The 288,358-nt window shown below is 39.6% G+C and overlaps 1 protein-coding gene and 1 pseudogene across 1 annotated transcript; one reads left to right on the forward strand and one right to left on the reverse strand.

The window, feature by feature from the left end:
• The first annotated feature begins 48,343 nt into the window (after positions 1-48,343).
• LOC101616638 lies at positions 48,344-49,365 on the forward strand (annotated as a pseudogene).
• Positions 49,366-77,292: 27,927 nt separating this feature from the next.
• On the reverse strand, positions 77,293-235,737 carry Rspo2 (R-spondin 2). The gene is made up of 6 exons (XM_004661396.2): positions 235,563-235,737; positions 234,940-235,189; positions 150,039-150,227; positions 129,346-129,489; positions 127,383-127,571; positions 77,293-79,034 (listed from the first exon to the last, which is right to left on the reverse strand). Exons 2-6 carry the CDS (start codon positions 235,031-235,033, stop codon positions 78,919-78,921), a joined length of 732 nt encoding a protein of 243 aa, XP_004661453.1. The 5' UTR covers positions 235,034-235,189; positions 235,563-235,737; the 3' UTR covers positions 77,293-78,918.
• Positions 235,738-288,358: the final 52,621 nt, after the last annotated feature.

Below are 288,358 nucleotides of genomic sequence, written 5' to 3' on the forward strand. Positions count from 1 at the left end.
GAGCTTAGTAAATCAAGTAAGAGACCAAATTACTTGCTTTTTGTATATCAAAATGAAATGACAAATTGAAGATCAGAATGAATGTGTTACTAGCCACAGTTATCTTTCCCCCTGCACCATGCAGAGATAAAATTAAGTCCAACCTTCACTGCGCATTGCATGATGAATCTCACTGCTGGACAAAGCCTCATGGCACCTAGAGCCAGGTTAATATTCCAAAAGGAGACACCTGAAACTATGTTAGGCCAACCTTACGTGGCAGAGTAGGAAAAGATTACCTTCTGGGAAACAGGACAGGAAAGCCAACGTGGGGTTTTGTCTCAGAACCAATTGACAAATACCCTAAACTGAGACCCAGTACTCAGTAGAGACTGAAGGTCTCGGGTGTCATCCAGAACTCATAGTCAGAGAGCCTCTGAACAAGCTCCAGCATCAGGAAGCTGTGCACTGGTAAGTCAGACTTCATTCTGAGCCTACATTATTTCCAACCTTGATATGAGCCTGGGGCATACTCACCTTTCTTTGAAGACTATGCAGTTTCCTGCAGTGATGAGATTCAGGTGATCCTTGATGGGCCAGTGAACCACCTTTGGCAGCTAAGATTCATAGACCTCTGTAGCTGCCCTCACCAGGCAGAAGCCTTGACACAGTAGGACACTGCCTATATCATGGATACATGAAGCACAGAACCCTGTGCACCGCTGAGACTGTAAAGATACTTGTCACTGTGAGACTCAAGTATAATTCAGCTTAGCATCACTTTAGAAGACCAAAGGATTGTCTGCAGCAATGCAACCCCAACTTTGGGTAGCTTTGGTGGCACAAGTCCCCATTCAATTGATGTAGGATAGAGTTGTATGCACAAAACGTTCCCCCTGGAGCATAGTAGACCTTGACTGATGAAAGGTAACACAGGGCAGATCCTAACAAGCCCATTCCTAGGCTTGCCTGTGGACATTCTCTAGAACAGTTTTAGTTCCAGGGGAAGACATATGGTTACAGCATCATCTGCAGTTGGCCTGGAACCTACCTGCACATTAAGCAGTTGATGGCAGTGTAGGCTTTGGTCCTTCTTTATTGCTGTGCTGGTCTTGATTGGTTGTGACAGACCTTGTTGGCACTGGTGGCCACAAGCATGGCAACCTGAAGTTGTTCCATCCATGGTGACTCTGTCTAGAGCTAGGGAGAACTTTACTGTGTCTGTACATAGACCAGTAACCATGAATGAGGCATTCAAGGGCCATCTTTAGCTCTAGGAAGAGGTATGTGGCAGCAGACAGGGACTCTTCTGCTTCTCTCTCTCGAAGGCACACTGACAATGCATTTAGAACAAGTAAGAGCTGGGATCACCTCTGAGTGAAGGAGGGGAAGTACGCACAGTATGCTACCTGGAAGTTCTTTGCAAACCTAAGCTCTATGCAGCGCTGTGTTGCACAGAGCTCCAAGGACATATATAATACAACTTAGAACCTTTGGGAAAACAGGCATGAATAAAGCTAGGCTAGCAAGAGTGTAACAAAATGCTAGCCAAGGTGTGTCCCACCTGTGGCAAGCAGGCCACATGCATTGCAGAATAGCTATGACTGCTGCCCCACACATTTTTAGATGACAACATCTCACTGCAATGTCAAAAGGTTGACCATCCCTGCTAGTCTATCAATGCCCAGACGACATTGCATGCCAATGAGCATCAAGGGTTTTCAGGGCATCATAACCTCACTTAATAAGGTGCTACAGGGGCTGGAGAGATGGCTCCATGGTTAAGGCACTTGCCTGAAAAGCCTAAGGTCTTGGGTTCATTTCCCTCAAACTCACATAAAACCAGATGCACAAAGTGGTACGTGCATCTGGAATCTGATTGCAGTGGCTGGAGGCCATGACATGCCCAGTCATTCTGTTTCTTTCTCTCTCCTTGTGTGTGTGTGTGTGTGTGTGTATATATATATATATATATATATATATATATATATATATATATATATGTATATATTTCTTTTAAAATAAGGCATCAGAAACTGAACAGAGAGTAATCAAGAGGAAAAACTCTCAGAGAACTTAAGCTGCAGTTTTACTGACATTTAATGAGCTTGAAGGAAACACAGAAAAATTCTTCAATAGTCAAAAAGAGATGGAAGCAATTAAAAACCAAACCAAAATGCTTGAACTGTAAAACACATTCAAAATAAATACAATATGCTATAAGTTACAGATAACAGGATTGGTCAAAAACAAGAAAGAATTAATGATCTCAGAGTCTATTTGAAAGCATACACTTGGAGGGTAAAAACAAAAGATGAAGGATAGCAAAAGTTTACAGGAGAGTTAGGACAATGTTTAAGTGGGGTGTGTTTGAACTATTAGCTTCAAGAAGTCCTTGAGAATCCTACTCAAGGGAGGGAAGGGAAATCCTACTCAAAAGCATATAACAGAAAACCTCCCCAAAGCTAGGTCTAAGAAGGTCAAAGGTCCCAAACTTTAACTCAGCCAAGAATCCCACAAGCTATCTTATACTAAGCTCTCAAAGTTGAAAGATAAAGAGCAACTTCTCAAGGCTTCAAGAGAAAAGAAGTAAATCAATTTATCATAATTTTCCTCATAGTACATTTCCTTAAAGAAATTTTACAAGGAGAGAGTGGCAGGAAATATGTTTTTACTGTTTTCAATTAGCATATATTAATTATATGTAATAAAGAGTTTCGTTATGATATTTTCATACATGTGCATAATGTATTTTGATCTTATTCACCCTTCCCATTATTAGCTGTTTCCCATACCACCATCGCTGACCCCTTTCCTCTTCCCAACTAGCCACCGTTCTACTTTCATATCATTTTATATATTGATGACCCAATGAGTTTCATAAAGGTTATTAAAAGGAGAGTAGAGCCAGGAATGTTGGCACATGCCTTTAACCCCAGCACTCAGGAGGCAGAGGTAGGGGGATTGTCATGAGTTTGAGGCCACCCTGAGACTACATAGTGAATTCCAGGTCAGCCTGAGCTAGAGTGAGACCCTACCTCGAAAAAAATAAAAGGAGAATGGGCATGTTATCTATAGCCATGTCACTGAAAAAACATGCTGCCCCCCTTCCTCAGCCACCATGAACTGCCTATAGACACTTAGGGAGGGGTAGTTCCTCATGAGGACTTGCCCCTTGCATGGCAGGTTTGAGGAGCCCAGACTTGTGCAGACCTTGTGCAAGCAGCCGCAGCTGCTCCGAGTACAAGAGCACAACAACCATTCCCAGAAACTGGCTTTCCACGCTATTAAGCTCTTAGTCTGGCTCTTACAAAACTGGAGGGGAAAAACACAGAAACCTGTCCACTAAAAGTAATGTGCCTAGAAAAACCAAACTGTAAAAAAATAAAGAAAAGATAAAAAACATTCTCCAACAAACTCAATGACCATCATGCAAACCTCAAACATCTGCTGTTCAAGTGCAACGTCCATCAGTCTCTGGCCTTTCCAATCCCACCCCTCCAGCTGGGCTGAGTAGCCAGGAAAAAATTCCATCCAGAGCCAGTAGTGCTCTGTGGAAGCCCTTGCACAGTCCTGGGCACATTACTTCTAGGTGACAAGTTTGTTTGTCCAGGTATACGCAAAACATCTTTGGGTATCCATGCAAACCATGGTTCATCGTCCATTGGCTTGACAGGTCTCTTTATGAGAATCATCATACTCTGCCTCACTAGCTGCATCTTGGCAGTAGCTCCTGAAACTGTGTATACTTCATGACCCACCACAGACATTTTCCATTCCTCCAAATCCAATACCAGGTGTTCAGGACACAACCATATTGCTAATTCAGGGACGAAATAAATCATGACCATGAAAAGTAACTGCTTTGTCATAGAAGTCTTCCTTTGTAGTTACATGATTTATTTCACTGATGTGTTTTGCCCCTTTCCTACTTTTGTTTTGTCTGTTTTAGGCATTTATTTATTTACTTATGAGAGAAAGAGGCAGATACAGAAGAGAGAGAGAATGAGCATGCCAGAGCCTTCAGCCATTGCAAATAAACTCCTAATGCATATGCCACCTTGTGCATCTGACTTATGTGGATCCTGGAGAATCAAACATGGGTCCTTTGGCTCTGCAGGCAAGTGTCTTAACCACTAAACCGTCTTTCCGGCCCTATTTAGGTTTCACTTTGAGATAACCATGAGGGTTACAGTGGTAGTTTGAATTTATGTCCAATAGACTCAATAGACAATCCAATAGACTGTTTTATTAAAGCTTGTAACTTAGATTTCTAGCCACTTGGCTGGAAGAGGTGTCACTGGGGGCAGACCCTGGTTATCAGAGGTTTGGAGAGTCTTTTTGTGGATGCGGTGGCTGGGAGTTAGGAAAAGGTTGATGGACAGGTAGTTGTAGTTAGATAGATCAAGATGTTCTCGTGCGCTATTTTACAATACGGTGAATGTAGTGACCACTAGTAAACTACATGTTTTCAAACCCTAGAGCAACGAATTTTCAATGTTTGAAGTGATAAATACACTTAGCCAGATTTAAACATTACCTAATGCATACATGGTGTCCCATTAATGTGTATAAGTTTTGTTCTTTAAGCTTCTAAGAGATAGAACATCAAGGCTTTTGTTATGGTATCCCTATTTAAAGTGACTGTTTCATCTGGAAATAAATTGTCTGCAGCTCTAATTTGTATCAGTAATTAAAGTGAGATGATGTGACTAAACTTGTTTTATTAGGTGGATATTAGTATTTTATTAAAATGTTTGCCCTTGCTAATAATTCGGCTTGAACATGTCACAGGCACCTCCAGCATTAATCCAATCCATTCTTCCTATGCACTGTTCACAGCCCCAGATCTGTTTCTCCTATAGTGCTCCTTACTTTAATCAGCAACGTTGCCCTTCACACAAGCACTCAACCAAGAAACCTTGTGGTCAGCATGAACCTCTTTGTCGTAATTAGGAAAGCTTGGTGTTCTTGTTTACTACCACAAACACAAGGCATTATTGACTAAATGTGTAAGTGATTTTGTGATTGCCATCTGCATGTTCTTAGGCAAGACTGGAGTTTAACCTTACAAACTCCAGTTTCTTTATCACTAAATTCAGAGACATGGATAAAATAACTCAAAAGTGCTGTTAATACAAGTGATTTACAATCTATGAGTTGCCAAGATTTGACGTGTAGTTTGCCCCGTGGGTTGATTTCCGATTCTATATGCTTTCCCATATGTCTTGCATTTGATGCTGTGATAGAATTTATCATTCTCAAGTATCACCTTATGTTTATGACTTATCGTTTTAATTAATGCTGAGATTCTTAAAGATTATCATTGATATATATAGGCTACTGCAGTATCTTTGCTTCTAAAACACACAGTGATCACAGATAACCTCCCAAATAGACTACTGGACTTACTTTACTTTCTGTATTCATCATGGCCACCATAGCTTAAATCACTCTCATCACCGCGAGCAAGATAAAGCAGTTCTTTAGCTGTTTCCCCCACATTTCAGCCCTCCTCACGTCACCCCTTGTCATCACTGTCACCTGCCTATAACTCCTCCCTTGCACTAGCACCGAGCTCTGAAGTCCTGCAACTTCACTCCTGACCACTGTCTCTCACTATCGTCTTGGCACAAACCATTCTCACCTTGCCTATCTGGTCCAGATATAATTTCCTCTTCTCAGACCCTCCTCCCTGCCTCACCATGCTGCCCTCTGCCTAGAATCCATGGAATCAAGTTCTGGAAAAGGCCTAGAATATACTTTGGTATTGCCTGAAACTATCTTCAGATGCAGCCTTTCTTAAACTATTAGACCTTTCTTATACTGATATCTCTAGGGTTGTTTTTGTCAACAAGATAGAAAAATAGTCTTTTTCACTTTAGTAGCATATCTGTCTGAAGTTAACTAAGTATAATATCAAAACGTATTCAAGTGTAATACAAATGATCACCCCTGGGCCAGAGTGAAACAACACAGGACTTACCCAGTTTATTCACAGGATACACTGGGACGATAATGAGCCAGGAAGAATACCAGAAGGTGGTTGCCTGAGCTGGTGCCTTTCCTTAAAGAAATCAGGGAATATTTCATACTCTATAGGCAGGTCACAGAAGTTCATATTGTAACAAGAAGCCTATATTGTAAAATATGAGAGACTTGGTTCATACCATAGAGCAGCGTGACATCCATGGTCATGATAAAAATCTCAAGAGAAGGAAAGCAATCATGATGTCCAGGTGCTTCCTAGTTTTGATAATTTTAAGAACACATAAGAAGTCATATAGTTTAATAAAAGACTTTAATTTGCTATCCTGTCAGTTTATTTGTGCCCAGAATCAAGTATCCATTCATACAGTTTAATGCTATAATTTATCAAAGTGTTCTTGAATTTAAAGGAAATTATATTAGTGAAAGGCCACTGGAGGTTTAGTCTTCAGTAAATTATTATTATTTTTTTTAACAAGTGAGAGAGAGATAGAATTGGTGCACCAGGGCCTCCAGCCACTGTAATTGAACTCCAGATACATGTGCCACCTTGTGTGCATGAGTGACCCTATGCACTTGTGTCCCCTTGTGCATCTGGATTACATGGGATCTAGAGAGTAAATCACTGGACTTTAGGCTTCACAGGCAAGTGGCTGAACTGTAAGCTCTCTCTCCAGCCCTTCAGTAAGTTAATTTATCTCACATGTTTTATGAGTACTTATGCCAGTGGATGCTCTTCTAATTATTAGACAGTGCCAACTCTTACCATGTGTCTAGACCTACTCCAAACAGCAGCCACCTGAAGCTTTGGATTCTTGTGGGGATTATTCTAAACCCATTATTTAGTAATTGAAGTAACAAAGATATTGAGTGTTGAAATACTTTGAAAAATGACACACTTCTTTCTGCTTGTGGAGCATCTCTGAGCCCTACCTGGTAAATGCAATCATGATTACATAAAGATTAGCTCTCCTGACAAGTATCTGGGCTTTGATTTAAGGCTGCCTAGGACTCCACCACAAAGAGCCATTGGATCACAGACAGTGTGTTCTTCTAATTTACTTCCATAAACAGGCAAAAATTGAAGTCAGCAAAGACCCAAATTAAAGATCTAAGTGTCAGACTCACAGTGGAATACAGATCAGTTTATGAGGCGGAGCTCAAGGAAGGTTGGGTGTTTAAGTTCACAAAGAGAAGAGATTGTTAGGTACAAAGTGAAGACTTCCACTGTCACCTTGATGTAGATGTGCTGCGTGTGGTTGGCTTTTCAAGAATTAAATTTAAACTGGGACTAACAACACTCCTTAAAACATCTTCCCTTGCTTAAAGCATGTACATGATCTCAACATATAATGCAATAAAATGCAATCCAGCACCATCCCTAACACAATTACGGCAAATACGGCTCAGTCTGCTAACCTTGAGGGCGGTAACTCTCCTTGATACTGCTCTAAATAAACTCCTAATGCTTCTTTTAATGATTTTAATGATTACTCTAATTCCGTCCTGGCATTTTTTCCCCCTTCTATTGTTATCTTGCAGTGACCTTGATGCTAAGGAAGTATTCTGTGACAGAGCATCACAATAGTGATATCAGGAGTAAGCAAAGTCTCTGGCTTAGAATTTCTGATAACACAATAAATAGCACCCACATCCATCATGTCTATTATGGCAAGTGCAGACATCTGTGGCTACGTGCAATGCTGAACAATTAAGTTTCCACAGGTAGAAATATAATAAGGAGCAGAATGGTGTGTGGGTAAAAGAGTCCTAGCTGAAGAGTCAGATCTTGATCTGAATAGTAACTTTAGATATTCATAACAGAAAATTAGAAAAGTACTTTGAATTTTATTTCTCCTTTTGTAAAATGATGGAATTAATGTTTAATATTTTATTTATTTAATATTTTAAATCTGTAAGATGATAATGCACATAGTGTAAAGATCTGAATATTAAAAGAGCCCAATAAAATAGTTTTCATCACTATTATAGTATTAGGTCAATAAATAGTTATTTGTACAGCTTCATGAAATACAAGAAAAAAATACTATTTGAAATCCTATCTTTGTATTTAAAATGCTTATAATCTAGCTGTAGACTTTAATTTTGGAAAGATACTAGAATGCCTGGAAAATGAATATGTAGAAACTAGAAAGTAGGACAACATCTAGGTGTGATGTGGGAAAAGTGAGGTATCAGAGAAGGAAGAAGCAGCCAACGTGAGTTCAATAGTATAGAAATACTGTCGCAAAGACAGTGGGATGAGGATGGGCCGGGAAAGTAGATGTTGCATACCAGGCATGACAGAAAGATTGAACGTACAGGACTTTCTTGAGGTTATCTAGCAGACAGCATTGTCCAAAGTGCAGTCTGCGACAGTGTAGCTCAGCAGTGCTGTCTCAAACTCAGACAGATGGACAGGATAAAAGGAGGGAGGAAAAGAAGAGAGGGATAAACAAGTTTATTATGATTATTTTCTCTAATCATTTGAGATGTTCACTGAGTACACATAAAATAAGTGAAACACACTTTTTTGGCATTCTCTGAGAGTCTGAAATATTTATATGCATACAGACCTTCCCACCCCCTAATTTTTGGAGGATGTGTTCCAAGACCAATAGTGAATGTCAGAAATCTCAGTACCAAGTCCAGTTTCTATCATGGTTCTTCCTATGTATGCATTCCTACAGTAAAGTTTAATTTATAAATTTGGAATAGTAAGATATTAATAATATAAAGCCATTCTTGCCATATATTTGTTAAAATATGTAAATGTGCCTTCCTCCCTCAAAATATCACTTGAAGTTCTAAATATTTATAGTTTTCCTGCATATAAATAGTATATTTAATCATAATTCCCTCTTCTTCTATTGCCCTCTCCTCATTCCCATTCCCACTGTACCCCTTCATATGGTCAATTAGCCTTTCATTTATTTTGATATGTTTTTGACATTTCTCCATATCCATGATGGAATGCTGATGAACCCAAAATTGTGCAGGTTTTGTGGCGGTCATGACGTCAACTGTGAGGACGTGAGTGCAGCAGCCATGTCATGTCTGGAAGACAGTGTTCCATGGCATTGTTCTGCAACCTCAGGCTTTTACATTCTTTCTGATCCTTCTTCTTCAATGTTCTCTGAGCCTTGAGGGGAGGAGAAAGTCATCCCAGTCAGAGCTGAGTGCTCAAAAGCCACTTACTGTCAACATGATGGCAAGGTTGGAGTCTGCACTGTAGTCACCAAGATCTACAAAAAGAAGCTTCTCAGGCCAAAGTGAGAGCAGCACTCATCTGTGGGCACAAACATAAACATTTTTATGACAACTTGATGGGCACACATATCCATTTAGCCAATCCACTATAGCTTTCTTTCTAGAGCCTATGTCTTCCTCGGCCATAGGCTGCAGACCACAAGTTCTCAGTATCTGGAATGAATTCCCTCCTATTGATTGGGCTTCAAATTCAGCAGAGAACAGTTGATAACCCTTATTACAGCCATGCCACTATTTAACCAGTGGGTACATCATGTATAGCTGGTTGGTTGTATAGCTTGGAGGGTCTACCACTCAGTAAGACTGGGATAACTTTTCTCCCTCGGCAGCCCACATGGTACCATTTAGCACTATGACAGCTATCCAGCAAGGATGAAGCTTCCAGTTCAACTGCAGCTTCTCAACAGATCATAGTATACTGTTCTCATCTTTCTTCTTGTGATTACCAGACAGCACATATCTGATGAGATGAAGAGAGGTGAAGTTGTACATGCTGTGATGTACAATTGGGTTTCTATTGATCTGGGCTTGGAGCCGTGTAGACAAAACTGTAGCTAAGGAAGAACAACTGGAACAGAATTATAACTAATCTTGTTTGATTTCATCATAAGCATCACAATTCCCATCCATTTCCAAATGCGTGGTTGCTGGCTTATGGCTTCTTGAGGAGTTTATGGGGAGGAAGAAAGGGTGAAACTCAGTAGAAGAAAAAAGTTGAGGACATGACCAGTAAGGTCTGCAGAGAGGAGTCCTGATCAAAAACTGGCGGCAGACTTTGAACAAAGCTTGACTGCACTCATTCATGTAACCAAGGGATACAGAGGGAAGGGAACTAGCGGACTACCTCCTAAGGAAGAGGAGGTGATGTGGGTGCAGGGTGCTTGTGATGAACAAGCAGCATAACTGTGTTTCAAGAACAAAACTATCTAATATTCACCCTTAAGTTGTTTAAATTAAGGCAATGTGTGAGATTCGTTTCTCCTAAACCTGTCAGCACTCATATAATGTTGCACCACATCTGAGTGAAGGCTCTTGTACAAAAAGGTGTTATGCTTCTGTTAGCTGTATTAGTTAGCTGTGACCCAGCCATTTCTAGGTGGTTTCCCTAGGATGGATGGCTTGCTCCATAGGTCCTCCCCTACTCCTGCTAACTAGGCCAGGCTTGTTCACTCCCATCAAGGAGAAGAAAGAGAAGAGGAGCCTGCAAGGTCTCTTAAACTCAAACTTGAACTGTCACACTGGTTCCTGCTTGTTAAAGCAAGTCATGCATATGTCCAAGTTGAACGATGGGGAAATATTTGTACTTTTTATATGGCAAGCAGTAATACTACACTGCCAAGACAGACAGATATAGATAGAGAAATATCTATGGCCATTGTTGTAACTTACCAAATGTTATATGAGCAATTTCCTCATGGAAAGAGGGATTTGCTTAATGTTGTACAGAAGAATAGCACACTCAGAAAGATGAACCAACTGTGTAGGATAAAGTCTCTGATAAACGATAACTATTAGAAGGTCATGTGTGGACTCACCAAAGACTTGGAGCAGGTATTAAAAATTTCATAATTCGTGGAATAGAATGCTGATCCAAAAATAGCTCTTAAGACACCCTCCTGGCCAACTCAGAGATGAGTATCATAAATATCCAAAGAGCTGTTAGATGATGTAGTTTCATGCATTTATTCAACTATGGAAAAATATCCCTTTTCATCCCTTTGTTATATAGTATACCCTCCCTCCATCTCTTGTTTCCTCTTCATTCTTCTCTCCCTTCCCTTTTCCTTTCTTTCCATCCATCCCTCTCTTCCTCTATTCCTCCCTTGTATGCCCCCTTCACAGTGCTAAGAATTGGGGTTAGAACTGGAAGGAACTTAAAATAAAAAGGTGATCCATTTGGCTGGGCATGGACATGTATGCTTGCAATCTCAGAGGAAAGATCACAAGTATGAGGCCTCTAGACAACATAGGAAAAACATGTCTGAAAAAAAAAAAAACAGGTCAAAACAACAAACAAATAAGTTGATGTAATTTGACCCCAAGTTGTAAGAAGTGGCTTGATTTTGAGCACAAAGATTCTTATTAAATTGGTAAGATTCATTGTCTGACAATGCTGTGTTTGGATCAGAAAGAGGCCTCAGTTCTGAGAATGGGAAGCAAGTTCTAATAGCTTCTAAAAAAACAAGACCAGAAACAGTTACAGCTGTCTTCTTGTAAGCAAGCATTCACGACTTTCAACAGATGTTGTTGAGTAACTGCTTTAGATGTATAAAGGACTTCTTGAAGGGACTCTACCAATAGGAGCATTTTTAAAGCATCATTTTGTGAAAGATGCTGCCCACATGTTACTACTATTCATCAAAAACTTGGACATACTTGTGTGTGCAACTGAATCAGGTAGGTGTCCTTTAATCCGGTTAAGGCTCTTTTAACTGCAAACTTCACAGATGACAAACATAGACAAACCAGGCATAGTGGCACATGCATTTCATCCTAGCACTTGGGAAACAGAGGTAGAATTACCATGAGTTTGAAATCATCCTGAGACTACTAAAGGAGACCCAGGTCAGCCTGGCCTAGAGTGAGAGCCTTCCTCAAAATGCCAAAAAGGAGTAGACAAAAATACTAAAAGCCTCCCTATTAAATTAGGTACATATGATGAAATAAATAACATGCATGTGATTACCCACATACAGACAGATATGCATCATAATAAGTGGTGTGACTACAGTGTAATCCCATTTAATTCTTAACATGCTCCAAGATACCAATAGCTCTGAAAACTAGTCCTAGTGATCTCTGAAGTAATGCTTTTGGCTGAATTCTTTCTTTATCCTTCATCTGTTCTGATTGGCCATCATTATCAGTACTTCTGTCTTGTAATTTTCAAAGTGGTCCATCATTGTCCTTCATTGTGTGGGTTATACACAAGCAAAATGCATGAAGAAATTCCCAGCTACTTTTGCCCATAACTTTTCAATCATACATAATCTGTACAAACTATTTTGTTTATTTTTTCATCACTTTTTATTTTTGTTCCTTCATTGCTGTAAAAAAATATTCTTGCCTGTGAAGCCTAAGGACCCGGTTCGAGGCTTGATTCCCCAGGACCCATGTTAGTCAGATGCACAAGGGGGCGCACACATCTGTAGTTCGTTTGCAGTGGCTGGAAGCCCTGGCGCGCCCATTCTCTTCCTCTCTCTCCCTCTCTCTCTCTCTCTCTCTCTCTTTTTCTCTCTCTCTCTGCCTCCTTCTCTCTCTCTGTCACTCTCCAATAAATAAGTAAAAATTAAAAAAATATTCTTGGAGCTGGGCGTGGTGGCACATACCTTTAATCTCAGCACTTGGGAGGCAGAGGTAGGAGGATCCCTGAGTTTGAGGCCACCCTGAGACTCCATAGTGAATTCCAGGTCAGCCTAGGCTAGAGTATGACCCTACCAAAAAAGAAAAACAAAACAAAAAGAAAAACACAGCCGGGTGTGGTGGCGCACGCCTTTAATCCCAGCACTTGGGAGGCAGAGGTAGGAGGATCGCTGTGAGTTCGAGGCCACCCTGAGACTCCATAGTGAATTCCAGGTCAGCCTGGGCTAGAGTGAAACCCTACCTTGAAAAACCAAAAAAAAAAAAAAAAAAAAAAAAAAACCATTCTTGGGGCCTGGAGAGATGGCTTAGCAGTTAAGACACTTGCCTGTGATGTCTGAGGACTCATGTTCAACTCTCCAGATTCCACATAAACCAGGTGCACAGTGACATAAGCACACAACGTTGCACATGTTCACCAGGGAGCACAAGCCTCTGGAGTTTGATTGCAGTGGCTGGAGGCCCTGGCATACCAATTGTTTCCCTTTCTCTCTCTCTTTCTTTCTCTCACTCTTGTATACAAAAAAAAAAAAAGAAAGAAAAGAAAAAAAAATGGCAGTCCATTGGACTTGTCTTAAAAAAGAAAACAACGGAAGAGGGGGCGGAAAGAATGTCAGAGTTACATGTTGGGTCATGATTTTCAGAGACATTTATCATACTAATAACTGGGGGCTAACTCCACAATGCACGACCCATTTTCAATAACAAGGACGGTCTAATGGGAGGGGGTAGATCACAGATGAGCCTAAATAATGGTACCAAACTGCCTGTATTTACTGAAAAGAAAACTAATAAATTAAATTAAAAAAAAAAAGAAAACAAAATCCTTGGAACTTCAGTTCTATCCATTTTTGCAAAACATTTGTGCTGTATCAAACAAGCTGCCTTGAACTAGTTTGGTACAAGATGTCTTCAGTTTAGCAAGAGAGAGCTTATGGATTTTATATTCTACCTGCAGGAGCCCAGTAGAAATCTGTCTTAGGTGCTGACTTCAAAAAAAATTGTTTCCCATCTCATTTTCCTTTGCCATTATATTTAGAAAGTGGTTTCTTCATGCTTTTGTTTGTTTGTTTTTTTATGGTGCTGTGGACTTCACCCATGGCCTCTTTGAGCATGCTAGGCCAGAACATTTCACTGATCCTCTGACCTACCTTCCTAGTTCCTAAAATCTAGACCTTTTGCAGTGGCCCATGAAGACTCTATAGTCTATCCTCCACCCACATTTTCAACCCTAATTGTCCTCATTGTTCACCCAGACTTGGTTTCTTCAACTGCACTCTCAATCTTATTCTCAAATCCAAATCCTTGCACCTGGATCTCTATAATGTTAGGACACTCCTTAACCAAAATTTCTTAGCAAACTACCTCTTCTGTATCATTCAAGTTTAATTCAGAGGTTATCTCTTTACAGAGGCCACTCTGGACCATCCAGGCTAAAGTAACATGTTTATCTGCTGCTAAGGCACCCTCTAACCCATCACTCAGTTTTATAATCTTCATAAAAGCCAACCTTCTATGACTATACCTTCTACATTCAGCTGTTTATGTGATTTGGGCTGTTTATTTCAATTTAACATTAGTCCCAGTAAAGGCAGGATTTGTGTTTCTCCTATTAGATCAGACCTCTGTGCCTTGCCCAGATAACAACTTAGGAAGTATTTCATGATTTTTTTTTTTTTCCGAATCATGGAAATGTGTTTGTGCTAAGTAATTTATCCTAAGTTATACAGATAATGCCATTTAAGCCTAATTTGAACTGAAGACTATCCAACTCTAAATCCAATGCCTTTAACTGCTATGGTAATCTACACAAATTTTAATCCTTGTACTATGCATATTAGTTGTAAACGTCTACCTCATTCTCCATTTTATAATCAAGTAGATGCATTGATATGAAATGGAAATATTTTCTGGCACATTGTGTCCTATGTCTGAGGAAGAAAGGGCCTAGATATTGCAGGTTGTCACAGAACTTTGCTTTATTAAAGAGAATCTGTTAAGGCAGGAAGATAGACAAGGAAAGAACAAAAGTTCATATTGTGAATCCATTATGTGTGAGGCTTGTTATGTGATGAAGATTAACACTTCTTGTTACAAACATCACTATACATATGAAGAAATGGATATTAGTAGAGTGAAGAACTATGCCTGAGGTTGCAAGTTTGGTGATAATATAGTTGAATGCCACTCAGCATGATTCTAAAGTCTGTGAATTTCCCACACTATTACTGTTATAATGAGGGGTAACAGTAATTAAGAATTAAATATGAAGAGTTTTTTGTTGTTGTTCTGTTAACACCACCTACATTTCTTTTTCCACTAGAATATGAATATTGAATATTCCCAGAAAATAATGCGATATTTTTTGAATCACATACTTGACTTCCTGTTCAGCAGTAGCAAATTAAATAAAGCCTTGTCCCCCAAACAGACTCACCAAAAGTAAGCTGAAACCGGACAGTGCTAGCAGTAAATACAATTTTAGGTATCCCAGGTAATTAAGAAATTCATTTTCCTCTGAAATCAAATAAACTGTGAGTTATCTTCTCTTTTATAAAATGGATCAAGATAGATCTGGGAAGCAATGTGATGTAGAATGCAGTGGCTCTCAAATTCACCCAAAAATCTTTCAACTAAAGCCCAGACTTGACGCTTTTCCCACAGACCTGAAACTCCTTCTATTCTCAGGACAGATGGACTAAAATGCTACAGGTGTCAAATGGCTAACCTCCAGAGATGGGTTAGGGGTATGATTCTGTGGGTAAAGTGCTTGCTGTGTAAGTGGGAGGATTTGAGTTTGAATTCCTAGAGCCCATATAAAACCCAGAGCATTGAAGCACACACCTATAATCTCATTTCTGGGGAGGTAGAGACAGGGAATCTTTGGGGCTCTCTGGCTAGGTAGACTAGCAGAATCAGTTGCAATAGGTTCAGTGAGAGACCCTGCTTCAGTCAATAAGGTGGAAAGCAATAGAGGAAGACATTTGTAATATTCCTCTGGCATCTGGGTGCATGTGCATGCACACATAAACATGTCTACACACGTGTACCACACACACACACACACACACAGAGAGAGAGAGAGAGAGAGAGAGAGAGAGAGAGAGAGAGAGAGAGATTGAGAAAATAAGGAAGAATAGTCCATTTCCTTAGGATCCTTATTGAAGTCTTCCTTGATTTTGGAGATAGCTGAGTCCAGTTGGCCTTGCCCATGCACTAAGTATCCACAGCACCAGAGCTGACCAGCAGTGGCAGGGGCAAGTGATGTCGATGCCCTTCCTTAGAATCGTTATCTTCAGACCTGGCCTGGATAAGAGGAATCTGCTTCAACTGGCAGCATCTGTCCTTGTCAGCGCCATCTCATGTCCTGAGAGAGTGTCCATCCTTCCAACCTTGCATCAAAAAAGCTCTCCCTTCATCCTCAAGCTCTGTCTCTTGGCAAGTTGCTTATCCTGGAATTTAAACTCTTTGGAAATGGTTTCTGTTCTTTCCAATTTCCAAATGAAATGACTTCCCTGTGAGTACCTTTCTGGGAACCATTTCTTCTTCCTCTAAGAGAAACGTCTTGGACACTGATCCAACTACAAGGTGGCCTGAAAAGAAAAGCAGCAAGCTCAGATTTGAAGGTATTTGATGGAATTCAATGACACTATTGGTTTTTTCCTGGCTACAGTCAACTGCTCCCTCCAGGCAATATTCCATGTACACTGGAAGCCAATGGAGAGCTATCCAGAGCACTCTACCTGCAGCTGAGCTTCTGTGTGACACAGCATACATAAAAATCTACTCCTATAAAAACAGAAAGTTTCCATGTGCTCCACACCCCTTCCAGTACAGACTATTTTTCTGAAGTTCTGTATTGATGCTGTGGCTAAGCTCTAAGGTGCTGTTTACTAGGTCCTTTCAGGTTTTTTGTTTTTGTTTTTGTTGTTTGATATCTAAAGGAGAGATTTTGCTTTATGCCTACAGTAAAATCTAGTCTTATTTTCTTCTCACATGACATTGTTTTGACCATCACTTAAGAGAAAATCTCTGCTAAGACATGGTAACACACATCTGTAATGCCAGCACTGGGGAGACCGAGACAGGAGAATGGAAAAGCCCTGTCTCACAAAAATAAAAATTAACAAAAAAGAAGAAAGGTAATCCCTTGGCACTTTCCCTCTTCCTATTCTCCTTTCCTGTCTCTAAGTGGAAATCTGTCCATTGTCTGGGAGTTGGAACCCGATTTCCACCTTAAAGTCACATGAAATAAGCAAACAATCCTTGTGAACTGGCTAAGTACTCCCCCTGGTCTTTACCCAAATAGCCTTCCTTCCGCCTAATTAGGAGGAGGTGTCAGTATTCTGTGACTCACTGTATCAAACATCCCCTTTTCTTAATCTCAGTGGCAGCCTGAGGCTCAGGGTAACTCAGGCATTCCAGTCTTCACAGCATAGCTCTTCTCCAGCCAATGACATCTGGCATTTTCTGATTTTTGAACCCAAAGTAAATGTGTTGGTAGACTGGGTTATCCAGATCTTGAAACTATGTAGCTTTTAAAGGGAAAGTCCTGGGCCCACTTAACATGTTCAAATAGAATTATGTCTGATATTAAACTATAAGTAGAGGTGGAGAGATGGATTAGCAGTTAAGGTGCTTGCCAATGAAGTCTAAGGAGCCAGTTTCAATTCTACAGTACCCATGTAAGCCAGATTCACAAGGTGGCACATGCATTAGAGTTCATTTACAGTGGCTAGAGGTCCTAGAGTGCTCTCTCTCTCTCTTCCTTTCTATGTCTCTCTCTAATGAATAAATAATTTAAAAATCTTGACATAAATAATAAATAAATTTGGAGAACAGTGTGTAATTTATCTACATTATATTTAGATAAAATTTGTATAGTTTTATTTTCTATATAGGTAAAATATATTGATTGAAAAGATTCAAAAACTGGACTGGAGATATGTCTTAGTGGTTAATGCACTTTTTTAAGAAGCCTAAAGACCCAGGTTTGATTCCACAGTACCCACATAAGACAGATGATGCACAAGATGCCAAATATATCTCTCTCCCCCCCTCAAATAAATAAATAAATGAAATATTTTAAAATTAATAAAAATTCCAAAAACTTTCTGGAGGTCCACAGGTAGGTGGAAGTTTTATTTTCACTTTATGGCATTCTCCTTTCTTTAAATCTTCACAACAAATGTGCATTTAAAAAATGGCAGTGAAGCTGAGATAGGTGGTGCATACACCTTTAATCCCAGCACTTGGGAGGCAGAGGTAGAAAGATCACTTTGAGTTCCAGGCTACCCTGAGACTACATAATGAATTCCAGGGCAGCCTAGGCTAGTGTGAGAGGCTACCTTGAAAAACATAAATAAATAAATAAACAAATTAAAAAATGGTAGTGGTGACATGTCAGAATCATGAACAAATCAGCCCCAGGAGTGTAAGCCGTAGCAGCGCGTCTCTCTGCAGCCCCAGTCATGATGCTGTAACTACCCAGCCTGACTCTGGGGACGCTGTCGTCTGTCAGGCTGGAACCCTGGTCTCAGGAGTGCCAGCAGCTCGGCAGTCTGTCACTGACCTTCTGCAGGCGTGATCTTTCCTCCCAAGGTCAGCATGTGGATTTGGTTTCCGTTATTGTAGAATTCTGAAAAAGAGGAAAAACAGAAATCTTTTGGTCTTCCTATTTCTGCATTTAGTTTTAGTACTGGGTTGTGTAAAGCTTCAAGGGAATATTGCATGTTAAAGCAGCAACTTTATTGAAACAACTGCATTGAAATTTATACCTGGGTTTTTCTTATATTCTGTTTCACACAAGTATTCTGTAAATCCAGATGGATTACCAGTGTGCTACACACCGATTGTAGAACAACATTCTGTGTTTGGTCTACATCAGACATAGTTTGCTTAGGTTACCATCTAAAATATTTTTAAATGCTCCTCACATAAAAAAAATATGTTGTGTTTTTGGGCTGGAGAGATGGCTTAGCGGTTAAGCGCTTGCCTGTGAAGCCTAAGGACCCCGGTTCAAGGCTCGGTTCCCCAGGTCCCACGTTAGCCAGATGCACAAGGGGGCGCACGCGTCTGGAGTTCGTTTGCAGAGGCTGGAAGCCCTGGCACGCCTATTCTATCTCTCTCCCTCTATCTGTCTTTCTCCCTGTGTCTGTTGCTCTCAAATAAATCAATAAAAAATGAACAAATAAAATATTAAAAAAAATATGTTGTGTTTTTAAACCTTTAGGGCTTTATCTATTTTTGTAAGTCAGTTAACTGTACTTTTTTAAAAAAAATATTTCATATCTACTTTTGTAACGTCATCAGAATAAAATATATTGAGAGCAAAAAAAATGGTAGTGATAATAATAAAGTGACAGGGGACTAAGATGTCACAGTGTGCATATAGACTGATATTTTCCCCCTTGGGACATTGGTAACCTCTGCTCCCACGTAGCCTATTGCCCATAAGTGTCACCTTCTGCGTCCTCATGATCTACTGTGCATTTAGAAAACCATGGAACCCTTTCCTCCTCAAATCCCAGGACGCATCATTTGTTATACAGAGAAATTGCATTACATTACTCTCCAATTCATGCAGTATCTTTCTTCATCCTATGACATAAAGAAGGACCTTGAAAAGCAGTGTCTTAATGACATGACAGTGACCCAGAAGCCCATTCAAAAGTAAGGAAGGAAAAGCCGTCTTGTCAGAGGACCAAGGCCACCTCAAGCTACGTTCCCAGAGGTCCTCAACCATCACAGAAAGGCTGAAACTTGAGGACAGGTCTCAAAAGAGTGATGGGAAGAACCACAGAGAATATAGCTCAACTGAGGCAGATACACAGAGGTCCCAGGGAAAATGGTTGCTCTGAGCAGTTGTTAACCAAAGTAAGATTCATGGCACCAGGAACTCAAGGTCACAGAAGATTAGCAGGGAATGTTCTACTGTGTGTGACCAAAGGATGCTAGGCCAGAAAAAGGGAGCTCTGAGCCCCAGACAGAAACAATCTTGACTGGTTATCAAGAAAAAAGATGGAGATGAGAAGCCAGGCATGGTAGCATATGCCTCTAATAATAGCACCTTGGAGGCATAGGTAGGAGGATCACTGTAAGCTTGCTGTCATCCTGGGCTACAGAGTAAGTTCCAGGTCACCCTGGGCTAGAGTGAGAACCAACCAAAAAAAGAAAAAAACAAAAAACAGAAGAAGGGTAGAACTGGAGAGCTGGCTCAGCTGTTATACATGTGTATGCAAAGCCTAATGACCCAAGTTCAGTTCCCTGGTTACCCACATAAACTTAGATGCATAAAATAGTAGATGCATCTGAAATTTGTCTGTAGTGGCTAGACACCCTGGCACATCCATTCTCTCTCTTGCCCTCCCTCTCTCTCTCTCTCTCTCCTTGACATTTAAAAAAAAATAAAGTGAGACCCCAGTTGACAGAAGTATCACATAAGCACAAGAAGGTACTAATAGTAGGGCCAGAACATGTATATAGATAGATTATAGAGATAATATAAATATAGATAGAGATAGGTGTGTGTGTGTGTGTGTGTGTGTGTGTGTCTTACTGGCAGAGAACTTGCCTAGCTTGTACAAAAGCTTGGGCATTGATCCTCAGCTTTGGGGAGAAACAAGTATGTAATGCTGAATTTCTCTGTTGGTCCTATTCAGTCACCTTTTTTATTCTTCATATGAACAAAAGATAAGTTGTATTGCCAGAACTTAAGTCTGGAAATCAAGTGAACCAAATTGTAGAAGAGCAGAAATTTGGGAGTCAGGTTATGAACATAAGATAACCTGCCAGAATGGGAGGATATCAGGGTCATTTAGCACAATATCCATTGATAAGAAAATAAGTTGGGCTGGAGAGATGGCTTAGTGGTTAAGCGCTTGCCTGTGAAGCCTAAGGATCCTGGTTCAAGGCTCAATTCCCCAGGACACACATTAGCCTGATGCACAAGGGGGTGCACACATCTGAAGTTTGTTTGCAGTGGCTAGAAGCCCTGGCATGCCCATTCTCTCTCTTTCTCTCTCTCTCTCTCCCTCTTTCTTTCTCTATGTCTCTCTCAAATAGATAAATAAAAATGAACAAAAAAAATTAAAAAAATAAAATAAAATAAGTTAACTTACTGCCCACTAAGAGACTTGCTACCTCTACAGCATCTGCCAGGGCCCAAGAGGAAATGGTGACTTGAACATTGTCTTACTCTTAACCTGACAACCAGCTCCAGGGTGATGGTGACAGACATGGTGATCAATCAAAATCCATTAAAGCAGAAACCCAGGGGCTACAGAGAAATCAACACTAAATCAGTCTGCCAACAGGCCTTCTGTGACCTGGGAAACATTGTGGAAGAGTGGTCAGAGAGTTTATAAGAGCCATGGAGTGTGTAGAAATACCTTGAGGCGCAGTTTCCCCTGCTACCTCACTGGGATGGACTGAGGTCTTCATGACCCCAAATGAATACCATAACTCTACTGAGGATGGTCCTCGGGGTAACACAGTCAAGGACAAAGTAATAAGATATATAACCTGTTATCATATACATAAAATAAAAACAAAAAGATGGGGATACCTTCTACAATCTGTGTGCAAAATTCCAAACAATAATGACTTTCATGGATCCCAGTGATCCTTGTCCACAGACTTCAATGCTGGTTGCAATTTTCTCTTTAGGTCTAGGTTAGAGGAGCATACCCATTTTCTTTAAATCACAGTTAATTTATTTCTTGGAAATTCAAACATGATCCAAGAGGCCAACTTCCCCATTGCCAAAATTTCCTTTTGGCCTAATGTTTCTCCTTTGGGTTGGAAGCACTGTCCATTTCACATCTCACACACTGCTCCTCACTTCTTACAAAGCCTGGATATGTTTCAATGTCTTCCTGTTCCAGGACTGAACTGTTCCAGCATTCCTATTGTTGTAAAGGGTGAAGGAGTACAGTGTGGACAAGGGGTAATTACACTACTACCCTCGTCCCAAAAGCTTCCAGTAGAAAGTGTTGCATTGTTGACAATCCAGCAAGGCCCCCAGCATAGTTCCCCTTGTGCCTACACCAAAAGGAGCTCAACTTGTTGGTAATATTTACTTAAGTAATTTCAATAATGGGTGGAGAAACACAGAAGACAGCTCTGAGTAAATGGAACAGCCATGTATTAAGATACTTGTGAAATTGAAGACTCAGTGAATCAAAATGCCTTCAATCTACCCATTTTGAGAGTTGAAATAAAGCTACATTCATTTAGCAAGAATTCCTAGTACTGGAAAACAATATGCCTTCCTGTTTAAAATCTGGCCAGATAGAGTTACTTTTCTCATTCATTGGTCCAAATACTATTCTGCTATTACCAACCAGGATTCTGCCTGATATATTTCCAGGGCTATAGCTCTTCACCAGAAACAAAAAATGCCTAGGAATTTTTTCCTAATCTTATGCTCACAAGTTATTATGAGTTGTAAACAGATACTAGGTCCCTCCTCTACTTAATAAACTACTTCTACCTGGCAAGATATTTTTCTCAGAGCAACCCATTTACTCAGATACTCATTCCATGAAAAATACACTGACTGCTTTGCCTATATTTTGTAACCACATTGAAGACCAAGATTAAAAATGGCAGAGTATTTCACCAAGTATAAACAAACCTAATATTCAGCTAACTAAAAATTGTTTAAAAGATAACGGTTTCACTGGTGGGGCAACTTGTGAATGATCAACTTTATTTAAATAAAGAAAGAAAGCATTCAAAGACAACAGATGCTGAAAAATCAGGAATGTTTGTGTTTGACAGATCGGGGAAATCACTGAGGATTTGCAGATTGTATTGTGTTTCCCTCCCACCCACTAGTGCACATATTGAAGCTCAAATCCCCAAACTAATGGAATTTTGAAGTGTGAGAACTTTGTAAAGTGATTACCTTTCTGTTTTTAATTTTTTTAATTTAGTTTATTTATTTGAGATAGAGTGAAAGTGAAAGAGGCAGAGAGAGAGAGAGGGAGGGAGAGAGAATGGGTGTACCAGGGCATCCAGCCACTGCAAACCAACTCCAGTCACAGGCGCCATCTTGTGCATTTTGCTTATATGGATACTGGGGAGCAAAACCTGGGTCCTTAGGCTTTGCAGGCAAGAGCCTTCATCACTAAGTAATTTCTCTAGCCCCAAGTAATAACCTTTCTATGAAGTCATCAAGGTGGGGTTCCCAGGGGACTATATCTCAGAGGGTGAAGTGCTTGCCTTATTAGTATGATGACCTGAGTTTCATCCCCAGTGTCCATGTGTAAAACAAGTGAGGCACCACCATGCATGCTTGTAATCCCAGCACTGGGGAAGCTGAGACAAGAGGATCCCTAAGACTCAATGGCCAGTGTCACCTATTTGGTGATCTCCAGGGTAATGACTCCATCTCAAATAAAAAGCTCTGGCTCAGAGCCTGAGAAGTTGCATTCAATTTGTCCTCTGACCTCCACGTGTGTGTGTGTGTGTGTGTGTGTGTGTGTGTGTGTGTCACAAGCACACGTAGAGATAAAATTTCCCAGCACTATATGAGGACAAGGCTGCAAAACAGGAAGTGAGCCCTCTCCCGGAAACTCAGCAGCAGCGTTGTAATTTCCTTCTAGTTTCTGGGACAGAGCACCCAACCAAAAGTAGCTGATAGGTGGAAAGTTTTTTAAATTTTGTCTTTCAGTCTTGGGGGAAAGCTACATAATGGCAGGGAAAAGATGTTAGAGCAGAAAGTAGATATCACGGCTTTGCCAACATCAGGTGGACAACAGCAACGTGAGTATGAGCGGAGTTCTGGTGAGGGGGAGCTGACCATAGCATCCCTAAACTTGACGCAACAGCACCCCTCTTCCGGCCAGGATCCGCCTCCCAAAGTGCTGCCCTCTGAGGACCAAGAATTCAAAGCATACGAGTTTATGGAAGACGCCGATTCAGATCATCACAAGTAGACACTCACTCCATCTTGAATTTCTAGCCTATAGAATAGAATGGTGTGAATCAAATTTCTAGTTCTAGATCTTAAGCCAATTACCCTATATATTTGATTAAGGTAGCTTGATGAGCTTGAGACAAAAGATAAGAGGAAAACTGAAAAATTAAGTGGCTTACCAAAGACAGAGGTTTTATTTACCATGGGTTTCATTTTCCATGGTCAACCACGATCTGAAATTGTAATACACTATCAGAAGATATATTGTGGCACTGAAAGGCCCAAGAATTCAGAAGCTCAGAAATACTATCACGCTCCAAGTGGGGCTTAAGCGGGCCCCTGCATACCTCAAACTCCAGGCTTTACTCTCTGTTGGAAGCAAGTAAAGAATCCCTCTTCTCATTATATCAGAGCCCGCTCCTAATATAAAACTAGGTAAAAAGGGCATGAGATAGCCCTCAAGGATGGGAAATGAGTAATGAAGTGAACCACTTATTTGGTTTCTGTAAATAGCCTGCACTATAAGCCTTACACTATAAGCCTTAATAGCCCACACTGTAAGCCTTAGTAGCTCACACTATAAGCTGTAGCAGCCTGCCTCAGACCACCAAGGTCATAGGAGGCTGATACCATACTCTGCTACCCCCACCTAAGGAACTGTGCAAAGGCTGACCCCCAAGGTCATAGGAGAATGGTACCACACTCTGCTACTCCCACCCAAGGACCTGCGCAAATGCTGACCATCAACATCATAAACTAATTGGCTTAGAAACTATGGGGTGGCACAAACTGACTGGCTAACACCTTGTGGGCTCCTGATATTAAAAAATGATTGGTCTAATGCACAGGCTTTGTTAGAAACCCTATAAAAACTGTCCTGTTTCTGCATTCGGGGCTCTGCAATCCTCTACCCCTGTGCGGTGTACGACTGTGGGCCCCAGCGCGCTTGGAATAAAATCCTCTTGCAGTTTGCATCAAGACTGCTTCTCGTGAGTGATTTGGGGTGTCGCCATATCCGGGCAGAGTGTGGGGTCCCCCTCCCAGGATTCCTTCAGGACAGAGAGCACATTCACATAACTTTGATGTAGTATGTTGCTGCAATTTGTCTGTGGCAATTAGTTAATGGTGGCACATGTGTCTGAAGTTCATTTGCAGTTACTAGAGGCCCTGGCATGTTCATTCTCTTTCTTTCTCTCAAATAAATTTAAAAAAATAAAAAATGAGAAAGAACATTTCTGAAAATTTGTAATCAAACTAAATCTAAGATATTTTATTCTCTAGAAAAGATTATTTTATTTTAAGCTATTATCCAAAAGATACAAAATAAAAAAAAGTTGGATTTAGTTTTCTTATTTATAAATTATCACTTGTAAAAGTAAGCATGTTCATTAAACTATTAAATTACATAAACTAAATATTAAATTGAATATTAAACAAATTTAAAAATGAGAAATCTAGCAATTTTAATCGTGCATCTTTTGGATAAAAAGTACTAGGATAACAAGAAAATGACTATGGGTAAAACGTTCATTTTTCTTTCTGAAAATCCCAGACATTTTATTTTGAAGCAATTTCTTTCTACCCACACTGCAATGGAGGATTCAAAAAGAGATTCAGTCCACTTCTTTAACAGATAGATTACAAAGATGTGTTTACAATGAATTCTTTACTTTGTTGACTACTTTCATTTCATCTCAAAATGAGATTCAAACTTGCCACTTGCAAGCTACTCTCCTAGTTTAAGATGGCTCTTCTTCATGTTGCTTTGGTTTAACTTTGTAAATACAGACAATTCAAAATTCTGACTCTTTATGGAAACTTAACTAATTTCCATAAGATTAGAGCCACCTGTGATTTTCATAAAGAATAAAAGGATCACAGATAATACTGGGGATCACAAAGTGAGAGAGTGGCTCTTCCTGGCATTGGGTACTGCTGGCACAGGTAGGCTTCTGTAACTCAAGTCGGATGGAAATCAACTCTAAGCCTCCATTTCTATGGCCCTGAGTAATTAAATTGTAAATAGAAAAATAGACACATGACAGAAGCCCAGATTCTCAAAAAAATTCTAACCTTGTTAATTTTCATACACAGCTTATTGTCACTGGAAATACTTTGCATGATCTGGTTTGCTGCCTGCACTGGAGTACTACTTGCTATCCTTAGCTATCATCTTTATGGAATACACAAGGGAAGATAGAGTGAGCAGAGGAACAAATGGCACAAATAAAAAGTCCTTGGTGAAAATGGAGAGACATGAAACTTCCAAACTATGAGCATGCATACAATTTTTATGTTTGTCATTTGGAAAACAAAAAGGCTGCTGTAGAAATCATTTTACTATGTAAAGTAGAAAACACAAATCAAAACTAAAAACTTGAGGAGTTTGTACAACACAGTAACTCTCGAATCTACTTGCTCACTAAAGTCGTTATATTGGAGAGTTATAGACACTATTTCTGCCAACTGTTTTCTTTATATTAAATCTAAGTTCCTGAGGCTGAGCATTGAACTTAGAGAATGCTTAAATGCTACCTATGTGATTCTAAGATGCAGGATTGGTTCTGATATTCCTGTAGAGCTTATTAGTATGTTAGCCTGTTACCTATTACCTTAGCCTATTACCCTGAATACCTCATCACAGTTCTGTTGGATAGCACACTGCAAAGGACAGATGTGTCACTGAAGTACAAAAACAAACATGCTTTATGAACATTCACTTTAAGGTAGAGGGCAATCTATACTTGGCAGATGACCAATGAGCTTGACCATTGACTTTGGGTCTCTTAATGTACACAGGCCTGCAGTGACCCTCCATGGAAGGAATCATTGAAAAGCCTGAATGGAAGGGTGGCAGGTTGTACTTCACATAACCTTCTAGACTCAGCTTGGAATTTAAGTCTCAAAAAGAAATTCTTTTATGAGATATCTTATTTCATCTTCTTTCCAGAATTGTAATCAGAACTTTGGCTTTTGGGGTATATTATTTTTCTCATTTGGTTTCCCTTGGAAGAAAATGGAAACTCTGAGCATTGGCCACTCCTCCATTATGTTCTGGTTTCCCAATTTAGTGGGCCAGAATAATTCATATGTTGTCTTTAATATCAATGGAATTAGGCTACATTCTGTGGAAAATGTACCATGAAGATTTATAGGCTTCAAAATTAAAATAAAATTTAAGCTAAGTATTGAAGCCATCTTAAAGGTAGAGGGGGTACATTTGATGTGCTGGCCAATGTTTGGATTGGGTTTAAACTTCCCAAAGTTTCTTATATTTGGTTTGCATTCAAAATATTGTTTCCTAGACCTCCCCTGTGCAGAACTCAGTCAGCAATGGGAAGCTCAGAGACATATAATAAGGTCTGAAATGAATTGGAGCCCATCACAAGCAAAATTGTCCATAGAATCAAGTAGAGCAGAAAATAATGAGGAAAAACATCTCTCTGAATTCTGGCATCCATTTCTTATTTGGTCTGATCACCTCAAATTTCTTAATCAATCTTTTTCTAAATATCTTTTTCTAATTGTCAGGCTAGTTTGCATCTCAGAGCATCATGTTTAAAAACAAAAATCTGTCCATATGCATAGTCTCCATACAAACTACATTTTCTTATTGTATTTTCCAGCTATAGTATGAACTCCATGTCTACTTCCATTCCTAGTACCCAGTACCTAGAGTGTTATTTAGTATATTTTTTTGAGTGTATAAGTAGGCCTTTTACTATAGCCATTCTCCATAGCTTGTTTTAGTAATTAAGTATTATACATGATGAGTAGCAAATATATTCATAATAAAATTTTAGAGAAGTCTTTAAATTCTGCCTTATAAAACCAATGAACTACTCAGGTCATTGAAAGTCAGATACCACTTTTAAGATGGTCATAGATTAGCTGAAAACTGAAACTTACACTCAAATCTGAGTCTGCCACTTTCTGTTTACCTAATCATATAAAGCCTTGGTTTTCAATACACAAAATGGCCCAAAGTAATAGCAATAATGGATAATGTATCACAGGCTATGGTTGTAAGGATGGGATAAGATAATGTACAATTTAAAAGTCAGCAGAAATGCTAGCTCAGGGTAGATCTTCACAGAATGCTTGTGGAATATGAGTTTAAAAAGAAAAAGAAACCAATAACAGTTCTGTATGGAAGTTTTCCCAGGTCAACCAGACTGTGTCAAGGTGGAAAAGGCTCATATTGTCATTCACCGTGACGCTGCTCTCTGGGGTCCCTGGGCTAGAGCTAAGCCACTGCTTTCATTTTACCTGTGGTTTCTGGAGCCACATCAGAGGTCTGGTAACTGGAATTAATACTCCCTCTATGACAATATTAAATCCTCTGAAATGTCTATTGCCTCTATTTTTTCTCTTATTATTAAAAATATGAACTTTAAAATTATCCTAGAGACTACCATGTAACATAATATATTGATGCACTATTTATGAAATTAATGCTGGCTAGTTTAGTTACTATCATACTCAGGAACTCAAAAGAATTTTTTTTTGCACTTTAATATCTTAGATTTCTTTTGAAAGGCACTTTGTACTCACTTCATTAAATGTAACTCCTGCCTTTATCCAAAGTCAACAACAGTTTGAACTGTTAACAACTTACAAAGTTTATGACTTTAAGGAAATTACTTAACCTCTTTGTACATTGGTTTCCTTAACTACTACATGGGAAGAGTAAGTGCACCTATCATTTATGGCCCTGCTGAGTATTACGTAACTTAACCAATGTGAAACACATGGAAAGAGCATGGCACATATTAGTGTTTAATAAATATTTGTTACTTTGATGGTGCTGAGTATATATCTCTCTCTCTGTCTCTCTCTCTCCCTCCCTCCCTCCCTCCCTATCTCCCTCCCTCCATGGTAAAAGTAAGATAGAACATAAAGAGTAATTTTTGCTTATGGTCACTGTCTGAAAATATTACTGTCAGTTCTATATGTTCTGCATTCATATGTAGCAGGTATGTTCTTTTCTGAAGGTCAAGTTAAGCAAGGTTTATTTTAGGAAAGAAAGTAAAGCAGAAAACTCCCAAGATGGGAGGAGTTCTAAACTGATAATCCCATAGCCAGTATTTTCAAGCTTCCATTGTGATTGAGGATCAGTGCAGATGGAGCCATAAAAACATTCTTCTTGCACAGAGATATTCCTGAATACTATAACAGCATTTTTTCTAATTGTCACGCATACACTAGCCATCTACATGTACTTCTGTATACATCTAAAAGAGGCAAACTCTTGAGGCCTCCAGTCCCACTGAATGAGAAGCTGAGGGTATAAGTCAGAGAGTGCACATTCTAAACAGATTCATTAAGCAATCTCCACTGAGGGTGAAATCTGAAAACAGCTACAACAGATTAAATTTATCAATTTGTACAATAATACCTTACAATGGTTAAAGTAGTTAAACTTAATTCACAGAAGCTATGGATAATAAGCAATTATTCAGTGTCTCTGCGTGTCATGCACTCAATTGTGAATATTTCAAGCTTTATAAAGCATATTTTGTGCCTTGGAGAAGCTTACATGCTAGTAAAGTTGTGTATAGTTGCGTCTCAGAAATAACTTTTTCGTTCTTGAAGTTGAGAGAGCAATAAAAAATCTATACAACAACAACAACAAAAAAAAGAAATAACTTTTCCATGAAACACTCTTTAAAAAACTCTGTCATGTGACTGAGAACAAGATTATTATAGACTTGAATGAAATCTAACAATTCCTTTATGTAGGTGTGCAATTCTCAAACAAATCAACAAGCAGAGGATGAAATATCCACCAGTTAAACAACAAACATGTATGGTATGTTTGGCAGAAAGGTTACATATAGCATGTTGATAAACTTTAAAGCAAGACAAGGAAATGTCACTGACCTGGTATTGACATACAAGTCAAAAGTGCAATGGATCAGGGTTTTGATCTACCAGAAGAAGCCAAGAAACATGCAGCTGTACAAGAAACCATGTATCACTGCAGGGATATACTTAGCATTGCTCGTACATGAGAGTACTCCAAGCTGTGATTCAAGATACTTGTGTATCTCATATTATTCAGAGCTGCCTACAATGTTTTATATTAATATTACACACAGTTAGCATCTAGAAATAATTGGAGGGAACTCAATCCTAAAGAAAATATCTTTCAAAAGTTCATACAGACAGTGGGAGATATTCCTGGAGCTCCTGTGCACCTGGGTCCAGTGATCGACTGATAGGATCTCTCCCAAAGCCCAGCAAAGGCCTGAATTGATTAGAGGTAAGAAAGAATGTGCAGGAAATGACACTAAAGAGGGCTGTGTCAGTTATTTTTTCACTGCTGGGACAAAATTCCTCACAAAAAGCAGCCTAGAGGAAGGCTTATTTCAGCCTTCAGTTTCAAAGGAATGTTTACTTCATATTGGGGACAGCATGACAGGAGCATACAGTGGGTGTGAAATGTTTATATTATCAGGGAGGAAGGAGAGAGAGAGAGAGAGAGAGAGAGAGAGAGGGAGATCCCAGTTGGCTGGACAATAAAACCTCAGACTGTGCCTCCAGTGACATAACTCCTCTTCCACCTCCTAATGGTTCTACACATTCCCCCACCCATAAATAAATAAATAAACTATTTTTAAAAAGAATGAAGATTTTTCCACCCTGAGTTTTCCAACGCAAACAAGCTTTAAACCAAGTGAACATTTAGCATTTCTATAATTCAAATATTGAAGTTATGCTCATAACCATCTCTTACACTCTCTCATACCTAATAAAAAGATTTCACTCTTCCATAAAAATATATTATTTATCTTAATTTACTGAGATCACTGGGGTATTAAGAGGAACAAGGAAATGGATGAGTAATCTATGGTATACAGTGAGATTTGCTCAAATCCTGAAGTCTCTCTACATTTGACTTCAATTATAGATCAATCAATCAATAAATAAATAAATTCCATTTGAATTCCTAGTCTTAATGGAAGAACCAGGTTCTGACCGGAGAACATACAGTTGAGAAGGTACCAGGGAAATAGCTGGGTTTCAGAAGGCATGGACTTCTTTCTCCATGCAAATAACACTTGTGGTTTCAAGCAGAGAGTCTCTGTGGCTAGATTAATGAAGAGCAACTTAAAGTAAGCAATATGGAGCTGTTCTAATGAGCAAGAGATATGTACAGTGTTCACAAAAAAACACCTAAAGATATCAAGTAAAGACTTCCATGCTCTGATGTGCCACGTTGTCCCCTCCTTATTCCTTGCCCATCTGGTCAGTGACTTCAGCTCAAGGTATCATCTCAAGCTAGCCATCTTCATTTGACATTTGATGAAAAATATACTGCACACAATGTTGCGAGGTCATCTCTAATTTCATCTATTCGTTTGCTCTTGAACCAGGTGATTACCAAATTCTGTAACAAAAAGAAAAGAACAAATGAAAAAGAGCAAGGGTGGAAGAGAAAAATGAAGAAAGAAGGGGAGAGGGAAGAAAGAGAGAAACAGAGGAAAAGTGATGACCAAAATAATAAGACCCTCCTGGAACAGTAAAAATGCATCGTAGGTAGACCTTGTAAAGTGCTTGTGACATGCCTAAGGGGCTCTCTGTATTAACAGCAGAATAGTTTTACGTGACCGAGTAAAAACTTGAATTCCCAAGTCTCAGCTTTAGACTTATTTCTCCCAGTTAACCTTCCACTCAGCTACCTAGAGGAGGAAAACCAGGCGCTGAAGATAGAGCTCATTTGAAGAGCACTGACCTAGTATTTGTGGAGGTCATGGGTTCAACCCTCAGCATTGCAGAAAGAAAAGGCAAATAACAGGAAACATGCTTATTTATTACTCTATTGTGACTGAAATTAGCATTAATTGGCACTTGCTCTCAAGAAAAACTTAATGTCAAAACTTAAATTTTATGAAACAACAGGTTTTGTCAAGACCAAAATGATTTGAGACTTTCCTTTCTAATGGCATTTCCACTGCTGGAACTTGCCAAAACCCAAATTTCATACCCAGATGAAAATCAACATAAATCCAAAAACCTCAGAAATAGAGTTTAGTGTGAAGAATAAATGAATGATGGCTTGGGTTAGTTTGTGCTTTTATCTGAACTACACAGCTGATTTGTAAATAAATAAAATTTCTATTGTGCTGGTAAAATGAAATCTACCCTCAATAAGAGATGTCCAGAAATTTCATATACTCCAGTAAATGTTAGGCAAGTGATTCATGTCATATTCCATTGATTTTCTCAATTGATCCTGGTTAGGGGGTTCCAATAAAAAAATTGAAATTTCTTCACAAATTGTAACTGAAGTAAACCCTGGGAATTTAAGCAATATCAGTTATTCTTACAGAAAAGAAATGGCATCTTCCTTTGTGAGAAGCATCTTAATACCAGAAAAAAAACATGGTTAGAAAGTCTTATTCTCATTTTTATTTATTTCCTTGAATTTTTAGTGGCCTCCTTTTTTTTTTCAAATATAGACAGGATGAGGCACATAAAAGCATTTATTAAAGGAAATAATTTTGCCTGAAAGCCAACCTTGTTTCTGCCCCCACAGGATGTAGGTGCTCTCCACAGACCTTGTCTTGATTGCCCTCTGTGGGAAGCAGCGGTCACCTCTAATTAACTAATTTACTTTCCACAAGTGTTTAATTAGGGCCCTTGCCCATATGTTGTGCTCTTTTGAAGATTCTTCCCAATATATGAATGTCAAACAAATACAGAACATTCATTTGATTCTCTGGTGCTAGAAACACTTTAATGTGTGGAAAATTGGACTCTATTGCATTGAGAAGTATTAAATTCAATGTATGGGGAAAGAGGGCCAGCCACCACGAGGGTAACACAATGCTGCCAGAGCTGATAGCGGGACATATGCCCTTGAAAGTGTATTATTCAAAAGTGACAATGTCATCATCATCAATGACAGGTAGGGAGGAATAGTTCAATGTTGATGAGTACCTGTGTGCCAGTCATTTCCCCATACTCTATCTCACTTAACATTCAAAGAATTCTGGAATCTGGGCTGAAGAGATCTCTTAGTGATTAAGGGTTTTGCCTGCAAAGCCAAAGGTCAAAGGACCTAGGTTTGACTCCCCCAGGATCCAGGTAGCCACATGCACAAGGTGGCACATGCAACTGGAATTAGTTTGAAGCAGCTGGAGGCCCTGGAGTGCCCATTCTTCTCTTTCTCTCTCAGATAAATCAATACAAATAAAATAAAAATGAATATTTTTAAAAAGGAATTCTGGAATCTATATCTTCCTTATTTTGTGGATGAGTGAGCTGAAGGAGAGGTTAAATAACTAGCCAAGGTTAAAGCTAGCTGGCAGGTGCAGACTTGGGATTCAAGCTTAGAAAGTCACAGAGAATCTCAAGTTTGCCTCAGTGACACATTTCCCAACTGCAACAAGCAGGAAACCAAGACCAAAACCAAAAACCAAAAACAAAAAACAAAAAACAAAAAAATAAAAACAGGGGCCTATTTACCTGTCAGAGTCTGACCATGTGAGCCGTGGGGGGCCATGGGAGTATTTCTCTCAGACTCCTGCACGTGCTGCTCACCTTTCAGCGGCACTTGAACAGTGGGAGTCAAAGTGACAGTGGAGAACACAAGTGCAGCTATCGAGGCTAGAATGAGTCCAGCTGAATCCTTGACCAAGGGCTTGTGTGATTACGGAGCCAGTGCTCCATCCCAGGCCTCCTCTCTTTCCTTACCTATAAAAGACGATGTTGAGCAAACAGGATAATTTCCAGATGCCACTCCATATGTAATAAGGTAATAACCTATAATTATGCAATAGGATAGGAAAGGATTTGAGTGACATGAGACCTGTTAGAAAAAAAAATGCCTTAGGTCAATTTGATTTAGCGCAGTTTATTGGAGCAAAGCAAAGTAAACCATTTCACAAACTGGATAGCTCCAAAACCAGAAAGAGGTTCTGAGCACTCCACCAACAGTGTGATCACTTAATAGAAAAGTGCATATAATGGGGATGAGGTTATGGCTCAATGGGTAACAGTATTTGCTGTGCAAACCTGAGGGTCCTAAAGAACCTGATTTGCCCTCAGTTCAATTCCCCAGCACCCATAAAAGTTACTAGGCATGGCTCCACATGCCTGTAACCTCATTCCTTGGGGTAGCTGAGACAGAATTGCTGAGGCTTGCTGGCCGTCTAGTCTGACCACAGATGGAAGATGTAGGTAACAGCTATAGAAACATGTGAATGACTCACTGAAAAGGACATGGGAACACCTCTGCAGACATGAACAGTTTACGCATATGTGTGTACACACACACACACACACACACACACACACACACTACACATACCACACACATACACACACATGTAAAAAACTTAAAATGTACATGAAATTGTGTTTATGCCTTAATCAACCACTCAATTGGTGAGAACTTACCTAATTCACTGTTTTACAGCATAATTAATAAAGAGACTTCTGCAAGCAGACAAAGCTCACTTACTGAGATTAAACTGTACTGATCTTGTCTCTTGTGCCTGGAGCTGGCACCTGCTCCAAATCTTATGGCTTCCCGTGAAATATCATTGAACCCACTTGAATAGGAATTGTTTTCCAGAGCTTATTAACAAGATCGCTGGGCTCTGTTCCATAGATTCCTGAGCTTCCCAATCAATTTAGAAGATACAAAGAAATGTAAACTTTAACAATACTTTATTATTTGAATATGCATTTTCTCTACCCTTTGAGAACTACTGTCCTAGCTAATGCAGAGAAATGAGCATAGAATTTGGCTTTTTTTTATATAAACACATATATGTAGTCCATATTTGGACAAGTGAAAGATAATCTCTAAGGATAATGACAGTGCCTACCTACAGAGTACATGCTCTATGCTAGACATGCAGTAAATAGTAGTTATTTTATGTGTGTAGAAAATATCCAGCAGTACAACCTTGAGCTTCAAGGTTTGTGAACCTATTAATTTTTCTTTTATTTAAGTGAGACTGAATTGAGATTTTGTTTCTTTGCAAATCAAAAATACTCTGATTCATACATTCTTTATCAGTCACATAGATTTAAAACGAGTTTCTCAAAAAATCTCAGTGACTCATGGTAGTGAGGAATGGTGTCAGACAAAGAAAGTTGCAGTGTTTCAAAGAAGAGATATATTTGTAATGCTACAGAAACACAGGGGTGACATGGTAAAACTGCAGGAATGGAAAATCTGAACTGTTAATTGAATAAAGAGCAAAATAAAATAGGGTTGCAAGGCAGTTCAGGCAAAGGACTGGTTCATAGTGAAGGCTTGGTGATGTGGCAGAGTGTGAGAGTCAGGGCTCTGCAGGAAACTCTACCATCTCCCAGGATAAGCAACAGGGCAGAGTGTAAGATTGTTCAGGACACAGTGCAGGATTTTTGTCTCCTCTGGGGATCATATGGAAAAGTACATAGGATTATCTATGTTGAGTCTGATACTTGCATTCACATCTCAACTTTGCCTCATATTAAGTGTATAACTTTGCCTAAGTTACAGAAACCTTTAAAAAATACATCTGTTTTCTTGTCTGAAAAGTTCACAAATAAAATAAACAGTGTGAACAACATTCTTGGTGCATTGTTATCTTGATTGCGATTATTACCTGTTAACACATACAAAAAGAAGAAAGACATTATATCTCGTCTTGAGATGCTCAGCATCTAGTTGGCTAGAATATGATGCTTTCTACTAATGAGAGACACACCAGATAAAATGAAGAATATAGCATTTTAATCTACTACTGCAATAGTATAAATTATTAATTAATTTGGGAATAATATAAACAGGTGAGAAAAGTTGTATTGAAGATCACTGCATCCATAACTGTGTACCAGATAGATTGAAAGAAATATGGCAAGACCAGCCAAGAGATTGTATTGTAGGAAATAAAGAAAGTATGTTAAGAAGTATCAGTTGGATAAAAATAATAAGACAGATTTAAGAGACATTTAGAAATAGAATTGACTGGATATTGTGCCTGAGCTAAGAGACTGGGGTACTGTTCGTGTATCCAGCTGAAGAGCATTTTGCATTGATGGCATATTGGAATGGAGCCATAAGAGTTAAAACTAGGTTCATAACTTCCCAGTTCGCATTTCCCTCACTAGACCTACTTCTGCAGGAAACCCATTCCTTGAATGAAGTACTTATTTCTGTAATTGTAATTTATCTCATGAAAATGTAACTATCAACATGTAAATTTCATATCCTACCACAGGTGTCTAAGGTTTTCTCCTTTTCCTTTTCAATCTTTTTCATTATGTAGTGCAGCCCTTAATTAAAATTCAGCATTACACAAGAGCTTGTTCGAAATACAAATCCTTTCAGTCCATTCCAGACCTACGGAATCAGATACTGAGTCTGGGGGTCTATCGGTGTTTAAACAATCCCAGCAGGTGATTATGGCACATTTCAGATTTTGTAGGCTCACACTGTCACAATAACCTTAAGGGCACGTGGAGTTTTATAACACCGGGGCTTTCATGCAGGAAGGAGCTCCAGTAGCTTTCTGCCATATTCAAGATGAACCATGGTTTCTCACAGAAAAGTGAAACCTGAGAATGGATCAGTCCAATAGCTCTCTGCGTTACAGGTATTTCCTGGGAGAAATGTAGTCAATTTGGGCAATATTGTAACTGAGTTGGCAAAATCTAGACCTTTTGTCACAGTAAGTAAGTGTACCCATGATCCTTCCTCAAGGCCAGTTCCAAAACTATGCCTTCAACTCTGCTAGGAGAGAAGAGCCAGAGCAGTGGGAAATGTGAAAAGGTAATCAAAAGGAAAAAGAAATGTTGCCCAAATAGGCATCTTCTGTAAACTGGGGCATTCCACTGTTCTTAGGAACAGGGCTACTCAAACATTAAGAGGCAACTATAATAGCTCATCATGTCAGGTCAGTGGGTAAAATTTCAAGGGTCAACAAGCCATGGTCTTAAAGTTTCCAATTACCAACCAGACCACCAGACAGATGCCCAATTGTCTACTGGACTCTGCAGAGAAATGTCATGTTCCCTGGAAAGTTGGGGGTGGGGTGAGTCCTTGGCTCTCAGAAAAGAGGATTAATCCTATCATGACCCCAGGGTCTCAGCTTCCAACTGCCCATTAAATGTCTGGCTCAATTGCATCCCTGGGTGGGCTGTATAATTTCACCAAAGCTTTGAAATCCCTTCCTGTCCATTTCACAACAAAATCCTATGTAGAGAAGCATTTTCTTCTTTTATCTCCTCGCCCAGTGAGCTCTTTTGTTGACATGCTATTGAATATATTTCTTAAATTCTCCCATCCCCAATAATATAGAACTACAGTCCCAAAATCTCCATTCTCTAATCATGAGAATCCTGAACATCCATAGCTGATGACCATCAGCAGTGGCTAGTTTCTTACAGTTCATCTCCTTTCTGACCCTCTAAGCTAATTACAGTGGCAGGCTGGATTGCATTTAGACACCGATGGGCTGGAGCTAGACATGTGGGACTAACCTGAGGTCAAATGGAAGACCTTTTATCTGTTTGTTTGCTTTCTCCCCACTCTTAATAGGAATTTAGTGCAAATTGCTAGACAGAAAGGGATCCACAGCCTCAGCTCATTCTGACCCAAGACTTTGTGACAAGTGTCTGTCAGTATTCCACTGTCTCTGGGTGCAACACCATTGTTACCAGATTCCTTAGACTCTCCTAATCTATTCCTGACTTTAGTTATCTGAAAAATGAAAATAATCATGAAGATTAAATGAAAGAATGCTTGTGAGTTGAGTGGTGGGTCTACCATATGTTAGCAAAAGATGATGATAATGATAGTGAAGATGATGATTGCAGTAGTTAGTGAAGGCTCTGCTCCCTAGGTCTCCTACAATCTCTTATTATCATTTGTGCTTTCCTCAAAAGGTAATTAACCAATGACTGTTCCATATAATATTATTAAATTCCCTGGATACATTAGGACTCTAAAGAAGCCTTGGAACAACAACAAAAAAAAAAAAGTGCTACATAATGGAGAGAAAAAAAATTCTTCTTGCTTGAATAAAATAGCTTTGCACATTTTTGTTTAATTTTTCTAATTTTGTGGTAACTAGTGTTGCTGGTACTTATGTCAAAGGCGCTAATTTCAGTGTTGGTACCAGCTTAATCTGACTGTGGAAACTGTTAACATCAAGGAGCTAGACAATGATCCCAGGGTCTTCATGGGAGCAGGAGCTGGGCCAAACCATTGGTAGGTATAAGTAGCAACACTGACAGTTGGAAAAAGTACAGAGGAGTTTCCTGATGAATTCTGTAGGTTCTTCAAGAATGTTCAAAGTGTGTTAGTGGTGAGATTATATTCATTAGAACCAAAAATATCCTGGTAAGTGATCATAACTTTTCTTCATGATGTTTAGTGTGGAAAAATGTCAGCTTCAGAACTTCTTACCCACCCTCACACAGATCCCTCAGTGCTCGGGTCCCAAGGAAGCTGAAGAAAGCATGGAAAATTAATTGGACTAGCCACAGGAGGACTGTGGCTCTCAGTCTGGTGTAGATCCTTCCTGCTCAACATAATTTAGCTGGTCAGCTCATTAAGAAATTGCTGCCATGGGACAATTGCCACATCCTATGCTCCCATCCCACTCTCGACCTCTTGGCTGCTCTGTCACAGAACATACACTTTAACTGTCAGCTGTCATACTGACTCATATGTGATGATATTAGGGAGTTGACAGTTATTAATGAGACTTATGTTTCTTTTTTCATAATCAGTTCCAATTTTTTCTCAGTTTTATAGAAATCTACTTTTAGTCATTGGTTATTTCCCCCTCTTGGTTTGTTGGTTATGGGCCCCTTCCCTTCCTGTGGTAGAACAAAGGTCATGAGCCCCTCCAGGTAAAATAACAGAGAGAGAAAATCATTTTATTTGGCTAATTACAAAAATTTTTATGTTTATTGACAACTGTGAGAGAAAAGAAAAAGGAAGTATAAAGAAAGAGTCAAGGTACCCACAAGCGACCAAGAAGCACAAAAGTCTAGAAACAAAGAACTTTGCTAATTACCAGTTTGGTTCTTGTGAGTGAAAAAATACAGTTAAGATAAGGTATTCAAAGTTTGTTCTAAGAACAATAGGGGACTATTGAATTGTTCTAAGGCAATGGGGAACTATTGATAGATTGAAAGTAGAATTGATGTGATAAAATTTACATTTTAGAAATATCACATTTTCCACACTGTGAGGAATGGACAATAGCTAGGTACAACTTGAAGTGGGCATATCTTTCTGAGGTTTACATAAAAATATGTGCAGATTTTAGTATATAACTATAGTATTACACCATATTTTGTTCTATATTTTATACTGAATTCTTGATTTAAAAATAGGTACAAAGTGTTATTTGACCAGTACAATACATAAATTAGTGTTATAGATCAAGATCCTTCATGAACATAGATATAAAAAATACTTAGTAACATATTATCAACTCAAGTTCAACAAGTTATAAAATAATCATTAGTCATGACAAGATACATAAGGTCATTTTTCTTTTAAAAATCATTCAAGATAATTTATCATCTAGATATGACAAAAATATATAATAATTTTAATAGTTACAAGAAAACCATTTACCAAAATCCCATACCTAATTGGAAAAAAAAAAATGCTAGCAAACTGGAAATAGGAGAAAATTTTCTTAAACTTATTAGGGTGTCTCTGAAAATCCTACTACAAGTAAAACAACTAAAATTTCATTCAAATATTAAGAGGAGTAAACTAACCCAAAGAGTCCATTGTGGATCAGTGTTGGAGAATTCAGAGAAATCTAGGCAAAAATTTGAGCCGTAATTCACCCTTTTGCTAATTTGAGGCTTTAGTAACTATGGTGGTTAATTTCATGTTACCTTAATTGGATCACAGAATTCTTAGCTAGTTAAATATTATTTATGACTGTATCCATCAATGAATTTCTGAAAGAGTGCCATTACAATTAGTGAACAAAATGAAGACCCTCCTCAATATGAGATTAAAAATAACATAGTAATAGTCTTACAATGTATCCCTTAGGGTTATCCATATGTGTACAGGATAAGTATAGATTGATCTATTAATTTCTCTCTCATGGGTTCTCCTTCACTGAAGAACACTAATACTCCAAGAAGTGATGCTACTTTATAGGGCTACTATCTTAGTTGGGTTTCTGAATATCCAATGGTCTGGTGCATGTGGGGATATAATTGTTTGGATACAAATATCCCTCCCCAGAGGTTCATTTTCTGGGGGCTTGGTTGCCAGATTGTGGCAGTGTTGAAAACTGAATCATGAGGGTACTAATCTCACCAGTGATTAACCCATTGAGCCACTAAATGAGAGCAGTGGAGGAAGTTATGTTACTGGAAGCGTGCCTTTGAAGCATGTATCTTGTCCCCAGACCTGCATCTTGCTTGCTTTCTTTACCTCATGAGATGAGCTCCTGTCACATACTCCTTCTTTTATGATGTCTGCTGCATCTTAAATCCAAAACAATGGAATCAACTGACCTCAGCCTAAAATCTCTGAGACTGAATGAAAATAAGTTTCCTTCCTTTCAAAATTTTTCTCTTCAGTATTTTACCATATCAATGAGAAGCTACCACATAATAACTTCTCTGTCTCGTTAAATGTATATACTGTGCTCGCCAAACTGCCCAGTAAGCACTTCTCTTAATGTTAATATCCATATATTAATGCTAATCTCACTTTTGGTTAGAGAACCTTCTCGTTTCAGATGGAAGTGACCTTGGACTGCCTCATAAGATATCATGGTGCTGAAAAGAAGTGACAGAGGAGTGCTCAGCACTGAAATATCTCTATTACACCTTCCAAGGCTCAGGGTCTATTGTAGAAGAGGTGGCAGAAAGAATCTAAGAGCCAAAGGAAGGGTAGGACTCCTTACAAAGTGCTCCTCCAGACACAAAATGGCCTGGATATCCATGACCTCACAGTGCCTGACACTACCTACACAAGACCATCATAATAGGAGGAAAAAATCATGACATCAAAATAAAAGACAGACTCATTGAGAGGGGGAGAAGATATGATAGAGAGTGGAGTTTCAAAAGTGAAAGTTGGGGGAGGGAGAGTATTACCATGGGATATTGTTTACAATTATGGAAGTTGTCAATAAAAAATTAAAAATTAAAAAATATTAAAAACAAGCTACTGAACCTGGTACCTTTTCTATTGAAAATTAGTGACATCATTTGTTAGAGTCTTTGGACTTTGGAGACAACATACAATATGAACTTACTAATCTTTAAAAAATATTATTTATTTAGTTATTATTTTTGCATCCAGTGAATACAGTCAAGTTGGTACCATCGTTAGCCTCTTCCCTGTCATCCCCCATTCCTGTGGCCCTACCTTGTTGGGGAATATAGGTCATGCATGTGGAGTCAGCCTTCAGTTTTGGGTTCCAGGAAATGTCTCCGCATGTCATGACCCAGCATGTGGCTCTAACATTCTTTCCTCCCTCTCTTCTACAAATTTCTCTGATCCATGTTGAGTTCCTATTAAGTCTGCTTCAGTATTGAGATCTTGGGAGCCTCTGTGTCTCTGGATATCTGGTTTGGTAGGGCTTGATTGTTCTCTGTATCTATCTCCTTCACCCTTGTGCTGGTTCCAGGTTCACCAAGAAAACAACATTCTCACATGTTTCCCCAATTATTCTTAGTTTCAGCTGGGGCCCTTTTGAGGTATGATGGGGTGGTTCTCTCCTTAGGATCTGCGTGTATCTGAAAACAAGAAGCAGATTCTCTGATGGAGAGTAAAGTCAGCACCAAATAAATGTGATTTATTTATTTATTTACAAACAGAGAGGGATAGAGAGAAAAGAGATAGGCAGAATGGGTGAACTAGGGCCTCCAGCTGCTGTACATGAACACCAGATATATGTGCTACCTTTTTCATCTGGCTTGGTGTTGGCCCTGGGAATCAAAATCACTAGGTTTCGTAGGCAAGCGCTTTAAGTGCTAAGCCATCTCTCCATGCCTGAACTTACTATTCTTATTAATTAATTATATCAACCAAAATGCAACTGCACTTGAACAGCTACTGAAAGTCAGATAAGGCTCTCTGGGTTGTCCAGATTACAGACCAACAGAACTGAGTAAAACTCATTGTAATAAAGCACTTTTAGAAGATCAGGAAATTGTTTGAAGTTTTTCATAATTCTTTGCACAAGAATCTCAGTGGAAGTCTTTGAAGAAAATGTGTATTCTTCCAAAGTACTCATTCACTTTGGGGGAAGTAGTCTTGGACACCAAGTTAGCCCTGGTTAAAAAAAATAAAAGCATGGCAAAAGAAGGGGTACATGTTAATTAAGCTGTTCATCAAGAACTGTTTGCCCACTGCTGTTTAGCATATGAAGTCGATCGTTGGTCACAGCACACCACTTCATCTTGAACTGGAAGTGTAGCCAGGCTGGGTCTTAAAAGTATAAATTGCATAACAGATGGCTTGCATTCTCACTCCTCCCACAGTGCTGTATCTCACAGCTTCATTATCAAGAAAGAAAATACCAAGCCTGTTTTAAATATTGTTCTTAATATACTGGCATCTGCTTACAAGGAAGAGGGGTAATCTTGGTTTGAAAAAGGGATGGATGTACCAATAGGCAGACTCTCCTTTCACAGTAGTTTGGAATGGTGGATGACCACCATGCAAGCTGTAATTATGAAAAGCAATTTTAATGACAATGGGAAAACTATAATTGTCCCCAGACCTTTAAAACTTAAACAGTATTAAAAACCAGTCATATTGTCACCTGTCAGTATAGGAGTTTTTTTTTTTAAAAATGAATTATTTAATATAGTATAATTTAAAATATTATAAATAACATATATATATATATATATATATATATATATATATATATATATATCTCCAATTAAAACAAGAGTTTCTTTTCATAAAAAAAATTATCAAGCCAGTCATGGTGTCATACGCCTTTAATCCCACCATTCAGGAGGCCAAGGGAGGAAGATTGCTGTGAGTTTGAGGCCAGCCTGAGACTACATAGTGAATTCCAGGTCAACCTGGGCTAGCCCTTCCCCAGAGCTGGTGGCCCCACTCAGAAGGGGGACTTCATATAAGGAAGCTCTAGGTGAAAAGAGCCTCTTCCTTCTTCCCACTTGGCTGCCGGAGCTGCTTGCTGCATTCCAGTGTGGATTGAAGACCAGCGCAGACTGAAGACCAGCATCAACTGAAGACCCCATGGACTGAAATCCAGTGGCTCCTCAGGAAGCATCCATGCCTTCCAGCACTATCTGCAGTGCAGGATCGGGACTGCTGAGGCATCTGGACATGTGGACTGAGCAGCTACCAGGTTCCTTGATTCTTGGGCCTGCAACTGCTATTGGACCACCATAAGCTAATCCAATAAATTTCCTTTTTAAAATAATTTGTTCTAGCAGTTCTGTTCCTCTAGAGAACCCTGACTAATATATATATATATATATGTATGTATATATCAGAAATAGTTTGAACAGAAATTGACTTCCTGTTACATAACTTGGAAAAAAGAGAACATCAGATGGAGATAGGATCTTTTCTACATGCTGGTGTGTTATCACTCCCTTAAGTTTAGATCAGCTTCTGACATTTTGTTCTTTCACTTTAAATATCACTGAAGTAACTCTGAGAATTCCTTTACTGTGATCATTTCTTTTTGTCAATACTACTTCCTATGAAGTTTTTTCATCTATTGTCACAACTGCTTTGCTTTATTGATGTCAATAAGTTTGTGTTAATTACACTCTCTTGCAATATATCTAGATCCAAAGTCTTATTCCTATCTTTTTCATAATTTTATTTACACTTTATTATTTGAATTACATCATCATTTTATGTTTCTTTGCTGTGTTTCAATCTTTACAGAGAAAATCCCATTTATAATTATCTGTGTTGGTGAAAGTCACATGGGCTTGTCATTGAGAGACAAGAAGTCAACAACTTGACACGTGGGTTGTGTAGGTGTGATCTGGGAACCCGGTCACAAGCAGTGGCCAATCACTGGCACAGTTTTCAAGCAGAGACATGGCTGGTCACTGGTCAATTTGTCCATCCATTGCCTAAGAGCGAAATAAACTTGTACTTAAATTATTATCTGTGCAATATCTCACACTTAATAGCCTGTGGTAACCGAAACTTGAGGTACATGGCTGAGGGGTTGATTAGACCATTATAATGGAATTCCATACAATGTGGGATCCTGTAAAGTAAAAATCAACTACACATGTATTGTCCACTTGTCTGTTAACATAAACGTACATTATCTTTAAGGACAGTTGACTCATACCATCAGAGATTTTGAAGGAATACAAATTTGAAGATTAGTGACAAGAGGTTTTAAGAAGGGTCATGTGTTTGGTCCCTTCAGAATCCCAGAGGGTGAGAAGCATTTTATCATATGGAAACCTCAACAAAGGAAACTTCTGTGGCAAGAGTTTCTCAATAATAAGGTCAGCTGATGGCATGCCTGTGTATATCAAATCAGCATTAGGCCAACGCCCTATAGCTTGATCTGTCAGCTCATGAGCAATGTGGTGAAGATAGCATGAATGTCTTATGTAAGAAGGACAACATAGGCTTCTCTTCACAAAACTGGTAGAATTTCCCCTACTTCTAGGCATGCATCATGTTAAAGAAACCAAAATTGCATCCCTGGGGGAACCAGCCAGCTATCAAATAATATGGGGATTATATTTCCATTGGAAAAAAAATGCTATTTCTCTTATGAAATGCAGATGTCAATTTGTTTTCCTTCCCAGCATCCTTCTGCTAAAAACTTCATCCATAACTTCTCTTCTGTTCCAGTTTTCTACCATACCTTGAGCAAGGAGCCCATCTTTTGGGGGTGTGGTAATTGCTCAGTAAATAAAGGTACTTTCTTTTTTTAATGTTTATTATAATTATTATTATTAACAAGATGTTTCATATGGATACATCAGATATTGGTACCATCTTTTTCCTCATCCCTGCCCCCATTCCACTGGGGACACTCCTCAGTGGAGTTGCAGGTATTTCCCATAGGGTTTTAGTTTGTGTGCTATGGGAGCAGTAGTTGGTTATTTCTTGTGGGGAGGTGGAAGCAATGCCTCTGGGCATAATGTCTCAACCTGTGGCTCTTACAATCTTTCCATCCCCTCTTCTGCAAAATACCCTAAACCATGGTGGGTGAGTTTTAAGTCTACTTCAGTGATGAGTTCTTAGGAGCCTCTAGATCTCTACTTTGGTAGGTGTTGAGTATCCTTCTGGTCTGTCTCCTTCACCCTGGCGCTGATTATCAGGTTCAGCATGGAAGCAGAACTCTTGTTCTTGTCCCCAGTTCCTCTGTAGATTCAGTTGTGGCTAGGCTGAAGTGCGAGGGTAGTTTATCTCCTCCAGTCTCACTACCTTCTGAAAAAGAAGAACAGATTCTCCAGTGGAGAGTGAAGTCAGCATAGTTTAAATGGGATAATCATTATTAATTTAGGGAGGATTTGCTGTACGTAACCCCTCTTTTAGCCAAAGACTAGTGAGAGCTTGACACTGGAGAACAATCTTTGTCTCCATAGGATTCAGATCTGGTTCCCTTTTCAGATATGAGTTCTCAAGGCACTTTCTTACAAAGCCTGCTGGCCCAGGTTTTATTTCCCAGTATCCACATATATCCACATGAAGAAAGTGGGACATGCATCTGAAATTTATTTATAGTGGCAAGAGGCCCTGTTGTCTGTCTGTCAGTCTCTCTCTTCATAAATATATAAATAAAAGATATAATTAGGGCTAGAGAAATGGCTTTGTGATTAAGGCACTTACTTGTGCAGCCTAAGGACCCATGCTGGGCTCTCCAGATCCCACATAAACCAGATGCACAAAGGTGAGGCAAATGCAAGGTCACAAATACCCAGTAGGTGGTGAAAGCATCTGGCATTTGATTGCTGTGGCTAAGGCCCTGATACTCCAATTCATTCTCTCTCTCTCTCTTAAAAAAAACAAAAAAGAAAAGAAAAGAAAAGAACAACAAAAAAAAGATTTTTAAAACAAATCTTCCAACAGAATAAGTTAGCCAGTGGCCTGATACCCATGGAATTTTTAATCTAACTGTACATTTCAGGCTCATTTTTTGCTTAAACAAACATTGTTAAAGAGTCCTTTATAGCATCCCTGGCAGTTAAGACATTACCAGGTAATAGAAAGGTGGTGGATTCCAGCAGGCCAGTAGTTTAAAAACAGTTGTTGTGTTTTGTTTTTCGTTTATGTTTTAGCCTCTAAGGCAAAAACCTCAGATTGATTGCCTCCTTTGGTCCTTATAACTGCTTTAAAATGATCTTTATATTTAATTTAATTTAAATTAAACGAAAATTTAATTTAAATGAAAAAGGGTATGCCAGGATGTTAAAGAAATGTACTAGTATTCATACAAATGAGCAAGCTGTAAACCCAGAATTTAAGCACAGATCTCTTTGGTTCCCAAATCCATGCTCTTCATGTATGTGCTCTATTAGCAATTAGCAGAAAAAATTAAGACAATGAAAAAGTGGACAACCACCTTCTCTCTCATTACAGGAGATGATTGTGAGCAGCAGAAATTTCCTATCAATGGGAGGTAGTTTATTTATGGCCATTCGTAAATAAAGATTGAGAGTTCCAGTGATTGAAAGTCTTCCTCCTAATAAAACATGTGATATTCTTTCTGAGTTAAGATTGCTTGCCAGAGATAAAGTCTCTAGTTTTTCCCAGTGCAGTGACCCACACCAGCATACTGATGGATTGATAGAATAAAACAGTGAATGTGACAAAATCAATGAGGAGAGAATTCTCATAGTGCAGGACTTTAATGTCACTGTCTTTATAATGTACTTCTCAAAGCAATATTTCTATAGCCTTATGTCTCATATCTTCACAATACTTGTGAAGATAAATGATTTTCCAGAGAAAATTATAGAACTATCATGATCCCCTGAAAGTCCATGTTTCATACAATATAGTTGATACTCCAGTCTTTTGCTACTTCTTAAATACCTGCACCATAGACTCCATACTAATCATTCAGTTTCCTTAAAATTTTCCATGCAGAACAAATTGAGCAGCAATACTTATCAAATATTTCTTTCTTTCTTTCTTTTTTTTTTTTTTTTGGCTTTTCGAGGTAGGGTCTCACTTTGGCTCAGGCTGACCTGGAATTAACTATAGTCTCAGGGTGGCCTCAGACTCACGGCAATCTTCCTACCTCTGCTTCCTGAGTGCTGGGATTAAAAGTGTGTGCCATCATGCCTGGTTTGGTTTGTGTAATTATTTATGAGAGTGAGTGAGAGAGAAAGAGAATTAGCACACCAGCCTCTATCCACTGTAATTGAACCCCAGACATGTGTTCCACCTTGTGCATATGTGCAACTCTATGTTTGCATCACCTTTTGTGTCTGGCTTGTGTGGGATCTGGAGAGTCCAAACAAGGGTCCTTAGGCTTCACAGGCAAGTGCCATAACCACTAAACCATCTATCCAGCCTTCAAATATTTATTTATCTAACTTCTTCAACATATCTATTTCAATACCATGTCATTAATTTGCTTTGAAACTCCAGAATATTTACCTTAGAAAACAGAAGTGGGATACATGATGAACAATCACAAAGATATAAGTGACTTTGTTTTATGTAGCTAAAGATTCCTGTAAGTGTTCAGCCATCTGGCTCCCACATGGAAGAGGGCAGACTAACTGAATTGGCTGAGGACACAAGAAGAGCCATCTGGCCATGCAGCAGACATTGGTAGAGTGCCTACTTTGTGCCAAGAACTTAAACGTAGGTTGAAGATAATAGTTTGGTAGGGCTCAGGATAAGAACGCCTGTTTACCGTTTGTTTGACTGTCCAGACAATGGACTAAGCCTATAAATAGTTCATTTGTTAACCAAACACCAAATGACCACAGCAGATATTACAAAACATTTTATGTTTTTTTCTTCTTCTTCTTGTTAATGAGATTGAAGTAATTGAATTAAACTGGATGCTTCTATGGGATAACAAGAGGCTTTTCTGCCACTATTCATTTTCCACTCAGCACTCTTTCCACATTCAGTAAAAATGCTATTCCTCATACACTCATCTTTTTTGCTGATGACTCAAGGTCACTTCCATGCTAGTCATATTTCATGATGCCCACTGGACATTTCCATTTGGAATGGCCTGTGTTTTGCCCAAGATTAAAGTATTTAACAACTTTATTCCTGGATGAAACTGATTATTTCTCCTTCCTAAAATTTGTATTTCCATCAATAGTCCTATTTTCTTTGTCCAGTGATTTTGACACAAAACCTTGTAGATACCATGGCTGTGCTGTGTCCCTCAGACCTTAGAAATGACCAGTAATTAGATAAATAATTTAAATACTCCCTTATCTACTGTTTTAAAAAATGTTTCATTCATACTTCCTATTTCACACCTTGTTTGTGCCTCTATTTCTTAGACTAAGGGGTAGGATGTGGTATTCCCTAATTTCTACTTTGATTTTCTTTTCTCCAAGGATGCACCTGTGCTATTTCTAAGGTTTTTGACCCCTCTAGTTCACATCAACCAGGATATAAATGGGTTTGGACTACATTCACTTAAAACTATGGTTAATAAAGCTCATTATACACGATAGATAATTTGTAGGAAGAAAAAAATATATAAGTATGTCTCTAAGACATGTATGGCCATTTACAATTCAGAAAAATATTCAGACACCAGCCGCAGACACCACTGCCACCACCACAGCTGTGTCCAAGCTGTGAGGAGCCCGGCCACCTTCCCAACCCCCCGGGTTCTGGGACTTGTTTCAACAAAAAGCTAAAACATGGTGCATTATTATGAAGTTCTAGGTGTGCGGAGACATGCCTCACCTGAGGAGATCCTGAGATACAGAGGCTTCTAAGAAGCCATCACTGAAGTTGACCTAAAATGAACCCGTCTTGGCTCAGGGAAATTCGAAGAGGAGGCAGAAAGACTGTTAGAGCCACAAGTCGGGACACTATGCACAGAGATATTGCCTCTCCTCCATAACTGAGGGCTGCCCCCACAATGCACAACTCACAATCCCCAGGGGGGTGAGCTGCATCCCCAACGAGGAGGGTCCCTTTGGAGGCGGGCAGGGATGAGGGTAAGGATGGTTCCAAAATGTGCTGTTTACAAACTGAGTGTGTTCATAATTGATAAAAAGAAAAAGGCGTAGCAGAAACTGGCACTGAAGTGACACCCAGATAAACATCCTGGGAATAAAGTAGAGGCAGGGAGAGAGTTCAACAGAACAGCCAAGGCATATGAGGTGCTATTAGATGCTAAAAAAATGAGACATCTATGACAAGTATGACAAAGAAGGATTAAATAGTGGTGGTGAAGGGCGTGGAAGTCATTTTGACAGTCCTTGAGAGTTTGGCTTCGCATCCAGGAGCCCAGATGATGTCTTCAGGGAATTTCTTGGTGAAAGGGTCCCATTTTCATCTGACTTCCTCGGAGACCCATTTGATGACGTTTTTGGGGAACCGCAGAGGTCCCCGAGGAAGCAGAAGCCGAGGCGCAGGCTCCTCCTCCGCCTCCGCTGGGTTTCCGTCTTTCGGAGGTGGGCTTGATACGGCAGGGTTCACTGCGTTCGGGTCACTGTCACGAGGGTCTCATTTAATTCTCTTCAACTTCATTTGGCGGCAGTGGTATGGGCAACTTCAAATCGATATCCACCTCTAACAAAATAGTTAACGGCAGAAAAATCACTACAGAGAGATTTGCGGAGAATGGTGAAGGAAGGGTAGCAGTAGAAGACGGCCAGTTAAAGTCCTTAACGTAAGTGGTAAGGAGCAGCTGCTACGCTTGGGTAACAAGTAACTCAACGCAGGCATTTAGCAGAAATGTTAAACAGTAACAAGCACCATTGGAGATTAAGAGGAACATTTTTTTTTTGAAGATTTTAAATGAAATTTCATTATAACTCTACCTAAAGTATTTACAAACAGCTCATTGGAGTCCCTGTTTGTCATAAACCTTTGTATTTTTTTTTTTTTTTTGGTTGGGACCACACAATAGGACCTTTCTGGGGGGGTTGTAATAACCTCTGTATGCATGTTGCCTTTTTATTAAACGTAATCTGCTTTCCATGTGTCTGAAATGTGAGCCGAGTTGTGTCAGCCTGCTGTGCAGTTAACATTGCCAGGATGATCTTCCACAGAAATAACTTCAAGTTTTATTTTTAAAATATATCTTACATATTTATTTGAGAAAGACAAGGGGGGTGGGAGACAGAGAGAATGGGTGCCCCAGGGCCTCCAGCCCTTGCAAGTGAACTCGAAATGCGTGTGCTCCCTTGTGCACTGGAGAATCAAACAGGGATCCCTTGGCTTTGCAGGCAAACGCCTTAATCGCTAAGCCATCTTCCAGCCAACTTCAGGTCTTTTTTTTCCCCCCTCTATTTAGTAATGAAAGCTATTACTGCTTTAATGGTAATACATTTCTGGTTTAATATAAGTTAAGGATGTTTCTCGTGCCTGAATGCTGGCAACTTCTGGCGTTCTTACAATTGTTTAAATATGCAATGTTTAGCTTAGGTTTTAAAAAACTGGTAAACTGAGTCTTTGTCATTTGCTTAAAAAAAATAAATGTGAATGTGTTTGGTTCATTCTTTCAGGAAGAAGAAGAGAAAAGAAAAGAAAATATCCAGACAAGTATGTCCTGTTTCACCACTTGAATGTACTCATAAGTCAAATTTATTAGTTCTCTGACACTCTTCCACCTAGAGATTCCTTGGGAGCTCTGGTCACAGTGTGATTTGTTTGTAAACCCTCACCTCCGACACTCACAGACCACTGACATGGAATTAATAATACTCCACTTCCCTGCACTTATCAATGGAAGCTTCTTTATTTAAAAAAAAAAATTATTGTTTTAGATTGAGAGAGAGAGAATTGGCAGGCCAGGGCCTCAGCCACCGCAATCCACTTCCATACACTTAAGCCACTTAGAGGGCATGTGCAACCTTGCACTTGCCTCACTTTTGTGTGTCTGGCTTACATGAGATCTGAAGATCGAACATGGTTCCTTAGTCTTTGCAGGCAAGCGCCTTAACCGCTAAGCCCTCTTTTTTATTGAGATAGGCTCTCACTCTAGCCCAGGCTGGTCTGGAATTCACTTTGTAGTCTCAGGGTAGCCTTAAAGTCATGTTGATAATCTTATCTCTGCCTCCCAAATGCTGGAACTAAAGGCACCCAGCTTTAAAGTGAACTTTCTAAAGAGTTGCACACTGTTTCCTAATAAACATTTAAATTCTTGGGGCCCAACAAAGATCACACTTAGTAATTATGTCAAATAAGGAAACCTTGATATTCTTTCTGAATACATTGCTATGATGGAGAATGGAGTGTCAAAGGGGAAGGTGGGGGAGGATATTACCATGGAATATTTTTTATAATCATGGAAGTTGTTAGTAAAAAAATATTTGAAAAGAAAAATCATTTGAAAAAAAGAATGAAAATGTAACCCAAAGGGTAAGAGAAAATAGACTTACCATATCCCATTAAGTAATTCTATCCAGCCATTATATATCTCATATGCAAAAAAGTCTCATGAATAGCAAGTAAGAAAACAAGCTGATTTTTAAAATGATCAAAATAGTTGAAACTTCATCAGAAAAAGGTAGTATAGCAAATAATTATATTCAAATATGTTGACATACACAAAGTAAGACATGATATACCCTACACAGGTAACGAAATGCCCAGTAAGCTTCATTATGTTTTGTGTTTGTGAGAACATGTGCACACACGTGCGCCTGTGTGTGTGTGTGTGTGTGTGTGTGTGTGTGTGTGTGTGTGTGCTTATTCATAGCAGCTTTTGTATAATATCCCAGTAGTGGAAATTGTAAAGTGTTATGCACCTACAAATATATAAACAAACTGTGACATGTTCATATATGGAACATGACTTGTTAACATAAAGAATGAAATAATAATGCATACCCCACAGATAATTCTTAAAGTAATTGCTATTGAAAGAAGCCAGTGTGAAAGGTACAAAGAGTAACATTAAACTTTTGGAAGTGATGTAATGTTACTATCTTGATTGTCATGATGTTTTCATGGGTATTTACATATGTCAAGTCTTATTATCATTTGCACTGTATATATGTGCAGTTCTTTGAATGTTGATAAAAATGGTTGTAAGAAAAAAAAAAACAAGAAGAAAGGATACAAGAAGAAACAGAACCACCAGTATTTTTAGTAAAAATCTGACTAAGAGTTATTGCTGGTAACAGAAGATGAGCTTGCTGGGTGTGGTGGTGCACGCCTTTAATCCCAGCACTTGAGAGGCAGAGGTAGGAGGATTGCTGTGAGTTCAAGGCTACCCTGAGACTCCATAGTGAATTGCAAGTCAGCCTGAACTACAGGGAGACCCTACCTTGGAAAAAAAAAAAAAAAGATGGGCTCAATTATGTATTCATTTCACATATATTTATTTGCATTTTGTTTTAGGCACTCTTGGTCCATAACATATTCATAAATGGTGTAGGTGAAGTTTCCACAACTCAGATATTAAATTCTATGGACAGCAAGGAAGAACTGCTCATCAGTATCAAGTAGCTTCTCTATCAATGCCAGAAAGAGTAAAGACAGGAATGAATGCTGGGGTGGGGCAGGAGTGGGGACCAGGGCTGCTATTTATTTCAGATGGTCAAAAAAGACCTGGGATGTGACATTTAAGCAGAAAACCCTTCTCACAATAGTAAAGCTTTACTAATGCTATCATTTCATACATCATCATAATTTAATTTAAAAAGACTTTGGATCAAAAATAATGTTCTGGGTAATAAATGTTAATTTTTTGAGCTTTTATGTGATTTGTCTCTTGGATCTTAAGGAATAATTTGGGTTTAGTTGGTGGTAGGGGTGAGCTATGGAGATTTAAGCAGAGAATATAGAAATTAAAGGGCTGTGAGATTTCTAAAAGCCAAACATCAATTATAAAACCAGTTTCAAATTAGAATCATCTCCCATAATTACCACTTAGAAAGAAACTATTTTGCCCTCCATAATAGGATATGCAACTCACTTTCATGTTGCAGCTGAATTTAAGTATTCTGTTTATTTACCTTTTCTTTTCCGTGTTGACTTTTACATGTTAAAATCAATCCACCCAAAGAAATGAGTGACAAGATTATCTCCGTGTTATCATTTAGCCCACTTCCAGTTACCTATTCATACACATATCCATCTTGTACTAAATACACACCATGTGTAAGCACTGACTGAATGCAGCAAGAAGCTAGGCAAATGAATAAGAAATAAACCTTGAACCTGAATATCTTATTGCCTGCTAGAAGCACATGACCATGTACACAGATTTCTAAAATGAGAAATTACGAGAGGTGTTGTCTTCAAGATAAAGATGGAGAAGTGGCTTATCAGTCCTTCTGTTCTGAAGAGCCTGTGTATTCTGTGAGCTGAATATGGTCCCTTCCTCCTAGAATGTGTGATATTTAGCTCATAGGAGTTATCTGGACTTATTCAAATTCCTGTGATATCCTGTGCTTCAATAACTTAAAGATTATTTGATGTGTTACAGATATAGAGATGTCTAAAGGCTTGAGAGATAGTTCTATGGTTAAAGGTGCATGCCTGCAAAGCCTGACTGATGGCCCTAGTACAATACCCACATAAAGCTAAATGCAAAAAGTGTCACATGTGTCTGGAGTTTGATTGTTTACAGTGTCAAGAGGTCCTGGTGTACCTGTTTTCTCCTTCTCCTCTGTTTCTCTCCCCCTCTCAGCTTGAAAAATATAAAATAAATTTAAAATAATAATAATAACTGAGTGTTTAGATGATAAAATAATAAATTCACCTAGAAAAATAAAACATTACCAACATAGTTGACATCCCCTTTGTCATTCCCATTACATTTCCATTCCATATCCCTTTCCAAGGAAGTAATTTCTATCACAAATTTCAAGTCTATCAACTTCAGGCTCTTTTCCCTGGTTTTACTATGTACATGTACACATATCCTACCACTGTGTATATGGTTGCTTATGAGATGCCTCAGCAGTTAAGGAGCTTGCCTGCAAAGCCTAAGGACCAAGGTTCGATTCCCCAGTACCCACAAAAGCCCCATGCACAAGGTGGCACGTGCATCTTGAATTCATTTGGAGTGGCTAGAGACCCTGCATGCCCATTCCGTACTGCCCACCCTCTCCTCTCTCTCTCTCTCTCTCTCTCTCTCTCTCTCTCTCTCTCCCTCTCTCTCTCATGAATAAATAAAATAAAAATTTGAATAAATGGAAGCATATTCCAGGAGTTCTGGAACACTAGATAGTTCTAAAACTATGCAGGGCTCCTTTTTGTTAATATGCACAAAGTTAGCACTTTCCCTTCTTGTTCTTTTTTTTTTTAATTTTTTATTTTTACTTATTTATTTGAAAGCAACAGACACAGAGAGAGAGAGGCAGATAGAAGACAGAGAGAATGGGTGTGCCAGGGCCTCCAGCCACTGCAAACGAACTCCAGATGCATTCACCCCCTTGTGCATCTGGCTAACGTGGGTCCTGGAGAATCAAGCCTTGAACCAGGGTCCTTAGGCTTCACAGGCAAGTGCTTAACCACTAAGCCATCTCTCCAGCCCCCCTTCTTGTTCTTATTCTTCCTTGTGTCAACGTTCTGTAACTTATTTCTGCTATGGTTAATAACTTTGATACTAGGCTGCTTCTGTGGTATCGCCATAAACATTCCCATGTAGGGTGCCATGTACATATGAGGGAGAATTCCTTAGTGATATATTTGAAGATGGAATTGTTGGATCATCAAATATGCAAAACTTAAAAGTGTTATAAAATAGACCTTCAAGGGCTGGAGAGATGGCTTAGCGATTAAGCACTTGCCTGTGAAGCCTAAGGACCCCAGTTCAAGGCTCGACTCCCCAGGACCCACGTTAGCCAGATGCACAAGGGGGCGCACGCGTCTGGAGTTTGTTTGCAGTGGCTGGAAGCCCTGGCCCGCCCATTCTCTCTCTGTCTTTCTTCTCTCTGTCTTGCTCTCTCTCTGCTTGCAAATAAATTTAAAAAAAAAATAGACCTTCAAAATGATTGAACTTGCCACCAGCAGTATATGAACTCCTGTTTTCCACGTTCCTGGCATAGTCGTAGATAAAGAAGTTTGCCACTGAAGTGGGCAGTGGCATGCCAATAAGGGTTAGATTTAATTTTCTCTCATTCTCACGGAGTAGAGCACCCTTTTATTGCTAGTGATCTTCTGGATTTCCTCTTTTATGAGTAATTTTTGCCTATTTTCTCAGAGTATCTTCTATCAGAATAATTTACATTTTTGTCATCTCCAACTTTAAATGTATTAAAGGTGTGACAGAATATGTGTGAACCTTCTAAAAAATCTTAAAACACAAAAGTAAAATTCTCCTGACCATCTTTTGACCAGCCACCTAGTTTTCCTCTTTGTATGAAATTTTTCTCCAGATGGAGCTATTGAACAACAAATATAGAAAACTCCCCTTTTACAAATGCTACAAAATAGACCCCTCCAAATGCCTTCATACAGAGGAATGGACATGAGAAACAAAGAGGGGGCCACAGGAACCACACCTGCTTGAGAAGTGTTCCTGTGATGGTACGTCATGCATGATACTGGACATAGCTGACATAGGTGATGTGCTGGGCTTACTAATGTATTATTTGCTTATTTAAATTTATCAAGTTTTTTCATATGTAGGAAATATTTTTGATCTTCTAAAATATTTATTTATTACAGAGAGAGATAGAGGGAGTCAGATTGAGATACACACACACACACCCAGAGGAGAGAATGGGCACACCAGGGCCTCCAGCCACTGCAAGTGAACTCCAGCTGCATGTACCACCTTGTGCATCTGGTTTACATGGGTCCTGAGGAACCAAGCCTGGGTCCTTAAGCTTTATAGGCAAGCACCTTCTTTTCTAACCACTAAGGCATCTCTCCATCCCACTCTGTAGGAAATATTTTATTTATTAGCTCATCAGAGTTCTCAATATGACTAGTGGGTTGTAAAACAGGTTCACAGAGGAAGAACCCAAGACCCATACTGGGAATAGCCATCATCCTTCAAGAATCAATCATCAGCCTCCATCTATGGATACTAATCAGTAATTGGGAGCAACCCTCTGGGTTTACCACAGGAATGATAAGATCCGGGATTTAAGTTATTGGAATTTTCTTTTAAAGTCAAAGAGGAAATCTTGGTTAAGGATCCCAGTGTTTCTTGTTAGCCAAGATGAACGTTCCTGGGGTCTTCTCTCTGAGCTCCCTGAAATATCTGCAGCTCTTCCCCATGTTTGGCCTCTCAAAGGCCATGAGAAACAGTCAGATGTGAATTCAGTGGTTTCTCGGTGCTAGACAGCAAGATTCCCCTTGAGGAAGCTTCTTAGATGAAAAGCCCACTGTCTTTTATGCAATTATTAGTCATTTGTTTTAAAAGGTGAGATGTTCCTGCTGAAACTCTTTGTGCTTTCAGCAGAATAAGCCAAAGCCATGTTTTGTTTTGTTTTTTCAATTCTAGTCAAGGGTTTTATTCACCCTTAAAGCTCTTGTGGCCACTAATTCACAGAAGCTGTTTTCTTCTTTGAAGTTTCTTTTCACTTCAGATGTAGAAGGTTTTTAGCCAAGTTTGGCTTCAGGAGTCTTTCAGAGACTTTTCCCTACCCAGGTTGTGTCTTCTTTGTATGGTAGTTGAGCCCTTGGCTCAAATTTCATGGGAAGGCCCAAGTTGCTGAAGTCCAAGATGGGGAGGATAAATGCTTCCCGCACAGGGAGAGAGGGCTGTCAGAGATGAAGGGTATGGAGTTAGGTTTGCTGAAATGAGCTCATGAGAATTATATTCAAGAAGTTAAATTGCAGTAACTTTATTGTAAATATTCACATTTATCAGATCTAGAAATAACTTTCAAAATGATAACTGTATAATAGTTATTCTCCATAGGTCATCATTTTCCAATGTTATATTAGCTAACTTGAGATAGTGATGAACTAATCTCAATAAATAGTCTAATAAAAAAGTGTCATGCCAAATTGACTATGAATAGCAATGGAAAAGCAGCACATGAGCGCAGTCAGTGTATTACCCAGAGTTCCCATTACTGGACTCAGCCATCTCGCCTTACGATGCACTAATATTTCTCTTAAATAGGGTCATGGATCATTAATTTCCTGGCCTTGAAATCTCTTATTATTAAAAGTGTTACTTAGCAACTTTTAGACATTGAAGCAAATCCAAATAAGAAAAGCCAAAAGGTCTGTTGGTCTGTTCAATTGTATTGTAAAAAAATGATTGATGTCCTGGGCTGGAATATTTTTTACTTGCTTTCTTAGCATGCTATTGTCTTGACTGAGGTAAGAGTGGGTGTGTGGGGGGGAATAGAATATAATACAAATTTCTTGAGTTCCCATAAATCAGGGAACAAAAATCACAGACACATTTGGTGTTCATTCTCTCTGTCTACACTACTAGTATTCATAGATAGACATGATTCTCCTTTCCTGCTGTTGCAGTCAGTGCTTGAAACAGTACATGCTGTGGTGGTTTGAGTCAGGTGTCCCCCATAAACTTAGGTGTTCTGAATGCTAGGTTCCCAGCTGATGGAGATTTGGGAATCAATGCCTCTTGGAAGCAGTGTATTGTTGGGGGCAGGCTTATGGGTGTTATAGCCAGCTTCCCATTGCCAGTGTTTGGCACACTCTCCTGTTGCTACTGTCTACCTTATCTTGGCCAGGGGATGATATACACCTTCTACTCATGCCATTGTTTTCTCTGCCATCATGGAGCTTCCCCGTCAAACCTGTATGCCAAAATAAACCCTTTTTTCTTCCCAAAAGCTGCTCTTGGTTGAGTGATTTCTGCCAACAATGTGAACCTGACTGCAACACATGCTATATGAAATTTCCTTAGTAGTTGCAGCCAGCTCAAATATTTTATTTCTCTTTGATTTATTGTCTGTCCTTTTTCTTGTTAAAGCAGTCAGGTTTACCTTGATACTATATGTTACTTGCTAAAGCCACACAAACAGTCCAGGTGGAAGTACCCCTTCCATTGTGTTTGTGTTATCTTATAGTACATGCTTCCATTAAGGTAATCACCTTCCGAGGCTGATTTACAAGTGCAGTGACATCCAGGACAGGCCTCACAGGCGCGCAGTTATGCAGTGGCATAGGGCCCATGCCGATCTTGATTTCGATGCTTTGTTGTGCTTTCCTTATTAAGTACTAATGTTTTTTTTTTGTTAGTTTGTTTTTAGAGAGTGACAAACAGAGAGAAAGAGACAAATGAGAGAGAGAGAGAGGATGGGTGCACCAGGGCCTCCAGCCACTGCAAACAAACACCAGACATGTGCGCCCCCTTGTGCATCTGACTTACATGGGTCCTGGGGAATCAAGCCTCAAACTGGGGTCCTTAGACTTCACAGGCAAGCACTTAACTGCTAAGCCATCTCTCTAGCCAAGTACTAATGTTTTACTAGGAGGTTCACTTAGCATTCTCAGTTGCACCCAGGATGTACAAATTCTGTTATGCATCCTGCATACAAGTCTTTGGTCTCTTGTGGAAATGAGCTGTTTGATGGAGGAAACTGTACCCTCACCAAGCCCCAATGATTCTCCCATCCACTTCCCCCACCCCCCAGACTGAAATTACAGACATGCATTATCATGCCCAACTTTTCTTTTTTTATTTTTATTTTATAAATGTTTGAACTCTAGATCCCCTCACCCTGTATATCCCTGCTCCCCTTTCCCTGAGGGCTCTTCTCTTAGGGTTACTGGTATTCATGAAGGCCTCCTTCATGAAGCATGGGGACCATGCTTCAGGATATTCCTATTCACTCTGGGGCTCTTAAAATCTTCCTGTCCCCTCACCTGCAATGTTCCCTGAGCCACAGTGCACCTGTTAGCTGTCTGACTTAGTCTTGAGTTTTCTGTGGCTTTGATGGGTTTTGATTTGCCATGATGTCTGTCTTTAATCTCCCTGTTGCTGGTTGTCAAGCTAGTAGTTAGAGCAGTACTCTGTTTCTGCTGCTTCTGCATTGTCTCCTGGGCCCCAGGAGAGGTGTTAGACACTGGGCATCTTGTGAGGAGAAGTCGGTCATCTTCTCCCTGTTGTGTTGGTTGATCTTGGATCTCTTCAGTATTCATTTCCATCTATAAAATAGAAGATTCTCTGACCAAGAGTGAGAGCAGCTTGGATTAAAAGGGTATGCATAGTTATTCAAGAAACTTATTGGTGTGTATGTTTACTCTTCACAGCCAGAGAACAGAGGGATCTTTTCTCTGGAGTCTCTTAAGTTTCTTGGCCATGAGATACCAACATGGTTCCCAGCAGCAGGTATGAGTTCTCTCCCACTGAGCAGGTCTCAGGGTCTCATGTCTAATCACAGAGCAGTTGGTTACCCACACAGGTGTACGTACTTGGCTTGGCTGATTCATAGCTTGCTGAGTCCCCTGCTTATTTACACTGTTGGTGACCATTGTATCTAGCAGCTCCCATAGCACTTTCCAGTGCCATGAGGTCAACCCAGGAGGGAGCTGGCCGACCTCTCAGCTCCAGAGTAGTGACTCGATGTCCTGTTGCCACACAGCCTGTGGTATCTTCAGCAATAGGGTCTTGCCATTTTCATGCTCACCTTTTTAGTGTGGGTTCTGTAGAGTCATATTTGATTACCTCCAGCTGAGAATCCCTTAGGCTTAAGTTATAGCGCTCCTAACCACTGAGCCATCACCTCAGCCACATACTGGGGTTTTAAAATGATAACAAAATTTTGCTTGAATAAGTATGATTTTAATTTCTTTGATTATTTTCTGGTACTGGGAATTGAACTCAGGGACGTGATTGTAAAAGCCACTCAAGCGGTAAAAATAGTCTGAGGCATGTCCTCCATTACCCCATGGGAAACTGACTGAAGCCTTCATGACCCCATAGAAATTACTATAATGCCACCAATGAAGTCCCCCAGGGTAATGGGAGTTGTGGTGAGGGGATAACAGTATATAACCTATTATAATATACATAAATAAAATTTTAAAAGATAAACAAGTCCTCTACCAGTGAATTACATTTCCAGTCTATGATTCTATTTTTTAATACTCAAATACATTTTAATACATTAAAAAATGAGATTATACAAAAATGTTTAAAGTGATGCTCATTTGGAAGAGAGGGTTATTGACTTTTCTACTGATAATATTTTAAGATAGTATAATTAAAAACATTTTAGTTATTTATTTGCAAGGAGAGAGTGAGGGCCTCTTGCTATTGCAAACAAACTCCAGACACATTCACAACTTTGTGCATATAGCTTTACATAGGTACTGGAGAATCAAACCTTGATCGACAGGCTTTGCAAACAAATACTTTAATCACTAAGCCATGTCCCCAGCACAAGATAGTATGATATTTAAGTGATCAAATGTTAGTTTCACATAACTGAACATATATATCCAAGGGGCACAGTGTGAGATTTTGACAAATATATCCCATGTGTGATGACTGCACTGGAATAATTACCATTTCCATCACCTAAAACATTTAACATTTCCTTCTGTGAGGAATTTTCAAAATCTTGCCCTGGAAATATCTCATTAATTTTTGCGGACCACTAAAACTAATGGAATGCACCCATGTGTGTTTTTGTATCCATTATCCAACCTGCTTCCATCCCACCTCTCAAGCTTCTGATAACCACATTTCAGCTTTGTACTTCATTAAATATTTATTTATTTACAAGAAGAGAGAAGGAGGAGGAGGAGGAGAAGGAAGAGGAGGAAAAGGAAGAGGATAAGAAGGAGGATAAGAAGAAATACACACAGAAAGAGACAGAATGAGAATGAATTACAGGCACACCAGGGCCTCTTGCCATAGCAAACAAACTCCAGATGCATGTGCCAATTTGTGCATCTGGTTTTATGTGGGTATTGGGGAATTGAACCTGGGTGATCAGACTTTTCAAGCAAGTGCATTTAACCACTGAGCAATCTCCCCAGCCCCCAGCTTTGCACTTCTGTGTAATTAACATTGTCAGCTTCCAGGCATAAGGGAGAATAGGCACTTATCTTCCTGTGCCTGGCTGATTTCACTTACCACAATGACTTGCACTTCCACCTATGTTTCACAATTGACAGGATTTCATATCCTTTTTATGGTTGAATAGTATCCCATTGTGTAAGTAAACTACATTGTCATTATCCACTTTTCATGCATTTAAGATGATTGCATGTCTTGGTTATTGTGAGTAATGCTGCAATAAATACAGGAATACAGATAGAAAATAGTGTCCACAGTCAGTTTTTTTTAAAATATTTTATTTATTTATTTATTTGCAAGGGAGAGAAAGAAAAACTGGACATGCCAGTGCCTCTAACTACTGGAAATATATTCCACATGTACCACTTTTGTGTACCTGGCTTCACGTGGGCACTGGAGAATCAATCCTGGGTCATTGGGCTTTGTACATAAGCACTTTAACCTCTGAGTCATTACTGTCTCCTCTCCATCTGCCCCTTTCTCCTTTTATCTCTCTCAAATAAATAAATATTTTCAAAGAATATCCCCAGATGGGAGTGCACACCTTTAATCCCAGGACTCGGGAGGCAGAGGTAGGAGGATCGTCATGAGTTTGTGGCCAGCCTGAGACTACATGGTGAATTCCAGGTCAGCCTGGGCTAGAGTGAGACCCTACCTTGAAAAACAAACAAACAAAAAAGAATATCCTAACTTCATTAACGATATTAACCTAAATTTATATCTCTCTATATAAAAGACCGCATTTAGACTATCAAAATTCTTCAGTTATATTTGAAATTTCCAAGAACCCTCAATGAACACTTAGAACTTATATTGAATACTGGACAAGTTTCACTGTGCCAGTCTTTCAAATTTATGAATCACCATTATAGAAAGTTAACATCTATCCATCTCTGCATATCACATAACCACTGTGAAGTCCAGGAAGATGACACATTGTACTTGCAGGGAAGGCCATGTAGAGTGGTAATTTGCAATAAATATGTAAGATTGGGCTATTGGTTTGATTAAACCTGATCTCATTGGAAATAGTACAGCCTTTCTGTGCTTTAGCAGAATATATTATTCACAGCTGCAACATTTCCATTTTGTATTCCATGCCTCTCTATGTGTCTGCATCTCTGTGTTAATAAAAATTACTAGGTGGCTCGAGAGTTTGCACCAAGGATTTTTTTCTGTTTCCCCCTCCCCACTGCACCATCCAAAACCTGGCAAAAGTAAGACACCATCAAAGTTTCAAAAATAATAAAGAATCCAGGCATGGTGGCACACACCTTTAATCCCAGCACTTGGAGGCAGAGGTAGGAGGGTTGCCATGAATTCGAGGCCACCCTGACATAACATAGTGAATTCCAGGTCAGCCTGAGCTAGATCAAGACCCTACCTCGAAAAACCAATAATAACAATAATAATAAAGAATATGTTGCCAATTGTAGTGACACATGCCTTTAATTCCAGGGAAAGGAAGGAGGATTGCTGTGAGTTCGAGGTCAGCTTGGACTACAGTGAGCTATAGGTCAGCCTGGGATAAAGACCCTATCTCAAAAAAAAAAAAAAAAAAAGAAGTGTGTTTAATCAGGGCTGAGGAAATGGGTCAGAGGTTAAAGATACTTGCTCTCGGGCTAGAGAGATGGCTTAGCAGTTAAGCACTTTCCTGTGAAGACTAAGGACCCTGGTTCAAGGTTCGATTCCCCAGGACCCATGTTAGCCAGATGCACAAGGGGCACACACATCTGGAGTTGGTTTGTATTGGCTGGAAACCCTGGCGTGCCCATTCTCTCTATCTGCCTCTTTCTCTCTCTGTCATTTTCAAATAAATAAATAAAAATAAACCAAAGAAATTTTTTAAAAAGATGCTTGCTTTCAAAGCCTACCAGCCAAGGTTCAATTCCCTCAGTATTCATGTAAACCCAGATGCACAAAGCGGCACGTGTTTCTAGAATTTGTTTTTAGTAAAAAGCAGCCCTGGAGTGATTTTTTTTCCTGACTCTTTCTTGATGTCTCTCTGTTTCTCTCCCTCTCTCTCTCTTTCTCTCTCTCTCTCTCTGCAACTAAATAAATAATAGTGACACACAGCCTGGGTGGGTAATCGATGGCTCTCTGATTGGCTATAAGATCTGGTCAGTAGAAAGAAACCCATAACAGGAACTGGGAATCAAGTCTGAATCCCATGGAGACCAAGATTATGCACTCCAGTGAGAAGCTTCTACTAGTGGTGGTCCAAAAATGAGGCTACCCCCATCAAAATCTCTCTAAATTAACAATGCTTATCCATTTAACCTATCCTGATCTCACTATTCACTGGAATATCTGTTTTTCATTTTTCAGAAGGCAGCAAGAACTGAGGACAACCAAAATGTATCAACAAGACAGGAATAGATAGCTGAATCATTGGCAAGAGATGAACCACTCCTAGCACAGCAAGTAGTGCTCAGGTGAAAACACAGAGGAACTGGAGAAAGGAGCAAGTGTGCTGCTTCCACAGCGAGCCTAACAACCCGCAGCTGGGTAAAGGAGACAGACACTGCAGATCAACACCTACCAAAGCAGAGATCTGGAAGCTACAGAGAGTGCAACAATAAAATTGACTTACAACACACCCACAAAGGCTTGGGAAAATGTGTGGAAGAGGGGGAGTGTGGTGGTTTGATTCAGGTGTCCCCAGAAACTTAGGGATTCTGAATGGTAGTCTCTCCAGCTGATAGAAACTGGAAATTAAAGCTTCCCAGAGGTGGTATATTATTGGGGGCAGGCTTCTGGGTATTGTAGCAGGTTTCTCCATACCAGTGTTTGGCACACTCTCCTGTTGCTATTTTCCACCTTATGTTGCACAGGAGTTGATGTCCACCCTCTACCCATGCCATCATTTCCCCCGCCATGTTGGAGCTTCCCCTTGAGTCTGTAAGCCAAAATAAACCCATTTTGTGCCCAAAAGCTGATCTTGGTTGGGTGGTTTCTGCCAGCACTGTTAACCTAACAGTAATGTTGGTACTGAAATTGTCATTGCTGCTAGACATCTGACTGTGTGGTTTGGTCTTTTGGAGCTGATTTTCAAGAGGAATGTGGAAGGATTTAAACTTTGGCCAAAGAGACATTTTGTAGTGCTAATAAGTACAGTTTGGTGGACTATTCTGGTTAGAGTTGAAAGACATGAGTGCAGTAAGGACTATGGACTGTGACGTTTGGCTTGTGAGGATGAGAAAGTGCTTTGACTGGACTGGGTTAGAAGCAGTTTGTGTGAGAGGCTTGCTATTATGCCCATGTCCCGAGAAGTTGTGCAGGGTTGCTTTGCTTAGAAACAGACCGATATAAGCAGAGGGATATGGCACAGGAATGAAATCTTTTGGCTGTAACTGCTGCCTGTTCTGCAATTGTATGAGAGATTACAACCATTGAAATTATGCCAGCTGACCTGCATTGGGACAACAAAAAGAATGCAGTCTTTTGAAGGGGCCTGAATGCTAAAAGAGTGTCCTGTTCTTCAGGGTCTGCTTTATTCCCCACTGGATTAACAAACTGGCACACCACCTGGTATTATGGAGTGTAAGAAATGCAGGAAAGAGAGGGTTATTGAGTTTGCAACATGGTCTTGTGTTTTGGAAATGTCCATGGACAGTCTGAAGCAGGTTTGCATGGAGACCCAATAGAGCCATTGGGATGAACCATGGGTTGCAGTGAAGATGTCAGGACCATGAGATGGCTACCAAGGAGAGCTGCCTGCTTCAGATGAAGTTTTCCAAGACTGTGAGTAGCCTAACTGGTGGGGCATAATTAGAACTCCAGAGACTTGTTGCTGGTTAGAATTATTGGACCTTGTGACTTGCCACTGACTAGAGTTGTTGGACAGAGTTTGATGTTTGCCCTGTTTAAATATTATATTGGTTGAATATCTGTTGGCTATGCCCAATGCCATCTTTTGCAGTGTGAGTGTTTATTCTATGCCATTATGGATTTGGGGGGGGGATTTTTTGGTATTATGGCTTAGTTAAAAGACATTGGATTATGGGGATGTTTGAACATCATTAGTGTTGATAAAAACTATAGGGACTTTTAAAAATGTTTTTTTTCTTTATTAGTTGTATAAATATACAGTGTGTAAACAGCAGATGTTGGTATCATTCTTACCTTCATCCCTGACCCCCTCCCTCAGAAGGGACCCTTCTCACTGGGGATGCCAGTTATCACCATGGGGATTGTGGGTCATGCATTGTAGGGGTAGCCATCAGTTATGAGAAAGAGGCAATGTCTCTGTGCATAATGTCCCAACCTGTGGCTGTAACAATCTTTCCACCCCCTCTTCCACCATGTCAGGTTCATTTTAGGTCAACTTCAGTGATGAGGTCTTTGGAGCCTCTGTGTCTCTAGATATCTGGTTTGATAGGAGCTGAGTGTTCTCTGTGTCTATCCCCTTCACCCTTGTGCTGGTACCAGGTTCACCAAGAAAGCAGCATTCTTGCTCATTTCCCCAATAACTTAATGGTTCAGCTGGCACTTGGTGAGGTGTGATAAGCTGATTCTCTCCTCAGGTTTTGCATCCATCTGGAAAATAGTAGCAAATTCGCCAATGGAAAGTGAAGTCAGCACCAGATAAATAGGATAACCATTATTAGTTGAGAGAGAAGTTAATAGGTGTAGGTCCTCTTGTAGCCCAAGAATGGTGGAGCTTGATATTGGAGAGAGAACTCATTATTTGGATATGATTCTGCTTAGTTTCCCAGCTCCAGTTATGGGTTACATTCCACTGAGTGGATCTGCTAGCCAATCCAAAGAGCAGTTGGTTACCCAACATGTCTGTGTGCCGCTATTGCACTTGGGTGAGCATCACATCAGGTTCTTTGCTGCTGAGTAGCTTTGACCTCAAGTTGCTTGGACAGATGTGGGCCATTTTCTCCCAGTCGCTCATGTAGCACCTTCTGGCACTAGACAAGCAAACTGTCTGGGGACTGGCTTTCTTCCAGATACCTGCCAGGTCTCTCCATATTCCATATAGACAGCATATGGTGTCTTCAGCAGTAGGGTCTTACCATTAACTGTTGGTGGGTAATGAAGTGCTCTGACAGAAGTCTGTCTTCTTTCAGTAAATCTTATAGCATTGCATTTTATATCATGTATGGATTATGGGGGTCAGGTGTGAAATGTGGTGGTTCAATTCAGATGTCCCCCATAAACTTAGGTATTCTGGAGGATGGGTTGCCCAGATGATGGCTATTGGAAATTAAAGCCTCCTGAAGGTAGTGTATGGTTGGGGGCAGGCTTCTGAGTGTTATAGCCAGTTTCTCCATGCCAGTGCTTGGCACACTCTCCTGTTGCTATTGCCCACCTTATATTGGCCAGGGAGTGATGTCCATCCTCTGCTCATGCCATCATTTTCCCTGCCATGATGGAGCTTCCCTTCGAATCCATAAGCCAAAATAAACCTGTTTTCCCCCCAGAGCTGCTCTTGGTCATGTAATCTCTGCCAGCAATGTGAACCTGACTGCAACAGGAAAGAATATGAGAGTCACGGGGTGAGAGGGAACATCCAGAGGCATTTCCTCTCCACAGTGACAGACTGCTGCTCTCACAGTTCATAACCCATAACTCCATGGTGAATTCCAGCAGTTCCACTAAGAAGGGCCCTCAGTAAAGCAGAGGCAGGCAGGAGGGAAACGACAGCACCAACAGATGATGTGTCCATACAAACTTTATACTTAATAAAAACCAGCAAAAAAAATCAAAATCAAATAAGAAATATATAAAACCAGAAGGGAAAGATAAATAAATAAAATATTTTTAAAGCATATTAAATCAAGTCTTATCTTAATATAGGTCACATTGCAGGGAAATTACTATTAAGTCATGTTTTATAACTGCTTTTAGAATATTTTATTTTGGAGGCTGGAGAGATTGCTTAGTGGTTAAGCCACTTGCCTGTGAAGCCTGTGGATGCTTGTTCGAATGTCCAGGTCCCCCCTGTACCCAGATGCAAAAGTGACACAAGCATGCAATATCACACATGCAGGGGGCACACGCATCTGAAGTTCATTCACAGTGGCTAAAAGGCCCTGGCACACCCACTCTCTCTGCCTCTTTCTCTCTCTCTCAAAATAAAATAATATTTTAAAATATTTTATTTTTATTTATTTGAGTCTGCCAGGAGGGCAGATGAACTGCAAATGAACTCCAGACACATGTGCCACCTTTTGCACCTGGCTTATGTGGGTCCTGGAGAATCAAACCTGGGTCTTTTGGCTTTGCCGGCAAGTGCCTTAAACACTAAGCAATCTCTCCAGCCCTATACATGCTTTAAATAAATTAAGTGAAACAAGACCACATTTAGGTGTCAAAATATTGAATAAAACAGTAAAAACATTGCCTTGCATATCTCTGAGTTTTACTTAATTTTGGAGGAAAAGAGAGGAATTGAGGAAGGAGAAAGAATAGAATGAAGACCCTGTGGATTTGTTAAAGGATCAGAACAGAGAGCTCAACTGAAATATCCTCTCTGTGTAAACTCATGCAGACCCAAGCCATAAACTGAATTTGCCTTGATCACGGGCAGTGTGAATTTCACCTGGAATAACACAGAAAGAATAGCTCAGAGATTGCTCAGGATAGCTGAGAGATTTATGCAGGGCAGATGTGGGATATAAGACTGTCCGTGAGCCACTCCCAGCCTACTTTTGCCTGGGCCCTGATTTCTTGTAACTTCATTGTCTAGGGAGTCCAGACCAAATTCTGGATTGGCCTTAAACTTTATCCAACCTTCAGCTACACTCATTTTTATGTACTTTTATATTAAATCATCCAAGGCCATCACAGAATCACAGGGTGAGTTTGTGGGAGCTTGCCCCCAAATCATCTTGGGATGTGTTTGGATTGGCCTTCGAGTACTGGTATAATTTGTCTCCAAGCGTAAATCAAAGAAATTATCATTCCCAGAGAGATGTAGACTCACATACTCCAGCGTATCTGAGGAGCACATAGCACCAGGGGAATGCTGCATAGCTCAGTCCATGTTGATAAAATACTGCTTGTTTAAACGTCAAGGAGTGGGCTTAAGACAGAGTACTTTTGCACTAGGTCAGTATTATGGAAACAAAAAAAAAAATCCTATAGTCAGAGAAAATATATTTAATAATTGATGCCAATTTTTAGGCGGTGGTCTTCCAAATGTTCTTAAACTTCCTAATTAGGGTGTTGCAAGTTTAATGACAAAGAAGTGCACACAAGCTCCTAATTACAGTGGAGCTCCGCCGATCCCAAGGAGCTAAAGAAAGGGTAACTCACATACCATCTATTTTGTCTGTTGCTATTCCACAAAGCACATCAGAGTTCAAAACTATAAGATGAAACACATTTTCAAAAGCTCACCAGCCTGTGTTTTTGAAATGCACTAATTTAAATTTAAAGACACATATTTAATGTCTTCCCTTTGTAGGTTTTCAGCAGCATACACACGGAGTCACCATCTGTTTTCAGCCTGGTTCATTACAATTCATCTCTCTGCTCTGTATTATCAGATCAAGAGGGTGGACATAAATTTGGCCACCTGGGCACTAGTGCCGTTAATGTGCACCCAGCCACACACACATAAAGTGGTTTTGCTTGGAGCTGTTGGTTGGTGCTCCTTTTTTTTCTTTCCATTTGATCAATGCTCTGATTTGCTCAGTAAGAGACTAATAATGTAACTTCAGAAAGAAGTAGAGAACACGAAGAACTCAAAAGAGTAGCTTGCAAACAAATCCAAGACAAAATAACTTGTATTTTTAGAGATAGACAGGAATGGGCATCATTGCCAGGGCAGAGCCAGAGTTGAAGCAAGAGAGGGGAGAAAGAAGTCTACAAGGACCTGGACTTGTTAAATGTATGTGTATATGATAGAGCCCAGTGTTTCCATCTGACTCTGTGGGTGGCTCATGATCAAAAGTGGGTAGACCCAAATTTTTTCCTTGTTGTAAAGAAAACCTACAGCAATCTATCTCAAGACACTTAGTTCATCACAAAATTAAGGTGTCATGCTTAAAACAGATGTTTTACTTCCCTGATTAAAACTTTGGCTACAGATAACTTTGTAAACTACATAGAACTGAGAATTCATCTGATAAATTATGAAATCAGTTAAAACAGATAAACAGCCTGATTCCTTTTAAACATTGGGCAAGATCACAGAAGCACAATTATATCATGAAAAGAATATGAGGGGCTGAAGATATAGTACAGTGGTTAAGGTACTTGCCTGCAAAGCCCAAGAACCCAAGTTCAGTTCCCCAGTACCCACATAAAGCCAGATGCACAAAGTGGCATATGCATCGAGAGTCCATTGCAGTGGCCATTGACCTTGGTGTGTCCATTCTCTCTGTCTGTCTTGTTTTTCTCTGCTTGCAAATAAATAAAACATTTAAAAATAATAAAAAGAATACGAAGAAATTTATACTGTAACAATTCCATCTTTTTTTAAAAAAATTGTTCATTTTTATTTATTTATTTGAGAGTGACAGAGAGAGAGAGAGAGACAGAGAAAGAGAGGCAGATAGAGAGAGAATGGGTGTGCCAGTGCTTCTAGCCACAGCCAATGAATTCTAGATGCATGTGCCCCCTTGAACATCTACTTATGTGGGTCCTGGGAAATCGAGCTTTGAACAGGGTTCCTTAAGCTTAGGTCCTTAGGCATGCACTTAACCACTAGACCATCTCTCCAGCCCACAATCCCATCTTTTAAAGAAATGTACTATAGCAACTAAAAATTTAGTGACAAGTGCCCCTGGCATTCCCATAAACACACACACACACATGCAATAAATAAATTAAATGCCTTTTAAAATTGTTATAAATTAGCCAGGCATGGTGGCACATGCCTTTAATCCCAGCACTTGGGAGGCAGAGGTAGGAGGATTGGCATGAGTTCAAGGCCACCCTGAGACTACATAGTTAATTCCAGGTCAGCCTGGACCAAAGTGAGACTCTACCTCGAAACCCCCCCTAAAATATTATAAATTATGTAAAAAATTTCCCCCCTGGCCATCACAGAAATGTTCTTTCAGGATTCTGAGCTGACTCAGATTGTAATTCTCAGAATCTCTATAAGAATATATTGGACTATTAACTAATACTTCAGTTAGCCAAACATTTATTGAATACCTACTATTTATGCTATACACATAGCATATAATAATAGAATATAAGACATAAATTTTTATTCAAGGTCCAGTTATTGAAACAAAAAAACTACTCAGTTGTTAAATAAAAACTAAGCATTTTACCTAAAAATATCATTTCAAATTATATTTGCCATAGAAATTCAGAAGAAACTATGAATGATAAATCAGCTAAGAGAGGCCCTGTGATGGAGGCCATGGCTTACAGAAGCTTGCAATAGCTGTTGAATTATTTTGTTAAACTGTTACAAAAGAAGACCACAGATTGGAAGGCTTAAAGAATGGGAATGAGGGCTGGAGGGATGGATTCACGGTTAAGCGCTTGCCTTTGAAGCCTAAGGACCCTGGTTTGAGGTTCAGTTCCCCAGGACCCACGTAAGCCAGATACATAAGGTGACACATGCGTCTGGAGTTTACTTGCAGTGGATGGAGGCCCTGATGCATCCATTCTCTCTCTCTCTCTCTCTCTCTCTCTCTCTCTCTCTCTCTCTCTCTTGCTCTCTCTCTCTCTCTACCTCTTTCTCTCTATCTGTTGCTCTCAAATAAATAAATAAAAAATAAACAACAAAAAATTTAAAAAAGAATGCTAATGTATTTCTCACAATTCTGAAGGCTGGAAGTCCAAGTTTGAGGAGTTGGCTTATTGTTTATTTTTTATTTATTTATTTGAACTAGAGCTCCATTCTTACAGCTCCATTAAACTTCAGACTTTCTGAAAAACCTTATGTCCAAATACAACCACATTAGGAATCAGCATTCAACAAGAGGATGGATGTGCTTTTGGAGAGTATAGTAAGTGGTGTGATATGAGATCATCTAGGAGTCAAGAACTAGCCTCATTAGCAGAATAATTACAAACCATCACCACACCACATTTCATAAGTTGCCCACTCGTTGTATAGAGTGAGCATTGGAGAAAACTCAATTACTATGTTTCTTTGTTCCTCTAATACTAGTAAATGGATCTTTGAAGGAACTTGATAAATTATTGAATCAGTATTAGAACATTTATCAATCTTGTATCAAGATGAGACACTTCATTAAAATTAGATGTCAGTGTTTTAACTCTGAACTTAAGCATGTTGCTTATTGTGTTCAAATATTCTTTAGTCTTTCATACTGGTCAGAATTCAATTAAACAGTACAGCTTCTTTATCTCAAGACAAAGCTGAAAAATCAGATTAGAGATAATGTCACCCACTTAACTAATAACCCCGAAGATGAGGCATAATGCAGGACTATGAGGCATAATATTATGTACATTTAATTTTTGTTTAGGTAACATGGGCAACTATTGGTGGCAACTGCAACTGAAATTTGCAGGTTGCTTTCATATTATGGCTCTGCCTTTGTGATTACAGAAGAAGAAAGTGGTCATGTACAATGCCCATCTACTGTTAGGTGACCAGCCCTAAATAGATTACATGTCAGTCCCACATTAACTCCATGGACTCAAATCAGTCACAAGGACCCATCTAACTTCAACAGGTTTGGAAAATGAGAAGCTAAGTGGTCAGAGAGGAAAGGAATGGAAGTGAAGTCCACAAGTCTTGGCCATCGTTACATTTTCAAGATAGCTTATGAGGAAGAGACTATACCCAGCTCAAACAGGTGTGATGAGGGAGAATATATCAACACTTTTATTTAATTTAAAATTGAACTTAAGTACTTAACCAGTGTTCTGTTTTACACAGAAAATACTGAACAAAACAACTTGCTTTTACTACTATCTTGCTTTCCAGTTAAGTACCATGATTGTGTGTGCGTATGCAGTGCCTGCCTCTGTTCAAACATGTATGCTCTCACATCAGAGAGCTGTTACCAAAGTAACTCAATAATTACACGTTTAAATTTTTTTCATTCCTGAAAATTACAAACTCAAGGACCTGTAATTCACAGAATGCTTGTTTTGTAGCTCAGGTGATATGCTTTATTGAATTTGAAAGAAATAAAGCAAAATTCTTTGTAGAGCCATTGAGGTAATTATTTCATCATAAATGTAGATGAAATTGGTAGATGATATGGTAACCTGAAATTAAGTATCATTATCACATTTGTGTGAAGAGCAGTTCCCAAACATTTTAAGCACTGACATAGTTTAAGCTCCTTCAGTATCGAAACCATTTTCAAGGGATTATAAAGTACTGGAAATTTGGCTCTTGGAATTTACAGTGAGGAAACAAATTTGAGAAGATCCAAACCCTCAATTATTACAAATTTTGCTAATTTCCCCTTAATTTTCCCAATATTTTCAATACAAAACAACAGGCAGGAATGGAAGTATATAAGTCTTCAATCTTTTTTGTTTTGTCTGTTTGTTTTCTTTTTGAGACTGGTTTCCTGTAGCGTATGCTGGCTTAAAAGTTGTTATATAGATAAAACTGTCCTTGAAAACCCACGTGGTAGTTTGAATGCATGTCCCCCATTGACTCAGGTGTTAAGATTATTCTTAAACTTGGATCTACATTTGCCTGGCTGGAAGAGGTGTCACTGGGAATGAATCCTGGAGACGAGTTCTGAGGTTTCTCACTGGGGGCAAACGTGAATTCCAGACCCAAGTGTGTAGAGAGCAATCTGAGCTCTGGGGTCCTACTTGCTACTGGTTCCTGTTTGCTTGTGGTGCCAGTATTTTTACTTTTCTGTTTGGATATATGGAAGCAGCTTCTTCTGCCATTTATAGAACTTTCCCTGGATCTGTGAGCTTGAAAGAAATCCCTTCCTCCTATAAACTGTGTCTGGTGTGGATGTTCATCCAGTAATGTAGAAGCTGACTACAGACACCTTGCCTCAGACTCTAGAATGCTAGAATTTTAACCATGCACCCCCAAACCTGGTCATCTTTCTGATTTAGTGACTCTCAGCTCCAAGTGTTCTTCTCTGGGCACTTTTTCATAATCTCCCTACTGGTGTCTCTCATTCTGGATGGAGTCTATGGTTTGAGTACCCTGAGTTCTTTTCTTTCTCCCTCAGGATTTTCTCTGGGTGTGCACATACAGAGCTGTGCTTCTAAGTGTCATCTATACCCGGAAATACAACACTATTTTCCAGTGTTAAACTTCTCCCTACTGTTCATATTTATATCCTCTTAGATATCTATTAGTCACTTCAAACTTAGCATATGAAAATGGGTTGATTCTGCCCCCTAAATATGCGTTATTCAGAACAAGAAGCCAACTAGAAGACACCTTACATTCCATTCCTTTTTTTGGTTTTTCAAGGTAAGTTCCCACCCTAGCCCACGGTGACCTGAATTCACAGCATTGTCTCAGACTAACCTCAAACTCACAGTAATCCTCCTGCTTTGGTCTACCATGTGCTGTGATTAAAGGCATGCACCACTATGCCTGTCTCCATTCCTTTCTTTACCCCACTTTCCAGGCATGAGGGCTCTTCTGCCAATGCATTCCCTACTTCATCACTCTTTATCAATAGCTGATGTTCTGAGATTTCTTATCTGGACTTGGGAAGATGGCTCAGCATGTGAAGGTGCTTGCTCACCAAGCCTGATGGCTCACATTCAATTCCCCAGTGTTCAAGTAAAGCCAGACACACAAAGTAGCACACATATCTGGAGTTCCCTTCATCCCTCCTGACCTCAAATTGGTACCATGCTCCTCCCAACTGTATGTTAGAAATTCCTCCCAACTGTATGTCTGTACTTGGACCATTCTGATCCTGTTTGCACTGGCTCTTTGCAGTTCTGGGTTGCTCTTTCCTAGATTTTTAGATTCTCATCACTCAGGCTTCAGGTCAGAGGACATCTCCAAGGATAGAACTTCCATGAAACCTCTGCTACTGTCACATGTTCTACTACTGTCTCCATGGAAGAGGTGGGGAATGCATGATGATACTAAGTATTGATCTCAAAACCACCTAGCAGCAAAAACAAGCCAGAGACCTGAGGTGCTGCAGATGTCTATGAGGGCATCCGGCTCATGCTAAACTTTCACAGTCTGCTAAGACAGAAGTGAGGGCCCTGGCACTTAAGCAAAGTGCACTTAGATAATGGGAAGCATCCTTAAGGAATGATGGATGCTAGAAGCACAGTGAATGAGCCAGTGGGAAACTTGGATAATCACTTTCAAAAAGTAATTCCTGGAAGGAGACATCTGTCACTCTTTAGAGTATTAAGTTGTACCTGGGGAGATAAAGATTATCTCATTTTTGCATGTGAGGGTCAGATATTTATATTGAGTGTCTTCTATTGTTTTCCACTTAGAAAAAACATTTTACTTTTATTTATTTGAAGTAAAGATGCAGGGAGAGAAAGAGAGGAAGAAGGAGAGATAGAGAGGGAAAGAATAGGTGTGCTAGGGCCTCCAGCCACTGTAAATGAATTCCAGATTCACATGCCACCTTATGCATCTTGTTTATGTGGGTCTTGGAGAATCGAACCGAAGTCCTTTGGTTTTGCAGGCAAGCACCTTAACCACTAAGCCATCTCTTTAGCCCCAACTTTATTTTTTGAGACAGGGTCTCTCACTGAACTTGGAGCTCACCTATTTGGCTAGAGTAGCTAACCAACAAGCCCTTGGCATTCTTCTCCTGCGATGCTGAGATTACAGACACATGCCATTGTGTCTGGCTATATCATGCACAAGCTGGGGATCCAAGTTCAGGTCCTCATGCTCACAGTTTACTGTTCAGCCACTTTCTCTGCCCTTCCCATCTACTCTTAAAGCCCTGTGTTCTTGATATTTCTACCTTAGTTATTCAAAGTATCAACTATCAGCTTAGTACAGAGCACACCCAAGTTTATCATAAGAGAATTCTTGAACACTTTACTGTAACACTCAGTTCAGTCTATTCAGTCTTTCCTTGGTCCCTAGAAGATATCTGATTGAAGAAGATATTAAAAGGGCATATTGTTCAAAGTGGAAAATTCTAAGTCTACAAGTAAAAGGAAAATAGTAGAAAAAGGGCTGGAGAGATGGCTTAGCAAGTACAAGCACTTCCAGCACAAGCATGAGGGTCTTGGGGGTCTGAGACCACCTGAGTTTGATTTTTCAGCACTTACATAAATAGCTGTGTATATACCAAACACATAGCTCATCACACTACACACACACACACACCAAGAAAATAGATATGTTAATAAAAAAAACTGATTTAGGAAAAGATGATGGCAACAAAATAAAAGAGAAACTGATGGAGAGGAGGAAGCAGTATGATGGAGAGCAGAGTTGCAAAGGGGAAAGTGGGAGGAGGGAGTGAATTACCATGGGTTATTGTCTACAATTATGGAAGTTATCAATAAAAATAAATTTGAAAAAACTGATAGTAATATAAAGGACTATTTGGAGTGCATGAAGCTCACTCATATTTAGAAATTATTGGAGAATATAGAAGAGAGCCATAAAGGACCTGGCCTGTGTACAAAGAAATAAGAAGAAATTGAAGAATTCTATCTAAGGTAGCTCACTAGAATTTAATAACTAGTAAGTTGAGTGTATCTATGGGAATACATGATAAATACTAGAGCCTTTATTAACCAAAAAAGGAAACATGATTAACTATTATAGAGAAAGGGAGACAGGGGAATAATTCTGCTTGAAGGCTTTGGTCGTTATGCTTAACTTTGCAGCATGGGGTATTGAAATTAGAATTTCATGCATGCTAACAAAATCCTATCATTGAGCTATTTTTAAATTTATCTTCATATATATATATGAAATATATATATATATATTTGGTAATATTTTTAAAAGCTAATTATCCAATGGACATGATAGGTAACTATCTGTATAGACATTAATGACCATTCTGTGCTGGCAACACTTAACACATTTTAAGTGAATTAACATTTTCACTGAGAATTTTAATATGTGAACATACTGGAATTTAATTATATTCCAATTCCATTGCCTTCTTTTATCTCCCCTCTGCTGCATCTATTCCATTAAGCCCTTTTTACTTTTTATTTGGTTTTGCTTCAGAGTTGGAACAGAAGTACACTGTTGTGATGGAGAAAGCTTTGCCCTGAAGTCTTAAGATTTGCAGATAGACCTCAGTGCCAGAGGCAGGCCTCTCCCTGAGTGGTTGGTCAGGGAGGCTCAAGAGGCTTCCAAACTACAAGAGTCTACTGCTAATGCTCTTGCTTACCCACCAGAACTAAATGGTAAGATCCCCTTCCTGAAGAATTCACATACTTTAATCACAGGGCATTGATAAATCAACATCAAAGTGAACTGAAAACCACCTCCCTGTTGGATAGCTGCCATAATGATAGAAAGTAATATGTAGCCTACTAGGGGAGAGTAGCCTGGTAATCTTAATCAGCAGGGGGTCCTGCAAGCTACACAGTCAACCAGCTAGGTAAGATGTTCCTATTTTTACAGTAGTGGCACATAAGTTATGGGGGTTGCAAACTGCTCTCTGATTGGGTTTGAGGCCTGCTCAACCAGAGGGAATTTATGACTGCTTCAAAACTCATTTCAAAAGCCAACAGTTTGGAAGGACACAGAAGGACAATATCACTGTTCTATGACTAAATGGATACGTTTAACCCATCAAATTACCTTCTAAATGTATATGTTTATGTCAGTTGATTAATGTTGTTCTCACTTTGGGTTAGATATGCTTCTTTTTACAGAGAGCAGTGAATACTGGGGAGACCTAAAATTCATCAAGGTGACAAGGAGAAAATGCCCAATGTTTAACACTCTCCATCATACCTTCCAGGGGTCAAGGGACACTGAAGAGGAAGTGATGGAAATATTAGTGCTACTTTCTATGGATAAGTTTCTCTATGGAGTTGCAGATACTGGAGAAACTCAAAACTCAACAAAGCTGAAAATAAAAGGCTGCTGAGGGCTTGATTATGACTTCCAAGTCTCGGAAAACAATTTGGAAGAAGGGTCATTAGGAATGTAAGAGCTAAGGTGTAGAATGGAGTACTTAGGACACCGTCGTCTGAACATGAATTGATTGGTGCATTCATAACCTTATAATGGTTGTTTTTACTCCCACAAGACCTGCAAAATTTTGAACCCTCACATGAAGGTTCACCTGATTCTTAAAATACAAGCTTTGTAAAGTTGACTCTCAGTGCCCTCATTGAATTGATTCCAGTAGCATTGGAAAATTCTAACAACCAAAAATGCTCAGCTGTCTTGTGTCCAGTGGTGTTATATTTGTGACACACACACACACACAGTGTGTGTTTGTACAAGAAACATTATGTTCAGCATAAATCTGGTTAAATCCATTATTGCAGAACATGTGTATAAAGAGGGCTGGCTGTGCATGTCTTATCTAACATAGACCTTGAAACACATCCCTAACAAACAATATTGTGGTCCCAATTTCATAAATAAGGAAGCTGAAACCTAGAAAGATTTTGTCACTTGTTCTAGGCTACTCAGGCTTGATCGGAACTCAGGCAGACTGGCTCTGAAATCGTTATTTCTAATTATTATTATAGTCTAATTTCAGAGAAACTAGGATCCTAGATGCAGAAACCAACACAGCTTGTAAACATTTTACCTATTTTTAAAAGGACCATTAGTTTAGGGTAATGTTAAAAAAAAAAGGCTTTTTTTTTCTTAAATGTACTTTTCAAGCAAAAAGTCCACAAAAAGAATAATCTTTAAGTTTTTAATGCACAAAAAAAAATCTCAGAAATAGAACAGGCTTTGACTTATTAATGATGGATCACTATATAGGAGACCCCCCTCCCCACTTAGTAGATAGGAATATAGTGTAAATAGACATGAAAGGAAGTGAACACTTTAGGATTAAGTGTAAACCCTAAAGTCGCATACAACATTTATATATGGCTTATCTCATAGCAATATTTTCCTAATGATGCATATGGTATTTATACTTACAGGAATGATGCTTTTGACCCAAATGTAGAACAAAAATGATAAAGAGGTAGATTTACCACTGCAAGGTGAGGAAAAGGCTTTACCTTGCTATGCTTGTTTCCTCAAGACTCTATAATTTTTTGTTCAAATTTTCATCTAGATTAGTCAGAAACACAATGCTTACAAACCCACTGTCCTAAGTGGACAATGATGTATTTGTAACAACTGCTTTATGTCAACTGGGAAGTTTCCATCTTTCTCCTCTGTTTTAATGAACTAGATTCTGGCTCATTGGAGATCTGTCAAAATGTGACCATCAGTCGAAGGAAGTCACCTATCTTCAACTTAATTTTCTGCAATGATTTCAGGACAGCCACTTCCATAGTGATTCAAGAATTTTGGGAGGTGGCCTGTCATTAAAAATCATGAATGGTTTTGAGTCTGAACACAATAATGAAGCCAGAACACAAGTGACTTCACTAGAAATCATAAAATCTTGAACTCAAAGGGAGTTTTGGCTTCTGATGGTCAGATGCCACATGTTGGCTGTGTGCGTATATATGTGACATGTACTGGGAAAGGTCTATCAGCATTGAAACTTTAATACCAGTCATTTGACTCTATGTACAAACTAGCTTATCCTATACTTACAATGAGATATAAGCCCACCATACCAAAAAAAAAAAAAAAAAAAGAGCAAAAGGCAACAAAATATTTGTCGATTTGCAAAACTAAAATAGCATTTGCCAGACAATGGTTACGAATCACTAGAAACAAAATGACATCATATCAGCCAGTATGACGTGCTGCACACAAAAAGCATAAATACACAGTAAGGAGCTTTATATGCAGCCCCAGCAGAATCTGTACAGATTACCTCGCACTAAAGCTGAGCAGGCCTTACTGTAGCACATCCCCAGTGAAAAAGCAGTTTCACTGCAGGATAGTTTGAAGGTCACAGATGCTGAGAACACCCTGCGGTGACATTAAACATTTATCCACATATACCGGTCCTTGGAAATGCACAATGTGAGAAACGAAGGGCAGACGTGAACAGAGCTTGGCCTGCCGAGCATCTTCCTGCACACAAGTAGGCACAAAGGCATTCTCCTGCAGGTCCAGGGAGCCAGGGATAGATTCTCTCAGCTCACACTGAGCTAATTCAGGCCATGCTCCTACAATAGCTTCCACCGATGCAGGCCACAGGCTTCAGATTCAAACCAAAGCATAAATAACCCAGAGTCCATACTTGGGGCTCCTCCGTTTGCAATGTTCCTGGGAGCAGATACTGGTCAGAGCAATGGAAATGCTGGGCACCAGTGCAGGGGTGGAGAGTTGCTATGTGCACTTCTGCAAAACCAAACCAAACCACTCGGAATCCACTAGCTACGTTTTGAATTTTACTGGTTAGCTCTGTCTGTAGCCAGGAAGACACTGTGCTGTTCCTGGGCTCTTTCAATCAGCTTCCGTTTCTTTTTCCTGTTCCTCCTCTCCTTCGCCTTTGCGGTTCTCTTCCCTGCCACGGGGGAAAGGGAAAGGAAACAGAAAAGATGTCAGAAAAGGCTCTTTCTCCAGGAAAGAAAACACAAAACATGGAGAGCATTGTACAAAGCCCATCTGGAAAACATCACCTATGGAAAAAGCAGCCTCAAAGAGAAAATTGTTCACATTAATTTTGATGAAATAATAATAATTTACTAAATTGGATATGCTGTCTAAAATAGAGACTGATCTTCCTGTTACAGGGAACTGGCATATTTAAAAAATATCCCAGAGGCCAGATCAGTCTTTCAAATATCATTTTGCCACAAAAATCCCATTTACCCCCACCTACTTTTAACAAACTACCCTTTACTAGACATCTTTACATCTTTCTACTACCCCCCATGTCAGAAGGTCAAAAGAAAATAAGCATCTATCTGTAGTAAATATACCAGAAGTTTCAAACTTCCCTCTCCTAGAGACGGAGGAAGTTTTACTTTTGACATTCCCTCCATGTTCTCCAAACATAAATGTATGAAATTATATGTATGCAACAGTTTTTTTAATTTTCTATACAAATATATGAGGCCATCATTTTCTAAGTGTCTTATGGGTTCTTGCCCAAATTCCCTGGACAAGTTATTATTAATAAGAAGAATGCTTGCTTGTTTTGATATATTGGTGGCAAGTCTTACTACCAGAAAATCACCAGGTTATCCTATTTCTCTTCTTTGCTTTAGCCACTAGAAAGCCTGGACCACAAAGTACATAACTGAGGCTTCCCTCCATTGGAAGTGATTTGATGCAGTCTCTCTATTGCCTCTGCCATATTTTACTGCCTCCATTATGTGGTGAGAATTTTTACTCTTACTTTGTAAGGTCCCAACATTTCTTTGTTTGCATGTATATATAAGATTATAAGAGAGCAAAAATAAATAAGGAAATAAGGAATTTGGTTTGTATTTAAAGACATGGGAATCATAGGATTTTGAGAAGAGAAATCAGCTAATAAATCTCTGACATTAATTTCAGCTTCAGCTCAGAAACACCTCCAGCTCAGAAAGACTGCTGTAAGAACAACTCACTGTCCGTTATCTGTCCTCTCCTACTTGCTGTACTTCTGATTTTACCCAAAGCTTATGCCTTGCTTCTGTGATACTGTAACAACCCTCACTGCAGATAGAACTTTCAGTGGTGCTCTTCAATCTTCCTACAAAGCCAGTGTCTTGGGCCCTTTCATTATAATCCACACACCGGAGAAGGTGAAAGGTATGACAAATCACAAGGAAATATACCACAGATGAAAGACATACATGTTGTAGGAAACCTCAATCATACAAGATTAAAAGAATACCTGAGAATCCTAAGTTAAAGGAAGTATTTTCTGTCTCTGTTCCTTCTCATAGGAACGTGTTTGGGTTGAGGGTGGAAAACAGTTTCACTCCTCAAGACCCCAGCAAAATGGCAAGCATAGAGTCAGTTTTTGATTCTTGTTAGCTGAGCAAGTTTTATCACAGGAAAAAATATAAAGGATAACTTGTTTTTAATAAGACACTACATTAAAATAATGAGAACATGATCATGCCCCATATTAAATTATTAAGGTCCTTGAAGTTAACTTCTGGTTCTCATTAAATTCTGGCATTAACGTTGTAATGGCATCTTGCCATCATTAAACATAGTTAATCCTACCCAATGAAACCCTAGCTCAAGCCACCATTAATCAAAGCAGCTGTGAAGTTACAACTATTTAGTAATGCTATCTCTAATGATGACACATTGAACGAGTCCTGAGAAATACTTAACATGAAATAGCATATGTTAAAACTTTCAATTGTAAAAGACTTCTCACTTCTCTAATTTCTCTAAACAACAAAAACCTTTAGTTCAAAACAATCCCTGCAGACTACGTGTTAAAAATTAACTTGGTTTATCTTTCATTAGTATAAAACCTAGTCTTTCCCTTAAAAGTGAACTGAGGGCTGGGTAGATTCTCAGGGGATAAAGAAAGCCCTTGCTGTACAAGCATGAGTGCCTGAGTTGGAGTCCCCAGGACTCACATAAAGCCAGACAGGGTAGTGTGAATATTGGTAATATCAGAGATCCTAGGGCAGGGAAGGAGGTGTAAAGGGGGAAAATAGCCTAGAGGCTCATCTAACATATAAGCAGTGAACAGAGATCCTGCCTCAAATGAGGCAGAAGACAAGGACTGTCACTAGAAGCGATCCTCTGACTGCTACATGTGTGCCATGGCATGCAAATCATGCCTATACTCATACACATGAACATGCATCCCCCCACACACATACCAAGAAGTGAACTGAAATTAAGTGAGTAGAAAATAAAGCTAATATTTGATTCTTAAATATATTTGGCTAAAATTAAAACATGTTAAATAAAGCTTTTTGCATTCTTTTTTTAATTCTTCATATTAATTGTTTGGCAGAAATGCACATTGCTTTCATTATTATGACTAGAAACTCACTTTTGGATAATAGCCAATTTTATATCATTTGCCTATTAAATTATGATGATGTAACTAAAATTATCAAATGGTCATTGTTTTGCTGATTGATATAATACTGTGTATATAATAGAGATGATACTCAATATTTACCCAAAGCCATTGATATCTTAACCAAAAATTCAGAGATACTTCTGAAAACTCTAAAGCAGTTTTCCAAAGTATATGGTCATTCCTCTGACAATGATACCAGTTCCAACTAAAAATATTTTGGAGCCCTAACTCCAACCCCTTCTTCAGAACTCTCTGTGGAATGGTAATTTTTTGCTATTGTTTAGTTGGTTTGTTTTATTTTGGATCCATACCATTTTGGATACTGAATACAGTAGAAATACCAAATAATTAGGATGGCTAGCCACGATCTGACCACAGACAGGATGAAATCAACTGAAAATATTACTTGTTCTGTTTTGACTTTAAGCTCCAATTAATGTAAAAAACACAATATTAAAAGATATACAAAGGGTTTTTCATGAATGTTCTCCTAAATGTAGGTTTCCAGATATAAGAAATTTGTAAGGTTAAAATTAACAAAAGCATCTTACCCTGTCTTTATTAATTTGATAACTTATCCCAATGTGCTAATTTCTATTTCCACTTAATTTCTTTAAGTGAAACAGTTTCATAAAAGGATTTGAGAATAAATTTGGAGAATAACTTCTCAGCCTTGGAGCATTGCACATTCTCAGCACACGTTGCATTAAAACACAAGTATCACATTCATCATACCAGTAGCCATCTGACAAAGGGATGTAGCTTCTTGCTTTTCAGCTAACCAGAGAGGAGTTAGAATCTGTATCATCCATGATCAGAAGAGAAGGCTTGGGGTTCATGGAAATGCCAGGCTTCAGCACATGCAGCTCTGCTGGGAGACCTGCCACCTCCGTGCTGAGGCTGAGGCTCTAAAAGTTCAGTGGCCGTGACCCACCATCATCTCATTAATAATATCAGGCCGATCTACCTACAGGACCAAACTGTTGAAAACTATTCCATGGGTGCAAGATGAAGTCTGGACAGGACAGGCCGGCTGCTGCCCACGGAAGTACAAAGTCCAAGTTGTAGACAATAAACTCTGCTTTGTTGATTTCTTTTTTCTCATATGAACAACTTTGAGTTTTCAAAATAATGAGTAGCAACAGAAATTTAGTTGTTTAAGAGTAATGAATGATTCCTTGGGAAAACGACAGCTGCTTCTTAAAATATTTTAAAAGTTCATAGAAAAATAAAGCCAAGACCTCAGTATGATTTATAAAGAAAATTAAAATAGCTGATAAATATATTGAAACAATTAAATGCACAAATAAAATGAGATGCTATTGCAGGATTTTTACTTAAAAGTGAAAATGCCTAAAATTGCAACAAACATGCCGAAACAGGCATCAAGATGCATAGTGGTGACAAAAAAATTGATGCATCCTTTCTGCAAGGCCATCTGGCAATGTGTATAGCAGCATTAAAAATATTCATAACTTTTAACTCAGATCTATGAATCTATCCTACAAAGATAGTCTAAACTTGAGCAAAGATTTATGCACAGAATGTTTACTGTAATACTGAGAAAAACTGTAAATTACCTAATGACCTCTATGATTATTGAAGCAATAAAATATGCTTTTAACCATGAAGTGAAATATCTTATACTTTAGGGCTACAGCAATTAACTCTATTTTAATGAGTGCTACTACTGAATGTCCCTAAAACTTATTATAAATGTGTCTCAGAAAATGCTTTAAATATAAAAACACTCAATATGATTATAAGGTGATTCTTTTTTAAGGGTATGCATAATTAGGTGTAAGATTGAAAAGCTTAAGAACTATTGTCCTAAACCCTTTCGATATTAAAAATAGCTATTAGTTCATGAAGGTTGTTTTGTTTTGTACTTTGCCTAGAAAGAAGTCAGTGAAGGCAAATATGAAGAGTGTACCTAGTGCCTGATGACAGCATTTCCTAAACAGCTGAAAACAAAACTTTTTTTCAGGGCTAAAATGGCTCAGCAGTTAAGGCACTTGCAGGTGAAGCCTAAGACCCCAGGTTTGATTCTCCAATACCCATGTAAGCCATGTTTTCATCCATATACATATTGTGAATGACTGAATCAAATTAATTAACACATCTATCACTTTAAATATCTGTAAAGGAACACTTTAAATAGCTTTCCAATTTTCCAGTATACAGATTATTACTTACATCAGCTGTAGGGGTGTCATAGGAGAAAGTAAGGCAGGAAGAGCAAAGCAAACGAGTCAATTTTGGCTCCTTAGGTATAGTTAAAGCTTTTCCACAGTTAGTTTTTAATAAATTCCACATGTGTTTAGAAATGCATCTTTTCCAACTATTTCACAGATATATAACTTTCAAAGGAATCCACCACTAATGTCCATGTACTCTTATCAAATGATTCTTATTTAAAGAGAATAACATTTACTGGTTTATTGATTTTAAAAGTGTTACAAAGTAACAAGTTATGTATTAAGTAAAACTTTCTGGGAATCTGAATTTCAAATAATACATTGATAAACTTCCAAGAAACTCCATGATCAAACTCATGATTAAAAAAAAAAATACATGCAATCTTCAAATAAATTTCCAGAAGTTTCTCTACTTAGATGGTAGTTAGTAATGACACCCATCCAAAATCAAAAGTAGAAAAAAATGGACTTTCTAAGAACATAAACATGGAAATTATTCAGAGCGTCAGGATAAAGAACTCTTACTACTGATTCAGATTTACACCAATATAGAAGAAAATATTCAGTAAGACATTATGACTTACAGGGAAGCCACTATATGCTAGTTTTCTTTTGTTACTAAAAGTGTGCTAGGTTTTACTACAGTAAGGATGCTATTAAATGGATCCTTTAGTTAGACGCAGATTAGCAATTTGTCTTGTTTCGATTAAAGATTTTTTAAAGTTCAAATTAGTAGAAAAGAAAAAAAGTTAATCTGGTGAATTAATTACGCTACCATTTGGTGTGAGGGGGTGAGGAATGTCCTTCAAGAGTATGATATAACTTTTATAGGGCCAATAAGATATTTTCAAACCCTAATCAACTCTCCTGATACAATGCCTACAGCTGAGTGATGTGAATAAGGCTTAAATTGGTTCCATAAAATTTTGGTCACTCCTGTTGGTTTAACTTGAACTCTTAGGTAGAGCTCAAATAGTGAGAAGAAAAGATCCAAAGACATGATTCTATTGATTTAAAGATATATAGAATTAGCAAGAAGACGTACTTTTAAAGCAAGAGTTCTTTGGCTCATTGTAAAGGACGGTGTTTCTAGTGGAGAAACAACACCCTACTTTCGTTTAAGTGGGAGGGAGAAGGAATACATAGTTTCACCACAAGGGGGCAATAAATCACTTTTGCTCTATGAGTCCCGGTCAAGTTACATTTTATTTTTCAGTGTGCAGGGGAGCTTTAGGGCTGTAATTTCTCAAATACTTTCTTTAAACCCCAATTGAAGGCTTTTTTTTTTTCTAGCCAAAGATAAGCTCTGTGGTGGATTAAACAGTAATGAGACCCAAAGCGCGGCAGAAGGAAAGCTGTAATTGCTATCTTGTGAGGGAGACGTCTGAGGGTAAAAGGGTAATGAGTAAAGAAATATCAAGATGATTCTGCTATTCAGTGATACGGAGGTGGGGGTGGTCCTAAACTTCGATTGCCATTTTTCAATCAGGAAGTTAATATAAGCTACCTGCAAAGACTACATCCCTTGTTTGAATCCTTTATTTAAAAGAATGGAGCTGTAAAATTAAAAATGATCTGCACTCTGCTAGCCCAGAACACTCCCACAGGCTTGATGTCAAGAACAAAAGCCAATCAATCGTGGGGATTCCTAACAAAGGATCCCATCAGCTTGGCCTCCCAGCCAGCCATTTGGGGGTAAGTCCAGGGACAGCAAGTGACAGACAACTCCGCAAAGCAATTTAGAAACTAAGCATTGGGGCACAGAAAGTCTAGCCAGGGGTGTCCAACCTTTTGACTCCTCTGGATTGGCTACAGTGCATGAAGAATTATCTTGGGACACACATTAGAGTGACCTACTCATCTTCCTGCAAGTAATTAGTAGCAAGATTGGGCTTGAAGCACAGGTTTGAACTTCCTTCCTATGATTTTTCAATTTGAGATAGGATCTCATACAGAGCAGGTTGACCTTGCATTTTCTGTGAAGCAGAGGATAACTTCGAACTTCTGATCCTCCTGCTCCCACTTTCCAAGTGCTGGGATGACAGACATATGCCACAATGCCTAATTAATTTATCTTTCTTATATTCTCTCATAGCCTTAAAAGTTATTGGACAAGCACAGTTGGTTTTTGTTTGCATGTTTATTTTTTTGTTTGTTTGTTTTGAGGTAGGGTCTCACTTTAGTCCAGGCTGACCTGGGATTCATTATGTAGTCTCAGGGTGGCCTCCAAGCAATCCTCCTACCTCTGCCTTGCCTCTGAGTGCTGGGATTAAAGGCGTGCACCACCACGGCCGGCTCAGTTGTACTGTTTTTTGACCAATACTAACAAGGCTTTGAAGATAACTCTTAGGGAATTTTATGAGAAAAGCCACTGAACACATCACAAACAAAATAATAATAATAATAATAATAATAATAATAATAATAATTTTTTCCCAGAATTCTATGAACAACTTACCTGTTAGTTAAGCTTTTTGTAAATATACACTACATTGATCCACTTATTTTTTACCTTACCTTTTAAGCAGATGTATTCTACAAATTTTCCTCAGAACAATATGAGATTACAATTCATAAGATGTACCACATATTATGACAGCTTTCTATATACATATTCTCATTTAATTGAACAGTGGAGGAAATATAAGTGCTCAAGCCATGTTGAAAGGAACACAGTGCAACTATCCACTCTAAATTTATTCAAAATAAATAAAATTTTCAGGAAATGATCAGGCTTACTTGGCCCTCTTAAATCAAGTCAGAGAGAAAGCCTCAGGTTTTGAAGGGATATTATACAAACATGTTCATTTGATTTGGAGCTCTGGGAAAACTCAGAAAAGAAGCCCAAGTTCCTCCAGAGCTGACTTCACAGTGTAACAGAGCACACCTTCCAAGATAATTCTGTTAGAACTAGAGGACTTGATACTTTTGCCTTGGTCTTAAATCAATAGCCATTAACTAAATGAATAAAAAGTCCAAGAAGTAACATTTAACACTGTCATCTTACAGCAAACATTGATTTCATTTGTATTCACCGCACTTTCTATAGAACTAGACGATCATATACACCAGTGAAAATAAAGTAATGGTCTCTACATGGTTGCTATAAAGAATATACACTACTGATCCCAACCTTCCACCCAAGAAGCAGGTCTTGCAAGAAGACAAGCAACATCTGCTTTATTATACATCATCCTGCCCCTGAATAGCCCTGTGATTTTACAGACTTATCCCCTCGCCTCTTCCTGCCTCAACCTCTTTCATCTCAAGTGCATATTCTCAGGAGGAAAAGTCAGAATGTCTTGGTCACTCTAAATTAGAACAGTCGCAGATGCCTGGCCAGACCTTGGATGGCTTGTGCACAGGTACGTAGAGAGCTAGAGTGCCAGGGTGCAACAGCATAATTCTGGCCAATCCTCTGGATCTCAAGGTTCAGTTCACGGATTTGGAAATCACAAAGTCCTAGATTCAAAACAGAGTCGTGTTACTTAAAAGATATTTTATCTTGAACCATTTTCTTGCATTTGCTAACTTGGGTTTTGTCATCTCTAAGCTAATATAGCAAATAGTGTCTTCCCTGATGTTGATGTGACAGAGGAGGTACAAGAGTCTATGTATAAACCTTAAATGTGACAGATCTGGACTACAGATGCTAAGTAAGTACCAGCACCATGTCAGGCTCTTAGTACGTATTACTTCTAGGTCACAGGAAAACTTGCAGGGTAAGCATTATTTTCGTTTTGCCAATGAGGAAATAGGTTTAGAGAAGCAAAGTAAACATATTGCTCTAACTTGAATAGCTCAGCAATGATGCACACCAGCATCTCGTAGGTTCTAAAACCTGTAACCTGTTTCCACTTTGCCCTTTGGATCCCTTGTGCCCAGCAAAATGCCTCTGATCTCATCATCCTCTAAATTCCTGAACAAGCAAATTAATAAGTAAATACAAGAATGAAGAAATACATCAACTCCCTCACCCAGTCTCACACTACAGCAGGGTCCCCTGTGTCCTATTAGCTCCCCAATGGCCTGATCTACAACTACCTTTTTTCTCCCATTAGCTGCTTTCTGAGGCAAAAGCTGTCAAAGCCTCCATTTCCCAGGGTCAAACAACACACGCAGACGCTCTAACTCAGCATCAACACAGGGAAGAACACTGAGATGTCTGTTTTCATCTGGGAGTCAGAAGATGGTTAGCCTCATGCTTCTAAAGCCAGTGGTGGAGAACCCTCCAGAGAGTTCTTAAGACCATGTTCCTTCACCTTGTACCAACTCCCGAACTAAAGCACTTGAACTTTATTCTGACAATTCTAAAGAATGTCAAAATGAAGTTAAAACTGCATGCAAGTCAAGAGCATAGCATTCTGGTGTAAGGCAAGGGGCAAGCAAGACAAAGGACTTTGGAGTAGGGTCAAGAATGTAGCATTCTGCCAATCATGGTAGCGCACGCCTGTAATCCCAGCACTAGGGAGGTAGAGGTAGGAGGATCGCTATAAATTCAAGGTCACCCTGAGACTACATAGTGAATTCCAGGCCAGCCTGGGCAAGAGTGAGACCCTACCTTGAAAAAAAAAAAACCCAAAAACAAACAAAAATGAATGTAGCCTTCTGTGAGGGTGCTTCAACCTACCTAAATTTTCAATTCTGCTAATACCCTACTTTCCAAAATATAAAATTAAGCAAAACTCTTTTTCTTAGACTCTTTTCTTTGGTTGTTGGTAATACCACAAGATATCAAGCAGATACAAAACTAAGCATGTTGAAAGGAACCCACATGCATAGAATGAGTTGCCCAAGGGCTGGAGAGTTGGCTTATTGGTTGAGGCACTTGCCTGTGAAGCCTAAGGACCCAGGATCGATTCCCCAAGATCCACATAAGCCAAATGCACATGGTGGCACCTGTATCTGGAGCTTGTTTACAGTGGCTGGAGGCCCTGGCACACCCATTCTCTCCCCCATCTCTCTTTAAAACAAAACATGTTGCCCTAGTTAATGCACTGATCAAGGTAGTATAGGCCACTCATGTGGCAACCGTCATGTCCCCTATGTTTGTGCTCATTGACTTGACTTACTCTATAAAATATTCCTATTTATTCCACATATGGGTTGTTTTGAAAGTTGGTCCAAGTTGGTTTGCATGAACTCCAAAGTTAGACGAAAAAGAAAAACCAAACCTGGACGTGGTGGCACATTGTCTTTAATTCTAGCACTTGGGAGGCAGAGATAGGAGAATCTCCATGAGTTTGAGGCTACCCTAAGACTACACAGTGAATTCCAAGTCTTCATGGGCTAGAGTGAAACCCTACCTTGAAAAAAAAAATTTTTTTTTTTTATTCCAGCTGAAGATTTTAAAAAATATAAGCAAGTGTGAGGTTTCTTCTTAATGAGGAAGCAGACTTGGCACTTCAAAGCTGCAAAGACAATGTCTGGGAAAGTAATTCAGTTCTAGAGCACTTGCCTAGTATACATGCATAAGGCTCTAGATTTTATCCCCAGATATGAAGAGCAATACAAAAAATTTTTAAAAAAAGATAAGAAAAGCACCTCTCAATCCAGGTAACACAGATATCAGTAACAACCAGAAAGTGAGCAGATTACAAAATGAAAGAAACAAAAAAAAAAAAATCTATTAAAAACATTCCTTTTCTTCACAAAGGTGCTTTTTATCTGTTAATTCCAAATTATTAAGTCATTATCATTACATTGGTATCAGCTCTGTGCCAGGTACCAAGTACTTACTTCCCATAAGTTAACTCTCGTTAAAAATTCCCCTATAGGTGCTGGAGAGATGTGAGAAGTTAGGAGCACTTGCTTGCAAAGCCTGATGGGTTCAATTCCCCAGTACCCAAGTCAGGTGCTCAAAGAGATGGTGTGTCTGGGGCTCATTTGCAGCCGGCAGGAAGCCCTGATGTACCCGTGCTCACTGACTCTCTCTCTGCCTCTTTCTCTCTGCCTCTCAGGTAAATAGAAATATTTTTTATGCCCTTGGAATAAATTTATCTTTATCTTTATCCCTACTTTCATAAAAAGGAAATTTAGCATCAAAATGTTATGCAAATAAGGGTCGAAAGTGGTAAAGATCAGGTCTGAACATTGTCTGGTCCCCAAGCTTATGCTGTTACCCAAAATCGTATGCTTCCTTTCATTATTCATTATTATTACAATAAGCACGTTCTTTGAGGTAGAAGAGAGGAGGCCAGCAGCAGTCTTTTCCTGTTACTCAGAAATTCCTATAGACCCCTTGAGCTGGTCATTTAGTTAAATGGCTGAACTGTTAAATTCATAGATAGGAGCCTGGGGCCATCATTGGTGTGACACACACCCAGGATGATTAAGTACATGTTTCCTATTCTTATATAGCAAGTAAAATAAACATCTCACAAAATACTCTCTCCATTACATAAAAACTTATATTTAGGTCTCAGCAGAGTCTTTGTCAAATCTGAGCAATATATTTTAATATGAAATAGTATTTTATAACAGTTTCTTATTGACTTTTTTTTTTTCAAGAAGGGGTCTTGCACTAGCCCAGGCTGACCTGGAATTCACTATGGAGTCTCAGGGTTACCTCGAACTCATGACAATCCTCCTACCTCTGCCTCCCAAGTGCTGGAATTAAAGGTATGCACCACCACACTGGGCAGAGAGGGAGAGAGAGAGAGAGAGAGAGAGAACAGCTACCAGGAAATAGACCTCCTGTCATCAGGCTTTATGGGCAAGCACCTTAACCAATAAGCCATCTCTCCAACCCTACAGTAAATTTTATTTATTTAAATATTAATTTATTTGCAAGCAGAGAGAGAGAGAAGAGAGAATGAGAATGGATGTACCAGGGATTCTAGCTGCTACAAAAGAACTGCAGATGCATATGCCACTTTGTACATCTAGCTTTACATAGGAACTAGAGAATTGATCCCAGGTAATTAGGCTTTGCAGGCATGTACCTTAACTGCTGAACAGTCTCTCCAGCCCTAAATTTTTAGTAGCATGTTTAGCACATCTCATGGTTGAGAATGACATTTCTAAGGTTTCAAAAAGTCTACAAAAAGTCTTGGGTCAAACTGAATCTCAATGTCTTTGTATGTGACTACCAAATATTAACAAGATAGTTTTTAAGTTATCTTGAATCTCAATAACATTGTATACAACTACTAGATATTACAAATATTTTGTAACAATAGTACATGATTTTTATTGTTTTCCCACATTCTAATTGTAAGAAATTAGTTTATACCTACATCATCAACTAATGATGTTATTCAGAAATAAAAAAAGAATCAAGACTGTCAACACGTATTATAAACTAAAGTCAATTAAGCAATTATGTGTATACTCATATAAACAACATCTGTTATAAATTTATCAAGTACTGCTTATTGTCGTGTGTGTGTGTGTGCGCATGTGTATGTGTGTGTGCGTATATATCTCTGTGTGTGTGTGTGTGTGTATGTATGTATGTGAGTGTGTATGTATGTGTGTGTGCATGTGTGTATGTGTGTGTTGCTAGGGACTGCTCACAGGGCTTTATGCATGCTACATAAGTGCTCTATCACTGATCTATATCCTCAACACTCTTACTCTATTTTTATATTATTATCACCTTAATGGCAGTGTTAAAAGTAGTAATGTAAAACTAAAAGTTTACACATAATGCAAAAATTATTAAAATATAACAAATTATTTAAAATAAAATACTACAGAATCAAAGGGACTCAAGAGAAAGATTCACATTTCAAACCACTGACTTCAGCAGATATTATATGACATTTAACAAGCCAAATTATACAACAAATATCAGTAAAAGAAAAAGAACTTTTCATGATGTTGTCATAGCTGACTCATAGACCTGTACTGAACCATGAGGTAAGTGATCAGTACAGTGTAGTTGTAATTCCACAGAACTCAAGCAACTGAATGTCAAGAAAACAACCCAATTTAAAAACGGGCAAAGAACTAGAAAGATATTTCTCAAATTAAAAGATATGACTCTCCAATGGATCTGTTTAAAAAGTGGTCAACATTTCTAAGCAGGAAAATGTAGCTTAAAGCCACAATGAGATATCACCCCATATCTGTTAGAATGCTTATTAGGAAAAGAATTCACACTGGTGAGGATTTGTAGAAAAGACAGTCCTAATACACAATTAGTAGGAATGTAAATTACTACAGCTATTGTGGAAAATGGAGTTATCTTAAAAAAAAAAAAAAAAAAAAAAAAAGCTAGCAGGGTGTGGTGGCACACACCTTTAATTCCAGCAGTTGGGAGGCAGAGGTAGGAGGATCATCGTGAATTCAAAGTCACCCTGAGATTATGTAGTGAGTTCCAGGTCAGCTGGGCTACAGTGAGAATCTACCTCAAACAACAACAACAAAAAATAAGCTAAGCTAGAATTACCACATAATCAAGCAAACCCACTTTGGTGCATATGGCCCCCAGAACTAAAATAAGTATTGTCAAGAGGGGTTTCTGTACTCCTATATTCACTAGCCATAAAAGTCACACTATGGATGCATCCGAAGTATCTGCCAAGGGATTAATCGTTAAGAAATGTGATAGACAATGGAATATCACAGGCCCCTAAAAAGACAATGTATGATCTTCCTTACATGTAGCAACTAAAAAAATATAAATGTCATACAACTATAATAGAAAGGTGGAGGGAAAAGGAGGGATAGAGAAAGAGATGTTTATCAAAGGCTGTAAGGTTTAAGATTGAAGGAATAACTCTTAGTGATTGACTGCATTATATGATGGCTACAAAATTAAACAATGTCTTATACATTTCACAATTCTAAAAAGAAAAATCCTATAGTGCTGGGTATCAATCCTTGTGCATGCTGGGTATTTTACTAGAAAGCTATAGGCAAGCTCTCAAAAAAAAAAAATTAACATTATCATCACACACAAAAAAAATGTAAAGTTGATGAGGTGGTAAACATGCTAATTAGCCTGGTATAATCTTACATGATTTTAAACACACACACATGAGTGAGAATAAAACCTCCTGTTGTTTCCCCCTTTGTATCAGTTGTCAATTAAAATACATTTCTGAAGTCTATGCCTGAACAGTGAAAACAGCTGTGGACATTAGCACAGAAAAGATCTGAAGCATTTACTTTGCTGCTATATAGCATACTACATGGCTCGCTTTTGGTAGGAATTCAGACTTTATGGTAGCAAAGGCTTAACAAACAGACCAGTGTAGCAGAATAGAGCCATACTATGTATGTATCAAGATGTAACATGACAAAACAATGGACAAAGACTGGCCTTTAAATAAGTCACATCAGAATGATTGTTTACTTTTAAAAGGAAGAAGATAGTTTTCCTAACATCTCCCCTTCCCTCTCTCTCTCTCTCTCTCTCTCTCTCTCTCTCTCTCTCTCTCTCTCACACACACACACACACACACACACACACACACACACACACACAATATCAATTTTCAAGTAGAACAAAGCCTTAAATGTAACTGCATATGAAAAGACTCTTGAAAACTTTTAGCACACAGAAGTAGAGCAGTATGCCTAAAACTTCATAAAAATCTCAGCACAGGGCTGGAGAGATGGCTTAGCAGTTAAAGCACTTGCCTGTGAAAACTAAGGACCCCAATTTGAGGCTCAATTCCCCAGAACCCACGTTAGCCAGATGCACAAGGGGGTGCATGCATCTGGAGTTCGTTTGCAGTGGCTGGAGGCCCTGGTGTGCCCATTCTCTCTCCCTCTATCTCCCTCTTTCTCTCTCTTTCTGTTGCTCTCAAATAAATAAGTAAAATTTTTTAAAAATCTCAGCACATACATCTATAATAAAATTAGTATGCCCCATTCAAAAAGACAACTTAAGGGTGGAACACAAGACACAAATTATAAGAGATGTTTGAAACACACAGGCCCACCTATCTAGAATCATAGTCCATGTGTAAGCTCACCCCTCTTAGTTGCATACATATAAACATTAAAAGTTAAGATCCACATATGAGGCAGATCATGAATTTTTTTATATTTCTAGTCTTGGTATGCCTGCAGCATATATATTTTTTCAATTCCACTCATTTTCCTATAAATTTTATTACTTCATGTTTCTTTGTAGATGAGTACAACTCCATTGTGTATATGTACCACATTTTCATTATCTGTAATCAGTTAATGGACATCTAGACTGATTGCATTTTATAGTTATTCTGAATATAGCAGCAATGAATATCGACGTAGAAGTATCTCTGTGGTGGGATATGGAATCCTTTGGGTATATGCCTAGGGTAGGCCAGCTGGGTCAAATGGTACTTGGTACTCCACATTTTTGTCATTGTTTTTGAGGTAGGGTCTCACTCTAGCGCAGGCTGACCTGGAATTCACTATGGAGTCTCATGGTGGCCTCGAACTCATGGTGTTCCTCCCACCTCTGCCTCCCGAGTGCTGCACTGTACATATTTTAACTCAACTTCTGTGTTTAGGTTCCCTTCAAGTCTCTACCTCACTTCACCTGTTTTTCAATTTGATCATGTTGTCCTCTTATCCCAGTAACTTCATTATGGCTTTATCATTATCAGCCCTTCCTCTCTTATGCAGCTTTTTACCAGGTATCTGGTTACTGGGGCAATAAAAGTAATTAAGACACTGCCTACCTTTTGTTGCTGTTGTTATTTTTGTTTTGTTTTTGTTTTTCAAGGCAGGGGTCTTGCTGTAGCCCAGGCAGACCTGGAATTCACCATGTAGTCACAAGGTGGCCTTGAGCTCAAAACAATCCTCCTACCTCTGCCTCCTGAGTACTGGGATTAAAGGCATGTGCCACCATGCCTGGCTTGACACTGCCTACCTTTTGTGCCCATGTTTCCTTATTTGGAAATTAGGAATAAAAATAGCCAACCCACCTGAGCACAGTGGCATATGCCTATAATCCTAGCACTTGGGAAGTTGAGGAAGGAGGATTGAGAGCTCAAGGCCAACCTGTACTACACCATGATAACTTTGATTCAAAAGAAAAGCAATTAAAGGCCTCATAGCCTGAGCTCAAATCCCCAGTGCCTACATAAAGTCAAATGCACAAAGTGGTGCATGTGTCTGGAGTTTGTTTGCAGTGACAGGAGGCCCAGACATGCCCATACTCATTCATTCTCATTTTCTCTCTCTCTTAAAGAAAATATTTAAAATAAAAGTAATAAATAAAAAAGTAAATATGCACTCTAAATAATCACTGAAGTAACTGAATGTTAACATATTTAGTGCACTTTCACTCTTGGTATAAAGTAGAGGCCAGGCACACAGCGGTGATCTGTACATTTTCTAATTGATACCATCGTGGTTTCGTCCTTGAGCACAACTGTCAGCAGCAGGACAGAAACAAACACTCCACTAATTTCCTCATCTTAGCCCTTGAAATGTTTTGTGGCTGAAGCTTCCTTCCAGGTCTTGACAAGTTTTCATTTACAGTGTCCTTCACTGTTATCCAACCTAGTCAATGTTTTAGGAAGAAATGTAGAGGTGTGTTAGCAAGAGAAAATCCATTCTGATGCCATCTTAAATCAGAGGTCAATGGTCACTAATCCTAAATGTGTTCAAATATCTCCTATTACAAAGAGCGAGTGCAACTCACATCTATGTGACTGGGAACTCACGAGTCTAATGCTATCTATGCCAGAGGCAAATGACAAATTCTCAAAGTCCTACCTGATAATCACTTATAGGGCATAGCTTTGAGCACTCCTCTACTCTATTTAACTGTATATTAAAATCTATGTACATCCACTGATACTGGAATGACTATTGTAAATACCCAAGAGCATAGTTAAGTATTCTTAATAACTTTAAGTATCAAGGAGATTTGAATCTGAACCTAAACCTCTTTTGTGGTTTTTCAAGTATAGTTTCTGAAAGAGAGAAAAATAGCTGGCCACCAGGTTCCATATAATTTGCATGTTCTTTAAGCCTTATTAGATCATTCTTTACCCCTTCCTGAAAGTATACGGTTAACAGATGTACTGCATAGCTGACAAGTTTGCAAAAATAATTAGTTTTATATAAACACATACTGCCCATTCTTCTTTTGAAATGTCATATTTATTTTAGAGCCTCGGAATTTGTTCTTGCCAAAGTCTTCCAAATTACACTGCAGATTTCTACAGCATTCTGCTTCTAGTATAATCTTTTGGTTTTCTTTACTACAGATATTCAGCTGATATAAAAGTAATAGAACTGGGATAAGCGCCATTCTATACATCCTATATATTAAACATTGAAAAGTGGTGAGCTCTTAGAAGCGGATCCTTTCCCACATCATTTCAGCACAAGGCGAGCATGGCAGAGCGGAGGTTAGGTTACGAGCGTACTGCTCGGATACCGCCGTGCATGAAGTTTTACCTCTGCAACTATGCAGCCTCGTAACTGGCATATTCACTTCTACAACCATCATTTATCCAAAGTCTCATAGTTGGTATCTTCTCTAAGCTTTGGCTTTTCATTTATTGCACACGATAGACAGCAGGTACTTGTAACCAAAAGTAGCAGCTGTTTGGATCAAAGAAAACCAAAAGTTGAGCACAGCTTATGGCAGACCATTAGCATTCAACACATGTCAATGGTGATGGTGATGGCTGGTGGCTGTCACTGATAATAAAAGGAATAAACAGTGTCAATGAGAACAAAGGAGGAAGAACAGATATCAGCTTTCCTTAAACCAACTGCATGAAACCACCTAAACCAGAATCAAACTACAGGAAAGGTTTGACTAGGCTTCCTGACCCTGTTAAAGTCGTGGCTGAGCTGTCCCAGCTCAGTCATACCAGGAATTGTTAGCTGGTTGACTGGTATCATAAATCTCTCTTCTTTCTGCTGAATACTTGTGTCTGCTGGTCTAGATGAAATTCATTTTATATCCTCTGACTCACACAGATTTGCAAAAGTAACTTTGTTGTTTTGAGAGGTTAAGTAATGCTACAGAGGTACTTGGGTCCAATAAAGCAAGGATCACACAGCAAAAGGAAAACACCCAAAGGAAAACAAATGTGTAGAGGAGATAAATTCACTTCATGATGGATGTTTACCAAAAAGAAATTACATCCACAATTCTCTCAGCTGGGGACCAATGGTAAGTTACATGCCCCCCTGTTTAGCAGCTGAAAGCCAGCCAGATCCTGCGGCTTGGCTCCCTCACAAGCTTTAAATACATGAACTCATAGAACAGCACCCAAGAAAGCAAATAATATGTATGCTGCTCTCAGCTAAGAAGAGAGGAAAGAGAACTTGTTCAGTACGTATAAGCTTGAAGAGGTTATACAGATAAATATGTTCAGATTTGCCAAAGTAGAATGTACATCAATTACATCTTCAAAACTCCCTTTGTCTACAAAATCAGTACCTCCTTCTCTCTTCTTGTCTCCCTCATTGCACCTTAAGACTCCTTAGGATAGGCTTAAGAAACTTGGAACAGGCATATATTTCAAAATCTGCATTGCTTCTGTTTTTTTTTTTTTCCCTGCATATACCAATAGATTTCACAGTATGAAGAGGAATGGAAGACAATTATGTCTGTATCATTAATGCTTACTTGATAGTTATATGATGATAGGTCTATCTATAGGAGAAAAAAAAAATTGCTAGCTAGAATCACTTGGCCCTTATTCAGCTGTGGTATTCATAGAAAGAACCTACCTACTCACTTATGAAAGAATTACCTACTCGCTTATTTGCAGTCCTTCAGGAGAGTCTGATACTGCCTTTAGTTTGGGAAATACTTCTCTACATTGTTGAGAATGTTTTATCCTAATTTAAGTGACATTCTTCTCAGTTGTAGTATGTGGATCCATGCATAGGGACTATAGAAAGCATCATACAGTGCTGACTCACTGAGGATTCATTTTAACTTTCAGGACAGGAATTCTTTTACAAGTGGGTAAACTGAGGATGTGCTGAGGTGATGTAACTGTAAAAGTCACAGATCTAGCAAAGCAGCTGGGGTATGAACTCTAAAGCTACCAGTCTTTAGCCATATGCCTTAGTTCCTGGTGTCACTGCTGTTGTCAGTTAGGGAGACTGTAGGTTGAGGCAGCAAGAATTGCAAGAAATGTGAAGACAAAGGAAGAAGAGCCAATGCCACAGGTGCTTTCACCCAGATCTCTGACACTCCAATCACACTGGCTTGCCAGTGTCCTCCCATTATGAAGAACAAGGCTTCTTTATCTGCTAAGGAACTCAAACATTACAGGTCCACCCTCCATCTGACTTAATGCACATCCTTCAATGCACCATCATTCCACTAGGGTTGCTCATGGCATAAAGATGCATTCTGACCACAAAGTTGAAAAACAAACACCAGTGCACTAAAATTATATAGTCTTGGTTTTGTCATAATTACAAAGTGTGTTGCTTCATCCTCAAATAAGTCATCTAACTCATGCTGGGTATTCAATAAAGTCTTACTAAATAGACAACTATGATCTCACACTTGGAGAAGCTGAATTCCTGTCAGAAGCACCACCTCCCCCCACCCCCATATCAACAGCAGAGCCAGGCACTGAGGTCGGCCCCATTACCAGACATTTGGCTTGACCACTTTGTGTCATTTTTCATCCTATGACTAGATGATATGGATCAAATCCTTACTTCACTAATTGACATGCTAAACTACCAAGTAAGGTTTTATAATCCAATTTGTTTCTCATCATTTAGGCAGCTGTTTTAACCAAACTGTGCTAATTTGTTTCAAGGCATACATAAAATCCAGCATTCCTCTTCCGAGGCTGGAAAAAATGCTAGTATTTTGCTATTGAGTAAAAAAGAAAATGTTTAGATTACTCCCATCAAATTCTGTGACATGAAATTAAGATAATTATAAGAAAAAAATTAAACTTAACTTACTTGATAATTTATTAATCCTCCACTAAAAATTATACCAACAATAGACAAAAGTACCATTGTATAAACTAGCTCTCCTCAAATTAACGCTATTTCCCTCACAGTAAAGAGAGTATCAATATAAATTGTGTCTTTATTCTTCCCATGTCCTCCAAATCATAGCTTTTCATTACTTCTGGCTCCAAGATAGCCTGAATTCAGTAATGCCCTTGGTAATTTGAGATCTGAGGTACACATTTGATACAAGCCTCCTTTATTTTCCCTTAAATGCCTTCAAAAGTACATGAATGTTATCACTCCACATGATTTTATGTCTGGATGCTCAGTGTTCATAAAGCTAACTGAATCAGATGCTTGTATCATCTCACTGAAACAAACATGGCACTAAAAGCTAAACGGGAACACAGATCAAATATAATAGAATAAAAGTCACAGAAGTCTAGTTACGCAAAACTTGGAAATAACAACCAACACAAAAAAGCAACTTAAGTAAGCTTCAGGGAGTTTCACACCAATTACCACAGAAGAGTCCCATGCTACAGAGTGGAGTAAATCAGGAAAACCTTGTCAAATCAGATGTATTTTCCTAGTTTTCTTTTTATTGTCTCAGCAAAGAAATTTCCATGCACTTGGATATATAAGACGTCCAACTCTGAAATTCTTAAGCACTCAATAAAGAATGTAATATATATACACATAATCTATTTCTAGATGCCTATGCAGGAGGAAGTGAATGTTTAATGGAGAGGGGAGTGAGAGAAAGACCCATGAAGACTCACAATATGCCTTAGCATCTGCATCTTAGCACCACTTTCTTAGGAAAGTGTTTAAAAGTTGGCTAAAATGGGCTGGAGAGATGGCTTAGTGGTTAAGGTGTTTACTGCAAAGCCAAAGGAAACCAGTTTGTTTGACTCTCCAGGGCCCATAAGCCAGATGCACAAGGGGTCACATGCATCTGGAGTTCATTCATCTGCAGTGGCTGGAAGCCCTGGTGTGCCCATTGTCTGTCTGTCTGTCTGTCTGTCTGTCTGTCTCTCTCTCTCTCTCTCTGCCTCTTTCAAATAAATAAATAAAATAAATATTTTTTAAAAAGTTTACCAGAATTGAAAATGAGGTGACCACAGTAATTGAAGAAATGCAACATGTTAAAAAGATTAATGGGTAGAAATGTTGAAAAATATACACATACATATTTACTTATTCCATAGTAACAATATCTACATACAACTACATGATGAACATTTACTCTTCTAAATTTGTCTCAAAAAGACAGTGGAGAGATCACTTAAGAGACTCCTAATGGAATTAAAGTGGGCAGGAAGAAAGAAAGACTGGGTACAAATAAGTAGGAACAAGCTGTCACGGGGCCAGAATCAAGTGGTGCCTGTGGCTATGTGGCTTTGAGAAATAGGACAGCAGAGGAGCTCATGCTAGACTGTGGGTAGAGTAATTAAGCAGATGATACCTGCTTAATAGAGAACAGACGGTTGAACAGTGTATTTGAGGGATAATTAGAAGTTGTTTTACCTATTTTTAAATTTTCTATATATGTAGGATAACCAGATGGAAATGTGAAGGGCAGTAGTAAGGATGATGAACATATTGAGAAGAAGTTGGGTTAAAAAATGGAAGAAAATATACCAAAAAGATCACAAGAGATAAATAAGTTCTCTCTCCCCCCTGGCTCAGAGAAGGAGGAACGAGACCCAGTAATAGCCAGAGTTAATACTTACTATAAAAGAGCAGCTCTGGGGACTGGAGAGATGGCTCGGCATGCAGGAGCACTCACTGCGCAAGCATGAGGGCCTGAGTTCCATGCATACCCCCATGTGAAAATCTCACTGTGGCCTTGCATGCCTGTCAACCCAGTCCTGTAGGGACCAGAGGCTGGGGAATTCCTACAGTTGCTGAGAACATGGCAGCTCCAAGCCCAGTGAGAAATTCTGCCTCAAGGAAACAAGGCAGGAAATTAACAGAGGACATCAATGTTCTCTGTCCTCTGCACACATGTGCATGAACTGCATGCATCTGCACAGCCACATGCATATAGTGTACACACACACCATACATTCAATGCATACAAGCCAATAAAAGAGAGAGAGAGAGAGAGAGACACAGAGAATGCAGCTGGCTCTAGAGTGCTTATCTAATAGGTCTTGGGCTTTAATACCAGTGCTACAAAAAAGAAAAAGGTGCTATCTCCTACAGACAAACAAATTTTCTAAAGATACACAGATAAGATGGAAGGTGAATGAAGTGACTTCAGTTGTCTACCATATAGAGAAAACCATATCATCTTTTGAGAAGAAAAAGTCAAGGATTGGGAGCTGTGGATATGACTCTGTTCATAAGTGCTTACAGCATAAGCATCAGGACCCAGCATCCATGTAAAACACAGGCATGTTGGCATGTGCCTGTACTCCCAGTGCTAATAATACAGAGGAAGGGAATGCTAAGGGCTCACTAGCTAGCTAGTCTAGCTGAATCACTGAGGTCAAGGTTCAGTGAGAGACTCTGTCCCAGAATAAAAAAAAAAGGTGGAAAGTGATTGAGGAATATACCTGTAGACTTCTAGCCTCCACATGCATGTATACACATGTACAAACATACATGTAAATACACATATACCCACAAACACACCCATACAAATGTAAAGAAAATATCAGCAACAACAAAAGTGAGGGATAGAATAATGTAGGGAGTGAGAAATAGGGAGAAAGATACCGAGGCAACAGATTCAACAAGCTAACCCAAGAGATGACCTCAGGTGGTGGGGACACTTGTCCAGACAGTCTGTGATCTCTTCAGCCTTCAGGGAGGGGCAGATGCCTTGGAAATGCCAGAAAGGAATAAGGCTGTGAGAGTGACAAATACAAGCTTTCCATCCTTATTTCACGTGGGTGGCTCAGGAGGCAGTTTCTGCCAGACCATCTCTCTATCCTTTAGGAAAACTAATGCTGAAACCTATCTTTATACAGAAAAAAAGAAAAAAAGAGCTCTGACATTGACTGCTTGAGAGAAGGCCCTTCACTTACACATACATAATTCTTCCATCTGATGCTAAATTTTCCATCAACACTGTACTATTGGGATAAAAATTCAAAGGCATGATTTTTCTAGTACTATAACCTAATCTAAAGCTGATGATGTGCTACAAATGTAAATATAGGATCACAAAATATTCCACCTTTAAAAATAAATTGGCCAAAGAGATTGCATATCTATTCATATGAAATATGTATGTATTTAAATTATCCATTTCCTGTATTTCTAGCCTCGTAAAAACCCCCTTTTTAAATGTATCACCCATTTAATATATATACGCACATGCACAAGTAAAATAATGTGTACATATACACACATACATAAGTAAAGATGTTGTAGTATCACAACATTAACAATTTTTAAATAATGAAAACAATCCATGAAAGATGTCTGAAGGAACTCATGTTGGGTTTTACCTCTGAGGAATATTTTAAAATTATTTTCGTAAAACAATTTTTCACAAAGGAGCCAACATGGCCCTAATTCTTATTTGCCTTAGCTGGCGCCATGCAAGACTTAGTAGAAAGCTTGGAAGACAAGAACAGAAGCTAAAGCTATCTTTGTAAAATACAACAAGTTATAAATCCAACAGTTTTAATGCAACTTTGGATTCATTTCAATCCATCTGAAAACTAAAGACTTTCTTCTTGGACCTGATCATCTATTTATAAGTATTGAACTGTGAAAATTTCAAAACTCTTTGCCAATGTGGAAGTCTTGGCCCCTCATCTTAAAAACTAAAATTACTGTTTTTTTTTTTTTTTCTAAGCTTTTAAAGGAATGCATAGGCTTTTTGGCCAAGATGAGTACAGGTTACAAAGACAATTCACCAAGAAGGAAATGCAATGGGTAAGCAAAGTGAAGAGGGGACCTTCTAAATTAGCAGGCAATTATGTACACCTGACAACAGATAATGCATGCTGTAGAAAACGTGCTAAGATTATGTCTTCAAGGACAAAATATAGTTCTGACAAGGTGTAGTAATGCTGGTACGGTGCTCACAGCGCAGTGACAGAACACAGATCCATTGGAAAGCCACTTGGCAATATAAATACTATACTGGCAAAAATCTGTCCTCTTCCTCTTCAACTGTCATTCTACTACTTAATATATTGCAAAACTGTAAAGTATGGAATGCTATACTCACAATTCCCAAAATATTGGCTTATGTCATTAGTTTTATTTCTCATTACAATAATAACACAAGGTCAATTGTACCAAATCTTTAAGTTAAAAACAAATCTTTAATGACTTTTAAACATGTTTCAGAAAAAAAAATTAACAATTGAAAAGCTATCCATAATGAAATAAGGATCAAAATGGGATGTGATCTAAATATTTACCTTGGAATTTTACAACCTCATGGTTTCCTTCTGGGTTTATGAGAAACTCTTATCCTTCCAAGATGATTGTCACAATGGCAGGAAACCTTAAGCAGGTCTCCAAATGCAGTGGATTGAAGGCTACCCACAATGTCAGTAGGGCCACCAAGCTGAGCAAGAGGTAAGAACAAGAAGATTGGCTACCAAGGCCACACCATGATGTTCCAGTGAATAGTAAAACAATGCTCTCTGTAGGAATGGAGGACTTAGGGTCACCTGTGGAACAGAAGAGCTGGGTGATCCAGAACATTACAACACTCTGGAGTCAAAACTGCCACCATTTATCAGCTGAGAGCTAACATGCCCAAGGAAAACAGCCATAAGCCCCCAGAATATGCCTTTTCTCCTTTGACTCTCACAAGTCTGCAACACACAATCCATCATTTGCCCATACATTACTGAAAAGAACAGTATCACTACGGTGCCCAAAGCCACATCCTAGCGAGTGTGGGCTCTGAAGAGGCCTCCCAAGACTTTGACTTTCTCTGCTAGTTTCTATCCTACAGTCCATCATTTGGGGGCAGAAATATATAGAAATGAATGGAGCAGGCAGAATTTGGAGTGGTGTTGAGGCTGGCATCAACAGGAGATGCCAGTTCATTGAGGAACTGAAGGTAATTCTTAGTAGGGACATACAAATAGTCCAGAATTTGTAAATTTGCAATTTTACAGTATGACTTTTATAAAATGACTCTCAATAAGACACTCTTTAGCTGGGTGCTGAACTGAATATATTTAATTCAGACAAGGGTGAGGTTCCAACAATACCAGTATTTTCAGCAGACTGGCTAAGAAGACATACATAATTTGCTCAAATACACAGACATATAGAGAAAATGTGAATGGGCTTTATAAAGGTTGTTCTGTACATCTGCTTAAAATCCTGAATTTGTCCACAAGAGGATTCTTAAAATGGATTGCACCACAGTAGTGCTTTGTTAAACAACATTTTGTATCCTCAAAGTAAAACTTTCAAGTTAGAATAAATAAAATCTTTAATAGAATCAAAAGTTTTATTGCCACACTAAAATCAACTAAAACTTTAAAACTAAGCTAAATGATAAGTTTTTGATTAGTTACATTTCTTAGCGTATTTATAAAATACATTTCATATATTTACAATAGTTTTCATGATCTCACTGTAGGAAAATATTCAGAATAATTTAAAAATAACCCAAAAATTCTCGGGTCATTTAAGTTTTCCAAGAGTTTCTTACTATTCACCCTTTCCCTAGACAAAGGCTCCAGATACCCCTCCTTAAAATATATAATCTTCCATTTATGAATTCTTACAGAATTATCTAACATTGAAACAAAAGGTTTTCTTTTCAAAATACACATTTTAAGCCAGACATGGTAGCTCATGCCTTTTACCCCAACACTTGAGAGGCAGAGGTAGGATTGCTTTGAGTTCAAGTCAACCCTGAAACTACAGAGAGAATTCTGGGTCAGCCTAGACTAGAGTGAGACCCTAACTCAAAGAACCAGAAATATATGTATACACACACACACACACACACACACACACACACACACACACATTTTCTTTGCCCACAACACTATCAACACAAGCTATAGTATCCCACCGACTTTGCAAAAAAATAAATACAATAAAACAGACCATAACTCCTAAGCCCTTCAACCAACTCGATTAAAAATTGAGTGATGCCGGGCGTGGTGGTGCATGCCTTTAATCCCAGCACTCGGGAGGCTGAGGTAGGAGGATCGCCATGAGTTCAAGGCCACCCTGAGAATACAGAGTGAATTCCAGGTCAGCCTTGGCTAGAGTGAGACCCTACCTCGAAAAGAAAAAGAAAAAAAAAAAAAAAGAGTGGTGTACCTGATGTTGCTACAGTAATGTTGGAAGTATTTGAAATCTAAACAGAAAGCATAGGTTCAGTCCAAAGGAGCCCACCCCCTGCTTATAGCCTCCATGGAGGAAGGTGATAGATGTGCCTAGGGACAAAAATAAAATAAAGATCTGGGAGCGAAGGAACATAAACATAACAAAACTTTAGCACACATCGTTGCCAAATGTATTCTGCATGCTGAAAGAGCAAATCATTCTGATGAACTGAGGCAGAAGGCTCTGAAATGGAAACCTTCTATACCTCCCTGTTGGACTGCTGACACCAAACCCACCCACATGGTGCCACAGCACAGGGCATGGTGGTATAGTGGCAACAGAGCCAAGGAGTTTCTACTGTGTTTTTAATGAGTTAGAACCATCAAAACAAGGCTTTGCTTTGGCTCAACACACAGTTTGAAAATCTCAAGAACACAGACAGGTATCAGAAAAGTCTAGCATATCTTTAAAAGAGGAGGGAAGTGATCGTGGATAAAGGAAACAGGTTTGTGAACAAAAATAAAGTAATAAATCCTTGCCTGTTATTAACTCAGACCAAGTCTAAATAAACATTTGTTTTTCTTCCAGTTATTATTGAGTCATACGGCCACCGGCAGGAGCTGTTATCGCTTCGTTTTCTGCAGAATGTTTCAGAAACTTGAAACCTCCCACACTTTCCCCATGTGGATATTCTAGAATTTTAAACAACCATGAAGTGTTTGCTTCCAAAATTGAATACATTTGATGGCCTTGGTGGTACAGCTGATCCATCACAAACTAGCTAGCAGGGAGATTGGAGGGAAGAAAGATGGAAAAGTTACTAGACCAAAGGGCACGGTAATGGGAAGAGTTGCTATGGGACAGTAACATAAAACACAATGTGAATTAAATTAGCATTAGCAGCAAGACTGCTACCTTTAGCTTTTGCATCTGTCTTGCTGCCAAAACACTCAAATTATAGAGAATTCACAAGAGTTTGACAGAGGTGACATTTCAAAAAATGTATCCAGTTTTCCTTGAATTACTGACTCCCATGTAGCATTTTGTCAGTCTGTCCAGAAGAATGAGCCAGTGATCCCAAGTTAATTATCTGCAAATATGTTATCTATATTCTATCAGCATAGGAAAACATTTTCTAGAATCATATAGTCTAATCTGTGCAACTAACTTGGTAATAAAATAGATATGATATTGTTGAGGTTATTTTACAAACACCTATTTCTCAGTAAGTTTTATAATTGCTTAATATCATTTTGAACTAGACACTATTGAAGATGTCTCTTAATACTCAAAGATCACAGCTCAAGTTCTATAAATGAACAGAGCAGGCCCCAGCTTCCTGAAGGTTAAAGGTTGCAGCCACATTGGAACCTCTTGAACTCACCATCATTACATCATCTTCAATGCTACCTGCTGTCAATTTAAATGGAGTTCTGCCTTTGGCCAATATGCTGGTTAAAGAAAGATGTTGATTTAATTGGGTCTCTCTCATGTTAATCCACTTCTTGTACTGAGGGCTAGTTCTTAAACTTTCAAAGGTGGTTATTACTTCTTAGCAGACAAAAGGCTAGATCTTGCCTAGAGAAAAACTTGACATTGAAACCACCAGGTTTCATAACTTGTGCCAAGTATGTGTGTTTTATCACAGACACTAGCCAAAAATGTAAATCATTTCTACAAAGTTCTAATCCTGTTATCAATCCCTTGAGACATACCCCCTTACCCTTAAGCCCTCCACTGGCTACGGTTCTACTTTTTTTTTATTGCATGTTTTAAAAAAGGAAAACACTAGTAAAGCTACCCTAGATTCTAGTTTAAGAGTCCCAAGAGATGTGACACTGAGGTATAGACCTGAGCTGTTTTCTAATTAAAAAGTCAGATGCTCTGTTTCTCTTAGGAAAGCTTCAGCTCCCAGAGAATGCTTTCCTCATAGCTTCTTGGCCCTAGGCCACCTAGCATCTGCTTCAATAGGCCTCTTCCTGAAGTAGGGTCCAGCCAGCAATGCAGATTCAGGATATCAAAGACGAACTTGGAAATTTGAAGAGAGCCTCTAAACCCAGTTCTGAAAGAGAATTCATTTCATATTAAAAGCTATTTGCAAATTTAGTTAAGAGATGAATATGAAATAGGCAAATGTGACGAAGTGTTTTAGCCACTGATGAAACTATCAACCATAGCTCACTTCTGATAAACTTCTCAAAAGGGTTGAGAGATCTCTTTTATGGGCTCTAGAAGAAGCTGGTTTCAGCATTTTTCGATGTTCTGTGCTCCTTGCTGTTGGCATTTGGTACTTGATTTAATTTTACTCAAAGCAGCTCTGCTTCCTTTAAAAATATTAAATCACTTCATCATCACAGATTGTCATTTAAAAGATAATCATTATAGGGCTGGAGGGATGCCTTAGCAGTTAAGGCATTTGCCTGAAAAGCCAAAGGACCCAGGTTTGATTCCCCAGGACCCACATAAGCCAGATGCACAAGGTGACACATGCATCTGGATTTTGTTTGCAGTGGCTAGAGGCCCTAGCACACCCATGCCCGCGCCCCCCCCAGGTCAAATAAATAAATAAAAATAAAAGTATTTTTTTTTAAACAATCATTATAGAGCTGGGCATGGTATCACACACATTTAATCCCAGCATTTGGAAGGCAGAGGTAAGAGGATCACTGTGAGTTCGAGGCCACTAAGACTATATAGTGAATTCCAGGTAAGCCTAAGACCCTACCTCAAAAAACAAATAATAATAAATATAATTATAATGATAATCACTATAGAGCTAGAGAGATGGCTCAGTGGTTAAGCACTTGTCTGATAAGTCTAACAACCTGGCTCCTATTTCCCAATACCCACATACAGCCTTATGTACAAAGTGATACATGCTTTTGGAGCTGGTTTGCAGAGGCTAGAGGCCCTGGTCTACCCATTCATTCATTCTCTGTCTCTCTCTCCTTGCAAATAAATGATATTTTTAGAATTTAATAATAATCATTATAATGAAAAATATGTATCTTATGAGAAAAAAAATGTGTATTTCACTCTACTCTCAAGGATCTAGAATGGGGAACAGGGGCATCTTATACCAAAATGATGGCAATTTTTTCTAGATTGTAGAATTACTCTTTGAAATTCATCTGGATCTATGATGTAGATACCAGCTGGAATCCAAAAACAAAGGCTCAGAATAAAGACATTAGTCTAAATCAACCTTGATCTCCATTATTATGACACAGGTCACAAATGCTTAGTAAATGAACAACAACAAAAAAGTGTTCAGCAGGTTCAGTAGTCACTGAAGTAAAGGTAATTTACACACTACATAGCTTTTTTTATTTTGTGTTGTAAGTGCTTCATATAGTTTACTTAGCCTTCAACAGATACTTCATTGAACATTAAAAACTAGTCAGACTGGGACTGGGGAGATTTCTCAGTGGTTAAAGGTACTTGCTTTCAAAGCCTTCCAGCCTGGGTTTGACACCCAAATACACACATTAAGCTAGATGTACAGAATGGCATGTGTAATGCCAGAAGGCCCTGGCACACCATTTTTTCTCTCTCCCTCTCTCCTCTTTCAAATAATAAAAATAGTCTAAAATTACTGTGCTTAAAATTTTCATTAAAAAACTAGAAAACAATTTATAACATAAAATGAAATTCATATCACCAAGAGATACCACTACGAGTCAGGTGTGGTGGTACACACCCTTAATCCCTACACTCAGGAGGCAGAGGTAGGAGGATCACCATGAGTTTGAGGCTACCCTGAGACTACAGAGTTAATTTCAGGTCAGCTGAGCCAGGGTGAGACCCTACCTTAAAAAAAAAAAAAAAAAGAGAGATATCACTATTGATGATTGTTCACGTCTACTGAATATTGCCATCATTCAGACCATAAGTAGATATAGTCAAAGGAGAGTCAACATTTGCCCATCCCCTTCTTTTAAGAAATATTTTATTTATTATTTATTTAAAAGAGAGAGAGAGGGAGGGAGAGGGAGAAGGAGAGAGAGAGAGATATCAAAGAAGAGAACGAATGGTCACACCAGGGCCTTGAGCCATTGCAAATGAATTCCTGACACATGTGCCACCTTGTGCATCTGTCTTTATGTGGGTGTTGGGGAATCAAACCTGGGTCCTTTGGCTTTGAAGGCAAGAGCCTTAACTTCTAAGCCATCTCTCTAGCCCTACCTATCCCTTTTTGTTCATATGGAAATCTTCTGAGTTTCATAATTAGTAGGAATAGGACTCAGTAAAAGTGTAATTTTGAAGTGATCCTTTTAACACTGTATCAACAATATGGTAAAACCAGGAGCTCCCTTATAGTTAGTATTATGTCAAGGTGATTCCACTGCAAACTTACCATGGAAAATTGTTAGAAGAAAGAGAAAGTTGAAGTAGACTATGTAGAGGCACATATGTAAGTGAAGAAAGCTTAGCAACTTTCTCCCAGGATCATTATAGAACTATTTTCAATTATGTGATACACATTATCAACCTTTAATTAAACCACTGCCTCTTGTAAGAGTTTTACATAGGTGATGTTATGTGCTAGGTTTGGGATGGGGTCAAAAATTCCATAATGACCTCAGGAAATGAAGTCAAACAGTAAAACCATGGTTTAATCACTAAATGTCCAGAGAACAACCTGTTCTTTCTAAGACCCCCCCCCCCAAACTAGCCAGGCTGTCCATCATCATTCCACAGCTGGAATCTTCTTATTCCAGAATCCAATTGGAAGTAAGATCGCTGTCTTCCATTCAAATTAGATTTAGAAAAACTGGGGACAGAAGAACCTTGCTGGCTGAAGTAATGTCTTATTTCAACCTGTATGAGCTTTGTGGAGGCCCTGTTTTAATTGCCATAATCTAACACCTAAATCCTTTGAAATCCTAGCACTGCAGTGATCTCATAAGAGATGTGACAGTGGGCCAAGATGGCTACTGCCTAGCTGCCATGCAAATCCCGGGGAAAGAAAGATAGATGCAGATCCTAAGGACAGAGCCACCCCATCATACCTCAAAAGGGCCCCGGGCTAAAACTAAGGAAAATTAGTGAAACAAGCAAGGGTGCTCTTTTCCTGATGAACCAAATACCAGCACAAGGGGGAAGGAGACCAACACAGAGAAAAACCAACTCCTACCAAATCAGAGAGCCAGAGCCTCAGAGGCCCCCAATACTTCATCACTGAAGCAGACCAAAAATGAACCCACCATGGCTCAAGGAAATTTTACAGAAGAGGGGGCGGAAGGAATGTCAGAGCCACATGTTGGGTCAGGATATGTAGAGACATTTATCGTACCAATAACTATGGGCTAACTCCACAAGGCATGACCCATATACCTCAACAAGGAGGGGTCGATGGGGAGGGGGTAGGTCACGGATGAGCCTAATAATGGTACCAAACTGCCTGTATTTGCTGAATAGAAAACTAATTTAAACAATTTAAAAAAAGAGATGTAACAGTGTCACCACATAATCACATAAAGTTGTAGTAAGCTTAACTTCCTCTCAGCATAAGTTATTAGAAATTAAGATGGAAATGAAGGGAAAATAATTGAATTGTTCCTAGTCCTGATGTTCTAGTCAAAATGACAACCAGGAAGCCAACTTTTGATTCAAATTTTTCATGATAAAATGAAATGACATCTTATTTAAAATAATAAGATTTGCTTTCCTTCATAGAAAAATGCAGATAATAGGACACCAGGGTTATTTTCTCATCAAAAGGAGCTACATATTTCCTTTTTTGGAAAGGGGTAGTAGTTTTGGCTAACAACTTCTCTCAGATTTTGTTGTTGTAAAAACGAACCAATGTTAAACATTAAAATCAACTTTCAATGCAGCAACCAGCTATTTTCAAAACTGATATATAAAATGAACAAAAGTTGTGGTTGCTTTAAAAAAAAATTAGCTGTCATTGCTTCCTTCTGGACTTATCTATGTCCAGTAGCACACAAATGCACTAATTTTCTCAATATGGAAAATGCTAGCATTGAGCCAAATAAAGTTGGGTTTAAGATAATTACACTAGATTTCATCAAAGCCAACTTGGCACTCATCAACATTCAATCCCAGTTAGCTGATGAGATTTCATCAGGCTGTTTCAGAAGCCAGGAAATAAACAAAAGGGGAGAGACAATGAAAACAATGTGACAACTGTCAAACAAAATGCTGAGCACAACATTGAGCATTTCCCTAGATGCAGTATGGAAACCACTGGCTCTCTCACACACATGTGTTCACATACACACGAATGCACAAGGAAAATAAGCTGCAACATAATTCAAGTTTTCAACCTCGTTTTGGATTTCGTTGTGTTCCACTGATTATGGAATTATTTGCTACTAAGAAGTAAAAGTTGCTGAAAATATCACCAGTCTGAGCACTGCATGGTTAAGAAAAATTTAAAATGTCCGTGCTTAAGGGGTTACCACCCTTGTTTGAACTCCTTTAAGCAAATGGTTAATAAATGTAAGCTATTATAGAAGGAATGGTTTGAATTAGGCTACTACCAATGTTATAGTTTTGCAACGAGATATGCTCACATGTCATCCACCTGGTAGAAAGATTTCACTCGTGGTTCTTGGGATACACACATCTTCTGTTTCTGATAAATAGTGGCAGAATGGTAATGACAAAGAACACAGTGCTTCAAACAGCTCTCCAGAAGCTGGCCAAAGAGCTCTTAATTCAAAGCACATTTGATGACTGTATTAAGTCAATCTGTGCACATAGAGTTGACAATTACACCAAATAGAGGAAGAACTGACATGTAACAGACACTTGACATTTGAGGCAGAAATTGCTTTAAATCACTCAAGTTAGCAATGCTACTCTCAACATGTAAAATCGAAGAATACAACAAGAAATTTTTGTATAGATGCAAGACAGATGCATATGGCTTCCTTCTACAGGTTTTGGCATAAGATGAAAAGGACAGGGAAAAGGGGGGATGAGAGCCTAAACAAGATATGTCTTACCTAGGTTAGCATTCAATTGCTTTTATCATTTCATCTTATTGGGTACTCAAGAAAGATGTATGAGAACTAGTTATTATGGAAAATCTACCCTTCATATCAACTAAAGTCTACTGACCATTTTCTACTGATAAGCCTATAATGATAAAGACATCTTACTATTCCAAGCTTCTACATTGGGTTATCTCAAGTGAGATATAAAAACTAAATCAAGACTGCATCAGTAACTAAAAATAATCATATAGGACTAGATCATCAAAAACTGAAAAGACATTAAGACCTGTAAGAATTTTCCTCTGGGATGAAAGGAAGGTAACTTCTCATTTAAGTATTCAAAAGAGGCAATATGTGCTGGAAAGATAGCTTAGCAGTTAAAGCCCTTGCCACCTGAGAAGCCTAAGGACCCATGTTCTACTCTCCAGGTCCCAGGCAAGCTAGATGCATAAGGTAACTACAAGCGCACAAGGTGGCACACATGTCTGGAGTTAGACTGCAGTGAGTGGAGGCCCTGCCATGCCAATTCTCCCTCTCTCTCTCTCTCTCTCTCTCTCTCTCTCTCTCTCTCTCTCTCAATCTCTCTCATTTAAAAAAAAAAAAAAAAAAAAAAAAAAAAAAAAAAAAAAAGCCCAGTCTGTTGGGCTTGCCTCAAAAAAAAAAAAAAAAAAAAATAAGGCCATCTAAGATAAAATTGTTTGTCTTTGTAACCTAGCATGTGTCTACCTTATACCACATTTAACTCTATGTAATTTGTATATTTCATTAAATAACTATAAACTTAAAGAGAAAAAAAATTAATTATATAATCTTGCAGAGTCCATGACACCAGGCAACATGCAATTGAATTCAGTCCTTGCTATATTTCTTGCCTCCATTTTGAGGGGAAATATTGCAAAATAAATAAACAACAACAAAAATATATAGGCTTATCAGACAGAGGGTGTGTACATGACAAAATCCAGTTGTATTACCTCTGAATGTATCCCTAAGATTATTATGTTTTCAAAGATAGGAGGCTGAAAGTGCTCCACATTGGACGTCTAAGCAAGAGCCACGCTTGTCTTCTAACATCTACTTTCACCACAAGTAACCCGCTGGTCTCTGGGGATTTTCATTTCCAACACTCAAAAGAAAAAAATGCAAATGAACTCATCTTAAAGCTTGGAGTAATAGAAAGTCATGTTCTTCAATTGTCTCTAAAAGGAAACTCCAATAATCTATATATTTTTTAAAAAATCAGGATATTCCCTGAACCTGGAGAAAATCCCATGCAGTATGGCATGTTGCAGACAAGTGAATCTGGGTATTTCTGAGCATAGGTCAGGACTCCTTCCTTCTCTAAGTCCCAGTCTCTCCTCAAGATTTAATTATGGTTATCATATATGTAATTCATTTAACACATTTAATTTTCAAAGTAAAAGTGCTTTTAGATGCAGAAAGGTAATAAACATTTACGAAATTTGTTATACATCTATGCTCATGTGTCTTTTCCTGAACCTTAGTGTGTGGTGGTGAGAGGAGGGTACATGCACGTGGGTGTGAGTATGGGCACGTGGGTGAGTATGGGCACGTGAGTGCCCCGGAAATCCAGAATATCCTTAGGTGTCAACTCATGCCTGGCACCTTGTTTGAGGCAATCTCTTCTGTTTGCTATAGCACTTACCAGTGTAGCTGACCCATGTGCATCTGGGGATTCTCCTGTACTTGGATTACAGACACAAATGTCCACGTCGGGTTTACATGGTGCTGGGGGATCCGACTTCAGGTCCCAATGATTATGTGGCAGATGCTTTACCACTTAGCCATATCCCCAACCCTTGTACGTATATTTCTAACTTTCTGGGCTCAATACATTGCATTCAGCCTGACTTCCTTCTATGTCCTCCTTACGTCGCATAGTGTACCCATGTGTCGGCGTTTTACCAAATATTGACAAGGGTGGGGTGGAAATATGTCATACCTAAGTGGCGGAGATGTCCTCCCCATAATCAACTAGTTATCTTCAGATTTTTTTCAGACATGGCTTATCTGTGGAATTCAATCTGATAATCAACTTTGGCTGCCTTTTAAAACTATCATCTAAGTCCATTGTTCTTATTTCTATTCTTCTTGTCCATTTCTATTTTTTTCCTCTCTGCAACATGCGCTGATGCAAATAGATCCCTCCCAGTTGTATGAATGTTAAGCAATACATGACCTATTTCTCATACTATTTCTCAGCATGCCATCTCTCTTCACACTCAAGCCTTTACACTTCCTCAATATTTCCATGATTCCCAGCCTGGATTCTACTGTGTCTCCTCCTCAACAACCATGTATCTGTCCTATTCTTCCTTTTTCCACTTCAACATCTGAGGTCTGCTCTAAATTAATCAGGATGTGCAATGGCTATCCTACTGCTTAAAACTTAGTTCTTCCATCTCACCACCCATGTTAGCCTGCAAGTGGGGTAAAAACTGCATCAGATACTTTGAATGCAAATTCACTTTACTTCCCCTGCCTAGTAATATTCCAGGTAAAGAGAATAAAATGTATTCAAATAGAAACCCCAGCAATGAAGATAAGTGAGCAATAAAGAAATAAAACTGGATATGTTGTTACTTTAGAAAAAAATTTAAAAAAAAAAAACAGGGCTGAAGAGAGAACTTAGTGGTTAAGGCACATGCCTGTGAAGCCTAAGGAGCCAGGTTCAATTCTCCAGGTCCCACGTAAGCCAGATGCACATGGTGGTACATGCATCTGGAGTTCGTTTGCAGTGGCTAGAGGCCCTGGTGTGCCCATTCTCTCTCTCTCTCTCTCTCCCTCCCTCCCTCCCTCCCTCCCTCCCTCCCTCCCTCCCTCTCTCTCTCTCTCTCTCTCCCTCACTGTCTCTAATAAATAAATAAAAATAAAATCTTTTAAAAAGGCAACAAAGAGCTGAAAGGTGTACAACTTGCCAAGCATGCAAAGAGCCCTGGGTTTGCTCTCCAGCATCATTAAAAAAACAAAACAAAACACTGAGAAGGTGTTATGATCCTTTGCTCTGTTCAAGCCAAGGAAGGAATAATATTTAATTGTCATGATAACCAATGATACAGACGTGTGATATTATTCCCCCAAATAAGATGCTTATGTTGATGTTTACTTTGATAACACTCTGCAAGTTTGCACACTTTTAGGTGGTTGATCAATGATTTGAGCCTTGGTCTAAATATAAAGGAGCATGTTAAGTACAGTGCTAAGTGTTGATGATTAGAATGCTAGTACTATCCATAAGAAGGATAGCCTTCCTGGGGGAAGTGAAGTATAATTTAAGTTTTATGTATAACAAACTGGCAGAATATTCAGAGGAGAGACATGCTCACCAGTAGATGGATATGTAGAACTGGAGCTTAGGAAAACTCTGATTCATATCTAGAAAGATAGATAAAGCCATGGTGTGTACTGAAATCAAAGGAGAGTGAGGAGCAAGAGGAGGACATGCATGGAAGAATGGAAAATATTGTAAAATAAGAATTTGAATAAAATATGGTGAAAGTAAAATGTGAAAAAAGAACTTACAAGTTTTCATACATACTATGTTCCCTTACTACTCACAATGACCTTAAAACAAATCCTTCTTGGTTTATACATGAATTGCTTTTAGGAAATTAAGATACAATGTCATTCAGTAAATAGATAATCAGGGCAGCATACAATTAATTCAAGACTATTATTTCACATACTGTATTTTCCAATATACTCACACCAACTTTCACTAAAGGTATAAAAGACAAGCTAGATAACTAGTTATCAAAGATATATAAATGTGTGTGTCGGTGAGTTTGTATGGCTGGAAAAGGCCTCAGCAGCATGGGTTACAGGATTAGAATCAGAAGAATGTGTGGTGATATCAACACTACAAACTGACTACTATGTACGTATATTCTGAATTCAGGATCCTTCTCAACCCAGTGCTCCAGGCAGCTGCTAGTCACTGACATGCTAGGTAAGCTTCCCTTAGATTATGCACTTGAAATTGGGCTTTGTGAGAACATTGTCATCCTTGGCTTGAATAATATTTAATTTGTATATTTTTAGATAGTATACTTGGAAGGGAAATGCATTAGGAAAGCAATATGACAAAGTAGAAAATAGGGGATATTATATTCAAGGAGCTGTGTGAATGGCAAGTGGAATGAGTTTTTAGAAGTAAATATAGTTCACTTAGGGTGAAAGCAAAATGTGCCTATATTAAAGAAAAGAAGGAAAAAATTACATAAAAATGAACTAGGGAATAGCTTGGCTAAGAAAGTTGGCTGAAAGAGATAGAGGGGTTACAGCAGAGTGAGAGCCAAGATAAAAATCCTACACTCATTAGAAAAGCAAGCAAACAGAAAACTGTATGAACACTGGGCCCTGTAAGTATTTGCTGGTAAATTCTCTATTAAAATCAGCCTCTGCTCAATGCTGATCCTCAAATCCAGTATGGACAGTTCATCCTCCTATTGATACCTCCCCAATATGGCATCCAGTCACATCCATCTTCTGCTAGTATGGCTGCATATTCAACACTTTCCTGGCCTCTCCATAGGGTACAAGGTAAAGTCACATACTCCTCCTCTCCATGGACATACTGCAGCTCATGCTTTATGCTAGGAGTTTGGGGCCTGGAATTTCCAAGATAAGCTTCCATCAAGCTCATATGGTCTCTTCCTTTGGAGGCATAAAGAATGCTTTGGTGTCTACAGCCTCTGTCCCAATGTCTTTCCCCCCCCCCCCACATGAACTCCCTTTTGAAAGATGGCTTCTACCCATTCCTACTCCTCAGAAAATATCCCCTGGCCCTGGCAGCTTAAAAAAAAAAAAAAAAAGACACTTTCTCCCCATAACCATACATACATAACATTTTTTTTGTTATTTTTATTTATTTATTTGAGAGCAACAGACAGAGAGAGAGAGAAAGAGAGAGAATAGGCGCGCCAGGGCTTCCAGCCACTGCAAATGAACTCCAGATGCATGCGTCCCCTTGTGCATCTGGCTAACATGGGTCCTGAGGAATCAAGCTTCAAACTGGGGTCTTTAGGCTTCACAGGCAAGCGCTTAACTGCTAAGCCATCTCTCCAACCCCACACATAACATTTAAATTTTCAACTTTGGTTCTTGCTATCATATAACATGTATGTTTTTTCTTCTCTTACTTGAATACCAATTGTTTTGGGTTTTTTTCCCCAAGTCTTTTCTCCCAATTTGTATATTTATTTAGAATATAGGCAATAAAGAATTAGTAACTAATTAATTTGACGACTCCACAGACATAGCGATCAATGATAATCCTCAGAAACTATTCTAGGTCACTAGGAAGGAAAACACAGGATTGCTATAACATTAAACAAATTTCTTACTTTTGCTCAGATTGATTGGAGTCACAGCTGCTAATACTGAATTATCTAGGTTCATAGAGAACTGAGAAGGTATGTTACAACATATTTTTATAAAGTAAGCTCAAGTCAGTAAGCATTTATTCAAAATCCACATTGTTTTCTCTCAACAAATAATCTTGATACAGATTAAAATGATTCAAGAACAACCTTGGAGAAGAAATAAAACTCATACTGAAGGGTTATTTACAGACTGCTATAGGGCTTGAGATGATCACTTGAAATAATCCTGCATCTAGACACATAATTCACAGCCTTACTTTTTTTTTTTAATTAATTTATTTATTTGAGGGCGACAGACACAGAGAGAAAGACAGAGGGAGAGAGAGAGAATGGGTGTGCCAGGGCTTCCAGCCACTGCAAACGAACTCCAGACGTGTGCGCCCCCTTGTGCATCTGACTAACATGGGACCTGGGGAACCAAGCCTCGAACCGGGGTCCTTAGGCTTCACAGGCAAGCACTTAACCGCTAAGCCATCTCCCCAGCCCTCCACAGCCTTACTTAAGAATATCTTACCTCTGTGAGTTCAACGCCATCCTGAGGTTAGATTTCATAGTGTGCGGGGCTCCTTCCTGCACAGGTAGTGCCGAGGGAAGGACCAGGCCTGCTGGTTCCTCCCTAGGGGTTGAGGGGATGATGAGCATCGGAGGACTCAGAAACCTCTCCTGGCCACCGGAGAAAAACCACACTGAGTCGGGAGTCTTTTCCATGCAGGAACAACTCGCTTTATTACTCTGAGCAGTTGCTTATATCATGTTGGGGACGAAGGCGGGGATTTTAGGGTGGGAGAAGAGGTAAGGGCCAATAGTAAACTTTAACTATTGAAATGGTAATTACAATTACCACGAGGAAGTAGCAGGCCAGAAGCCCTTAGGCATCCTGCTGAGTCATAGCTGGCCAGAGACAGGTCGCCAAACTTTAGCTGGGCTCAGGAAGTTCCACTAGGCCTCACGCCTAGGCCTGTCAGGGCCCAACAGTAGTGAATTCCAGGTCAGCCTGGGCTAGAGAGAGACCCTAACTCAAAAAACCAAACAGAAAGAAAGGAAGGAAGGAAGGAAGGAAGGAAGGAAGGAAGGAAGGAAGGAAGGAAGGAAGGAAGGAAGGAAGAAAGAACGGAGGGAGGGAGGGAGAGAGGGAGGGAGGGAGGGAGGGAGGGAGGGAGGGAACAAAGCAACAAAGAAGCTGAGCATAGTGGCACACACATTTAATCCCATCACTTTGGAGACAGAGGTAGGAGGATCACTGTGAGTTTGAGGCCAGCCTAGGGTTACATAGTGAATTCCAGGCCAGCCTGGCCTAGTGTTGCGAGTTTATCTTGAAAAAAATTGAAAGAAAAAAATAATAAAAGGAAATGACACTAGATTTACTGACAAGATTGAAAGATAGCTGCCTCCAAGACAATAAACCAATAAACCAATATACCTGTACGTTATCTAGGTATTCTAGATGTAAAAATAAATTTCCAAAGAATCAGCTGGATAATTCCAAGTAAAAGCTCCACTCCACAAAACTGATGCCTCTGTTGAGTCATGTTCAATCTGGAACACCTTTCACTTTTCAATGGGAGGTAACTAACACGCGGTCTGCTGGTGTAGACCATCTTGAGTACATCACCTAACTTAGGACCCATTTTCCATTTGAGAATTTTGTTCAGTGTTGGATTAACTTTATTCAGTGTCTTTCTTGTGAACTAGAATATTTTGATAATTATCACTCATTTCCCCAGTTCTAGGATTAGAGCCTACTTCCACTCTCCTACATATATTCACACACTTCATTGTGTCTGCAGCTTGAATGGCTATGTCTGCATGTGTGCATATCTGTGTTTGTGCATGAACACTGATGTGTGTGTATGTGTCTAACAGTATTCAGTCTTGGTCCCAGAAGCCTTGAGGGGAGGAAGACCTCAGAGATAAGACGATGCCCCTCCCTCAAAGCCCACAGGCAAGGCCAGTTGTTGAGAGTTTCCATGATAGTGACCTGAGGCCAGGGATCCAAGCAGAAGCCCACCTCCATGCTGGAGAATCCAATCCACTATTAACCAAGAATGCACAGGGAAGACCTGATGGAGACGGCCGGCCGTGAGGGTGAGAACAGGCTGAGGATGGGGCTATGACGCTAGACATAAGCGGGATGTCAGAGGTTAGATCATGCTGCTCAGGGCCATGTCCCATCCTGAAGGAAGCATTCCTTACTTTCACTTTTGCTTGAATAAAGTTCACTTGCTTTGATATACCCCCTTTCTGTAATCTTCACTAAGCTGAGGGGAAGAACCCAAAACCTCTCACGCCAAGGCCCCCACTTTAGCAATTTTTCTCCAAAAGCTGTTTTTAAATCACCATTGTATTTTAGTTATTCTTTTTAATTTAGAAGCACATATATTTTCCCCTTTTCCTGACAGCAAACCCAAGATTTTTTTTTTTAAGTCCTTGTGGAATAGCAAAGACCTGTCTCTCATGGTATTCTGACCCACTCTGTGGCTCTTACAGTCTTTCCGCCTTGTCACCTACAATGTTCCCGGAGCCACGCAAGGGCCTGTTGGCAGTCTGATTTAGTGTTGAGTTCTCTGTAGCATCTGGATTCCTGCTTTGATAGTTGAGTAAGGAGTAGTCAAAACCTATTTTAATCAATCTAGATCCATTGGTCATATTCTTTTTCCCTCATTTCTCAAATCATCTTCTACTTTGTTTTTCCTGGTTCTAATATTTTGAAATTTTGTTTCAACATGCTGTCATATGTCTTTTTTTACACTATCACTAACATGCTGTTATGTATATTTTTACATTATTGCTAAATCCTTCAAGCAATCAGCAAGAGCCTAAAGCATTGCATTTATGACTAAATGGCTCTTAACTAAAGCTCTCACATTTTACTTCTAGTCCCCACAGTCCACAGAAACAAACAAAAACTAATACTAATACTGAGAAATCGTAGATCCAAGAATGACAAACACAGGTCAGCTGTTACATTTTCAGGTTAAGTTAATGTTGAAAATTCCAATTTTGTTACACAAAATACTTTTTATCTTTTCACTACTTATGTATGATGACAGCATGAGTCATGCTGGGATTTCAGGATAACTCTGTCATTCTTTCCAAGGAAATGTTCTTTTGCTGCCTGCTGGTGCAGTAGGGAACTAGTCAAAGCTCCGAGTCAGCGCAGTAGTTGGGGACATGGGACAGGAAATGTAAGCAAGAAAACTGCAGACTTACTTTTCAGCAACACCGTGCAAGGAGCACAGAGACATGTCCAACGAGGAGAAAAGTTGTTCTAAGAAACCACTGGAGAATTTGTTGTCAAGGCTTCCTTATCTTAGGAGTAGGGAAAAATGTCTCCTATAAGAGGCACTCTTAGCACTGACACCATATGTGTCTTATAAAATTATTTTTATTTGGGAGAGTTTAAAATGTGGTTTTCACCTTTTACATTATGATCATCCTAGCTTACTGCTGAGTATAATTCATAAAAAGTTCCTTTGGAAATTTCCTGTCTTTTGTTACATATCCATCTTGGGGCCTTCAGTAGCATATGTAGTTGAGAAATCCGTTTTACAAGTACCCATAAAAGAGACTAGGACATGGCACCCCAGACTATAATTAAATGGGGCTGGTAAAGGTTCCAGATGGGCAGCTTAGAGAATGGCACAAAGGTGTGGCTTCTTCCACTTGCCGATCCACTCCCTGTGCCCTTTGGAAAGCAAAGCTGGCAACAGGACAGCCTCAAAATGAAATTGGGAAAAGGAATTGGCTATTTCAACTCCTTCATCCTGCTTGGGCACTTTGCACTTCTTAGAACTCTTTTGTCTTTTCCCAAGGCTGTGCCTTCTCTCTACAAACCATGGAAGTCCACCTTCTTGATCCTGCATCTCCTCAGACCCTTGTGCTTTACTGTGTGAAAAGGAGTAAATTTTGAAGTAAGCAGGTTGCTTAAAACAGCAACTAGATAAGGTATACTACTCCTAGGCATGGAGGCACAAATGTGTCATCCCAGCACTTGGAGGTGGAAAAAGAGGATAAGGAGTCCAAGCCCAACTCAGTTATGTAATGAGTTTGAGGCTAGCCTGGGCTCTGTAACACCTTGATACAAACAAACAAACAAAGAGGCAAACCTAAAACACTTAGCCCAATTTTTTTATGAAACAAATAAGTAAAGTAATTAAATGGCAGGTTGTGGGAAAGAAAAGAATCCAGAAACAGAAAGAATCCCAAAATAAAGTAAAGCTCACTGAAGCAGAAATTTCAGACACTTTACTGCAAGAAATGTTTGAAGGCAGGTAGGCCTTTGTACAGTATCAACTTTATATAGTAATGATGCATCTATATTTATAAAGAAGCTGCCATGGGTAATCCTCTAGTTTATGATCACTAACCATATAATAAACATTAGAATTAGCATCTATATATCCAGAGTCCCTGGAAAAGAGTATAATATGCTTAATTGAAAATTATGTACACAATTCACTTATTTCTCAAAGTAATATCATACTGTGTCTAGCAAAGCCTGGAGAAAAGCAAAGGAATCCCATTTTATGCACTCACTTCTTAAATTCCATTAATGACACTCTTGAAAAAGTCTAGGCCTCAAAAGAAAAGTGGTTTTCTCTTACCCTCTCTCCCCTAAACTATTCCTGAGGCCGGCATGTATAAAGCAGACCACATAAATTGTAACCCAAATGTAAACAAAATGTAGAGAAATAAAGAACATATGTCTAAAGCATATTTTCTTGACCCTGTGCTGTTGAAAATGTGCTTATTTCCTGCTCTCAGCTTAATCCATCACAATCTGCAACCATCTTTAGTTAAATTATCTAATACCTAGTCCACATGTTGCTGTCACTTTATGTCTAGAAAACAGATTAGAGAGGTCTTATTATTACTGCCTTTTCAAAAGTAGATGTTTGCAAAGATTAAGGTTCCAAGTGGCTAAATAATATTTTTTGTTCCCTATCAATAGCTACTCTCTGAAAAATGTAGATAATGATCAGGTAATGTTTAATAAGAATGAGTTAGTTTCAAATTGAAATCACATACAGTAGCAGGTTTCATATTTGAAGTTTTGTACTGGACTAAGAAAATATGACTAGGGCTTAGAGAAATGTACTATATGATCACTCATAACTGAAATATGGTGTGTTGAGATAGTCATTAACAAACAAGACTGAAAGAAATGGAGAAGGTGACTGAGCATCACCTACATTGATCAGAGGCTTACTGCTGAAATGCTTCAGAAAGATATTAAAAAATAGGCCAGGAGTGATGGTACACACCTTAGTCCCAGAACTCAGGAGGCAGAGGTAGGAGGATTGCCATGAGTTTGAGGCCACCCTGAGACTACATTGTGAATTTCAGGTCAGCCTGGGCCAGTGTGAGACCCTATCTCAAAAAAAAAAAAAAAAAGATATTTAAAAATAAACAACAATGTGAGGCTGAGATGGGGGATTGGCTCAGATGAACCAGTGATCCTTTATAAATAAGCTCAGGGGCAGATGCCAGTGATGATTGCTGAATGTGTCTCAATACCAGGAAGCCTTATCCAGAAGGCCGACTGAAGGAATAAGGATGGAACAATACTGAAGCCATATTTCCTAAAATGGAAGACTAATGACATCAAAATTAAAGGAAAGGAGAGCAGTTTCGAGATAGCTAAGTCAAAGCAAAGCCAGTGGCCTGGTGTTCTGACCTCTGATGTTTACTTCACTTGTTATTCCACACTGGGAAATGCTGGAAGAAAATGGAGCTGGCATGGTGTTGTATCGCATAGTACGTGTAGAGTAAAAGGGAAATGAATGGATCCAAGAAGGGCTAAAAGTTTCATATATGGCAACCATGGCTTTACCTTTGATCCTTATCACAAGGAATAAGACACAGGTGTAAGAAAACCTGGGCTTCCTAGGCAGCCAGATGTCAGTTCTGTTCTTTGTAGTATATCCAACAACTTGTCATGGACCACTTATAGTCTCACTGGAGCTCAGCTAGGAACTCCCTCATTTCTAAAATATGGTGGAAGGATCAATAATATTAAAATAAAATGTACATTGAATCAATAGCTAGAAAATGTCACCTTTGCTCTTTAAGAGATTGCCTTCATTCAGATCTCTAATCAAATGTCATTTACATAATTTTCCTAAATTAGTATAGCTCAGCTCATGTCCTAGTTCACTGTCTTGCCTTATTTTATTGGAGAGAATTCATTCCCACATGAAATTATATATACTCACTTACTTTTGTATGCAATTACATTTAGGAAAATCTCTTAAATATTCTTTGAGAAATATACCAGTGAACATTATACGGCAATGCTCAACTAATATCTGATAGCCTGCAAGCAAATGATTAGTTGTCATGGACTTTTTCAACAAGTGAAAAGCCCCACATATATGAGAAAGACAGTTGGTCAATCCTGTGAAAGAGTAGAAGATTAAAGACACTGACAGGGCTGGAGAGATGGCATAGTGGTTAAGCGCTTGCCTGTGAAGCCTAAGGACCCCGGTTCGAGGCTTGATTCCCCAGGACCCACATTAGCCAGATGCACAAGGAGGCGCACGCGTCTGGAGTTCGTTCGCAGTAGCTAGAAGCCCTGGCACGCCCATTCTCTCTCTCTCTCTCTCTCTCTCTCTCTCTCTCTCTCTCTCTCTCTCTCTCTCTCTCTGCCTCTTTCTCTCTCTGTCACTCTCAAATAAATAAATAAAAATCTAAAAAATTTTTTAAAAGACACTGACATGATATTTCCTCCTGTACATGAGCACTCTCCAGTCTCATACTTTAGCATTTTGGATTTTCTTCTACTGGCCATTGAAATATATGCTTTACAGCATGGTTGTCTTTTTTCTATAAAGATATTGTCTAGTCTAAAATATCACCCAAAAGTGAAATCCTTTCCATTTAAATCTCTGGATTAAAAATGAATAAGATGAATTAGTCTTAACAGGATTCATTGTTGCTCAGGGAGGGGAGTAAATGTGGATATATCTGCAACAAATATAGCTGTCAATTTTCAGTCCTTTCTTCTTTCCAATTGCTTTCCAAACTCACTATGAACTCACTGTCCTTTTCCATGATCTGTTAGGTGTCCCAGTTTTTCCTTTTTGGTAGCTGAGCCACAGGTCACATATATACTACGAAAGAATCTTATTTTGTCTTTGAAAGGCCACTAGGCAGCAGTCCTTTTTTGAAGAGGGTAAAAGCCACCAGATGAAGGTTTAGCAAACTGTCCAGGGCAACTACCAGGGATGTGATGCATTCTGGGTTTTCTAGAACTTCCAGTTCTCTTCGTCATCTGCTAAGCAGCAACCAGAGGACTCATCTGTATCTTTCAGCAATGCATTCTAGAGTTATGGGAGTTTAGACCTAGACTGGACCTTAAAGATCACACGCCAATACCTTTAATTTAAAAATGAGGAAATAGAGGCCAGAAGAGGTTAAGTGACTTGCTGGGGAGGGGCCACAGAAGTAACAAGTTCCCAGAATGTAGAAGCCCAGATCCCATCACAGACCAAGCCTCTGAAGAATGTACTGTAAAAGTCCAAGAAGTGTTATAGATTTCTTCAGAAATAGAAGAAAAGGTAACTAATCTGGACGAAATAGGAATTAATATGAACCTGTAATCTGCATAAGTGCCTGGCTTTCTTTCTTTTTTTCTTTCTCTCTCTTCCTTTCCTTTATTTTCTTTCTGAAGGCAAACAAACATACTAGTTAAGGGAAAAATAGGCTAGATCATTATGCTTTGTTGCCGTTGCTCTTCTAGCAATTCATTTTCCCCTATTTAATAGCATTCAGTGTAACATCTTATAGACTTAGCAACTATTCCATTACGCTGACCTCTAACTCATGCATTTCAGTAATGGAAAGCAGCTGATTTTAATGTGCTGCTGCCTCAGTGTGAAGGAGGTTAAGGCAGCATTTGAGTGCAATCAGGTTAAGATTGGCTCCAACAGGAGAAAAACCCATACATATGTTGAAAAGATCTGAAAAATGCCTGTATTCCCAACCTGATTACGACTTTCATTTTTGCATGGTTTGTCAAGGCAGATCACCAAAATCAAATCAAGATGTAAAAAGGGATAAAGTGGTTTTCTTCTCCATTCTTCCATTAATCACCATGACCTACTGAAGAAAGGGACTTTTCTCTCTCACCTGAGGCAAGGTGGGATACTCCACTGGAAATAACGCCAGTTTTTATCAACTACTGCTCAAGTCCCCAAATCATTCCCTAGTTGTTACTTCCTACATTTGTAAACAAAAAATATTACAGAACCATATCTATCAATAATTACTTCTAGTTTACTTTCCTTTTAATAAAACAAAACAAATTCCACTATAACTTTGGAAAATGATCTAATTTGAAGATTGTACAAAAATTCATTTTATTAAACTGAAAATGTATGTAGCTTCATGGATTAGAATAATAGCTGGTCTTTCTTAATAGATACAAGTGTGGTATAACCTAAGCATAAGTTAAATCAGAATACATTACTGGTTAATGTGTATGAAAGAGAATTCTAGTAACTCATACATAAACAGTTTTGAGTGTCATGATTTAAAACTGCCAACAAAGTCAGATCTATTTCACTAAGACAGCAACTATTGGTAGCATAAAAAATACAAACATAATAAACATAACTGTTATCTAGAAAATTCTCAAACAAGACTGGGACTAGGTCAAAATAAAGAGTTTGGGGGAGGGAGACAAATTTGTTGGCTCTTGTTAAACATAAGCATGTTTGTTACAAGAGCATTTTCAGTTTAATTTTTGCTATTAATGTGAACCATGATTGGGGGACCATGTTGCTTGAAAAGGATTGAGAGGAGAGGCTAGTTATATAAACAATATACAACAAAGAAATCCTTTCTTTACTATACCTGAATACATCAGGTTTGTTTTTAGGCAAAAGGTTGCAGGTTAAATGCTCTCAGCTATTCAAGAACTAGCTTATTAGTTTTGTAAGAAAATATTTTCTTATATTTTGACTGAAAAATACCCAGTTTTACGTGAACAAAACCATCCTTGTTAGTGAAAAGCAGATCCAAAAAAACTTTGTTTCAAAGACCCAGCAAGGAAAAGCAAAACTAATTGAAGGGGAAAAGCTGCTTTCTTAATAGTAGCTTCTGAATCTGGATCTAATCGTTCTCAAAGGCTGGCTGGAGTCCTCGAGGCTTCCAAGCTTTGTCTCTTTGGCCATCTCTATGAGGCAGCAGACTGTGGACACAAACCCACTTTAAGCACATATATGTTCTCTTTTTAGGCTAGAGTTTAAAAGCTATGTGCAACAGAGAAAAAATAAATGGGGGCAAACAAAAGTTTGGATTATTTCATAAGGTAGTTTTCCAAACATAACTGATTTTGCTTTTCTATTTTATGCACTAAAAAAAAAAAAAACCCCAAAAGTCCCCATTTCATCTGTAGCAATGTGGCCTCTTCCAGTGGTACAGTACAAGTCAATGAGCAACGATTGCTTTAAGAGGCTGACTGACCGACAGTGCCAAGAAGCACATTTCTACCTACCACGCTGCCTCAGCCAGCACCGAGGTGCCCTAGCCATGCGCTCTTTACCTAATTTCTAAATGGGTCTAATCCTGTTATTACAGAATAATTACTGCAAAACAGCACAATTATTACAGAGAGTTAAACACACATGCCAGTAGCTGTTTTCTACAAATTATTATCAAAACAAAGAGAAACAGCTAATTGTGGTGACATCAAGACAATGTTTATTCCCCCCAGCGTTTGGGCAAGTTTATTTTAAGTTGTCACCTTCAACTAGGAAGGCTACAGATGGTTTTACAGATTCCATAAACCTTTCTAATCTAAACTCTTCTCAGCTGAAAGTTGGCTCCTTCCTCAGAGCAACATCTGCAAAGGCCACATTTCACAAGAACCCGCTTTTATGGTGCATTTGAAAACACACGCCTGTGTGTGCGCACGTGCGCACACATGCACTTTTGCAAATCACGTTCATATTCAAATTACTGTTAAAATATCATGGAAGTAGATGAAATATTCACTTTGTACTCTTCACAATTTAGACATTTGCTTCTAAATAAGTTGAATTGTCGACTTCTCCAATGTTATTATCAGGTTTCCTTCATGGACAAAAAACTTTTATTGTAAGAGGGTGGGAAGGGGAGGGAAATGCAGAGGGCACGCGACACATGATAGTAATTATTCAAACATACCTCCTGGGCAGTGCCTCATGGCCATCTTGCATCTCCTGGATTCAGCAATGGTTGGACATGGTATTGTGTCTTTTGCTGGCTTTTTAACAATTTGCCGTGTTCTGGTTTCCAGACCCCATTTGAATCCACATGTGCGATTGTTTCTGCTACAAGTTCCCCATTCGCTCCAATGGCCAACTTCACATCCTTCTAAAAATAAAGACAAAAACACAAAATCACGGTGAGCCAGTGGCTACTCACTGCATTGACATGAGCTTTATATAGAACTGTTTATGCATTGCCTCCATCTTCAGATACCAAAACATTGTTATATAGCTCACAGAGACCTACACTTGCCTTTGCAGAGCTGGAATTTGCCAACTCCTCACATATTGGTGGCTATGACACAAATACCATGTAAGCAATAAAGCATTTTCCTTGGTTCATATTTTTGAAAAGCTACTGATTGTCACATGGAATAGTAGAATCTGGGCTGGAGAGATTGCTCAGTTGTTAAGGTGCTGGCTTGTAAAGCCTGGATTTTTTGGGGGGGCTCAGGTATCTAAACTTGGATATTCAGAGTTTCACAGAAAACCTATAATCCACTAAACCATCTCTCCCCAGTCAATAAGTTGTTTTTAAGTGTTGTGTGAATATAGGCCAATTTTTTGTAAAATATAACATTAAATGAATTCTTTTCTACAAAATTTCAAATATATAATATTCCTATAGGGAAAAAAATCTCAATTTTTCTTTTAAATCTCTCCCCATTTCAAAGACTGGAAGCAGGCTGGGACAATGCCTCTGTGACTAAGGCACTTGACTGCAATGCGTAACAACCCAGGTTCAGTTCCCCAGTACTTACATACAGCCAGATGCACAACGTGGTGTAGGCATCTGGAGTTCATTTGCATGGGCTAGAGGCCCTGGAGCCCCTTGCCTTGCAAATAAATAAATAATGAAAAATATTTTTTTAAAGATTGAAAATCTAACTGATGATTTACAACACTGTTATATATCCACTTAGATGTATAAAACATACCAAGTGGAACTTGATGTCAAGTGGTATAAAATCACAACCAAGATTAGATTCAGGCAGTCATCAAAATATAACTATTTTTACCTTTTAATTAATCAGTGGCATAGTAACTTACAGTATTTTATAAACAAGTTCACACACTGCTTATAAGATGGGTATACCTACTTGTTTTTATAATGTGTACATTAAATTATACATCCTATGGATATAAGGTTTTTGCAACAGTAAGGTTTATTTTTAATATTTTTTGTTCACTTTTATTTATTTATTAGAGAGTGACAGAGAGATAATAGGCATGCCAGGGCTTCCAGCCACTGCAAACGAACTCCAGATGCGTGCGCCCCCTTGTGCATCTGGCTAACATGGGTTCTGGGGAATCGAGCCTTGAACCGGGGTCCTTAGGCTTCACAGGCAAGCAATTAACCACTAAGCCATCTCTCCAGCCCCCAGTAAGATTATTTTAATTAAACTTAATATGAACAAAATATATTTGACACAGTAACTTCTTTCAATCAATTTTTACACAAATGGGTAAAGCAAAAGATATACATAATTTGTTTTTGTGCACAAAATAGAAAAGCAGATACAACTATGTTTAAAAACTGCCTTATGAAATAATCCAATAAATTAGTAAAATGGTTGACATACTATTACTTGAAATTTTTGTTTTTCTTTAACAATTATCAATACTTTATTAAGATTATAAAAATATAATATTTCAGGTGATAAATTTTCTCAGAAATTAAGTTCAACAGAAGTATACCTAGCAAATTTTGTTGTAAGATATGGTATATGAAGTCTCATCATGATTCCTAAATAATTAAGAATGTCAGCAAAGAAATTTTTTTTTAGTTCTAAAAGAACCCATTTGCTTATGGGTTGAATATATCAAGGATGCATATTTTCAGAAGGATGAAAGTTGCAGTTACATGAAGAACTACTCACCTACACATTCCATGGTCTCATCTAATGGTGCAAAGCCATCTGGACATTCATCAAAGCAACGGCCTCTATGCAAATAAAAGCCCACTTTGCACTTGGTACAGAAGTCTTTGCTAAAGCAAGAATCACAGTTCTCTATTCTGCATCCTAAAAACAATTTTAAAGAAGAAAAAATTAGTCAAACAAAAACTTTCTGCAAAGAAAACTTCCATACCACAGTTACTGGTTAGCTAATGGAAATTCTACTGCTAGATTAATGTGTTCAATGCACTAATTCTTTAATGCCCTCTCTTCTAATCCATTCTTAGCTTATTAATGTGACACTGTTGGAAGAGCTATGTTGGAATGCCAGCCCAGGGCCCTAGGCAGCAGGTCACACCAGAATTCTTGCAACTCGAAATGGGATTGACAGAAAATATTAAAAAGAATCCAACTCCACTTCAAATGACATTGCTACCAAAACTGAAGTCTGTTTTATCCTTAAAAAAAAAATCTACAGTGATGGATGGAAACATGACTCGGTGGTTAAAGCCTCTAGCTTACAAAGCCTAATGGCTTGGGTTTAATTCCCCAGTAGCCACGTAATGCTAGCCAGATGCCCAAAGTGGCAGGAGGCCCTAGTGTACCCATTTTCTATTTTTTTCTTTCCTTCTCCCTCTCTCCTTGCAAATATATAAAATATTTTTTAAATAAAATACATATTTCAGCATTAGTCAATATCTTATTGAGGTAATAAGGGAGTTAAGATTTTAATTTTGAAAGTAGTTTTAAGGATTTTATTTTATGTGTGTGTACATACACACACACACACACACACAGACACACACGGAGGTAAGAGGACAACTTTCAGGTCAGTACTATCCACCTCATCTGAAGTGTGGTTTCTACTCTGAATACAAGCTCTGCTGTTCTTTTTATGCTCGCAGCAAGCTTCTGAGAATTTCTCCTGTCTTGTCCTTCTACATGTCCATCAACATCAGTGTGCTAGGATTAGAGAAGCCCATTAAGGTTTCCAGCTTTTTATGTAGGGCCTGGGACTTGAACTTAAGTACTCTAGCTGGAGTGGTGAGTGCTCTATCCACTGAGTCATATCCCCAGGCCCCAAAATTTTGAAAAACAAAATGGTTAAATGGTTAGTCATTATCTAGAGCACTGGTCAATACCGGCATCTATTGTCGTCAGAAGCAGACTTGACATGGGTAGTGGAAGGAAATACTAACAATGCACCAAAGGCCTTTGCATAAATTTCCATTGGATTTGCAATAATCCTCCAAGGTGGGCCAAACCCCCAGTTTCTCAATGAGAAGTGTGGGACTAAAAGACAGTGATCACACAGTAAGCAGTGGCTGGGTTACATCCTATAGACCTCTTCCTCCTAAATCCAGGCTCTCTTCTTTATAATGCAGTAATAGATGTCTGCGCTGAACAGTTTTGGAAGCAGAATATTTTCAAGGCAGATCTGGTCTGAATACCAACTCTGCCTCACCAGCTGCAGCTTTGGACAATAACTTGCCTCACTGAGCCTTGATTCCCTCCCATATAAGGCAGCCATCACTGACTCTTCAAAATTAGTGTAAGGATTTATTGTAGATATATTTACTGACGCATGACAGCTGGACTGCAGATAAAAGCAATTAGAAACATGTATTTTCCCACCAAAACACATGCATTTCAAAAAGGTATTTAAAGAGTAGTAATTAATAGCCTTGAATTCTAGCTCTGATTCCCTGGAAGACCAGTAACCTCTGAGCCAGAGATCCCTGGCATGTGCACATGAAAATACAAATGCTTCAAAGAGAGGAAAGAAGAGGAGGTGGAGGACTGGTTAATTGAAAGGTCAGATTTTCAACAGATTATGGCACATTATTACTTGTAACATTTAATGGTGGCAATTAACAGCACATAAAATGATATGGAAACTTCATGGCATCACATCTATTTCTTTAACAAGTCTCCTGTACTATATTTGGTGCAGTAGGAATCATGAAAACCTTTAAAATATATAGTCCCTGGCTAGGTCAATGGCTCAGTGGGCAAAGATCTTGCAAGTGTGAAGACCAGAATTCAGATCCCCCATATCCACATAAAATGCCACATGAGCATGGTGGCCTGGTTGTCATCCTTGCCTCAATAAATCAAGAGGGATTAAGGTACAATCTGACTTAAACCGCTAGTCACCACACACCAAACAGATATATGCACATGAACATACACACACACAAGTGAACCCACGCATGTGTGAACATGCATAGACATATCTACACCTCAGTACACATGTCATATGTTTGTGTAGTCTATAAGCAAAGGAATAATGAAGCAGAAAATATAACTCAAATATGAAATTCCTTTGTGGTTAAAATGTTGAATATTGAGAAAATAATTTCAGAGATACTTAAAAGGCTAAAATTTTCATTAGATTACATTATAATGACAAAAAAATGGTAGCTTTCTGTCTTTCCATTTTGAGTCTATAGGAGTTGTTACATATTAAATGACCTTCATGGAACACCTAACTCAACATCAAAAATGCTACCAAATTTACAAACAGAACTCCAAATATCCGTGGGCTGAAGTTCACCCAGAAAATTATGGTGTTGCTCCTTTACCAGGGGAGGAAAATAGCGGGCACAGAAGGATACTTTGTCACCCCATAAAAGGTTCATTTGTAGTCTTAAATGTTATAACCTATATTTTAATAAACAGTGGTCTATAGATGGTCAGAAGCCTCTCAATCATGGTCAAAATACATGACCATTTTGTCCACAAATTGTTGGTTTTCAAGTGATTTTTTTAAAAAGAAGCAAGCAGCCCTCCCTGTTATAGAATTATTCCCAAGAAATGATAAGCATTCTAAAGGATAAAACAGAAGGAATGGGTAAAAGGAACAAATAACCTATATGTTTTTAAAAAGAAAGGACTATATACTGCATCAATAATCCATTATCTGCAAGGTCTGATTTTCTTTTTAGAGTGGCATGCACCAGTGAGCATTTGGCCAAAGTTATAGCAAATACGCATTTGGAACTAATTTTCCAAGGTTTTTTTTTTTTTTTCTGATCTTTATTGTCACTTAAAGCTCCCTTTCCTCATTTCATTCCTTGCTCCTGATACCAGTTCACAGAATATGGAATTTCTGAAATGCCTGTCATTCTCTGTATAAAGTCCCTTAGGACATTTTCAGGCATAATCCTGCCAGAAGAAAGCTCAATTATTTGTCCTCAAGTTTAAGTAGGATAAAACTATGATGCATTCAAATGGCAGAATACTATAACCATTAAAAAGCACACAGGGAATTGGATAAAAAATAACCTAGTGAAAGCTCTAAGACCTATTCAGTTAAAAAAAAGAAGGCAGGTTGCAAGAGATATATAACATGATACCACAAAACAGTGTGTATGTGTGAGACAGAGAGGGAAAGAAAGTCTTAATTTGAGAATTTAATTTGGGGGAAGAGATGGTAGAATTTGAAATGGTAACAATGATAGGTATATCTGAATCATATGTAACTTTCATCATTGTGATTTATGTAATAAATTAACATGGAAAAGGGGGGCTAGAGAGATGGCTCAGCACTTAGGGAGCTTGCCTGCAAAGCCTAATGACCCAGGATCCATTCCCTAGTGCCCACGTAAAGCCAGATGCACAGTGCTGCATGCCTCTGGAGTTCCTTTGCAGTGGTTGGAGGCCCTGACATAGCCATTCATAATCATTCTCTTTCTCTCCTCTCTATTTCTCTCTGCTTGCATAATAAATAAAAATAGAAAAGACAAACATATTTTAATAACCTACCTATGTTTGTTGAAAGGACAAATAAAGAAAGGCATCCTGGGCTGGAGAGATGGCTTAGTGGTTAAGCGCTTGCCTGTGAAGCCTAAGGACCCCGGTTCGAGACTCGATTCCCCAAGGACCCACGTTAGCCAGATGCACAAGGGGGCGCACACATCTGGAATTCATCTGCAGTGGCTGGAAGCCCTGGTGTGCCCATTCTCTCTCTCTCTCTCTCTCTCTCTCTCTCTCTCTGCTTCTTTCTCTGTCACTCTCAAATAAATAAATAAAAATAAACCAGAAAGACCTGAATCCTTTCCTCTGACACATTGTAAACCCAACAGACTGGCTATTTTTTTTTTTTAAGGCATCCATGTCATCCCAAGCCCTTCCAAACTTGGGCAAATGAAATTAGACCCTGAACAATGCTGAACTTGCTGCAACCTTCAAAATGCACATTTATTTTACAATTTTTTGCTAGGGCCCTCTGTTTTCTAACATGCAGTGATATCTTTCTTTCAATTATTAGGAAAAAAACACCTAAAATGCTATCTTTGCAATAAAGCGATTTTTAAAGCTTTGACTGGCACCAAGTAGATACACCTGACAGTTGGCTACTTTTCCTGGTTTCTGTGCATTGACACTCAGCCCATACATGTGAACCCAAGGCTTTCTAAATTAACATTGCAGAAGCCACTTTCCCCATGGCTTCATCCTTGATTGTTACAGCACCAAACCTTTTCTTACAAATCCTCCATGGTACTGGGCAGCCATTTCTCTAAGAGGCAACTCTTTTGTTCGAGGGTGGGGGGGTCTCTCTGTGGCCCTCACAGTCCTGGAGGGTCTTCCCCTGCCTGTAGCCACTGCTCTAGTGCCATGTAAGCTTTTTGCTTTCATTTGACATTTCTTTTAGTATTTTTTTTAAATTTAAATATTTATCATTCAGAAGCAGAGAGGATAAGAGATGGAATGGGTATGCTAAGGCCGCTTGACACTGCAAACTAATTCTAGATGCATGCACCACTTTGTGCATTTGGCTTTATATAGGTACTGGAAAATAGAACCTGGGTCTTCAGGCTTTGTGGGCAAACATGCTTAACTGATCAGCCATCTCCCCAGTCCCCTTTCAGTTTCATTAACTCTTTTTCCACATGCAAAGGTAAGCCAGTGTCATTGTAAATAAAACCTTAAAACATTTTTTTAAAAAGATTTAAAGAACATATGGCTGGGTATTGTGGTGCATGCCTTCAATCTGAGCACTTAGAAAGCAGAGATAGGAGGATTGCTGTGAGTTGGAGGCCAGCCTGGGACTACAGACTGTGTTCCAGGTCAGCCAGCATTAGAGTGATACCCTACCTTGAAGAGGAGGAGGGGAAGAGGGAAGGAGGAGAACAACATGTGGAAACCTTCCATCTTATTTGAGTGGTACGCCCCCCACCCTCAAATAGCCACTCTGTTAACAGTTTCGTACCTGTGTGAAGGGAAATCCATTTGTAACTTTTATCAATTGAATGAGTTAAGCACCATTTAACTGCCAAGGGGATCATACCACAGATTGTTTAACCTTAGAAAAGTTTATACTGTATAATAAGTATATCAAAATTTACTAAACATAGGCCTTTGCTATAAAAATATGCATCTTAAGCCCTTGTTCAGAAATTTAAGATCCTACTTTAGCCAACTTACATGCCTCTTAATTACAGTGCCTCCTCAAAAATGTAATCCACCAAGCAAGGACTGCCAATATCGGTTTAAGTAAAATACTGTCCAAGTGAAACTGTGGCCAAACGCAGCCCAACAGAGCTGTCATTTGGCAAGAAGCATTTACCCAGGCCAAGAAACAGAAAAGAAGGGTGGGTACCCCCACTCCTGCCCTCACAACAGTACCCCAGACAGACTCTAAAGTAACATTTTTCAAATTATACTGTAGTCCAGTTCAACAGTTCATTCCAAACATTCCCCAAGAACCTAGTATGTGCTGGGTACAGTGCCAGACCCTGAGAACATGTGCTGTTAACATCCACCCCTTATCCCAGAAGCAATGAAGCCAAAGGAACGGGGCCACGTGGCATGGACAGGGTATTGAGAGGTAACATGAACCAGAGAAAAGACACGTGCTGGGTACATTGGAAGCTGAGCCTAGGGGATCAATTTCTGTTCTGCCATCAAGATTTTATTTCAAACTATGAGCCCCCTATCATTTTAATGCTTGCCAAATGAATGAACACAAATGCCATTAAAAACTTAATTTCTTTAACATTTGAATGCTTAGTATGAGATTGCCTGCATGTGCACTGAAAATATCTTGAATATTGTTTTAGAAGTTGCATTCGGTGCAGAGCACTGTAAATCAGATCAGAAGAACTGATAAACACCTGGAAATAATTTTAATAGTAAATGCAACTCTCAAAGTAAGGCAGGTAAATCCCTATGGATTTGGACTCTCAGCCAAGCATATGTATTAAAGACTTATTTTTATTTATTTATTAGAGATACAAACACACACACAGAAAGAGAGAGAGAGAGAGAGAGAGAGAGAGAGAATGAGCATGGCAGGGCCTCAAGCCACCACAAACAAACTCCAGACACATGAGCCACCATGTGCATCTGGCTTATGTGGGACCTGGTGAATCGAACGGGGGTCCTTGGGCTTCACAGGCAAACACCTTAAGTGCTAAGCCATCTCTCCAACCCTAAGCTAAGCATATTTTGAAGAAGTAGCAAAAGTAGCATCCTAGTTGGATGTGGTGGTGCACGCCTTTAATCCTAGTACTTGAAAGGTAGAGGTAGGAGGATCACTGAGTTCAAAGCCAATCTGAGTCTACACAGTGAATTGTGGGTCAGGGTAGGCTTCAGCGAGACCCTACCTCAAAAAAGAAAAAGCAAAAAGTAGCATCTTGATGAAAGTGGGCAGAGGTGGTGCTGGGGCACATTGATTCAACCCGTGGCAGTCTCAGTGAAGAGAGTGGTTCAGGTGGTCGAGGTGTTTACCTGGGTTCAGAGATTAAGAATGGAATGATAAGTTTAGGGATTTATGTAACAGAGTTAATTAAAAGTTCAAGACTAGGTGCTTGGTCTGACTTAGTGAATAGTCTCCATAGATTCCTGGGCATGACAGCAGCAAGGCCAGAATGGTACCTGGTTTATTCTCTCACTTAAACAAGTAGAAGTCTCTGGGGCCAGGACTGATAAATGGGAAACCTAAGTTCCAGTTCTTTAAGATCTTCTGTCTGCTAAGGGGAAGATGACTCCAGCAGGCTGTTGAGTAATAATGTGACCGATACCAGAATTCTCAACAGAGTGGAGGAAGGAGTACAAAGTTTCTTAAATGAACTTGCTTTTTATTAAATATTTTATTTTTTATTTATTTGACAGAGAAAGAAAAAGAGAGAGAGAATATTAGTGGGTGTGCCAGGGCCTCCAGCCACTGCAAACAGTACTGCAGATGCATACACCCCCTCATGCATCTGGCTAACGTGAGTCCTGGGGAATTGAACCTGGGTCCTTTGGCTTTGCAGGCAAATACCTTAACCACTAAACCATCCCTCCAGCCCAAGATGAACTTTCTTAAAAGGAAGACAAGCTCCGAAGCCATGTAAACTGTACCTCCACATACTGAGTAGAGCAGATGAGAGCCGAGAGCAGGAAAAGGTCACACAATGGGTGCCCTCTTCCTTCGCCCCCACACCTTCAGTGCTTACAGGACACCTAATGCACACCATTTTGCTTATCTTCCCAGCTCCATCCAGATGACAGAAAGCACCTCCTGAGTGGCCCAACATGACCAATCTTGATAACCAGAAAACCTAGGCCTTGTATTAAATGCAAGGAAACCTCCACCTTTGTTAAATCCAACTGTGAAACTGTAGGAGCATGCCTGTTAATCACCCACTGGAGATAGGAAAGAAATCAGAGCAGTGGTGAGGACCTCAGACACACACTGAAGAGTGTATTTCCTTGTGTTCCTTGACACCATCAAGGATGAACAGAACACCATCAAAATGTCATGGGTTTTGCTCCTCAGCTTCCTCACATGCTCTAAGACAAAGTCTCAATATGTTGCTCAGGTCTGTCCTCACCTCAAGATCCTCCTGAATTCCAGGATGTCAGACTTGTGCCACTGTTCATGCATGCTCAAACTGTTCCTTCTTTCAAACCAGCACGCCCACTCATTGTCAGAGGTTTGTAATGCCCAGGTGGCTGTAGCAAAGATCAAAGAACATCCAAGCCCTTGGAAGCCTTATGGGTTTCACGGACTCCATATGGGTTAACACTTAAGCAAATGAAATGGACAACTTACTTCAAAACCGGCAAAAAACAACAACGAACATATTTAGCACCTTTACATACAAGAAACGCAAGGCTGTGCACTTGATCTGAGATGTCTTAAAAATTACACAATGTTAGGCTTTTCTACCAACTTCACATAATGCCATGTGGCCATCCTCAATACTGCCAACTACTTGTAAGTATCCCTCAGTAAGAGTTTTAAGTTCATGTTACCAAAATCAGAATTTGTAGTGAGTATGACTGCAGCAATCCCACTACAGTATGCATTGATGGAAACTACAACCTAAAAGCTAAAATTACGAGCCGGGCGTGGTGGCACATGCCTTTAATCCCAGCACTCGGGAGGCAGAGGTAGGAGGATTGCCATGAGTTCGAGGCCACTTGAGACTACATGGTGAATTCCAGGTCAGCCTGGACTAGTGTGAGACCCTACCTCAAAAAAAAAAAAAAAAAAAAAAAAGCTAAAATTACGTTTTCTTTTTGCAATGGAGTCTGGCTACACATAGCTCATTAGAGGCTTCATTATATTTCAATCTAAAAATAAAAGATAAATACAGACATTTCAGAACTCAAGTTTTCGTACTTAACTACTAAACTACTTGAGGAATGACACAAAAGACCAGCATTGCTGAGTCAACAGAATCCCAAGCCTAAAATGTGCATGAAACATCATGGGAAAGGCTCATGTCAAGACAGCCTTTGTGAGTGAGGACGATCATACCAATGAAACTCAGTGAAGGTGAATGTAGACTAGGACACAAGGGTTAGAGCCAGGGAAGTGTGGCAGAACTATGTCAGGACTACAGGGGTCAGAAGATCAAGGATGGAGCCTTTTCTCTTTTATGTGTCTGTGGGAAATTCGATAAAGCTCTCTTTGCCTTTAAAGACCTCATCCCTAAACAGTAAACAAAAAGTACCATCAGTCTCAGAGCTGTCAGGATCATTCAACAGTGTATTTAAAATCTGCTGTATAATTAAGGAATCAAGAACAGGAGCTATCAGAGCAGGAGAGATGGCTTAGTATTTAAGGTGCTTTCCTGCAAAGCCAAAAGACCCAGGTTCAATTCCCCAGGATGCACATAAGATGATGCACAAGGTGGCACAAGCATCTGGAGTTCATTTTCAGAAGCTAGAGGTCCTGGTGTGCCCATTCTCACTCACTTACTCTCTGTGACTTGTTATCTCTCTCTTAACTAAATATAAATTTTAAAATATATATTTTAATAAAGAATAGGAACATACATGAGTATAAAAGTTTACCTACTAGATGGGGCTGGGGAAATGGATTAGCAGTTAAGGCATTTGCCCATGAAGCCAAACAACCCAGGTTTGATTCCCCAGGACCCATGTAAGCCAGCTGCACAAGGGGCACATGCATTTGGAGTTTGCAGTGGCTAGAGGCCCTGGCGTGCCCATTCTCTGCCTGCCTCTCTCTATCTCTCTCTTTCTGCTTGCAAATAAATAAAATTTTAAAAAGCAAAACAAAACAAAACAAGTTCACCTACTAGAAACTCAAAGTAGTGGTACATGCCTATAATGCCAACACTCAGGAGACTGAGGCAGGAGGACTCCTACAAATTTGTGGCCAACCTGGGCTACATAATATGCTCAAGGTTTACATACCAAAACCTTGCCTCAAATTGTTTTTTCGTTGCTGTTTTTTGGATTTTATTTATTTGTTTATTTATTACTTAAGAGAGAAAGGGAGAGAGAGAATGAACACGGCCATGCCTGGGCTGCCTGCTACTGCAAACAAACTCCAGATGTATGTACCACTTCATGTGCCTGGATTTACACGGGTGACAGGGAATTGAACCCAGACCATCAGGCATTGCAAACAAGTACCTTTAACCTCTGAGCCATATCTCCAACCCCTTAAACGTTTTATGTACTAAAACATGACCACCCAAAAAAGTTTATGAAAGGAAGTCCAAATATACTAACTGTTCAAAAATATATGTAAGCATATGATTTATTGTTATCAAAATGTAGATAATTTACATATACTACTCGAGTAAAGAGTATCATCTAAAGACCACTAGTCCAGTTTAAGACTTACGACTAAACAGACTGATCACAAAGTTGTAGAATAATGTGAGGTACTTTCAACATGAGGTACCAGTTAAGAAACAGATCTTAAAGTAATTTGGAGGGGCAGAAATTTCTCTATGTCCTACTTCCTGTGCCAGAGAGTAAGGGGCAGCATCACCTGACCTTTATCAGGCAGGAACTTCCTGTCTTGGGAATATCAATCAAGTTGCAAGTAAACAGGGTGAATGAACTCCACTAAAAAAAGACAAAAAATGTTTCAGATGGTTATAAAATTCTATTTGATATTATAGAACACAGATATGTATGGTATCAGCAGATAATTTGTTCTGCTGACTTATTTTAACTTAAATGCAAGTTCCTATTTTAAAATCTTCAAATTCAAACTTGTGAATGATACTGTTGTGTATGCACTGTAACATTTGAACACTTAAATATTCTGTCTTCCACACCCAAACATGAAAAGTAAACAATCACTAGTCTGGTATAAAACTTTGCAGTCAAACAATGAGGCACTATCAAGATGCTGGCTTTGTTCCTCATATGTACAAGAGATACCTATTTGAAGTGATATTCCAAACAAGTGAAATTAAGATGAACACATTTGATGGGACTACAGCACTAAGTATCTTAATAAGATTTTTTTTTTTTTCTGTTTAAGAAGGATGGGCCAGGCGTGGTGGCGCATGCCTTTAATCCCAGCACTCGGGAGGCAGAGTTAGGAGGATCGCTGTGAGTTCAAGGCCACCCTGAGACTACAGAGTTAATTCCAGGTCAGCCTGGACCAGAGTGAGATCCTACCTCGAAAAAACAAAAAAAAAAAAACAAAAAAAAAAAGAAGGATGGTAGGAAGAGAACCTAAAAATAAAATTTGTTATAAAATAAAGAATATAATATAATAATTACAAACTAAATTATTATCTCATATAAGATTCTAAATTCATGGCAGATGCAGGTATCTCATCTTGGTTTCTCCTTATGGTTTCCTCATATTGGTACCTTGTCACCCTATCATGCTATGGTAGAACCAAGATAGCATAATAAACTTTAGACTGGAGTCGCCTTTGGATTTTGCTAAATGTTAGAAAAGGCAATCATCTCGGTCCAGCTAAATGGAAAAGCACATGTATACTAATGTATGTCCTGCCCTCCCCTCAACCCCAGCCTCAGAAAACAAGAAGAATCTCTTAATCCCTTTACACTCCAAACAGACAAGAGCAGGGGTTCACAAACTGTCCTTGTAAAGAGCTAGAGAGTAAATATCCTACACTTTTCAAACCATACGGTCTCTGTCAAAACTACTCAAATCTTATGGCACAAAAGTGAACAAGCATGGCTCTTTTCCTATTTTCCTATAAAACTTTATGAACACTAGAATGTCACATTAATTTCACCATTGTCTTTTTTACTTTATTTAATTTTAGTTTGCCCTCAATCACTTTAACAATCTGAAAGTTGTCCCTAACTCAAGGGCCTTACAGAAAAGATGGCAGGGCAGATTTTTCCTTGAGTCATAGTTTGCTGATCTTTCAGCTAGAGAAGGACTGAGATCCATGGGAGCTCATTGCAGGAAAATGGAGAAGCAGAGCTTCCTTCTGCAAATGCCATGACAGCATCTGAGTTTGGAGAGGCAGAATGAGGCCTGACAGTCATTATCTGCCAGTGTGCACATAGAGGGAACCACCGAAGAGTGATGCAGGAATTCACACATCTATGCATGGAACTCCTTTTACTCTGAAATTTTTTGACTATACATTAGTAAATCTGGAAAGATGATTTCTAATTAGTGATTAGTTGTTGTTTTTTTTCTATAGAGTCTCATGTAATAGTTTTACAATGGGATCTGTCCCTCACAATGACAGTTACTTCCTTGTTACCATAGATCAGAACATTAAGTGCCAGTGTGCTAATCAATATTTATTGTGGTCATTACTAAAAAGAACCTTGATCTAGGCAGGCTCTACTTCATGTCCAAAACCAATCCAGAAACCCAAGGTCTTCTCACTAGACATACATATCTGCCTCTTTAGCCTCATTTTCATCTACACCTTCTACCTAGCCAAGTTGAGCTACATGTTTGACATTTCCTTCAAATACCCCATGAGCTTTTAGCAAGCAGACACCCATCACAGCTCTTCTCTCAGTGTGGTGGCCAGTTGTGTTCAGCGTGATCTCCCCAAGAGCCAAGAAATGAAGGGTCACAGGAAGACAGCAAAGCACTGTAACCCATCTGTTCAGCACCTAGCATGGGTGACTGTCATGGCAGGCAATGGCAGATGGATCTGCCAAGGACTAACAGTCAATATTAAATTTCTTTTTTGTTTGCTTGCTTTTCAAAGCAGGATCTCGCTCCAGCCCAGGCTGGCCTAAAACTCACAGTGATCCTCCTACCTCTGCCTCCTGAGTGCCGGAATTAAAGACATGTGACACTATTCCTGCCTTAATTGTTGTTTATTCATTTACAAGCAGAGAGGAACTGAGAGGGGAGAAGGAGAGAGAGAGAATGGGTATGTAAGGACGTGTAGCCACTGGAAACCAACTCCCAGATACATGTGCAACTTTGGGCATCTGGCTTCATGTGGGTACTGGGAAATTGAGCCTGGGTCATTTGGCTTTGAAGGCAAGTATCCTAACCAATGGGAAATCTCTCCAGCCCTGTAATTTTTTGTTTTTTATTTGAAAGTAGAGAGAGACAAAGAGAGAATGGGCATACCTGGGCCAACTAGCCTCTGTAAATGAACTCAAGCTGCATGCACCATTTTGTGCATCTGGCTTTATGTGGGTACTGGGGGATTGAAGGCCAGTCCTTAGGTTTTGCAAGCAAGCACCTTAACCTCTGAGCAATCTCTCCAGCCCAAATTTCTATCATTCCAGCATTGTCATAGAAAAAAATTTCAGTTTGTATATTTCAATGCAAAGGCATTCTGCTGTTGTAAACAAAAATACTGTTTTAGATTATCAAGTATTTCCAATTTAGGCACCCATTGACATACTAAAGTTCTTATGTCTCATTTTTATTCATGTATGTTCTTTTCCTGTTAACGTGTATAAATGAGGGAAAGAGAGAAGATGCTGAAGCAAAGAGACATAACATACAAATAAAGTCATAAGGAGATCAAAAAAATTTTAAGGGCTGGGGAAATGCAGTTACAATGCTTGTCTGCAAAGCCAAAGGACCGAGGTTCATTTCCTCAGTACCTCCCCATATAAGCCAGATACACAAGGTAGTACATGTGTCTAGAGTGAGTGTGTAGTGACTGAAGGCCCTGGCATGCCAATTCTCTCTGGACTAAAGAGATGGCTTACTGGTTAAGGCACTTGTCTGTGAAGCCCAAGGACCCAGGTTCGATTTTCCAGTACCCATGTAAGCCAGATGCATAAGGTGGTACATGCATCTGGAGTTCATTTGTGATGGCTAGAGGCCTTGGCATGCCTGTATTCTTTCTCTCTCCCCTCCCTCCTCAGTCTGCCTTTTTCTATCTGAAACAAATAAATAAAACATTTAAAAAAAAAAAGTAAAGATTTTAGAGTTGCATGCTAGGGAGGAAGCATAGCTACAGATTTCATTGTATTATATCCAACCTGCTCTCCATAGCAGGTCAGAGGACTTAAGAGTTGCTTCCCATGGCACGCCCACAAAGCTGCATCTGCATTTGTCCCTCATAAATATTAGAAGACGATGTGTTTGTCTATTTCTTTAAATGCTACACATATTTAATAGGAATATTTTAATTAACTATATAATATATAGCTTTCTTCCACAACTGTATAAAATAATCCCCTTTTGAATAAAACTGAAAAGCATTTCAGAAAACAGAGTCTGGTAGCAAAGAGCATGGGAACACTAGTCAAACAACTTTCCTGAATTGAATCCACTGCACACTACTTGGAGAATTTGATTAAGCTATTTTTCCTCTAGACCAATAGATATGCCTTATTCTAGTAGTCAGCAGTGTGCTGTGTAACAGTTCAAAAGGATTGAGCCCAACCAATCAGTAGATATTTGTGAGCAAAATCTATGCATGGAGCCATTGTTCTGCCTATGAAGACTATGAAAACAAAGATCCCTTCTCTCTTGGATTCTATAATCTATCAAGAGGGTTAAGGAATAGATTAAATAAAATAAATGATTAAGATATGGGAAGAAAGGAAAATTGTGTAAAAGCAGGAACAAAATAGAGAGAAGGGACCAAAAGAGAGGAAATATTGGGATAGGGAATATTAAAATTTCAGACAAGGGGCTGGAGAGATAAGTCAAAGAACAAAGGCACCTGTTTGCAAAGCTTGATGGTCCTGGTTCAGTTCCTTAGTACCCGTTGAAAGCTAGATGCACAAATTGGTACATGTGTTTGGAATTCATTTTCAGTAGCAGGATACCCTGACACATCCATTTATCTTCTTCTTCCTCTCCCTCTCTCTCTCTGTGAGTGTGTGTCCCTATCTGTCTCTGTGTGTGTGTCTCTCTCTCTTATAAATAAATAATGAAAAATTGTAATTGTAGATGAATGAGCCAGACAAGGATTGAGACAGTGTTCCTACTTTCTTCCTACCCTCCTCACTGATCTTGCTGTCTTCATTGTTGCACATTTTTTATCTTTTTTCCTCTTCCCGTGCTCAATCCTAATATTACTGAAAACTCCCACAAACTTCACAAGTATGATTTCCTTCATTATTGCCCTCTAACTTTTGTGAAGTATGTGTCGCTCAGCTGAATTAACTTAATTCAGGAAACAGAAATAGCATAACTTGCTTTGCACATGATCTTGAAAAGCACAAAGTGATAAAGAGTGGGTGTGGTATCCAATACAGAGGCTGGCACAGAAGAGAAGCTAGAGAATTAGCAGCATTTACATGCCATACGGTGAACTGGATTACCAGCGTTTCTCGCCAACATAGTGCTTCTCGACCTAACCTGGAATTTTAAGCAAGATAACTCTGTCACAAGGGTCTGCCCTGTGCACTGTAGGACACTTAGCAGTACCTCAGGCCACCGCACCTTAGGAACCATGAACAACCCTCCAGCTTTAATAACCAAGTGTCACCAAACACTACCGAGTTCCCTCAGGATCAAATCGCTGCAAAATATAAGCAAAGTAACTCAAAGGAATAAAGTGTAATATGCGACTATCTCCAGGCACCTACTATGGAAGTCAGTACACAGCAGGAATTCAGTAAACCATGGTAGTATGAACTACAAACCTATGCTCTAAAACCAATGGCCAATTTTACCCAATTTCAAAATTGTGTCAGTGCACACAGGATTTTTCTGGCTTCTTTCACATAATGCTCTGAGGTTTATCTATGCTGTTACATGTTGCTACAGTCTATTTGTTCCCACTTCTGCATGATTCTGTTGATTACGATGCTGTCATTTGGATTTGGTTATTTCTAAGTTGCATCTAGTATAAATAGTGTTTCATGACTGTTTCCTGTGTATGCTGGTTGCAAATAGTATAGAATCTAGGGAACAGAAAGGTTGTGACTGGGGGTACTGACCTTCTTTCTTGACCTCAGTGGTTACACATGTGTATCTTCTATGACAGATCATTAAGTTCTTTGTTTATGATTTGCCAACTTTGATTACTGCCTGATACCTAATTCTTTTGAAAAAAATGAGATAGTTTTGCAAGTAGGAAAAAATATAACCTACACATTCTGGTCAATGTCCTGCAATGCCAATATTCATGCAAAAAAAAAAAAATAGTATGCAGTTTCACTTGCATTGAAAACCAGCATATTCAAACAAAAAAATGCAACTTTATACATTTTTCATTAATCCCTAGTCAGATGAAAGAGAATCTTCAATTCATCAAGATATGAACTGACAGATTTTTCTAGAATATCAGAAAAGTGCATAAAAAGTACAGATGAGATAAATATTTGTATGTGATTTTTAAATTTTTATTTATGTATTTATTAGAGACAGGGAGAGGGCTGGGTGGGAGGGAGAGAGAGAGAGAGAGAGAGAGAGAATGGGCATGCCAGGGCCTCTAGGTACTGAAAATGAACTCCAGACTCATGCGCCACCATATGCATCTGGCTTACATGGGACCTGGAGAATCAAACCTAGATCCTTAAGCAAGTGCCTTAACCACTAAGCCATTTCTTCAGCCCAAAATATTTTATTTATTTACTTAGAGAGGGGGTGGGGAAGAGGCAGACAGAAAGAGAGAATGGACATGCCAGGGCCTGTAGCCACTGCAAACAAACTCTAGACACATGTACCCTCTCTGTATCTGGCTCACATGGATCTTGGGGAATCAAACTGGGATCCTTAGACTTTGCAGGCAAGTGCCTTAACTGCTAAGCCATTTCCTCAGCCCACCTGATTTTTTAAATTATTATTTTAATTTCTTATTTATTTATTAGAGACAGATAGAATGGTCGTGTCATGGCCTCCTGCCACTACAAATTAACTCCAGATGCAAGCACCACTTTGTGCATCTGGCTTTATGTGGGCACTGGGAACTGAAATCCATACAGTCAGGCTTTGCAAGTAAGCACCTTTAACCAGTGACCAATCTCTCAAGCCCATTTATGAATATTTTCCAAAGTATAACTTTAAAGCTAAAAGAAAGTTTTTAGTAGGTAGTTAGCTAAATATATTAAGTATATCCAACTCGAGAAAATACAGGAGACATGTTGAAGGCATGAAAATTTTTACAATTTATTAAGTTAAAATATGCAGCAAAATATGTTTATAGGAAGGGAAGACAAAAATGCAAAGAAGGGCTGGAGAGATTGCTCAAATACTAAGGCCTACAAAGCCTAACAACCTGAGTTCAATTCCCCAGTACCCATGTAAAGCCAAATGCACAACGTGGTACATGTGTCTGGAGTTCATTTACAGTGGCTAGAGGTCCTGACATGCCCATTCTCTCTCTATCCACCTCTTTCTCTCACACAAATAATGAAATATTTTTAAAGAATGCTAAGAAATGAAAACATAAAGACAGAAGCCACAATGTTTACTTTTGTTACTTCAGAGAAGAGTTTTATTTTTGTTTTTGCACTTGCTTTTTATTACAGTTCGCACAATTTCTAAATTTTCTATAAAGAATACAATTTAAAAATTACAGCTTTAATGTAAATAAGTTTGTTTATGGAAAAAAAGAGAAAATACAAGGGAAAAAGTCACTTACATAGTATCAGAAAAAAAAGAAGGTAACTTGTAGTGCCTGTTAGTATATATAAGGCATGCCTCAAATGGTTACTGAATTCTTTTACCCGAGCACTATTTTGAATTTTACAGACTTCATCCTCTCTGTCCCAGGAAGACAACCTCAGCCCAGACCTCACTGAGCAAGTGCTCCCGGAGAAGTAACGGCTTTACACGTGTACCATGTCTATCAGACACCAATGAGCGAGTGCACTTAGAGCATTTTCCAAGTTACTATTGCCTGAAATGTAACTTTCTATAGTCAAGCAATAATCTCAAAAAAATAAAAAGTATCTATGATCTCAAATTTTGCCTGTGACTATTTCTAACTGAAATCTCCCCCATCATCATATTGGGAAATAAACATCTATATAACACTGGTAAAGACTATATTTTTAAAAAAAGTCAATAGTCTGGAACAACCAAGAACATCCAGTGTCATAGTCTAAGAATGAAGAAATACTTGTCCACTTTACTTCGCAGGAGTTTTGCTCATAATGAAGCACCCTCACTTATTCTAGAATTCTAGATAAGTAATGATTTCCTTTATAGTAGCATCTCCAGCTTTGATCGCCTTCAATCACAAAAAAAATAAAAATAAAATAAAATGGAGCCATAGCAAGTCTATTTTCACATGGAAAAACCTGATTCTAAAACTGACCTCTAGTCACTGCTCACATTTCTTAGTGAACGGGTTTATCATGGTCAAAACGTGTATGCTAACCCTTGCCTGGAGTTCTCTAAAGAAGACTGTCAGTGAAGTATGAGGTAGTTCTGAGATAGGCATGTATACCAGTTTGCCTAGAAGGTACTGTTTATGATCTCATCTAGTTATTAACTGTACCCTTTTCACTCCCAAAGGCCCAGGTTGGTAAAGACATTGTATGGACAGCTTGTTGTTTAAATACAGGCTTTAAGTCGTCCTAAGACCACCTAATGCTCTGTCTTCCCTGCATATGAAAAGTGCACAGAAGAATCAGACTCAGATCCCCCATAGATGGTCTAAAACATTATGAGCAGGAAACTGTTTCAAGATAGATCCCATCCTCCTATAGTCATTCATAGATTAAAAGAGACATTATTAGGTAGCCCAAATCAAGTACCTGAAGGACATAATACATACTTATAAAATTAACTAACATGTTAATACTTTCCAGGAATTATGTTCCTCCAATAATCTAAACAATACATTAAATAAGGGTGTATCCAAACTGCCTCTAAGTCTAAATATTTCTATCTCTGCTACTGCTGAAAACTATTTACCGAGCCAACCTGTCCAGAAACCTTAGGATCAGATTTATCTGTCCCTCTTTATACTGTGCACTGGGTTACAAAGTCCTATTAATTCTATTTTCAAAGCCTCTGGAACTCTTTGTCTACAATTCTTTTATCAGAATAAAACACTGATCTATGTTCAAATAGTCATTTTCTACTTCTTGTCCTCCTCCATTTCATCTCCCTCATGTCTTCTAGAGCTGCCTCAAAATAGCAATCTCTTTACTGCTCTGACAGCAAGTAACAGCCAGACTTCTTACCCTGTCATTCAAGAACCATTCTACTCAACTGTCTTTTACCATCAACTCCAACAATATCTCCTACTAAACACATGCTAGTTAATGATTCCCATCCAAGAATGGCGATGAGCTCTTTGAAGGGCATTTAGAAGTGTTTCAGGACATTTTTGTCCATTGTCATGATTTGAGGACACAAAGGACATTTAATAGGCAAGGACCAAGCACACTAAATATCCATCCTTAGCTAGCAAGTTCTGTGTAAAAGAATCACATTGCCAAAATACCAGCGAGACTTCTTGTTCACCAAGCATATTATTTTTATCTGTATTATGGATTCTTCTTTTTTTTATTTATTTTTATTTATTTGAGAGCAACAGACACAGAGAGAAAGACAGATAGAGGGAGAGAGAGAGAGAATGGGCGCGCCAGGGCTTCCAGCCTCTGCAAACGAACTCCAGACGCGTGTGCCCCCTTGTGCATCTGGCTAACGTGGAACCTGGGGAACCAAGCCTCGAACTGGGGTCCTTAGGCTTCACAGGCAAGCGGTTAACCGCTAAGCCATCTCTCCAGCCCTGGATTCTTCTTTGTATCATTCACTTAGCCACTCCCCAAAAGTCTGCTTTCTTCCAAATTAACAGTGTTCCTAGATAATGCAGTTAAACTGGATTCTTATCTAAAGTTCCTCATGGCTGGATAGGCACATGCACACTATGTTTATGGGATATATATCTATGAGAGTAAATTAGTATCAGCTTGTGCAGCACTCACTGAACTGCTTACCCATTTTTCAATAGTCTCTGTATCATATACTTTTCTTATTGCTAAGACAAAATACCTGACAAAAATCAGTTTAAGGGAGGAAAGATTTATTTCAGCTTACAGCTCCAAGTTATAGTACATCATGGTAGAAGATGTAGCGCAGGAGTTTGAGGCATTCAGTCCACAATGAGGGAGAAGAGAGTGATGAATGCTGGTGTTCAGCCAGCTCTCTCCTTTTTATATAGTCCAGGAACCCCGTCCATGGATATAATGGTGCTGCCAACTGTTAAGGTGAGTCTTCCCATCTCAATTAGTTCAATAAAAATAATCCTTCACAGGCATGCTAAAGGCTAAACTAATCAAGATAATCTCTCACTCATCATACTAGGTCCTGTCAAGTTGAATATCAACATAAACTATCAGTGTTCCCCTTTCTCCATTTCCTCAGCCTTTGGGCTCCTTGAAGAAAAAGATATTCCTTAAGCCTCTACTTTTAAACCTTAAGTTCAACTCTTGACCCAGAGAAGGAGAATCATTATCTAGAAATGATTTGTGGATTAAAATGTGAAAAGTTTTACCTTCGTACTCATATACAGACTGTGATTTCTCAATAGCCTTTTTAATACTTATTGCTTTAGAACTCCAAATAACTTTAAATAAACTAGATAATTTCAGTATAACTTTATAAGTAATAGGGTTTTAAAGAAAACTAACATGTACAAATCTAATTGCAATAAAAACAAAGTAGGTATTATAAAACCAGAGTAAAAGAAAAAAAGAAACCATGGAAATAAAGTTAAGCCACAGGGAATGCTCCTGGTAAGTTGAAATTCTTTTGTGATATTTTTTGCTTGGTTGTTTTTATTTTTTTGTCTATAAACTGTAAATTATCTACCTTTACAAAGTTCTTTCTAACTAGCATGTGTTTTATGTCCTCATGATGAAAAATAGTTATATTAAAAATTATGACTATATAACACACATCCATACAAAATATGAAGTAAAACTTTTTAGTCCTACCTCACTCATTTTTTGAAAGTTTGACTAGACTTTCTATTTCTTCAATTATAAGTGTACTTTTTCTATAAAATACTTCAACTTATCTCATTCCCATAACTGCATATCCAGTGGAATTGGAAGGACAAAGGTCAAATGCTCACTTGCACATCTGTTCATATCTGGGGCTCGGTGTCCATAGTACCCTGAAGGGCAGGAGTGCAGGCACTCTCCATATTGGCGCATCCCTTCTCTTCGAAGAAAGAAGAACAGCTTCTGTTGACATCGGCTGCATCCATTGTCCTTTGAACAAGACAAACAACCCTTGCAAATGGGATTTGATACATAGCTAGCTGGAACAGAAAAAGAGAAACACAAATTTAAATATGAATATTGTCAGACTTTTCAACTATATACCATGGCACAAAGACAAATGACTGCTCTACTTATATAGAAACATAAACAAAATACCCTCCCTTACCTTGCAAAATGATGGGAGGAAGGAAGAGGGGAAGGAAAGGAGGCTAACATATAACCAGACTTAAAAACACAGATGAAATTCACAGACAGAACAGAATCCTGAAACTATGGCTGAGTGGCTAAGCAGATATTGAATCAGACAGAGATGGATCTGAGGGTCGGGATCCTGAATTCAGTCCAAGAAACATCCATGCAAAAAGTTAGCATTTAGCTCCCTTTTTCCAGTAGGAGAGGGAGTTGTTTGTCCATGAAAAGAATTGCAATCTCAAACCATACTACCCAGACTAAAGGGCCCTACAAGGACCCCAAAAACAAAACAGGCTTCTGTCAAAGCACTTGATTACCTGCCTGAGCTAAATGGTAAGACCCTACTGCTGAAGACACCATATGCTGCTGGCATAGAACATGGACAGACCTGGCTGGAATTTGAAAGACAGCTAGCCCATCTAGCGCTGGAAAGCACTACATGAGCTACTGAGGGAAAGTGGCCAACAACTGTCTGAGCAATCAGGGGTCTAGGCTACTCAGAAGCAAACAATCTGATAAGATGTACACACAAGTGCAATAGTGGACACAGCCTTGGTGGGTAAATAATAGCTTTCTGGTTGACTAAGGAATCCATTCAAAGGAAAGGAACCCATATCTGGAACTGGGAACCAGGTAAGAATCCTATGGAGACAAAGATTATGCTCTCCAATGTCAAGCTCCCACTAATCTTGGGCTAAAAGAGGGACTACATTCATCAAATTCTACTTAAATTAACACATCCCATTTAACCTGTGCTGACTTCACTCTCCATTAGAGAATCTGCTTTTCTTTTTCAGACAGTAGAAAGAACTGAGGAGATAACTACCCCTTGCATTTTAGCCAAGCCCCGCTGAAACTAGCAATAGTGCACCTGCCAGGGTGAGCCTAACAATCAGGGCCAGGGTGAAGGAGACAGATTCTAAGGATGCTCAATACCTACCAAAGCAGAGATTCATAGGCTACTAAGAGCCCATCACTGAAGTAGACTTAAAACATAGCCAACATGGTTCAGGAAATTTTGTGGAAGAAGGGGGCAGGAAGACTAATATCCCAGAGGCATTCCTTCCCCCAAATAATAACTGACTACTGCTCCCACAATTCATATCCCACATCCCCATGGGGAAAGCCTGCAACCCCACTGAGGGGGGCCCCAATGGAATGGGGGCAGGGTTAAGGGAAAAGAGGATACTAATACATGATGTATCCATACTAAGTATGTCCATAATTAATCAAATAAAGGAGAGGCCTCAACCTCTGAGTGAGAGTACTCAACCTCTGAGTGAGAGTACAAGGTTGATGAGCACAGAACAGAAGAGGTAAAGGGATCAATGAGACCAAAGAACCTCAATTGGGAAATAAAAAAATCTAGTCATGAAAGATATCTAGATGTAGGAATCAAATACCATTTTACTACGGAGTCACTAAATTGAGAAATTAGCATAAGGAATTATCCATATTCAGGAAAACAAAAGACATAAAGCTCTGGAAATTTTGAGCAATCCTTATTTAGAACAGAAAATTCCATGGAAAAGCTACCTTATAGTCAAATGAACTGATCATAGGAACAAACATTGCCATGAGAGTCACTGCTCAAAAGAAAACTCATACCTAAAGAATCAGAATTAGGGCTGAAGAGATGGCTTAACATTTAAGGCACTGGCCTGCAAAGCCAAAGGACCCAAGTTTGGTTCCTCAGGAACTACTTAAAGTGGCATTCACTCTTTTGCTTGAGCTTCCCCCACCAAACTAAAAATATATTCTTAAAAAATAAATAACTAAAAAGGAATCAGAATTAATAGACCATTCTTAAAAATCCCTTTCAATGAATGTTTATGGTATATCTAAAGAGATAAAGGACTAGAAATCATATAGAAACAATGAATAGTGTGCAAATTAGAACAACATGAAAATTCTAAAACTTAAAATAACAATGAACAAGTTCAGTGGTTACTAAGAACTATGTAATGAGGAAACACATTTAAGGTACTTAGCATATAAGGAAAATTGTTAAAGTACCCAGACATGATCAGTGAATTCTATAGGAAGAAACAAGGTCATGAGCAGCCCATGTTATTCACTGTCAGGGCTGATTAGATTCCAGCAGTAAAGAAAAACTCTCAGCTGAGTGTGGTGGCTCACGCCTTTAATCCCAGCACTCGGGAGGCAGAGGTAGGTGGATTGCTGTGAGTTTGAGGCCACCCTGAGAGTACATAGTGAATTCCAGGTCAGCCTGAGCTAGAGCGAGACCCTACCTCAGGAAAAAAAAAAACAAAAAACAAAAAACAAAAAACTGATGTTAGACACATCTGGCCTGAATGCTCTCTTTCTTTTCCCAACTTTAATAGTTTGGCTTGCTAAAAGTGTTTTTCCTCCACTAGCTCCAATGATAATATTACCTCCTATATTCTGTTGCTAAACCAATTTTCCTGCTTTTATTATTCTTATAGTATTCCTATTGCATTTTAAACTGACTAGATAATTGGGATTTATTTTTTGTAAAACACTTTCACATAGTTTCTTTACATAAATTACCATCGAAAAAGGTTTTATTCTATTGTTCTTGGTGTTCAAAGCAAGTTGTGAGTTTCAAAAATGTTTATATAGCTAAGCTTCTTTGTGTAAGAAAGTGAAAATGTTAGGTGAAGATAGAGTGCAGAAATCTGAGGAAAAGGAATAAAAATGAAATAATTAGAAACTATGATGGAGAAAGAAGGAAATATGGCTGGGGAAAATCTAACTTATTTTCAGAGTTATTCACAAGCATTACCCTCCTAGAGGTCCTGTATATAGTGCATACTCAAAGCACAATGGTTGATTCTTAAAAGAACAACTGGGAGATGAGAGCAAGGAGAGAAATTACTGGCTAGAGCTATACCCAAAGCCATGCTACACAGTCCTCTGCAGATGTGGGAGGAGCTTGCTACCTGCTACTCTTATACATAATTACCAATTTCACAACTCCATGTAAGGTTATCCAAATCCCAAGCTTAGCTTTGAAGTGAGGGGTAAACTTGGAAGGTTTATGCACATAGCAGAATAACGAAAAGAGAAATTTCTCTGTCCCATATCATCACCAGCTGAAGGGAAACTATATTTAACTTTTAGTTCAAAGGTTAAACCAGGAGCACTCCATCACCATAAATCACACTCCATAGTGAGTGGTACAGAGAAAGAGAATTATAGAACCAAGGGAATCAGTACAAATTAAAGGGTTTTTTGTTTTGTTTTGTTTTCATGTATCAGAAGTCAACTTTCATCTTGACCACAAGGATTTTAGTTAACAGATTGTGCCCTACATTTATTTTTAAAAAGGTATTCTTAAAATCATTAAAGGCATTGCTTTATTTACATGAACCTTGACAGACTTAAACAATGAAAATGAATTAGAGAATACTTACTCTAGTCCATATCTTAGATATCTTTATAACCCTACCCATTTGGCATTCTCTTAAAGCCACAGTGATGTGAACCACACCCAACCTAAGTGCTCTCTCAAAACGTCTTTCAATCTTCTGTCCTTTAAAACACTGCTCAAGGGGGAAGGACAGGGAACAAGTAATTTTTCTTTTTTTCAATTTGAAGGCTCTTGCTTCAGCTCTCAAATAGACTTTAGTTTAATTGCCTTACCTTCAGTCTCAATTATTCTTGCCATTTCCCTGCATTGTTAATCAATACCTTAAGAGCAATTCAATCAGACCATCTCCACCTATGACATGATAACTACGCCAACCTCTAGAACTCAACACAGTTAAAACAGACATTTGACCATGACTGTTTTATCAGGATTTTAGTAAGTCAAATGCTTTGCCCATTGCTGTGAGATTTAATTGAAGTGTGCAGGTGAATAAACAGATGTTAATTCTCAACTTTGATGAGGATGTTTATTTGCTCTTTGTCTGTAACCTTCAACTTCTCCAACCCTGAATCTTGCTGAGATTCAGAGCCTCATCCTTCCAAACAAAACACATTTCTAAATCTAGACCCACCCAAGATTCTAAGGATGAAACTCATCTCAGGAAATAAGACTCTTAGAAAAGGTGACAGGCAGAAATTCTACATAAACTCACATGTATCTCTTTATGCAATATTGTTTACAAAACAAGCAAAACCTAGAGGCAGAAACAAGAAAACGATACCTATAACTCTAACAACTGTATTAAGAGAAGAAACAGCATAATTAGAAATTATTCTTAATTCTATCTATCTAATTTGCATTCCTGTTAAATTGTATGTTATTTGGCCTTTATATGAATCTGATGTTTTAAGTCTGATCCTTTGTTAAACAAATCCAGCTATTCACATTTTTGTCTCAGAGTATTTTATGTAGGTGCTAAATGGCCATCTGGTACCAATATACTCCTGACATTTTCTAAAAGCATTACTCTATTTCTGAAATTAGCACTTCCCAAACAAGAAGAGAACTAAATTTCTTCTAGGTGAGAGCACCCATTCCTGGAAAAGGTACAGATTTCTGAAGATATTGCTATTCAATAAGGGGCTTTTTTGGCAGTTTAACCTCACTCTGTATTTGCTGATCAAATAATATTACAAGTTTCATAGATTTTTAAAGAAAAGAGTTAACCTAGCCTAATTAATCAAATTCATCACAAAATTGATAATATGAGTGTCTAGACCAAGTTCAAGGCATCTATTAAAAAAAAATAGGTAAGCCAGGCATGGTGCTGCATGTCTTTAATCCCTGCATTTGGGAGGCAGAGGTAGAAAGATTATCATGAGTTCGAGGCCACCCTGAGATTACAAAGTGAATTCCAGATCAGCCTGGGCAAAAGTGAGACTCTACCTTGAAAAACAAAATAATAATAAAATAATAATAAATAATAATAAATAATAACAACTCTCATGGATCCCCATACAAATTAAGTTGGGCCACATCTGCACTACTCATGCTTGGCAACACTGGGAATTTCGTGACTATAAATACCACAACATGTAAGCTCAAGGTAGTAATCAGTCACAAATTATATACAAAACTTGATCAAAATAAAAATTTTCTACCCCCAAATTTATGTAAATATACAAAAATATGTAATGTGATTAATAATGTGAAAACAACAAATTATAATGCTAGATATATACCAACATCATCAAACTCTAGATAAAACATGTTAACATTTAAAATGTTACTAACAGGTGGTCCTGGTGGCACACGCCTTTAATCCCAGCATTTGGGAGGCAGAGGTAGAAGGATCACAAAGGGTTTGAGGCCACCCTGAGATTACAAAGGTCAGCCTGAGCTAGAGCGAGATCCCACCTTGAAAAAACAAAACAAAGAAATGTTACTAAAGGGCTGAAAGAATGGTTTAGGTGTTAAGGTGTTTGCCTGCAAAACCAAAGGACCCAGGTTCAATTCCCCAGGACCCACATAAACCAGATGCATAAGGTAGCACATGTATCTGGAGTTCATTTGCAGTGGCTAGAGGCCCTGGCATGCTCATTCATTCATTCATTCTCTCCCTCCCTCCCTCTCTCTCTCTCTCTCAAATAAATAAAAATAAATAATATGTTACTAAAGCTTAGCTATAAATTTCTAAATGTCCATTAAAGCATTAGAAGGAAAAATTAACAAATTTAACACAGAAAAATTTGAACATAATAATCAATGCTATAAAGATTATACCTTAATATATCTGAAGATGCCAAGATTTTAGAGCCCCAAGAATTAAATCTTTTTTGTTGTTGTTCTTATTGTTTGAGAGGTAGGGTCTTGCTCTAGCCCAAGCTGACCTAGAATTCACTATGCAGTCTCAGGGTGGTCTTGAATTCATTGCAATCCTCCTACCTCTGCCTCCAGAGTGCTGGGTAAATCCTATTTTGTCAAAATTTCTTCTATTCTTTAGCCATGAGTCCTTTAATAAATAATAGTACGTTTAATAACTTTATTTGTATATTTGAGAGTTAGAGGGAGAGAAAGCAAGTGGATGGGTGCACCATAGCTTCTTGCCACTATAAACAAATTCCAAACACATGCACCACTTTGTGAATATGGCTTTATGTGGGTACTGGGCAAATGCTCCCTGGGCCACCAGACTTAGCAAGCAAGTACCTTCCCTTTAATTGTTGAGCCATCTCCCCAGCTCAAGAACAGCATTTTTAAACATAAGGCTTATAGAATTTTAACTTCACAAATTTTATTAAGTGGTTACTTAGAAATGCTATTATTTGATCACTAATTCTATTTTATTCACCTAAATGATGTGAATTGGTAATAAAATGGACTATATGCTTATCTCCACAAGTATTCTAGGAAAGTCAGTATTTCTCAAATGTGTAAACTCCTGAAATATGTAATTCGTTTCTAGAAATTATATTCTTTTTTCTTTGTTTATAGTTTGGGCTCTAACATCTTGGCACATGGTCTCACTATGTGGCCTATGCGGAACTCAAACTCATGATCCTCCTGATGCCTCTTTCTAAGATGTGAGATTAAAGGTGTGAGCTACCACAGCAAGTTTAGAGAGCCATATCTTAATTACATCAGGATTTAAAGTTATGATAAGATCATTTTGCTTTTCCTACCAAAAAGCACGTCACTATAGGAAAATTCAAAACTACAATAATCTAGATTTTGAAATATGAAGGGAATTAAGAGTCACCTATTGGGCTGGAGAGATGGCTTAGCATTTAAGGCATTTGCCTGCAAAGCCTAAGGACCTGTGTTTGACTGTCCAGATCCCACATAAGCCAGATGCATAAAGGTGAGGCAAGCACAAGGTTGCACATTCCCACTAGGTGGTGCACATGTCTGGAGTTTGATAACAGTAGCTGAAAGCCCTGAAATACCAATTCTGTCATTCTCTCTGTCTCTCTCTCTCTCACTCTCTCTTGCCCCACCCTCACACTCTCACATTAAAAAAAAAAAAAAAAACCAGCCTGTGGGCTGGCCTAAAAAGAATCATAAATCTATTTAGATACACAAAGTGTTAATATCTTGCAAAAAATAAATTACGCTAATTATGAGCCCCTAATTACTCTGCAGTCCTACCACTACTTGAGCCATAAGTCTCAGATTGTCACTTCAAAAGTACGTTTGCAATCATGATTAACTATGACCATACCGTGGTGCATTGCAATAGACTGTTTATACACAGGTAAGGGAAACAGCAAAACTTTATGAAGTATGCATCACAAATTCTCCCATATGAGTTAAGTAAGATGCCCCAGAGAAGCTCAGAACACTCAGTCTCTGCAGGTCTAGGAAAGACAAGGAATCAAGATATGGCTGCAGAAGAAATGTGGATAGGGTATCACAGGACTGTTTGAGGGCACATCTGACCTGTCCAGAGCATTCTAAACACATCCCCTTGCTGATTTAACACACTACAGACATCATGACCATTCAAGACAATCTGCCAGACCAGAGGAGATCGAAAGGTTTCATCAAAACAGTCGGTGCAGTCATCAGAACTAAAATACCTTTGCTTCAACACATTTTACCCTGAGACAAAGCAATGTTTCTTCAAGGTATTTCACCACAACTAAGAAAACATGGGCTGCGTATATAATGGTTGAAACCACAGAGATGCCAAGGCATCTTTGATGCAAGGCACTTTTGTCTTCTGCATCCATCAAATACTGATGCTCAGGGCTTGGGGATGCTGAAGCAAGCACTTTGGCCAGATCCGTGTACTGACCTACCAAGGCCACCCAGTCCTATTCTAGCCACATGGAGAACAAGAATGAAATGAGTAAGCCAAATTTTAAAACTCTCCAGAAATCAGCCTAGGTGGCCATGGGTGGCTGGATAAACTGGGGCCTATACACACAATGCAATTTTCTACAGCCATAAAGAAGAATGAAATTACATCATTTTCTTAAAAATTTGATATGACTGGATCATTATATTAAATACATCAGTCAGATTCAGAAAGAAAAATATTGCATATTTGCTCTCATGTGTGCATCCCAGAGTTATTTATAGGTGCATAAAGCCATTGATGTGTGTGCACATGTAGTGGGGGGAGAGAAAGTAGCGAGGGAAAGTGGTTTTAAAGGAAAACAACAGGGAGGGGAAAGTATGTTGAATACACATGGTATTAAAAGAGGATGATACATGAAACATTGTGCACAATGAATATAGGTCTATAAAACAATGAAAACCTCCAGAAACCTATTTTTTCAACAGTTGTGAATACAGACAAATTCAAATAAAAAGACAAGACACACACCGGGCGTGGTGGTGCATGCTGCTAATCCCAGTACTTGGAAGGCAGATGTAGGAGGATCACAGTGAGTTCGAGGCCACCCTGAGACTACACAGTGAATTCCAGGTCAACCTGAGCTAGAGTGAGACACTACCTACCTAGGAATACAAAACAAAACAAAAAAGACAAGACATAGAAAAATGGCCATCCACAGACCTCCCCAAAAGAAATTTAATCTGTGAGCCCTCAAGTCAGTACCTACAATTCCCCAAGATAAATCATTTCCTACAATTAACACCACAGGAAGCCAAGCCTCAGTAAATAGTGTTCCTTGTCTCTGTCACAAAGTCACTGATGCAAAATCATATGGAATTTCCCTACACTCGGCAAAATGGGTAACGAAATGTGCATCATGAACAGAACACACGTGTCCCTGAGTAAGTAATTAAAGCATGAAGAACCATGTCACTAGCATCATAAACTCTTCAGCTATCAGCACCCATAAAATTAGTAATTGATGAGACTGGAAAAAAATGTGGAATGGTTTGGTTTTGCTTATTTTTTTTTCCCCAAAGAAAATGTTTGGGAAATAATCATTGCTTTCAAAACAAGGGTATAATCATATCCTATGTTATATAAAATAAGCCACCTGTTTGAATACACAACAGGAAAGAATTGACTCCATGTAACTGTTCTAATGCCAAAAGAAAAGCTTAAAGTTAGAATGCATGCAACCCCATAAGCCAGCGCTAGCAATTGCTGTGTAGTACAAATTACTCATATTTAAACTTGGCTTAAGCTCTCACAACATTCTTCACAGATCCCTGGAAATGTTGACACACTATTGGTGCTAATGGTGACCCCAACATAAGCAGATCTAAATATATACATTTATGAAGATTATGAAACCACCACTTTTACATGGTTTGATGTTTATGCAAGGAGATAATCCATAGAGAAACAAACTGTTCACAGACCCAGATTTTTATTCCATAAAGTACTTAAGCACTTCTTATACTAAGGCTATTTAAAAAACATTTTTGCATACTTCCTAAGCATTGTACCATATGTGTCATGCTGTCTGACCCATATAAGTGCCTGTAGGAAAATCTTCCCTTCTTCCTATCCCATGATTAGATTATTTTAAATGGGTGGGGGAAGAGGGCGTCATGGAGTCAATTCAAGTTGTCTCCCCATTCCATATGTTATGCAACTCGCCCTCTCATGCCACGTGCTTCCTGTAAGACAAAGTATTTGTTACATTCTACTCAAACTATTTTAATTCTGGAGCAAAACATGGAATAAATTCTTATTAGCATCATCATTCTAGAGAAAAATTTTAATAACATTGTTTTTTTTTTTTTAATTTGAGAAAGAGACAGAGGGAGAGAGTAGGCACATCAGGGCCTCTTGCCACTGCACACGAGCTTCAAATGCACAAGTTGTTGTTTTGTGCATCTGGTTTTAAGTGGATACTGAAGAATGGAACCTAGTCAGTCAAGTTTTGCAAGCAAGTACCTTTAACCACTGAGCCATCTTTTTGGCCCAAAATAATAAAAATGTTGTTGACTGTCTTAATGAAAAACATCTTGACAGACATCATTATGCAATAGTCATGCAGGAGTCTTCTAGGATGTGCTAAAGTCATCTCTACAATGTAGGTCTCTGCTGGCAACCACCCATGTTACAAACATCAGATCCATTCACTACTACATCTCCAGATTTACATGAGATTTTGTTCAAGTATTTTTAAGCCAATGGTCTGCAATTGATATTTTTAAGTGGGCATTTTGACATGTTTTGATTCACATATAAGCTAACTCCACTGTAATCCATATATTATACCCTGTTTAAAATCTGCTTATCCTAAGATACTATTAATTCAGAACAAAGAAACTGAAAATTCAAAATGGAGGTACAATAGAAAAGAAAATCAATACTGGGTAACATGTCATGGCATAGAAGATATGTCACATGTTATAAATGGCAAGTCTTTAACTGTTTGGCCAGATAGCAAAAGACCAGCAGTTTTTAAATAGGGATCTCCACTAAAAAGTTCAAAGAAACAAAAATCACTCTCAAACCATGCAATTTCCTACAAATGGGCCACTCTTTTCACTGTCTTTGAAGACAAACCATGTCCTGCTAAGGGGCCTTTGAAGTAACATAGAAAGCATACCTATGTAATTAAAAAGCCTCAAAATGCTATTGAAACTATTCAAATGGGACTTTTAAGGATGCAATGGGCTGAACTGGGAAACATGGACAGAATAAGTCTGGGAGGAACTTGCCTCTGCTTACTGACCATGGCCCTCCTCAACACCCTCCAAGCTTTATATGCCAAGAGTAACATATACATACATATATGTATGTATATGTACATGTGTGCATACATATATATATATGAACATTTATGTGTAAATGAACACACATATGTAGAAAAGAGGAGTATATTCAGCTATCTATATATTATTTTGAATAAATGAAATAAATACACAAATGCACACATATATTTATGTACTATTCCTCTGAATCATTTTCAAAGAATATGTAGACATTAAACCCTTTTATTTCTAAAGTTTTCAATATTCCATATGTAATTGTCAAAGCATTGCTGTCATCAGATATATTTGATACAGTCTTCCTAACCCATTGTCCCTATCTAATTGTTCTAATAATGTCCTTTCAGTCCTTTATATTTTGGTTTCTTCCTAATTAGAACCTCACTCAGATTATGCCTTGTACTAAGTTTTCATGTCTTTAAATCTCTAATCAGAAACAGTTCTTCCATGAGCCTCACACTTTCTAAGAGTTATTTACAACATGTCCTTTGGACTTATCTGATGTTCCTCACAAGTCATTATGGTCTGGGGGGGGGGGGGTGGCGATAATGGATGAACTGATGCTATGTTCTTTTCTGTGTGTCACATTAAGAGGCACATGAGGAACTGGGTTGTGTCACTGGTGATGCTAACTTTGATCACTTAAGATCATGACTGCCAGGTTTCTACACTGTGGAGTCACTATGTTTCCCTTTGTAACTGGTAATTATCTTGTGAAGAACTGTAATACAATGGTAAGAAACAACCTCTTCGTTAATCTTTCACACACTGGCTTTGGCATCTTTGGATAATTCTTGCCTCGGACAAGTAGGGCTGTGATAGGTGCCATGGGCGATTTTGTAACCTTCTTCCTCTTTTCCCTCATCCAGTTATTTTCTTGTTTGTCCTTAGCAGTAGGTATGCCTTGGTTTTATTCAGTGGACTGAACCATAATATTGTCTATATTTAACACTTAATTATCTTAAATATGTTCCACTAGATCCCATTAATGTGTTTTTTTTAAATATATGGATAGACTAGTATGAGCCTTGGAATAGAGGGGAAGGTGGTCTAACTTATCTTGGAAGAGTTAAGGAGTAGAGGATAGTATGCATGGGCATTGAAGAACCAGCAGTATTTTTTCATGTGGATCTGGATTCCCAGGCGGAGAGAAAAGCACACACACAGTTGTATGCACAGGATTGGAGAACGCACAGAACAAAGAGTTCAGTGCTTCTGGAGCTGGAGAGATAGCTCAGCCTGTAAAGCTGCTTCCGTACAAAGCTTGAGAGCCCAGGTTGATTTTCCAGTATCCTCATAAAGCCAGCTGCACAAAGTGGTACATGTATCTGGAGTTCATTGTCAGTGGCAGGAGACCCTGGTGAATACATACTCATCTACTCTGTCTGCCTCTTTCTCTCTGCCTCTCAAATAAATAAAAGTATATTTCTTAAAAAGAGCTCAGAACAGCTGATAAACCTTGGCATATTTTCATCTGTCTTTCAGATTTTTAAGGTAACTATCAAAAATAAAATCAACTGATAAATTTAAAACAAGGGAAAGTATTGATAACATACTACCAGAAGTCTTTTAAGAATAGAATGCAAAGGGGGAGGGGAGATGGCTCAGTAGTTAAAGACACTTGCATGCAAAGCCTGTAACCTGGGTTCAATTTGTGAGTACCTACATAAAGCCAGATACACAAAGTAGAGAATGCATTAGGAATTGTATTACAATGGCAAGAGGGTCTGGCACCCATATTCTCTCTCAATAGATAGATAGATAATTAGATAGATAGATAGAGAGAGAGAGATGATAGAGAGAGAGATAGATGATAGAGAGAGAGATAGATGATAGATAGAGAGAGAGATAGATGATAGATAGAGAGATAGATGATAGATAGAGAGATAGATAGATGACAGATAGAGAGATAGATGATAGATAGATATTAGATAGATAGATAGATATTAGATAGATAGAAAGAATATATGTGTGTATATCTCCCCCTGCAAATAAAAAAAGTATAGAATATGGAAACTATGACCCTAGAAGTATGAGTTCAGACTTGAACTATAATTTTATATCTTCAGAAGACTGCAGGCTCTTGTTTGTAGCCAGTTTCTAAATTAGTACAGGAATTTACAAAATGAAATATGATTTAGATAAGCCCCCAAAAAGGATGGAAAATTCTTATAAGCATAGAAAGTTTAGTGATGAGTTGGAATACTTTAAGCAACACATACAAAAGAATACATTCCGGTTTTTTTTTTTTTTGTTGTTTTGTTTTTTAAGAAGGAAAAGAGAATAATCCCAAAACAAATGCAGAAAAGGCTGACGTTTCTTGAAGTTTAAGGGAAATTTTATCAAAAATTCATGGTGTACCAGACCTTCAAGCCACTGCATGTGATTATATACCAGGCAGTTCTAGACTTATTTTACTTTAAATATTTTCACTCCTGAAATATTCTCAATAGAAAACCCTGATCTCTGCTCTTTCTCAAATAGTCACATGCCATGCCAACATTCATGCATAGTAGTTACCAACCTCAGCCAAGTAGCAGCTTTCCCAGAACAGAAGTCATCTGTCTATCATGGCTTTTTTGTGTAGTTTGTGGCCATTCTTATAAAAGCGACAAGACATCAGAGTTTATAGAGTTACAGATAACCTTTCACTGACATCCAACCCACTCACAGAAAGGTTTGAGTCATCAATAAGCCACTGCACACTGTTAACTGTGAACTGTTAACCATGACATGGTGGCTTTTTCACTGTAGCTTACTAGACTTAGCATAAGAACAGATGTTATTATATTAGTAATATTAATAAAATCCAAAATTACAGTCACAGAGAAAACTATTACAAACAAATGCACAATGTTCCCTAGCCTCATAGCTGTATCTGAGAAGTACATATGCACAGTGTTTAACAAATTCTTATTGTCTATAGTCATAGAGAATAAAACTCTTGAAAGGCTGTGTGACAAAATTGCAAGGTGTGAAAGAAAGGTAAATTTAACTTTAAAACACCTCTTTGTGGCAAAACTCAATAGGAAAAGAAACTGGAAATGATTTTGTAACATATAACAACTGGTTACTTTTTGCAAATCAATATGAAGTTCTTCTACTTCCAGAAAAAAGATAAAAAGATGCAAATATGCTAGTGAAAAGATGCATAAGAAAGTATATTCAACCTCTCAAATGACAAATAAAATGTAAGTTGAAGTAAGGGGTTATCCCCATCCTACATGGAGGCTTACCATAGAATATTGATCATAAAACATACTGGTTTGAATCATAATTGGAAGAAAAGATGATGACATCAAAATAATAGAGACTGAGGGGGCGATATGATAGGGAGTGGAGTTGTGAAGGGGAAAGTGTGGGGGAAAAATTATCATGGTTTATTGTCTATAATTATGGAAGTTGTCAATGATAAAAATCATATTGGTTTGGAAAAAAGCAATGCATGAAAGCAGGATGGGACTCTAATGATTAAAAAAATGGGGTTTGAGCTGGGCGTGGTGGTGCACACCTTTAATCCCCGCACTCGGGAGGCAGAGGTAGGAGGATCGTTGTGAGTTCAAGGCTACCCTGAGACTCCATAGTGAATTCCAGGTCAGCCTGGGCTAGAGTAAGACCCTACTTTGAAAAACCAAAAAAAAGGGGGGGGCTGGTGGAAAGAGGGAGGGGAGGGAGGGGAAATGGGATCACAATGCATTGCATTGCATGCATGTATGAACCTATACATGTATCATTTTTTAAATAAACAATTTAAAAATGTATATTGGCTTGGGAGGCAGGAAGATCACAAGTTCTAGGACAACTTGGCCATCACAGTGAAATCCTACCTCATTACAAAAAAAAAAATAGGTAATCATTGAAGAAATGAGTATCGTGCATATTGCTGCTGGCACTACAAACTGCTAGAAATCTTCTAGAATGTAATTTGAAATACATAACTTTGCCTTTGACCCAGTAATGCCACTTCTAGGAATCTAGTTGAAAAAAATCAATTCGACAAATGTGTAAATGCAAAACTGTAACTTTATTGCATTATAAGTTTTGAGTATCAAATGCCAGAAACACAAGACAGAACAAAAAAAGCCTCTGTCATAGATAAGCATGGAAGGCTGTATAATCGCTCAGAGCTTCTGTGCAGAGTAAACACCCTAGGATGAAAAAGCTGAAAAGAAGGTGGAGAAAAGAAGGCAGAATTCAGGTTGAATGGGTCTTGCCAAAGAGATGGAACCCGCAATCTTACAGAAACGGTAAAATGGAAAAATTATCCACATCCTGCCTGGTAAGCATGGTAACCTGAGACCAAAAACCCGACAATAGAAATATCCATCCAGAGGGTAGCCCTTATGCCAGACACTTAAACTGGAAGTTATAGAGAGAAAGTAGTGAGATCCTCCAAGAAAATAAGGAGTTGAGATGTCTAGCCTGAAGCAGTACAGGAAGTCATCTGAATTAAGTCCTTAGATATGGCTAGGACAACCATAGAGAAAAGAAATTTAGAATACCAGGACAGATTATCAGTCAGAGCTCTTACCATGTCAAAAGCCTGCCAAGACCACACATGCCTGCATCGCTCAAACATGAGGCTGGGGACAGTGCACCTAAGTGAGGAAAAGGAAAGACAAGCAATGACAGCATACAGCAGGGGAAGAATTATCTATGTTCTGCAGGCCCACCATGATCTTCCTTCCCCAAACATGATGCAATCCCAGGGAAACAGGCCATGGGGGTTGGGGGAAGAAAAGATTAGAGCTCATCCAGGAATGATAATGAGAAAATACTTAGTTGACAGAGTATGCGAATTTACCAGAATTAAATTTCCATCAAGAAGAACAAGGTCCTCAAGAAAAAAAAAAAAAAATACATGGAACAAGGAGATGGTCAGAGGGTAAGAACATTTACTACACAAGAATGCAGACCTTGGGGATGCAGATGTGGCTTACTGTTTAAGGCACTTGCCTGCAAAGCCTAAAGACCTAGGTTCGATTCCAGAGTACTCATGCAAACCAAGATGCACAAGATGGGGTGTGCTTCTGGAGTTCATTTGCAGTGGCTGGAGGCCCTGGCATGCCCATTCTCTCTATCTGGTTCTCTCTATATTAATTAGTTAAACAAATAAACTATAAAAATAGAATGCAGGGGCTGGAGAGATGGCTTAGTGGTTAAGGGGCTTGCCTGTAAAGCCTAAAGACCCAGATTCATTTCTCCAGGTCCCATATAAGCCAGATGTACATGGTGGTACATGTGTCTGGAGTTCATCTGCAGTGACTGGAGGAGGCTCTGGTCAGCCCCTTCTCTCTCTCCCTCTCTCTCTCCCCTTTCCCCCATCTCTCTGTCTCAATTAATTAAAGATTTTTAAAAATTAAAAATAGAATACAGAATTGAGTTGGATGCTCAGCATCCATATAAAAGCCAGGCATGGCCAAACATGCCTGCAACCCCTCACTGAGGAATCACAAATACTGTACAGTCAACGGTGCTCATAGGTTGGCCAATCTGACCCAGAAACAGCAGCTTCAGGCTCTGCAATAGTCTCAGTTCAAGGAGAGAAAATGGAAGAGTGATAGAAGAGTACATCTGATACTCTACTCTGGCCTCTACACATATGTATATGGGGCACACACACTGACCCATTCATGTGCACATAACACATATGCAGAGAGAAAGATAAACATCACATCAGGTCTAGAAAACCAGATGACTTGACTGCACTACAGAGTAAGGAAATTAGGAAATTTCTACCTTTTACACATGCCTGGAAAATTATCTTCTATTACTAATAATAATCGTAATTAGCTCTTGTTGAAGAAACCTGGCAATGACTATTATGAACATTTTGTTGATAAAAGCAATACATTTTGCAAATCAAAGTTATTCATGAGAATACTTCTAAGAATAATTTCATTTTAAAAATAACATTGGTACCAAAGTACATGGAGCATTTGTTTAGAGTTTGCCTTAAATTATCTAGTTTCAAATATGGAACTAAGAAGAAAATCATTCACTTAAATCTATGATACACTCAAAAGAACAGAACAGGACATGTGTAGTTTGGCCCATATGTTCTGAATGTGCATGGTTACCACAGTGGAAATAATTGGGCAGGGAAGAGTTACTGTCTCTTTAACAAAGACATAAAAATATATACAGGAACCCCACAGCCTTAATAAGCTTAATTACAATTTCCTCTAAGTAGAACTCTCATAATCCTTAAATCCCTTTACTCAGTTTTATTGCCAGCAATTAGGCAAAGTACACAGGCCTAAAAGTAAGTGTGTGTGTGTAAATTTAATAGAATCAAGAAACATTTGTGGCACCTTTTTTTAATACAAAGAATATGGTTAAGAAGAAAAAGAATGAGATGGGAAAATTTAGAATAGATGGAAAAGAAAGGAATTTCTTAACTAGTTCAACATTCAAATAAACATAATATTTGGCTCCTGTTCATATAAATAATTTGTTTTCATTATTCCTTTGCCCTTCTAAAAACATGTTTAGAGGGAAATATGAAACCAACACTGACTCCAAAGATAATAATGCTGTATTAGCAAGAGATACTCCCTGTGCAGCGTGGTCCTTGGACCTGCAGCCTCAGCACCATTAGAAAACTGCATCCTGAGTCTTGTTCCTCATCTGATGAATCCAACTCCACATTTAAACAAGATTCCTATACATTGCTGTAAGTCATTCATATCAACATTTTGAATTTGCGTCCCAATAACTCCATCAAAAAAAATAGAGAAAACAAATCTCTACACCTAAAAAGCCTAAAATTACCTTTGTGATTCCCTAGATATCAGTGAACATCAACTCCAAAAGAAATTTCAAGCATCTGTCAATAACTGGAGTAGAAATGTGCTACTTCATAATTTCAAACTAGAAGTTGAATATGGAGGTATGGGGAAAAAAATCAGTTCTCTATTTCTTAAGGTAATTAGTGGATCATATTCAGACTCCATCATGAAAAACAGCTTGTTGACTATTTGCTACCATAACCAAGGACAGGCTACATGATAAATCTTCCACCGACTCCCCATCAAAAAAAAAAAAAAAGTTGAAAAATGAGCATCAAAAGCACTCTGTCAGGCTGGAGAGATGGCTTAGTGGTTAAGACACTTGGCTGTGAAGCCTAAGGACCTAGGTTCAACTACCAAGAACCCATCTAAGGCACATGCACATGGTGGCACATGCATCTGGCGTTCATTTGCAGTGGCTGGAGCTAGAGGCTGTGGTGTGCCCATTCTCTCCCTCTCTCTCTCTCTCTCTCTCTCTCTCTCTCTCTCTCTCTCTGTCTCTTCCCCTCTCATCTCATAAATTAATGTGCGTGTGCATTAAAATGAGTACTCTTCCTACAAAAGAACAAAGATTAGAAAATGTAAAACTAAGACTTCCTGGGTTTTAAAAATATTTATTTATACATTAGTTTAGAGAAGGAATGAGAGGTGGGGAGAGGGAAAGAGTAGACCATGTCCTCCTATCACTGTAAATGAACTCCAGATGCATATGCCACTTTGTGCATCTGGATTTACGTGGGTACAGAGAAAGTAAACCCAGGCCATCAGACTTTGAAAGCTAGTACCTTTAACTGGTGAGCCATCTCTCCAGCCAATGATTTCCATGTTTGCTCATTGAAACTTACAACCTGGCACAGGTCAGAGCACATTAGGTCTCTATTCTTCCTGTCCTAGACTCTCATAATGGTACTAAGGGACATGTTGACGGGGAAGTGTTCTTTAATGTCAACCTCAAATGTTAGGAGAGTACCCAAAATACCCTTCTTTATAACCACCCATTATGAATCCATCATCCAAAAATATAGTTAAATAATTTTAGGTTATTTATGTTTTCTATCCCTACTTTATCTTAGAATAATCAGTTTATACAGCTATGCATTGTTAGGGGAGATTCAAGGTCATGGTTCACCACTTCTGGGAAGACAGTGTTCATACCATCCATGACATCAAAAATAAAATTGAAGAGGCCATATCTCCTCACAATACCCAAGCTTCTGTGCAGGCTCTGTTTGCTGTTCTATTCCATTGACAGCCACCTCCTGTCATGACCATTGCAGAACACTTCTTGTATCTTCAAGTTCTGTTCTATATCTTTCTGGGGGATTAAGTCTATTACAACATTTGTTCATATTTTTAATTTGTTGGAAGATGAGAGCATATTCTCCACTTGAATTTAAAGTTCAAGGTCTCTATCATACCCTCTGGGAGTATGGAACTAATCAGCAATACCAGTAACTTCAATATAAACTAAGAACATAATACCCCAAGTTTTAGCTTGTATTTCTGCTTTCTATTTTCATTGCTTATGGTTTTGTTTTCATCCTTACCCCTGATCATCCTTGTTAACATGAATCCATCTTCTTTCTATTTCTACTCATTCAATAAACTTCCTACATTTGCCTGACAATTTCTCTCCACTGGACTAGACTTTGACAGTATGATAAAGTTTATTAGTATTTATAGCCAAAAGAAGGACCTAGGCATGCTCCCAAAATAGTAAATTGGGCTGGAGAGATGGCTTAGTTGTTAAGGTGCTTGCCTACAAAGCCTAAGAACCCAGGTTTGATTCACCAGTATACATGTAAGCCAGATGCACAAGAGTCTGGAGTTCATTTGCAGTGACTAGAGGCCCTAGCACACCGATATTCTCTCTCCTCTCTCTTTTTCTCTCTAAAGATAAATAAAATATTTTAAAATACTAGTAAGTTAACACTAATTCTAGGTTTAATATGGCCAGTGTGATGATAATCTCTGGTTGTCAAGTTCACGGGATTTAAGGTCACAATAAAAACAAATTTCCTGCCATGTCTTTGAGGAACTGTATAGATTAGGCTAAAGGAAAACCTTCCCTAAATGTGGATGGCACCATTCCATGGGCGAGAATCCTGGTGCATAAAATGGAGAAAGCAGTAGCACCCATTCCTCTGTTTCTCAAGGGTAGTCAACCACACTGTGAGCAGCTGCTCCATGTTGCTCTTATCATGCCTCTATACCATGATGTACCATAACCTCAAGCTATAGGTTGAAATTAAACCTTCCTCAAGTTGTTTTTATTCAGGTGTTTTGTGACAGCAATGAGAAAGTAACAAATGTAGCCAGTTTATTCTATATTTCCCTCTAGGAAAACAAAAACAAAACACTACAACTGAGACTGAAGAGATGGCTAATCAGTTAAGGCACTTGCCTGCAAAATCTATCAACCCATGTTCAATTTCGCAGTACCCACATAAAGCAAATACACATAGTGGGCACATGCATCTGGAGTTTGTTTGCAACAGTTGGGGGCCCTGGCACACCCATTCTCTGTGTCTCCCTCCCTCTCCCTCCTTCTCCCTCCCTCTCCCTCCCTCTCCCTTCCTCTCCCTCCCTCTCCCTCTCTCTCCCTCCCTCTCTCTCTGCGCCTGCAAATAAATGAAAATATATTTAAAAAACATTACCGGGGGTAATTAAAACAAACAAAACATTACAACTGTGAATCCTGGTACAGTCTGTAGCTGTTTTGAAGCAGTCCATAAAGCCAATTTTGTTTTGGACATAAATTTGTATAACTTTTGTGATATATATGCATAATTTTATTAAATTTGCAAGGCAGCTAATAGTCATGACTAGACTTATAAAATAAATCCCTATTATTCTCCCTAACAGAATTTTTATATTTTTATTACTATATATTAATTACATAAAGTGTTAGGTTTCATATAGAAGATTTCTTTCAAATGCATCATATACTTAGACCATATTCACCCTCTCCCTTTAATACCCCTCCTGCTAAGTATCCTCTCTTCCCCAACCTCCATTCTGCTTTGATGGAAGATGTGTGTGCATGCACACATGTGCACGTGTGTGTGTATGTTTATATGCCTATAAATCACTGTAGAATGCACAAAGAAAACAATTTTGTCACTTTTAGTTCTAATTATGTTTAAAATTTAGAATTGTGTGTTATATACATACAACAAAATGACAATACTTGAGAATTATTACAAGGAATATCTTGACGATTTTTACTAACACCTGACTCTACATGCAGCCTCAAGAACCTGAGCTCTGACAAGGACAGTCTTCTTGACCAAACTTAGGCTCCTCTGAGCTCTTCAGACCAGGAGTCCTCAATTTTGGCCCCATATCTTGCTGGGACTTAGCAGGGTTAATGCTATATCTGGCTAAGTAAGTTGGCAGCAAGTTCCCTCCCTGGATATCTGATCAAATTCCTTATTCTTCATGAAACTCTGATCATCCTGACTTGACTTCAGCAAGAGTCCATTAGGTATATCTAGAATCCTTTTCTAGAGGGCATCTCTAAGTAATTGTCCATATGCTCCCCACCTCCCACGCCTTCATTATAATCTCTAGTGTTTCTTCTCTTAATGATATAGCCTAGGGCTGGGGAGATGACTCAGCATTAAAGGTATTTGCTTGCATAGCCTGACCTGGGTTCAAATTTCCCAGTCCCATGTAAAGCCAGAGAGCCAGATGCACAAAGTACCCATGCATCTGGAGTTAATTTGCAGTGTCAAGTAGACCTTGGTACACCCACTATCTGTCTTTCTCTATCTCTCTCTTTGCAAATAAATAAAAATATTTAAAAGGATATAGCCTAGTTATATACTGTGGTATCTTTTTCCCATTATAATTTCTGAATAAAACCTGCTTTCACTACTTTACATCCATCTCTAATATTGCTTGACAAGCACAAAGAAAAATAAGATAGCAACTACCTGCACCTCTCTCTGATGAATCTATAAGGTTACAGTTGACAAAGCACCGAGAAAAGTATGAAATTCTTCAAATATAAATTGGAACAAGCTCTTAACTTTCACTGCTGACTTGGGTCCTAAAAAAGAGCTAGAGAGAAAATTACATTTGCCTAGCTAACACAAGGCCCTGGGATCTAACATTGAGGGAAAAAAAAAAAAAAAGAGGCATCTGTAGTGAAGGCTATAGGAGGGCCAATCCTGAGGTTGCAACCAAAAGTAAGAATATAGCTCTAAAAGATGTAGAAAGTATCCAGGACCAGGCCAGGCATAGTGGTGCACACCTTTAATCCCAGCACTCTGGAGGCTGAGGTAGGGGGTTGCTGTGAGTTCTAGGCTAGCCTGAAAAGCCTGGAACTACACAATGAGTTCCAGGTCAGCTTGGGCTAGAGTGAGACCCTAGCTCATCCCCACCCCTCTCAAAAAAGCAAGTATCCAGAACCATGCAAATAGTTAACTTGAAGCATGCCTTTAATCCCAGAGCTCAGGAGGCAGAGGTAGGATCACCATGAATTCGAGGCCACCCTGAGACTACATAGTGAATTCTAGGTCAGCCTGGGCTAGTGTGAGACATTACCTCAAAAAAAAGTAAAATAAATAAAATAAAATATAAAACCAATATTCTAGGAAAGTAAAGAATGTAAAAATCTAATTCTTTATAGATCTGGAAAAGGGTGGGTAGCAGAGAGCACTGGAAATTTAACTATATATTTATAAGTTTGATATAAATAATTTTTAACACAGGACTGCTAACAATCTAGTAATACTCATAATGAATGGTTCAGCTCATTTATACTAATAAAACTTTCCATTTTATGAAATTAAAGACATTCTAAAGTAAAGAGTCAACCACATGGAATAGACAAAGTCAAAAGTAGAGAAATATGCAGGTTAATGTTAACATTCTGTTGACTGTCAGCAGTTAATTTCACAGGATTAAAATCCCATGTTATCTGCTAGTTGCTACCAACAAAAAGCAGCTGGAATCTGAGGTCTCAGTCTACAGTATGTGGCATCATGCAGCCATTGAACAAAGCAATTCATGTGAGGTAGAAGGAAAAAAAAAAAAAAAAACACTGCTTGGCATCTTAACATGTTATTTACTTGACTGTGGATAAAATTATACCCTTCATTCAAATTTATATTTCACTGATACAAGGAGAGTTGACTTAAATCTTGGTAGAAAACAAACATCAGAGCTTCAAGAGAGTCATGCAGATCAATTCTAAGGTGAGCCTTTAGGGTGGGGAGTCTTATGTTACTCAGAGAATTAAACTGAGTTATCATCATACTTTTTTAAATTAAAAAAAATAGAGCTTACAGGTGAAAGATGCCTGCATTAATGATACATGACATCTATAATAAATCCTTCTCACTCTGTGGTATTTGACTGATATTTCCTAAACCTCCCTTAGGTCAACACAGAGACCTCAAGCAGCCATCCAGCTTAACCAGGACCACATCAAGTGAAACCAGGCCACACAGAAGTACTTTCCTACATAAAAGACAAAACAATACATGTATGAATTCAATAGTATAAGCTGTTCCAGTGCTGGCTAAAATGTCTTTCTAGGCTTAATAAAAATAAAGACATCATCCAAGCCTAAAGAATTTCATATTTAGTAAGAATAAAATCTCTTTGTTCCTCTTTGCCAAATGTCTGTCTTTAATAGGAACAGAAAGGAGGTATGGACATGATAGAAAATCCAGACAAAGCATTAAAAATAAATGCATATATCACTAAAAGTTAATTTTTTCTATAAAACACCCCAAATCTTAAAGTGCTTGTAATCTGAATTCCATGCCTTCATCTTTTAATAATTTTGATTCCTGTATTTAATGATTCATATACTAAATTAGGCTTCATGTTAGCCTAAGAATTATATATATTATTGTATCTATGCTAAAAGTAGTTATAAAATCTGACTTATATTTAATTGTAATGTATTTAATTGTAATAAATAGAATATAGTTATCCTAAATATCTGAGGTTTAAATACAGAGAAGAAAGTCTGATTTATAATTTTGTTTCTGGCATATGAACTTCATGTTTGATATATTCAGGTTTACAAAATAACAAATGAATTAAAACTCAGTATTTTATCCAATACTGCTTCTTATGAACATTAACAAGTCCAATATATCCAGCCCTTTCCTACTTATGTCATTATCTTATCTTCCACAAAGCTGACCCCATGACAGGCTGTCCTTCTGGTCTGTGGGTTTTCCATAGCTTTTTTTTTTTTTTCCATAGCTTTTTAATCAGAGCCAATTATCAGTCACATGTTCACATGCTGCTTTTAAACTTTCCTTTGAATGTTTCTATTTCTTCTTTTTAACTTTTCTCTTTTTAAAGAAAATTATCTATTTATGCCACAAAGAGTCAGAGAGAGGAGAGGAGAAAGATAGAATGCTTGCAGTGGCTGAAGGCCCTGGTGCACCCAAACTCCAGATGCATGCACCACCTTGTGCATCTGGCTTCACATGGGAACTGGAGAACTAAACATAGGTCTTTTGGCTTGACTGGAAAGTACCTAACCACCAAGCAATCTCTCTAGCCTTTGATTTTTTGCTAGCTTTTGTGAGAATAATGATCAGTCTCAGAAAGTGACAAAGGACTTAATGACTGCACACATGTGGAAGATACCACAGCCACATCTCTCTTGTCAATACAGTAGTCCTCCACTGACACATAAAGTTGCTTGAAACATGGACCTAAGAAGAACAATGCTCATGCTCTCCAATACTCCTGATAAAGATCAACAGGTAATCTATCAGGTGTCAGGTAGATACCTATTGAGGCTCATGCTCACGCTTGCTCGCTCGGTCTACCCCTCCCCCCTTCCCTCCCCCCCCCCCCCGTCTCTCCCTCGCTCCCCCCCTCTCTCTCCCCCTCCCTCCCTCCCATAAGAAACCAATAGTTTTACTGGAAGCCCTATCCTGCAGAATTTTTTTTTTTTTTTTTGAGGGAGGTAGGTTCTCACTCTAGCTCAGGCTGACCTGAAATTCACTATGTAGTCTCAGGGTAACCTTGAACTCATGCCGATCTTCCTATCTCTGCCTCCTGAGTGCTGGTATTAAAGGTGTGCACCACCACACCTGGCTCAGACTTTTGATTTTATCTCACCAATCAAAAAGCATACAGCCATGGGCTGGAGAGATGGCTTAGTAGTTAAGGTGCTTGCCTGCAAAGCCTAAGAACTCAGGTTCAATTCCCTAGGACCCACTCAAGCCAGATGGCACATGCACCTGCAGTGGCTAGAGGCCCTAGCGTACCCTTTCTCTATCTGTCTCTTTCTCTCTCCCAAATAAATAAAAAATATTTTTTAAAACTGTACACCCATCCTAAACTTACCTCACCACAGGCAACTGCCCTCTCTCAACAACCAGCATTCCCCAAACCTGCTTCCTTTCATTCACTCTGCATTTGTACATTGTCTGAAATCACTGTTTTCATAAACATGATGTATTTGCACATTGTGCAGAAAAATAATTTGGTGCATGTCTAATATATAATGATCAAATTAGCATAGTTAGCATTTCCATCTCTTCAATCATTTATTATTCCCATGTGTTAGGAGGTTGTTATTCATAACCCCAGCACTGAGAACGGAGAGACAACAGATCCTCAGAGACAAGCAGGCTAGGTAGACTAATGCAATCAGTGAGCTCAGGGCTTAGGTGAGAGACCCTGCTTCAATAAATAGAGAGCTATCAAGGAATATACCCAATATTCTAGTCATTTGGGAATATCTCATGAACTGCTATATATTTTCCCAATAGGAGGTACAGGGACCCAGAACTACCCCCTATCTAGATAAATTTCATCATCCATCATCTATCCTCCCCCAATTTTTCATCCCTCCCCCTACACTTTCCATTCTCCAGTGACCACAATTATACCTTCTTCCTCTAAAAACTTGATATTTGTTTTAGTTTCTGTAAATGAGAACATGTGATATTTGTCATTCTGGGCTGGTTTATTTCACTTACATCCTTCTGCTCCACCTATTTGGCCAGAAATGACAGGGCTTTATTCTTTTTCTAACCAAAAAAGGTTCAATTCTGTGTATGTATATGCCAGCCATCAGTCAATGGGCCCTTGACTCATTCTCTTCTTTTGTCTTTATGAATAGTGCTGCAAGAAAATTAGGAATGCAGCTTCTCTTTGATATAATACTTTTCTACAGGACATATTCACAAAGAAATTATGCATGACAAAGAAATAAAGGCATCAAAATTGGAAAGGAAGAAGTGACCCCTGGACATTGATGGTGGGATGTTATACAAAGAAAAGCCATATGTCTCCTCCCACAATATTCTATAAGCCTTCATAGGTCTGTGCTCCCAATTCTCAGATCTATCTAACATATTTTCCAACAAAACAACGACATCAATTAAAATAACACATAAAAATCATAACACTTACTCCAATTCAAAAGCCTCCATGGTCTCTCACACCTCCAAAACAATGCTGAGTCTCCTTTCCTAATTCTGTTTGACTCCTAAATGTATCATCAGCCCAAACTTCTGCTGCTGCTCATCACCATATATCCTTAAAATAAATACCTCCATCCAAGGCCCTTATGTTTATTTATCTACTACTGACAATGCAAGCTTCGTATAGATTTCATTTTACTCATTCATTTAACAAACATCTATAATTACTTACTATATCCTACGTTTGAAGTACACAGTGATAAATAAAAATGATATACAATTACCTTGCTTGAAAAGGAACACAAGAAACTGGGGAGATGGCTCAACATATAAAGTACATGTGGGTTGGGCTGGAGAGATGGCTTAGCGGTTAAACGCTTGCCTGTGAAGCCTAAGGACCCCGGTTCGAGGCTCAGTTCCCCAGGTCCCACGTTAGCCAGAAGCACAAGGGGGCGCACGCGTCTGGAGTTCGTTTGCAGAGGCTGGAAGCCCTGGCGCGCCCATTCTCTCTCTCTCTCCCTCTATCTGTCTTTCTCTCTGTGTCTGTCGCTCTCAAATAAATAAATAAATAAATAAAAATTTAAAAAAAAATAAAGTACATGTGGGTAAACTGAGGCTGGAGACTCCAACACCCATATAAATGTCAGGTAGATGTGGCAGGTAGCCTGGTTGTTATCCATAATCCCAACACTGAGAATGGAGAGACAACAGATCCTCAGAGACAAGCAGGCTAGGTAGACTAATGCAATCAGTGATCTCAGGGCTTTGGTGAGAGACCCTGCTTCAATAAATAGAGAGCTATCAAGGAATATACCCAATATCAACCTCAGGCCTCCACAGGTACATGCATGTACTCCCCCCACACACGCAAACATTCATGAACACCACACACACACATGCGGGGGGGGGGGGGGGAACAACATGGAATCTCCTATAGGAAGACCTCTTTCACTCTTGCCAATACTAAAGACTTAAAGGCTATTACAGAAGTCCAGCATGCCTCAGAGGAATGCTTCTATTAGTTGTCACATTATGATGAAATTATCTCTCTGTGTGTCCTTTCAGTAAAGAATAAGCTTCCCCAAAGTACATGCCACCTTCTGCACACTTTGGCATGTCCAAGATCCACCTCAGTGCTTAGCATCTTATACTGGTATTAACTACTGTACAAGAATATTACCAAAACAAAGTGGTTCTGAAATACATTTGTGTTCTTATTCTTTTAATTGTATATCTAAACAAAATGAGGCTGTGTCTTCAGGAATATACAGTTCAATAAATGTATACATGGCATGCTAAATCTTTGGAATAATGAGTAAAAAGGCGGGAACATCTCTGGGGCTTTCTCACAAGCATTTTAAGCAACATGTGATGCTTCTCTACAGGTTCAAAAAGCAAATAAATCACATCTCTTTGCCAAACAAATCATCGATGTACTGAAGCAATGTGCCTCTGGAGGGTCATAAATAATTTCGTCAGATTAAAGCCACCTCATTCTTTGGTTATCTTAAACCCTCACTTTCTAGTTAGGTGTCAATTCCAGAGACAGGGTAAGAAGTCCATAAGAGAAAGTCAGTGGAAATGTATTATACTTCTTCCATATTGCATGTCCATTCCTTTCCAGTTTAAAGCATCTCTTTATTTCTATTTTTTTTTTTAATTTGAGAGACAGAAAGAGACAGAGAGAATGGATGTGCCACCTCCTGCCACTGCAAATGGACCCCAGATACATGTGTCACTTTGTGCTTCTGGCTTTACATGAGTACTGTGGAATCTAACCCAGGCTATTAGGCTTTGCAAGCAAGTGCCTTTAACCACTGAGGAATCTCTCCAAACCCTAGAGTATATCTCTTTAAACTAAACATAAAACCTCTCCCCTATTCTCTGAAATGCAAGGAGAAAATGTCTTATCATCTAGAGCTTGGAGGACATGGGGGATGGAAGGATGTGCTTGCTCCTCCAATGTGCTAGGAGAGAAACAGGATGGTAGACCACTTAGATAATAAGATTTTAGCATTCTCCTTGGTTTGCCTTAAGGGTCTTGTTATCAAGGCTCAGAAAGGAAAAGGGATGGTTTAATCCATTTTTATCACCCAAAGGAATAGACACCCAACTCTAGGTCTATATGCCCTAGGCATTGGCAGTTCACTCATGAAATTCTTACCTCATCATCCAAGCAGTCACCAGGGGAGGAGCCTTAGTATCCCCCACTCCCACATCCATCTGAGGTATGCTCAGGCTAGCTGTTTTGTCAAGACCATTCCTAGTCTCATCTATCCCTGTGATCCAACATCCAGGCCTCACCATTGTTAGTACTTCCCAGAGATAATCTGCACCTCATATAGTTTCCTTTTCTCTCTTCAAATAAGGGAGAGAGAATGAATAATGAACATGCCAGATATATTATTAATTTATATATAGATAGATAATCTCCAAGGATGGAGGGAAGCAGTTCTCCCTTTTTTTGTGAATAGCATCAAAATTTAGAAAAATAGCCAGGCATGGTAGTACATGCCTTAACTCCCAGCACTTGGAAGGCAGATGAAGGAGGATTGCCATGAGTTGGCCACCCTGAGACTACATAGTGAATTCCAGGTCAGCCTGGGCTAGAGTGAACCCATCCCTTGAAAAAACAAAACAAGGGCTGGAGAGATGGCTTAGCGGTTAAGCGCTTGCCTGTGAAGCCTAAGGACCCCAGTTCGAGGCTCGGTTCCCCAGGTCCCACGTTAGCCAGATGCACAAGGGGGCGCACGCGTCTGGAGTTCGTTTGCAGAGGCTGGAAGCCCTGGCGCACCCATTCTCTCTCTCCCTCTATCTGTCTTTCTCTCTGTGTCTGTCGCTCTCAAATAAATAAATAATTAATTAAAAAAAAAAAAAAAGAAAAAACAAAACAAAATAAAATTTCTTAATGTCTCCACACCTGGAAAGTTCCCTCTGGGGCATAAATTACACTTCCTTTTCGTTTCCAAGTCCCAAATGCAAATGAGAGTTTCTGTGCAAGGGAGGGCGGGTTGGCTAATAATCACAGAGAAAACCATAAATTATCTTAGGTGCTCTTAACAAATGCATATATAACCTAGAAAATGATAGATATCACATTTGCTTGACTATAGTAATTGCTTTACTAGGAATTTGTATGTGTATCAAAACCCCATGGTAGCTGGGCAAGGTGGTGCATGCCTTTAATCCCAGCACTTGGGAGGCAGAGGTAGGAGGATCACCATGAGTTCGAGGCCACTCTGAGACTACATAGTGAATTCCAGGTCAGCCTGGACTAGAGTAAGACCCTACCTTGAAAAACCAAAAAAAAAAAAAAAAAAAAAAACCACCATGCTGGACACCTCTAATATGCATAATAAAAAATAAGTTTATAAGAAAAATAACAGCTGCCTCTAGAGAAGGGCAATATAGTGGCTTTGGATACATCTTTTTACTCTGTTTTATATAATAATCATATCATTACATAGTAATATAACTAAAATGAGAATGAGGGGAAAGGGAGAGAAACACAACAGGAGGAATTGATTCCTTATGATGACAATAATCAAAATTTAGAATTCAGTTCCCTGTGGGTGTGTGTTTGTTTGTTTGTTTGTTTGTTTGTTTGTTTGTTTTTTGATGTAGGGTCTCACTCTAGCTCAGGCTGACCTGGAATTCACTGTGTAGTCTCAGGGTGGCCTCGAACTCACCGTGATCATCCTACCTCTGCCACCCAAGTGCTGGGATTAAAGGTGTGTGCCACCACGCCCGGCCTTCTGTGTTCTTTTATACTCATAAGAACTCATTGAGGGGCTAGAGAGATGGCTTAGCAGTTAAGACATTTCGCTGCAAAGCCAAAGGACCTCAGTTCGATTCCCCAGGACACACATATGCCAGATACACAAGGGGGCGCACACATCTGGAGTTCATTTGCAGTGGCTGGAGGCCCTGGCATGCCCATTTTCTCCCTCTCTCTCCCCCCTCTCTCCCCCTTCTCTCCCTCTCTCTTTCTTTCCCTCTTTCCCTCTCTCCCTCCCTCTCTCTCTCTCTCTCCCCCGCCATTTCCCACTCTTCCCCTGCCCGCCTCTTTATTTCAAATAAATAAAAATAAAGTTTTTTTTTTTTTTTTAAAAAAAGCAAAACTCATTGACTTGCTTCTCAGAAATAAGAAAAACAAGTCCTCTTCATTGCTACCACAAGGGAATAAAGTTTCATTACTTTGGCAAGTGAGATAATCCAGAATCAAGAGAAAGGTCCAAGGTTTTGGCCTCCTGGAAGAGGCTAGCATTGCCCCCAGAGCCCATCTGAAAGTGAAGCTTACTTAGCAAGCGCCAGCTTCTGGTTAAAGTCAATCAGCCACCAAACAACAGGATCTTTGTGAAGGAAACTCGAGTTCAAGGGCACGGGGATCAGATAAAGCACAGCACATGGCATCAGAGCTACAATGGTACGCTTTGACTTTAGATACAAAGTTAAGAAATCAGCGGCAACTGAACACTTAGGAGAAAGGATGTACAAATAAATTAAGATCAGCTTCCTCTTAGGTGGTGGCAACTGGACAAAAAAATGTAGTCACTGAAAGTATCACACAACGGCCCTGTCAGGTCTTTATGTGAAAGCCACAGTAGAGATGGCACCACATACTGTAACATTCTGTTAGAGTTACAGGTAGTACATGTTTCATAGCTAAGATTTCAGAAACCATAATGTCCCTAAGGCTACTGATAATGCTAATTCAGAGATGCACGTGGCCATGCTTATGATCCTTAAGGTATCAGCCCAGTGCAAGGAGGAGGAAGTGGTGGATGGAAGGAGTTATGCAGAGTTTTGTCTCAATTACAGCTATAAAACCAGTTACCCAAATTCTTTTAGAACCCCTCGTTAAAAGCTACTCAGATTACCTAAGATAATAAAAACCCAGGAAGCGTGAGGGCTCTTTTGACCACACATTAACCATGAATTAAATTACTGAAATCTGAAATTTCATGGTGTAGAGTCCCAATGTGGTGTGTTTCTATGTTTAAAAGTAGGAGTTAATGGTTTTGTACATTGAGGCTGCCTCCAAAGGAAGAAAAATAGATTAACACATATATAACTCCAAAATTCTCTCAAACAAAGGCAATTTTTTAAAAGTTAGAGTAAGTTCTTTCAATGAAGTGAAAATACTAGTCTGAAAGTACAAGTGTATAAGATTGTTCTTCACAATTTACTTTAAAAAATTGTACTATAAAACACTGAGATAAACCAAATTTTCATACACAGGAGAGTAATTAGATAAATCATGGTATATCCATGCAATGGAGTATAATACATCTATTAAAAATTAATAAAGTTTGTAAACTGATATGGACTTACTTTCAGGCTATACTGATAAGCAAAAAAATAGGGATAAAGAACATCATATATGTATGATGTGTATATATGTATTACCAAATGTCAAAATAAAAAATAGTATACATGTCCTCATTTCTAAAAAATGTATATTAGATGAATTAAACCAGAATTAAGAGAGACTGAGTGCCTACCAAAGGCAGGTAGAAACAGTGAAAATTACAAAACACAGGGAAACATGAACAGAGTAAAAACGATAGGATATGGATAATACAAACACCTTTTTCTGTATGGTTCTCACTTTTAGAATCACATTAATATTTGACATGTTTAAATAAGTTGAACTCACAAGGATTGAAAAAATTGAACCAAAAAAGAAATAAAGAGCTGGAGAGATGGCTTAGCAGTGAAGGTGCTTGCCTATGAAGCTTAAGGACCCATGTTCGATTGCCCAGGTCCCGTGTAAGCCAGTCACACAAGGTCACACATGCATATAAGGTGGCAAAGGTGGCACATGTGTCCAGAGTTTGATAGCAGTGGCTGAGGCCCTGGTGCCCCAATTTTCTCTCTCCTCTCCCTCTCATTCTCTCTGTTTCATAGAGGCATGTGCCACCATGCCCAGCAAAAAAAAAAAAAAAAAAAAAAAAAAAAAAGAATGAAAACAGAAGCAGATCTATGTTTGTGTATATGTGTATACTCATACCCATCCTAGCTGCTAATTGGGCATATTGTTCCAGCAATGAGAAAGTAACTGCCCCACATGCAATCTATGGCCAGCACCTGATGCTGAAATGGCTGTTATCAAGCACCATGGCAATATGCATTTAATAGTTTTCAAATAAAACCCCTATGGCCATACAAAACCATTAGCTAAGATATCCTATACTCAAATAATACACACCTAAAATAGAAAGAAAAAGCAGTCTGTAAGAATCATCATTTTCAACTTATCACATACCTGGAGGCTCAGGAAGCATTAGCCACCACAAAAACCTTGCACTGCGAAGCATCTACAGGGCATGAATCACAGTGTTCCCAAAAAATAGTGATGACTCAAGAGAAACAGGAGATACACCAAGCATCATAGTCACTAAGAAACACTGAATTAGAGCTCAAGCAACAAGTATAGTCAGATATTTTATATTCTTTAATGGACAAGAAACAGAATTCTGATGGGAATTATTCTAGCTTAAAGTGTGTTGTGCATACTATTCAGTCTGTCAGGAACTCTACATTAATTCTCCTTCCATTTAACATTGACTACTTTATGGGCTGGAGAGATGGATTAGCAGTTAAGGTACTGGCCTGCAAAGCATAAGGACCTAGGTTCAATTCTCCAGATCCCATGTAAGCCAGATGCACAAGGTGGCATCTGGAGTTTGTTTGCAGTGGCTGGAGGGTCTTGTGCTTCCATTCTCTCTCTCTCTCTCTCTCCCCCTCCCTCATTCCATTCCTCCTCTCCCTCTCCCTCTCCCTCTCTCTCTCTCTCTCCCTCTCCCCCTCCCTCATTCCATTCCTCCTCTCCCTCTCCCTCTCCCTCTCTCTCCCTCTCTCTCTCTCTCTCCCTCTCTCTCTCTCTCTCTCTCTCCCCCTCCCTCATTCCATTCCTCCTCTCCCTCTCCCTCTCTCTCTCTCTCTCTCTCCCCCTCCCTCATTCCATTCCTCCTCTCTCTCTCTCTCTCTCTCTCTCTCTCCCTCCCTCATTCCATTCCTCCCCTCCCCCCTCTCTCTCTCTCCCCCTCCCTCATTCCATTCCTCCCCTCCCCCTCCCTCTCTCTCTCTCTCCCCCTCCCTCATTCCATTCCTCCCCCTCCCCCCTCCCTCTCTCTCTCTCCCCCTCCCTCATTCCATTCCTCCTCTCCCCCTCCCTCTCTCTCTCTCCCCCTCCCTCATTCCATTCCTCCCCTCCCCCTCCCCCTCCCCCTCCCCCTCTCTCTCCCTCTCAAATAAAAATAACATTGACTGTTTTAACAATGTGTTAAGTGCCAGAAACCAAAGACAAAGGCATTCCTTGTCCTTGTAGATCTCAGCATCTTGAGAAGACCAAAAGCATGCATTGAATAAGGTTCGGAATCTGACTAGGTACAGCTCAAATGCTCATCACAGAAATTAACCCTTTCCCTTTTTCTCAGGTCCATGTTACTTTGGTAACAGGTGGGAGGGAAGAGTTGTGCAGGATGAACCAGAAAACAAAACAACTGGAATATGGAGTTGGCCAGCCCCCTTTTACTAGAATGCACTGCCAGAAGATAGAAGGGCTTAGAGCCAGATGAGCTGATTGAGGACTCCTCCTGTTCAAGGGACCTGAGCAGTATTCATTCACAGGAGCCAGTACAGCTTAGAATCTGGGAGAAGAGATGGCATGGAAGCCAACAGCCCTTTCAACAGCAACAGAGAAACTAGTCTTTGTCCTTTTTTTGCTTGAAACCTCTCCTGCCATTGTGACTTCAGGAGTTAGAGATACTGACTAGTGGGTATCCAAAGGACAAAAGCCCTATGGTGAACACATAGCATGTCCAGAAGTTATTTGAGATATTGGGATTGGTACCTTTAGTCCTTTAGTGATTCCTATGCTGGCTAAAACTTGCTCATCCATTTAGGATACGCATGAAAATGAATCCAATACAATATGGTCAACACTAAGGTAAAGGTTTATGCAAAATCCTCAGAAATCCAGAGAAAGACTGACTTCCTGGCCATTACAGAAAATCAGAAAGAATTCTGCTAAAGCCCAATTATAACCATGTCAACAAAATCTAACACTGGTTATGAAATGGTTTATTTTGTTTACACATTTTATCAACAAACAACTCAGTTTGCCTCCTTCCAAATGTACTGTATAAGAGCATGATGCATTTTTTCCAGTGTGTCCTTTTGTTTGGTCAGTTCTTGTTTTTTATTGGCTTGTTTATTAAGAGAGCGAGAGAGAGAGAATTGGTCCACCACGGTCTCTACCACTGGAAACTCCAGACATGTGTGCCACTTTGTGCTCATGCATCACTGTGAAGGTTTGATTCAGGTGTTCCCCATAAACTTAGGCATTCTGAATGCTAGGTTCCCAGTTGATGGAGATTTGGAAATTAACACCTCTTGGAGGCAGTGAGGCAGTGTATTGTTGAGGGCGGGCTTATGGGTATTATAGCCAGTTTCCCCTTGCCAGTGTTTCACACACTCTCCTTTTGTGGTTGTCTACCCGATGGTAGCCACAGGGTGACTCTCTGCCCATGCCATCATTTTCCCTGCCATTATGGAGCTTCCTCTCAAGTCTATAAGCCAAAATAAACCTTTTTTCCCCACAAGCTGCTCTTGGTCAGGTGATTTCTGCCACCAATGGGAACCTGACTGCAAGAGTTACCTTGTTCGTCTGGTTTATGTGGGTTCTGGAGAGTCAAGCCTGGGTCCTTCGGGCTTCTCAGGGAAGTGCCTTAACAACTAAGCCATCTGTCCAGCCCAGCTCTTGATTTTATTTTTATAATCAACATATGTTAATTATGTTAAAAAATGCTGGATTTTATGGTGACATTTGCATCCATGTACTGCAATGAACTTTAATCATTTTCACATTCATAGAAATCACCATATGTTGTCCTGAAAAATCAGCAAGTATTTTGCAACTGATGATTGTATACCTGGATTAGTATTGGTCAAGTAAAAAGATGACCATCTTACAAACCAGTAAAGAACATCTCACACTAGATGATTTCTTTTAGCTATCAACAGTTCCATTGTTATATTACTCTTGGATCTCACAGGAGATGCATTGAATTTACATTTACAAGCCAGACCAAGCATAACTTGAACCACTCTATTTATAGGACATGGCACTCTAGGCTTGAGCCTAGCACCAAATTAATCATCCTTCAAGTACTGGCTGTAAACAAGGCACTTTAAAGATCCCAAAGATCTTCCATCACTAATGGATCACTATTACGTGGTGCAGAAAATGTGACTCAGGAAGCTGCAAGAGTAAACAGATGGAGTCCATTACAAGCTTCCTTTCTTGTGCTGCAATTAAATGCCCTTATTATGCTACCAACTTTAAAAATAAATTTTATTGTTTATTACTAATAATTAAAAACACTATATATCACACCTACTTTGAAAACTCCATAGACTATTAATCCATCTTGCAAAACCAGACCTTCATGATTCCAAAGCACAATTTCAGGATAAAATGAATGTTCATATTAAAATGTCACCTGAGTATGACTAATAAATGATATAAAAATTACAATAACAAATGTTTAGATTTGCATGTGGGTTGGAATAAAAGTCAGCAGTATAGATCAGAGAGCTAGAAAGGGGCTATAAGGGATGAAAGAGAAAGGAGGGCTTAAGAGGAGGATATAGTAAATAAGTTAGTAGAGGGGCAAAATAGTGGGGGGGGGATGATCTAAGGAAAGAGGACAAGGAGAACAGGGACTAGGAAGAGAGTTAATGAAATCTTGAAATTTATGAACAAACTCTATGGTTTCACTAAAAATATGTGTATATATTTTATTTTATTTTTAATTTTAACTTACTTCTTAAGAGAGAGGAGGAGAGAGAATGGGCATGCCAGGGCCTCTAGCCACTGCAGACAAAAATCCATACATATGCGCCACCATGTGCATCTGGCTTAAGTGGGTTCTAGGGAATCAAACCTGGGTTCTTAGGCTTTGCAGCCAAGCATCTTAACCATTAAGCCATCTCTCCAGCCCAATATGTGTATGTATGTATGTATGCATGCATTTATGTATGTGTGTGTATATATATATATACATATTTTAAGAAAAATTTTGATAAGATACTTGTAGAGGTGGATGATGTTGTGCCCAGAAGCCATAGATTGTTACTAGAAAAATGTCAGTGCCAGGAGTGAGATGGTTCCCAGCAAATTGTTAGCCAATAAGATCCCGGATGCCCCCAAAACATTGCAGGCTATTGCCAAGGCTCTTTGATGCCCACAAGAACTAGATGATAAAACCTTATTGCTAAAGACTCTACATGATTGGGCTACAAGCCATTGAGAACTCAAGCTGTAGGTGAGCTGGAAACCTCTGCCCTGTTGACTAGCTGTCAGGACACGAGAAAGACCTATGCAGCCTGTTGGGGGAGAAAAATCATAAATAGTCTTAACTAGAAATGGACTGTACCAGCTTTACAGTGGCCAGCCAGGCTAAATGTACCAACTGGTACAATGGTGGCATGTCTGCTACAAGAGAAATCATCACGTGCTCTCCAATTAGCCTGGAGGCCCACTCTACCAGAAAGGAATTCCTGCCTGATACTGAAAAACTAACAAAAAGCCTATGTTTTTGGAGGTCAAAAGACCTTAGGGGGAAACTACTACTCTTGTCTGGCTAAATGGATATATTATGCCTAATAAACAGTCCTCTAAGTAGTTATTATGCCATATAGTGATGCTACTACTCTCATTATGGTTAGAGAAGCTTCTCTTTTCAGATGGTGGTGACCACTGGGGTGACTCAAAACTCACCAAAGTGCTGAGAAGAAGGAATAGTTGAGTGTTCAGCACTAAGTGAGACATCTCTATCATCCTCTCTGAGGCTGTGTAAGAGCCAAAGAAAGGGCAGGAGTGCTTAAAATACTGTCTTCCTAAAACAAAGTGTCCTTGATATCCATGACCTCACAGTAGCTGACACTACCTCCCCAAGACCTGCATAACAGGAGGAAAAGCATGATGTCATCAAAATAAGAGACTTGATTGCAAAGAAGAAATTCAGTGAGTGGAGATTTGGGAGGAGGGAAAAGGAAAGTGGTGAAAGGGGAATTTAAAAAAATCAAAATAAGGGGTCTTGAGGGATGGGTCAGCAATTAAGGCACTTGCCTGCAAAGCCTAACAATCCAGGTTTGATTCCCCAGTACTCACATAAAGCCAAATGCACAGACTACAGCATGCATCTAGAGTTTATTTGCAGCATCTAGAGGCACTGGTATACCCAATCTCTCTTTCTTTCTTCTCTCTATCTCTCTCTGCTTGCAAGTAATACTATTTTTAAAAAATCAAAATAAAAGATCGTAAGTTCATCTATTGATAATTCAAGATCAACTATAAATAAAAATGTTAAAAACATTTACTGACACTAGGAATGTTAATGATTAAAAGATTTAGTTAGAGTTTTAAAAAAATTCCTGTAAATAGAGAAATATATAGATTTATTGATAGTTATCTCCACAATATCAATCTGCCATGATTATTTTTAATCTTTTGGAAGATCCAGCTCCCTCCATTACTGTAACAAGTGGAAAAGAAGAGAAGAAAGGCCAGAGAGTAGAACAGAATTGGTGAGCCACTCCCTGACTATAGTACAAAGGGCCCAGCAGCTACAGTGAAATACTGACAAGATAAAGCAAAGGGAAAGAAAAGGAAGGATTCTGGTAACCAAGGTGCAGCTGTGCAGGTAATAGCGTTAGTCCAGGAACTGTAACTGGACCACAGGCATTACTCCAACTGTTAAGGACTAGCCCCATGCTGCCTCTGAAACTCTTATACTTCAGTAAAATACATTGCACACTCTTGTCCTACGTTGAAAATTGAAGTTTATTATAAGAAAAATGAAGGTAGGAAAGAAAATCAAAGAAAGGAAGCTGTAGGGAAAGTCCTGGAGTCTTCCAGCTTCAGGCCTCACTAAAGGTAATCACAATCATTTCACAACATGTACACAGTCTCATATTACCCACCCTCTCATGTTCCACTCATTCTACATCATTCTGGGTCAATGTTCCTTGACAACAAATGCTTTGATAATGTTAACATGTCACTGAAGACAATGTCTACTCCATGAGGAATAAAGGAGTTCATATAAATGAGTAAATGTCTTTATCTTCTGAATCAACAATTCCCATTTATATTCAGGGTCCTAACCACTTTCTCTATTCACTGGATATTTCCCCCTTTAAGAGGAACATACTTCTGCAAATTAAAACAATTATGAGATTCCTCCTTACCCCAGTAAGGACAGCAAATATTAAAAAGAAAAGAAAAGAAAACAAATTTGGTGAGTGTTGGAGTCAGGTTCACATTGCTGGTAGAAATCACCCAACCAAGAGCAGCTTGTGGACAAAAACAGATTTATTTTGGCTTACAGGCTTGAGGGGGAAGCTCCACGATGGCAGGGAAAGTGATGGCATGAGCAGAGGGTGCATACCACCCCCTGACCAACATATTGTAGACAACAGGAAAAGGAGAGTGTACTAAACACTGTCATGGGGAAACTAGCTATAACACCCATAAGCCGCCCCCAACAACACACTCCCTCCAGGAGGCATTAATTTCCAAATCTCCATCATCTGAGAACCTAGCATTCAGAACACCTAAGTTTATGGGGAACACATGAATCAAACCACATTCCACCTCTGGCCCCCATAAACTGATAAACATACATGATTTTAAATGCCATGCATTCAGTCCAACTTTGAAAGTCCCCATAGATTTTATCAATCCCAATGATGTTCATACATCCCCATAATCCAAGATCTTTTAAGTGAGCCATAATACCAAAAAAAAAAACCCTCAAAAATACCTATAATGGCAAAGAATAAATATTCACACTGCAAAGGATAGTGTTGGGTATAGCAAAGAAATATTCAACCAATACAAGATTTTAAACAACCAGGGCAAACAACAAACTCTGTAGCTTCAAGTCCAACAACTTTAGGGAGTGACAAATCTCCAAGTCCAATAATGCTAACCAGCAACAAGTCTCTGGTATTCCAATTCCACCCCTCCAGCTAGGCTACTCAAAGTCCTGGAAAACTTCATCGAGGCTGGCAGCTCCTTAGTAGCCATCTCATGGTCCCAGCATCTCCACTGGGTCTCCACTGCAATCCACAGTTCATCCTCATGGCCCCATGGGGTCTCTATGCAGGCAACTAGCAAGCATGCTTCAGACTGCCCATGGCCATTTCCAAAACACAAGACTGTGTTGTAAACTCAATGATGCTCTCTTTCCTGCATTTCTTATACTCCACAATATCAGGTAGGGTACCAATTTGTTAATCCAGGTGGGGAATAAAGCAGACTTTGAAGAACAGGACACTCCTTGAGCACTCAGGACCCTTCAAAAGAATTTACATTCTTCCTGTTGCCCCAGTGCAGGTCAGCTGGCCCAATCTCAAAGGTTGTAATCTCTCAATTGTAGCTGAATGGGCAGTTCACCCAAAGATTTTTCTTTCTGTGCCATATCCCTCTGCTCACACCGGTGAATTTCTACGCAAAGCAACCCTGCACAACTTTTCAGAACCCAGGCATAACAGCAAGCTTCTCACACAAACTGCTAGTCCGGTTCAAGCAAAGTTCTTTCTCACCCTCATAGGCCAAACCTCACAGTCCATAGTTCTTGCTGCATTCAGATTTTTCAACTCTGACCAGAATAGTCCATCCAGCTGTACTTACAGTACTTCAAGGCATCTCTTAGACCAAGGTTTCAAATCCTTCCACATTCCTCTTGAAAATCACCTCCAAAAGCCCAAAGCCACACAGTCAGGTATCTAGCAGCAACCCCACTACTTGGTAGCACTTTACTGTTGTAGTCAGGTTCACATTGCTGGTAGAAATCACTCAACCAAGAGCAGCTTGTGAGAAAAAGAGAAATTTATTTTGGCTTATAGGTTTGAGGGGGAAGCTCCACAATGGCAGGGAAAATGATGGCATGAGCAAAGGGTGGACACCACCTCCTGACCAACATAAGGTGGACAGCAGGAGCAGGAGAGTTTGCCAAACACTGGCATGGGGAAACTGGTTATAACATCCATAAGTCTGCCCCAATAATACACTCCCTCTAGGAGTCATTAATTCCCAAATCTCCATCAGCTGGGAACCTAGCATTCAGAACACCTAAGTTTATGGGGGACACCTGAATCAAAACTCCACAGTAAGGATGTGGAGAAATAGGAACATTCATTCACTGTTGGTGGGAAGTAAGATGGTACAACCACTGTGCAAATCAATATGGAGACTCTTGAAAAGGACGAATATAGAATTACCAAGAGGCCCTGTTCTTCCCTTGCTGGGAATTTACCCTAAAAGCTCCACATCTCAGTTTGGACATATTTGATCAACTAGCTGCTCAATTCATAATAGCTAAGAACTGGAATCAACCCAGGTGTCCATCATTGTAAACAAAGATGTGGTCTATCTACATAATGGAATTCTACTCAGTAGTAAGAAAAAAAATAACACAATAAAATTTGTAGAAAAATGGTCGAATCTAGAACAGATCATTCTAAGTGAATTCACACAATCATAGAAAGACAACCATCACATGGTCTCACTCATCTGCAGTTCCTAACCTGGATCAGACCAAGTTGCTGACATAACTGAATAGCATCTTATGGCTTGGACAACAGGGAGGCTAGGGCTTGGGGAAAGGGAAACAGAGGTAGACCAAACTGAACCCAAATTGAACTGGTACCTATATCCTAGAAATCAGACTAAAAGGTAGAACCCTAAAGAGGACCTTAGGGGGAGAACCTGAATCAAAGGGCCCTGGAGAGTATGAGATGAAACCTAACCTTAAATTTCTCCTCCTTCTCTTCTTTTGTTTTCCCCTTTCCCTTGTCACTGGCCTATAATTCCCTGCATCAGGATGCAGTTTATATCCACAATGAGCTGTTGATCAGGAAGGCCTACTAAATCTCCTAAAACAGATAAGAAAAATTACCCACTAGAAGTTGATTTTAAGACCCTACTGCTGAAGACATCATATGCTGTTGGCAAGGGCCATGGAGAGACCGGATTGGAATCTGGAGGAGAGCCAGTCCTCAGATAACGATCTTATCTAGTGCTAGAAGGCACTACATGAGCTACCAGGGTACTTATCCAACATCTGTCCAAGCAACTCAAAGTTTAAGCAACTCATAAGCAAATAACCTGACATGATGCTCACACAAGTGCAATAGTAGCACACAACCATGGTGGGTAACCAACCACTCTTGGTTTGGCTAACAGATACACTCAATGGGAAGTAAACCATATCTCGAACAGGGAAACAAGTCAGAATCATATCCAGATAATGATTCTGCTTTCCATTGTCAAGCTCCCACTAACCTTGGGCTATAAGTGAGTGTACACCCTTTAAATGTCTCTAAATTAATAATGGTTACCCATTTAACTGGTGCTGACTTCATTCTCTTTTGGAGAATCTGCGTCTCTTTTTCAGATGGGAGCTGGACCTGAGGAGATAAACAACCCAGCATACCACCCCAGTCCCCAGCTAAAACCACAAAGGAATTGGAAAAATGAGCAAGAGTGCTGATTTCTTAATGAATCTGATATCTGTACAGGGGTGATGGAGACAGACACTGAGGACCTTCTAAACCAGATATCCAAAGGCTCCCAAGTGCCCATCACTAAAGTAGACTTACAAAGCTCCCAGCATGGCTCAGGAATTTTGTAGAAGAGGGAGTGGAAAGATTATTAGTGCCACAAGTTGGTACATTTTGCACAAAGTCATTGCCTCTCCCACATAACTGACTGCTGCCCCCATAGTGCATTACCCAGAATCCCCATGGGGTTGGCCTGCATCCCCAAGGAGGAAGGCCTTTTCAGAAAAGGGGCAGGGAGGAGGGAAAGGATGGTACCAACATGTGTTGTTTATATACTTTATATGTCTATATCTAATAAAAAAAAATAAAAGAATAACACACTGAAATAAAAATCATCTGTTAGGGGCTGGGGAGATGGTTGAGTGGATAAGAGCACTTGCTACTCAAGCACGTAGACCTAAGTTTGATTAAACACTCACCTAAAAAGCCAAGTGTGGTAGTGAGTGCCTACAACCCCAGAAGTGAAGGTGGCAGAGAAAGGAGGCTCAGTCAGTGTAGCTGAAAATTTAGCAAGCTCCAAGTTCAGTGAGAGATCTTATGTGAAGGAAGTAAGGCAGAAGAGCCATTCCTCTCTGGCCTCTGCACTTGTGGGGTCACAAGGGAACTGACAGCTTACTGCTTAGTAAAATGAAGTGCTTGGGCTAGGATAAAACTCAATTGGTAGATTCCTTGCCTATTATACACTCAGGGCTTGATTCCCAGCACTGCATAAGACTGGGCATGGTATACTTGCCTCCAAACACTCAGGAAATGGAGGTTGATGGTCTGAAGTTCAAGTCCAGTCTCAGCTACATAGTGAATTCAAGGTCAGATTTGGTTATATGAGAACCTATCAAGAAGAGGGAGAAAGAGAAGTAGGAAGAGCAGGAGGAAAGAAATAAAACTAGAAAGAGGAAGAAAAGGGAGTTGTCTGTGCTTTGGTGCTAATGGTGAAAATGTGTGGAAAGAAAGGCACTGGCAGGAGCCAAAAAGAGTAAACAAAACAGCACCAAGTTGTACATTCTTTATGCCATTCCATCATATCTGGAAACTAAAAATTGCAACCCACTGGAAACACCCTTCGCTGAGTCACTGTATTCTTTATGTGCATTTTTTTTTCTAACAGCAATCAAAACAGTAACTGCAGGACTGACTTCAGGACATGAAATCATTGCAGCTGCGCTGACATGAACTACAACGTGAAGAGCTATCCCCCGTTCAACCAGAAACCGTGGTTTACATTGTGTAAAAAGTACAACAGATCATCGTGTCCCACAGTGACAGAAAATGGAGAGAAAATATTACTTCCTTCCACAAAATACTTAAATCACAAGGATCTTGGATTTTGCTGCTGTTTTAATTTCCTTCTCACTTTTACTACATCAGGACTGAAGAGTTCTTTAAGTCTTTAAATTTTCTATTTTCCTAACTAGCATCCTGATTTAGATAGACCAAGTATTGGAAAAGCACTGTTCAAATAATGAGAGAAATTTAGGAGTGAAGTATTCATTGGTTCAGGGGACTACTAGTTTTAATAAACATGGCAATACACTGTAAATAAAATAAATACCCATTTTATAAATAATAAAGGAAGTGTGTTAGGATAAAAGTGTATATCAGACTTTCTTTAAAATGCTGTAGCAAATACAAGAAGATAAACGAAGCATATGTAGAATAAATTCTAATAGGGGTTAGCCTATATTGTAGCTTGATTACAATTTTTCATATTAAAAAATTTATATTTTCCTGTTTGTGATTCAGAACAGTAACTGAAGAGGTTTAGCCACAATATGGGGCCACAACATTAGAGGGAGATTTGGCTGTACACATGAGTCTGGTCAAAAACATGTAAAAGTAACATCTTGAATTGGCCAATCTGAGAAATGTGCTAACTATCAAGTCTAGTAAAGATATACATGTGTGCACAGGACACTTAATCTTCTAATAACATCCTATGACCAGACGCCTACACAAGTCTTTTTTTTTTTCTCATGTTTTGACTGAAATTACCAACTTTTTTCCTAAGTGCTATTTGCTCACCCGCCCCCACATCATAACACAAATGTTTTACATCAAATTGAAATCTACTGGAAATTCTCCAGCAACGCATGTCTTCCAAGTGCTGACCTTTGCTGCTTTGTGGTGAAAGGTTGGGGAGGGGGACAGCTGTGAATGAGGATGATCCTTCAGAGAAAAAAATAATACTTATATGAAAAAAAGGTGACAAATGGTGACCCATCAAGCAGCAGCGAGAAAAGTTTAGAAAAATCACACATTGGGCATGTTTCTCAATCGAAGAGCATTTGGCTAGCCTATGTGAAGCTCTGGATTTTAGCCTCATCACCACTAAGGGGAAAAAAAGAGGGTTACTAAATTATACCATGATCCATAAATTTCTGTCTCGTGCCAGTTGTGCCTCCATCTTTATTGAGGTCAGGCACTGGATCAAAACAAGACAAAAAAAAAAAAAAAAAACCTCTAGTCAGAATGACTATCATCAAGAAAACAGAAGGTACTAAAGAGATGTCTCAGTGGTTAAAAGTGTGTGCTTGCAAAGCCTGAGAACACCACTTCAATTCCCCAGTACCCACCAAAATCCAGATGAACAAAGTGGCACATGCTTCTGGAGTTGGTTTACAGTAGCAGTAGGCATCCATTCTCTCTATCTTCTGTCTGTTTCTTTCTCTACCTCTTCCTCTCAAGTAAAGAAGTCAAAACATTTTATAAAGAAAAAAGACAAATGCTGGTGAGGATGCAGGGAAAAAGTATGCCTCATCTGCTGTTCATGGGAGTGCAAACCAGTATATCCATTATGGAAATCAGTATGGAGGCATCACTAAAACTTAAAAGTAGACCTCCCATAATACCTAGCTATATGACTCCTGTGCATATACCCTGAGGTATGTGGGTCCTATCTTATAATATCTATAAGTATGTATACATAAGAGGAGGAAATGTGGATAAAACCTATCAAGGTAGGAACACAACCAAAAGTGAATATAGAGAGATGCACTGGAAGAGGGGTAAGGGAAGGGCAAAAGGATATATGTGTCATATGAGCAGGGGTAAGAATTGGGTGTAGGAAGGACAGGGATTTGGAACTGCCAGAACAAGTTGGGCATAGTGGTGTACATCTTTAATCCCAGCACTCAGGAGGAAGGAGGATCGCTGTGACTTAGAGGCCACCTGAGACTATATAGGGAATTTCAGGTCAGCATGGCCTACAGCAAGCCTCTACCTCAAACATCCAAAAAGAGACAGAGAGAGAGAAAGAAAAGAAAAGGCCAAAACAATACACTAAATTTCTACATGCCAACTTAAAAAAAAAAAAAAAAAAACTTTAACATATCTAGTGATTTTTCTTCCAAGCATCAACTCACTTTTGTGGTTTCAGAATGTTTATTCTCACTTTGACTATGAATTAGCATCAACAGGTCATTCTCCCAGGTCCTCAGTTCTTACCCTTCACTGATTTCTGCACCTAGTCTGAGCTTGACCACAGGGAGTTAGTTCACTATGTAGGCTCAGCCAGGCCTTGAACTCATGGTAATCCTCCTACCTCTGCCTCCCGAGTGCTAGGATAAAGGTAGTGTGCCATGACACCCGGTCTAATTTCTTTTAAGTCTTGGGGAAAGCTCTCATGTGCATTTCCTTCCTATCAACTACACCATCATTGCCAGCTTCACAGATCTCAGTAAAGCAAACAAAACAATACAGTAGACAACGACAAAAATAACCCACCTTGCATCACTAAAATGCACTAATGTTTTACAATGAATGACGCTCTATAATTATACTCCACAAATCTTTGAACATCTTTAAGAACCAGTGCCTATTACCTCTCCTCTGGGAAGCCTCACCGCCCCCACCCCGCCAACCATGGTCCAAGCAGAGGAGTCTGTGATTTGAACCTTTGTTGCTATGCTTTTCAGTTAAACGTTAACAGTTTATTACACAAGTTAAAGAATCCCTAAAACAAAGACCACCATGTTACCATCACCCAGAAGGATAAGTTAAATGCCTCCCCCTTACTTATTACACTGTTTTGTAATACCTTACATGATTAACTTCGTTGGTCAGCCCGCTAGACATGGCAATCAAATGACACTAGGATCTACAATTATTCCTTACATTTCCATTCACTCCTTACTATACTGTATAGTTAATGAGTTCCAAAATCTCTGTACTTATGCACTCACCCATAGCACTTTAGTAGTCTGGCCTGTGTGTTAGAAACTACAACTTGTGACCATAGTTATCTCAATAGCACGGCTTTATAGTGAGTCTCAACCTCCCCTCCCCTGCCCACTTCTCAGTTCTTGCTCTTCCCCAATTGCTGTGCATGGTCTAGCTTATTCACAGTCTAAACTTTGACCCTTCCACTCATAGCAGATTCATTGACAAAACTAGTCTCTAGTACTTAAGAATGCCACACTTCATGCTTCCTACACATATGCTGGCTCATTTCATATTTATTGCTAAATCCAGTAAGACGCTGTTGTCATTTCAGTTGTACAGAGAAATACCATAAAGACTGAGGAGTTACACATCTCACTCGAGGCCACTCCAATATTAAGTAGCAAAGCCGAAATTTAAACCCAAGCAACCTGGCTTCAGTGCTTAGCACAAAAGAAGGTCTCAAGTGCTTTCTTTCTTATTATTTTAATTTTTATGTATTTATTTATTTATTTATTTTGGTTTTTCGAGGTAGAGAGAGAATGAGAGAGAGACGGGAAAAGAATGGGCACACCAGGGCTTCTAGCCACTGAAAGTGAACTCCAGACACATGTACCACCATGTGTATCTAGCTTACATGGGTTCTGAGGAATCAAACCTGGGTCCTTAGACTTCACAGGCATGTGCCTTAACCACTGAGCCATCTCTCCCGCCCGCAAGTGTTTTCTTGTATGTTTAACAAAACAATAATATGTTCGAGGGCTGGAGAGATGGCTTAGCGGTAAAGCACTTGCCTATGAAGCCTAAGGACCCCGGTTCAAGGCTCGGTTCCCCAGGTCCCACGTTAGCCAGATGCACAAGGGGGCGCACGCGTCTGGAGTTCGTTTGCAGTGGCTGGAAGCCCTGGTGCGCCCATTCTCTCTCTCTCCCTCTATCTGTCTTTCTCCCTGTGTCTGTCGCTCTCAAATAAATAAAAACTGAAAAAAAAATATTTAAAATAATAATAATAATATGTTGAAAATGTGGTGTATCTTAAGGCTCTTTTTAGTAGGGAAAAGGAGCTACAAGTTCATCTATATAGCTCACTCTGGGCTAGCCTTGTCTGCTTAACAACTAGGCTGGAAAGATAGATCAGTGGTTAAAGGTTCTTGCATGCCAAGCCTAGCGGTCCAGGTTTGATTCCCTAGTACCCGGGTAAAGCCAGATGTACAAAGTGTTGCAGTGGCTGGATGCCCTGGTGCTCCCATTCATTCCCCCCCAACTCTCCCTCTCTCTGTCTCTCATCTCTCCTTCTCTCAAATAAATATATTAAAAAGAAAAAAGACAACCTCACAACCTATTATCATCACCCTCTGTTACAACCAGATATGTGTCCTCTGCCCCTCTCCTCATTTGTTGAAACCCTAACCCCCAATGTTATGGAGTTAGGAAGAGGGTCTCATTCGGAGGTGATTAGATCATGACGGTGAGGCCCCTGTGAAAGGTATTCATGCTCATTTCAGAAGTCTGTGACCTGGCTAACTCTCTTTTTGGTATATGAGGATACAATAGAAAAATCTGTGGTTCGAAGAAGCACAGAAGAAAGCTGACCCAGGCCCACGCAAGATGGCTGTCTGCCAGGACTCAGCCCCCACACCCAAAATGGACGATTTCTACTGTGTATAAACCACCTAGGCCATGGCACTCTTCTATAACAGCTTCAACTGTGGCATCTTTCCTTCCTGTCAGTCAAGCAATAAATAGAATAAACCAGGGATTAACACAAAAAATACCGAACATTACTAAAAGGCTCAGAATAAGAGACTGGCAAGCAAGGTTGAAGCCTTTGAAAAATATCCAGTGAGAAGTTTATATAAACAGGCATTAAAGCAGTTACATTAATAGGCAGACTAACTGTCAGAAGTACTGAATTTTCTTTTCTTAATCCTCTAATTTACTGACTGAGGGTGATCATTCTGGGCCTTGTAGGCCAGATTTCAAAAGGCAGAAGGAAGGTGACAGATAGGGTGAGCGTTTTAGAGAGGAAAGGCCCCTGTGTTAGTAAAAGGCAAAAGTCTTAGGGGAGCGAATGCAAAACACACCGGGGACAGTGAGGGCTGAGGTTCTACGGGAACACAGTGCATGAAAGATGGCGTAGCTTTGCTGGCTGGCATAGGCCTGTCGTCCTAGCACCTAGGAGGTAGAGACAGGAGGGTCAGAAGTTCAAGCTTATCCCAGGCTACATCATGAGTTCGAGGACAGCTTGGGCTATGTAAGACCCTATCTCAAAAGAAGACAAACAGGGCTAGAGAGATGGTTTAGGCAACTGCCTGCAAAGCCAAAGGATTCCAGTTCAATTCTCCAGGACTCACATAATCCAGATGCATAAGAGGAACATGGAACAAACAAAACATGCACTAATGGATCAAGTACAGAAAACTGGCCGGCAGGTACTGAAGCATCCCTGTATCTGAGCAAGACAACATGAACATGACAAGTGACAGCAGCAAGACTCATCCGTAAAAGGAACGGAAGGACAGGGTGTGAAGGAAAATGAGAGACGTCGGTGGTTATGTTCTAAAGACCCATGATTAAAATATTGATATGGACCACACAGCTGGCATAGGGTAATCTACAAAGGATACAGTTTATTCATCACAAATCAAAAATAATAAATTATGTTGACAGACCAAGTGTGGGGGTCTGAAAAGATATTTGAAGATCCAATCAAAAATTTCCATTGTGGGCATGGAGAGATGGCTTAGCGGTTAAGCACTTGCCTGTGAAGCCTAAGGATCCCGGTTCGAGGCTCGATTCCCCAGGACCCACATTAGCCAGATACACAAGGGGGCGCACACATCTGGATTTCATTTGCAGAGGCTGCAGTGGTTGGAGGCCCTGGCGTGCCCATTCTCCCTCTATGCCTCTTTCTCTCTCTATTTATCTCAAATAAATAAATAAAAATTAAAATATTTTTTAAAAATTTCCATTGTGGGAAGATATGTGAGGTTTTCATTAAAATCAACAACAAACCATGATCTATAACAAGACATGGAAGTTTAAGTCTGAGATCTGTTTAAGCAAGTGTTGAAGTATTGCTCAGTGTAGAGTGAGTGCCTGATACGTACAAGGCCCTGGGTTCAACCCCTAGAACAACCAAAACAAAGGCAAATTTATTTAGTCTTGACTCAGATATTGTGTCCATAGAAGAAATCATTTTAGGACAAGTAAAGTTGGCCCAGAAGATGGAGTTTTACAGCCAAACAAAACTGCAAGATTTGTCTACAGAGATATTCTAAAATTATTAAACAATTTAGGAATGAAGTCCAAAACATGAGCTGAAATCAAGCTCCTCTTCCTTATTCTAGGAAGGAATGGATAAGTGGCAAGAAAAGGAGTCCTATGGGAACTGCAAATGATCTTTGTTGTCTCAAGAAGTTGGACAGCTAAAGGAATGGTAAGGGTAAATATAGTCTGTTTTAAAGTGGCAGAGTCAGGGCTGTAGAGGTGGCTCAGTAGTTAAGGCACTTGTCTGCAAAGCATAATGACCTGGTTTTCATTTCCTAGTACCCATGTAAAGCCAGATGCACAGGGTGCACATGTTTGCAGTGGCTGTAGATCCTGGTGCACCCATATTCATATATTCTCTCTCTCTCTCTATTTCTCTCTCTGCTTGCAAATAAACAAACAAATAAATAAATAAAAATAAAGTGGCAAAAAGATATTTTAAGGCCAAGTGAGTTAGCACACACCTTTAATTGTAACACTCAGGAGGCAGAGGTAAGATTGCCATGAGTTTGAGGCCATTCTGAAACTACATCATGAATTCTAGGTCAGTCTGGGGCTAAAGTGAGACCCTACCATGAAAAACCAAATACATAAATAAATAAATTTTAGAGAGAGAGATAGTGTGTTTGTATATGTGATATTGAAGATACCCCAAAAGTCATACAAGTGAAATCAGATGGTGCTATGAAATGGGGAGACAGAAGATATAAACCAACTAAGCACTTTTGAGCAAGGTTCACAATAGTCCAAGAGGACAAGTAACTGCCCCCATTTCATCTGAAACAGGAGAGAAACAAATTCAAAGGAATGAGTGAATAAAGAAAGATGCTATTATGAAGGTAGAGGGTAGGGTAGGGTAATGAGAAAGCAGTGTGGTGGGGCTCAGAGAAGCTTTGATACTCTGTCAGTGAGGTGAAAGGGCGGCTCTGTGCATGATAAAAGACAGCATGGAGCACAGACCTACACTGAAAACCGCTTGAGTCACTGGAGAAAAGGCCATAAAGTCCAAAAACAATGATTAGTAAAGGCTTTCCAAGGAATGATCAATCCCAGTTGAAGCCAAAGAACCAAACCTCCTGTGGCAGCACGGGATTGACACCACAAAAGCCCAAAGTGTTGTAGTTACCTTCCCAATGCTGGAACAAAACACTAGACCAGATGAAGCTCATAAAAGGAAACTTTATTTGAGGCTTACAGTTTCTAGGGGAAGCTTCATCATGGCAAAGGAAACTGACTTCATCACACATCCTCAGCATGGAGCCAGCAAACTGCCAGAGCTCTAGCAGGCTTAAAAAACACCTTAGGGCTATGATCAAAATCTTTCCCCAGTAGATGGCTCAGCAGAAGACACTTGCCTGCAAAGCCTAATAACCTGGGTTTGATTCCCCAGTACCCATGTAAAGCCAGATGCCTAGAGGTGCGAGGTGCATGCATCTGGAGTTCATTTGCAGTGGCAGAAGGCCCTGGTAGGCCCCATCTCTCCCCCTCTCTCCCCCTCTCCCTCTCCCTTTCCCTCTCCCTCTCCCTCTCCCTCTCTCCCTCCTCTCTCTGTTTCTATCCACTTACAAATAAACAAATAAAGTAGTTTTGAAAAATCCTTCCCCAGTGACACACCTCCTCCAGCAAGGTTTCACCTACTAGGCTAAGTAGGAAACAATCAAAAATACCTGAAGCTATAGGAAACATTTACACTCAAGCCATTACAGAAAGGATGAGACCATGTAACCTGGAAGGAGACCATAGATCCACTCAAAATCCTGAGTCTATCAATATGCTGACAATGCTAGGGGCTGTGAGGAGAGTGATAAGAGACCATGAGAGGGAAACAAGAGGTGAGGGCTGGGGAGGGGAGAACAAAAGGAATCATACACTATAAATACAGAAGGGAGGCAATGGTGAGGGGAGGGCATCAGAGGTGCTACAAAAGGGGGACAAAGGGAAGGGAAACAAAAAACAAAATTTGTTTAAAATACAACATAATGAAGCCTAATTCATTGTGTGCTCTTAAGAAATAACTTATAGGGCTGGAGAGATGGCTTAGCAGTTAAGTGCTTGCCTGTGAAGCCTAAGGACCCCAGTTCGAGGCTCGACTCCCCAGGACCCACGTTAGCCAGATGCACAAGGGGGCGCACGCATCTGGAGTTCGTTTGCAGTGGCTAGAGGCCCTGGCGCGCCCATTCTCTCTCCCTCTCCCTATCTGCCTCTTTCTGTCCCTCTCTGTTTCTCTCAAATAAATAAACAAAAATTACAAAAAATATTTTAAAAAAAGAAATAACTTATAAAATATAAATCACAAGAATGAAATTTTCAGACCCTAGGTTAAAAGGCTAAAAACAGACTAGGAGATAGTAAGGAAGGGTGGAAGAGCATAAATTACATTCACAAAGGGATGCAAAGATGTGAACTGGGAGTTAGGAAGATTGTAAGCCATAACCACTGTATCTGGTACCCAGGGATCACCCACATGGTATCTGTTGGTCCAGAACTTAGGGGAAGCTCTGCATGCATGGAAACTGAAGTATGGTGAAGGCATGTCCAAAGGCTAGATTGTTGTCAGTGTGGTGAAGACAGAATGAAGGAAGAGCATAGACCACAGAGAAGATGCTTAAATAACAGTGGAGGAGGGCTAGAGAGATGGCTTAGTGGCTATGGAGCTTGATTGCAAAGCACCCAGGTCAGACTCTCCAGGACCCATGTAAGCCAGATGCACAAGGTGGCACATGCATCGGGAGTTCATTTGCAGTGGCGGGAGGCCCTGGCATAACCATTCTCTCTTTCTCTGTCACTTTGTCTTTTTCAAATGCATACATAAAATGAAAAAAAAAAAAATAACAGTGGAGGAAATAAAGGTGAGAGAGAGCAGAGGGCAGTGAGGAGCTACCCTTCATTTCCCTATGAAAGCAGCAGACATGAGAGGATGAGGTTTCATAAGAGGAAGATTCCAGAAAGGATATGTTGTCCCCTGCAAACAAAATTTTACTGTGGCATTCATTAAATGATAAAAGACAAAATGAATGATGACCAAAACCATCACAGAGAAATTGAACCAAGGGCTGGAGAGATGGCTTAAGAGTTAAAGGCTTTGTTTGCAAAGCCTGAGTTTGATTCCCCAGTACCAGTGTTTTACCCATGTAAAGCTTGATGCACAAAGTGGCACCTGTGTCTGGGGTTCATTTGCAGTGGCAGGAGGTTCTGGCACCTCTCTCCCTCACCGTCCCTCCCTCCCTCCCCCCCCTTGCAAATAAATAAAATGAAAATACCTGAGGCTATCGGTACATTTACATTCAAACTACTACATTCCTCCCTTGTCCTCCTCCGTACACTCCTGATCATCTCACAATGTAAATTGCCTTCAATTCAACTTCAAAGTTCCCATAGCTTAAAGGAAAAAAAAAAAAAAAGATTAAGTTTCATTGTTCACAGAACTTTCTCCATATACCTACTGGCAGCAAGAAGTACAGAGTAAGAGCGGAGTTCTTAGGGGTGGTCACTAATGGTAGGTGAGGGCTTGCTTTTTGTCTGGACAACAATGATGCAGGCAGATGAAGGGAGAGGGAAGCTGGCAGGCTGGAACCAACACAAAATTAGGAAGTTGGAGAATCAGAAGTTGTTGGAGTCATTACCTACTTTAGATGTAGGCTTCCCATCGCAGGACAGCCAGAAAATCCTATTGCCTCACATCTCTTGTTACTTCAACCCCTTTCCTGTGAGCTTCTTGGTCTACTCTTACTCCACAGGGCTGTTGCTAGATGCAAATGCAATAAATAATCCTGGCAAAGTACACAGCTGAAGCCCACTTAGATACAGAAACAATAAATCAAAGATGAACAGTAGCTATTACCAGAGAGGCGAAGGCACTGAATGGTCACTGATAGAGGCTGATGAAAAGTGAAAACAGCCTCTGGCAGCCACTGAGTGAGAAAGACAAGGAGATAAGAGCAATTATGTAACAGCAAAGGCCCTAACAAATGGGGCTTTTAAACCTTATGGGTAAGTACTCTGTGTGTCCAGGGAAGTTTGTTTTGATTAAAAATGCTTGCTTAATTTACATGTAACGTTAATGTTTTGCCACTTTAAAGTCCAGATTTTTTTTTTTTTTTTTTGTAAAAGCTTTAGAGGGACAAAAGCATAGTGGGAAGCCTGCTGTACCCTAGCAGGCCCTGTGGCCCCAGCAGTAAGGATTCCTTCCTTCAGCTTTGTGCTCTGAAAGTGCTGAACAAGTTCTGGCTCATAGTGAGGGACAAAACAAGAACTTATTTCTCAAGTCATATCTAAACCATTAGATCACCCTTTTGGTGAACTGTTGATTTGCTTAGACTTTTACTCAGGTTTTCTTTTGCGGGGGGTGAGGAGTGGGCAGGGAGAGATGCTGCATCTTGGAAAAACCCCAAAAGACAGTCTTAGCACCTCTGGTACTGATGTATGCCAACATTCTCACATTCCATGTTTAATTTGAAAGAAAATTAAAGAGATACCCATGACAGCTTGGCAGAACTTTACAATTATGATAGCCGGGCAAGATGCAAAGGGATGGAGAAGCCTGGTGACAGCTATCCAGGGGCATGGGGGCAGGGCGGGGCAGGGAAGATGCCCCTGGGGCATGGGGGGCCGACACAGGAACAACCAGGGAATTGTGAAATGCACAAGCTATTATGTATAACATTGCGTTAATGGCCAGGAATTTTAAGGGACTGGAGTATCTAGAGCTATATTTGAAGCAAAACCAACTTTAAAAAGAACTGAGTTTTTCACACACAAAATAAATTAAGACAAAAGCAATATTTTTACTGGCATATAAATAATAACCACTTTCAGCACAATGCCTGACACCTAGTGGGGAGTTCAAAAGCTCTCTTCTGTGAATATAAAAGTCCCATGAAGAGCCAGCAGGTCTCAATGATTTGTTACACCTTAATTCTGAAGTGGGTTCTAAAGCATAAAGTGCTCCTCATTCTACAGTCCAGGAAGAAAGCTCAATATATTCACAAAATAAACAAAAAAGAAAAATAGTTCTCTAACTCTAGAGGTCAAGACATTTAACACTAATGGTTTGGTTAGAAAGCCCATACAGGAGACATCAAAATCCAAACAAACATCAATTCCTTTATCCCATATACATAATGTATTAAAGATCATCAAGAAGTAGGTTTTATACTTCAAAATATCAAAACTTTACAGATAGTACAACTCTGAGGGCAGAACAAATGACTGACCCAGTGTAAGGGTAGTGCAAGTTCATCTATTATGGGCATCAAAAGATAGCCACCTTGTCTGTTTACGATAGCCTGATATATACATCTTAAACAATAAAAGACTTCTCTTCCATCTTCATAAGTGAGTTGCAAGGGAAATATTAACAATTTTCTAACTGCTGACAGCATCCAGACTGCCACAGAGTCAGCACTCCAGGATGGATGGATGGGTGAGTGGATGGGGTGGTTGGAATTAAACTGTGTAATAAAAAGCATAGCTACATTTTAAATCTCCCTTTCTACTTTACCATCTTTATTCATGGAAATGGAGAATCTGTGTGTCTCAAGTCTACAGAAGGGAATACCCAATACACATGAAATACTTCTTAACTTGAAGAGGCAAAAAGAAAATAAAAAGACAGATTTGGTTAAATGCTCAGTGCCCCACCTCTATGTTCCAGACAATGCAAATCATGGCAGTTTCTGCCGAAGTAAGGCTCGCCCACACATGTTTCAGAGTATGGAAACCATTTGTTAATGAGCAGCCATAATTTAAGCCTAGGGCCTTATGAAAAGAAAACGTTTATACATTTGCAGAACAGGGTAATAAGATTTCACAAATGCAGGGATAAAATGTGATATCATTTATCTTGGATTATAATATCTGGGATCTGATTGCCTTGAAAAACACCCAAATCAAGAACAATTATAGATTTTTCTCACATCACAGACACTATGAAACATTTCACAAGGATTTCGTTTAGACTCTTCAGAAGATGAGAAAGGAAGAAAATTTTCTACTTGGTGGCAGACAAAAGCCATTGCAATGTGAACGTGACATGACACGAAGGGGGAAATGGAGAGAACTAAGAAGAGTTGTGAAAATGGTCCATGGTCCTTTTTTAAAAACAGCTATTTTGGGAAGAAACAATCATATCTTGCCAAGTAAGCTTTTGATTAATATTGGTCATCTTAAAATAAAAGCACCATTTGCAAAGCATCATTCTAAAAACTGTTCTTGTACACCAGAGGTCTGAGCCAGGCACATTTCACAACTGTAACTGATTGATTTCCCATACACTGACACAATTCTTCTAAATTACACAAAACAATGGACAAGAATTTAAATATTCATTCTATGAATTCTCTCTCCCAACACAAGCATTAAGATCTAACCACAATATATCTATAGAAAAAATAAACCATTCAGTGGCACAAAAATACTAAGCTTTTACTTAAGAACCAGATATAATAGACTTAATTAAAATAACTTAATTATTTCCAAGGACAACAGTTGACTTAGGTATATGAAAAAAAAAAAAAAAAACTAAGCAAGGTTAAAAGAAAGCAGAGGAAGTACAAAGATGGAGACCAAAGGCCACCATGAGTCATACACAGAAAGGATCAGAGACATGAACAAGTGCCCAGTAGGACTCAGCAACTAGAAAGCCATTTTCTTGCTAATGGCCACCCCACAGAAACAGGACTAGCAATTATTACTGTTATCATCACCTTCCCGATCTTCAGTGTTACTTATTGTAATTCACAGGCATAATTCTGGATATGTAATGTAACTGTGCCAAAAATATTATTTAAAGTCTCGATCTTGTTATGAATACTTAATACAGTTTTCAGGCATCCTTGCATCAGAGTCTAGGCCAAGTCTATCAAGGGAAACCCTGGGAACTTGGTGATCTCACATTTTACCAGCAGAAGAGCTCTCTTCTGACAAAGACAAAGAATTTGCACGTTTTCACCCTCCATGTTCTTCCAAATATTCCCAGGAATATTCTAACTAAGAGCACATTTTAATAGAAAAAACTGAAAGTTTGATGTAGATTTGCTTGGAGAAAGTTGAGAAACATGGCTAGGCCATGCTTCTACCAATTCAGTGAATAAGCAGGTAGACACAGTGGATGTCTTCGAAAAAGGAGCTGTGGGCTAGGGAGACACACAGAGATTAAAAGTACTTGCTTGCAAAGTCTGAGAACCTGGGATCTATTCTCCAGTACCCACATAGATGCACGAAGTGGCACATGTGTCTGGAGCTCATTTACAGCAATGAAAGGCTCTGATGTCTGCATAGATTCTTCTCTTTGTCTCATAGATAAGAAAGGGGAAGGAGTTATGACCTAGTGTGCCTACGTTAATTATTCAAGATCATGAGGAAAGCCAAGGGACAAATAAATATGTTTCTTTATTTTGTAAAGAAAAAGGGCCTGCCTCTGCACATTTGCAATATAGTCTTTCAAAAAGGTAGAAACAGTGAAAACTCTCAGGTACATAGTAAGGTCATATTCTTAGGACCAACCCAGGCACTCTTATCATACAGCTACCTAATCCTCATGCTTACCATAAAGAAGTAGATATTCTCTAATAAACAAACAAAAATATTTTTGAAAAGGGCTAGAGACATTGCTAAGTGGATAGGAAACTTGCTTGTGAAGCCTAAGTACCCAGGTTCAATTCCCCAGTAGTCATGTAAAGCAGATGTACCTGGTGGCACATGTGTCCAGAGTTCATTTGCATTGGCTAGAGGCCCTAGTGAGCCCATTCTTTCTTTCTCTCTCTCTCTCTAATAAATAAATAAAGTGTTTTAAAAAGTTGGGCCGGGTGTGGTGGCGCATGCCTTTAATCCCAGCACTCGAGAGGCAGAGGTAGGAGGATCACCATGAGTTCAAGACCACCCTGAGACTCCATAGTGAATTTCAGATCAGCCTGAGCTAGAGTGAGACCCTACCTCGAAAAACCAAAAAAAAAAAAAAAAAATAGATACTATTAACATCCATTTACCAGATAGGAGAAACTAAGGCCTATAATTGCAGGGTGTGGAACCTTCTGACATTGTGACATGACATTATGACTTACAAATGTACTGGGCTACATTCATGGCTCTCATGCGCCATAGGTTAGAGATGTGTGGCCTTGCAAGAACTGAGTAACTTCTTAAAGACACAGCTGCAACATAGGATACCAACCACTAAGTGACTTCCTCTTACCATGTAAGTTCACATCAACTTATGAGGAAGAGAATCATGAGGAATGTTAGGGAAGCCAGACATAGTAGTGCATGCCTTTAATCCCAACACTCAGGAAGCAGGGGTAGGAGGATCATTGTGAGTTCAAGACCAGGCTGGAGCTACAGAGTGAGTTCCAGGTCAGTCTAGGCTAGAGTGATACCCTTCCTTGAAATAGAAGGAGGAGGATGAAAAGAGGAGGAGGAGGAAGGAGAGGAGGAGAAGGAGAAGAGAAAGAAAGTCAGAAGGAAGGAAGGAAAGAAAGCCAGCCAATTCCAGGAATACTGAGTAAGGGAAGAGGAGCCAAGTTGTCCATAACGGCTCACTTTACTTCTCAGATAACTTAGCAAAAGGATGGGAGCTCCCACCAGAACTAAGAGACAGTCACAATGTCACAGTAAATTAAAAAAAAAATTGCCCAATATGGTGGGGCACCCCTTTAAGTCCAGCACTTGGAAAGCAGAGGTAGGAGGATTGCTGTGAGTCCGAGGCCACCTTAAAACTACATAGTGAATTCCAGGTCAGCCTGGACTACAGCCAGATCCTACCTCAAAAAATAAATTATAGAAAATCTAAATCAGAAAAATAAATGTATTAAAAATTATGTATTTGTGGGGCTAGAGAGATGACTCAGCAGTTAAAGGTACTTCATTGCAAAACCTGATGCCCTAGGTTCAATTCCCCAGTACCCATGTCAAGCCAGATGAACAAAGCAGTACACATTTGCTTGCAGTGATAGGAGGCCCTCTATCCGTCCCTCAGTCTGTCTGTCTCTATCCGTCCCTCAGTCTGTCTGTCTCTATCCGTCCCTCAGTCTGTCTGTCTCTATCCGTCCCTCAGTCTGTCTGTCTCTACCTCTGTCTCTGTCTCTCTCTCTCTCTCTCTCTCTCTCTCTCTCTCTCTCTCTCACACACACACACACACAACCAAATAAATAAATAAAAATACAAAATATAGTTATATATTTGTTTTTAACTTTCCAACATTTAAAATATTTATTTTCATCTACTTGCAATCTTAACCTTCCAAAATAATATGTTCTCTAGTTACAAACAGCTAAGGTTCACTATCCCTTTAAAACTTTAACATTTAGGAAGAATGCGCAAGGCTCACTCCACCATTTTTCCCCTGAGCTGAGAATTACAAAACTTTAAAGTATGTTTCTATCATGTAAATAATTCCATAACTTCTGAGAAAACAAACCAAAAACGAAAAAAGTATTAGATCACCCACTGTTCTGTTTGTGACTGCAGTTAGTCAACACTGGGAAATGTTCAGTATCCTCCAGATTGCTTTTGTTTCCAGAACACGGTTGCATTTCATCCACTGCATTTTCACATAGATTTCCATAGTCCTCCCTTCCCCAGCGAAAAGTCTTCCAAAGGAAACAGATGCATAAGTCTTCAGTGGCTAGAATATTCATTTTCAGAAGATTGTGGACTTAATATTAAATCAGTTAATTATAATAAAACTTACTTTGTAAATGAGTATATGCAAGAGGGAAAGACATCTCTCTGAATGACTATTTCGTCCACAGATCCATTTTAAATATCTGTCAGCTTACCTATTAAATGCATAACAAAAATTGTGCATGCATAGGTTGATGAAGCAAGTGTGGCAATATGTTAATCTTTATTCTAGGCTGAATGTTTGTGAGTGCTTATTTTGCTATTCCTTTTATTTTTCTCCTTACTTCTAGGTTAATCAAAAGTAAGCAAAAAAAAAAAAAAAAAAGAAAGAGTGTCTTTTATGTAACTAAAGGAGAGATGGCATTAATAAAATCCCATTTGGAATGCATGAAACAACAAAATAAGTTGCAAGCGTGAATAAACCAAACAGTCTCCAGGGAAAATACTGCCAGGACTGAGTCAACACTGAGCAGGGCCTGAAATCTGGCTGCACTTGACACTCTGCCCCTGTTGGTCCGCTGTTCTCAGCATTCGCAAAGACAACAAGTCTGGGAAACAGCAGAGAGAATGCATTACCTGTATCCCCAAGGGCAGAAGAGTCAGGATAGGGATGGGGGCACAGTGCTCGGTGCCCATTTCTTGCATTCAGTAAAATTGTCTTGAACCATCAGATTTCTTCCTGGGAGCATAATTACAATGATGGCTATAGCAACACAAATGGGAAGAATTGATTCACAGCGTCAAAGTCAACCTGCATGTAAGGCTGTGCAGAGGGAGTGCTGAAAGGCAGGTACACTAAGCAACGTCTCCCTTTGCCCCTCCCCCCAGCGCCTCATCTGATGAAGACAAATAAACACAGCCTGAAATAACAAGCAGGAGAATGAATGTGTAGGCAAATGTTACAATGAGAGTCCATTGCGACAAAATAATTTAAACAAGCTCCCCACTGGAAGTCACCAAGTTAAGAATGAGAATGCAGAGGGAGTGGGAAGGGAGGAAAATCAAAACCGAGTCTTCAAATTTAGCATAAAGAATGGGGTGCTCTGCTGCCCCCCACAAGACAAAAGGTGGGTAGGGAGCGTCCTAATGACTTTTGATTTCCCTCAAGAGCTAGCTGCTTCTTGCAGTGGAAAGATGATGTAGGTCCTAACATGTCAAGTAATCTGAAATAAATATTTAAAACATTGCTGATTTCAGAAAAGCTTAATGATGCTGGGCATGATGGCACATTTCTTCAATCCCAGCACTCAGGTGGCAGAGGTAGGAGGATCACTATGAGTTCAAGGCCACCCTAAGACTACATTGTAAGTTAGAGATTAGCCTGAACTAGACCATACCTCAAATAAATAAATAAATAAATAAATAAAGAGGAGGAGGAGGTGGGAGGAGGAAGAGGAGGGAAAAAGCTTCATGAATAAAAATGGGAATTTCTAGAGAAAATGAATGGTGAGAGAATGGTTTAAGAACTGAGGTACAAGGGTCTTGTCAAAGTTGTGACAGAAAGCATTTTGAAAGATTTGAAAGATTCAAAAGAGCATCTGGGTGATATACATTTAGAGTCCATCCCAGGAAACGAGAAGGAAAGATAGACCACAGTAGTGTGCACAGGCAAGAGAGGGTGTGACAATCCAGGTTCAGCCCTAAAGCACAATACAGAAAAAAAAAAACTTCAAAGACAATAGTCACAAGGAGCTGATGCCCCAACTCCAGCCCAGGACTTTCCCTTAAATCAGAATTCTCTACCAAACTGTCACTGTCAACTCACAGACACAAGCAGGGTCACATGAGATTAAATTCATTGCAAGTATTCTCTTGGGGCACTGCTATCCGACTCCCTCAGTACAGCACAAAACCAGTGTTCATGACTAATTTTTTTTTTTAATTTTATTTATTAGAGAGAAAAAAAATGGGCATGGCAGGGCCTCTAGCCACTGCAAATGAACTCCCGATGCATGCACCACCTTGTGTATCTAGCTTACGTGGATACTGGGGAAATTGAACCTGGGTCTTCAGTCTTTGCCTTAACCACTAAGCAATCTCCCCATCCGCAAAATTTCTGGTTTGTATGTATATTCCAAGATGAAAATGCCTTAACACATAATACTATTAAAAAGGAAATTGCAATCCAGGAATGGTGGTGCATTCACGCCTTTAATCCCAGCACCCTGGAGGCAGAGGTAGGAGGATTGCCATCAGTTTGAGGCCACCCTGAGACTACGTAACGAATTCCAGGTTAGCCTAAACTAGAGTGAGACCATACCTCCAAAAACAAAACCAAAAATAAATAAATAAATAACAGAAAATTATAGGGCTGGAGAGATGGCTTAATGGTTAAGGTACTTGCCTGCAAAGCCTAAGGACCCATGTTCAACTCTCTGGGTCAGACATAAGCAAGACACACAGGCAATGCAAATGCAAGGTCGCACATGCGCACAAGGGAGCACACGTGTCTGGAGTTCAATTGCAGTGGCTGCAGGCCCTGGAATGCTAATTCATATTCTCTCTCTCTCCTTCTCTTGCATAAAAGAAAAAAGGCCAGTATGTTGGGCTTACCTCCAAAAAAAAAAAAAAAAAAATCAGGAAATTGTAGCTGGGCGTGTTGCTGCACACTTTTAATGCCAGCATTGGGAAGACAGATGTAGAAGGATCGCCATGAGTTGGAGGCTACCCTGTGACTTCATACCCAGTGAATTCCAGGTCAGCATGGGCTTAAAAGATAATAATAAAAAGGGAAAACTTCAACTTTTTCAACTGGTGAGCTATTTCTAATACAATTTACTATCATCATGAAATCAACCTATTCATACAAACCTGGAATGTATAGCAAGCTGAGAAACTGGACATGTGCTGGCTTAAAGTTCTAGCTTCACATGCCTCCATGAAGCTACTTACTTTTGATAGTTGTATCTTACACTTTAACAAGCAACATTTAATTTTCCTATGCATGCATCCTTTCTCCTCCTCACCAGTAGCCAAGTGTAATGTAAAGTTCCTTGTTTTGACATCAACTTCCACCAGAGTGAACACCTCACTCCATGATCAGCAATGCTAACTTAATATACGACTCCTCTTCTCCAGTTCCTACATGGTTTAGAAGTGGGAGGTGGTTTCCTGGCATTACATGTAGCTTCAGAGAGTCTTTCAAACTATGAATGGGGAACTTATTACAGACCTGGTATGAAGACAAATTTAACAAGAAAACTTCCACAGAGGAAGCAAATGGAAAATTCCATGTGCCACACTGAATGATCAGTGAGTACATGCCTATTCATGCCAGGTACTGTTCCAAGGCTCTGAATTGCACCATCTGCCCAATTCTCCTGGCACACCTTACCTCTAAACCACTTGACTCCCATTTTACAAATAGGAAAACTGATGCTCAGAATTCAAAGTAGTTCAATGTGTAATTGTCATAGTAATCAAGAAACGGAAGAATTTCAGTCATACCAAAAGGCAACCAAATGCAGGTGAACATCGGGGATTTTGTCCTTAGAAGGACTCTTGACAACATTTCATCCAATTTTTTTATATTAAATAAGCATGATATATTATCACCAAAATATACTAACACATTCTCACTCTCGCTTCCTCATGCACAGGGGAATATGTCTTCATTTGTGTCCGAGTCAATGAAGAATTACTTTTAGAATGAAGTTAGGTAGTTCATTATATTACCAGTGACTCTAGAATGCACATATGAAGACAGCGCTAAGATTCAGTGTGTCCCCGGGATTACCATTAAGTTCCCAGTAGGCCAAAAACTTGGGCTAGGGTCTGGAGAGATGGCTTGGCAGTAAAGGCACTTGCCTGCAAACCAAAGGGCCTATATTAGATTCCCCGGGACCCACAGACCCCACGGCATAAGCCAGATGCACAAAGGGGCACAAGTGTATGGGTTTTTTTGAAAGAAAGCAAACAAAAGCCTTTATCCTTACGTGTCCTGCAGGGGGAGCTCACACATGAGAAAGGCTACACCACTCACAGGACATGCTACTGTCCTGCAACCCTTGCACAGGGCACAGGCAAACCTTGTTAGTACCACTGTCATCTTAGCCATATGCATCCATGCCCAGAAACTCAAGGCTTCTCTAGAATTAGAAATAGATTATCTGTGCTGGAGAGACAGTGTAGCTGTTAAGCCTAACAGCTAAGCTTACAGTTGCAAATCCTAAGGACCCATGTTCGATTCCCCAGGACCCACATAAGCCAGATGCACAAGGTGGTACATGTGTCTGGAGTTCATTTGCAGTGGCTGAAGACCCTGGTGTGTCCATTCTTCTCTCCCTCCCCCCACCCCCTTCCCCGTTTCTGCCTTTTTCTCTCTCAAATAAATAAATAAATAAAATTTTTAAAAATGAAATAGATTATCTTCCCTTAATGATTAGAATTTGTTAGTCTTGGTCTAGAGAGATGGTCTAGCAGTTAAGGCACCTGCCTGCAATGCCTCTGGACACAGATTCAATTCCCCAGGCCCTACATAAGCCAGATGCACAGATGGCACATGCATCTAAGTTTACTGGGGCCAGAGGCCCTGGCATGCCCATTCATTCCCTATCTCTCTGACTCCCCCTCAAATTAATAAAAAATAAAATATTAAAAAAGAAATCCTTACTCTTCATTAATAACCTTTCCTATCAACACTACAATTCCAAAACAATGGACCCTTCTTAGAGCCCACAGACATTTCTAAAAGGAAAGACATGAGATCTTAATGCCAAACTAATGTTCCTACCAGTAGGCAAGCAAAATAATCTGCTGAATCATAAACACCAAGGACTATCACTAGATAAGCAATAGTTCTCCGCTTCATGAATTTAAAAATTCTTAAATTTTAATCACAACAGCCAAGCATGGTGGCATGTGCCAGCCTCTAATCCCAGGACTCTGGAGGCAGAGGTAAGAGGACCACCAAGAGTTCGAGGCCACCCTGAGACTACATAGTGAATTACAGGTCAGCCTGGGCTAGGGCAAAACTCTACCTCTAAAAACCAAACAACAAAAAATAAATAAATAAATAAAAAGTTTTAATCACGATGAGGAAATTTTTCAAATTTTCCTATTTATATACATAACTATGAAAATGATTTGGCATAATCTAATACATAAGCTTCAAATACATTCTATCCTTTTTGTGAAAAACAACTGTTCTATGCCTTTGGGATATGTTTTCAAAACATTTGTGGCTAAGAAATGTAAGAACCCCTTTATAAACAGCCAGCACTATACACTTACAAGTTAGCTTACATTGACTTTGTCACAAAGAGTTTTCCTAGAGAAAATCCCATAATTCTTCCCTTCTGAACTCAGAAAATTGTTCCAAATCCATGTTTACTACTTTAGAATTCTGGCTGCAATTATTCATAGATCAGAATTATTATTTACATTCCACATTTGCTTTAAAAATACCCTTCGGTCAGGCTAGACATGGTACCCCATGTCTTTAAACCCAGCACTTGGGAGGCTGAGGTAGGAGGATTGTTGTGAGTTCAAGGCCAGCCTGAGACTATACAATGAATTCCAGGTGAGCCTGAGCTAGAATGAGACCCAACCTCAAAAAACCAAATCAAACAAAAATACCCTTAACTCAGGCATGGTCATACACACCTTTAATGTCAGCACTGGGGAGGCAGAGGTAGGAGGATTGCTGTGAATTTGAGGCCAGCCTGGGACAACAGAGTGATTTCCAGGTCAACCTAGGCCACAGTAAGACCCTACCTCAAAAAATAGCAAAAATATGTGTTTTTTTTTTTCTTTTCATTGCTAATGAAAAGATGACTAGTAGATTTTTTTTGTCATTGTGTTATCTCTTTTCCAAATTTTCAACAATTTTGGATTTATTTTCATCTTAGAAACTGGGGTGTTTTTAAAACCAGCCTCTTCCATAAATACCTTTCTGTTTGTTCCCAAGAAAAAAACATCTGTCTCAACAATGCAGAGGGCTTATTAAAATTTTTTTTAAATATTTTTTAAAAAGACTTTCAGGCAGGAGGGATGGCTTAGTAGTTAAAGTGCTCACCTGTGAAGCCTAAGGATCCAGGTTTGATTCCCCACTACCCTGAAAAGCCAGACATACAACATGGCACATGCATCTGGAGTTCATTTGCAGCAGCTGGAGGCCTTGGTGTGTCTATTTTCTCTATCTCTCTTCTCTCTCAGCTTGCAAATAACTGTCTTTATAAAAAGGGTAAATGTCAATACATGAACTACTAGCCCCAATTAGTAAATGGTTTGTATTTATTTTCTTACTCAAAATAATGTATGGACTAAATAAAATAAAACAGAACTCTTTCCTTAAAGAAGTTATATGCATGCCTAATTCTATTTCCTGGCTTGCAGCATAACCAATTTCTTCAGTTCACAATACTTTTGCTCTATTAAAAGCACTACATGGCTGATGATGGGGCTCTGTGAAGTAGAGGGACTCTCTGAAAGGCCTGGGCCCCTCAGTTCATCTCTAGGCACCACTAAAAAATGTACTATTGGAAGCTGGGTGTGGTGGCACATGCCTTTAATCCCAGCACTTGGGAGGCAGAGGTAGGAGGATCGCCATGAGTTTGAGGCCACCAGAGACTCCATAGTGAATTCCAGGTCAGCCTGGGCTAGAGTGAGACCCTACCTCGAAAAAGCAAAAAAAAAAAAAAAAAAAAAGTACTACTGGGCTGGAGAGATGGCTTAGTGGTTAAGATGCTTTGCCTACAAAGCCAAAGGACCCAGATTCAATGTCCCAAGACCCACATAAGCCAGATGCAAAAGGGGGGTACATGTGTCTGAAGTTCATGTGCAGTGGCTGGAGGCACTGGTACATCCGTTCTTTTTCTCTCTACCTGCCTCTATCTCTCTTTCAAACAAATAAATAAAAAAAATTTTTAAATGTACTATAAACCAGGTGTGGTAACACACACCTTTAATCCCAGCACTCAGGAGGCAGAGGTAAGAGGATCACTGTGAGTCCAAGGCCACCCTGAGACTACATAGTGAATTCCAGGTCAGCTTGGACTAAAGTGAGACCCCACCTCAGAAAAAAAAAAAAAAAAAATGTACTATGGCTCTGGAGAGATGGCTTCTAAATTAAGGTGTTTTCCTGCAAAGCCTAAGGACCCAGTTTCAATACATCAGAACCCACATAAGCCAGAGGCACAAGGTGGCATATGCATCTGGAGTTCATTTGCAGTGGCTAGAGGCCCTGGCGTGCCCATTCTCATTCATATTCTCTCTCTCTCTCTCTCTCTCTCTCTCTCCCCTCCCTCTCTCCCTCCCTTTTTTCTCAAATAAATGAATTAAATTAAAATTCTTAGCTGGGCGTGGTAGCATACACCTTTAATCCCAGCACGTGGGAAGCAGAGGTAGAAGGATCAACACGAGTTCAAGGCCACCCACAGATTACATAGTAAATTCCAAGTCAGCCTGAGCTACACTGAAACCCTACCTCGAAACCCCCCCCTCCAAAAAAGAAAGAAAATTAAAATTCTTTTTAAAAAATGTACCATAAAGTATATTACTAATAAAATAAAAACTCACAGCCCAGGGCTGGCTAGGGAGATATCTCAGTGGTAAAGGTGCTTGCTTAAAAGCCTACCAGCCTGGGTTCAATTCTCCAGCCACCCTCATAATATTGGACACGCATTTTCCAGAGACTCTAGCATGCTCATGCACATGCGCCCAACACACACACCAATAAGTTAATTAAAGAAAAATCACAGAAACAAAGAAAATCACAGCTCTACAGTGTCCTATTTCTCTGGAATTTCTATGAGCCACATATGAACTTCTTTGTTTTCATATTTACTCAAAATTAATAACAAGCTGGGCGTGGTGGTGGCCACCCTTAATCTCAGAACTTTGGAGGCAGAGGTAGGAGGATCACCATGAGTTCAAGGCTACCCTGAGACTACATAGTGAATTCCAGATCAGCCTAGGCTAGAGTGAGACCCTGCCTCAAAAAAATAACAATAATAACTGAACAACAAGCTCTTTGGCTTAATTTTTCCAATTTGTGTGGCTTTAACCATAAATAAAATTATGGTTGTACACATAATAGGCATCTTCCTATCAACACACAAATTGTACATGAATGCTAACTTGGATAATAGGGATGAGTTCAATTCTTAAACAGATAAAGATTTTGATAGCTAGAAAAGGTGCTGAAAACAAGTTTAAAAATACTAATTTTAAAAACTTCACTATCAACCACTAAAAATATGAGATCTCCAGATCCTTTCTCTGTATAACCGCACAGCAGAAAATGAGCGATGGCTGGACTGAAAGAGCAATTCTGAAGTGGCTGGTTGCCCTCCAGGTTAAGCCTTGAGGAAACTGTAATCCTTCTCAGGTGATGTGACTTTCATTCTACAACACCCAGCTGATCTCCTCAAATACTTTCCTTCCTCTTCTAAGCCTTCCAAAGGATGTTTAAGTAGCACAAAGTACTGTTTTTGTATCCAGTGAGCCTCAGATTACACCAGGCTGAAACCCTCGCTTGCTCACTTAGAGGCTTCTCTGAAAGCTGTTAACAGAAAACATTCTCAGAGGATGCCCACAGGACTCAAGTTTTCAGAAAGTTAGCATTTTACTTCTGTTAGCACAGGTCAAAAAAAAAAAGTTTTTTTAATGTCATTCTACCATTACTATTTCAATATGCAGAAACTGTTGGAAGGTATGACCACGTCCATTTGAAACACAGTGGCTTGACACAAATCAAAACATTTTACGCTCCTATAATGAATTCAACTACTGTCTGTCTCACCCTTATCAACTTCTTACTGGGGAAAAAAAAAAAAAAAAATCAATAAAACAGAGCTAAAGTATTTTTGCTTACTTTTGCTATGAGAATGTGGTTTCATAATGACAGAATATCTACGGTTGAAAGGAGACATTTTTAATGGAATTTCAACTAGTATGAAAGAATACAAGTTTTTTTTTTTTTTTAAGCTCTATTATTTTGCAATCTCCAGTGAAACTGTCAAGTCGCACACTGAGCATCAATGGAACAGGCCATTCGATGAAAGGCCAGTGGGAGCCCTAAAATGAAAGAGTCAAGTTGGAACCGTTTGATCCCATTAGCTCATCTTTGTGTCACCAAGAAGGGCATGGAAAGGCAATGTGTGCCCTCTGGTGAGAGGCAATGCAAAGCCCACAGAAGTGAAGCAGCAGAGTCAACAGAGAGGAGCCCCAATCCAATCAAGTCTTCCAGGAGAACTTCCAATTGGCAGAAATATGGAAGATAAAGAATTTAAAAGGGGCAAATCCCAAAAGGTTAGATATTCTGTAGAAAACGGACCTTTTTATAAAATATAAATCAATGGTAGGCAAAGATGAATGGAAAAAAAATACTATTCTATCATCAAGGAATCGAGAATAGGCATGGTATATGTATAGAAATGTCACAGGGGGTAACCCAGGCCCAGAAAGCCAAGCGCCACATGTTCTCTCTCATATGTGGATCCTAGCTACAGATGACTGGGCTTCTGAATGAGAATGACAATACTTAGTAGCAGAGGCCAGTAAGGTAAAAAGGAGACATCAAGGGTAGAGAAAGGTAGGGAGAAGTATACTTAATAGGTTGATATTGTATATATGTAATTACAATGATTGTAATGGGGAGGTAATATGATGGAGAATGGAATTTCAAATGGGAAAGTGTGGGGGTGGGAAGGGAGGGAATTACCATGGGATATATTTTATAATCATGGAAAATGTTAATAAAAATTAAAAAAAAAAGAAATGTCACAGGGAAATGCATCAATGTAGATAAGTATTATGAATTAAAATTATAACAAATTCTTAAAAATAACCTTTAGGGACAGACACCACATAATGTAAGTGGGTGTTTTATGAATATTGGTTTATTCAGTCCAACTGTACGAAGACATTTTTGAGACAACTGGGAAAATCCATTACACATGGCTATTAATAGGTGTGACCATGTAAAAATTGATTTGGATAAATATATCACTGACATTGTAAAAATATGTCCATGTTTATAAGAAGTACAACCAAAAGTATGTAACACAAGATGACATAGATCTATATCTCATAGATTGGCTTTATTTTTTTTTTAATATTTAACTTATTTTTTTTGTGAGAGACTAAGGGGACACACAAAGAGAGAGAGAGAGACAGAGAGAGAGAGAATGGGCATGCCAGGGCCTCCAGCCACTACAAACAAACTCCAGATGTATGTGCCACCTTGTACATCTGACTTATGTGGGTTCTGGAGAATTGAACCTGGATCCTTAGGCTTTGCAGGCAAATGTCTTAACCACTAATCCATCTCTCCAGCTCCATATATTTGCTTTTATAAAATATATATATATATTTATTTGATGTCGGGCATGGTGGCACACACCTTTAATGCCAGCACTCAGGAGGTATGTGGATTGACATAAATTTGAGGCCACCCTGAGATTACATAGCGAATTTCCAGTCTGCCTGGGATGGAGTGAGAACCTACCTTGCAAAATCAAAAACAAAAATATTTGACAGGGAGATAAAAATATGGATGGGCATGCCAAGGCTGTTGGTGCAACTGCATCTACTACTCTGTGCATCTAGCTTTATATAGGTACTTGGGAATAAAATTCAGACCATTAGGCTTTGCAACTAAGCACCTTAATCACTGAGCCATCTCTCCAACACCTAGATTTATTTTCTAACATTTCAGTTTCTTTTTATTTATTTTTTGTTGTTTTCGAGGTAAGGTCTCACTCTAGCCCAGCCTGACCTGGGTGACCTCGAACTCACAGCAATCTTCCTACCTCTGCTTCCCAAGTGCTGGGATTAAAGGTGTGTGCCACCATGCCTGGCATTTTGTAACATTTCAACTAATAAAAAATAATATAATGGATAAAATAAGCCTAGCATCATCTCAACAATCTGTTTAATCTATTTGATGGGAATATGAGGATTAATTATGCTACTCTACCTAGCTGTAGGTTTGAAAACAGCTCACAGAAGCTTTCAAAGGATGTTCTTACTAGCTGTTTATGTACAGCATACAAATATTAATAGCCCGTGTTCTCATTGATGACATCATTTGCTAATCAAGAGACTGGCTTAAGACACCTCTAACACCACAGGCTACATCCAGTAGATATTCTGTCTGAAGTAATGGTCCCTAGCTAACAGCTCCTGGAGAACAGTCAACTTCCATGGGAAATAACTGAACTTGCTGGTCACCTTCAGAAACAAAAGAGAGAGAGAGATAAGCATCAAGAAGCCAGATACATGCTTACTTAGAATGATTTTAAAGTGTAATGAACAGATGTGCCTTTTGGGTTCACACAGTTGGCTAGAACTTCACAGGCAAACGAGAACTTGAGCTTACCTACTCTAAGCAATAACATGCATGAAATATGTCCATGGCATCCCCACCACCAAAGTCACTGTGTCCCTGGCTCCATGGAATGTCACTGGATCTAGTCTTGCTTCATGTGCAGCACCCGAGTGTACCATACACAGCTTTACCTCTTTTCTGCTTCTACTACCATCATCATTGCTTCTTCTGCTATGGCTAGTAATTATTGTTATTACTAGACATAATGCCTCCTCTGTGGGGTTGTTGTGAAAACAAAGCAAAGGTTTCAAGGGCTACAGGGTGTGATGCAAGTTAGTATGTTATGAGAAGCATTGCATGCTCCAAAAACATATCCAAGTCTAACCATACTGCGAAGATGATCTGATTTAGAACCAGGGCACTTCCATTTGTAATTAAAGTTTACATTAAAGTGACTTCTACAATACAACATAACTGGTAATCTTTTTTTCTATCATCATTTTGTTAGTGTTTGGTTTAATACAAGGTTTCACTGCATAGCCCATCCTGGCCTCAAAGTCCCAGTTCTCCTGTCCACAACCTTGTGAACCCTGGGATTGTAGGCAGATACCCTAAGATTCTCAATAGAAATAAAGGAATCATGGGGAAGACAGGCAAAAGAAGATGGAGACAGAGACTGAGTACTCCTGTTAGAGCCAAGGACACTCAAGTTATAAGAAGCAGAAAGTCATAAGAACCACCCTCCTTCAGAGTCTGAATAGATCCATGAACTTGCTGACATCTCAGGACTAGAATTCTCGGTTTCAGACTCCTGGTTGGGGGGGGGGTATTATGATGGTTTAGCCCTGTGGTTTGGGGTACTCTGATACTACAACCCTGGGAGGCTAATAAAGTTTCATAAATTGTACCACCAATGCACTTCTGAAAGCAGTGACCTCCAGAGAAGAACAAAAGACTGGTAGGGCCTGGGAACACTTGAGCTGCTTTATCCTTGTACAAGTGTTTCTCTTAACACAGCCAGTTCTTCTTGTTATTTATTACCTTAGCATGATTCAAATTCAATAAACCTAGATGGGGTAGCATATACTTATAATGCCAGCACTAGGGACACTGTAGAAGGAGGATCACACAGCTTCAACTATGCAGTGAAAAAAAACTGTCTCAGAAAGAAAAAAGAAAAAAATCAGTGAAAATCCCTGGTCTCCTATGTCCTTTTCTTCCAGTTAGTTCTTATCTTTTTTTTGTTGTTGTTGTTTTTTGTTTTTTGTTTTTTGTTTTTTTTTCCTCCTGAGATAGAGTCTTTCTCTAGCCCAAACTGAACTGGAACTCACTGTAGTCCCAGGCTGGCCTTGAACTCAATAATCTTCTTACCTCTGCCTCCCTAGTGCTAGGATAAAAGGTGTGTGTCACTATATTCAGCTAGTTCTTTAAGGACTAAACTATGTGTTTCCAGTTAACATTTCATTAGTAAATTTACCCTGTCATTCCCAGCCATTGATATGGTTTGCATCCACCATCTAACATTTTAAATATTCTGATCAACTTCATATTCTGCAAAAGTATGTTCTGTACACCTTCTGCCTTCAAACAAACATGTTAAGAAAATATTGCTTCAAATAAAACTGAAGACAGTTCTCCATGACAACCGACATTCTCACATGGATATCAGTCTATTCCTCACCACTCCCTGCAATACAAGTGCAGTAAATGACCTAAAGTGATAAAGCTTCAGTTCTTTATCCAAACAAAGTTTAAAAACCAGTTGTGCTTTCACAAATTCCAGGTATTAATGAATTTCTGTCCAATACGTATTGTCTAGTCTAGTTACCTCATTAAATAAAGCTAAATACTTATATGTCATACCTATGCCTGTTATACCTCCAATAAATACCACTTTCTTGTAACAAAACATTCTACAAGTTGATATTATGATCATGTAAGAGATAACAAAGACATTTTAAGTTTTTATTCATTACTGAAGGCTATAGTGATGCTACAGAGGGTTCTGAAACATGGTCTACAGAAGGAACTTTGCTCAGTCTCTTCTATTTAGGTCAAGAGTCTCATCATTTGAGTTTAAATACTTGTCAGCACAAATTTATGTGCAAGTCAGGAAGGTTGTTCAGTTGGTACAATGCTTGCCATGCAAGCATGAAGACTTGAGTTCAAACCCACAGTACCCATGTAACAAAAGCTGGGAATACTGGTTCATGCTTTTAATGCCAGCACTAGGGAGACATCGACAGGTGGATGCCTGAAGCTCACTGGCCGGCCAGCCTAGCCTGATTGTCAAGCTCCACGACAATGAGGAATTTTTGTCTCAAATAAAAAGATAGATGTCATTTGAGATCAATACTTGGGGTTTCCCTTTGCCCTCCGAATCCATGTGTACACATGTGTACCTACATATATACTTACATTATACACATAAGAACATGTACATATAATACACATACATACACACACACACACACACACACACACACACACACAAACACACCACAAACAAGTAGATATTAGATGCATACAATATTAGATGGAGATATACACACTGTGGCTTGCGTGGTGTGAAGGGTCCTTAGGCATCCTGCACTCAACGTAGTCACCCTCTGTGCAGTGTTCCACTGCCAGAAAAGGCATATTCCAACATTCAAGGTACAGGCATTAAACAAAGTGTCTGTTCAATTAATAGATAGATAAAAGTTTATATCTAGAAACCTTTCTCTTTATGACAGAGTTTCATTTTGCGTGAATTCAAGAGGGGAAGAATAAGTCACATCCCTGATCCACATGACAGGCCACAAGCTTTGAAGATAATAATCTTGCCCCTACTCTTCTTCCTTTGTCTAGGAGTAATATCCTGAATTTCTTCAAACCTTTCTTCCGAACTCAAGCAAACTTTAGTGTACAATGCACAGAAGCTTTTAGAAGAGTTATCATCCCCTTAAATCATTTTCAAATCTGCATCATGTTGAAGTTATTCTCAGCTGCTGCAAAGAACTAATTCTCTTTACTTCTGCATAAAGTAAAACATAAATTACAATAAAATCATAATTCAGGGCAACTGGTCTTCAAGGGTCACTTTTCAATCTCTCCTTCAGTGTTCAGGAGAATATATTTAAAAGGACAAATAATGTCTTTCATAATTGACAGGATTCAGTCGAGAATCCCATCGGCCTTGGCATGACTTGCTGGCCACTGAGAGTGGTGAAAAGGCTTCCCCAGCTCCACAACACTCTAACCTCAACCCACTAAGAGCACTGCTGGAAACCGCTGCTGTTCACTTAGTAGACACCAGTGGTTTTCTTCCAAATTCCTTCATCTTCTGACCCTAACAAAGTTTCTTCACCATACTAAGCGCTGAGAGGAAGAAAGCCACAGATACTTTTCATCAGTGGAAGAAAGGCTATGGAGAAAAACAGTTCTCCTTTCCTTAAATCATTAGGTATGTGTTCAGATCCTTGAAAAAGAATAGAACATTTCAACTTAGTTTGCCCAGGATATTCATGCAACCTATAGCTATGATCTACCACCTCGTCATATTAACCTGGAAGAGCCCAGAACTAATGCCCAAGAGTCCCTCAAAGTTCACATCAATCTCACCCTTAAATATGTACACACAGAGAAACAGAAAGCATATGAGAGAGAGAGAGAGAGACTGACTCTCAGAAACATCATCAAGAAAACAATACCAAAACTAGATGAGAATAGTGATGCACACCTTTAGCCCAACACACGGGAGGCAGAGGTAGGAGGATCACTGTGAGTTTGAGGTCAGGCAGGGACTACAGAATGAGTTCTTTGTCAGCCTGGACTAGAGTGAGAATCTGCATCTGCCTCAGGGGGGAATAGTACCAAAACTTGGCATCAATTTCATACAAAGTATTATTCTTTCTCTAAGATATGATGAGCCAAAGGCTAGGACTGCCTCAATTTAGTATCTACTTAGTTATGGTCCTCAGAGCTCCAAGAGCAATTCCTCCCAAATAACCAGACCATTGAGCATTTCCCATGCAAGGCAGAATCTTTAAAGACTATCTATAGCAGTGGAATAGCTGAAAACAAACATCATAGTTATCCCCAAAGAGTTAGATATAAAAGGATGAGCATAGAATGTATGACTTGGATGTAGGATATTTGCCTTACTATCAGCTAATTAAATTTCATGGAGAAAACAGAGCAGACTGGATGTTTCCAGTGGGGCAAAGCAAAGTCTAGCCTCAAAGACTTGGGGGAGGTGAATAAAGAGTGATGAAATATGCAGGACAATATTGAATTAAAAGCTTTGACTATCAGAAAGATGCACTGAACATAGCATTGAGAAAAAAATGACAATGAAGCAATTAAGACTTCTTAAATACAAACTCAGACTTTGTCATAGAAAGGGTAAGGACCCCTTTTAAAAATTAAATTTTGTATTTTCAAGTAAAGCCAGCTGCTATCCACTGTCTTGAAATAACTAAAATATGAGAGATGCATGGTGGGGAGTAGATCGAGTCTGTCCATAAAGATTTAAAAACTTGGCAAACAACTTGAAAGTATTAATTTGGACTCATTTGAGAAGCTCCAAACTTTACTAATAGTTTAAATTCTTAGGAGTGCACTTTATGAAAAATATTTTAATAATTTCTCTAAACTGACCTCTTTTGAAGTGAGTGTATTTTCTGGAATATGCATTCAAGACTAGCTCAAGCTCTTACTTAAATATCTGTCTCTTTGGTATTAAAACTGTGAGGTTGATTAAGACTGCCTTTTGGTAAGATTAAGGACCCAAGCCAAAAATGCTCAGGAAGAGTGAAAGCTGTCCTTATCCATTGCTTTTGTATAATGACATCAAGGTAATTGCAGTCCCAATGCAGAAAGCAGGGCAGGTCTGCCACCCACACCAAGCAGCCAGTCAGTACAAATCCTACAGAACCTTAGCGGACAAAGCAAGAAAAAGAATGTAAAGTGTGCCCTCTATCGGCCTACACATTTTAATTGCTAAGGTGGTTGGTTGACAAGTGTTCAGCAACAGGTGAGAGAGAAAAGCCAGCTTGGTAGAAACATTCTAGAACATGCTGGCATAGAAGCCAGGCTCTAGCAGAAGCCACCTAGCCAGAATGCAAAATTGCCAAGTCCCACATCAGGGCATCCTGTGAGCTGGCACCAAGATGCATGAAGCCACATTGTAACTGGCCTGCCACCATGTGCCATCAGCTGAAAGGCTGCAATAGTAATTTTTATCACTATGCATATGCACATATATGCATATACAGAAAATCTTATTGAGATAAAATTAGGATAGGTGAAAAGTTTTAGCAGACCCCTTTATAATATATATCTTTATGAACTCTAACAGGATCAAGAATTGTCAAATATTATCTTTTATCCAAAATGGGTTGATGGCTTCCCACTCATCCTGATTCAGGCTGCTTTTAGTGCTGTCTTCTCCTAAAAGCATATCCTTCTATAAGCCTCTATTTTCCCTACTGTAGACTGGCAGAGGATAGCTGAGTGGCTAAGTCACAAAACTAGCATCATTTTGTACATGGCTAAAGACTGCAATCATTTGGTAGCATCCCTGGCATTTCACATCCACAAGGGAGGAATAGGGGCTCTGCACTGGGTACTTCAGAGAAAGACGAAGGTGATGCTTTGGGACAGGCATGGTCTCTGAGGGAGGTTGTCCCCACCAGCACAGTCTTGAGTAAGGAACATGACTAAGCAATTATTTACTGAAATCAACCTTGACATGCTGTTTCCTACATGGCTTTATATTACCTAGTGAGTTACTGAATCCCACACAAGCAAAACAAACTTTTAGGGCTGGGTAGAAGGCTCAGCGATTAAGTGCACTTGCTTGCAAAGCCTGCCAATCTAGCTTCAATTCCCAAGCCACCATAAAAGCTAGACACTTGTGCATCTGGTGAATTTGTAGCAGCAAGAGGCACTGGAGCACACACACAAATAAAGAAGTAAACAAGCAAATGACTTGAACTTGATCTAGTTATATTGAAATAAAACATCTGTATCACTTTAAAGCAGCCATTTGATACCATGTTCAAGAGGAATAGCTCTCTCCTATTACATCAACCCAGGCTTCTTAGCCTGTTGAAAGAAAGATATGAACCCAGGACCCCATAGAGACTTTAGGAGAACATCTAAATCTTTTAAGCCACCAATGGAAACAGTTTGGCTTCTGGTTTCAGGAAGCTGACAATAATCCTCACGCCACTTCCCAAATGAATACTCTCCACTCAATAGACATATGCTGAGCTGAGCAGCAAAGCCTTTTTCAGAAGTGCCTCTTTTACTCTTCAACACATGTTGAAACTTGAAAGGCATAAGTGAATAATAAAAGTTTCCTCTAATGGCAAGATAAGGAAAGCTGTTTCTAATTGGTTCCTCTAGAATTTAGAGTAAAATTTAAAAGTATTTAATCACTTTTCTCTAGCTTTTGTTGGTTATCCTGATTTTATATGCACATAAAATTCATGCTGCTACAAACTTATACATAGATATAAACATGTACAAGCTCATGCGCACACACATGCATAAACATTCTGGCAGAAATAAGAGGCTCCTCTAACTCATAGACTGTAATGGTGGTAAACGCACCAATTATACAAATTTTTATTAAAACATACTTAGAGCCGGGCGTGGTGGCGCACGCCTTTAATCCCAGCACTCGGGAGACAGAGGTAGGAGGCTCGCCATGAGTTCAAGGCCACCCTGAGACTCCATAGTGAATTCCAGGTCAGCCTGAGCTAGAGTGAGACCCTACCTCGAAAAAAACAAAAACAAAAACATACTTAGAGTCTTATCTCTTCAGTACTCCACAACCTCGATTTCCCTTTATTTTATGTCAGTTGCTTTCTTGGCAGACTATGAGTTGTAGGGCATTTTGAGACTCAATGGAAGTCTGTGGTCTGAAGAGCTTATTAATGGGTTCAAGTGATTTTGTTTATAATTCATGTTGATGTGGAAGCAGCCTGTGGACAGGAAAATCTGGTGGATTCAGGAGAGTTGGACTCTAGACCCAGCTGTCTTCCACCCAATTGTCCTGAGCAAGCATCTCCACAAGCCGGTTCTGGGAAACTGTGCATTTCTCCAGGTATCAGAGACTTTAGAATGTTCACTGGTTATGAAAGTTTTAGATGTCCACAGTAAATAGAAATTATAACTACTATGTATCATTCAAACTTCAACAGCATGCCAAGCTGTTCAAATTGCAAGAAAACACAAGTTTCTTAGCAAGTCAGCAAAATTTCTGAAGGGTAAACAACACAATGAGAGATCTCCTATCTGGTGACTATTTGTTCAGCTACAGTTTGTGAAGAAAGCACTCTATGAGGGACAGCATGAAGATTGTATTGCCCTATGGAAACTTACAACAGGATAAAATATGGCAAAATAGGCAGAATAAGGAAGAAAATAAAATTCACTTAAGAGTAAGACAGAAAGATAAGAAAGTATGAGGAGAAAATAGTCTTGGGCTTCAAAGAGGCCAGCAGATGATCCAAGAAGCCTGGCAAGACGCTGTGGCATTCTGATGGGCATTAAAGCAAGCTCAGCCACACAAATGAAGTCATCTGAAGTATATCAAGAAACTACTACTCTCTTGGTAGATGAAGTTGGCAAACAGGCTTCAGCCACAGTGTAAGAATGCTATCTACTTCATGAAAGATGTTGGGATTGACTGTGAGGGTAGAGTGGAGACCAAGATCTTAGAGGTTCATCAGAAGTGACATAACAAGAATAGTGCTGAATGAGGACCAAGTAAAAGAACTGGATGTAAAATTTGTGTCAAAAATTGGTATATCATGTCACTAGGAAATGGAAGAGACTTTCTTGGGGATAGAGATTAAGAAATCTCCAGAAGACTGTGATGATGTCACTAAGTTGACAGCGAGGGAAGTACAGACTATGGATAAGCATCATGTCTGGGCTGGGAAGATGGTTTAGTTGATAAAGTGCTTGTTGTACAAGGGTGAGGAGTGGAGTTTGGATCACCAGGACAGATATAAATGCCTGGTGGGCACAGAAGCCCACCTATAACCCCAGTGCTAAGGATGCAGAGAAAGGGGATCCCCAGAACAAGCTGGCTAGCTAGACTAGTCAAATTGGTGAGCCCTAGGTTCATGTGAGAGACTGACTCAGTAAATAAGGTGAAGAGTGGTCATAAAAGACACCAGAAATCAACCTCTGGCTTCCATGTATGTGTGAATATTTGTTAGTACATGCACTGCACACATGCATGCAGCACACACATACACATGCATAAAATCAAGAAAGAAACCTTTTCTCACCAATGTCTAAAACTTTGTTCAAGGGGCTAGAGAGATGGTTTAGCAGTTAAGGTACTTCCCTATGAAGGCAAAGGACCCAGGTATGATTCCCCAGAACCCACATAAGCCAGATACACAAGGGGGCACATGTGTCTGGAGTTCATTTGCAGCGGCTGGAGACCCTGGCATGCCCATTCTCTGTCCATCTCTCTTCTCTATCTCTCTCTCCCTGCTTGCAAAGAAATAAAATAAGAATAAAACTTTGTTCAATTTTTCTGTCAACCTAAAACTGTTGCAAAAGACTACAGTTCAATGATGCTTAAGAAATGAAAGCCTTTCAGGCAAAGGATGGAGGCAGAAGGCAGATTGTAATTGAATACAGAGTGAATGAGACCAGCAGGAGTATCAAGTAAGAGAAGTGTAGAAGAGAAGAGAGGAGAGTTGAAGGTGACAGAATAATGAAAGGAGTTCAACCATGAGTTTCCGAGGGAGGAAGGGAACACAAGAGGGTTAATGTAACATGTAACATGTAACATGAAAGCAAAAGGGGGACTATTTGGGAGGAAGGAGGGCACCAGCAGTGGAGAGAAGGGGAAAGGAAAAGAACAGTAGAGAAGAATTAATAGGAATATGAACAAAGTATAATGATATATATGTATGAAATGTCATAACAAAACCAGTGACCATGCCAATTTAAAAAAATAACAGAGCTGGGCATAGTGGCACACATCTTTAATCCCAGAACTTGGGAGGCAGAGGGAGGAGGATCACCATGAGTTCGAGGCCACCCTGAGATTATATAGTGAATTCCAGGTCAGCCTGGGCTAGAGCAAGACCCTACCTCAAAAAGCCAAAAAATAAAATAAAGGAAATGACTTTAGATTACAGGTACAGCAGAGTACTTGAAAAGGTAACAGAAAGAAAGGTCCTGGAGGAGAGAACAGATGAAAAGTGGACCTTAGAAAGAGTGACAAACAACCTCATATCAACCCTCTACTCCTTCCCAAAAGCTTTTCATCTTAAGGGAAGAATAAGAAAGACTAGGAAAAATAAATGAATAAAAATACTGTGTAGTTCCCAAAAGCTGAATCGCCACCATTATGCCTCTTCCATTGCCTTCTCTATGCACATATACCTTCCAAATTTTAAATACATATGTATGCCTATGTACATTATACACTTTAGTATAATATTTCCTTCCATGTTTGTTATAGCTGACAGCAAAGTTTATAAATGTAGACAGGGAATAATGTATCCCCCTTGTGTTTCATCTTTGATTTGCTATAGGTAATGAGGGAGTGAGTAATGAACCTTACGATATCTTAAAAAGTACAGAAATCTGGGCTGGGGAGATAGCTCAGTAGTTAAGGCACTTGCCTCCAGAGCCAAACGACCCAGAATTTGATTCCTCAGTGTCCATATGAAACCAGATGGACAAAGTGGTGCATGCATCTAGAGTTCATTTATAGTGGCTGGAGACTTTTGTGTGTCCATTCTTTGTCTCTGAGTGTGTCTGTCTCGCTCTGCTTACAAATAAATTGATAAAGTATTTTAAGTACATAAATTTGCCAGATATGATGGCACATGCCTTTAATTCTAGCACTCAGGAAACTGAAATGGGAGGGTCGCTGTGAGTCCAAGGCCAGTCTAGGACTGCACAGTGAAGTCCAATGTCTAGACACTAGGGCTAGAGTGAGATCCTATTTAAAAAAAAAAATAAGTCCAGAAATTCTAAAACTTAATTTTTATCCCAAAGTTTAACAACTACTTCCTTTCCCTAGAATGGCAAACAAGCATTATAGCAAAAGATATGTCTGTCATCTATTTCCTGGATGTAGAATGAATAAGGGTGACTATTTCCAGAAAAGGAAAAAAAAAATGTTTAAGGGCAATCAGTTGGAAGGAAAGGAACAAAAAGATGCCTGGATAATCTGTGAACTGGCCATTTCCTGAATAAATCAAGAAGGAGTATTGCATTAAGGGCTACACAGTATCATTTCCAACTTATGATTGCTGTAAATATTGGATTCCACTCAGGCTTGGTTTTAAGAGCAGATAAAGGAAGCCAGAATTGGATGGAGGATGAAGAGAGCATCACCTATTCTGAATCATCTCCAAGTTTCAGAGGCAGAATTAGACACTGGTGTGCAGAGCAATCTTCCAACCTCCTTGGACCGGTTATGACACTGGCCAGGAAAACTGATGTAATTATGCTGCAAGCAAAAGCAGCCAATTAAATAAAAGAAAAGCAAAAAAAAAGAGAGAGAGAGAGAGAGAGCACATGTTTATGCTGAAAGTTAAACATCACATCAGCTTTTCTGAAATACTTTGGAACTTTAAAAAGTAAGCAGGCATACAAAATGTATTTTGAAGGCTTTTCATTGAAGTGTAGGTTAATATGTTCCATGTGCCACTTTGTATTTGCAAGAATACTGGGAGAAATAAGCCATTGTTCAAAACTACTTGTGAAAGACAAATATACCCAAATCTCTTCATTAAATTTTAAAGTACAAATTAATTTATTTCTATATGGTTTTAGAGAAAAGGGTTTATTTTTTCTTCCAGTCTCAGTTGCCAGAAACACAACACACTATTTGTGATAAATACTCCATTTTTGTGGAAGAAGCCGAATGTAACTTTGTGAAGTGGAAACGCTATGGGGCGAGGAGAGGCTGAAGCTTCCAGAAGAACGGTCTCCTACCATCAGCTCTCCATGGAGACAAATCACACATTCCAAAGCCTGGTTGCTCTCACAGGCTTTCTTGAGAAGGTTTCATATACTACCTGCTATGATACAACCAAGCATATCATCAGACTACAGAGGAGATGTATGATTAAGTCATCATCACATACAAAGCTCCACAAGTTCTAATGGACCATAATAAAGTTATGATTTGTCTACCAACTTTCAGTAATTCAGCTAAAACTGTTGGCTTATAATTGTTCCAAAAATTTTAAGGAAAAAAAAAATCAAGTAACTCCATTTAATATACAAATAAATCAAGAGATCCCTAGACACACACAGACAGTAGGAGTTAACAGTAGGGAAAAGAGACTACATATTGAAGACGGATGGGGGAGCCAACAGATGTGAACACAGTTACTATGCTGACCAAACAGGAGCTGTCAATCAGCTTTCTAGAGTACTGGCATGTGTCTCCCTTCTACAGAAATATTCATCCTCACACGTTGTGCTGAATTAAAAAAAAATTATTACAGCTGGACCCTATTATTATTAAATACATTTTTATTTGTGACTGTTTCAAAATAATGAGAAAAGGCAGGCAGTGATTGTGCTGCTGTTTAATCATGGTCTTCCCCTATTTAAAGTTTGTCCAAAAGTTGAGAAGGTTGACATTGTATTTTCTCAATCCTCTGGCTACACTTTGAAATAAAACATAGAGTTAAATGATACATTTGCTCTCTATTCCAGACTGGATGCAATTGATTTTAACTGACTAAATTATCTGATCTCTGCCAAGAATTTTATTTCATTAAGAAAATGATATTACGGAGCATCTGAGATCATAGAGCAGACTAAACATAATGCCAAAGGAGTTCTGAGACTGCTCCACAGTGAAGGTTTGATTATTTGCAGATGGAATATGGGAAGGGGGGCGAAGAACCAGGCCCAAGGGGAAAGCCTAACCCATGCTGGTACCACTGTGGCTTGCCTACCCAGAGCCAAGGAAACAACTTGAGTTCCAAGACAGAACACCTTTACAAAGAGACATAGACATCACTTTTCTTCCTAGAAAGTAATATTCAGCTGCCACCATGCTAAACAAAGGAGCAAAGGGGGGTGTTGGTACCACAATAGACTCTAGCATGTCAACTGTCACCACAGACATGATTTGGCTAGTAGTCAAGCATTTTCACCAAGAAACTCATTTAAATAAACCTCCTTTGGGGAAGCCAATTGTTTGGTAGGCACAACAATTGGTGTAAGATCAATCAGTGAACATGAGATCAATTAAAACCAGCTTAAGTTTGTGAAGAGGGTCACTTCACACAACTCAAGTTAGATCTCTATTCATTCCATTGCTCCCACAATGTGGTTCCTAGGCTTCCCTGTGCAGCAGAAAGGCTACCATCGCCCTACACTCTCTAGCCATCCCTTTAAGTAGTTCCACTTTTAATTAAAAAGACAGTATGCCCTTTGTTGGCATGGATAGCATAGTCACTTATAAGGACCACAGTTATTTTAGACACAAACTTGGGATTTAGAAGAGACATCTGTTGGGGTGAGGTTAAGAATCCAGGAACCTACTTTCATAGAATGAACAAGACAATCTTACCAATTTACATGTATTTGAAAGCATGACACTTTCAGAGAGGGCAATGTAGATTTGACAGAAGTTACTAATGCAAGCTTTATGCTTGGGCTTCTAAATTTCAGCACTTGGGCATGTACATGGTAACTACTTTGAGATTTTTCTAAAATAAAATTAAATTTAAAAAGCTCTGAAATAAATGAGATCTGCCTCCAGTACTTAAGAAGCGCCCAGGCCCCAGAGCCCCTTGCAGATGACCGGCTGGAAATGCCTGCAGTACCGCTTCTGGCCGCAGGAGTGCTGTAATGTCATTCTCCACCAAACAGCATCGCGGCACTAAGTTTCTACTCAGACAATGTGCTGGACTCTCGAGGCCATCGCAAGTGGGAAAGGCGGTGTGGATCACAAACCCATCAACGAATTAGTAAACCATCTAATAAGCAAAAGCACATCAAGGACTTTTAGATAACTTCTGTGTGTTGCAAACTTTAGGCACTTTAGTTTTTTCAACTAAATTGGCTGCAGCTTGGGTTTTGAAAAGTGGGGGTAGTCTCTCCAAACACTTCTGACCGCAGTATAATCAAAAATTGCCGCTCTGCCAAATAATACCTTGAAATGAAATACTGGGGTGGAGAATGGAGCCAATTGGAAGGGGAGATGGAGAGGGACTTTTGAAAGACAGCATGAGACGCTCATGGCCTCTGAGAAGAAGTTGTTCCTTAGTATTTTTATGAGAGTTAATCTGTGTAAATAACATTTTGCAAATGTCAAAAGTGAGAGAGAGAGAGAGTGAGTGAGAAATGTGAGGAGTGGGTTACGTGTCCTTGCTTTTAAGCCACAGGCACACAGTGACAATGGAAAGTGGAGGATTCTTCACAAGTCACACATCAGGGACCCAGAGGTCTGCGTAGGGGTGGACCAACCTCTACCTGGTCAAGGTGAGAATAGTTTAATGACATTCGAATGGCTATTTTAAAAAAAAAAGTCCAAATGCTAAAAATAGGGCCAGAGAGTCTATAAAATTAGTTATAAACAAATCACATCATAGGTCAAGATGTTTGTATCCTAGGGGAAGGGGCGGGGAGGATCAAGGTCTATGAACCTGGTGACAAATTCCAACTGCTCAGAAGTCGCAACAGTTGGACCCAAACCACTAACTCTCACCAGGTGCCTGCAAGGGGCTGCGGTATGGTCCCAGGGCGGGTAATTCAACGCGTATGCGGGTGTGGTGTGGTTTATGTTTAAATCCCCCCAGAAGACTTCATTGTGTCTTGCTGTACAGCCCCAGCAGGACTGGGAAACAGAAATGCAGAAATCTGGGCACTTTCCTAAAGGCAAATTCTCTCTCTCTCTCTCTCTCTCTCTCAAAAAAAAAAAAAAAAAAAAACCAAAAACCTTTCCACAGGCTTCCATCCACCTTCTCAGCGGTTCGCACAAATGATGGAGAAGCGAGCCATTCAAAAGCCGCAAATGAATTTTCGTTGAGCATAAAAAACCCTCCTTGGAAATTACTGCTTTGGGGGAAAGCAGATTCAGGGTCCATGGGGCCTATTGTTTAAAAACATTCACGCTGCAGGGGAGAACACCCCTAGAAAGCCAGCGCTCGGGAGCCGCTGCCTAATTCAGAAAGTTCCCATCTTGTCTCAGGCTCCAGTGAAAGAAATGAGTGGTGGAGTTCTTTCCCAGGAAACGCAGGTTCTCCGGCTAAACTTGACGGTATCCAGCAATGCCCAAAACATTCTCATACACATATTCATAGTCTCATATTCATATTCTCTCTCCCCCTCCCTCCCTCCCTCCCTCTCTTCCTCTCTCTCTCTCTCTCTCTCTCTCTCTCTCTCTCTCTCTCACACACACACACACACACACACACACACACACACACACACACACACACACACGAAAAAGAGATGCCAGCGTTCTGGAGCCAGAATTTGGCGCGCACGTGGGTGGGTTAGGCAGAAACAGACTTTGGGAAGATGGTTAAGAGGACAATAGGCGAGAGCGCTGAAGATGGATCACGTAAGAGATACCACGGAGGGACGAGTTCAGGAGTGAAGGCACTGGGTGTGCCCCACACGACGTAGCCCGGAGCGCCTGGGAGAAGCTGGGATCACCAGGCTCCCAGCGCTTCGCTCTGCCTCACCGCGCCTCCTGAGGACCAAAAAGAGCTCTTTCTGCAGAGACTCCAAAAGTGGGGAGTCACAGCCCGCAAGACTGGGGGGGGGGCGCAGAGCACAGTCCTGCCCACCTGAGATCCTGAAACCCGGGTGTCAGTGAGCACTCTTGACACTCTGGGACACCCCCGCTCCCCCCCCCACACACACACGCACCTCCAGCAGGGCACGACCCACCTCGTTTATTGCGTCTCCATCGGTTGCCTTGGCACTGGCTGTAATCCATGCAGTTCAGGATGATGAGCGCGAAGGAGAAGAGGCGAAACTGCATCTGGGCGGTGGGGCCGGGGAGAGATGTCTCTCAAAGTCGGGGCTGGTGCTGGGAGACAGCGCTGCTCGCGCCGCCGGGCAGACTCGGAGCGGGACGCCGCTAGCCCTCGGGCTGCAGTGGTCAGTTTGACGCGATGAGCATCTCTCTGCCGTGAACCTGGGAGGCGAGGCGAGAGAAGCGGGGTGAGTGGAGGACCGAGAGAAGCCCGGAAAAGGAACCTGCGCCTTCCTCCGCGCGTCCCAATTTAAAGAAGGGAGGGACGGAGGAAGCCAGTCAGGGCACTGGCCAGGGCCGCGCATAGGGCACAGCTGCAGACCGCTCGGAGAGGAAGGTGATTCCAATCAGTGAATTAGCAATCTCTGTTTCCGACCCCAGGGGAAGGGCGTTGTGGAGGGGTTCCGCAGCAAGCAAGGTACTAAGAGCAAAGGGTTTTAAATACAATATAAAATAAAACAAACAGCTCTTGGGTCCCTTTGCGCCCCACACTGGGGTATCCAGGCTCCGCAGCGTTCAGGTGTGGGTCGCCTACCGTGCGCGCGCTTGGGTCTCTGGATGGCACGGCGTGCCTAGACGCGGCGCTCCATCCCGGGCTCGGGGAAGCGAGCCGCTTCGTTAGCACGTGGGCTCGGGAAAAGTTTGCCCGACGCCCGCCGGGAGCTCTTGGAAGCTCTGGGATTGCGGTGGTCGCGGCAGGTCGGCGGACAGGGAGGGTCCTCGGGGCGGACGGCGCCTGGCCGGAGCGCGGCGGGGCCAGCGCGACCGCGACCGCGGGGATGCTGTGCCTCCGCCCGCCCGTCGGCCCGCCCGGCCGCCGGCGGGTGCGATCCCCCGGCGAAGGCTGCGCCCGCTGCCCGAGCCAGAAGAGCCGCTTTCCCGCAGTGTCCACCGCCACCTCGCAGCGAAGGCTTCTCGCTGTCCACTACGGGCGAGACTGGACGCTCCCGGGAGCCCGAAGGGATGTGGCGAGCGCAATTTCCAAAGGAGATGCAGACGAGCTGAGGCTCGGGATGCTTCTATAAGTAGGTGGTGCTGTGGTCCAAGGCATCTAAATCCAGACTGCCTTGGAGTTCCTGGGTCCTAACGCCAGAAACACTCGGGTTTCCCTGAGGTCCTAAAGAGCGCTGACAGACTCCAGCCAGCCTCACTTCTGGAAAAATCAATCTTCTTCAGGCTTTCCCAGAGGGACTAGCTAAAACGAAGAGTCGCTCGGGTGGGGCGCGGCGGGGGGGGGGGGACACCTCCGGACCTTGTCTGGGTCTGCAACCCCGCTGCTCAAGCCTAACTGTGGCGCTGGGTTCTGTTCCAACCTCACCGCCAAACCTTCTTGTGGGATGATCTCAGACGGGATTGATCATGCCTTCTAGACTTTCATTCCCAAACTCCGGGCTGGGAGCGCTACTCTGACAAGCAGAATTTAAACTTGAGCCACATTCCTGCAAGAGGATCCACCTCTGCCACCATTCCATTTACATCTTGGCTATGTTGCAGAGGGAGATGATCTGGGAGCAAGGCTGAAGTGAAAAAGGCCACGACAGGGTAGATGAGCATTTCCAACAGCTCTTGCTATCCTCACAGCTGTTATTTATTGAATGTTTCTTCTCCGAGAAACACTAAAAAAAAATGTGTGATGCCTTGTCTGCAGGATTTAAGAAATCGGGAACTCTTCTCTTTTTCTTAATCCTACTCTCCTCCCACTTCCACGGTGTTGTGAGTTAAACTTTGCGTTAGGTAAATTCTTAATGAATCGTTACATTAAACACACTTGATGCTACAGATTTCACTTGGGGTCAAATTTGTCCTATACGCTCTACAATAGGAAATAATGTATTTCATCTTTGGCAAAAAGTTTCATACAACTATTTTGTTTATGAGGCAGTTTCTCATGTACCCAAAGATGGCCTTGAACTCCGAATTTCCCACCTCCCAAGTAACTGAGATTACAGACAGGCACCACTACACCTGGAAGTATAGTGGCATTTTACACATTTGAATTCCGTTTTCTGCTCCTTCAGTTTCCACAAATATCTGAAATTTGAGATACCACCCTATAGAAACCATGATTAATGATCCCATTGTCGCCTATCCGTAGGTGCTTTACAGAAACCACTATTACACAGCCACATGTATATGTTAGGAATTCTGTTGATCTCTTTATGCATGCCAGAGCACACCTGAGTGATTCCCAGATGAAGTCACCATTTCATTGATAAGAAAACCAAGCCCTGGGTTGAAGCTGGCCCACAGGGTGCAGAGTTGACCAAACACATTACAGAAACTTTCTGAACCCTGATTTTATCACAGAAGATGGGAGCAACTGGTAACATTTCTGCATAGGGAGTGGTCCCACATTAGGTATAATGATTTGGTAGTCCCAGAAATAATCACTTTCTCTCCAATATATTCACATGATCACAGCAAGTGGATCCTTCTTATAAAGGAGTGAAATTCATGGAAGAAAAACCTTTCCTAAATAAACACCCTGCTTTCCTGTATGGCTCTCAGACCCATTTAAGATCAGTAGTTTTAAGTGTCCATTGAGACAGGTAAAGGCAAAACTAAGCTCAAATCCAGGTGGAGCTATTAACTCCCTGAGTCATTTGAGGCACTTCTCTGGATCTTGGTTTCCATAGCAGTATTTTCAGGAAATTACATCACTTCTACCATGTTCCAGCTTAGAATCGACTTTTCATTTTTGTTGTTGTTGTTTGTTTGTTTGTTATTGCTGTTGAGACGTTTGCTATGGGATTTGACCATCTGAGATATATCCATTAGTGATGGAGTCGCCACAGAAAGAGGAGCCACTGCCATCCTTACATAAATGTATAAACTACACACAACCTAGCCGCCAACTCATCTCTAGCTTGTGCGGCCAACATTGTCCTAATCAGAGATATTTTTCAGTAGAATGAACACCTATATTCTTCGCAGGAAAAAAAAATAATTGCACCAGTACTTCTGCAGAAAATTGACTACTTTGTAATTTTTTTTAAGTAGGTAGAGAAGAATAAGTTCTGGAATAATAATAAAAAAAAAAGATGTCTAATTTCTTCTTTAACTTTCTCCTGGTCTCTCTACACTTAGTTTTACACTGAAGTCTCACATTTAATCTCTGGTGCTAATTTATTTGTATTATTTATTTCTTGCCATTCACTTAATATTTTTCTTTAATTCAACAAGCCAGGAATGCTCTTGATACTAAAAAGGACAACCCCACTAGATCCTAAATTGTCATTGACTTTAGTCAGACATCTCCATTTCTTTTCTTTCCCAAACTCAACATGAGCAATGTTGAGGATCACAGCTCACAGTCCCTCCATTGTGAGACTCGGTACACTTTCTTTTCAAACCGAGTTAATGTGGCAGTTTCATTAAATGAACTTTGTATGTAGGTGGGTACCCAGTGTCTGTTTACAGAGAATCATACTGATAAGGTGACTCCACACCACTCATGGTGGTAGTAGAGAGAGTCACGGACAGGAGTTAGGCACGATGTTACAGATGGCAGGCAGTGTTTGTACGTTACTAACCTGAGGCAAGATTCATTCATTCATTCACGTAGCTTAAAATTTCAGTTTGTGGAAACAGCCCTAGTATCTCTCACACCCAGGTAGCCAGATCTCTTCTCAGAGATAGTTATTCTTATAACTTCCAGGTTTTGAGAAGACTTTCAGAGATAAAATATCTTATTAATAACATATTTATCCTTATAAATCAAGTATGCATGAATATATATGTTTGTGTTTACACATATACATTTGTTCTTATCTCTCTTTTATGCACATCCTTATCTTTTTGTAGCTAGTTGAATACTGTTTTCACTAATTTGCACCTTGATAACATTAAATATATTAGAGTTCATTCAGCCTCAGTTCATACAATTACATGTCTTTTCATTTTCAACTCCTTACTGATATTTTCATTTTCCTTTTACTAAAATCCAAAGCTTGGCAGGCATGGTGGCACATGCCTTTAGGAGTATCACTGTGAGTTCAAGGCCACCCTGAGACTGCATAGTGAATTCCAGGTCAGACTGGACTAGAGAGAAAAACAACAACAACAACAAAAGCTTCCATATTTTACATTATAACTTCCTAAAAGTAGGAAAGTTGGATCAAACAGTTAGTATACCTTGTATGGGCTTCCTTCAACTTCCACAGCAGGTCTGTCATGTTACAATTTGTACAAGTGCTTGTCTCCCTACATGCCGGCCAATACTCTTTTTAGAAACATTTTATACTAGTAGGCATGAAGTTTCACAGTAAAGTTACAGGGAGTACTTCTTTTCTTTGAAGTGCAATGGTGTGCTTCTATTGTGTTTAAGTACTTGTATTTCCTTTTCCATGCACTCTCCGAAGACACTGTTTGCTGCCTTTCCTACCACATTATTGGTTTCTTTTACTCTGGAGAACACAAACATGTCATTAGGTGTTATGCTGTGTGATCTGAGCTGGACTTATCTTTCCAGTTTTATTACATGTCTTTTTATTTTGTTTTAATGTACATTGCTGTATAGAAAGTTATAAGTATATATGTAAGTACAAGAATAGATGAACGGGGGTGAAAAGGCCCAAAGTGAGGTCAGGGGAAGAGATTGAGTAAAGGAAAGGTGGAGGGAGGGCTAATAAAATCTAAGAGGATGCAAAGAAATCATATGGAATCCTCCAGTTTCGGACAATGGAACACTCAGGATCGTTGTTAGAAAATTTTCAGTACCAGGGATGGGATACCTCCAGTGAGTTGTTGGCCAAGGAGGTCCCTGATGACCCCAAAACAATATAGGCCATTGCCGAGGCCCTTGGTTTCCCACTAGGAATAGATGGTAAGACCCTATTGCTGAAGACTCCACATACTTGGGCTGCAAGACCACTGAGAAATCCTGAAGGAACTGAGCTGATAACCTCCTCCATGTAGACCAGCTAACAGAAAGCTAGAAGAAGCCATTCTACATGTAGTTCAATGGGAGAAAGAGATACCACCAGTGAAGATACTCAACAGTGGACACTGCAAGCCTTATATTTGGCCAGCCAGACCAAATGAGCCAATGGGTGCAATAGTGGCACGACTGTCATGGTGGAACCAACTGCCCTCCAATTGGACTGCAGGCCCATTCCATGGGGGGGAATACATCTCTGATACTGAAAACTTAAAACAGGGGTAGTCATGAGCCCTAGGGGTGTAACATCTGCTGATGTCTGGATAAATATATATACTATGCTTATCAAACTGCCCAGTAAGCACTTCTCTTAATATTTATACCCTTATATTAATGCTACTCTCACTTTGGGTAGAGAATCTTCTCGTTTCAGATGGCAGTGACCTTGGGATGACTCAGAAGGTATCACAGTGCTGTAAAGAAGTAACTGGAGTACTGAGTAACATCTCTATCACACCTTCCAAGGCTCAGTGTCTAATGTGGAAAAGGTGGCAGAAAGAATGTAAGAACCATAGGAAGGGTAGGACTCCTTAACACATGCTCCTCCAGACACAAAATGGCCTGCATATCCATGACCTCACCGTGCCTGACACTACCTACACAAGACCATCATAAGAGGAGGAAAAGATCATGACATCAAAATAAAAGAGAGACTGACTGAGATGGGGAGGGGATATGATGGAGAATGGAATTTCAAAGGGAAAAGTGGGGGAAGGGGAGGGTATTACCACAGGATATTTTTTATAATCATGGAAAATGTTAATAAAAATTGAGAAAGAAGCCAGTAAGGTAAAAAGGAGACATAAAGGGTAAAGAAAGGAAGGAAGGAGGATACTTAATAGGTTGATATTGTATATATGTAATTACAATAATTGTAATGGGGAGGTAATATGATGGAGAATGGAATTTCAAATGAGAAAGTGTGGGGGTGGGGAGGGAGGGAATTACCATGGGATATATTTTATAATCATGGAAAATGTTAATAAAAATTTTTAAAAAATTGAGAAAAAAATTAAAAAGAAAATTATAAGTATTGAACTATAGTGAACTGTGCTAATCCTGACCTTGGTAGCTTCATCAAGGTGACATTTGTCAAAGCACTTTCCCATGACATTCTCTCTACACTTCCATGCAGCAGGTGGCTAACACAGAGTTTTAATAGAAATAACTACAGAACATAAATGACTGTGTCACTTGGCAATAAGGGTGAAAGTAAAATATATTTAACAGTTTTTGAAATCTTAAGTATTTATATTCTCAGATTTGGTTGGCTTTGGCACTGATTCTTGTTTTCATTAACTAATTGACTTAGAGTTCACTTATCTTTTGTGTTATCAGATATTCATATTCTCAGACCTAAGATTTCCCACAGTGCTTTTATTCATTGTTGACATTTGTTGATGTTCTATGTATTCTTCTAGGCTATAATTTATTATATAATTGCTTTGGAACAAACTATGACTTTTTTTTTTTAACCAGTATGTCAATGTTGGTAGTTTAACCCCCCCCCCCAACCCTTTTTTGAGGTAAGATCTTGCTCTAGCCCAGGCTGACCTGGAATTCGCTGGGTAGTCTCAATGTGGCCTTGAACTCACGGTGATCCTCCTACCTCTACCTCCCAAGTACTGGGATTAAAGGTGTGCACCACCACGCCTGGCTTTTTATTTTTCTTTTAAATATAAGTTGAATTTCCATTTGCTAGCTGCCAGAGATAACACATGTTCATGTGTTACATCTTGTATGAAGTAGTTAATAAGAAAGATCTTCACTAAGGTCATAGACATGTCCTTATCCAGCCCAATTTGTTGTTTTAAAGTCACATCATAATCACTTATTTAATATTTGAAAAATGTGTAAATATTTGACTCCTCCAAGTGTGAATACTGTGTCCTGCCACTTGAGAATGCTTCTGAAAATTGATGTGATAAGGCCTGTTTCTTGACTTTGTACTCATGGAAGACATCCAGGACACAGTCTTGTTAGCCCCAAAGGAAGTCCAAATCAGACTGGTGAGCAGAACAAATTCAAAATGTGATCTGAGATTTTAAAATCATTTCCTTTAGATTAGCTCATACACCCTAGACTCTTGTTTAGTTTTGTTTTAGTATTTTCAAGGCAGGGTCTCACTCTAGTCCAGGCTGACCTTGAACTCACTCTGTAGTCCCAGGCTGACCTCGAACTCACAGTGATCCTCCTACCTCTGCCTCCCAAGTGCTAGGACTAAAGGTGAGCACCACAACACTCAGCCCCTGGCCTCTTTTGAACTAAAGTGATGTCAACTCTGTGTGTGAATGTGGTTGTTGAAAGGAAGGGTTACTGTGTCCATGAAAGATACATAAAGATTCTCAGTTATTTAAGAATTAGGCTCACCATGGTGGGTGTGGGGGTGCACACCTCTAATCCCAGCACTGGGAAGGCAGAGGTAGGAAGATCACCATGAGTTCAAAGCTACCCTGAGACAACATAGTGAATTCCAGGTCAGCGTGGACTAGAGTGAAACCCCACCTAGAAAAAAAAAAAAAAAAAAAAGAATTAGGCTTCATTTTTCGGTAATGGGAATCAGATGTCTGTTTCTCTGTTTGAGCAATAGCTATCTGTTTGTGGCATATCTGAGATCAACAATAGCACAGGTAACCCTAAAAGCAGTAAACATCCCACCTAGAACTTTCCCTAGTACTAGTATTCAACATGGACATCTTTCAAACACTTGGCTTATCTTTTTATGGTACTCAAGAGTGGATTCATGACTTCCCCTTAGCAAGTTTATGAGAGTTTGTGGCAGATACTGTACAGATTATTGTCATGTCTTGCTCTATTTTATGTTTGCAGTCAATTTTTGTTTTGTTTTGTTTTTTGAGGTAGGGTTTCACTCTAGTCAAGGGTGACTTGGAATTCACTATGTAGTCTAAGGGTGGCCTCGAACACACAGCGATCCTCCTACCTCTGCCTCCCAAGTGCTGTGATTAAAGGCATGTGCCATCACACCTGGATGCAGACAGTTTTGCCTTTGATTTTTTTTTAACCATCTGTGCTTAATGAACTTAACTTTTTAGTATTACATGTATTTCTGTAAGCCACTTTTACCTTCAACCAATATAAAAAAAATTTTTAAAGATAATAGAAAAATTACACACATGGGTCAGAAGAACAATGTAGAGATTCTTCTAGTTGCTAAAAATAACTATTCTATTTATGCAGAAAAATGGTGAACTAAAGACTGACTGGCCTCTTGGTCTCCATAATGAATAGATCCACTGAAGACCCTCAGCAGAATTGGGGTGGGGATAAGAGGGCCTAAGAGAACAATCTTTTCATAAAATATCAATAAAGAATTTTAAAAATGATGAACCAGACATGGTGTGGGCTTGGAGATTGTCTAAGCCCATGGGAAGAGATCTAAGTCTAAACTCTATTAAGCATAAAATCATCATAAACCCTTTTTGGTAGGCCACAATAATATTTTGAGCATCAAGAAATTAATGTCAGCTTAGAGTTAGTATCCACTAGTCCCCAAAGGCCTGGTTATTTTTCCTTCCCAGAAACACATTTATCTAAGGAAATGCCCCTAGGTCCTTTTGAAGAAGGCCAGAGAAAGATTTAAAGTGAAGACACTTGTTCTAGATTTGACCTACTCCTACAAGGATCTCCGAGGCTGTGTGAGCTGGCTCAAGCCTGGCTAGGACTCTGTGTTGTGGTAAGTCAAGTTAGACTTGTAAGCCACATTAATACTTTGCTGTCACACAAATCAAGTAAGGCATTATTTGGTTGCCCAATGTGCCCAATACAATTACATGACTATTTGTAAGAATGCAGATTAAAATATTCATCAATAGTTCTTTGATTTGATCCAAACATCAAATATCAATATTGTTTTCTCTTCTATTCCTCTGCTAGCTTACAGAAAGTATATAGGTTTTACTACACCTATTTAACCTTATAGCTCAAGACTTAAAGGTGTCAGTCAAGCATGACAGTGCTTACCTATAATGCCATTTCTCAAGAGGCTGAAGCAAAAGGATTGTAGCAATTTTGAGAACAGGCATGGATATAGAGACCAGGTCACAAAGAAAACAAAAGAAATAACTGAATAAGCATATAAGTAAATTTGAGTGTGAAAATAGCAAATATAACTAAACTCAATTAATTACCCCAAGACAAATACACGGGCATGTGAGATTTTGTATACCATATTTAGGAAAGAAAATCATGCCGGGCATGGTGGCACACACCTTTAATCCTAGCACTCAGGAGGCAGAGGTAGGAGGATCGCTGTGAGTTCAAGGCCACCCTGAGACGACAGAGTGAATTCTAGGTCAGCCTGGACTAGTGTGAGACCCTACCTCGAAAAACCAAAAAAAGAAAAAGAAAAAAGAAAATCATCATGTTTTTATGTAGGTAAGTGCTTCATGTTACAAGCACAAACTCACCTCTGTCTTTGAAAACTAACTGTGGTGAGATGTGGATCACATGCAAGTTCATCAGTTCATGACTGTTGTGGTCTTGTACTGTGCCAGCTAGGCTATGCTGACTGTGTTCTATGAATCCCCTGTATACTGTATAGTGACTTTGTTGGCTAAAAGAGGAATTTATATGAAATTGGGGCCACTGGGGCCATCTCTGGAGAACAACTGTAGAGCCCAAAGCTTTCATTAGTGCTCTCCACAAATTCCTCAGATGTCATCACACTGTGGTGGCAGTACATACTTGGTTCTCAAATGTTTGGCTTTTCTGGTCTTATCTTTCCAGAATTTCACTTCCTCAGCTCCTCTTGCTACTAGGTAAGGCCTACTCCCTAATAAATTTCTTATCCATAACATCTAGTGGGTGACTCAGCATGACTTATATAGGTATTATCCATTGATTTTCCACTACACAAAATGAAAATATATTCCTTTTCCCCCTAATTTCTGCCAGCACACATCCTTGCATCCTTCAAATATAGTCAGATCAATATTAAGTGGTTTTATTGTTATGACTAAGTATGTTTTTCAGAGCTGAGTCATATAGTAAACTGTGGCTACAATTACTTTCCTCAATCATTTTGTATTCTCTGGAATTATCATTATAACTTGATGTTGACCAGCACAGAAATAGGAGATAAAACATATTGGCATTTGTTGTTTCTTCAGAGGAGGGACTGAGGCAGTTTAGGGTGATTAGGCTCCCAAAAGTCAAAGCAGGGAATGTCCCTGAGCCTGCCCTTATAATCTTCACTTTGCTGGAGGTCAAAGGATGACCTCATCTCTTGTCTGAAGGAGTTTCCTAGATCTGTTTTGCCATAAACAACTTGAGTTCCTCCCTAGGAAGAAGTTGTCTTTTCCTAGAATTAAGATTCCTGGATTAAACCTGAATTTGGCATTGTGGTTTGTTAGCTCAGCCCCCATTCAGATACTGTTCAGATCCCACAGTTTAGGTCTGTAGGTGGGTTTTATTCTCACCTGCCTTCTCATGGGAAGAAGCTCTTCATACTCTCTCCTCTTTCCTTCTATTAATCTAATAAAGTCTGTCTAAACCTCAAAAAAAAAATGATACCTGATACTAAATTACTTTTGCAGACTGTGCTTACTTTAAATTCAACCAAATTGTCTTTTATTCAGCCAGAAGAGAATCACCCCATACTATATTCATCCATGCCAAGCGAGCTGGCCATTTCATCTTTTTAAAAAATTACTGTTTTCTATAAATTAATAAGGAGAGTGTTTGGGCAGAAGTAACTTGTGGAAATGGATAATGCTGTGCCCAGAATCCATAGATAATTATTAGAAAAAAAGCCATGCCAGCGGTGCTATGCCTTCCAGCAAGTTGTTGGCCAGGTAGATCCCTGATGCATGCAAAACATTACAGGCTATTGTCAAGGCTCTTGGTTCCCACCAGAACTAGATAGTAAGACCCTAGTGCTGAAGACTCCACATGCTTGGGGTACAGGTAACCAAGAAATCAAGCTGGAGCTGAGCTGGAAGCCTCATCTCTGTCAATTAGCTATCATGATTCTGGAAAGATCTATGCAGGACTATTGAGGGATAAAAGTCAAGAATAGTCTTACCCAGCAGTGGATGCTGCAAGCTTTACAGCTGGTCAGTCTAGCTAAATGTCCCAACAGGTGCAATGGTGGCATGTCTGTTATGGGGAAAACCAACTGCTCACTGATTAGCCTGGAGGCCCACTCCATAGGAGGAAATTCCTGTTACTGAAAACCTAATGAAAAGCCTTTGGCTGGGAAGGTCATAAGCCCTGGAGGTGGGGGAAATACAGTTTTGTGACTAAATGAATATATTAAGCCCACCAAACACTAAGCACTTATGTTTATATGCATATAATGCTACTCACACTTTTGGTTAGAGAAGTTTCTCTTTTCAGATGGCAGTGACCACTGGGTTGACTCAAAACTCACCACAGTGCTGAGAAGTGGCATTGGGGTGTTAAGCACTAAGTGAGACATCTCTATCACACCCTCTGAGGCTCAGGGACCACTGTGGAAGAGGTGGCACAAGGAATGTAAGAGCCAAAGGAAGGGTAGTACTTCCAGATACAAAATTAACCTGATATTCATAACCTCATGGTGCCTGAAACTACCTCCACAAGACTTGTATAATTGGAGGGAAAAAAATGATGTCATCAAAATAGGAGACGAATTGAAAAAAGAAGAGATTCAATGGAGACTTAGGAAGGGAAAAAGGAGGGTGGTAGGAGGGTATGATCATAGTATACTATTTGTATTTATGGAAGTTGTCAGAATTTTTTTTCTTATTTATTTGAGAGATAGAGAGAATGGGTACACCAAGAGTCTCTAGCCACTGCAAATGAATTCCAAACGCATGTACCACCATGTGCCTCTGGCTTACATGGGTGGGTCCTAGGGCATCAAACCTGGGTCCTTAGGCTTTACAGGAAAGTGCCTTAACTGCTAAGCCACCTCTTCAGCCCAATAAAAATTAATTTTTACTAATTTTATTTTTGGCTTTTTGAAGTAGGGTCTCACTCTAGCCAAGGCTATCCTGGCATTCATGATGAAATCACAGGGTGGCCTCAAACTCACATGGTCCTTCTACCTCTGCCTCCCAAGTGCTACTTACTAATTTCCTTTGTTTGTTTGTTTGTTATGAGGTAGGTTCTCCCTCTAGCCCAAGCTGTCCTGGAATTCACTATGTAGACTCAGGGTAGTCTCGAACTCACAATGATTCTCTTACCTCTGCCTCCAGAATGCTAGGATTAAAGGCATGTGCCACCACCCCTAGCTTGTTTACTAATTTCTCAAAGTTAGCATACAAAGTAATGGATTTCATTAGTGTGTTCAAGCAGATGTCCTTATGCTTTGAATTTATCCCCCTCTCTTAGGCTATCCTATCCCCATACCTGCTTCCCCACTCTGGCTGGCTCCCTTCCTTCCCCCAGAAAATCCCACCTTCTCATTCTATTGGCTTCCATTTTCCCCCTTTTCAGTCTCTTTTGAAGTCATTTTGGCATGCTTCAGCTGTGACTGATTGACAGTTGTCATTCTGGGCTGTGCCCTCACCATCTTCCTGGAGAGTCCCTTTCCCTCTCCCCTCTTTGGATTTATTTCATGACCAACCTCTTTCCTATAGATCTTCACTGTGGTGTGAGGCATTCTATAGAAATTCACTGAAAGCTTTGATGTAGGAGTTAGTATTTTTAAACTGTGGTGGTTTGATTCAGGTGTCCCCCCATTAACTTAGGTGTTCTGAATACTAGGTTCCCAGAAGATGGAGATTTGGGAATTAACACCTCCTGGAGGCGGTGAATTGTTGGTGGGTTTATGGGTGTTACAGCATTTCTCCTTGCCAGTGTTTGGCACACTCTACTGTTCCTGTTGTCCACCTTATGTGGGCCAGGAGTGATGTCCATCCTCTGCTCATACTATCATTTTCCCTGCCATCATGGAGTTCCCCTTTGAGCTTATAAGCCAACATAAACTCCTTTTCCCCCAAAGCTGCTCTTGGTTGGATGATTTCTACCAGCAATGCAAACCTGACTGCAGCACTGTGTGTATAAAAATGTCCTCATTCTGTTCTCACAACTGATTGGCTGAATATGAAGTTCCTGATGAAAATCATTTTCATTTACCACTTTGGGTTTCTTGGTCAGGTTCATGTGGATTATAAAGCAATGTCTTTTTTGTTTACTGATTTTTTTGGTTAGGCTTCTGACTATAGCTCATTCTTAGAAGTTTACAGGTCTGAAATTTTACACTTTTTTTTCATTGAATTTCTTGGGAACTATGTCCTTATAAACCAGCAAATTTATGTCTTTTATTTCTGGAAGTAGTCTAATTTTATGGATAAGCCCCTCTTGATTTTCTCTACTTTCTGTTTTACTCCCTAGCTATTATTCTAATATTTGGCATTTGAAGATGCTCCTCTATTTTTCCTATATTTTCTCCCCATTTCCCATCTCTTTGTCATCTTCTATGTTCTGCTTTCTGCACTATTCCCTCAACTTTACCTTCTAGTTTATCTAATATGTTTTCCATAGCTCTTCTTGTTTAAAATAATTCCAACACTTGATTTTTTTTTTCTATTTAAATGTTTTCTTACTGTAGTCTGTTTCTCTTGCAAGTAGCTTTTCTCTGTGTTTGTTTTATCATTATATTTCTCCTCTGAGAATTTCTTGGCACTTAGTAATTTCTGGATAGTTGCTTGTATTGAGAAGTAAGAGATAAAAATCTATTTCAAAACTCATAGCACTTGGGCAATGTTTGTCAACTTGAACTTTACTATATGGTAAAAATTGGCCATAAGCACATTGATGGAGACATCGATTAGGGAAACAAAACATAATTCATTTAATGATTTTCACTAGGACTAATCAGATTTCACAGGAAATAAAAAGAGTATCCATATTTTGCCACGAAGCACAGTACTAGAGAGATAAAGAGGGTAGAGCGTGCACAGTCATTCTCCTTTCTCTTATTCCTTCCTGCCTTGTAGATTTTTTTCTTCTTTGGGCAAAATCTTATACTTTAGATGCGCTGACTTTTCAGGAGAAAAAAGTTAAAGGCATGGAAGTCCCTTCAATTCTTTTGTCTTCCTGTGTTTTACTCCAGTCATTTAACAAACATTGTTTAGAGGCCTTTATGTTGACATTGTTATAACTACTGAGAGCACATTAGTGAAAATTAAAATATATATATTTTTTCCCTTATAGAATAATCATTCCAACTCAAAAATGATAAGCAACAAATTAAAATAAAATACGTTTGTTCCCCAAGATTTCTTCCTTTAGTATTTTTTTTTTTAATTTTTTATTTATTTATTTGAGAGCGACAGACACAGAGAGAAAGACAGATAGAGGGAGAGAGAGAGAATGGGCGCGCCAGGGCTTCCAGCCTCTGCAAACGAACTCCAGATGTGTGCGCCCCCTTGTGCATCTGGCTAACGTGGGACCTGGGGAACCGAGCCTCGAACCGGGGTCCTTAGACATCACAGGCAAGCACTTAACCGCTACGCCATCTCTCCAGCCCATCCTTTAGTATTTTTTAAAATTTTGTCTATTTGCAAGAACAGAGGAAGAAAGAGCAAGAGAGAGAGAGAATATGGATGTGCCAGGGCTCTTGCCATTGCAGATAAAGTGCAGATGCATGTGCCACTTTACTCATCTGGCTTCCCATGAGTACTGGGGAATTAATCCCAGGCTTTTAGGCTTTGCAGACAAGCGGTTTAACCACTCAGCAATCTTGCCAGCCCTCAGCTCTGTAATTTTTAAACTTAAAAAAAATTAAGTTAGCCTACAAAATATTGGGATTCATGGGCTGGAGAGATGGCTTATTGGTTAAGACATTTTCCTATGAAGCCAAAGGATCCAGGTTCTATTCTTCTGGACCCAAGTAAACTAGGTGCACAAGACGGCACATGTGTTTGGAGTTTTTTGCAGTGTCTAGAAGCCCTGGGGTGCCCTTTCTCTCTCTATCTGCCTCTTCCCCCGACTCTCTCCAATAAATAAATTTAAAAAATTCAAAACAACAGAATAGGTTTCATTATTGAACCAAGATACTTCCATGACACTATGCTTTTTTTCTCAGCCGCATTTCCCTCCCCCAGTCTCCTCCTCTGTACCCCCACCCCCATGCCTTTCCCACTCTGGCTAGTTCCTTTCAGTCCCCAGATAGACAGATAGTCCCTCCTTCTGCTTTCTTATCACATGCATTCCATTCCTTGGAATTTGGATGGGGATTGGGTTGAATCTGCAGGTGGTTTTAAGTACTTTAGCCATTTTCCCAATATTAATTCTGCCAATCCATGATCATGGGAGGTCATTTCATTTCTAATATATACTTCAACTTTTTTCTTAATGTCTTAAAGTTTTTATAGTAGGGGTGGTTCATATCAAGTTTATACCTAGGAGAGTTTAATTAATATTTATGCATGTGTACACATGTGTGGTATGTGTGCATGTGCATATACAGGTTTGCTACTATTGGACAGAAAAGCTAATGATTTTCATAGCCTGCTACTTGTGGAAAGAGTTCATGGGGTGGAAGAGCTTTCTAGTGCAATCCTTACAGTCTTTCATGCATAGGCTCACGCTGTTTGCAGACAGGGACTTTTGCTTTGACTTCTTCCTTTCCTATTTGTGTCCCTTTTATTTCTTTATCTTGTCTCTAGTTAAGTCACATTGAATAAGAGGGGACAGCATGGACACCCTTGTTTTGTTCCCCATTGTAGAGGAAATGCAGCTCCTTCCCATTAGCCTAATGTTGGCTTTAAGTGTGTTTGTTATATGTAGCCTTCACTATTTGGAGGCATCTTCCTTCTGTTATTAGTTTCTTTGGAGCTTTTATCCTGAAGGGATCTTTGTTGAAAGTCTTATCTGCATCTGTGGAGATAATGGTGTGATTTGTTATTTAGTTTATTTATGTGCTTGACTATACTTATCAATTTGCATGTGTTGAACCAATATTGCATTCCTGGAATGAAATCAACTTAATGGTACATGTGATATCTCTATCTATCTATCTATCTCTCTCTCTCTCTCTGTATCTTCCTGTATTTTTTAAAATTTTGTTTGCCAGATTTTTACTGAGAATTTTTGTGTCTGCATGCATAAGAGAAATTGGTCTATTATTTTCCTTTTGTGCAGTTTTGGTATCAGGATAACGCTGGATTCTCTGGATGAGTTTTGCAGTTTATTCTCTTTGTAGTTTATGGAAGAGTTTGGAGAATGCTGATGTCTTCTAGGTTTTAGTAGAATGCAACTCTGGCCAGACTCTGGCCAGTCCTCAGTTTTTCTTTGTTGGGCAACTTTAGTACTGCTGCAATCTTGTTGATTGTCCTGCATCGGTTTATGTCGCTTGTACGCTTTTTGGTTAATTTTGGTAGGTAATATGTGTCTAGGAATTTAATCATTTCTTCTAGATTGTCAAGTGTTTGGAATATAAATTCCCTGATGATGATTCCCTAGATTTTAGTGGAATCTATAATGAGGCCTCATTTTTGAGCTTCAGGTTTGTTAACCTTGGTCTTCTCTTTGTTTTGGTTTGTTTGACTAGGTGTTTATCAAACTTGCTTATTTTTCCAAAGAACCACTTCTCTTTCTCTCTCTCTCTCTCTCTCTTTTTTTTTTTTTTTTTTTTGAGGTAGAGTCGCACTAATGCAGGCTGACCTGCAACTCACTCTGTAGTCCTAGGTTGGCCTTGAACTCACAGTGATTCTCTGACCTCCCATGCCTCCCAAGTGCTGGGATTAAAGGTGTGTGCCACCACACCAGGAGAACCAACTCTTTAATTGATTCTGTGTACTGTTATTGTAATTTATATTTCATAATTTCTACCCTGATCTTTGTAATTTCTTTTCTTTTTTTTGGTTTTTCGAAGTAGGGTCTCACTCTAGTCCAGGCTGTTCTGGAACTCACTATGTGGTCTCAGGGTGGCCTTGAACTCACAGCAACCCACCTACCTCTGCCTCCCAAGTGCTGGGATTAAAGGCGAGTGCCACCATGCCCAGCTAAGACGTGATTTTTAGGCCAGAAAGTAATCTGTTTTAAATAATGTTCTATGTAGTAGTTTGAAGGATATATATTCTGTGTCTGTTGGATTATGTATTTTGTAAATAGGTGTTAAATCCATTTGATCTATGGTGTAGTTTAACTCTGAAGTTTCTTTGTTGGCTTTTACTTTGCATGACTTATATAAAGATGAAAGTGAGGGCTGGACAGACGGTTTAGCAGTTAAGCGCTTGCCTGTGAAGCCTAAGGACCCTGGTTCAAGGCTCAATTCCCCAGGACCCACGTTAGCCAGATGCACAAGGGGTCACACGCATCTGGAGTTTGTTTTGCAGTGGCTGGAGGCCCTGGCGTGCCTGTTCTCTCTCTCTCTCTCTCTCTCTTTCTCTCTCTCTGCCTCTTTCTCTGTCACTTTCAAATAAAAAAACAAAAAAAATTAATAAAGATGAAAGTGGGTATTAAAAATCACACACTAGGGCTGGAGAGATGGCTTAGCAGTTAAGCGCTTGCCTGTGAAGCCTAAGGACCCCAGTTCGAGGCTCAATTCCCCAGGACCCACGTTAGCCAGATGCACAGGCGGGCGCACGCGTCTGGAGTTCGTTTGCAGAGGCTGGAAGCCCTGGCGCGCCCAGTCTCTCTCTCTCCCTCCAACTCCATCTTTCTCTCTCTGTCTGTCGCTCTCAAATAAAGTAAAAAAAAAAAAAAATTAATGATCACACATTATTATTTTATTAGGACTTATTTATCTAAACTTTTATGTCCATTAGTGTTCCTTAATGAAATATTTGTTTCATATTCATGTGTGTGTGTGTGTATTTATACTGTACATATCTCCTTGCTGAATTTTTCCCTGTATGAATATATAGTTCCACCCTTTATCTCTTATAATTTGGGTTTGAAATCTACTTTATCAGGTGTCAGAATAGCTATACTAGGGGTTTTGGGGGGCTTTGTTCTCTTGATTTAGATGTAACTTCTTTACAAAATTCCTAATATTCTTTGCTAAGTAGCACCAATTATTTGAATTTTACTTTACCATTCATTTTTATCTTTACCACAAGACATTTTTACAATCATTGATAAATTTTAAACATCATTGTTACACCTAAATATTTCAGTATATGATTTCTGAAAATAATAATATCCATAATTACATAACTTCAATTTTATTAGAATTAGGAAATTTAAAACTGATATAATATTGTTCTAAATAATGCATATTCAGATTTTTTCAGTAGTCCAACATGTTCAGTGAATTATAAGTTACTCAGTTTTTAGACAAGGATTCTATCTAGAATCATATCCTATACTTAATTGTCCTATACCTCACTTTCCCCTTTAGATATAAATTTGATATTCCTTTGTTATCCATGGCCTTGATATTTTGGAGGAAAACAATCTATTTTGTTGAATGCACTTTGTTTTGGCTTTTCTGATATTTTCTAATAATTGGGGTTTTGCTTTTTTGTTAGGAAGACTTCTCTGGACTTGGTGCTGTCTCCTATGTAGAATAGAAGGGCATATCAGCAGAAGCAGAGCAGTGAATCCTGGTCTGCACCCACTCATCTAGAAAACTGGGGTCCCACTCTGACTCACCTCATATGCCATCTGTCAGAATTCCACAGGGTTAAACCACCATGTTTATCTTTGATATCATAATTTATGAGGAACACTTTGAGACAATGAAAATATTCTTTTCCTCACCCCTACTTAGTGTTTTTCTTTTTTGCTTTTGTAAGGCAGGGTCTCATTCTAGCCCAGGCTAACCTGGAATTCACTATGGTGTCTCACTCTGCCTCCCAAGTGCTGGGATTAAAGGTGTGCACAACCACACCCAGCCACCCCAGCTTTTGGTATCCACTAATGTTTCCTATCTGAATCAGTTATTACTCTGATGGCCAGGTAGTGACTTTCTAAGCACGTTATCTCTTTTGCCCTTATAAGTCACCATTCCATTATAAAGGGAAATCTTCTCTTCTCTTTTTGATTTTTTGAGGTAGGGTCTCAACTCTAGCTGGTATGGAATTCACTGTGTAGTCTCAGGGTGGCCTCAAACTCACACTGATCCTCCTACCCCTGTCTCTCGAGTGCTAGGATTAAAGGCATGCACCACTCTTTCAGGCAAACTTCTAGTAACTATTGATATGAGTACATACTGTGGGTTCCTCAGTAGTTTGATGAGTTATATAATGTTAATATATTTATTATGATGCTTTTTTTGTTCCAGATTTGGTCTGTGAAAAAACCTTCACCTCCATATTTGATGCCCCTTTGGCATGTGCCCTTCATATTTTTAGTTCATTTTTTCTTTTTGATATAACCTTAACTTATAGCCTCACCTATTTTCTTTGCCCAGGCCTTTGAATGAAACTTTATGTCAAATAGCCTTACATAGTTTGGTGAAGAATTAGTTTATTTAGGATGATCAGGTTGTCAAGTGTGCTCATTGCTACTTGAAAGCCACAGCTTCTAGTCCCTCTGGGCATCTGTAAGCCTTTTGATGGCTTTCACCTCCTCTACTCCAGAGCTTTATTTACTCAAGCCTTTTGCTTTCCCATATGGAGCTCTGTCTGCATCAGAGATAAATAAGTATGGGAAACAATATAAACAGCACTTACAGCTGTTGAGAAAATATCAAGAAAAATGAAAGAGAGAGAAAGAGATCAATCTAATCTTGGTCTGAAAGGCTAAATAGAATATTTTGAAAATTAAGATATTTAAGCCAGGACTGACATAAAAGTGGGAAACAGAGAGATAGAAAGACAAACAGTTGTTTATTTATCCCTTGTGTTAGTAGGTTGGAACATACAGTGATGGAAGGTGAAGGTTTAGATTGGAAAAGTAGATTTCAATGACTATAAATAATGGGGCTTCCATGCTAACATGTAAGAACTTTGTCTCCAATGCCTTGAGAATATTCTATCATAAGAAGATAACTACATTACCACAACAGACTGTATTATAGGGAAAACAACTAAAAGGTTATATTTATGTCATCTCTACATAACACACATGCATATGGTGATGGTGAATTTCTACTGTCAACTCCGATCAGGAGTCAAGAGACATGCCTCTTGGACAGATTTGTGTGGATGTTTCTAGGAGGCATTAATGGAGGAAGAACTCCCAAAGTGGGCATCTGCTTTTGGCAGTGGCCTGTATAAAAAAGGTGCCAGGAAAAGCTGTGTTACATGCTGGTGAGTTCACATACCATATGGATGTCTCCCTTTATGGACATCAGAACTCAGCTTCTTTGGCCTTCAAACATGGACTGAAGACCAGTTGCTCTCCAGAAACCCCCAGGCCTTCACAGCCAGATTAGCACTGATGAGGCAGGCGTCTAGCCTCCTGAACTGAGCAGCTACTGAGTTCTCAGACTCTCCACCCTACAGACAGCCTGGGCTATATTATATTAGCCAACCTAATAAATCTCCTTTATAATATATATTCATTCCTTCAGCTCTGTTCCCCTGGAGAACTTTGACTAATACATATATGCATGATATTCATACATCCCATTATATATGACATATAGCCATTAGGTAATATTTAAATATGTACACAAAATTGATTCTCATTTTCATAATAGATATGCTTCTAAAGTCACAAAGAATACTGAATGAGCCAATACTTAACAGTGTTCCTAAAAGAAACAAGGCATTTTCTTGAAGGCTTTGGACCACTACATTTTCATCAACCAATTGCTGTATAATTTGTATTAAGCCATTTCTGTTTTAATATTTATTTTATTTATTTGAAAGAGAGAAAGAGAAAGGGACAGATAAAAAGGAATGTGCATACCAGGGCCTTCAGCCATTGCAAATGAAGTTCAGATGCATGTGTCAACTTGTGCATCTAGCTTACATGGGTCCTGGGGAATTGAATTTGGGTCTTTTGCCTTTGCAGGCAAGCACCTTAATGTCTAAGCCATCCCTCCAGCACCCATTTCTGATTTAAAATGCTTTATTTAATCTACATTGTTAATTCATGAACACCAAACCAAGGAGATAGTATTATGTCTCATGCCTGAAAAATGCTTAGTTGAGGGGCTGGAGAAATGGCTCATCAGGTAAGGTGACTGTCTGCGAAGCCTAATGACCTGGGTTTGATTCTCCAATACCCACATAAAGGCAGATGCACAAAGTAGCACATCCATCTGGAGTTTGTTGGCTGCAGCTAGAGGCCCTGGAGCACCCATTCTCTCTGTCTATCTGTCCTTATCTCTGTCTTTCTCTGCTTGCAAATAGATAAATTTAAAAAATTTAAAAGCTTAGTTAACACAATTTTATTTCATTTATTTTCTTTTTCTTTAATAAGACATATCACAGCTTTCTTGTGTCTAGGAACATGAAGCAGTGCATTATGACTATGCTGTGAATCATTTTAACTAGTGAACAACTAGCCTAAAATACATAAATATGGAAAACCTACCATTAAATAGAAAGTGAAATGAGACCCTTGTTTGTAGTGAAACCTAAAACATGAAGCAACATGACACCTTAGTGACCTCAGAGAGAATGTGCATATCAGGAAATACATTTTTCATACTTCAGGTATGTCTATAAATGACTATGGAGGTATCGTAAGCACTGATTTGGTGGAAGGGTGGTTATTAATGAATTTTAATTTTACTTATTTGCAGGATAGAGAAAGAATGGACATCCCAGTGTTTAGTGCTACTGTGAATGAACTCCAGAAACATGTATCACTTTAAAGTGCATCTAGCTTTATGTGGGTACTGGGGAATCAAACCCAGGATGTCAGACTTTCCAAGGAAGCACCATTAACTTCTGAGCCATCTCTCCAGAATGCATTTTAGTGAGTAGGAAAATATATAAAAATGGAGTTCATGAATAATAAGCATGGAGTATATATAGATAAGTGAAATTAAATCAATATAATGTTAGTAGGAATGGAAAAGGAGAAAGAAAACCAGGTACATGTTGAAACTTGGTAAAGGTAAAATGCAAAAATGATGCTAAAGTTTCCATTTTGGAGAACTGGATAAATGTTGATGTTACTACCAAAATCTATAATCCTGAAAAAGAGTCTGAGGAGAAATACAACATGGTTTTGGAATCATGAAATTTTAGAACTTGGATGGCAATCTATTTGAGATATCTAGCTATCAGTTGCCAATAATATGGAACCTGAGTATATCAGAGAGGCCCATATCAAGGATAAAAATTTGATTATCAAGTATGCACAGAATACAATTTAAACTGAGGGGAATTAAAGAGATTTCCTGGTAGTAAAACAAAGATTCAAAGAGAAAAACTTGGAATACCATTAAAAGGGTCTAGAAGAAGCAAGCCAGTGAACAAGTCAAGAAGAAAAATGGAAGTGAGAAACTTCAAGTCTACAGGTATGCCTAATAGCAACACGTCAAAGTAGCTGATAAATATTCCATTATCAAAATAGGGAGTAAAAAAAATGTGTTGTATGGCATCCAGCCTAATTTAATTATAAACCTGTAACCTTGTTTGCTTTTTTGATACCCTTTACCTGTATCTTATTATATTTTTAATTGTATCTATTTATTTATTTATTTGAGGGATGGAGACAGACACAGAGAGAGTATGGGCATGCCAAGGCCTCCTGCCACTGCAAATTTCCAGATACACAAACTACTTAGTGAATCAGACTCTACATGGGTACTGGGGAACAAGACCCAGGTCATTAGGTTTGCAAGCAAGTATCTTAACCACTGAACAATCTCTCCAGCTCATATTATAATTCTTGTCAAGCTTGCAGACAACAGAAATGAATAAAGTTTGAAAAGGATGAGATCTCCAAATCTACCAGAACCCAAATGAACCATGATTGATAGTATTTTGGATAAATAAAAGCAATACCTACTATCAATTTAAGACTGAGAAAGAGAAAAGCATATCAGATATCATGACAGGCTGATCTATGATGGTATGTTGAGAAATATGTTTGATTATCTGGTTCTGGCAGGACTCATCTATGTGCAAGTATTATGGAAGGAAAAGGGCAGGTGCTGGATGGGCAGGAAACAGAAAGAAAGGATGTACCCGAAACACAAGCCAGAGCTTTCAGGAGGAGTTATGTGCAGTGCTCAGGAATGGAAAACTGGATTATTTGAATGAACTCTTCTGTTGAAAGCAGTTAAAAAATTGAATATAATGTAATGACCTTTTTTTACATCAACAAGAAAGAGCTATACATATAGTAAGGAGAACAGACAATCGATAGACTCAGCAGTTAAAGCGCTTGTCTGCAAAGCCTAAGGACCTGGGTTTGATTCCCCAGTATCCACATAAAGCTAGATGCACAAAGTGATGCATGCATCTTGAGTTTACTTGCTATTGCCCCCTGGAGAACCCATTCTCATTCTCTCTGCCTCTCTTTCTCCCCTTACAAATAAATAAATGAAAACATTTTAATAACCCAGGAATATAGGAATCTTATACCCCAAGAGTATTTGCTCACTTTAGAATGTTTGAGTTTTTATTTACTTAGCAAAGGGAGAGTCTTTTGTGTAAAGGAAAACAGAAATTCAAATCTCACATGCACAAGCCTGGTTCAGCAGTAAATTTGGAGCTCTTCCTCATAGTAAATTAACACCCCACCAGTATGCTATCAAGGATGTTCCATGGTAAACCAGCTGTTGTAGTCAGGTTCACATTGCTGGTAGAAACCACCCAACCAAGAGCAGCTTGTTGAAAAAGAGGTTTATTTTGGCTTACAGGCTCAAGGGGAAGCTCCACGATGGCAGGAGAAACCGAAAGCATGAGCAGAGGGTGGACATCAACCCTGGCCAACATAAGGTGGACCATGAGAGTGTGTCAACCACTGGCTTGGGGAAACTGGCTATAACACCCATAAGCCCTCCCCCAACAATACACTCCCTCCAGGAGGCATTGATTAACAAATCTCCATCATCTGGGAACCTAGCATTCAGAATACTTAAGTTTATGGGGAGATCACCTGAATCAAACCACCACATTCCACCCCTGGCCCCCATAAACTGATAACCACACATCATGCAAAATGCAGTGCACTCATCCAACTTTAAAAGTCCCCATAGTTTTTATCAATTCCAATGATGTTCATACATCCCCATAGTCCAAGGTCTTTTAACTGAGCCATAATACCAAAAAATCCCCCCAAAACCCATAATAGCACAGAATAAACAATCACACTGCAAAAGATGGCATTGGGCACAGCAAAGAAATATTCAACAAATACAAGATTTAAACAGGGCAAACATCAAACTCTATAGTTCCAAGTCCAACAACTCTAGTCAATGATAAATCTCAAGTCTGATAATTCTAACCAGCAACAAGTTTCTGGCATTCCAATTCTGACCCTCCAGCTAGGCTACTCACAGTCCTGGAAAACTTCATCTGGGCCAGCATCTTTCCTTACCAGCCATCGTGTGGTCCCGGCATCTCCACGGGGTCTCCACTGCAATCCATGGTTCATTCTCATGGCCGCATAGGGTCTCCATGCAGGCATCCAGCAGACCTGCTTCACACTGCCCATGGCCATTTCCAAAACACAAGACTGTGTTGTAAACTCAATGACCCTCTTTCCAGCATTTTTCATACTCCACAATACCAGGTAGGGAGCCAATTTGTTAATCCAGGGGAGAGTAAGGCAGACTTTGAAGAACAAGACACTCCTTGAGCACTCAGGACCCTTCAAAAGAATTTACATTCTTCCTGTTGCCCCAGTGCAGGTCAGCTGGCCCAATCTCAAAGGTTATAATCTCTCAATTGCAGCTGAATGGGCAGTTCACCCAAAGATTTTTCTTTCTGTGCCATATCCCTCTGCTCACACCAGTGAATTTCTACGCAAAGCAACCTTGCACAACTTCTCAGGACCCAGGCATAACAGCAAGCTTTTCACACAAACTGCTAGTCCGGTTCAAGCAAAGCTCTTTCTCACCCTCATAAGCCAAACCTCACAGTCCATAGTTCTTGCTGTATTCAGATTTTTCAACTCTGACCAGAATAGTCCATCCAGCTGTACTTACAGTACTTCAAGGTATCTCTTAGACCAAGGTTTCAAATCCTTCCACATTCCTCTTGAAAATCACCTCCAAAAGCCCATAGCCACACAATCAGGTGTCTAGCAGCAATCCCACTCCTTGGTACCACTTTACTGTTACAGTCAGGTTTGCATTGCTGGTAGAAATCACCTAATAAAGAGCAGCTTGTGGGAAAAAAAGGTTTATTTTGGTTTAAAGGATCGAGGGGAAGCTCCATGATGGCAGGGGAAAATGACAACATGAGCCTAGGGTAGACCTCATTCCCTGGCTAACATAAGGTGGACCATAGCAACAGGAGAGTGTGCCAACCACTGGCATAGGGAAACTGGCTATAACATCCATAAGCCCACCCCAACAATACTCTGCCTCCAGGAGGCATTAATTCCCAAATCTCCATCAGCTGGGAACCTAGCATTCAGAACATCTAAATTGATGGGAACACCTGAATCAAACACCATACCAGCCTTCATCACATCTTGCATCCCAAGTTTTTTTTTGTTCTAATGACTCAGAAACATTCAATGTCAACTTAAGTATTCTAAGACTGAAAGTGCCCACAGATGGTAACAGAAGCAAATTACAAACCTATAGGCTTCCTTTTGAATTTTCATTATTACTCTATTTCAAATATAATGGCTAGCATACAATAAGGGATAATCATATGTACATACACACAAAAGATACTTTGAGCAAAAATGAAAGAAGAAATACACAAAGAAAGAAAGATCACAGGACAACTCAACAGATCCACACAGTCCAAAAACTGGTGTCACGAGGCTTTCTGTAAACTAACACTGTTAATGTATTTAAAGATGGGCTAGGCATACATCTCAGTGTAGAGTTCTCGCCTAGTAGGGGCAAGACCCTGATCTTGCTTTGAGCACTACAAATCTTAACAATAACATTTAAAAATAAAGAAAAAGCTTAACGTAATCTACAGGGAATCAGATAGGCAGTGAGTGAGAAAGGAAGATAAGGATAAAGACAACAAAACACAAAAGCTTAAGAAGAATAAGATTTAGAGGAGAGAAGCAAAGCCATCCCACGTCTATACGATTTATACAAGCAATAAAATCATTATTTTCATCAATTAAAACACATATGTTCTTCCATCCTGTGTATGTTCCAGTGTTCCCTTCCTCAAAAACATCATTCATGTTTAACTAAGGGGTCACCATCCCAGGCCATTTACAAGTAAGACTTTCCTGCCTTCAGGTTCCTGAGAGAGGTAACCTGACCCCAGCTCAACCAATTGAAGCCTTCCTTTTTCCTGGTCATTGTGAGGGATCCTAAAGCAAGGCTGCTTCCCAAGATAAACCATGGCAGGAGAACTATTGCTAGAGCTCCAGAGCTACAAGGCAGGCTGCAAGACTGGTGACTATCTTGGAGCCAGGGGTAAAAAAGATTGCCAGTGACAAGCAAGCCAGGGCAAACAGCCAACAAAGGGAAACAGATTTCTGCCGATACCCTTTAAACACAGTAGTCTCTTCTTACTGATAGAGCATATGGTACAAGACCCACAGGAGTGTTTAAAACCATGAGTACTACTATCAAACCATTAAGATACCATGATATATATTCATAATATATATTCATATATTTCATAAAATAATTTATATATATGAAAATTTACAATTATATGTAAAGATATATGAAAAATTACAATGTGACAGAGGTAAAGGATACCATATATATATATATATATATATATATATATATATATATATATATATATATACATATATATATATATGATTTTGTTTTGCCTTTCCAAATGTCCATCCTGGCTGCTCTCGGGCTTTAGGTCCATTGTTAGGTAAAATGGTCATTAAGTGACCACCAGTGGCACCTTGACAGTCAAGTCACTCTGAATAAGGAAGAAGTTTGCTAAAAATACAAACTCACAGGTAGCATGTATAACATGAACACACTGGGAAAAAAGAATGCCTTGCATCCTGGTTAAGGATGTAACAGGATGGTTCAAGATGCCATCATGCTACTCAGAACAGTACACAATTCCAAACTGATGAATTATTTTCAGAATTTTCCATCTAATATTTTTCGATTGTGTTTGACTACAGGTAATTAAAGATGCAGAAATTAAAATTAAAATAAACATAGATAAGTACAGATACTGTGTCTAGAGTCTATGTTGCTATGACTTGAATTTCCCCTTGAAAACTCATGCTGAAATTTATAACAGTGTTGAGAAGTGGAACCTTCCTGATTAAGAAGGTACTGTCTTCATGAAGGGATTAATGTCATTATTAAAAGACTGTTGGGCTTGAGAGATTGCTTAGTGGGTTAAGTCATTTGCCTGTAAAGCCTAATGACCCAGGTTCAATTCCCCACATAAAACTAAATGCACAAGGTGGTGCACGCATCTAGAGTTCATTTACAGCAGCTGGAGGACCTGGTGTGCCTATTCTCTCTCTCCCTCTCTGTCTCCCTCTTTCTTACTTCCTCAAATAAATAAAATATTCTTTTAAAAGTCTATATTTGGGCTGAAGAGGTGGCTTAGCAGTTAAAACAACTTGCTTGCAAAGCCTCATGGTCAGGGTTTGGCACATGTGTCTGGGGTAGTTTGCAGTGGGCCCTGGACTACTCTCCTTTATTCTCCCCCCCCCACACACACCACCCTCTCTCCTTACAACTAAAACATATTTTAATTAGAAAGATGAGTTTGAATTTTTTCCATCTCTTTAAAGTTCACTTGTCCTTCTGCTGTGGTATGTAGAATACAATGTGAAGGTTCTTTCCAGATGCCAACACCACGCTCTTGGACTTGGAAGCCTCCAGAACCAGGAATTAAATTAACTTCCCTTGCTTATAATTTACCCAGCCTGTGACATTCTGCCAGAGCAGAAGAAAACCAACTGAGATGTATACCCAAATGATTGCATTTTATGAGCCAGTTCATTTTCTTTTCCCTCTTAGGCTAATTTGAATTGAGTTTTTGTATATAGCTCACAAACAAAACAGTCCTGGTCTGCGCAAACTGTGTCCACAGCCTGAGTTAGGCACCAAATATTAAAAAAAAAAAAAAAAAAACAGAAAAAGCGAGTCCATCTAAAAAGAAGAAAGGAGGGGCTGGAGAGATGGTTTGGTGGTTAAGCACTTGCCTGAGAAGCCTAAGGACCCCAGTTGGAGGTTCAATTCCCCAGGACCCATGTTAGCCAGATGCACAAGGGGGCACATTCATTTGGAGTTCGTTTGCAGTAGCTGGAGGCCCTGGTGCGCCCATTCTCTCTCTCTCTCTCTCTGTCTGCCCTTCTCACTCTATCTGTCACTCTCAAATAACTAAATAAAACTAACAAAATATTTTTAATTAAATAAAGAAAAAATTAAAATAAGGAAATTTAAAGATGGAAATAAATAGAAAATACAGATGAGTTTTTATTGTTGTTTTTTGAGGTAGGTTCCCTCTCTAGCCAAGGTTTACCTGGAATTCACTATGTAGTCTCAGGCTGACCTTCTACTCATAGCAATCTTCCTACCTCTGTCTCCCTGAATGCTGGGATTAAAAGTGTGTGCCACCACACCTGGCTCAGATAATGACTATTTTTACTGCAATTCTTGCCAAAAATAATTTCCTGGTACATTTCCATGATGCTTTGGTAACTACCCTTTCCTGATACATTATTTTACTTTGTATTGCAGCTTGCATTGCGTACATTTGTGTCTCTTACAAATTCACACTCCTTTGGAAGCAATAATCATGGTTAGTTATAAAAGGCCTTACTAGACAGAATTTTCTTATTTTATAAGTTGAGATAGAACCACACTTTATCTTGTCACCCTTGATGTAGCAAAGAGGTAATATCAATTGAATGAAGCCATGAGTTAGAGAAATGGGGGGGGTGGGGAAATGAATAGCAACAAATATAAGAAGGGAGAAATGTAATAAAGTGCATTAATGGAGTTCTACTCAGTGTTAAAGAAAATAAAGTTATGAAACTTTCAGGAAAATGGGTGGATCTGGAAAGGATTATACTAAGTTAGGAACCCAGGCCCAGAAAGCCAAACTTCACATATTCTCTCTCATATGTGGATCCTAACTACAGATGACTGGACTTCTGTGTGAGTAGGAAGAAAACTCAGTAGCAAAGGGCAGTAAGCTAGAAAAGAGATATAAAGGATGGGCTGGAGAGATGGCTTGGTGGTTAAGTGCTTGCCTATGAAGCCTAAGGACCCCAGTTTGAGGCTTGATTCCCCAGGACCCACGTTAGCCAGATGCACAAGGGGCGCATGTGTCTGGAATTCATTTGCAGTGGCTGGAGGCCCTGCCATGTCCATTCTCTCCTTCTCTCTCTCTCTCTCTCTCTCTCTCTCTCTCTGCCTCTTTCTCTCTCTGTCTGTTGCTCTCAAATAAAAATAAAACAAAAAAAATTTTGTTTAAAGAGATATAAAGGAAAGAGAAAGGAAGGGAGGAGGTACTAAATAGGATGGTATAGTATATATGTAAGTAGAATATATTAATGGGCATTAAAAGGTCCAAGTGAGGCTAGGGGAAGAGACTGAGTACAGGAAAGGTGGAGGAAACCAACTTTTTGGAACAATGGAACACTCAGGAGCCATAGATTGTTACTAGCAAATTTTCAGTGCCAGGGATGGGATACCTTCCAGTGAGATGTTAGCCAGGGAGGTCTCTGATTCCCCCTAAAACATTATAGGTCATTGCTGAGACCCTTGGTTTCCCACCAGGAATAGATGTTAAGACTGAAGACTCTACATACTTGGGCTACAAGGCCACTGAGAAATCCTGCTGGAACTTAGCTGAAAACCTCCTCCATGTAGACCAGCTAACAGAAAGCTTGAAGAAGCCATTCTCCATGCAGTTCAATGGGAGAAAGAGAAATCACCAGTAAAGATACTCAACAGTGGATACTGAAAGCCTTATATTTGGGCAGCCAGGCCAAATGAGCCAATGGATGCAATAGTGGCATGTCTGCACGGTGGAAACCAACTGCCCTCTAATTGGACTGGAGGCCTGCTCCATGGGAGGGAATACATCCCTGATACTGAAAACCTACAACAGGAGTAGTCATGAGCCCTAGGGGTATAATGTCTGCTGCTGTCTGGCTAACTGCATATACTATGCTCATCCAACTGGCCAGTAAGCACTTCTCTTAATGTTCATACCCTTATATTAATGCTATTTTCACTTTTGGTAGATAACCTCTTTTCAGATGGCAGTGACCTTGGAATGACTCAAAAGGCATCATGGTGCTGGGAAGAAGTGACAGAGGAGTGCTCAGCACTGCAATATCTCTATCAGACCTTCCAAGGCTCAGAGTCTAATGCAGAAGAGGTGGCAGAAAGAATGTAAGAGCCAAAGGAAGGGTAGGACTCCTTACAACGTGCTCCTCCAGACACAAAATGGCCTGGATATCCATGACCTCACAGTGCCTGACACTACCTACATAAGACCATCATAATAGAAGGAAAAGATCATGACATCAAAATAAAAGAGAGATTGATTGAGAGGAGGAGGGGATATGATGGGGAATGGAGTTTCAAAGGGGAAAGTCGAGTGAGGGAGGGCATTACCATGGGATATTATTTACAATCATGGAAGTTGTTAATAATTAAAAAAAGTGAGACAAGCTTGATCTTTTTAGCTTCTGATGAAAAAAAAAAGGCAAGATCTCTTTCTCTCTGAAATTAATAATATATGGACATTTAAAAAAATAAAAGGCCAACGCAATAAAGAAAAAGAAAGTGTAGTTTGTCTTGGTGAATAGATATTGTAATTCACAGAAAAAAATTTAAGAAAACTGAATAATGCTTGAGGGATTATGCTTCCATTCATAAGCTGTCCTGTCATGCTTTTCTTTTATAATATTATCCTGGTTGGTTTTTCTATGCTCATGAAAATAATTTTTAAAAACATATACTGATATCACAGCACAGAACAGGAGTGTGGTGGTTTGAATGTAATTGTCCCCATACCCTCATGTGTCTGTGTTTGAGCAGACTGCTTAGTCCCTTTGCAGGGGAGTCATTGGAGGTGAAGCTCTGCCGGAAGAGGCGTGTTAACACAGGCAGACCTGGGGTTGATTCAAGCCTTATATTTTCACAGCCAGCGCATACTTGCTGTTCTACCTCTGCTATGGATATGTGAAGAAGTTAGCCAGCTTCCCTAGAAACTTTAAGCCTGAAATTAACCCTTTCGTCCTCTAAGCTGCTTCTGTTGGGGTATTTTGTCCCACCAACAAGAAAGTAACTGCAACAAGCGGGGTGGGGGGAAGGATATGGATGTGTTTGCCATGGGAGTGGGCTAGAGACTGGAAACACAAATATAGAGCTTATAGTTCCTCTTGTTCATCCTGGTAGATTGAACTATGGCTCTCAAACATTTGCTTCCTTGTTATTACAGGGGAATTATCATGGACATCCTCACAGAATCTGATGTGACTGCCTGTGCTAGGAACACTTTTCCTTGCAACCCTGACTCCAGCTGAATCTAACATAACTTACTCTGGCCAAAAACATGAGTAGCCCTTGCCACATCCACGCAGAAGAATTAAGATCAATCACTGTGCATTTGTCTTGCTTCTGAATTGCTTTGATTCTAAGACTGCACACTATGAGATAAAATTGACTCAGAAAAGAACAAATTTTGAATATGATTTTTGTCCATGTTTACAAACTCATTTCATTTCTCAATACCTCTGTGGTGCCTTGGAGACAGTCATAAAAACCTATAATCTGCATAATTTTCAAATCCCAACCATTTGAAAATGCAATAATAAAAATCATCATGACTTCTCAAATTGTTTTACTCTCATTACAAGAAAAGATGGCTTTACTTTTACGTATTAAAATAAATATTCAAAATAAAAAAATCATAAAGCAGTCTGTGTGTATAGGGGAGACTACCTCTTTCTTCACCACTGCCACCATAAAAATATTTACAGACTATAAATATCTTGATTTCAGGACCCAGCTGGTCATCTGATAGCTCAGTAATGGTCTCAGCACAGAAAGAAAAATATGTTTCTTGGTTTTAGAGGAAGGAAAAGGAAAACAGCTCCAACAGTTACAGTTTTAACTCCACGCTGCCAGGGAATGTGCTCCTCCAGGAAAACCACTGAAGTAACACTCCCCTTAATGTTTATGAAAATCGCAAAAGCAAAAAATAAAATAAAAAAATAAATGCAGGAGACTACAAGGTATTAACAGTTCAGAAAAGTGAAAAATCTTCATTTTCTTAAGTTTTAATAACAGTTTTATTTATTTACAAGTAGAGAGATATAAAGAACGAGGAGGGGAGAGAGGACCAGAGCCTCTTGTCGGTGCAAATGACTCTAAGTGCATGTGCCACTGGTGCATTTAGCTTTGCGCAGGTACTGGGGAATCAAACTTGGGCTGTCAGGCATTGCAAGCAAGTGACTTTCATGGTTAAGCCATCTCTCCAGTAGCCTGGAATCTTCATTTTATAAGGAGGATAATAAGCCAGGAGTAGAGAGTACAGGTGAGGATATAGAGACACTTATCTAGCCTTTTCAGGCATGATGATGGCTCAGACCTTCAATCCCAGCATTCAGGAAGCTGAGGCAGAAGGATTACTTGAGTTCAAGGCAAGACTAGTCTATAAAGTAAAACCCTGCCTCAAAAAAAAAAAAAAATAGAAGAGAGGAGAGGAGAAGAAGGTGGCAGAGAAGAAAGGAAGAAAGAAACAGAGATAGATGAAAGTAAAAAAGACATAGCCAACCTTTTACACAGTCCTCTTCCTCCACAGATAAAAATTATGGTATGGGTGTGATGGCACACAACTTTAATCACAGCACTCGGGAGGGAGGCAGAGGTAGGAAGATCACTGTGAGTTCAAGGTCACCCTGAGACTACATAGTGAATTCCTGGTCAACCTGGGCTAGAGTAATACTCTACTATGAAACTCCTACCCCCCAAAAAAAATTATTGTTCCCCAAATCTAAGACAGTTTATATTTCATTTTCTGCTATCTTTTCAATTGAGATACTAAAGGAAAGTGAGAAATAGAGAAAACAAGATGGGCTGGCTCTTATAATTCTTTTGAGTTACAATTCCAAAGACTTTTTTCCTATTTTTTTTCCAGAAGGCTAAATACACATAAAATAATAAGAAAAATATGCTGTTCTGCATCCTGAATCCTCATTTTTCAAACTGGACCTGTTTGCGAGTGTCAGTTTGAGCCTGCCAACTGTAGAGGCGGTAATCCTGCTGGAAAGTCCTAGTGAAGGGATATCAGATTTCTTCTGCAGAGGACCCACTGCAACTCACGAGTATGCTTAAGGTGAGAAGGCACACTCTCTGACAGCTGGGCCCACCAAGTTGGTTTGAGAAGGTGACTATTGGATGCTCAGAGAAAATTTTGAGATTCCAAATGGTGTGTGTGTGTGTGTTTAAAGGAATATTCATCCATCAAATGAATGTATTAGATTTCTTTTCCTGTTGGGGAAAGAATCTATTCTTTCCTTCTTTTGATGGCAATTCATTATTTTACAAGATTAATTACTGGCTATAAATTTCATGTGTCTCAGATATTTGGCCTGCTCTTTGCTGCATCACTATAAAATATGAGTAAATCTAATATAACAGATTGTGTCATCCGATGTATGCATTTTGAAAGTGGAGGCCAAATGTAAGCAAATTGAATTGGCTGACTTCTAAGAACCAGAGAGCTGCATGAGGTAGTTTGGACAGCATACAATCTCAATCCTATCCCAGTGTCCTCTTCCCCTTCAGTAACTGAATTCTCTAACAGCAATCCTTGTCTTGAAAAGACTGGTTCTTGTTTACCAAGAAGGACCATCATGCAACACCAAGAAATGGAATTTGGAATCTTACACTGCTTTCTCCTCCATCACTTATGTGGAGTCTTATCACTTTTTCCCTCTACGTCAGTCACACTGCAGATATGCTCCCTCCAACTATTAACAACCAGCACCATCACTCCCACCAGGTCCTAATTGACTTCTCAGTGGTTTGGGAAGAGGAGGAAAAGGTGTCCCTGCTTCCTGGTGTGTTCTTTTTTGTCCTTATTTTCTCCCTTCCTTCCCTCTCCCTCTCCCTCTCTCTCTCCCTCTCCCTCTCTTCCTCCTCCTCCTCCTCCTCCTCCTTCTTCTTCTTCTTCTTCTTCTTCTTCTCTCTCTCTCTCTCTCTCTCTCTCTCTCTCTCTCTCTCTCTCTCTCTCTCTCTCTCTCCCTCTCTCTCTCTCTCTCTCTCTCAACCAGCCTATCATCTGGTATAGCTGTCACACACTCAGGCAGCTGCTAGGACTCTAGAAGGTAACATAGATGAGTAAAGTGAGAAAGTGGTAATTATGGTTAATGTGACATTATCAACCCTATTCTAAGAAAACAGTCACTACTGAGTTCTAAGCTAATGTTTTCACATAACCATATGACCTTAATCCAGATCTATTTTAATTTTTTTTATTGACAACTTCCATAATTATAGAAAACAAACCATGGTAATTTCCCCCTCCTCCACATTCCTCTTCATAACTCCACTCTCCATCATATTCCCTCTCCCTGTCCATAAGTCTTTTATTTTGATGTCATCTGTTGCAGTCTGGGTCGCATTGCTGGTAGAAATCACCCAACCAAGAGCAGCTTCTGGGAAAAAGAGATTTATTTTGGCTTACAGGCTCGAGGGGAAGCTCCATGATGGCAGGGGAAAATGATGGCATGAGCAGAGGGTGGACATCACCCCCTGGCCAACATAAGGTGGACTACAGCAACAGGAGGGTGTGCCAAACACTGGCATGGGGAACCTGGCTATAAAGCCCATAAGCCCGCCCCCAACAATACACTCCCTCCAGGAGGCATTAATTCCCAATATCCATCAGCTGGGAACCTAGCATTCAGAACACCTAAGTTTATGGGGGACACCTGAATCAAACCACCACATCATCTTTTCATCCTATTATGATGGTCTTATGTAGGTACTGCCATGCATTGCTAAGGCATAGATATTCAGACCACTCTGTGTCTGGAAGAGTGCCTTGTAAGTTTTACCCCTCTTTTGGTTCTTACATTCTATCCACCACCTCTTCCACAATGGGTGATAGAGATATTTCAGTGCTGAGTGCCCCCTGTCACTTATTCTCAGTACTATACTGGCTTCTGAGTCATCCCAAGGTCACTGCCATCTGAAAAGAGAAGCTTCTCTAACCAAAAGTAAGAGTAGCATTAATATGTGGGTTGAACATTACAAGAAGTGCTTACCAGGCAGTTTGGTGAGCATAATACATACATTTAGCCAGACATCATAGAGGTTACACCCCTAGGATTCATGGCTACCCCTGTTGTAGGTTTTCAGTATCAGGCATGTATTCTATCCTATGGAGCAGACCTCCAGTCCAATAAGAGAGCAGTTTGTTTTCCCCATAACAGACTTGCCACTATTGCACCCACTGGATCATTTGGCCTTGCTGACCAAATTTAGGGCTTTCAGACTTTTCCACTGTTGTTTATCAAATCTTTCCAATATGTAAAAGTGACAGTATAACAGTCAAGATTCAATCAAGGAAACCAGAAAAATCCAATTTTGTTATGTCCCTACTTCTACCTGTAGTCACCAAATTTAAAAATTTTTAAATATATACATAATACATACATATGCACACACATAATTTACCAATTAAGCCAGTGGGCTTTCAGCATATGCTAAGAAGCAGCTATATGTCTCTTGACATGTACATGGATACAGTTGGCCTCTAAAGACCTTTTACTGAAATCACAGCCTCACCCTTTTCAAGACTGCAGGCACTTTGAGTTTGGTGACCACAGACTACTTTACCACTATTCCTTCATGCACTGAACACTTGTTGAGTCCTATGCTAGGGGATGGGAATGCATGGAGAAATGAGGCATAGCCCCTGCCTTCAGGGTGTATAAACTGCTCAGGAAGTCTCACATATAATCTAAACAGATAAGAGCCAGATGGACATGGTGGTGCATGCCCTTTGTGGTGGTTTAATTCAGGTGTCTCCCATAAACTTAGGTATTCTGAATGCTAGTCTCCCCAGCTGATTGCAATTGGAAATTAAGGCTTATGGAAGCAGTGTATTGTTGGGGTGGTTTATGGTTGTTATAGCCAGCTCCTCCTTGCCAGTGTTTGGCACACTCTCCTGTTGCTATTGTCTACCTGATATTGGCCAGGGGGGTGATGTCCACCCTCTGCTGCTCATGCCATCATTTCCCCCTGCCATCGTAGAGCTTCCCCTTGAGCCTATAAGCCAAAATAAACCTCTTTTTCCCACAAGTGGCTCTTGGTTGGGTGATTTCTACCAGCCATGTGAACCTGACTGCAATACTCTTAGTCCCAGCACTTGGGAGGCAGAGGTAGGAGGATCAACATAAGTTCCAGACCACCCTGAGAGGCCATACTGAGACTACAAAGTGAATTCCAGGTCAGTCTGGGCTAGACTTGGCTAGACCCTACTTTGGGGAGAAAAAGAAAAAGCCAGGTATGGTAGCACATGCCTTTAATTCCAGCCCTTGGGAGGCAGAGGTTGGAGAATCACCATGAGTTCAAGGCCACCCTAAGAATACATAGTGAATTGCCTGAGCTAGAGTGAGACCCTACGTCAAAAAATAAAACAAAACAAAACAAAAAATGTGGTGGTGCACGCTTTTAATCCCAGTACTCAGGAGGCAGAGGTAGGAAAATTGCTGTGAGTTCAAGGTCACCCTGAGACTACATAGTGAATTCCAGGTCAGCCTGGACTAGAGTGAAACCCTACCTTGAAAAACAAAACAAAACAAAATAAAAATAAACTTTAAAAAATTTAAAAATTTTTTAAAATAATAATAAAGAAAACAGATAAGATTATGAAAAACTCTACTGTAGGGATTGACTGGATTGATTCAAACTGTCATTAGTTGATATTTGAAACATCACTTCTCAAAATTGAGCTGCTCAGTCAACTTCCAATGTCCCAGGCTCAGCTCTACTCACCCCAAGCTGTTCTTTGTATCATACCTGATGATTCTTGCATGTCCTTAAGAATCTGGGTGTGTCCTCGGGCTGCCTGATGGTCACTCAGATTCATTATTCTATCAAATTATGAAGGTCAAAAAAATAAACAGACACATACACACCTCCTTATATTGCAAAATGCTTATGAGTTTTTGGGAATAAGTATAGGCATAAAATATTATTATTTATTATCTTATACTTATTATAGAAATAAACTTCCTATATTTGCTGAAACTGAGAATACATGAATCTGGCCCAGTAAGCACTTCTTTTAGTGTTCATGCCCATATATTAATGCTACTCTCATTTTTGGTAGAGAATCTTCACTTTTCAGATGGTAGTGACCTTGTGATGACTCACAAGGCATCATGGTGCTGGAAAGAAGTGACAGGAGTGCTCAGCACTGCAATATCTCTATCACACCTTCCAAGGGTCAGGGGCTATTGCAGAAAAGATGTCAGAAAGAATGTAAGAGCCAAAAGAAGGGTAGGACTTCTAACATTGTGCTCCCCCTAGACACAAAATGGCCTGGATATCCATGACCACACAGTGCCTGACACTACCTACATAAGACCATCATAATAGAAGGAAAAGATCATGACATCAAAATAAAAAAAAAGATTGATTGAGAGGGGAAGGGGATATGATGGAGAATGGAGTTTCAGAGGGAAAAGTGGGGGGGGGGGTGAGGGAGAGCATTATACCATAGGATATTATTTACAATCATGGAAGTTGTTAGTTAAAAAAAAAATGAAAAAGAAAGAAATTGCCTATCTTTGCTGAAACTGAGAATATGTGAATCTGGTTTATATCCATTATATAATGCAATAAGATGAATTGTCATTGGTTGTAACTGACATCAATCATTAATGCATCAGAGCTCTTCCATCTCCTCCAAATGGCCCTTAGCCTGACTTCCTTTCTGCCTACACCTAAAGCACATTAATTTAAGAAAATTCTAAAGTTTTGTATCTGTCCCATGCTTTACACCCAGTAAGCTCCATTACCCTACCATCCAGAGCACACCAAGAATCCAACCATATGCCACCTTCAAGATTCTCAAATCTACACTGGAAAACAGACTCTGGAACTCATGGGGAGATGGGACAGGGTTTTGTAACTTGGGCCAATTTATCATCTAGATGCCTGTCTTAATGCCATCAATTCATAGCTTGTCATGTTAAAGGAATATAAATCTTACATCCCTACTCCAATCATGAAAGGAAGAAGAGTAAACGAGTACTATTTTCCACTATAGAAAGGATACACATAAAAAACTTCAGCCAAATGAAGCCTTGCATCATTCTCCCTGTGACTCTGCCAGTCCCCTGGTTCAAGCATTTTCTCAGACACCAACCAAAACCATTGTTGTCAAGATTTACTTCATCGCTTCCTGCTAGGATGTATGTCTTCTTTCTGATGGAGCCTTCAGCGATGGGAGAATCTACCACATTGTGAGTGGACATTCTACTCCCAGAGACTTTGGAACTATACTGGTGAAAGATATTTTTGTCCTTGTGTGTGTGGAGATTCCAAATGGAATAGCCCTAACCCATGCTGTATGTCCTGTCCTTTGATTCTGGCCCTGGCCCCTCAAAATTAAAGAATGCTGTAAACTTACTTAGTGAAACTCTACACTTGCTCAAAAGAGAAAGTTGCAGACACCTTGATATTTTCCTTTAATTTATTTTCCTATCTGCAGTAGATCCATTGTTGATTTCAGTTAAAGTTGGAAGGAATCCATGATGATACCAATACTCCCAAGCTGTTTACTAAGACTTATTCTCTAGGTGCTAGAAAGATTGCTCAGTGGTTAAAGACACTTGCTGGCAAAGCTTGCCAGCCTGGGTTCAATTCACCAATGCCCACATAAAACCAGATGCTCAAAGTGGTACATGTGTCTGGAGTTATTTGCAGTGGAAAGAGGCCCTGGCACACTTGCTTTCTCTTTCTCATTCTCCCTACCTCTCTCTCTTCCTCTGGGTTTGGAAATAAATAAATGAGGTTTTTTTAGAGTGGCATACTCAATCTGCTCCATATGCATGTTGTTTTATTAAAGTATCAGTGATTTTTTTCTCATGTTTTAGGACCTTGGTGGACATAAAATCTACTAAGTCTACTTAAAAGCACATGGCATGTAAGTGTCCACAGTAATCAATTTCTGAAGCAAAAGCCCAATTTTTCTTAAAGCCTTTCACTATAACTTAAAGTTCTTTTATAGGTGGGTGTGGAGGCACATACATATCATCCTGGATACTCTGGAGTGTAAGGCAGGAGGGTCACAAGTTTGAGGCCAGATTTGACAATTTAGTAACTGTGTCACAAAATGACATTTATTAACGGCTGGGAATGTGGCCCACAGCAAAGTGCTTGAGTATCATATCAGGGCACTCACTTTCTTCCTCAATACCAAAAAGAATTTGAAAAGTCTTTATAAGTGTAGTAAATTTCACTTAATATAAGAGCAATAATTTTCAGGAGAATGTTTAATTGGTGTTCATCAGTTAAAATATATGGACTAGGGCTGGAGGGATGGCTTAGCAGTTAAGGTGTTTGCCTGCAAAGCCAAAGGACCCAGGTTTGATTCCCCAGGACCACGTCATCCATATGCACAAGGAGGTGCATGTGTCTGGAGTTTTTTTACAGTGGTTGGAGGCCCTGGTGTGCCCATTATCTCTCTCTATCCCCCCTCTTTCTCTGTCAAACAAATAAATAAAATTTTTTTAAAATATATATATATACATATATGTATGTATGTATGTATGTATATATACACATACAGACTAAATTCCACTATTGTTTATGGGGTTAACTCCCTTAAGCAATTTACATCAGTGTATTTTAATTTCTTTTGAAGAACTTCAAGCATTTGGTCATACAAGCATACAATGCTACTAAAAATACCCCTTTCTAGTAAGTATACAACTCTTTTTCCAATAATTTATGTGGGGGGTAGGAATATATGTGTATATGTATAAATTTTAATTTCTCTTAAATATTATAATTCTATTTAAATTTAGGCAGACTCCATTCACATTCAACTTAAATCCACAAAGCTAGTGTCAATTACCTTTAAAAATTGGAATCAGCCGGGCGTGGTGGCGCACGCCTTTAATCCCAGCACTCGGGAGGCAGAGGTAGGAGGATCGCCGTGAGTTCAAGGCCACCCTGAGACTACAGAGTTAATTCCAGGTCAGCCTGGACCAGAGTGAGACCCTACCTCGAAAAACCAAAAATAAAAAAAATAAAAAAATTGGAATCATAGGATTAATCACAGGTGTATAAATACCACAAAGTTTCAAATTCTCCTCATCATTACAGACTCAGTATACATACAGACTATCCTTTGTTTAACTAGCTAAAATATGGGCTTGATATTTGGGCTGGGCATGGTGGCACATGCCTTTAATATTAGCACTTAGGAGGGAGACGTAGAAGGATTGCTGTGAGTTTGAGGCCAGCCTGTGACTATAGAGTAAGTTCCAGGTCAGCTTGGGCTAGATTGGCCCTACCTCAGGAAAATTAAAAATTAGAAAAATAAAATAAAATAAAAGATGGGCTTGATTTCCTTCTCATCTGAATAATATAATTAATAAGATGAACTCAAGAGTTACAATGGACAAGAAGCCCCTGGAACTGAGTGAGGATGCATATTTTTAAAATATTTTTATCTATTTATTTGAGGAAGAAAGAGAATGGGAACCCCGGGCCCTCTTGCCACTGAACACAAACTCCAGATGCATGTACCACTTTGTGCATCTGCCCTTACATGGGCACCTGAATAATCGTACCTAGGATGCCAGGCTTCAGTAGAAAGAATCTTTAGGGCTGGAGAGATGGCTTAGCGGTTAAGCACTTGCCTGTGAAGCCTAAGGACCCAGGTTCGAGGCTCGGTTCTCCAGGTCCCACATTAGCCAGATGCACAAGGGGGCGCAAGCGTCTGGAGTTCGTTTGCAGAGGCTGGAAGCCCTGGCGCACCCATTCTCTCTCTCCCTCTATCTGTCTTTCTCTCTGTGTCTGTCGCTCTCAAATAAATAAATTTCAAAAAAAAAGAAAGAAAGAACCTTTAGCCACTAACTTATCTTCCCAGCCTGGATGTATATTCTTTTCAAATAACAATGAAACATTGATAAAACTTGACCAAAAAGAAAAAAATTCAGGGAGACGAGCAAGAGTGCTGCTTCCATGATGAACCTGACAATCAGTGCCAGGGTGAAGGAGACAGACCCTGAGGATACTCAACACTTACCAAAGCAGAGATCCAGAGGTTCCTACTAAGAGCTTATCACTGAAGTAGACTTAAAACTCACCCATCACGGCTCAGGGAATTTTGTGTAAGACAGGGCAGAAAGATTATAAGAGCCACAGGTTGGGACGTCATACCCAGAGGCATTGCCTCCTCCCAATAACTGACTGCTGCTCCCACAATGCATAACCAGCAACCCCACTGAGGAAGGCCCCTGGCAGAATGGGGGCAGGGAAGAGTGAAAAAATGGTACCAACACATCATGTCTCCATACAAAGTATCATCTTAATAAAACAAGAAAAGAAAAGAGAAATCTATTGGCTTAGAAAACCTGAAGTACTTGTTTTTTAAGTATTGTGTGAGAAAAATAAAAAAAAATTATAAAGTACTATTTTAAGCAAAATATTTGATCTCAACACAAAATTGGCAGCAATATCCCTTAAGGGATGTTCTTGCTGCTGTCATCACCCCTTGGTCTTCTCTCAGACTCACCTTAGGACTGTCTCACCATTTTCTTCTCTGTCCCTTGTTATTTTGTTGACGTTAACTCGTATATCAAGCATCCTGGAAGTTCAGTGTCTTGGCTCCTGCATGGCAAGTATGGCTTCTTCCATAGCTCAAGAGAGAAGGGTCTTTCAAGGCACAATGGAAACACTGCTAGAGTAATTTCATGCTGTTATATCATTCATCCCTTGATGGCAATTCAACTGAAATAAAGATTACATAAACCCTATCAGTTTGCCTGACTCTATTGTGTTTTTATTCTATTTTCTACTGAATAATGAAAGTATAAATATTCCTTTAGCAGTGAAATACAATGAACTTAAAAATTGACTCAACTCGGGCTGGAGAGATGGCTTAGCCGTTAAGCGCTTGCCTGTGAAGTCTAATGACCCTGGTTCGAGGCTCGGTTCCCCAGGTCCCACGTTAGCCAGATGCACAAGGGGGCGCACGCGTCTGGAGTTCATTTGCAGTGGCTGGAAGCCCTGGCGCGCCCATTCTCTCTCCCTCTATCTGCCTTTCTGTCTGTGTCTGTTGCTCTCAAATAAATAAATAATTTTAAAAAATTGACTCAACTGTGATCTTCTTTTAATTTTATTTTATGTAAATTATAACATGTTATACTCTTTTTATCACCTTGCCCCAGAACCTGTTACCCTAGAAACCCTTCTCAATGGGGCTATGGTATTCATTGTGGGACATGAAGACCTCAGCTTGTCCTTGTGAAGTAGCAGGGGGACTGTGTCTTAGGGTATTCCTACCCACTCTGTGGCTCTTGCAATCTTTCTGCCCCCTCAACTGTGATCTTATAACAAAGACATTTAAATCCTTATATGCAAGCATCTGATTTCTGGTGTCACAGTAAAAAGTATTTTAAAATTCAAACTCCCCCAGATGGTACATGTTTTAACCATGTGAGACACACATCATATTACTGTATCACTATTAGCTGGTTGCACAGCCAGTTTCAACAGGATTTGCATGAATAGTCACTAACTAGGTACCTCAGTACATCTAAATAATAGTAATATTGTACAGCTAACTACCATATATCTATGAGGAAATGGTATTTATTTGTACAGAGAAAAGTAATAAACAAAATGACAAGAAATAAATAATTGATTTATGGTAAGATATTGAATTTAAATATATAAAGCACTGTAGATTTATTAAGCTGCATATATTCTCTGTAATACATGCCTTTAATCCTAGTGCTCAGGGGGCAGAAGTAGGAGGATCTGCAAGTCCAAAGCCAGCCTAGAGCTACAGGGAGGGTTCTAAAGCAGCCTGGGCTAGAGTGAGACCTTATCTCAAAAAACAAAACAAGCTCGCCATGGTGGTGCATCCCTTTAATCCTAGCACTCAGAAGGCAGAGGTAAGAGGATCATTGTGAGTTCAAGGCCACCCTGAGACTACAGAGTGAATTCCAGGTCAACCTGGGCTAGAGTGAGCCTCTATCTCAAAAAGTTAAATAAAAAGAAGGGGGCAGAAGACATCCAGCTCCATTCTATCACCCTCAGTGGTCTGAGAAGTTCCCCTAATCTTTCAGAGACCTTAACTCCAGCCATAATGGGATTTGTGGCTTTGATTTGCAGACTAGTATGAAATAGAGTTAGCTATTTTATTGGAAATTAAGAAAGATGCTCTAGCTTGGCGTGGTGGGAGCATGCCTTTAGTCAAAGCACTCGGGAGGCACAGGTAGGAGGATCAGTGTGAGTTCAAGGCCACCCTGAGACTACATAGTGAATTCCAGGTCAGTCTGAGCTAGAGTGAAGCCCTACCTCAGACAAAGAAAAACAAAAAAAGAAAAGAAAGAAAGAAAGAAAGAAAGAAAGAAAGAGAGTGTTTTGATTGTGGAATGTGGTATAGGTTAAAAGGAAGGCAATTGAATCTATTTTCTCATGAAGTCACTGAGTAACATTCACACATTTCACTGCAGCAATGATAGTGTTGCACGGCAGAAGACCTGAGAATTATCCTAACAGTTTCCTGACTAATGGTTCATAATCTGGCCATCAACTACAATGTGTTCTCTAGTTCTCCCCCAAATGTGCTATCTGTTCCTGGACATGACTAAGTCTTTGTCAGAACAACATGGTCACTATATTTCTCAACATTCAAGTCATGCTTTGCCTTAGATTATAGAAGTTGAGCTTTTAAGAAATAAAAAGAAGGGCTATTTTGTGTTTTTTTTTGTAAAGCAGGCCATTTTTATTTTGGTCAAACATGTTTAAAGTTAAGTATTGACAGTGTCCATGTGTGGGGAAGTGTGTGAAGACTAATTCGTATTTCAGCGTCTATTTCGAACACTGTGCATCCAGAGTCTGGTTTAATGGCCTGTCTGACTCACTTTCCACGCCTTCTCTCATTCCTCCACTCCCTATCCCTGGAGCAACTCGGATTTCTGCTGCAAGATGGAGTTTAGCCCCACTTCCAGTTCAGGGACCAAATCTTCCTCCCATCTATTAGAAGAGAGACTCTAAAGCCATAATCTAGTGGCTCAGTGACTCAGACAAGCAGTCAACCTTGTTTCTGAATAAGATTAATCTTTGAATCCATTACTGGATATTAGGTTCTTATAGAATGTTTTTCTTTTTTAAAAATAAATATATTTTTTAAATTTTTTATTAGTCGGGCATGGTGGCGTGCGCCTTTAATCCCAACACGTGGGAGACAGATATAGGAAGATCACTATGAGTTCAAGGCCACCCTGAGACTATATAGTGAATTCTAGGTCAGCCTGAGCTAGAGTGATACCTTACCTCAAAAAACCAAAAAATAAAATAAAATATTTTTATTTATTTATTTGCAAGGAAAGAAAAAGAGGGGGGAGAGAGAGAGAGAGAGAATGGAGGTGTCAGGGCCTCTTGCACTGTAAATAATCTCCAAAAGCATGTGACATCTGGTTTTCTGTGGGTGCCAGTGAGTCAAATGCAGAATGTCAAGTTTTGCAAGCAAGAGACTTAACTGCTGAGCCATTTCTCCAGCACAGATTATTTTTCTTTATTGAATAACCTATTGTGATACTTAGCACAATGTCTGTTCCTCTTGAGCTTTGGTCCTACCTAGGCGCCACTGAAGACCAAAATCCGATGCTGATGTCCCAAACCCATCTTCACTCTGCTAAGCCTTCTGGATGCTATCTATCTTCTTGTTGACTTTCATAGACATTTCTAGTTACAAACAGGAGCTTACCTGTCAATATTCACTTCCTACTTCATGCTGTTTAGACTCGTCTGGTCTCTCGAGATGAGTCCACTGGACATATTTGTCTCTTACTTGTATCATGGTTGACATTTCATTTCAGGACCAATCTATCTTTGCTTTCTTTTTTTTAATTTTTTTGAGGTAGGGCCTCACTCTAGCTCAGGCTGATCTGGAATTCAGTATGTCATCTCAGGGTGGCCTCAAACTCATGGCAATACTCCTACCTCTGCCTCCCGAGTGCTGGGATTAAAGGTGTGTGCCACCACGCCCGGCTATCTTTGCTTTCTTTTTTTTTTGAAACTTTATTTTTTATTTACTTATTTGAGAGAGAGAAAAAGAAAGACAGAGGTAGAGAAAGGGAGAGAGAGAATGGGCATGCCAGGGCCTCTACCCACTGCAAATGAACTCCAGATGCATTTGCCCCCTTGTGCATTTGGCATACGTGGGTCCTGGGGAATCGAACCAACGTCCTTTGACTTTGAAGGCAGACACCTTAACTGTTCAGCCATCTCTCCAGCCCCCTATATTCGCTTGTCTTGTGGAAGGATTTTTTTTTCTCACAGTATAAAAATGTTTTTATTCTTTATATTTTTCCATCCCCTGCCATTCCAACCCTATAGCCAAGCCCTTTGGGAGATGGAGCCTTGCTGGAGGAGCTGTGTTGTTGGCAGCGGGCTTCAGGGTATTAAAGAGCTCTCCCTTGTCTGAGTGTGGCTCATTGTCCTGCTGCTATTTCCACCCACTGAGGCAGAGTTGATGTCCAGCCTCTGCTCTATGATCTTTTCCCTGCCATTGTGAAGCTTCCCCTCCAGAACGTAAGCCAAAATAAATCCTTTTCTCCCATGAACTGCTTTTAGTTGAGTGTGTTATCTTAGCAACACAAAGATAACTGCAACAACTCTTCATACTAGCACTACCACATGAGAATGGATGTGCTGGGCTAGAGAGATGGCTCAGCGGTTAAAGCACTTACCTATAAAGCCTAATGATTCAAGTTCAATTCCCTAGCACCCATGTAAACCCAGATGCACAAAGTGGCTGCATGCATCTAGAGTTTGTTTGCCGCAGCCATAGGCCCTAGTGTGTGCCCATTCTCAATCTGTCTCTCCTCCTCCCAGGTGTGTTAATCCCAGCACTCAGAGGGCAGAAATAGGAGGATCTCTGATGAGTTCGAGGCCACCCTGAGATTATATAATGAATTCCAGGTCAGCCTGAGGTGACAGAAACAAATGGCTACTTACACTATGTAGGGCATTGACAACAAACCAAAGACACAATTCCATCCAGGTTAAGCTTGATAAACCAATGAATGTGTTGGGGTTAGTTACAGAGTACAGGTGAGGTGCGTGTGTGTGGGGGGGGGTATACTTACAGGAACATGGGTGGTTCAAAGGCAACTGCATTGCTGGAAAGCGCACCCCAGCATGGGTGTTGTCTCATAAAATATGCCTTCCTGGAGCTCTGCCTAACTTGTAGGCAGCTTCACTTTAGCTTCCTCATCGCTTGCAATTGTTTTCTGCTATTATGAAGGATCTTGTACCTTTCTTAGTTTCTAGCCTGGTTAAGTTTTGTTCATTTCCTGAGTCTTATGAGATTTTTCCTCCTTCCTGGTTGGACCATTTCAACTTAAAGGAAATAGCTAATCAGGTAAGGCACTTCCTCCCCCCGCCCCTCCATTGCAGAATCACCTGTGCTTAGTCTGTAACACAACCTAGCGCGCTTAACTGAGAAGGTGCTCTGGCTTACTTCTCCCTTTTAGTTCACTTGGTCAATCAGTAGTAACTTACTGAATACTCCCTGGGAAACAAGTTTTCATTAGGTGTTGTGGCAAGAGATATGCACAATGGCTAAAAACTTACCCTGGATCTCTGAGATCTTACAGGGTTTGGGGATCCTACTGGGAAATCTTCCCATCATGCTTTGCTGTCTAGAGAGGTCCGCTACAATTCCCGCGTCTCAGCATAATTCAAACCAAAGGTGTCTTCTCCAGCTCATGGCTAGCAACGTGGAACACGATTTTTGGTAGTTTGAATCTGAAGGGTCCCCTGTAGCCTCACGTGTTTGTGATTAAGCCTCATACTCAGCCCCAGCTGGTGGAGCCTTTGGGAGGTAGAGCCTTACTGGAGGAGGTGTGTCACTGGGTTGGGCCTTGGGATGTTACAATCCAGACCCTACTGCCAGTGCCAGCTAGCCCGCTCCTGATGCTTTCTCCCTGATGACATGTGAAGATGCAAGCCAACTTACTGCTACTGCCATGCCTTCTTCACCATGCTGAAAGCGCCCCTCAAAACTGTAAATGAAAGTCATAAACTTTTCCCTACCATAAGTTGCTTCTGGTTGAGGTTTAATTGTTTTCACAATTAAAACCAAGGTAATTATCATTGCATTTTTCAATATGTTTGTCAAAATACCCTTTCCTTTGCCTACTGGACTATACTTTCTGAACCTAAGAAATGATAAAGCCTTTCTCTTTGAGCCGTTGGGTGCAGTTATAAAAAATTCATCCTATGACTATTGCTGGGCTATTTACCACCACAAAAGAGAATATGTCTCTGTCTTAAGTTCCACGAAAAACACTTTCTGTTTTAGCACAAGATCCCCATGAACCTACTGAGTGAGCATATTGTGATTTCTTCAGCAAGAATGGTCAAGTTTTAGGGCACAGAGAGAGCAGAAGTGTGATATGATACGAGTTTTGCGGGCCATCATGCTCCTCCATTTCTCCATCCCTTTGCCTCCATTTTCACTGTCCCCGCAGTTTCCTCGGTCCCCAGCTCATCCCCCTAGCATGCAGTCACAGAGCACCTACATGGATGTTTGTCACCAACGGTAAAACACGCATTCCTCTTCTCGTGCCCTTGTTACGAAGGTCTTCTGCTGTGGGTATTAGGGGCCCGGGAAGTGTAGGTGACACCCAGAGTTCAGGGGAGGACATATGAGGCAGCTGGGTACCTCTGAGCTTGACCCTCATGTTTGTGGAGATGGTTCTTAAAGGTCCATAAGAATGGTAAAGCAGTTTAACCAACTGTCCCTTCTCTCTTCTCTTTAATAAGTTACCACATCACAGAGCATTGAGGGGCCGGAACATGCCTTTTATTAATCTCATTACCAAGATTCAATCCCTTCAGAGCAAGCCCTAAATCCCACCCCAATTCTGACACAATAGAATTCTCAGAAGCAGAAACTTCTTTGGCAGAGAATAATAAATCAGGGCAGAGCTGCTCGTCCATGGTCTTCTCCAGTAAATGTCATCTTTTCCAGGCAAATAGGAGCAGGGAGTGAACAGCAGAGGTGCTCAGGTTTCCCTGTGATGTGATTACTACCTTGGGGGAGGGCGAGGAGGCAAGATGCAGAGAAAATCTGACCCTACCTTGGATTTTTTTTTTTTAAGCTGGTATTTTGGCAGTTTGTCTACAAGTGCTCTCTGAATGCCAAGTCCACAGGAGAACTCAGCCAGAAACAGAGACCTCCGGTGCCTTGTGATAAGCCACTGTTTCACCCGCTCCCTTTTTCAATAGTGTCGGGTGAACAGAGCCTCATGCTGCAACCTTAGAACTGGGAGAAGAGCCACGGGGAAGCAACCAAACACCGGTCCCAGCAGTGCTGCACCCGCCGGGCTGGGGGAGGAGGAGGCCCGGCTTTCTTCTCTATACAGAAAGATCTTGCAGTGCTGTCCCCTTCTTTAACCTTTCCTTTCTGCTCTGTACTCTCTTCTGGCTTATCAGTCAGTGGGCCAGCACAGTCCATCTCAGGACACGTTTTTGCTGGGCAATTGCACCCTTGGGGATTCACAAGCATAGAGAATTTGACATCTACATCAATCCCTGCAAGTTATTTAGGAGCGCCGACATGGGAGTCCAGCAAACCAGACTTGGATGTTAGTTATTTCTTCCTGGAACATACTGGTCCTCTATGAACTTTATTTCCTTATCAGTAAAATGTAGATTGTTGCACTTGACTTTCTGAGCCATGCTAGAGATTAATAAAGTCATATAAAAAATGCAATCAGGGGCTGGAGGGATGGCTTAGAGGTTAAGGCATTTACCTACAAAGCCAAAGGACCCAAGTTTGATTCCCCAGGACCCACGTTAGCCAGATGCACAAGGTGGTGAATGCATCTGGAGTTTATTTGCAGTGGCTGGAAGCCCTGGCATGTCCATTTTCTCTCTCTCGCTCTCTGTCTGTCTCTCTCTTTCTCTCTGTCAAATAAATACAAAATATTTTTTAAATAAAAAAGAAAGTACAATCAGGTCTAGCATACCCCAAACACTCACATAGCACATAAGGCATGAAGTTAGGTACACAGCATGTGTGCAAAGTAATGGATTTTATCTAAAAGTACCTTTGCTGCTGTTTATCTCTGTTTAAAAATATTTTTATTTATTTATTTGACAGAGAAAGAGAAAGACGAGGAGAGAGAGAGAGAAAAAAAATGGACATGCCAGGGCCTCCAGCCACTGCAAATGAACTCCAGACATGTGCGCCCCCTTGTGCATCTGGCTAACATCGGTTCTAGGATATCAAACCTGGATCCTTTGGCTTTGCAGGCAAACACCTTAACTGCTAAGCCATCCCTCCAGCCCAGTTTGTCTATTTTGACCCTGCTCCTTTGCTCACTTGAGCCTCTCAGTAACTCAAGATTCAACCCAAACCTCTCTATCTCGAGAAAAACTTGCTTCCAGCCTCATAGAATTCAGTTATTCTTGCAAGACATTCAGAAAATAAACTGAGCACTGTGTGATCCACCTTCCTCACTACTGTAACAAAGTGCCTGAGAGGATAAGTTTAGAGGGAGGAAAGGTTTATTGGGCATGCAGGCTTAGAGGTTTCAGTCTCAAGTTGACTGGCCTGTTAATGGCTTTTGGATCTGTGGTAAGGCTGTATATCACAGTAGGAGAATGTGACAGAGGAAGTACTCACTCTATGGACGCCTGGAAGCAAAAGACAGAGAAGGGGTTACCATACCAACATCTGCAAGTTCAACCAGAGGGTTTAAAAATCTCAGTTTAGCAGCCAGAATTCATTAGATAGCATGAGAGAAAGAGAGAATATATAGCAAGTAGGTGGGACCAAAAAGTCATGGACAATTGTGCATTTTTTAAAATTTTTATTTATTTATTTATTTGAGAGAGACAGACACAGAGAGAAAGACAGATAGAGGGAGAGAGAGAGAATGGGCGCGCCAGGGCTTCCAGCCTCTGCAAACGAACTCCAGACGCGTGCGCCCCCTTGTGCATCTGGCTAACGTGGGACCTGGGGAACCGAGCCTTGAACCGGGGTCCTTAGGCTTCACAGGCAAGCGCTTAACCGCTAAGCCATCTCTCCAGCCCAACAATTGTGTTTTGATATAAAGAACTGCGTCAAAAAACACAGACTTGGAGAGGTACTCAGGTATTCATTTCATCAGCCTCCAAAGATTGAGTTCTTTTTACATAGTTTCTTTGAAAGCTAACCAAGTTTGCTACCGAAGGTTATCTACTAGCTTGGTAGGGTTGAAGATCCTGGGATTAGGAAGTGTCTTTCTTTATCCTGATGCCTACTGGGCATCGTGAAGATAAGGCACGTTTGCCTCCGCTTCACCTGTGCAGCTCCTAGTGCGCGACTCTCAGGAAGCCTGGCTTTGGGCTGAGCCCTCCTGCCCGCCTGCAGTCTGCGCTGGCCTCCCTCCCGCAAACCCACAGGCGATTTCTGCTTGCTTCACATGGGTTTTGTTGTGGACCACTGTGTGAGAACTCTTCCAGAACAATAATTCCAGGGAAACTATCATGTCTTCAGAGAGTGAAAAGGCCAGTGAAACTTCTTTTTCATTCCCTTTTTATTTTTCTTCGAAACAATCCCAGAGAGGAGGTTGCAGGGCTGGGGGCGGTGGGGCGGGGGAGGTGTTGGTTTCTGACCCTGGTACATCAACAACCAGCAACCAGAACCATCAGTGGCTGACTCTGCTTGGCAGCTTCAAACCAGAAACCAAAATAAACTGCCCATAGCAGCCTGTCCACGGTGAGATGTCACCACATTTCTCCCTGTTGTGTAACCTAGCCCCCCTTCCACTTTCCCTCCCAGAGATCATTCCATGGGGAGGGATCAGTTCCCCTTCCCTGCCCCAAGCAAGTGCCCCTTGAATGCATCTGTAGTTTATAAGATCTCTCAGTCCGATTAGATGTGGCAGGAAAAGACTTTGGTGGGGTCAGAGCAGGAGACAAGGATGGAAGTCTGTGAATTCTCTCTCTACCCAACTCCTAAGCAGGGAGGGTGCTTCATGGGGAGCTCTGGGTCCAGTGAACTCCTGCATATGCTGGAAAGCCAGATGAAACTCAAAATCACTTGCAGTATTGGGGGGACTCGGGCTGACTCAAGAAAAGCCAGCAGTTTGTTGCCAGCAACATTGAGAGAGAAAGGCAAAGAATTTGGTCTTAGTGAGCAGACCTTTGAAGGAGCAGACTTTTGTGTTAATAACAACAATGACAGAATAACAAGAGCTACTGTTTAGTAAGTACCTGTCATGCAAGTTCTTGTCTTCTGCACTAGCTTAGGTAGACACAATACCATGTGTACAACACATGAGTTAAATGGATCAGGTGAGAGCTCTGAGAAAGAGGGAGTTAATTGGATACTTGAACACAGGCATTTCATGGTAAAGGAAAAGAGCTTTCAACTCAGACCTATGTGACTCCCACTCAAGCATCTGTTGCTCCTATTCAGGCTACTGTGCTGGGAACTTAGGAGTGACCTCTGACTGGAATACTCCAGGACTAATTTCTGCTCTTCTCCCCAGACATCTCCCTTCAAGCCAATGCCTAGGACAGGACTATCCATTGAGGAAGCCATTCCTGATTTATTTTCCTCCTGGAGACACAGCTATGCTCTATTCTTTTTTTAAAAAAATGTTTATTTATTTGAGAGTGAGACAGAGAGAATGGGTACATCAGGGCCTCCAGCCACTGCACACAAATTCCAGACACATGTGCCATTTTGTGCATCTGGCTTAGGTGGATCCTGGGGAAATCAAGCCTGGGTTCTTTAGCTTTGAAAGCAACCACCCTAACAGCTAAGCCATAACTCCAGCTTTTGCTCTATTCTTAAACATGAGGCAGGCTGTAGCAAAGAGAAGTCCACAGAGAGTCAACTGGCCCCACTAGCTGTATAATGCACCTGGTTCAAGGTTCCTGAGTCCACAGGAGACCTACAGGAACTGTCTTGATTGCTTTATTTCCCCGTCTGAAGGTTAATAGGTCAGTAATTCTTGTGTTTCTGGCAGTACGTTACCCAGATCAAGTTGTAACACACCTTCTATCTTAAACCGTGCTCTGTGGAGAGTGGCTGGGGGAGGGCTATTGCTGAGAAGAAGAAAGTAAGGAGGCTTCAGAGCCAGTATTCCCTTGGCAATGGCTTTTCAATTTGATAATGGATAGGAAAGGGCTCCAAAAACACTAATATTCCCATTTTTCTTCTTGGCAGAATCGATGGATAAGCACTCCCTCACCAGAAGGAGGCTTTGATGAAGAAGGCTGTAAAGAGGAGCAGAGAAGAGAGGCTGCTGACCAGACAAAGCCTCCCATGGAGCCTCGCCTCCATGCTGCTGGCATGGATTGTACTATTCATTTTAGACATACCCAGAAAAGAGCCTTAGCTCCTATGCTGTCAGCAGACACCATGGCATTGGGAGGGCTCCACCATCTCGACTCTCACCAGATGGTAACAAAACTAGCCTTTCCTCAATGATAACTATAAAAACAATGCTAATGATGGTGAAAATTACGTATATGAGACCCTGTAAAAAGCATTTTAGACACCGATGATGGTAATTGACAGGATGTTATACCTTTACGCATGTACCAGAAAATGGTGTATTTAGTAGATGAGTTCGTTTATTAATACTTGTGTTAGCACACCAATCCTTACCACAAAACTATGAGGTAGCTATTACCTCATTGTACAGGTGAAGAAAGTCAAGAACAAAGAGTTTAAGTTGATGCGACACACACAAAAAGTGATATTCCTCAAAAAACTAAGGTTCAAAGGAGATAAGTAACCTCCTCAAAGCTGCACATTGAGGAAGTGATGACACCAAGCTTCAAACCATCACTATGGGACTTCAAAACATGGACTATATGCTCCTATGCTGCTAAAGTCTCTCTCTCTTTCTCTCTCTCTCTCTCTCTCTCTCTCTCTCTCACACACACACACACACACGCACCCTAGAGAATGAGAAATCTCTGGAAATTTTATCTTTCAGATTTTAACCATCATTTCTCAGCGCCTCCAAAGATATCTTATCTTTGTACACACAAAAGCATCACATTTGACGATGGCTTGGGTTACATGGATACAGACAGCCCTTGGCCCCTTTTGACCCCACCTCCCTGAAGAGGGCTGAAAGGGTCAATATTTTGGCTTACCTGAAATCAATCCTGTTTGGGAAGTTCTGCCTGAGAGAAATGTCCCAGGCATGTAAATAAAAGGTGAAGTGCGATCCTTCCCCACCACCTTCCCTCC

The sequence above is a fragment of the Jaculus jaculus genome, chromosome 2, assembly GCF_020740685.1.
Source record: "Jaculus jaculus isolate mJacJac1 chromosome 2, mJacJac1.mat.Y.cur, whole genome shotgun sequence".
NCBI lineage: Eukaryota > Metazoa > Chordata > Mammalia > Rodentia > Dipodidae > Jaculus > Jaculus jaculus.

Bases quoted from the DNA above. Each gene is read 5' to 3' on its own strand.
- Rspo2 (XM_004661396.2), bottom strand. From the start codon at position 235,033: ATGCAGTTTCGCCTCTTCTCCTTCGCGCTCATCATCCTGAACTGCATG. The intron at 150,228-234,939 runs GTGGGTCGTGCC...TTTCTGTTCCAG, and splicing joins ATGGAGACGCAATAAACGAG to CTAGCTATGTATCAAATCCC. The intron at 79,035-127,382 runs GTATGTTTGAAT...CCCCCGTGGCAG, and splicing joins CATGAGGCACTGCCCAGGAG to GGAAGAGAACCGCAAAGGCG.